Genomic DNA, 288,358 nt, shown 5'->3' with positions numbered 1-288,358 from the left:
ACCATGGACCTTACAGAATGTTCTGTGGCCTTGGCCAATGGGTCATAAGTGAAGTTTTCACCCTTCACAGTTGCCATGCCGTGTAGTGTAAAGTGCACAGCCTCTGGCACTGGTTGAAAGTCAAGGCGCCAGAAAGTCTGACCAATACTTCCTTCAATACATACCCTCAGGTTAGCTGTAATGGGTTCCCCTAAACCTTCGTGACCTCCTTGACCTTGGTTTCTACTGTTCTCTGCAGCTGATAGCTGCTGCTTAATTTAGGTTTGACCAATTTTCTGTCAGGCCCGATTTCTCTGGCTGTAGGTCAGTTTTAAATGTCCAGTTTTGGACCCGTGGTCACTTGATCACAAGAGTCCCAATGCAGATTCCACTCTCTAAGGTACGATGTTCACCATGTGGTTACTCCAAAAGAAATACAAGAAATAGCACCAATTCTTGTGCACGGCCTCCTTTATTCTTATAAAGGCCTTCAGTGGTGTCAAGCATGAGGAAATATGAAGTATCACCCTCTGTTTCAGCTGCCCCCAAATGTTTGTCTTCACTCTCTGCTTACTCCACCACAATGGATCCACCACAGAGCCAATGACTAGGGTCATTGCTCCAAATCTCTTCTTCCTTGCTCAAATGTTTCACCTCACACTTCACCTGATGAAGGAGCAGGGCTCTGAAAGCATGTTATTTCAAATAAACCTGTTGGACCATAACGTGGTGTTGTGTGACTTCTAACCACCTCACACTTAGCAAGCTCCCCACTGGAGTGGAACCAGTCTGTGAAATAAATTTGAACCTGCTCAATTTCTGCCACCTGCAGGTCAGCTCCATCAATGTCTCACCTTCCATCAATGAATTACAGTATGCAAAGAAAATTAATATCCGCCTACACTCAGAGATCAAGCTCTAAGCCATCATCATCACCTTCAACAGGGGTTACAAAAGCATCGGCATTACTGATTATTCATAAGACAAAAGTCCTCCACCAACTTAAATTGGCCACACTCGACTGTCCCCATTGATCTCCGTCATCAAAATCTACAATGAGACCTTGGACAATGGGATCCACTATTCATGCCTTGTGGGTCTACTGTCAACAAGGCCAGACATTGGTGATATGGTTCAAATGGCCTTCAGTGATTCACTGCAGCCTTTAGTCACCTGAGGAAGAGACTATTTGAAGACCAGGACCTCAAACGTGACACCAAGCTCATGGTCGATAGGACAATATTGATATTCAGTTTTCTTTGTAGTTCAGAAACATGAACTGTGTAGAATGGGCACCTCAAGGAGTACCACCAGTGTTGCCTCCATAAAGTTGTACAAATTCATTGACTAGATAAATGTACCATTGTCAGTGTTCTCACTCAGACCAACAGCTTCAGCACTGAAACATTGACTTTGCTCAATCAGCTTTGCTGGGTGAACCACATCGCCCGCAAACCTGACACAAAATTCCTGAAGTATGTATTCAACCTGGAGCTTCGACATAGCTCCAAGAGCACAGAGGAAGACCTTCAGGGATACCCTCAAGCCTTCCTTGAAAAAGTCCAATATTCCCTTGGCACCTGGAAGCTCCTAACCCAATACTGCCCAAAGTGAGGGAAAACATTTGAAAAGGCTTTGTATAAGACCATAAGATATAGGAGCAGACATTTAGGCCATTTAGCCCATCAAGTCGGCTCTGCCATTCAATTATCACTGATAAGTTTCTCAACTCCATTCTCCTGCTTTCTACTGATAATCCTTGATCACCTTGATATACAAGAACCTATCTATACTCAGTGACCTGGCCTCCACAGGTTTCTGTGGCAACCAAGTCCATAGATTCATCACTATCTGGCTGAAGAATTTTCTCGTTATCTCCATTCTAAAATGTCTTCCATTCACTCTAATGCTATGCCGTTAGGTCCTGGTGTCTTCTACCAACGGAAACATCTTCCCAACATCTACTCTGTCCAGACCATTCAGTATTCTGTATATTTCAATTAGATCCCCCTTCATCCTGCTAATTCCATTGAGTATAAACCCAGAGTCCTAAAATGTTCCTCATATGTTAAGCTTTTCATTTTTGGGACCATTCTCGCGAACCTCCTCTGAATATGCTCCAGGGCCAGTACATCCTTCCTGAGATGCGGGGCCCAAACCTGCACACAATACTCCAAATGTAGTCTAATCAGAGCCTTACAGAGCATCAGAAGTACATCCCTGCTTTTATATGAAAGTCCTCTCAAAATAAATGCCATAATTGGATTTTGCCTTCTGAACTACTGACTCAACATGCAAGTTTACCTTGAGAGAATCCTAGACTAGAACTCTCAAGTCTCTTTGCACCTCAGATTTCTGAATTTTCTCCCATTTAGAAAATAGTCCATGCCTTTATTCTTCCTACCAAAGTGCATGACCTCACACTTTCCCACGTTGTACTCCATCTGCCACTTCTTTGCCCACTCCCCTACCTGCCTCCTCAACACTTGCTGCCCCTCTACCTATCTTTGTATCATATGCAAACTTAGCCAGAATGCCCTCAGTACATTTATCTAGATTGTTAACATATAAAATGAAAGGTTATGTTTGCCATCCTGAGAAGGACCCTTTTATCCCCACTTTCTGCTTTCTGCCAGACAACTAAGGTTCTATCCATGCTAGCACCTTGCTTCTATGGACCCTTATCTTACTCAGTAGCTTCCTGTACACCTCACGTTTCATCACCAACAGTAAGCTGAAGTCAAGCGCTGACAGAGAATGGAATTTATGGTAACCTGGAATTCCCAGACTACCATTCTCCCAGCTACTGCCTGCACTACCAGTGACAGTGATTGTAGGTCTTGCATTGTACCCTTCAACCACTTAAGAACTCATGTTAGTGTGAAAGCAAATCATTTTTAACCAACAGGGACTGGCTAAGAGAAGAGTAGTGTGTGGCACTGTGCCATACCAATGTCATACCTGGAGCATGAGCCAACAGCTTATATAGTAAGCACATTGCATGTGCTTCAACCAAATGGCCACACCTGTAAGTCAAATGGGAATGGTCCTGAGTGTGATCAAAGTCGATCACAGCCAGCCAGAGGATATCACCACTCTCATCCAATGTGCTTGTGTGATTCCAGCCCAGGATTTGGGCTACAATCATTTAAGCACTTGATCCTGCTAGAGTCCAGGAATCCATGTCTAGTAGTTCGTTGATTGGACTACAGCCTTTCCTACAGGTCAAGTTAAATCCACTGAGGATTATACTTACAGATCATCAGTCAAAGAGCTTGGAGATACCACAAAGGGCTATTCTCACAGATCAGTCCAAGGGGTAGGCCACTGTCAGCCCCAAGAGTTTGGGTATTAAACATCAGTGGATTTAGAAACATGGAAAATAGCAGAAAGAATAGGCTATTCAGCCCTTTAAGTCTGCTTCACCATCCAAATGATCATGGCTGATCATCCAACTCAGTACCTGTTTTCCCACTTTCTTTCCATACCTTTGATCCCTTTAGTCTTAAGAATTGTATCTAAGTCCTTGAAAACATTCTGATTTACTTTTTGTGGCAGAGAATTCCTCTCAGGCTGAAGAAATTTCTCTCATCTCATTTTTCAGGGCCACCCTGTATTGTTAGACTGTGACCCCTTGTTCTGGACTTCCTTGTCATCAGGAATACTCTTCCTGTATTAGAATTTTATAGTAAAAAATGAGGTCTGCAGATGCTGGAGATCACAGCTGCAAATGTGTTGCTGGTCAAAGCACAGCAGGCCAGGCAGCATCTCAGGAATAGAGAATTCGACGTTTCAAGCATAAGCCCTTCATCAGGAATCTTATAGGCCTTCTGAGATCCCATTCATTCTTCTAAACTCAACTGAATACAATTATAATTGATACAATCTCTCTTCATATGTCAATTCTGTGATCCCAAGAATCATTCTGGTAAAACTTTGTTGCACAGATTTGTGTCATCTGCAAACCTGGAGATATTACTTTTTGATTCCTCAACTAAGTATATTAGTTAAACCCTATTAATATATATTGTAACAAACTAGGATGCAAGCATTGATCCCACTAGATACTGGCATCCATTTGGAACAAGGCTTATTTATTCCTAATCTTTGCTTCCTGCCTGCCAAACAGTTCTACATCAGGATGCAAGTTTGCTCACTGAGCTGGAAAGTTTTTTTTTAGATGCTTTGTCACCACACAAGGTAACATATGGCCTGCTTTTTGTTTGTGTGTTTAGATTTCCTTGGGTTGATGATGTCATTTCCTGTTCTTTTTCACAGGCGGTGATAAATATGATCCAAGTCAATGTGTTTGTTGATAGAGTTCCGGTTTGAATGACATGCTTCTAGGAATCCTTGTGTCTCTATTCAGCTTGTCCTAGGATGGATGTGTTGTCCCAGTCGAATTGGTTTCCTTCCTTATCTGTATATAAAAATACTAGTGAGAGTGGGTCATGTCATAACTAAAAAGTGGGCCAAGCCACCAGTGCTTTACCAGAGGCTCACTGATGATGTTATCTAGCATGGTGATGAAATATCTGAAAACAAACCTTCCAAATTAGTGAGCAAACTTACATCCAGAGCCTCAACCTGAGCTATAAACCTTCTTAAAATTTGTTAAGTTCGACATCAGTACACCACCCTCAATCCCATGTGCTTTAATTTTACATGCTAATCTCTTAAATGAGAGCTTCTCAAAAATCTATTTAAATTTCAAATAAACAACATTAACAGGATCCCCCTTTTCAACTGTACTAGTTACATCCTCAAAACATTCCAATACATTTGTAAAGCAGGAATTACTCTTTGTGAATCCATACTGACTCTGTCCAATGCCATCATTATTTTCCGCATGCTCTGCGATTAAAACTTTTATACATGGACTATAGCATGTTCCCTATTACTAATGTCAGGTTAACTGGCCTATAGCTTCGTGTTTATCAGGGGGCAGTCGTTGGTGTACTAGGGGAAGTTGGAATCTCAGGTCTGGAAATGAGCTTCATTGGACTGGGTCTCTGAGAGAGTGGTTACAGAGAAAGGGGGCTTTTCAAGATAGAAAAGTAGGTTCTCATAGACCACAAGAAGCTGGGGGGTGGTGGGGGCTGCTATTTTTCACAAATTACCATCACTGTGGATGCAGAGGAAATAGGACATTAACAGGAATCTTCACCAGATAAAGCTGAAGGTAAGGATCAAGAGATTGACTTGGTGGAACATCCAAAAAGAACCTGATAGAGAAATGCATTGTCGAGAACTGTCAGACAGAGAGAACCCTATTAAACCCACTTCCAGGATGAATGAATTGGGCTTTGGTTTCCTCTCATTTTGCAACATTCAGTCCACAGTACAGGTGAACCTGCATTTTGTCTGCTTTCTGTTGCTGAATAAACGTTTTGTTATTATTTGATTGCATGTTGAATGTCTTCAAGTGATTCCACTTTCAAGTACCTGCACATCACACGTAAGCAGTCAGTGAAACATCAGAAGGCACTAAGCTAACATTGTCTTTCATCTTTCATGCAGGATTTGATATCCCAGTCTTGTGCAGAGAAGTCTGTAATGTAGGGAGCAAGTTGGGACCAATCCTGATAATACCTTCTGCCCTTTCCATCATCATTTAGTTTTCAATGTTTTAGATTTCATGCTGACTGTTAACCTGCCCTGAAATACTTGCGTATCCTGTAGGACGGAGTTTAACCTGAGAGATAGAGTGCTGACAAACTTGTGTGCTATGAAGAAGAATGTGAACTGCCCATTGTAACACCTTCCAGCCTAGAATGGCAGCGTACTCTCTGGAAAAGCTGGTAGGTAGAATGAGCCTGTCTTTCCAGAGATATATGGAAGATCTCTGATTTTGCACTCTCACACATAGGATGGTATAATTGTGGATTAATGTGTGCAGGCTGGAAAATCCCTGCTATTAGCCTCAGCATGTTCTGCATTAAAGTGCAATGCATTAGCTGCTGTCATCAATGTCCTGGTTCAAGGATCAATGCCATCTGAGGCTGACTGCAGTCAAGGAGTGGGTTGCTTGTGAGAGACAAACAACATTTAGCTATTACAACTTCTTTCATCCTTGGGATGTCTGAAGAGGCTGTTCCTTTACACTCGTGGAGTGCACAGGCTCAATAACCTTCTTCTTGACTGAGGTTGCTCTCAACATCCAGCCTGGCTGGATCTGGTGATGTGGCCTTCTTTCCTGGTCAGCAGGATGCAGGACTGCCTCCCTCTCTACCTGCCTGATCCAGTCCTAACTGACCACCTGAGGAACTAACTTGCCTTTCTGGACCAGTTCCTTTGGGTATTGGTGCAGGGTCACAGTGTAAAAAGGTGGTTCCTGATTTACAGTGTCTGAAGTGGTGTGCTGCTAGACTTTAAATGTGGTGCAAGTACCATGACACTGGAAGGTATTGGCAGCGGTGACCACTTCTCCCTCTGCTGCCACACAACTGCATGAGATGGCCACTCGACAACACAGACACTTACGGAGGTGGACAGCAGACGATTGCATGAGAACGGTCACCTAGAGTCATGGCAAACTATCAATAAAAACACTTTACCTGAAAATAGGAAAATTCACTTCATTGTTAATCATCGTAATGCCAATTGAAATTGTTAATTTGAGAATGGCGCATCAGAAGTCATACGTTGAATCCTGCTGATGCTAGTTGGCAAATGAGTTAATAAGTAATTATTGCTGCAATGCTGGAATAGTGGTGAACATTGCTCCCTTGCAAGCAGTTCACCTGGCTTCAACTCTGGGCCATGGCAAGTTGCATGTTTCAAATTGATCAACAACAAAGGCTAAATTAGCAATCATTAACAACTAATAGAGGTTTACAAAAAGGGATTTTCCTTGTCTTACTTAACAGGGCGAAAGTGAAGACTACAGATGCTGGAGATCAGAGTCAAGGTTAGAGTAGTGCTGGAACAGACAGCAGGTCAGGCAGCATCCGGGGGGCAACAAAATCGACAGGCAAAAGTCTTCATCAGGAATGAGGCAGGGAGCCTCTAGAGTGGAGAGATAAATGGGAGGGGGGTGGGGCTGCGGAGAATGTAGCTAAGAGTGCAATAGGTGCATGGAGGTGGGGATGAAGGTGATAGGTGGGAGAGGGAGGGTGGAGCGGATAGGTTGGAAGGAAGTCTGACAGGTAGGACAGGTCATGAGGATGGGTGCTGAGCTGGCAGATTGCAACTGGGGTAAGGTGGGGGCAAGGGAAATGAGGAAACTGTTGAAGTCCTGGGGTTGAAGTGTTCTGAGGCGGAAGATGAGGCATTCTTCCTCCAGGCGTCGGGTGGTGAGGGAGTGGCCGTGGAGGAGGCCCAGGACCTGCTTGTCCTCAGCAGAATGTTCAGTCACGGGGCAGTGGGGTTGATTGGTGCGGGTGTCACTGAGATGTTCCCTAAAGTGCTCTGCAATAAGGCATCCAGTCTCCCCAATGTAAAGAAGACCACATCGGGAGCAACGGATACAATAAATGACATTGGTGAAATTTTGATGGACGTGGAAGGCTCCTTTGGGGCCTTGGATAGAGGTGAGGGGGATGGTGTGGGCGCAGGCTTTGCAATTCCTATGGTGGCAGGGGAGGGTGCCAGGAGGGGACAGTGGGTTGTTGGGGGGTATGGACCTGACCAGGTAGTCACGAGGGGAATGGTCTTTGCAGAAAGTGGAAAGGGTGGAGAGGGAAATTTATCCCTGGTGGTGGGGTCCGTTTGGAGGTGGCGGAAATGTCGGCGGATGATATGGTTTATGCGGAGATTGGTAGAGTGGAAGGTGAGGACCAGGAGGCTTCTGTCCTTGTTGCGGTTGGAAGGGTGGGGTTTGAGGGCGGAGGTGGGGGACATGGATGAGATGTGTTGGAGGGCATCTTCAACCATGTGGGAAGGGAAATTACAGTCTTTAAAGAAGGAGGCCATCTGGTGTGTTCTGTGGTGGAACTGATCCTCCTGGGAGCAGATACGGCAGAGGGGGAGGAATTGGGAATACAGGATGGCATTTTTGCAGGAGATAGGATGGGAAGAGGTGTAATCCAGGTAGCTGTGGGAGTCGGTGGGTTTGTAAAAAATGTCAGTGTTAAGTCGGTTGACATTGATGGAAAAGGAGAGGTCCAGTAAGGGGAGGGAGGTATCAGAGATGGTCCAGATGAAACATTACCATTAACAGGTTAGGGCTAGGGCCAGGACGGTGATTTCTGAACTCAGGAGTAGGTTTGGGTGGGAATATAAAGGAGGGGAAGGGAGCATCCCTGCTACTTTTGGCTCATTTAAATGCTGTATAGCTGCTTACCTCCTCCCTGAATGATGGACTTCCCTAGGTCTGGGAAATCAGTTTGGCCACTGTTAAAACTGCTTAAATAGTGGAAATGGTTAACTTAAAACAGTTTAAATTAGAGGCTGCCAGCCGTTAACAAATTTTAAAATGGACAAACCCTCCCCCCACACACATCTCTCGGAAACAAACAGAAAATGCTGGAGAATCTCAGCAGGTCTGGCAGCATCTGTGGAGAGAGAAACAGAGTTAATGTTTTGAGTTCAGTTACTCTTCTGTTTGTTTCACCCTTGTCTCATTTCCACGATAGGGCAGCCCCGTCGCTTTCAGATTGTTTAAGCTTCAGTATTTATTCCAATCATAACCCGTTCATTTCTGAGGGCTTGAAATTCAGACACTGAGGAAGATTTGACCCCTTTCATTTATTTGAACATTTAGTAAAATTAAACATAGCTTGACAAATGTAGATAGTAAGAATATTGCACAGTAATGCAAATGATTTAAAAAACTCATCTTATTGAGGTGCACAGATTATATAAATTGCAAAAGGCATTGTTAAATGATACATATTTGCCAGTTAACACTCATTTGCTTTAAATAACAGTTATTTTTCATGAAATAAGCCATTGACTTTGTTTTATTCTGAGTCATTTTCTTTTGCTTATGCTGCCTCGATGATGACACAGAAACCCACACTCTTCATGTAGTGGGTGGCCATGACAAACTTGGGAAAGAATAGAAAGTCATGATAAAATTCCTGTGTATTTATTCAGTTAAAATTCATCAATTGTTACTGGGAAGTAACAGTCTGCACAGAAGACTGGGAATTCATTATACATAATTGAAAGAATGAGAGTTCTATTAGTTTTAAATTTGCTTTTTGAGTTATGTTTCATTTCATATTATCATTAGATTAGATTAGATTACTTACAGTGTGGAAACAGGCCCTTCGGCACAACAAGTCCACACCGACCCGCAACCCACCCATACATTTACCCCTTACCTAACACTACGGGCAATTTAGCATGGCCAATTCACCTGACTTGCACATCTTTGGACTGTGGGAGGAAACCGGAGCACCTGGAGGAAACCCGCGCAGACATGGGGAGAACGTGCAAACTCCACACAGTCAGTCGCCTGAGGGGGGAATTGAACCCGGAGCTCTGGCGCTGTGAGGCAGCAGTGCTAACCACTGTGCCACCGTGCCGCCCATTGTAAGCCCCAATGTAAGATTTTGCCAATGAGCAATTTCTTATGAAAGTTGCCAATGATTATATTTCCAGTTACAGCTTTAGATGTTGCTCTAAAGTGGTCATTTCCATTTTAGTTCTGTCACAATGACGTTAGGCGGAAAAATAAACCTTGTCTTGATATTGAAAACTAATATAAATCTACCTTCTAGTATTTTCAAATATTGGGCACCTGCTGTTACTGCAGGAATTAGTCAAACAGCAGGAGTCAACGTTTATAGTAAATGTTTAGTGGTATTGGATGGAATCTTATAAAAATCTGAGTGCAGTGGGTGATGGTGAGATGTGTGGCAGGATTTTTTGCAATGTGCAATGACACTCATCTCAATGTTGAGATTATCTCCCCGTATCTTTTGCGTGGGATGCTGACCTTCTCACCCACCAGTGGGGAGTGGCCAATTAACAGCAATTAACCTTATTAAGCTCCTTGTTGACAGTCAACTCATTCATTAATACTCAAGTTATGATCTTACCAAACAAACTAGCTATTGGAAAGCCTTTCTCAGCATGCATTTACCTGGTGCCTGTTGGCATGCTGCAGCGTTCAAGCCTTGCCTAGCTGTGCCTTGCACCCAGAATGTGGCTATGCTGTGCAGGTGCTCTCAGTAAAGTGCACATGCATCTTGTCATACATCAATCTGGCACATCGGTCATTATACCAAATTATAGTAGTGTTCGTGCTAAATATATGGCATTTACAGCAAACAGAGAGACTTGCCTGAAAGTCTTAGCGGCATAGTTTGCTGTGAAGTCCATGGGGGCACTCATCAGTAGGGGGCACTCAGCATGATTAGCCAAGGGCAGTCCCCCATATCCTGGTCTTCATCCACAGTCAGGCCTTCAGTTGGAGTGGCAGTATGCAGAAGGTCCATGCTCCAGGGAACAAGTCATCATCAGTCTTTTATCTTCACAAAGGCCAATCCAGGGAGGAAGGTCTCTCACAGTAGGGGACATATATCTACCAGTCAGGGATCTGAGCAGGTCTGGATTGTGCTGGCAGATCAAGTCAGTCAAGAAGGTGGGCCATCACCTCCCATCAACTCTGTTCACAGAAATTAAGAGGGAGCAGGGTTGGTGTGTAGGGTGGAGGCAAGTAGGCAGGTAAACAGCTTGGCTGATAAGCTGGGTCAGTGTGAAGCCTCTGGGGTTTACTGAATGGGTATCTTTGAAGGAAAGGATGATGGTGGGGGTCTCAGCAGCTTGCTAACACTGAGGCTGAAAGCAGAAGACTGTTTGCTGTCATTTCAATCGGGAAGCACATGAAAGTTGCACAATGTGGAGGAGAAGGACAATGAACACACTTTCAATGGAAGGGACAAGTGAGCTTATGTGTGAGGCAAGGAACTACATCTGCAATTGGTCACTGGACATTCCAAAGAGGAAAAGAATTGGCCGTGAACAGACAATACGCTGGTGACACAGGACGCAAGGTGCCTACACCGTGGCTAACCTGCAGCACTGACCCTCTCTTTGTGTTGCAGCTTCCAGTCACCATCATTGCTGGGAATTGCCTGAGATAGACACCCCTGTGCACACAACAAGCTTAACCATAGGCATGTTGAAGGAGGCTGATTAGTCTTGCATGTTGGGGTGAGTCAATGCCATGTACAGGTAATGATAACCCTGTTTCTACACAATGTATTTGAAGTTCATTCCACAATTGTGCCTTATTATTCCTCAAGGAGGGATGTCATAGAGCATAGCAACACATTTAAGTCCTACACAGAGACACGGAAACCCCATGAATGGTGAAAAACAAATGAATATGAACAAAACAAATTAATTACGTAGCTGCCATCTATGGCTCCCGGTGTCTCAATATAATTTCCTCCTCCTCTCCTTTCCACTATGTCTCGCTGCTCCATCACAGAAGCTGATGGCCCTTAAGTTTTGGTCAGAAGATCTGGGGGCATTTTTTTTATCAGGACATTCTGAGAGTCTTCTTACTAGAGGCAAGTTGACCCTTCTTGGCCTGAACTTTCAGGTATCAGAAGATGGCAAACAGGGTGGATATAGAAGGCCTGGCCACCCTAGCAGTTTGCTGAGAGGAAACTACTGAAGGGCTTGTGGCACCCTTTTCCTAGCAATTCCTTGTCTCCTTGTAAGGAGGGGCAACTGGACTAGGGTCTAGACTCTGTCTTCAGTTCTCAGGACCAATGCCTGAGTGAGGGAATGCTGGTATTCCTGACTGTCCTGCATTCATGAGATAGTTGGATTTCTCTCTCCAAGGCAGTCACCAAACCATCCATGGAAACAGACAGGTGCTCACAGGACTAGTTTCACTGCTCCAGTTTCAGAGCAAGGACAGCCAGTGCATTGCAGAATGGGCTGCATTGCTCGAGTTTTTTTTTAGCTATAAGGGCTAGTGCATCCCATCTGCCTTCTTGTGGCTGCTGTCCCTGTCTCCATGCATTTCTATAAAGTCCCTGATTGCCTAGAACACAGGCTCCTCACCTGCCAGAGGCTGAGTAGGTGTCTGGTTTCTGTTACGCTTCTGTGCCTGTGGTCTGGGATGTTTCTCTCTCACTCATCTCTGCAGCAGGTCTGAGGCCCTCAGCAAACTCCAATACTACACTTAGTTTTCTATCACCCCTACTGATGTTTAAGTATTGGAGCTGGTGCAGGGTCCAGAAGGCAGCTATAATGATGCTTCCTCTCAGTCTTGGATGTTGTTGAACACAGAGATCAAGGATGCCAGGACATCTCCACAAGAGCAATCCCAATCTTCTCCTGCTGATTAGATTAGATTACTTAGATTACTTACAGTGTGGAAACAGGCCCTTTGGCCCAACAAGTCCACACCGACCCGCCGAAGCGCAATCCACCCATACCCCTACATTTACCCCTTACCTAACACTATGGGCAATTTAGCATGGCCAATTCACCTGACCCGCACATCTTTGTGACTGTGGGAGGAAACCGGAGCACCCGGAGGAAACCCACGCAGACACGGGGAGAACGTGCAAACTCCACACAGTCAGTCGCCTGAGTCGGGAATTGAACCCGGGTCTCTGGTGCTGTGAGTCAGCAGTGCTAACCACTGTGCCACCGTGCCGTGAGATAGGAATGCTCAACTCATAGAGAGTGAGGATGTGGATATTGGGCAGGCAGGAGGATGTTGCGTACAACAGATAGGATGTCAGAACATGAGCCTTGGTGGGAACTAGATGCAGTGGCAGCAATTGTGTGAATGGGAAATGTCAGAGAGCAGAGTTCAGCACTTACCCTGATGGAGCAGAGAAGGTCATTGACCTTCTTTCAGCTCTGCAGCCTCGTTCTCCACACCCTCGGCAGCATAAATACTGGCTTCAGAATGTGTATTTCACATGAGTATGAGGCACATACATTATAGAAAGTTTGATTGATTTGCATCATCTCTTGCCATTTTATCATACTCCTCCACCTTTCATTCTGAATCCTCTTACCGTTGTTTCATCTATATCACATTTTATTGCAAATGTTACACAATCACAGCTCAGGGCATGAATGGAGGCAAATTACTCATGTACCCATTCTAATAGCAGTGAATCTCTGTACCTCTCTGGAGGAGGAGAATTTGTACAATCAATATGTCCAGTGGGTACCAAGGGGAGCATTCACATGAGGAAGGAAAGATTGAACATCTGTAACCATCTAGTGAGAAATTCTCCAAGAAGCTAGTTCCAAGCACCAAAATCTTATTTAAAACGTGCTTAATGATTTTACCTTGCAACACTAACAAATCATTATGTTTTTCTCTGCAGCTTTTAGGGATCTGATCACAATAGAAGAATTTTACATACATTTGCAATTGAAGTAGTTTATTCTGAAGCAAATGTGTTAAATTTGAATAAGGGGCATTACTGAAGGCATGAAGCATAATTTGGCTGAGGAGGATTAGGACTCCTTTAAGGAGCATGGCTGAACATAGGCAATGGATAGTCTTTACAGAAGTATTACATGACTACCTATACGTTCCTGTAAGGTGCAAAATCTCAAAGAAGGTCAGTCAACCAGGGCTAACAAAAGAATGTCAGGGTTGCATAAAATTAAAAGAAAAGGTCTATAAAGTTGCCAGAAGTAGCAGTAATTTTGAGCATGGGAAGGTTTCTAGAATATAACAAGATGGCCAAAGAAACTGATAAGGAAAGGGAGAATAGAATATGAATGTCATCTAGCAAAAAACAACAGACAGTAATAACTACAATAGGTATGCAAAAAGGAAACGTTTGGATAAAATGAATGTGGGTCCAATAAAGGCAGTCAGGAGTACTTATAATAGGGAAATAGAGAAATGGCAGAGAAGCCAAGTCATTACTTTTTGCCTGCTTCACTAACAAAGATGCCAGAAATAACCCAAAAGTACAGTTTCAAGTTGCTGGGGAGAATGAAGAGTTGAAGGAAATTAATAGTAATAAGAAGACTGGAGAAATTAATTGGGCTGAACAATGAGAAATTCCGTGAAAGTCTGCATCCCAGAATGTTGAAGGAGACATCTATAGACATAGTTGGTAATCATCTTGCAAAATTCCATAGATTTTAAAATGATTCCTGTGAATTAGAATGTAGGAAATGTCACCCCACTGTTACAACACTGAAGCAAATCCCTCTCTTAATTAAACCAAACACCCAGAATAGCTTGCCTCGCCTCATAACCTGTTAAAATATAAGTGGCAGAGAACTCTCAAATTCCACTATTTAAAGAAAATAATATCAATTTGTTTTCTAACTCTAAAAGTGAACATTAAACAAAAACTATTCACAAACCCCCTTTCTCTTAAATGCTTACTATTTGCCTCCAACTCTATAACAATGTGCTGTTCCAATAAGACACTCATTAAAATTACATCAACTTTATTTCAAAACCACAAAGTTGCTGTCTTCTTCTATGTCTTCCCCCTTCAGACTACTGATTTCCTTGGGTCATCTTCCTTCTTTTTTACTGCCAATATGTTTCACATGAAAAGGTACATTTGATAGAGAGTGGTTTCTAATTTCATGAAGCAAGATGAGCAATTAGCTCTCCATGAATTTCTCTCTCTACAGCAGTTGCTCTTTGACCAATTTTCAAAATATCTGCACTTTATACCCCCAACATCAGGTCATCTCATTACTTCAATGTTGGCAAAGCAATAAATTCAAACTTGACTGGGTTTTAGTATCCTGAGGCATAATTTAAACTGATAGGTAAAATTCAAATTTCGTCAAAACAGCAACCAAAACACAGATATCCATTACACAGACAAATGTTACATATTTTCAATTTTCCAGTACACTCTGAGATGGCTATCTAGTTATATATACAGGTGCTTGTAAGCTTTCAGTTCAGAACAGCATTTTCTCTCTCTCATAAAGTTACAGTACATGCCTTCAACTTCATAACACTATGACTTAGAAATGGAGCAAGAGAGAAACCAGGGAATTAAATACTTCATTAGTAGGAAAAGTGCGAGAATCCATTATGAAGGTTGGGATAAACAAACAGTCACTTGGATAATAATGATTTGATTGGGCATAGTCAACATGTTTAATGAACTTGGGCTATTTAAAAAGATTTTATGACCAAAATTGATAATGGAGATGGACGTAATATACTTCAATTTTCAGAAGGCTTTTGAAAAATTCTTCTTAAGGGACTGGATAGAAAAAAATAGAGCACATGGGATTAGTGATTGACTACCAGGCAGGAAACAGAATGTAAGAATAAATTAATCATTCTGATGATAGAGGGCTGTTACTAGTGGAGTATTGCAAGGATCAGTACTTGAGCCCCAGAAGATCCCCATGCATATCAAAATTTGGAAATGAGGACCAAGTATAATATTTCCAAATTTATGGATGAAACAAGGCTAAGTGGGAATGTATGCTATGAGGAAGATATAGAGAGGCTTCAGGAAGGCTGAGGGAATGGACAAGAACATGGTAAATGAAATATAATGTGGAAAAAATGTGAGGTTAATTAATTTGGTAGGAAAAACAGATGTGTGGAGTATTTCTTAAATGAAAAACAGTCGGAAAATGTGGATGTACAAAGGGATCTAAGTAGCCTTGTCAATAATGAAGAGGAGGTGCCGTGTTGGACTGGGGTGGATAAAGTCAGGAATCACATGACACCAGGTTGTAGTCCAACAGGTTTATTTGAAATCACAAGCTTTCAGAGTATAGCCCTTGATGTCACCTGACAAAGGGCTATACGCTGAAAGCTTGTGGTTTCAAATAAACTTGTTGGACTATAACCTAGTGTTGTGTTATTTCTGACTTTGCCTTTGTCAACAAGTCGTTAAAGGCTAACTTGCAGGTTCAGGAAGCTATTAGAAAGGCTAATCGAATGTTTGCCTTGACTTTGAGCATTTGAGTACAGGAGTAGCAAAATATAACTTTAATTGCATGGATGTTTGGTGATACTGTACTTGGAGTACTATGTGCAAATTTTGGACTTGTTATCTCCGGAGGAAATTATTTCCATAGATGAAGAGCAACAAAGGTTCACCAAACTTGTTCCCAGGATGACAGAACAATTTTGTGAAGAGAAGTTTGTGCAATGAAGGTCTGTATTCTCTAGAGTTCCAAAGACTGAGAGGTGATCTTGTTGAAACTGACAACTAAAGAGATAGACAAAGTAAATGCAGGTAAGATAAAACAAAGAGATGTGAATGCAAAAATCTGAATCAAAACAGAAATTACTGGAGAAATTGAACAGGTCTAGCAGCATCTGTGGAGAGAAAACAGAATTAGCGTTTCAAGTCCAGTGACCTTTCTTCACACATGCAGTTAATAAAGTTACCACAGTCAGATTCTTGTAGCAATCTTGTATAAATACATAGATTGTATGCCATGATGTGGAGGAGTTGATTTTACAGGGGGGGTGGGGGTGGTGGTGGACAAAGTTACAAATCGCACAACAGTTTATAGGTTTCAGTTCATTAATATGTAAATCCTGGAACTTCTTTTAAGTCACATTCTCGAGATGACTTAAGGTTTTTTTAAAAAAAGGTGACATCTCATCTCAGACAATGCATTAAAGGTAGTAAGTCAGAGTCTGATTGTATGTTTCCTGATGAAGGGCTCTGGCCCGAAACGTCGAATTTCCTGTTCCTTGGATGCTGCCTGACCTGCTGTGCTTTAACCAGCAACACATTTTCAGCTCTGATCTCCAGCATCTGCAGACTTCACTTTTTACATGGACAGTTCAAAGTGACTTTTGAACTATAAGTTTACAGGGAAACATCAAACTTAAAACAAACATGAATGTCATAATTTATCCGGTTAACAGCCAATTATCTTGAAACTTCTCAGTTATGAAATATAAACAAGTCAAAGCTTATGTGGTTTACGTGGCTGGATTTGCTCTTCAGACTAAACTGAGTTATCACAAGATAATTGAATTGACACCACACTTTACAATAAACATCCCTTTCATAAACAGATATTGATTCAATTCACTTAAAACTGATATGATCTATTGCTTTGGAAAAAGATACAGCATTTTCTGAAAAAAAGAAGTGATGCTTGTACTTGTATAGCCACTTATAAACATTTAAACATTAACGTTTGTCTCATAGCCTATTAATTTTGAAGTGTATTGACTCTTGTTTTTCCTTTAAAAATCATACTGGCTACTCTAGCCTTATCTTACAAAAACATGCAACATCATCAAACAGCTCTTGAACATTGTCTCCACTACTGATGTTGGGCTGACTGATCTTGGAGTAATTCCAATCAGGAAAGTGGAAGACACCACTTTAAACTGACATGCATGCTAATGCCTCAGCACTTGAGTTACTTTCAGCTTTCATTGAAATACTTCACCAGGAATAACTCTTCAAGACTTAAACATCCCAGATGGACATACTAGCCAGTCATAGATCTTATGTTTTGTGCAAATAAATGGAGCATTTTGGTATGCATGTTAGTTTTGTTAATTAATATATATCTCCAGAGTAAGTTGTTGTACCAGTTGAATTCTGAAATACAAGTCCAAATGGGAACAGAAATGAAGAACTGTATCATTTCTCTAACTGGAAAATAATTTTTAATTGCACAAGTGGATAGTCTGTGAATACTTTTACTGGAGCTATACAAAAGAAGGTGGACTGAGTGAAGCGTGGATATTGCAGCTGCTCCATAGTTTCAGACTGTCTTAGATAATTCTTATGGTTTTTATGTTTCAGAACTATAAGACTTTTAGTTTGAATCATTTTGGAACTCTTGCAGTCCAAATAATTATAAGAAAAAAGCAAAGTATAGATTTATTTCTTTTTAACAGTTTGTCTGGGAGAGGTTCCACATGTTTGTCAAGTATTGATCTGTCGAGAGACTTTCGCTTTGTTTTAAACTTCTTCTAAAAATATATGCCTAAAAAAATTAAAACAAAAAAAGATGCGAAGGAGACTTCTTTTACAATTGTAAAGGACAGATTTTTTTTCAACAGAGTTAGTGTTTATCGAGTTTCATTGGCAGAGTGATTTTTTTCTGACAAAAACATTTATGTAAAAAAATGAGAAGGAAAGGATGTTTATGTACAGAGAGGCCTACATGTGGACGGCTCTGGAGGGAATTTTTAATCTGGAGATTGAAAGGTCAGTGTTGGAATATTTGAAGAGGAGTCATTTTTTTTTGTTTGTTCAGCTAAGTGCATGATTTCTTTTTAATGTTGATATATTTAAACTTTTTTCTATGTTTTGCATGCTTAATATAAATCTGTGGTTAAGGAAAGTAGTTTAATTTTATATATAATGTGCTATTGAGAGTTTCTTTTTAGGCTAAATGTCACTGAGGGCATATAAGAGGCACTGAGTGATGACTGGTTGATTTAGAGAAGTGTTTACACAGCAGGATTAGGCAGATAGATGGGTGACTATCAGAAAAGGTCAGAAGGTAATTCAGAATTCTAATGTGCTATTCTTCTCTCAAACAGATATTCTGTTTTGAGAAATAATCTGTCAGGAGAAGTGGAAGTGTAGTCAGATAGACTCATAGAGTCATAGAGATGTACAGCATGGAAACAGACCCTTCGGTCCAACCTGTCCATGCCGACCAGATATCCCAACCCAACCTAGTCCCATCTGCCAGCACCGGGTACTATGAATGGATCTTATATTAAATTAGGTTTGTCAATGCTTAAAAGAATAATTGTTATAGGGGACTCTCCTATCAGGGGCTCAGAAGGAGATTCTGCAGCAGTGAGTATGAATCGAGGATAGTATGTTGCTTTCCTGGTGTCAAGGTTAAGCACGTCATATAACATTTGACACATATTGTCAATGGGGAGAGTGAGAAGTCAGAAGTTGTATTTATTGGTAGGAACGACATAGTTAGGGAAAAGGTTAATGTTTTGCAGAGTAATGTAAGAGGTTAGGTAGCAGGTTAAAAAACTGAACATCATAAGTAGTAATCTCTGGTTTACTTCCAGTGCCAAGTTAGAGTCATAGAGATGTTAAGCACAGAAACAGACCCTTCAGTCCAACTCGTCCATGTGAACCAGATATCCCAACCCAATCTAGGCCCACCTGCCAGCACCTGGTCTATATCCCTCTAAACCCTTGCTATTGATATACTCATCCAAATGCCTTTTAAATGTTGCAATTGTACCAGCCTCCATCACTTCCTCTGACAGCTTATTCCATACACGTACCACACTCTGTGTGAAAAGGTTGCTCCTTGGGTTTCTTTTATATCTTTCCCCTCTCACTCTAAACTTATGCTCTCTAGTTCTGGACTCCCCACTCCAGGGAAAAGATTGCCTACTTATCCTATCCATGCCCCTCATGATTTTATAAACCTCTATAGGGTCACCCCTCAGCCTCTGATGCTCCAGGGAAAACAGCCCCAGCCTATTCAACCTCTCTCTATAGCTCAAATCCTCCAATCCTGGCACCATCCTTGCAAATCTTCTCTGAACCCTTTCAAGTTTCACAACATTTTTCCAATAGGAAGGAGACCAGAATTGCATGCAATATTCCAACAGTGGCCTAACCAATGTCCTGTACAGCCGCAACATGACCTCCCAACTCTTGTACTCAATACTCTGACCAATAAAGGAAAGCATATCAAACACCTTATTCACTATCCTATCTATCTGCAACTCTACTTTCAAGGAGCTATGAACCTGCAATCCAAGGTCTCTTTGTTCAGCAACACTCCCGAGGACCTTACCATGAAGTGTATACGTCCTGCTAAGATTTGCCTTTCCAAAATGCAGCACCTTACATTTATCTAAATTAACCTCCATCTACCACTCCTCAGCCCATTGGCCCATCTGATCAAGATCCCATTGTACTCTGAGGTAACCTTCTTTGCTGTCCACTATATCTCCAATTTTGGTGTCATCTGCAAACTTACTAACTATACCTCCGAGGTTCACATCCAAATTATTTACATAAATAACAAAAATTGGTGGATCCAGCACTGATCCTTGGCATCCCATTGATCACAGGTCTCTAGTCTGAAAGGCAACCCTTCACCACCACCCCCCTCTGTCTTCTACCTTCAAACCAGTTCTGTATCCAAATGTTCTCCCTGTTCTCCCTGTATTCCATGAGATATAACCTTGCTAATCAATCTACCATGAGGAATCTTGTTGAATGCCTTACTGAAGTCCATATAGATCACGCCTACCATTCTGCCCTCATCAATCCTCTTTGTTACTTCTTAAAAAAACTCAATCAAGTTTGCGAAACATGATTTCGCATGCACAAAGCCATGTTGACTATCCCTAATCAGTCCATGTCTTTCCAAATACATGTACATCCTGTCCCTCAGGATTCCCTCCAACAACTTGCCCACCACCGATGTCAGGCTCACTGGTCTATAGTTCCCTGGCTTGTCTTTACCATCTTTCTTAAACAGTGGCACCCCATTAGCCAACCTCTAGTCTTCCAGCACCTTACCTATGACAGTTGATAATACAAATATCTCGGCAAGAGGCCCAGCAATCACTTCCCTAACTTCCCACAGGATACACCTGATCAGGCCCTGGGGATTTATCCACTTTTATGCATTTCAAAACATCCAGCACTTCCTTCTCTGTAATACGGATATTTTTCAAGATGTTTTCACTTATTTCCCTACATTCTATATCTTCCTTATCCTTCTCTACAGTAAACACTGATTTAAAATACTCATTTAGTATCTACACCATGTTATGCCATTCCACAGATAGGCTGCCTTGATGATCTTTGAGGGACTCTATTCTCTCCCTAGTTTCCCTTTTGCCTTTGAATTCTCCTTAACCATATTTACCAAAGCTACCTCATGTCCCTTTTTTGCCCTCCTGATTTCCCTTTTAAGTGTACTCCTACTGCCTTTATACTCTTCAAAGGATTCCCTCGATCTTTCCTATCTGTACCTGACATGTGATTTGTTCTTTTACTTCAACAAAACCTCAATTTCTCTAGTCATGCAGCATTTCCTACACCTACCAGCCTTGCCTTTCACCCTAACAGGAATATACAGTCTCTGGCTTTCATTATCTCATTTTTGAAGGCTTTCCATTTTCCAGCTGTCCATTTAAATGCACGCCCAATCAATTTTTGAAAGTTCTTGCCCAATACCATCAAAAGTGGCCTTTCTCCAGTTTAGAGCTTCAACTTGTAGATCTGGGCGGCACGGTGGCACAGTGGTTAGTAGTGCTGCCTCACAGCGCCTGAGACCCGGGTTCAATTCCCGACTCAGGCGACTGTGTGGAGTTTGCACGTTCTCCCCGTGTCTGTGTGGGTTTCCTCCGGGTGCTCCGGTTTCCTCCCACAGTCCAAAGATGTGCGGGTCAGGTGAATTGGCCATGCTAAATTGCCCGTAGTGTTAGGTAAGGGGTAAATGTAGGGGTATGGGTAGGTTGCGCTTCGGCGGGTCGGTGTGGACTTGTTGGGCCGAAGGGCCTGTTTCCACACTGTAAGTAATCTAATCCTGTCTATCCTTTTCCATTACAATTTTAAAACTAATAGAATTATGGTTGCTGGCCCCAAACTGCTCCCTCACTGACACCTCAGTCACCTGCCCTGCCTTATTTCCCAAGAGTAAGTCAGGTTTTGCACCTTCTCTAATAGGTATATCCACATACTGAATCGGAAAATTTTCTTGTACACACTTAACAATTTCTTCTCCATCTCAAACCTTAACACTATGGCAGTTCCAGTCTATGTTTGGAATGCTAAAATCCATAACCACACTATTATTATTACAGATAATTGAGATCTCCTTACAAATCTGTTTCTCAATTTCCCTCTTGACTACTAGGGGATCTACAATACAATGCCAATAAAGTGATTATCCCTTCCTTAGTTCTCAGTTCCAACCAACTAACTTCCCTGGATATGTTTCTGGGAATATCCACCCTCAGTACTGCTGTAATGCTACCCTTTATTAAAAATCCCAGTCCCCCTTTTCTCTTGCCCCCCTTACTCTCCTTCCTGTAGCATTTGCATCCTAGAACATTAAGCTGCCAGTCTTATCCACCCCTGTGCCACATCTCTGTAATTGCTATGATATCCCTGTCTCATGTTCCTAACCATGCCCTGAGTTCACTTGCTTTCCCTGTTAGGCCTCTTGCATTTCTGTTCAATTCATCAGTCCTACCATGTTCTCTTTTTTGTTCCCCCTGCTCTGACTGTTTGACTCTCACTTTTTCCCAACTGTACCAGTCTCAGATTGATCTCTTTCCTCACTATTTTCCTGAGTTCTCCCCTCCACACCCCTATCTTACTAATTTATATCTTCCCAATCAGCTCTAGCAAATCTCCCTGCCAGTATATTAGTCCCCTTCCAATTCAGGTACAATCTGTCCTTCTTGTACAGGTCACTTTTATGCCAGAAGAGATGTCAATGATCCAAAAATGTGAATCCTTCTCCCCTGCACCAGCCCCTCAGCCACGCATTCATCTGCTCAATCCACCTATTCCTACCCTCACCAGCTCATAGCACCGGGAGTAATCCAGATATTACTCCCCTCGAGGATCTCCTTTTTAGATTCCTGCCTAATTTTCTGTACTCTCCCTTCAGAATCTCATCCTTTCCGCTTCCTACATCAATAGTTCCAATGTATACAATGATCTCCTGCTAGTTCCTCTCCCCATTGAGAACATTCTGCATCTTCTCTGAGATATCCTTCATCCTGGCACCAGGGAGGCAACACACCATTCTGTGTTTTCGCTACTGGCGAAATGTCTGTCTGCAACTCTGACTAGAGTCTGCTATCACAATCGATCACTTGGAACCTGACGTACCCCTCATTACAATAGAGTCATTCTCAGTATCAGAAACTTGGCTGTTAATGCTACATTCCCCTGAGAGTCCATTATCCCCTACATTTTCCAAAACAGCATACTTTTTTTAGATGGCGATAACCACAGGAGACTCCTGTTCTACCTGCCTACCCCTCTCTACCATTCCTGGAGTTAACCCATCTGAACCCTGAATATATCTGTGGCTTTACTCCCTTCCTATAACTGCTATCCATCACATTCTCTAGCTCCTGTAAATGCCTTATTGCCTCTAACTGCCACTCCAATGATCCATGTGATATGTTAGGATTCACAACCAAAGACACTTTCTGCAACCATAATCATCAGTAACACAAAAACTCCCCTAAACTCCCGCATCCGACAGGAAGAGCACATGACTCAACTAAAGGCCATCATTGTTCCTTCACAATCTACAGACCCAGAAATTAGTACCATCTTATTGTTCTTAAAAAAACAGCTTCAGGCCAACTTAATACTTATGGTTTATATTTTTAAAGTTTAATCAAGAGACACATCTCAGTAAAACATAAAATCAAGGAAGAACCCACTCTATTTATTATTGTAGATTTACAGAAAGGTTACATAAAAACTATGCACTTATCTATTCCTGTGCTGTCAGCTCTCCCATATAGATTCCCCCAAGGAATTTTGCTGTTTTTATTTTTTCCTAGACACACTCTGATGTCCAGAGATACTTGAACTCAAACAGCAAAGGCAGTAACTGTGCAGATTCATTGCTGTGTCAGATAGCAGCGTAGGTTTCTTTCTCTGACCATGTAGTCACTGCCTTTATCTGCCTCCTTTTTAAAGTGCTGTTGTTTTGATCTTTTTCCCCCAGTGTTCCAAAACAATGCAGCAGCATATAAAACAGTAATTGCTGCTTCTGAAATTCAAGGAAATCACCTCCAACACATAAACTACCTCAAAAAAGGAGCAGCTCTTACTGCTACCATGTTTTCCTCTCCTCCATTTTGGATTACCCAGTTGTTGGGAAATTAGGCAGGGCAAGTGACTGAAGTGTTAGTAGGGGAACACTTTGGAACTAATGATCATAATACTATTATTTTAAAATAGTTATGGAAAAGGATAAGTCTTCCATAAAAATTGAAGTTCTTAATTGGAGTCAGGTAAACTTTAAGGGTTTGAAACTGGAACTTTCAAGTGTTATTAGAGTAGACTGTTCACAGGAAAGGGGTAGCTGACAAGAGGGAGACCTTCAAAAGTGTGATAAGAAGAGTTCAGAGGTATTATATTCCTGTTAGAGTGAATAGCAAGGCTGGTAAAATTAGGGAACAATGGATGAGCTTCTAGTCAAGAACAAAAAAGAATCATATATTAAATTTTGACAACTAAGATCAACTGAATCTCTTGAATGGCATTCTCAAGATAGAAATCAGGAAGACAAAGAAGGATGTGAGATAGCCTTGGTAGATAAAGTTAAAGATAATCTAAAAAGATCCTACAATTACATTAATTGCAAGAGAACAACTAGAGAGAGAGTAGGATCCCTTAAAGATTAACAAGATCATCTTTGTGTTGAATCTCAGAGGTGGGAGAGGTATCAAATTAATATTTCACTTCAGTTTTTACTGTTGAGAAAGAAATGAAGGCTAGAGAACTCAGGAAAATACATATTGATGTTTTGGAAACAGTACTGAAGAGGAACTGCTGGAGGTCTTAGAAAACATAAAGGTGGATAAATCTCCAGGACCTGATCAAGTGTATCCCAGGATGTGTGGGAAGTTGGGGAGGAAATATTTGTATTATCTATACACATGGGTGAAGTACCAGAGCACTGGAGGATTGCTAATATTATGCAATTCTTTAAGAAAGGCTGTAAGAAGAAATCTGGAAATTATAGACTGTGAGTCTGACAATTGTGGTGGGTATGTTGTTGAAGGTGATTCTGAAAGAAAGGCTTTACATGCATTTGGAGAGGCAAAGATCAATTAAGGATAGTCAGTGTGGTTACATGCAAGGAAAATTGTGTCTCACAACTTGATTGAGTTTTTTGAAGGAGGAACCAAAAAGATTGATGAGGGCAGAGTGGTAGATGTTGTTTACTTGGACTTTAGTAAAGCCTTTGACAAGATTCTGTATGGTAGACTAATTAATAAAGTTAGATCACATGGGATTCAGGGTGATCTTGCCAATAGGAAACAAAATTTGCTTTATGATGGGAGACTGAGGGTGGTGGTATAAGGTTGGTTTTCGGATTGGAGCCTGTGACCAGCAGTGTTCCAAAGGGATTGGTGCTGGGCCCATTCTTGTTGAAATTTATATAACTGCTAGAGAAAGTGGTGGATGCAGGTGCAGTTATAATATTTAAAACACATTTGGATAAGTTCATGATTAGGAAAGATTTGGAAGGATTGGGCCAAGCGCAGGCAGGTGGGACTAGTTTAGTTTGAGAACATAGTCAGCATAGACGAGTTGGACCAAAGGGTCTGTTTCTGCTAAATTGCATATTTGTTAAAGGTTGTTTGGCTTCCTCATATGAGCATACAAATAAGGAGAAGAAGCCATTGAGCCTGGTCAACCACTTAATGTGATCATGGCTGATTTGATTCCAACCTCAAATCCACCTTCCTGCCTATCCAGATAATTGTTCACCACCTTGCTTAACAGGACTCTATTTGCCTTAAAAATATTGAAGGAATCTGTTTCCATCGCATTTTCAAGAAGAGCGATCCAAAGATTCACATCTCTCTGAGACAAAAAAAAATCACTTAATCTCTGTTCTTGTTTAAGAATATAATCCTAACATCATGCAAACTTTAAAGTAACTGCTATAGTTCCTTTCCATGGAAAGTAGCCAAAAGTCCAGAATGTAACAGTTGACAATCATGATGCTGTGAGATGTTGACATGTCCAGGAATATCCACTGTGCTGGTAAATCTGTTCCTGCAGACCCAGAATAACAGGAAAGAAACAAATGTTGAATTACTGCAAAGACTAAACATTTTCAGGTAGTCTTTGCATTGTATTGTACTTCGCATATTTTGTACTATTACGACAACAATTTATATTTGCTTAATGAAATGAAACGTCCCAGAGTGCTTCATATGAGCATAATAAAGCAATGGACGAAAGCAAGCCAGAGAAGAGATGTAAGGCCAGAAAACTTAAAAACATGGTGAAAGAGGTCAGTTTGGTGGAGCGTCATAAAGGATGGAATTAAGTAACTTTGAGACGTGGAGAGGTTTAGGGGTGAAAATCCATAGCTTGGGCCCTAGGTAGGTGAAGCACCAATACTAGATTGTTTAAAGTTAGAGGTGTACCACAGCCTTAAACGTCTATGCAGCTGGCAGAGATTAAATACAAAGAAGTGTGAAGGTACAAAGATTTTGAAACAAGAATAAGAATTTTAAAATCAATACATTTCAGTAGTTGGAGCCATAGTAGATCAATGAGCACAGGTTGAGAGGGGGAGGGCGACTTATAACAAGTTAAAACATGGGCAACAGAGTCTATGATGACCTCAAACATATAGAATGTGAAAGACCAGTTAGGTATACATTAAACAAGTTGAGTCTACAGATAACGAAGTCATGAAAGTGGGATTCTGCTATGAGTGTGATGAGGCAGCAGTGATTGGGCAATGTTATGTGCTGGAAATAGTTGATCAAAGTGATGCATGAATGTGAGGTCAGAAAACCATCTCAGGATCAAACATAATACTGAGGTTGCAAAACAAACTTAATCTTACACTTTTGGCAGGATAAGGCCTGAAACGTCGAATTTCCTGTTCCTTGGATGCTGCCTGACCTGCTGCGCTTTTCCAGCAACACATTTTCAGCTCTGATCTCCAGCATCTGCAGACCTCACTTTCTCCTCCGGAAAGCACAGCAGGTCAGGCAGCATCCAAGAAGCAGGAGAATCGACGTTTCAGGCCGGAGCCCTTCATCAGGAATGAGGCCTCGGATGCTGCCTGACCTGTTGTGCTTTTCCAGCAACACACTCTTGACTCTGATCTCTAGCATCTGCAGACCTCACTTTCTCCTAGTTGATTCCTTCCTGAATGAATGTCAGCCAAATTAAGATTTACCATATCGCATTGGCCAGTATTTCTTAGTTAGCCAGAAAATTGAGCTGAAGCAAACTCTTAAAAGGTTCTTCAGACATTCTTAGAAATAATTACCAATTCACAGAACTTTTAAAGAAATTACAGATTGTCCTTATTGTATACTTTTCGGGTCAAAAGTCCTCACACTTATAGTTATAGAGATAGAAACAGACTCTTCAGTCCAACTCGTCCATGCCGACCAGATATCTGAAAGCAATCTAGTCCCATTTGCCAGCACTAAGCTCATATCACTCTAAACTCTTCCTATACATATACCCACCCAGACGCCTTTTAAATATTGTAATTGAACCAGCCTCCACTAATTCCTCTGGCAACTCATTCCATACATTGTTGTGGTTCTGTTCGCCGAGGTGAGAACTTGTATTGCAGACGTTTCCTCAGTGCTTGGGAGCCTTCTGTAAAGTACTTTTGTGTTGTTTTCTCTGGCATTTATAGTGGTTTGTCTCTGCCACTTCCAGTTGTCAGTTCCAGCTCTCCGCTGCAGTGGCCTGTATATTGGGTCCAGGTCGATGTGTTTGTTAATAGAATTTGTGGATGAGTGCCATGCCTCTAGGAATTCCCTGGCTGTTCTCTGTTTAGCTTCTCCTATAATAGTAGTGTTGTCCCAGTCGAACTCATGTTGCTTGTCATCTCCGTGTGTGGCTACTAAGGATAGCTGGACATGTCATTTCGTGGCTAGTTGGTGTTCATGGATACGGATCGTTAGCTGTCTTCCAGTTTGTCCTATGTAGTGTTTTGTGCTGTCCTTGCATGGGATTTTATACACTATGTTGGTTTTGGTCATGCTGGGTATCAGGACCTTTGTCCTGGTGAGATGTTGTCTGAGAGTGGCTGTTTGTTTGTGTGCTGTTATGAGTCCTAGTGGTCATAGTAGTCTGGCTGTCAGTTCAGAAATGTTCTCGATACATGGTTACGTGGCTAGTCCTTTGGGTTGTGGCATGTCCTCATTCCGTTGTCTTTCCCTTCGGCATCTGTTGATGAAATTGCGGGGGGTATGCGTTTTTGGTGAATACATTGTAGAGGTGTTCTTCTTCCTCTTTTTGCAGTTCTGGTGTGCTGCAGTGTGTTGTGACCCTTTTGAACAGTGTCTTGAAGCAACTTCTTTTGGGGTGGTTGTTTTCATAGTTCAGGACTTGGTCTGTGTGTGTGTGGCTTTCCTGTATACCTTTGTGGTGAATTCTCCGCTCGGTGTTCTCTGTACCATCATGTCTAGGAATGGTAGTTGGTTGTCCTTTTCTTCCTCTCTTGTGAATGGGATTCCTGTGAGTGTGGCGTTGATGATGGTGTGTGTTTTCTATTTCTGTGATTTTAATGATTATAAAGGTGTCATCCATGTATCTGACCCAGAGTTTGGGTTGAATTTGCGTTAAGACTGTTTGTTCTAATCTTCTGCTATGAGTCCAGAGATGGGTGAGCCCACGGGTGTGCCATTGATTTGTTCATATATTTGGTTGTTGAATGTGAAGTGTGTTATGAGGCATAGGTCCAATAGTTTGGGTATGCGGTCTTTGTTGATAGGTACCCTGTCTTGTCTGTTCTATATGTCCAACAGGTTGGCTATTGTATCTCTGGCTAGGGTTTTCTCGATTGAGGTGAACTCATTCGATGTAACGGCACTGTTCACCTCTATCAATGTATGGTAACGTGGCACTCATCCACAGATTCTATCAACAAACTCATCGACCTGGACCCAATATACCGGCCACTGCAGCGGGCAGCTGGAACTGACAACCGGAAGCGGCAGAGACAAACCATTATAAATGCCGGAAGAAACATCACAGGAGCGCTTCACAGGAGGTTCCCAAGCACTGAGGATGTCATCTAGACAGGGGATGAAACGTCTGCAACACAAATTCCCAGCTCAGCGAACAGAACCACAACAATGAGCACACGAGCTACAAATCTTCTCACAAACTTTGATCATTCCATACATGCACCACCTCTGCATGAAAACGTTGCCCCTTAGATCTCTTTTAAATGTGCTAACCATTGAGCCACTGTGAGCAGCACGGTTAGCACTGTTGCTTCACAGCACCAGGGACCTGGGTTCAATTCCAGCCTTGGGTGACTGCCTGTGCAGAGCTTGCATGTTTTCCCCGTGTCTGTGTGGGTTTCCTCTGGGTGCTCTGGTTTCCTCCCACAGTCCAAAGATGTGCAGTTTAGGTGAATTAGAGTAGGGGAACAAGTCTGTGTCAGATACTCTTCAGTGGGTCTTGTGGATTTGTTGGGCCTCTATTGGTATCTTGGAGCCTGTTTCCACACTGTAGGGATTCTATAAGGTCTATAAATCTTTCCCATCTCCCTTTAAACCCATGCCCCCTAGTTCTGGACTTCCCACCCCAGAAAAAATACCTTGTCTATTTACCCTATCCATGTCCCTCATGATTTTATAAATCTCTATACCATTCTCTTCACTGTTCCTTTCTGTAGTTATGTTTGAAGGGTTGAATTATGATGTCATGTTTCTCAATGCTTCGAAATAACTGTTCTGTACTGGGCAATTACTCAGAAAAAGTCAGAACTAAGGACCATATAAACTCGACATTTGTTGCGATCTACCAGGAAGGTTTTATTTAGAGCTCACATGACTCAACTTTTAAAGGGATACTGTTCCAACTTAACATCCACTAATTACAATGCATAACAGCAACAAGATGATCTTCTTTCAGAGTCTGTTCTGTTTGAAATGTATTTTTAAATTTGATCTGAATTATGACAAAATCATCTTCAAAAAATGAAGTCTTTGACACTATTTGAGTATTGACAGGGCTCCAAGGTACCAATGGAAGTGTCATATTATGAACCCTCTGGTTCCTCTTCAAACCCCAATTATTTTTGATAAATTATACACAATTTCTGTAGTTACTTCTCTTAGGATCCTAGAATGCAAGCCATTAGGGCAGGAGAACTTATCTGCTTTTAGCCCCATTAATTTGTCAAAGGCTATTTCTTCAGTGATGGTTATCATAATTCCTCCACATATCTTTAGTATTAATAGAATGTTCAAAAGTACCTCTATCATCAAGAGTGATGTAAAATATCTATATAACCCCTCTGCTGTTCTTTTTTGTTCAAAACTATCTGCCCAGATTCATTTTCTAAAGAGCTTATGTTCACTTTGACCTCTCTTTCTTTTTAATATATTTAGAGATACTAATGTCAGTTTTTATAGTTTTCCTTAAAATTTATTTTCTCTATCTTTATTATATTTTTAGTCTTCCTTTGCTGAATTCTGAATTAATCCCAGTCTTCAGGGTTATCATTTTGTTTGGCTTCCTTATGTACAACTTACTGAAAAAGGGAGGGAAGCAAAAAGTAGGTAACTATAGGCCTATTGTTAGAAAAGTATTGGAATCAACTATTAAGGAATTAATAGCAAAACATCTGGAAAATCATAATCCAATCATAACCTAACTAAGAAGAGTTAACAAGACTTTATGAAAGGGAAATCCTGTCTGATAAATTGTTTAGAATTTTTCATGTAAGTTTCAACCAGACTGGATAGAGGAGAATGAGTAGATTTTTCTTCCAACTTAATTCCCTGCTTAACTTCTTTGGTTAGCCATGGTTGATTTATCCTTTTCATAGAGTCTTTCTTCCTTACTGGGATATATTTTTCCTGAGTCATGAATTACCTCTTTAAACTGTTTGTTTACTATCTTCCTGTTAACCTGTCTGCCCAGTATACTTTAGCAACAGCTATCCTTATTTTATTGTAATTCCCTATATGTAAGTAAAGCAGTTATTTTTGACCTGTTTCTTATTCCTGAACTGAATATTACATTCTATCATGTTATGATCACTACTTCCTAGGGGGATCTTTAATTCTGAGATCATTTATTAAACCTGCCTTATTACCCATTACCACATCAAAGTCAGCCTGCTCCCTGGTTGGCTCCATCACATATTGCTCTAAGAAACTAATGCACTCTATGAATTAGTTGTTGTTGCTCCCCTTTCCAGTTTAATTAACCCAACCAACCTGAAGATTAAACCCATGAATAGTTATTGCTCCATTCTTATAACATGCTCCTACTATTTGTCCATTTATAGCCTTTCCCACAGAATGGTTACTGATTGGAGTGTGCACACTAGGGTCATAGAGATGTACAGTACAGAAGCAGACCCTTCAGTCCAATTCATCTATGCTGACTGGATATCCCAACCTAATCTAGTCCCACATGCCAACACCCGGCCCATATCCCTTAAAACCCTTCCTATTCATATATCCATCCAAATGCCTCCTAAATGTTGTAACTGTACTAGCTTCCGCCACTTCCTCTGGCAGCTCACTCTATGCACATACCATCCTCTGCATGAAAACATTGCCCCTTAGGTCTCTTTTATATCTTTCCCTTCTCACCCTAAACTTATGCTCTCTAGTTCATGACTCCTCCACCCCAGGGAAGAGACTTTGTCTATTTATCCTATCCATGCCCCTCATGATTTTATAAGCCTCTATAAGGTCACCCCTCAGCCTCTGATGTTCCAGGGAAAACAGCCCCAGCCTATTCAACCTCTCCCTATAGCTCAAATCCTCCAACCCTGGCAACATCATTATAAATTTTTTCTGAACCTTTTCAAGTTTCACAACATCTTTCCGATAGGAAGGAAACCAGAATTGGCAATGACCTCGCAACTCCTGTACTCCATATTCTGGCCAATAAAGGAAAGCATACCAAACATCGTCTTCACTATCCTATCTACCTGCGACTCCACTTGCAAAGAGCTATGAACCTGCACTCCAAGGTCTCTTGGTTCAGCAACACTCCCTAGGACCTTATCATTAAGTGCATAAGTCCTACTAAGATTTGCTTTCCCAAAATGCAGCACTTCTCATTTATCTAAATTAAGCTCCATCTGCCACTTTTCAGCCCATTGGTCCATCTGATCAAGATCTCTACTCCTAGCAATTCTACCATTTCTTTCCCCTGCTGCCAAAATGGGCTCCGCATCAAACTCACAAATGCCTTATTTAGTTCAAAGCTGTTTCTACAGCCCTAGTTAAATGACTTGCCAGCACTCGGGTCCCAACATGATTCAGGTGGAATGTATCCCATCAGAACAGCTTTGAGACATCTGCATGAGTATATGAATAGGAAGGGTTTAGAGGGAGATGGGCCAAATACGGGCAAATGAGACTAAATTAATTTAGAATATCTGGTTGGCATAGAGACGTTGGACCTAAGGGTCTGTTTCTGCACTGTACATCTCTATGACTCCAACTGGTGCTAACATCCTGTAAATTCAAACCCATTTCTCCCATATCAATCTTTGAGCCATGCATTTTACTTCTTTAATCTTATAGATTTTGTGCCAATTAACTCATGACTAAGGTAGTAATCCGGAGATTCCCAGAAGTGACTGAACAGATGATAATCCTGACCATGCAACTCAGAACTGAACGCTGATGGTGGATCAGACACATGACCTACCCTGTGTATATAAGGAACAGAATGTTGTGGAACTGTGTAACTACATAAAATCACACATGCTGAAGAAAAAATCTTGTGTAAGGCACATCTTTGTTGCATTAACTACTAAAAATGAATTTTATATTTTTATTTGAGGTACCACTGTTAATTCATGTTTAATGCGCATTGGTACCAATACACATCAAAATAAAACCTACAAAAAGTGGATTGTTGTTACTAATTTCTTCTTTGGATAATCATTAAGTGAATTTGGTTAATTTGTCTTGTAAGAGATGTTAATTAACTGTATTGCAACTCCTGGAACAAGATGTTATATTCAGGTGCAAACCAACTGTAATGTCAAGAATAATTTTGAAGTCTTCATTGAAAAGATAATACATGAAAATGAGAAGAGAACTGTTGACTATTTTATATTTAATGTGCACAATCTAGTGAGTGTCAGGTCTGTACTTGGAGCTTAACAAGATTCTGATGGCATCAGAGCATGCCTGAATACCAATGTCCAAAAAACTACAAATGAGAAGGCGACAGATAATCAAATACTGGGCATTGTAGCTGATCCAAAATCTCAAGAGGTCCAGCAAGTTGAAGAAGCTGATGACAATGAAAATGCCAAGACAGAGCCACTGATGAAAGGATCTCACTTTAACAAGGTATTTTGTGATGTATATCCCAATTGGCCATTGTATTACATAAATAAGATATGGGCTCAAGATTTTGGTGGTAATAGGTTAGCAGCAATAAAGGGTTGGCTAATGGATGAAAAAAGACAATACGAATAAATGGGGCATTTTAAAGTTGACAGGCTGGAACAATACAGTGCTGCAAGGATCAGTGGCAGAGCCTCAGATATTTACAAACTATATTAACTGCTTAGATGAAGGATGAAGCCAAACAGAACAACTTTCTTTAAGGTAGATGCAAAAAGGCTGAAAAGGTTAAGTGAGTGTGCAGTAAATTTGCAGAAGGCGTATAATGTAGAGAATTGTAAAATCATTCACTTTAGTGGGAAGAAAGGCAGTTATTTTTCAAATGGTGAAAAGGTTTTAAATGTAGTTATTTGCAGAGGCATGGAGTCCTTAAAGAAATGATGCAGAATATTATCCCAGTCTTAAAATGCTACCACTGACTTTGGCCTCCTTATGCACCTCTATTTAAAATGGGAGGGAAGCAAAAAGCGGGTAACTCTCCTCACTGTCAGTGATGGGGAACACTGTCAGATCTACATATCTGTGCACACAACTAGCTGAACAGTAGGCAATATTGAAATGGGATCCTTAGGTGTCAGGGTATGACTGCACCTGCCCCCACATGACGTAAGTGGTGTTCATTGTACAATCCCAACTATCGAAACTTGTTAGCAGGCCAAGAGTGACATGACAATGTACATCAAGGCATCTACAGGCAAATAGATACAGGGACAACTAAATTAACAGATAAATGCAAGGGCTTATGAAATATAATAATGATTGATACAACATTGTCACGTTGAAAGTTTAGTTTTCAAACATTGCTTGCAACACAAACTATGCACATCACATTGTATGTTGAACAAACTATGTACATGAGCTTTCTAGCTAGCACTCTCACAAGGCATGAGTAGACTTTTCTCTTCCACTTCCTCTCCCTCCCACTGCGATGCACTGCACTTACCAGTTCCACACGTGGGATGAGAAGTGCCTGTTACATAGTGGAGCCTGTTGGCCCCTGAGGTTTAGTCAGATAACCTCAGGGACATTTGTGTCTGAACAAGCCACACAAGAGTTTTCTTGCTCAAGTAAGTCAACTTTCACTGTTCTGCAGAAATTTGTTAAGTGTTTGAACAAGGCCTTGCCATTGAGGACCATACTGTGCATTAATATATCAACATTATTGCCTTGATGGAAATGTGGCAAATAGCTGCTGATATCTTCCACCTAAACAAAATTTTCTTTTTTAGCCCTGCTTTCCATGACAAACCCTGTGAAGACCATTATTTAGATTACTTACAGTGTGGAAACAGGCCCTTCGGCCCAACAAGTCCACACCGACCCGCCAAAGCGCAACCCCCCCATACCCCTACATTTACCCCTTACCTAACACTACGGGCAATTTAACATAGCCAATTCACCTAAATCGCACATCTTTGGACTGTGGGAGGAAACCGGAGCACACCCACGCAGACACGGGGAGAATGTGCAAACTCCACACAATCAGTCGCCTGAGGCGGGAATTGAACCCGGGTCTCAGGCGCTGTGAGACAGCAGTGCTAACCACTGTGCCACTGTGCCGCCCATTATGTCTGGTTCTTATCGTCTAACTTGTTGCATCCTCTACTTCTCTCGCAATCATTCTTCCTAAAACACCTTACATTGTTCCAATCCTGTTGCTTCTCATTTAAATCCTCACTCCCTACTGCTCACCCAAATACCATAAATATTTTCTCATTGAAATTTCTTAACTGTTTTTCCCCCTGCACTTTGCAACTTTTCATCTTCAATGATTTCAACTTCCATCTCAAATCCTCACACTGTCTTGCCTCAGTTCACACCCTCTATCCTGTCCTAATCTCTTCCCTGATTAAACAAAAGCCTCCCAAATCCTTATTCATAGCCATCCCTTGACTTGGCCATCTTTCATGGTCTCTATACTCAATCGCAGATAACACAAATTCTGAAACTTATTGCCCATATCATCTTTCTTCCTTTCAACCCTTTCTCTCTTTGTCACCACCCCTGGAAAATTTACTCTCTCCAAATTCATTTACTCCAAATGCTCTTTCAAAAACCGAAATTTTAGCCAATGGCCCTCCATTCACTATGACATTTCCATCACTATTAAACTGTTCAATTACACCCTGAAGCACACCTTCATTGCCATAAATATTATTAAAACTATTATCTTCATTCTAATTTTCCCCAATTAGACCCTCAGCTCTGCTCCCTTAAAAGGGATGTGGACTTGAATGGATATTATGGACACACAGTTTATCCATTCATTGTTAGGTTTTGCTGGACCACACAAAGCATTACCAGCTCTTGTTCCCTTCTGACAAAATTGCAGTTTTTTTCTTCCAGATTTAATCTAAACTTATATATTTTATTAAATGCCTCATCATGAAGTTCATGGTTAGCATTGTCACAGATTGAGGCATCCATTCAGCTGCCTCTGATGGTAATCTCTCTACCCCATCCCACTGGGTCAATTTGTTTCTGGTATCCTCCTGTTCTCATCTGGAAATCCATCTTTCTCTTGATTCTTCCTTTTCTGACTGTATCTTTTCCATAAGATCCATCTCTTGTTCCCTTGACTCAATTACTACTAAATTACATACTGCCTGATTTATTTCCTTCCTCCCATGTTCGTTGGCATGGTCCGTTCTCCTCAGGTAATTTCTTCATCTTCTTTAAACCTAATTTCAACCAACACATTGATTTCCTCACACTTGCAATCTTCCTAGAACTCCATGTTTGTAACTTTCAATCTAGTTTCTGGCTGGTTACAGTACCAACATGGCTTTGCCATATTCACAAATGAAACACTATGTGACTGTGAAAAAGGAAACAATCCTATTTTATGGTCTTGAAACTATTTGGAGCCTTTGACAAGATTAACACTCTCCTTTCTTCAAACCATCTTTTAACTGCATGGAACAGCACTCTTTGTTCCATCCTTACCTATCCAGTCATAGCCAAGAGAATTCCTATGACCGCTTTGTTCCTGCTCTTAATATCACTTCAAGCATCCGTAAGGATTGATCAATATCTCCTCTGACCTCTGAGCCACATAATTCCCTCACATCATCCAAAACAAAATCAGAGTTATCAATATATACACTGATAACTCCAAGCTCTAGTTCACCACTTCATTAAACTGCTCCATTGTCTCTGAATTTTTAGATTGCTTATCTGACATCCAGTATTGGATGAGCAAATATTTTCTTTGACTTTAAAATAGGAAAGGTGGTCATCTGCAGACTTCACCATAAATTAATCTCAGTCATCAATTTCATCTCTCCCCAGTATACATCTGTGTCCGAATAAGATTGTTCACAACTTTTATATCACACTGACTTCAAGTGAGATGCTGACTACGTAGTCACCTCTTCACTAAAACTATCTCTCTGAAAGACCATCTAACTGTGATCTTGCCTCAGTTCTGAAAACTGTGATTATGTCTGTGGTGCTCTTTTAATTTTTGTTTCCAAAACATTCCTGGTTGGCCTCCATAATTCAACCTTGCAGAAACTTGTTTATCCAATACTCAACAGCCAGCGTACCAACTCATAGCAAAATTTGTTCACTCATTATTTATGTGCAATATCTCAATTTTAAAATTCTTATCCTTTCAATCTGTGCGTATGTTTTCAAAGCATACACAACTGCGAGGACAGATTTTACCAACTATGTCACACAAAATCTCTCTTCCATTCAACGACTGTGTACGATGGCTGCCATGACTTGGAAGTGCCTGTGTTGGACTGGGGCGGACAAAGTTAAAAATCACACAACACCAGGTTGTAGTCCAACAGGTTTACTTGGAAGCACTAGCTTTTGGAGTGCTGCTCCTTCATCAGGTGGTTGTGAAGGTTAAGATCAAACACATAATGAAGGAGCAGCGCTCCAAAAGCTAGTGCTTCCAAATAACCCAATTCAACTATGACCTGGTGTTGTGTGACTTTTAACTTTGTTCACCCCAGTCCAACAAAGGCACTTCCAAGTCATGGCAGCCATCGTACACAGTCGTTGAAGTGGAAGAGAGATTTTGTGTGACATAGTTGGTAAAATCTGTCCTCGCAGTTGCTGAAACATGTTGCTGATGAGTTGTACAACCCTACAACTTGGAAAATCTTCAGTAAGATTTAAAAGATGAGGATTTTCAGGTATACTGTTCTCAGTATGGAGAAGAGTCACCGAGGAATATATCTGCAATAAATGCTGTTGTTTGCGAATCCAAACAGATCAAATGGATCTGCTGGAGAGTTAGAGACAATGAGGAATTTACAAGAGTAAGGGGGGTGATGGATAGCAGTTATAGGAAGGGAGAAAAGTCACAGATACAGTCACACAGATGGGTTAATTCTAGGAAAGGTAAGAGGGGTAGGCAGGTGCCTTCTGTGGCTATCCCCATTTCAAACAAATATGCTGTCATGGAAATAGTAGGGAGTGATGGATTCTCAGGGGAATGTAGCACAAACAGACAAGATTCTGGTATTGAAACTGGCTCTAATGCAATAAGGGGTAAATCCGGTTCCAAGAGATCGATCAGATGTTTCTGTGGCCAGCAGCAAAAAATCAGAATAGTGTGTTGCTTCCCTGGATCAAGGATTTCTCAGAGACGAAGCAGAATGTTCTCAAGGGGGAGAGGGGCCAGCAGGAGGTCGTTGTCCACATTGGAACCAATAACATAGGGAGGGAAAAGGTTGAGATTCTGAAGGGAGATGATAGAGAGTTAGGCAGGAATTTAAAAAGGAGGTTCTCGAGAGTGGCAATACCTGGATTACTTCTGGTGCTACGAGCTAGTGAGAGCAGGAATAGGAGGATAGAGCAGATGAATGCATGGCTGAGGAGCTAGTGTATGGGAGAAAGATGCACATTTTTGGATCATGAAGCTATTTTGGGGTAGAACTGACCTGTACAAGAAGGATGGATTGCACCTAAATTGAAAGGGGACTAATATACTGGCAGGAAGATTTGCCAGAACTGCTCAGGAGGATTTAAACTAGTAAGGTTGGGGGGGGGGGAGGTTTGGCGGGGTGGGACCAAGGGAGATAGTGAGGAAAATGGTACAGTTGAGAACAGAAGCGAGTCAAACAGTCAGGGCGGGCAGGGACAAAGCAGAGAACAAGATAGGACTGATAAATTAGACTGCATTTACAGTATTTAAATGCAAGGACCCTAACAGCAAAGGCAGATGAACTCAGGGCATGGTTAGGAACATGGGACTGGGATATCATGGCAATTACAGAAACATGACTCAGGGATGGACAGGACTGGCAGCTTAATGTTCTAGGAATCAAATGCTACAGGAAGGACAGAAAGGGAGGCAAGAGACAAGGGGGAGTGGTATTTTTGATAAGGGATAGCATTACAGCTGTACTGAGGGGGAGTATTCCCTAAAACACCCAGGGAAATTATTTGGGTGGAACTGAGAAAGTAGAAAGGGATGATCATCTCATTGGGATTGTATTATAGACTCCCTAATAGAGGAAATTGAGAAACAAATTTGTAAGGAGACATCAGTTATCTGTAAGAATAATAGAGTGTTTAGGGTAGAGGATTTTAACTTTCCAAACATAGACTGGGACTGCCATAGTGTTAAGAGTTTAGATGGAGAGGAATTTGTTAAGTGTGTACAAGAAAATATTCTTATTCAGTACGTGGATGTACCTACTAGAGAAAGTGCCTACTTGATCTACTCTCGGGAAATAAGGCAGGGCAGGTGACTGAGGTGTCAGTTGGGGAGCACTTTGGGAGCATAATTCTTTTAGTTTTAACATATTGTTGGAAAAAGATAGATGAGATCTAAAAGTTGATGTTCTAAATTGGAGAAAGGCCAATTTTGACGGTATTAGGCAAGAACGTTCAAAAGCTGATGGGGGCAAATGTTCGCAGGTAAAGGGACGGCTGGAAAATGGGAAGCCTTCAGAAATGAGATAATGAGAGTCCAGAGACAGTACATTCCTGAGAGTGTGAAATGGAAGGCTGGTAGGTATAGGGAATGCTGGATGACTGGAAAATGTGTGGGTTTGGTTAAGAAAAAGAAGGAAGCATATCTCAGGTTTAGACAGAATAGTTCGAGTGAATCCTTAGAAGGGTATAAAGGCAATAGGAGTATACTTATGAGGGAAATCAGGAAGGCAAAAAGGGGACATGGGATAGCTTTGGCAAATAGAGTTAAGGAGAATCCAAAAGGTTTGTACAAATACAGTAAGGACAAAAGGGTACAGAGAGAGAGAATAGGGCACCTCAGAGATCAGCAAGGCGGTCTTCGTGTGGAGCCACAGAAGATGGGGGAGGGGTACTAAACGAGTATTTTGAATCAGTATTTACTGTGGAAAAGGATTTGGAAGATATAGAATGTGGGAAAATAGATGGTGACATCTTGAAAAATGTCCATTTTACAGAGGAGGAAGTGCTGGATGTCTTGAAACACGTAAAAATGGATAAATCCCCAGGACCTGATCAGATGTACCCTAGAACTCTGTGGGAAGCTAGGGATGTGGTTGCTGGGCCTCTTGCTGCGATATTTGTATCATTAATAGTCGCAGGAGAGGTGCTGGAAGACTGGAGGTTGGCTAATCTGGTGCCACTGTTTAAGAAAGGAGGTAGGGATAAGCCAGGGAACTCTAGACCAGTGAGCCTGATGTCAGTGGGGGGAATTTGTTGGAGAGAATCCTGAGGGACAGGATATATGTGTACTTGGAAAGGAAAGGACTGATTAAGGAGAGTCAACATGGCTTGGAAAATCATGTCTCACAAACTTGATTGAGTTTTTTGAAGAAGTAACAAAGAAGATTGATGACGGCATTAGACATGATCAGTAAGGCGTTCGACAAGGTTCCCCTTGGGAGACTGGTGAGCAAGGTTAGATCTCGTGGCATACAGGGAGAGCTAGCCATTTGGATACAGAACTGCTCAAAGGTAGAAGATAGAGGGTGGTGGTAGAGGGTCGTTTTTCAGACTGGAGGCCTGTGACCAGTGGGGTGCCACAAGGATCAGTACTGAGTCTACTACTTTTCACCATTTATATAAGTGATTTGGATCTGAGCATTAGAGGTATAGTCAGTAAGTTTGCAGATGACACCAAAATTGGAGGTGTAGCGGACAATGAGGAAGGTTACCTCAGAATACAATGGAATCTTGATCAGATGAGCCAACGGGCTGATGAGTGGAAGATGGAGTTTAATTTAGATAAATGTGAGGTGCTGCATTTTGGGAAAGCAATTCTTAGCTGGACTCATACACTTAATGACAAGGTCCTAGGGAGTGTTGCTGAACAAAGAGACCTTGGAGTGCAGGTTCAAAGCTCCCTGAAAGTGGAGTCGCCGGCAGATAGGATAGTGAAGGCAGCATTTGGTATGCTTTGCTTATTGGTCAGAGTATTGAGTACAGGAGTTGGGAGGTCATGTTGCGGCTGTACAGGACATTGGTTAGGCCACTGTTGGAATATTGTGTGCAATTCTGGTCTCCTTCCTATTGGAAAGATGTTCTGAAACTTAAATGGATTTACAAGGATGTTGCCTGGGTTGGAGAATTTGAGCTATAGGGAGAGATTGATTATGCAGTGGCTGTTTTCCCTGTAGCGTCAGAGGCTGAAGAATGCCCTTATTGAGGTTTATAAAATCATGAGGGGCATGGATAGGATAAATAGGCAAAGTCTCTTCTCTGGGGTGGGAGAGTGCAGAAATAGAAGGCATAGGTTTAGGGTGAGAGGGGAAAGATATAAAAGAGACCTAACAGACAACTTTTTGATGCAGCAGGTGATACTTGTATGAAATGAGCTGCCAGAGGAATTGGTGGAAGCTGGTACAATTGCAGCATTTAAGAGGCATCTGCATGGGTATATGAATAGGAAGGGTTTGGAGGGATATGGGCCAGGTGCTGGCAGGTGTGACTAGATTGGGTTGCGATATTTGGTGACATGGACAAGTTGGACCGAAGCATCTGTTTCCGTGCTGTACATCTCTATGACTCTATGACCCTAAGAGTCAAAAAGTGAAAAACTGGAAAAGCATAGCAGGTCAGGTAGCATCCAAGGAGCAGGAGAGTTGATGTTTCGGGCATAAGCCCTTCACCAGGAATGTGGAGGGACCCTGGTCCTCATCTTTCACCCCATGAATCTCCGGATATAACACATTATCCTCTGCCAATTCACCACCTACAGTCAGACCCCACCACCAAAAATATGTTTCCCTCCCCAACCCTATATGCATTCTGCACAGACCATTCCATTTGTTACTCCCTCATTAGGTCCATGTCCCAACCAACCCACCCTCTGTATCCTGCACCTTACCCTGCTGCTACATGAGGTGCAAAACCTGTGCCAATACCTCCCCACCTCCTGCACCTCTGTGAAAGGCCCCAAAGGATCATTTCAAATCTGGTGGGGAGCTTTTCTGAACATCCACCCACCTCATCTACTGCATCGATTACTCTCATGTGGTCTCCTCTACATCAGGGAGACAGGACACCAACTCGCAGAGCGGTTCAGAGAATATCTCTGGTCTGCATGCACGAAAAAACCCACCGCCCTGTGGCCAACCACTTCAACTCCACCTCCCGCTCCCCCAAGAACATGCAAGTCCTGGACCTCCTCCACCAACAAATCAAAGTCACCTGCCAACTGGAGGAAGAACGCCTCATCTTCTGCGTCAGGACCCTACAACCACATGGTATCAATATTGACTTCACCCCAGATCCAACCTTCATCGTCCTCTTGACTTGTCCTACCTGTCCATCTTCCTTTTCACCTATCTACTCCACCCTCCACACCGACCTATCACATTTAGCTCCCACTTGCATCCATCTATTACCATCATACCTAGCTTACTCCCAGCCCCAACCCCCTATTTATCTCTCATCCCCCTTCTCCCTCCACATTCCTGATGAAGAGCTTACATCTGAAATGTTGACTCTCCTGCTCCTGACCTGCTGTGCTTTACCAGCACCACATGTTTTGACTCTGACTCTTCAGCATGTGCAAACCTCACCTTCTCTCAGTATAACATTCAGACATAAAAGCAGACAAACATCATCCAATTAAGTATTTCAGTTTTTATTTTAACAATTAAGAGTGCCCTTTGTAACTTGGTAAGTACTGCTTTTTTTCCTGGTAATTAATGGAAAAATAGAAAATATATTTTAATTAAAACACACCAAAGCCACTGCAAGTACTTTCTTTCAAAGTTCTAGCTTCTGCGAGAACAGGGCACTTAAAATATTTTTATCTTACTTGATAGAAAATCCAATTTTTAAAAAAAGTCACTCAGTTTAAAATGGAAGAGTGGTCTTGCGAGAACAGTACAGAATTTGTTTGATCAAGAATGAATTGAGGTTCAAGCTTTATTGATTGGGTTATGAACTAAATTGAATGGCATATGGTTCCTGCCTAATGTGTGCTTTATATCTCATTAGCATTCCATTAGATTACTTCATGTTATTGTGATTTGATATTAAAAATATCTAAAGTATTCTTTGATCATTCTTTGGCTGAATCCTCTGCAAAGGAACAAACAAGTATTGGTAGATTCACATTATATTGTGCATGACAAATGGGAGATCTCATTTCTTCCAGTCTCTATCGCCTTCGTGTTGCTTTTTCTGTCTTCTTCATTCTTTCTAGGTAGCTCTCTGGGCTATTGCAAAGGCCAGTTAAGAATTAATCACATTGCTTGGATCAGAAGTTACATGTGGGCTAGATCGTGTAAGAATGACAGATTTGCCACCTTAAATTAGATAATTAAAGTAAACCAGATAGCTTTTTAATGAGAATTAATGATAGTCTCACAAGACAATTCTGAGAAGAACTTTATATTGCAGATTTATTAATTGAATTTGAATCCCAAGAGCTTCCATGGTTAGATTTGAATCCAGAGCATTAGCTAAGGCTTCTGGATTACAAGTCCAGTGACATCACCACGATACCACATACTCCCATTTTCCTGATCCTTGTTCCCATCCTGACTCCTATTTTCTACTACTTTCTCCTTTTCCATCATTACTTCCCTTCTAATCCATTATCTTAACCTATTTTTCATTTGGAAACTTTTCAAGAAAATTCTCACAAGAACATGTCCTTGAATAACTCTGCCAGAAGTTTCATGTTAGTACAGATCACAGCAGGAACTTCTCATTAATTTTTGTCCCCTGCTACCAAAACCAAAATATAATTTTCCTTCACAGCAAGACTTGTACTTGGCAGGACTCAATGCTTACTTCTCTTAGTCCCATGGCATTTGCTTTTGTTTAAAGTAAAACACTGTGATTGGGTTATTTTATATCCCTATATCACACAGACTTGACAAACTTACATACATTAATAATCTGTTAAAAGACATGGCAGGACATTTCATTTTCATTACAAATTTTAGGATGCCAATCTGTCTATTTTCAAATATGTTGCCTGCTGTACATTGAAATTTTTTTTTGTTTAACCTGACCTTAAATAACATGAGTCAGTTTGACCTTAAATGAGCTCAACTTAGAGGTGGAGCTTACCTTGAGCGAACTTTTCTATTTATACCTAAGCTAGAACTGAAAAAAAAGTACATTTTATTAAAAAGTAGATAGTTACTTTAAATAGAAATGCTTTGTTCCATCAAGAAAATGATACGATATGAAAGCAAATTGTGTACAACCGTTTTAAACTGGATTTTGTGTGTATATTCCTGAACAGTCTTAACAACAAAACATTTTGCAAGTCTTATTTTGATCAATAAGTGAGGAATACTGGAAATTCATCATCATTTTCATCATAAAACACATAATGGATTTGATTGATTCAATTTGAAATAATACATGATAATGCTATTTTCTTAATATAGATATTTAACAGTAATTTATTTTCCTGACTAGATTTATGTAGAAAGTAAGAACTGAAGTTACTATACCATATCAATTTTTATGATAACTATTTTCAAAACTTTTAAAATATTGATTTATGGGATGTGGGTGACGCTGGCTGGCTATCATTTATTGCTTGTCACTAGTTACCCTTGAGAAGGTGGTGGTGAGCTGCCTTCCTGAATCACTGCAGTCCATCTGCTGTTGGTTGACCCACAATGCCATTAGGGAAGGAATTCCAGGATCTTGACTCATGTACATGATGCAATATACTTTCCCTTTTTAATATACTGCATTGGTCCAAAATTATGAAACTGCAAAGATATTAACAGGAGTATAGTGGTTCTGTTACTAGAGAGGAATCAGAGTCAAACAGCCCAAAAACAGACCCCCCTGTCCAACTTGTCCATGCTGACCAAGTTTCCCAAACTAAACAAGTCCCATTTGCCTGTTTTTAATCCATATCCCTCTAAGTCTTTCCTATTCATGTATCCATCAGAATGTCTTTTAAATGTTGTAACTATACCTGCATCTACCACTTTCTCTGGCAGTTCATTCCACACATGAATCACCCTGTGTAAAAAAATTGTGTCTCAGATTCCCTTCAAATCTTTCTCCTGTCACCTTGAAATGATGCCTTTAAGTTTTGAATTCCCAAACCCTAGGAAATAAAGACCTTTTCTATTCACCTTACTTATGCCCTTCATGATTTTATAAAACTCTATACTCCAGTGAAAAAAGTCCCAACTTATCCAGTCTCTCCTTATAACTCAAACTTTCCAGACCCAGTAGCAATCTTATAAATCCTTTCTGCACCCTCTCTAATTTAACAATATCTTCCCTTTAACAGGGCAATCAGAACTGCACATAGTGCTCTAGCCCAATGATCTGATAACAGCTGGAAACTTTAAATTCAACTAATCAAATAAATCAGGAATACAATGCTATTATCGGAAACGGTGACCATGAAATTACTGGATCAAGTTTAATGATCTATTTATCTGGTCTAGCCAATACATAATAATGAACTTGATACTTAATGGTCTAGTAAGTCACTCAGTTGTACCAAATTGTTATGCAAAACTCCTTAAGAATAAAATTGGACCGATTACTCAGAAATGATCTAAACATCAAGCACAACAAAGGTACAACTTTTCCTGCTGACCTGTGAAGTCCTTATCTGTAACATCTGAGGACTTGCACAAAACTTATGAATGATAACTATCAAGTTAGACTAATGGAATGGTAAACAATAACAAAGACCGAAAAAGATCCAATCTTTGTCACCATTCCTGGGCATGTCTTATCCCACTGTCAGGACAGATCCCATAGACATGACGGCACAACAATATACAGTTGCATGAAATGTCTCTGGGAATACTCAACATTAACTAAAATATAATTTTCTTTCACAGCAAGAATTATACTTGGCAGAATTCAATGCTGATTTATCTTTGCCCCCTGACATTTGATCCCCATGAAGTCATATGACGTGGGGACAATCATAGTCGAAGAAACCTCCTGTTGATTATCACCTACTGCCCTCCTTTGGCTGATGAATTAGAATTTTTTGTTAATTATGCTTGGAAGACCACTGAAAGATCAGGGCACAGACTGTGCTTTGAATGGATGATTTGAATCAACTAGTAAACGTAGTGGTCACACTAACAGTTTAACTGACCTTACAAAGGACATGCTAGACCAGGCCTGCAAAAGCTGGAGGGAAAGTCTTCCTGACTTCTAAAGTTCAGGTATCATTTGTGATTCAATTGGTTTCATTTTGCTGCTGTTTACATTCTGGCTCTCTGTTCTCAAATCTTCTTTCACTAGTTTTATATCTACCTGCATCAGTTTCTCATAAAAACATACTTCTGGTCCCCTCTATTCTTCTACTGTCTCACCATATCCCAGTTCCTTGAAGGTGCTGTCTCCTGCCAAATCTGTGCCCATTTTCACTGAGTCATACATTTAGGTGGCTCCAGTCAGGTTACACAGTGCCACAATGGCCCTTATCAAAGTTACAAACCAGTAAAAGCCACAACAATAATTGGACGTGAACATACTGGACATTCAAGAGCTTCATTTTGAAGTATACAAGCTCTGTTATTATGTTTCATTTGAAATTTTAGCAATTTTTCCTTCTGGATTGAAACTGTGGCAATGGCAAACTGCTTGTCCTTCTTGACTGTCTGTAACTTTACAGTTGTTATTTTACTCCCCTTATTTCCCTCTTTGGCAATGGCAGTGTTAATCAAGCCAAGAACATACCCCATACTCCAGCTCAAATAAATGGAGAACCATCACATGATCCTATCCTAAGGAAAACATCCCCATACACTTGTTGATTTTTGGGATTTGCACTCAGAATTATCTAATAGTGATATTTTATAAGTATTTTTTATATTGTTTAGATATGATATATTAGTAAATTAGATAAAGACTGTGATAACTGGGGAAGGTTCAGTGATACCAGAGGACAAACAGGCTGCCAGTGTGGAATGTTACGGTCTTGTTGAAGTGAGGGGGGGAAGCAACCTACTATATAGTTGCCTTGTTAGGTAACTCTTCCCTTGGTCATCCTCCTCTCCTTCTGGTCTGTTTTCTATCTGCCTGGTGAGGGCCACTCAATGAAGACTGCTCTTTGGACACCTACTGATGAGAAGTTCCACCTACCAGATCAGCTTGATGAAAACTCCCCAATAACAGAACTTGTCTCACCCCGGTGTGGTATAGCTAAGTAACTTCCCAAAATTCCATACAAAGAGAAGAATTACATAAAACAGGTTATAATTCCTATTGAACCAGCATCACTAATTCATCTGATGCTAAACACAGCCTATTGTCACTGTGTTGTTGTTGAAAGCAAGTATTTGTTCTTAGAAAGAATGGTAAACTAACTTTCAGATGAAGGCTGGCAAGGGAGTAATGGTCATCCAACATCATGATTGGCTATCCCATGCACAAAGAGCAAAAGGTGGATATGGCCTATTCTATGTTTAGTCCCCGTTCAGATATTCCACTGTGGATCTTACCTAACCTCCATCCTGGTAAACTGTGGAATCTAGATCCTGAACTCTTTTGGCCCCTGTGTGTGTTTTTTTCCAATGCAGATTTGGCTTCTTTAACTTCCTTGGCCACAAAGTGGTTATTCCAGCACTGGTAAAAAATGAGGTCTGCAGATGCTGGAGATCACAGCTGCAAATGTGTTGCTGGTCAAAGCACAGCAGGCCAGGCAGCATCTCAGGAATAGAGAATTCAACGTTTCGAGCATAAGCCCTTCATCAGGAATAATTATTCCTGATGAAGGGCTTATGCTCGAAACGTTGAATTCTCTATTCCTGAGATGCTGCCTGGCCTGCTGTGCTTTGACCAGCAACACATTTGCAGCTATTCCAGCACTGGAACTGGCCAAACCCAGCAGGCTTCCCCTGCTGCCTTCTATCCTAAATAATCCTTTCAGATTCTTTTGATACTTAAATCATTTTTAGGCTTACTTCACGAAATATGGGCGATGAAAGACTCACCGCTCTTGCTCATTTCTTGTTCTTTTGAATTAGGGGCAGGCAGGCTGTGTTGTGGTACTCAATTGTCTGAAACTCTTTGGCCAATGGGCATGAGACAACCACTCATGATGTTGGATGACCATTGTTTCCTTGTCTGCCTTCATCTAAGGATTAGTTTACCATTCATTCTAAGAAAAAATACCTTTTCTCATGTGACAATACTCTGGCTTTAAGAGATGTATTTTGCCCTGTTTTTCTTTAAGAGAGATTGTGTAATAGAGGTGATGAGCAGTAAGTTCCAACCCAATAAATAGCTTCTGAAGCCTTGGGAATTCTTTTTAAAGTTGGAACAATAGAGTCAGGCTTCCCACAGAACCAGGGTCTTAGTTTATCTTTCAGTAGTTGTTGGGGCTTTTGAAGTTGGCCGTGGAAACCCTCTCTCTCTATATATACCAGAATTTTGTCTCTCTGCTGACAGAATCGCACGTGAGAATCTATTTTACTGAACCTACCTTTGCCAAAGGTGCATTTATGGGATGTTACTATACTGGAGCAGTTGCTGTTTAACAGTTAATTATCAATTACTCTTAAGTTTTCATAAAAAGTAATTTATAATTTTTCTTTCTTTTGTTTGTATTTTAACTAGATGCAAGAATAAATTCTATTTTACTTAAAGCTAAGTAGTGTGACCAATCAAATTATATCTGGAACACAGCACTTTACACTTGCCTTTAAATAAGATAAAAAATAGGTTCCAGGCTATCTCCTTGATTTTTGCAGGGGACTCATTCAGGTCCATAACATTCAAAACAGCTGATATTGAGCATATTTAGCATCAGATAAATTGGTGATGCAAGTTCAATGGTAATTATGACATCTGTTTTTTTGTAATTCATATCTTTGTTTTCAATATGGAATTTTGGAAAGTTAATTAGCTATGAAATGAAATCTCATGCTACGCAGCAAGTACTAGGAAAATTTAGTTAAGGAACTCCACTATTCACCACATTATATCCAATCTTCCTCACTCTTGATCACTTCCATGACATTAGCAGAATTGCAACACAGACAGAAACTACAACCATGAGTTTGGGTCAATTCTTTAAGTCAACTGCTTACCATCTGAGTTTGGGAAGCAACATTACTGGCTGAGTGAACTGCATACCCAATATTTATTAACAACTGCCTTTATTTTATCAATATATAAAATTAGTAATAGGTACTGAACATTCCAGTGCCACACAACACTTTACATCGGAATTATTTATTTGCTAAACATTTTCTAATATTAGTAGTTGGAAAGCTTTTGCAAAAAACTCCAGGAAGTAATCTCCACTTGAAGAGGCAAGGATTACTCAATTGTAGTCAGAGTGTTTTTGTTGCAAACTGGCTTAGCAGCAGGAGGCAGAGGTCAATAGCCAAAGACTGGAAGCCTGTGTAGTGGCATACCGCAGAAGTCAGCTTTGGAACCTTTGCTCCTTGGTGTTTACATTAATGATCTAGCCACGAAATGTACAAGATTTTATCAGTAAGTTTGCAGATGGACTCAAGAGTCATACAGCATGGAAAATGCCTCTTCGGTCCAATTCGTCCAATCCAACCAAGTTTGCCAGTCATACCTGCCTGCGTTTGGCCCATATACCTTGAAGCCTTTCCTATCCATGTGACTGTCCAAATGTATTTTAAATGTTGCAACTGTACCTGCACCTATCAGTGCCTCTGGCAGTTCATTCCACATACAAACCACCGTATGTGTGAAAAAGTTACCCCTCAGGTCCCTTTTAAATCTTTCTCCTCTCACCATAAAAATATCCCCTTTAGTTTTGAACTCCCCAACGCTAGAGACAAGACCTTCACTTATTATCTCCAAAAGATAGTAAATAATGGACAATCTATTGAACCCATATGACTTGTAAATTGTGAAGGCTTCCTCACTTTCATCAAGAAAACAATGAGGTTTTTAGTACAATATCTGTCAATTGCTGTCAAATCTGAAGGAATTCAAATTCAAATAGTTAGTAAATCTAAAAGAAAAACTTAGTCTCATTAATTGTGGCCATGAAGGTACTGGACTGTCATAAATGGATACCCAGTTCGCTCATGTCTTTCAAGGGATAAAGTCGATCATCCTGATCTGGCCTGTAACTATATAACTGTAGGCTACTAGCAATGTGATAGATTTGTAACTGACTACTAGCAAGCCATACACTTGTATCAAATCACTCCAGACAATCTCACTAAGAATAAAACCAGGCCAACTACACAGTGTTGCCGAGGGACTGAAATCACAAAGGTGCACCCTGCAATCCATGTAAGTAAAGTCCTCCTCACAAACATTCTGGGACTTGTGCAAAAGTTGGCAGAGCTATCTTACTGAATCATCCATGACACCCAAGGTCCCAGACTCCTTCATCACCATTCGTACACGTGTTTAGTCTCACACATATGGCAGTTTCAGGATATGTGATACTGCAACTCTTAAACATACAAGAGCACCCCAGGGTTCTTAAAATTGACCCTAGATCCCACAATGTCTTATGGCATCAAATCAAACATGGGTAAGGAAACATCATTCTGAATAACATCTACTAGAACTCCCAGCTGATATGCTCCTCCATGTTGAATATTATTTAGAAGATGCCTAAGAGTAACAGAGACACAGAATGGATGGGGCCTTCGATATGCATCATCAAGGATAGCTTGATAGCACCATTACTGACTGAGCTGACTGAATCCTAAAGGACATATTTGCCAGTTTGGGCTTGTGACAATTGAGAGAAGATCAACAGAGGGAAATAAATCACCTTGATTTCATAAATCTAGCTGTAGCAAATGCCAGTCTATAACAGTATTCTATGAATACTTCAACTACTGCACAGACTTTGCAGAAACTAAGTTCCAACTTTCCAAGGAGGGTATCTTCCATCATGCTGTGTAGTATTAAATGCATCGCATTAAATAGAATAGATTCAGAAGAGATCCAACAGTTTAAAACTGGGCATTCAGGATGCATTTTGAGCCATTAGCAGCAGAGGAATTATAATCAACCACAAGTTGTAACCTCATGGCCCAGCATATCCCCTACTCTACTCTACTCTGCTCTCTAGATATTAATCAAAGAATTGCTAGGTTAACTGAAATTAAGTTAAATTAATTGAAATGAGGAGAAAACACGTGAAGCTTGATGATGGCCTAATGTTTTGAAATTCCATTGGTTTCCAAGTGTTTCTGTGTTTAGCTGAAGGGATATGTGAGTATTTAGATTGTGTAATAACTCAACAACAATGGAATGAACTGTCACAGCAATCTGGATAAGCTGAACTTTTGTTTAAAACACACAGTGAATCAGATATGATAATGTAGATTATTTATCAGCTGAATTTGTGATTGTCATAGAATTGTGCTGAGTAAATATCATAGTTATTCAGAAGTGGTAAAAAGCATGAGGAAGCTAAAGCGGAATCTAACATTCATTATGTCCACAAAAATGGTCTCTTTCCAGGGAAACACAGACAAGTCTTAATTAATATGGTCTTAATTGAATTAATTGATCAAATTGAGGTAGATGAGACATTCGTGATGTTTTCAGTGATGAAACTGAAGACTGGATAGTTTAAATTTTGAATAAACTGCTTATTTGTTTGGCTGTATTCCTGATGAAGGGCTTTTGCCCGAAACGTCGATTTTACTGCTCCTTGGATGCTGCCTGAACTGCTGTGCTTTTCCAGCACCACTAATCCAGAATCTGGTTTCCAGCATCTGCAGTCATTGTTTTTACCTGTTTGGAAAAAGAGTCAAACCAACAGCCATTGCAAAATCCATTGCAAAATACCAACACAATTCATCTATCATTTCTTTGTTTTTCAGCATTAATTATCCAGTTTCACTTCCTAAAGGACCAATACTCACTTTGTAAACACTTTTCTTCCATAAATATTTATAGATTTTCTTGCTATCTTTTTCTGTTCTTATACATCCAGCTAACTTTCTCTTGCACTAATTTTTTTTTGTCATTAGTTTAACTAATCTTCACTTTTTTGTAATGTTCTGTCTAATCTTCTGCCCTGCCTCCTGTCTTGGCACAATTTTATGTTTGACATTATTTTATATTATGAAGTTTGACACTATCGTTAACATTTCTAGTTAACTACACCTGATGGATCTGTTCCTTGGAATTTTTCTTACTCATTAATTATATATCCTATGTATTTTGTCTGTCAGAGTACTCCATTGACCTTTAACCATTTTTGTCAATTCACTTTAGCTGCCTCTGCTTTCACGTCCTCATAACAGACCTTATTTAAAATTAAGAGAGGAGAAATAGTCTCAGACCCTTTCCTCCCTCAATTAAACTGAATGTAAAATATAATCCTAATCTGACCACTACCTCGGGGTGCCTTCACTAGCATATCATTTATTAACCCTGTTTCATTACACACCACCTGGTCAAGACCAGTGCCAATAGTATAACCTTGGCAGTGGTTAGCATGCTGCCTCACAGCGCCAGAGACCCGGGTTCAATTCCCGCCTCAGGCAACTGACGGTGTGGAGTTTGCACATTCTCCCTGTGTCTGCGTGGGTTTCCTCCAGGTGCGCCGGTTTCCTCCCACAGTTCAAAGATGTGCAAGTTAGGTGAATTGGCCATGCTAAATTGCCCGTAGTGTTAAGTGAAGGGGTAAATGTAGGGGTACGGGTGGGTTGCGCTTCGGCGGGTCGGTGTGGACTTGTTGGGCCGAAGGGCCTGTTTCCACATTGTAAGTAATCTAATCTAAAACCTGATGTCCCTTCAGCTCTAGAAAACGATACTCTAAACATGCATCCAAAAACATTATCCGAACTCTTCAGCTTTGCTACCTCTGTCCTCCTGATTTTTCCTAGTTGATTTGTGAACATTTTCCAGAATTATTGCTGTACCTTTCTGACAAGCTCTCATTATTTCTTCCATTATGCAGCACCCCCCCCCCACCCCCCCACGTAGCCACTGTTAGAGGGCCTGTACACCATTGCCACAATTAACTTCTTACTGTTTTCATTTCTTCTTTCTACTCAAACATCCTGATTTTCTGAACTTAGATTATCCTCTTTGTTATGCTAATACCATCATTAACTCCACATTTTCTTAGCTTTCTACTCTTTTTTAAAAGAATAGAAATCTAGGAAAAGATGGAGTAAATGATGTTTCCTGTACTTTTCAAGATTCAGGTTTCAATTCATGACACCCTGTGGCCATGTTTATGTGATGGCTATTGAATTGTATTTATTCATTTTTACTTGCACTCTCAGTTCATCTGTTTTGTTTTAAGTGATGCATTCTTTCAGATATGGAGCTGATAATTTTAATTCTTTACTCTCTTTGAGAGTTCTAATATTATTTGTTGATTGACTCTTTTTCTGTAATAATACCTCTTTGGCCTTTTCTCTCCTCTTTGGTTGATAAGATCTTCCTAAATTTGATCGCTTACACCCATTATTTAGTATAAAATCCTCTTTATTTTTCTTGTTGTGCAGATGGCAAGAACCAACAAGATCTGGACAGTATCTGGGCTTAGGCTGACAAGGGGCAAGTAACATTTGCACCACGGGAATGCAGGCAATGACAATCTTGATTAAGATACAATCTAACCACTGTCTCTTGACATTCAATAATGTTACCATCACTGAATCCTCCGCCATCAACATTCTAGAGGTTACTATTGACCAAACTGCATTTCTCATTGGAACAGCATGGTGGTTCAGTAATTAGCTGCCTCACAACATGAGGGACCTGGGTTCAATTCCACACTTCGGCAACTGTCTGTGTGCAGGCTACACGTTCTCCCATGTACATGTGGGTTTCCTCCAATAGTTGAAAGATGTGCAGATTAGGTGGATGGGACATGCTAAAATGCCCATTGTGTCCAGGGATGTGTAAATTAGGTGGATTAGCCATGGAAAATGCAGGATTACAAGGATAGGGTGGATGCTCTTAGGAGGATCAGTGTGGACTTGATAGGCCAAATGGCCTGCTTCCACAGAGTAGGAATTCTATGATGACATCAGCAGGTCAGAGACGAGGAATACTGCAGTGAGTAACTTATCTCCTGATTCCCCAAAACCTGTCCCCCATCTACAAGATACAACTCAAGAGTAATGAAATACTGCTACTTGTCTGGATGTGTCCAGTTGTAAAAACAGATGACATAAAAATTGATAGTGTGGTGAATAGTGAGGAAGAAATCCTTAGAGTATAATCCAATACAGTCAGGTCTGATAGATCGGCAGATCAATGGCAAATTTAATTTAATCCAGAAAAGTGTGTGGTACAGAGCAAGACAATAAATGGTTGAAGCCTACGAAATACAGAGCAGAGGCCTTTTGGAATCATAAGAGTTTTACAGCACAAAAAGACCCCCTTCAGCCCATCATGTCTACGCTCATAATAAAGCACCTATTTACTCTAATCCTACTTTCCAGCACTTGACCCATTTCCTTATTTACTATGACACTTTTAAGTGATCATTTAAATACTTCTTCTTTGAGGTTGTGATGGTCTCCACCTCGACTACCCTTTCAGGCAATGAGCTCCAGACACCCGCCATGCTCTGTGGAAATCATTCTTCCTTAATTCCCTTTACCTTAAATCTATGTCCCATGGTTAATGATCTCCCTATCAAAGGGAATGATTTCTTCCTACCTATCAATGCACTTCATTATTTAGTACTTTTAAATCAGATCCCCCTTCAACCTCCTCTGCTGTACGAAGAACAATGGCAACTTATCTAGTCTCAATTCATAGCAGAAAGGTTCCAGCCAAGGCAAAACATCCAGATGAATCTCCTCTGCACGCGGTCTAGTGCAATCGCATTCTTGCTATATTCTGCCAGCCAATCCTCCAGCTGTAGCCTAACGGCTTGCACAGCTCCATCATAACTTCCATGCTCTTGTATTCAAAGCCTTCATTACTAAAGGCATACACGCCATATGGCTTTGTAACCATCATATCCACCTATCTTGCTATTTTCAAGAACATGCCTACTAACAGCCTTTTGATTCTAGCTGTACAGGATGTTGGTTAGACCTCTTTTGGAATACTGTGTTCAGTTCTGGTCCCCCTGCTATAGGAAGAATGTTGTGAAATTTGACAAAGTTCAGAAAACATGTACAAGGATGTTGCCAGGGTTGGAGGGCTTGAGCTCTAGTGAGAGGCTGAATAGGCTCGGGCTATTCTCCCTACAGCATTGGAGGCTGAGGGGTGACCTTATAAAAATTTATAAATGCATAACTCTATGACTTTATATGCCTCCATATCCATCCAATTGACGTACTGTCCAAATATTTCTTAAATGACAAAATTGTACTTGCAATCACCACTACCTCTGTCAGCACATTGTCACCACTGTGTGAGAACAGACTTGCCCCTCTAGTTCTTTTGTATCTTGCACCTCTCTCCTTAAACCTATGTCCTCTTGTTTTAGACTCCCATAACAACATAGAGCTGTTGGCTATCTACCTTACCAATGTCAATCATGATTTTGTAGACTTCCATAAAAATCACCTCTGACCCCTCTACAATCTAGGGGGAAAAAAGACAGTCTACCCAACATCTCCTTATAACTCAAACCTTCTAGTCCAGGTAGCATTCAGTAAATCGTTTCTGCAATTTTTCCAGTTTATTAATAACCTTTTTGTAGTAGGGTGATCAGAACTTCATGCAGTACTCCAAATGTAGCCTTAACAACATCTTGTACAGCTGCAACAAGACGTCCTAACTCCTATACTCAACACTCTGACTGATAAAAGCAAGTATGCCAGAAGCCTTCTTCACCACCCAGCTAATTATGACTCTACTTTCGAGAAGCTATGAAACTGCACCTATAGATCTCTTTGTTCTGTATCAGTTCCCCATGGCCCTACCATGGACTGTGTAAGTCCTGCCCTGATTTGACCTATCAAAATGCAAACCTCAAATTTTTCTAAATTAAACTCTATCTGCCAATCCTCAGCCCACTGGTTCAGTTGATCAATATCTCACTGTATTCCCAGAGACACTTCTTCACTGTCCACATCCACAAACTTATTAAAGATAACTCCTAAATTCTCATCAAAATCAGTTACATAAATGCCGAATAACAGTGGACCTAGTACTGATCCCTGTGGCATACTACTGATCACAGGCCTCCAGTTTGAAAAACAACCCTCTACCACCAGTCTCTGTCTTCTACCTTCAAGTTAATTTTCCAACCAGTGGCTAGCTCTCCCTGGATCCTGAGAGATTTAGGTTTACTCAACAACCTACTATGTGGTACCTTGTCAAAGTCCACATAGACAACACCTACTGCACTGGCCTCATCTACTTTCTTAGTCACCTCTTCAAAAACCTCAATAAAATTCATGAGACACATTTTCTCATGCACAATGCCAAGCTGACTATCCCAAGTGAGTCCTCGTCTCTCCAAATGCCTCTCTAACAACTTACCCATCACAGATATTAAGCTTACCAGTCTACTGTTCCCAGGTATTGCCTGCATTTGCCACCCTCCAATCTTCGTGCACTTCACCTGTGGCTGTTGATAATACAAATACCTCCACTAGGCATCCTGCAATTCTCCTTGCCTCCCATAAAATCCTGGGATACACTTCAGTTACAGGCCATTTATGTACACTACAAACAAACAAGGGACTCAGCATAGAACCTGTCATACGTCATTGGACACTGTGTTCCATTCATAAAAACAACCTTTGTCACCTGCCACTAAGCCAATTTTGGAACCAACTTAACAAATCTCTTGGGCTCGTATCTTTTTGACCAGTTTTTGGTGCGAGACCTTGTCAAATGTGTTAATAAAGTCATGTAGGCTTCATCCACTACACTGCTCTCATTGACAGAGGTCAGCAGTGGGGCCTCAGCTTTTTAAAAATTGTATAAATGATTTGGATGAAGAGGTTGAAGGTGTGGTAGCTAAATTTGCTGATGGCATAAAATAAGGTAGAAAAATGAATTGTGAAGAGGTCATAAGGATCCCATAGGTTAAGTGTGTGGGCAAAGATTTGACAAATGCAGTACAATATGGAAAAAATGTGAAACTGTTCATATTAGCAGAAACAATAACAAAGCATTATCTTAAAATTGAGAGGCTGCAGATTTGAGATGCAGAAAGATCTGGGTGCCCTAGAATATGAATCGAAGAAGGCTAGTATGCAGATATAGCAAGTAATCAAAAAAAACTAATGGGATCTTACAGTTTATTGCAAGAGGACTTGAATGCAAGAGTTGAAAGATAATGCTTCAGATGTATAGGGCTTTGGTGAGACTATCTGGAGTACTGTATATCACAGATCACATATATACAGAAGTATATTTATGAGTTAGGAGTTCAGAGGTTTACTAACCTAACACCTGGAATGAGAAGACTACACAAGCTAGTCCTATGTTCTTTGGAGTTCAGGAGATTCAGAGGCAACATAATTGAAATAAAGAAGATCCTGAATTGACTGGATTGGGTGGATGTTGAAAGGATGTTTAATCTCATGGAAGAATCGAGAACTTGGGAGTCATCATTTAAAAAATAAGGGGGTCACCCATTTAAAAACACCGATGAGGAAACATTTTCCTCAGCCAGTTAAGAGCCTTTGGAACTCCTCAAAAGGCAATGGATTTGCAATATTTAAATACTTTAAAACACAGAAATAGGTAGATTCTTAATTACCAAGGGGATGAACGATTATCAGGGATATGCAGAAATATCAAGTTTCTGTTAGAATCAAATCATCCATGATCTTATTGGATAGCAAAATGAAGGGTCAAGTGGCCTCTCCTTGTTTGGATGTTTCTAGTCAACTCCTTGAAAAACTCACATCAAACCTGTCAGATATGATGCCCCTTACCTTGTGATGAAGTAGTAATTCCCTTAAACCTGAGCTATGAGACCAGTTCAAGACCTATCTTCTCCAAAGGTATGCAATAACATATCTGAATAGATTGATAGAAAATATCTACGAGGTTACTGCAGAATAGACCTTGGCTAAGTAGGTGCTTGATATCTTTAAAAAAAACACAATTGACTGAAGGGCCTCGTTCCATGCTATAAAACTCTATGAAGAAATATTGAATAGGTTAACTCAGTTATAAATATTCCGAAAAAAAACTCTTTCAAGCAGAGTCGGCTCAACGGATATTCAAAAACATTGTCCCATGTTCTCATGTGACAGACACATCAGCAGATACCATCCAAACCATCCGACCGCCTAATGGCCAATCAACTCGCGCCGTGCCTGATGATCGCGGTGTAGTGGCCTCGAAGCAAGTTCAACGTAGCCCCGCCTCATTCGTGTACGTCTCGTGCCGCAGGTATCACGTGGTACCTCCCTCCGGAATATGGCAGTGGGCAAAGTCAAGCCCCGCCTCTGTCTCATACCCATTGGTAGCTAACAATATGGCGTCACCTGCAGGCAGAATGACCGCTTCTGATTGAATGTGAGAGCCGTCAATCCAACACAGACCGGGAACGGCTCGAGCAATATGTGGGGACTTTCAGGCAAGTGAATGAACGGTGAGTGAGGGTGAACAGATGTTGATGTTTGGTCTCTAGTACCGAGAAGTGTGTGAATGATATAATACGGCTTTGCAAAGGCCTTTGATCTTGGTAATGAGCGAAGGTGGCAGTATGGTGTTGATGGTGGTACCCAGTGCTAGTGTCCGGTGATGGTGCCTGTACCAAGTGATGGTGGTGCTACCGTGTAGAGATCCTTCTGGATTCTTGTCAGTTGTGTGATTTTTTTTTGAATACAGGCATTTGTAGCGCTGACTGATACCGGACTGATTTGTTTTGTAGGTAAAGGGCTCGTGTCATTCTCTCCCAACAACATTTGGTGATCTCGAGTGCTTCGCGTCTACTGTTAAAAAGGTATTGTTGCCAGTTCAAAGTGACTTTTAAGGATCTTGTGATATGCAGGGGTAAACAGTGAGGCTGTTGCGCTCGAGAAGCAGAATGCAGCGTCCGTAAACGAAACAAATATAGAACATTGTGGAAATACCCAGGAGAGTACTGAATAGAAAGGGAGAAACCGAGTTAACAATTCAGGTCGATGACATTTCGTCGGAACTGAACTAGAGATGTAATAGGTTTTGTGCCGGAGTGGGAGAGACAAAAGGAGAGTTTGTGATACGATGGGATCAGGAGATTGAATGATAGAGAGTCTGTCTTACAGGACGAAGAAAACCGTGATGGGACATGAAAAGAAAGTATAAACCTTGTGCCGGTATGCTGCTGTCTGTCAACGAAAGTTAGATAAAAACTGAATTGCGCAAAGGCATGGACAACTTGCTAGGTTGCTTTTGCCCAGAAAGCGGAAAACCACTTGATCGAAAGTTGAACTTCCTTTTACCGACTGAGAGTCTCAGTGGAACAGTGCTGCAGATTAATAACAGAACTCTTAGTGTGAAAGCAAGGTGGAGATTTTAAAATGACAGGCAACAGAAGCTTGGGGTCATGCTTGAAAACTGAATAGAAGCGTTTGGCAAAAAAATCACCGAGAAAACCATAAGATGTAAGAATAAATAGTTCATTCAGCGCATCCGGTCGGCTCTGACATCTAGTGAGATCATTGCTTTTCTGATAATCCTCAACTCCACTGTCATACTTTTTACATGTAACCCTTGATTCCCTTACTGATTAAAAATCTGTCCGTTTTGGCCTTGCATATACTAAATGACACAGCCTCGCTATCCGTCTGCAGTAAAGAATTCTACAGATTCACTATCGCCTGAGAGAAAAAGCTCCTCTTTATCTGTCTTAAATGTGTCACCACTTATTCTGAGATTATGTCCTATGATCCTAGACTCTTCCACAAGAGGAAACAAACTACTGCATCTACCTTGAAGACCCCCTTAAGAGTCTTGAATGCTTCAGTAAGGTCTCCTCTCATTCTTTTAAATTCGAATGAATAGAAATCCGGTCTACTCAACACTTCTTCATAAGATCAACTGAATGAATCTTCTCTGCCTGCAATGCCAATATATTGTTCCTTAATTATTATTACTTTTCACAGTATTCCAGCTGTGACCTGATTAGTGTCTTACATAGTTCTCACACAAACTCTTTATTTTTATACTCCATTCTCTTTTATATAAAGGCAAGTATTCCATTTGCTTTACCTATCCACTGAATTTGGATGTTAATTTTTAGTTATTCATTGATGAGGACTCTCCTATCCCTCTGTTCTATAGCTTTCTGCAGTCTTTCTCTATTTAAATAATATTTAGATCCTCTATTCTTTCTGCCAAGGTGCATAAACTCACATTTTCCCACATTATATTCCATCTCATTCCAAGGTTTTGCCCACTTGGATATTCCAACAAAGTAGGCAAGATGGAGCTGCCAGAGAGGTAGACAGCATTCGGGCTCCTGCGCCCATCTGCTCCAATCTGGATGCATCTTCCCTTCTTTTCTTACCCATTTTTTCTTCTTTCTTTTTTCTTTTACTTTTTTATTTTCTTCATCTTCTTCTGTCCATGGCAGTGGAGAAAGTGACATTGCAGAGGAGGGTGACTGGAGTGGGACTCTTGGCGAGGTGGCAGCCTACCCTAGAAGCAGAGCCAAGGTCTCCTGGTTATGGTAGGCCCAAAGTGATGCAGTGGTGGTATGGAATGCCTGCAGCAAGGCCACAGGTGTTGACCAGGCAATGGTGCTAGCAGTGGAGGCGGGGACTCCTGGTTGCAGTAGGCCTGGAGTGGGAACTCCTGGTTATCAGTGAGGCAGTGACAGCAGCTTTTGGTTTCAGTAGGCCTGAAACCAGGACACGACATTAGGGGCCTGTTGGTGAGGTGAAGCCAGTGACGAAACGATGGCGCTTGAAGAGTGGTGACTCCAACATTGGGTCCAGTGAAGGTGGTGGAGCCATGGCAAAATAAGGCTTGTGGTTAGCTGGCTCAGGACCCACGGGTGAGGCAGCAAAATGAAAATGGACTCTCTTTCACCTATTCAAAATTGTGCTGGATTGTGGCAATAGATTAGATTTCCTACAGTGTGGAAACAGGTCCTTTGGCCCAACAAGCCCACACCAACCCTCCGAAGAGCAACCCACCCACACCTATTCCCCTACATTTACCCCTGACTAATGCATCTAACACTACGGGCAACTTAGCATGGCCAATTCACCTGATCTGCACATCTTTGGATTGTGGGAGGAAACCAGCGCACCTGGAGGAAACCCACGCAGACATGGTAGAATGTGCAAATTCCACACAGATAGGCGGGAATTGAACCCAGGAGCCTGGTGCTGCAAGACAGCAGTGCTAACCACTGAGCCACCGTGCCACCCATATAGTTGAAGCATTTCACTGTATTTTACTGTTTAGAGTCATTGCAGAGTACAAATGATAATAAATCATCATACATTAATTAATTAATTCACTTTCTTAACCTGTCTATATTTCTCTGTGTCATCCTCACGACTTACAGTCATAGAGTTATAGAGATTAGCAGCATGGAAACAGACCCTTCGGTCCAACCTGTCCATGCCGACCAGATATCCCAACCCAATCTAGTCCCACTTGTCAGCACCTGGGCCATATCCCTCCAAACCTTTCCGATTTATATACCCATCCAAATGCCTCTTAAATGTTGCAATTGTACCAGCCTCCACCACTTCCTTTGGCAGCTCATTCCATACATGTACCGCCCTCTGCATGAAAAAGTTGCCCCTTAGGTCTCTTTTATATCTTTCCCTCTCACCCTAAACCTATGCCCTCTAGTTCTGGACTTCCTGACCCCAGAGAAAAAACTTTACCTATTTACCCTATCTATGCCCCTCATAATTTTGTAAACCCCTAACAGGTCACCCCTCAGTCTCTGATGCTCCAGGGAAAACAGCCCCAGCCTGTTCAGCTTCTCCCGATAGCTCAAATCCTCCAAACCTGGCAACATCCTTGTAAATCTTTTCTGAATCCTTTCAAGTTTCACAGCATCTTTCCAATAGGAAGGAGACCAGAATTGCATGCTATATTCCAACAGTGGCCTAACCAATGTCCTGTACAGCCGCAACATGACCTCCCAACACCTGTACTCAGTACTCTGACCAATAAAGGAAAGCATGCCTTCTTCACTAACCTATTTCCCTGCGACTCCACTTTCAAGGAGCTATGAACCTGCACTCCAAGGTCTCTTTGTTCAACAACACTCCCTAGGACCTTACCATTAAGTGTATAAGTCCTGCTAAGATTTGCTTTCCCAAAATGCAGCACCTCACATTTATCTGAATTAAACTCCATCTGCCACTTCTCAGCCCATTGACCCATCTGGTCCAGATCCTATTGCAATCTGAAGTAACCCTCGCCTTATTTCATTATTTTGCTTCACCATCCTCAAACTTGGCTACAGTACAATCACTCCATCAAAGTTATTAATTTATATTGTAAATAATAGTGGATTCTTGAAACATTGCTACTAGTGCACCATTATCTCTGTAGATACTTCCTTTAATGACCTAGGATACATCCCATCAGGTCTAGGTGACTTCTCAATCATTAGTGCCATTAGTTTCCCTAGCAGTCTTTTTCTAATGATAGTTATTCTATTTATTTCCACTTGCCTTTACCGCTTAATATTTGGTCATTTTTGAAAGTTACTGTAGACTTTGATGTGAAGTGTTTATTCAGCTCTTTTGACATTTCATAGTTTCCCATTGTTTACTTCCTAAGCTTTGTTCTCTAAGACAGCCAAAGTTCACATTGGCTGCCCTCTTCCTTATATATACTTACAGAAGCTCTTGCTTTTTTTTTGATATCTCTTGCACGTTTCCCCTCAAAGTTTATCTTCTCCCTCTTAATTGTTTTTGGTCATCTTTTGTTTTAGTTTTAAAAATTTTCCCATCCTCTAGCTCACCACTAATTTTTGCCATATCATACCTTTTTTTTCTGTCAATTTGATGCTATCCTTCACTTTCCTGGTTAATCATAGTTGGCTTTATCTAGTTCCTAGAACGTTTCTTTCTTACTGGGATATACCTTTGCTGTAAGACATGAATTGTTTTCCTAAATGCCTGCCATTGTTCCTCAACTACCTTTGTTGCTAAACTCCTTTTCCAATCCACCCCAGCTAGCTCTATGCGCTTTCCTTTACAAATATGTTGATTTAAGCTCGGTACAGTTATTTCCAACCAAGTTCTCCCCTCTCAAACTGAGTGCTAAATTCTACAATGTTATGGTCACTGTATCCTCAGGATCTTTTATTCTTGAGATATTTATTATACTACCTCATTATATATCATCAAATCCAAAACAGACTGATCCTTGGTTGGATCCAAAACTTATTGTTTCAGGTAACTGTCTCAAATACATTCTCTGAACTCTTCCTCATGGCTACCTCTGCCAATCTGATTATCCCAATCTACCTGTAAATTAAAGTTATCCATGATTATTGTAATGCCTATCTAACATGTCTTCTATCTTCTGATTTATTCTCTGTCCCATCGTATAGGTACTATTAGACAGCCTATAGACTATTCCTTCCATTGTTTTCTTCCCCTTGTTATTTCCTCTCTGGATTCTGTGTCTTCTGATCCAAATAGTTTTTTGCTGTCATTTTATTCTATCCAGTACCAACAATACTATTACAGCATCCTCCCCTTCCTGCCAGTTCTTTTGAAAAGTCTTATATACCAGAATGTTTGGTTCCCAGCTTTGATAATTTTGTATCCATGGCTCCATAATGGTTGTAACGTAGGACCGTAAGAAATAGGAACAGGAGTAGGCCATTCGGCCCCTCGAGCCAATGCCTCCATTCAATAGGATAATTACTGATCTGACATTCCTCACATCTATATCCTGCCCTTGTCCCATCACCCTTGATTCCCTAACTTATCAAGAATCTATCTCTGCCTGAAGTGTACACAAGGACTCTACCCCCACAGCTCTCTATGATTATACCTATTCATTTGTATTGGTGCTGTTAATTCAGTTAATTTGTTCTGAATTGAAAATACATTGAAGGAAAGAGATATAAATTCTGTTTTGTTTTACATTTTTTGTCCTTTTCACCATGTTTACTGTTGTCATCCTGTGTTTTTATACTCTGTCCCTTTTTGTCCTTTTGCCAAATAGCTCTTCTGTATTACTACCATATCCTCTTGCTTTGTAATCCTTATTTCCCCTCTCAAGAGTGTGTTGCTGGAAAAGCACAGCAGGTCAGGCAGCATCCGAGGAGCAGGAGAATTGATGTTTCGGGCATAAGTCCTTCATCAGAAATCCTATTCAGTGTCTATTCCCCTAATTATACTGTTTCCTACCACTATTACATTTCTATCTGCACTCTCCATCAGCCTACCTTTGATCTCTCCCCATTGTGAGCAGCGGATACTGCAGACTAAATTAAAAGAAGTAAACATAAATTGCTATTTGACCTCAAGGGAGTGTTTGGGACTTTAAATAGTGAGGAGAGAGGAGGTAAAAAGACAGGTATTGCATCTTCTGCATTTGCATGGCAGCGTGCTACACAGATGGAGACTTGTTTTTCAGGTGACTATGAATTAAGGAGTGGTCCCTTCAAAACACTGAAAAGGGAAAATGTATGTTTTGTGATGAAAAGTATATAGTATGTATTTATAACTTTTATTTTTGGAATTTGGATTTTAAATCTACACAGACGGACGTTGGTTACTTTGTGTAGTGTTTTCTTTGAACAGAAAGCAGGTCAGAGAGACCCTCTGAAATAATGACTTAAATCCAACATTTTGTCAGAGAGAAGTGCTTCTGTACCCTTTTGATGTTAATGGAATCGCCTTTATATTTTTGTGTTTACAATAGGTAGGGTAACATTGTAAGGCTCTTAGCTCTTTATAAGATTCCAATTTGAGCATTTTTAAAAATTGTATTCAGAAGACTTTAGAAATTTTAGAAGTAAGTTTAGTTTCTCTCCGAGAAGAAGGATTTAGGGAAGTTCAGGGAACAAGCCACCTAGTTCCAGAGGCAGCCAGAGGAGATTGGAGGCGGTAGCAGCAGTGGCAATGGCATCGTGGCTTTGTCAGGTCAGAGCATGGACTTTGTTGATCAGAGTTGAGCGCAGCATGGCAAAAGCGAGCGGTGAGGGAGCCCTCCCCCTGTATCTGTGGTGGCGGTGTCAAGAACAGGCAGCTGAGGTCTCCCAGAGTGCGAACTAAGCAGAGGAGATTGTGGTCTTATTACAGCAAAGTGCTCAAGACTTTGAACTTTTAGTTCTATTTCTTTATTTTTCTAGTTTCTATTAAGAAGAACTTTAATGTTAACTACCACATTTCTTTTCTATGATATAATGCTTAACCTGTTAACTTTGTTTCTGTCTTTTACTACTTTGTAGCTATGTTTTTTTGTCCCTAGGTTGCCTTTATACCAAGATGGCACCGTGTGTGGTGACATTGTACACTTTTCACTGTATTCTGAATTGTACTTGAGTATGTGACAATAAAATCTAAATCAGCTGAAGGGTTCAGTTTGTGACATTTTCAAATCAAGAGAATAAGAAGTCTTTGTGTTATTAGAACTGAGAAAGTTTAGGCTGTCAGACCTGTAAAAAGTTAATGTTGGTAGATTTGACCTTGGCAAGGAAATTTTCAGGTATCAGTTAAGTAAAACCCTGCAGAGTTGAGACAGTGTTTAATTTTTCTGGGCTTGAGTCTGTAATGGATCATGTCGAGGAACATTTGAAACTTTGTTTTTCTGTGTGTTTTGAAATCATGTAATTTGTATATATTTGTAGGTTGTTTTGTTTATTTTATTTCTTCGTTTATGTAATAAACTTGTGCTCTATTGTTAAAGAAAATCTTCAACCCACTGTGATTATGTTTCAGTCACCGACCATTAACTAACTAAACAAAAACAACGTATCTGTCAAGCCAGGTTTCAGAATGGGATAGAAAATAGAACATGGAACAATATAGCACAGAACAGGCCCTTCGGCCCACGATGTTGCGCCGAACATTTGTTGTAGCTTAAGCACCTATCCATGTACCTATCCAATTGCTGCTTAAAGGTCACCATCTGACTTATCCAGTAGTACCACTGGCAGGAATCATAACCTTAGGAAAATGTGGGATCAATCTTGAGTGGCAAAAATGCTGCAAAATGATGGCTAGTTGCATGGGAGGCAAATCTTTCCTTTCTTTATTTCTTTTCTTGCCTCATCACTATTCCCCTTGAACATGTTTGTCTCAGTTTTCTGTTATTCAGTCTTTCTTCTCTTCCACCCTTTAGAAACTGACCTTGCTTTTGACCTTGCCCCAACCAAACGTATTGTATCCTTTGCCTTTCCAGAAATTTTAACCAGTTTCTATTTCTCGCTCTACAAATACTGCCTAAGTATTTTCAACATCTATTTTCATTTTAGATGGGTGCAATAATTGTGTTTTGGTTCCTTGTCATCTTGTCCCAATAAAAAAAAATCCATGAGTCTGTGTTTGCTGATCTTCAATACCTGATGTAAAGTCTAACTGACTACAGTTTCTTTTCAATTATACTTTTTGGTTTTCACTTATCTTCAGATGACTCCCAGCTCCCCACCATCTTTCTCAACTCTCCATGCTATTTGTGTGTCTTTGCTCTGCAACACGAAAACTTTTCATCAACATTTCCTCTGGCTTAACATTAAGGAGTCCAAAGCCATCCTCTTTTACCTCTATAATATGATTGACACCCTTGCCAGTAATTTCTTTCCTTAACTAGCTTTCAAACCTGACCCCCATGAACTGAACTACAGACTTAATGATGATGTCCACTTGGCTCTGCAACAATGCTGTCAACCTTGCTACTACCTCATTCGTGTTTTCATCAGCAGACTCAATAATGTCAGCATGATTACTGCTACCCTCCCATTTCCAACCATTCTTCACTTTTGGCCTGTTTTATTCGCTTGGATGCCCATTACCTGACCCAAAGTGCTGCTCAATCATCTCACGGTCCAGAATGATTTTAAAGTTCTGAAGAAGCCATACCAGATTTAAGATGTGAACTCTGTTTCTATCTCCACAGATGTTGCCAGACTTGCTGAGTTTCTCCAGAGTTTTCTGTTTGTTTCTTAACACTTTTCAAACAAATATTTGTTTACCCTACTGAATGTTTTTAACATGCTATTCAATGAGGTAGGATGCTGAAAGCGTAATATAAATTAAAGTTATTGTTACTGCATTGATAATGAATATCCTTATTTCATATTATGTTCACAAAATATCTGAAACTATTTGTCATAAATCACTACACAGCATTAATATTTTTTTGTATACTCATCATGGCTGGTGTGTGTTTGATTTCCTATTAAATTTGTGTTGTCTTCCTGAATGGTTTATTATTCATTTAAAATAGTTATTATTATAGCAATGCACTGATAGCTTCTTGCATTTCTTATTCCTTGTAGGACATACTATTCTCTCATTGTTTAAAGCTAACAACCAATTCCTTCATTTCATATTTCATTTCTGCTTCTGCAGTTTACTTTAGAACAGAAGAACATAAGAACGAGGAGCAAGAGTAGGCTCTTCGAGCTTGGTCTGCCACTCAATAAGATCATGGCTAATCTTTTCATGGACTCAGCTCCACTTACACGTATTTTCACCATATCCCTTAATTCCTTTATTTTTCAAAGTGTATCTACCTTAGTTTTATAAATGATTACTGAAGTAGCGTCAACTACTTCCCTGGGCAAGGAATTCCATAGGCTAACAACCCTCTGGGTGCAGAAGTTCCTTCTCCGTTCAGTTCGAAACCTGCTTCCTCTAATCTTGAGGCCATGTCCTTTTGTCCTGGTCTCATCTACCAGTGGAAACATCATACCTATTTCAATTTTATCGATTCCCTTTGTAATTTTATATGTTTCTATAAGATCCCCCCTCATTCTTCTGAATTCCAATGAATATGGTCCCAATCTACTCAGCCTCTCCTCATAAGCCAACCCCCTCAACTCCAGAATCAACCTAGTGAACCTCCTCTGCAATGCCTCCAGTACCAGTACATCCTTTCTTAAGTAAGGAGACCAAATCTGCACATAGTACTCCAGTGTGGCCTCACCAGTACCTTGTACAGCTGTAACATTACCGCCCTGCTTTTAAACTCAGCCCTTTTAGCAATGAAGGACAAATTTCCATTTGCCTTCCTAATTACCTGTTGTACCTGCAGACCAACCTTCTGCGATTCATGCACACAGACACCCAGGTCTCTCTGCAATTCAGCATGCTGCAACTTTTTACCATTCAAGTAATAATCTATTTTGCTGTTACTCCTAACAAAATGTATGATTTCACATTTACTAACGTTGTATTGCATCTGCCAAATCTTTACCCACTCATTCAATGTATCTCTGTTCCTCTGCAAAGTTTCACACTTTGCTGTGCCACTCATCTTAGTGTCATCGGCAAATTATGACACTGTACATGTAGTCCCCAACTCCAAATCATCTATATAAATTGTAAATAATTGTGGTCCCAACACTGATCCCTGAGACACACATCTCGTCACTGATTGCCCACCAGAATAGTATTCATTTATCCCCACTCTTTGCTTCCTGTCAGTCAACCAATCCTCTCTCCATACTAATACTCCACCCTTAACACCATGCATCCTTATTTTATGCAGTAGCCTCATGTGCAGCACTTTGTCAAAGGCCTTTTGAAAATCTAGGTGCACTACATCCACTGGTTCCCCATTGCCCATCTTGCTTGAAATGTCTTCATAGAATTCCAAAAGATTCGTGAAGCATGACTGCCCTTCATGAAGCCATGCTGCCTCTGTACACTGGGACAATTTATTTTGAGATTTCTTGCTATTTCTTACTTGATAATAGACTCAAGTATCTTCCTCACTACAGAGGTTAAGTTCACTGGTCTATAATTCCCCGTCTTTTGTCTACTTTCCTTTTTAAGCAGTGGTCTCACATTTGCTATTTTCCAATCTGCTGGGACTGCCCCAGGGTCCAGTGAACTTTGGAAAATTACTGCCAGTCCACCTGCTATTTCTCCCACCATCTCTTTTAGTACCCGGGGATGCATTCCATCAGGGCCAGGATACTTATCTATCCTTAGCTCCATTAGCTAATCCAGCACTAACTCTTCCATAATATTAATTATTTCCAGGAGCTCACCTACCTTCATCGCTTCGTCACTTACTGGCATGTTGTTAGTATCCTCCACTGTGAAGACCAATGTAAAGTACCTCTTCAATGCCTCCACCATTTCATCGTATCCCATAACTAACTGCCCCTTCTCATCCTCTAAAGGACCAACATTTACTTTAGCCACTCTTCTTCAGTTTGTATATTTATAGAAACGTTTGCTATCTGCCTTTATATTCTGTGCTAGTTTTTTTCTCATACTCTAGCTTACTTTTCTTTAAAGCTCTTTTTGTGGCTTTCTGTTGACTTTTAAAGTTTTCCCAATCTTCTAGATTCCTGCTGTTTTGGCCACTTTAATAGCCTGCCTTCTTTCCTTACGCATGGCAGATTACCCCTCCTCTTACGATCCGTCCTTCTCACTGGAATTTTACTGAGCTCTTTGAAAAATTTATTTGAAGGTCCTCCACTCCTTGTCAACTGTCATGCCATAACATCTCTGTTTCTAGTCTACTTTAGCCAGGTCCTCCCTCGTTCTATCATAGTCCCCCTTATTCACCCACTTTTCAAAAATAGGTTGAAAAAGGATATCAGAATATTTCAAAATGAAAGTAAAAATGCTGGCTGGATTCAGCAGGTCAATGATAAGCTATATTGATCAAGAGTTAGGGATCATGTCAATTATCTTCGAGCAGAACTGGAGTGGTTAAAGTTTTAACAGTTTATTAGCAAGTACAGAAGTATGCAAAGAAGGAGAGATAAGAAAGAATGAAGGCAGTCTGGATAAATTGCAGTCCAGGAAATATTAAATGACTAAAGGGATGAAGATGCAAAGCAAGGAATATATAATGGAACAAGTAAAGAAATAAAAGTTAAACTGAATACTGGGATTTTTCAGAGCTGCATCTTTTACAGGCAATTGACTGCGTATGAACGATTTGAAAGGAATCTGAAACATTATAACTGAGGATAAGAGGACACAAAGTAGTGGTAGTTGTTTTTAGAATATATGGGTAATGTTGACATTCTTGATGGAACCTTGACACATGCTGTCATGATGACTGAGAATCTAATGGAAAGGAGTAAGATTTTAACATAAGTTTTCCAAAGGTCAAATTTGTGTAGTATATGAACTTCCCCTTCTTTATAATTATTTTTGAATGAGCTATGGTAAAAGTTCTAAATTGAAGGAAACAACTGCTCCATAATTTTTAATGTTGGTGCTCTTCCAATTCAAAATAATTGCTATACCTCAAATTATTGCAAAACCATGATGGCTGATACCTTTTTTTAGCTAGTTCAATCTGCAAAATCAGACTTTCTACTTTCTAGGAAATTGTCCCAGCAGTCATTGTTACTCCTTCGATTAAGAGGTGGATAATGTTATTTGTAGCTTGTTCCTGATTGCAGTTACAGACTGTGATCAGCTCACCAAAAGCATCACTGGTGCCTGTGAGAGTTCAACCTCCACGTAACCAAACAGGATTTGTTTGAACCTAGCCTGATAATCTGATCACTGGGTATCAGGTGAAAAGGTAGAGTACTGAAAAAGTATGGTCCTTTATCCTAGTTGCCCAGAAATTAACTGAAATTTACATCATTATTTGGATATAAACATCATCTCCAATTTAATTCTTATTGCTCCACATTTGAAAATTACTTCCACCTGCTCAAGGGAGCTGATTTTCTGTAAATTTGTTTGAAAACTTTAATATAATCATGGTACTGTTCCAAAAAGAAGCTTGAGCGTAGTTGTTTGTGTTATGCTTTCCTTTGTACTCATGGTAAACTTACTGTATTTTGGAAAATCACAGATACTCCTGGGAGAAACATTTCCTTGATACTGAAATGACTAGTTTAATAACAAACTCTGAATGTAGGGACAATACATTCAATGTCTGTGATACTAAGCTGCTTGTGATCTAATTTTAATTTAATATTAACTTAAAACATTTTTGCTTGTATGTTTTACCAGTCTCGAGTAGGTAAATAGATAATAATTTCCATCCTTGAAAAATAACTTGATGTACAATTCTGAAGTTTGTGAGATCCGATTTATTGCTTAATTTAAAATTATATTTCAAATATTTGTTCTGCTAAATAACAAGACATTAAAATTGGCAAACATCTTGCTACATGGAATGTAATGTTGGAAAATGTGACATTATGGCTTTTGGGACGAAGAATAGAGTAGCTGAATATTATTCAGATGGAAAAAAGATTACAAAAAGCTGCTTCACAAGAGGATTTAGATCCTTGTGTATGAATCACAAAAGGCAAATGGTCTTTATTTCAAAGGGAATGGAACATTAAATATCGTTCAAATCTTGGAAGGCAGTAGTCATACCATATCTGGAATACTGTGAACAGTTTTAGTCTCCTATCTAAGAAAAAATACACAAGCCATGGGTGCAATCCAGAGAAAATTCACTAGGTTGATCATTGGCATCAGGGATTTTCTTATGATGAGAGATTAAGTATGTTGGCCTTGTGGTCATTGGAATTTGGAAGAATGAGAAGTGACTTTATTGAAACATACAAGATTCTCTGGGGGCTTGCCAAGGTGGATATGGAAAGTCACTCAAATAGATGTTTCCCCTTGTGGGAGAGCCTAAGATCAGTGGGCATAATCAGAGGAAGGAGTCATCCATTTAGTCCAAGATGAAGAGGATTTCTTGTCTCAGTGGGTAATGAATTTGTGGAATTCTTTACTGTGGAGGAGTGTCAGTAAGGGTTGTTAAGTATATTCAATGCTGAGAATATACATTTTTAATCAGTAAGCGAATAAAGGCAGGGAAATGGAGTAGAGAATTATCAGATATCTCATGATTTTATTTAATTGTGGAGCAGACCTGGCGGACTGAATGGCCTATTTCTGCTACTACGTCTTATGGTCTAAAACATCAAAATCTTGTATTAAAATATGTCAAGTAAATTTTGCATTAAGTAACATTTTAGAATATCGCTTTTGGAGTTGGATGTTTTCAGGATGAGAAATTATGCGACATAAAATAGCTTATTTCCCAGGTGGCAGATTAATTGAAGGCTGATTTTACAGATTAGTTTTTGAGAAGCAGAAAACTATAAAATCTATAGTTTTTTTGGGCAGAGCTTCTGGATCTCACTCCAAACCAAATGACTCTTTTTCTTGGATTGTGGTTGATCCTGTGACTATAAAGTCCAGAGATCAACTCAAATCAGCATAATCATGTGCAGTGGAACATATTGTCCAATTAATTCTAACTTCTCCCCATTCTATTCATGGGAAGGATAAACTTGCTGAGAAATTTACCAGATTTTTGTGTAAAATTGTCAGCAACATTTAATTAATCATGGCAATATTCTGAAAAGGAGCTTAAGCTGTGGTTGTTGTGGTATGTTTCCTTTGTACTCATAGTAAACCTATTTTATTTTGGAAAATGTCAGAAATTTCTGTAATCAACAGGGAACATTAGTGGACTAACTAAGTTCCCTTCCCACGTGGTTAAAGATGCCCTCCAACACATCTTGTCCACATCGCGCACCTCCGCCCAGACCACACCCCTCCAACCGTGACAAGGACAGAATGCCCCTGGTGCTCACCTTCCACCCTACAAACCTTCACATAAACCAAATCATCCGCCGACATTTCCACCACCTCCAAAAAGACCCCACCACCAGGGATATATTTCCCTCCCCACCCCTTTCCGCCTTCCGCAAAGACCATTCCCTCCGTGACTACCTGGTCAGGTCCACGCTCCCCTACAGCCCACCCTCCCATCCTGGCACCTTCCCCTGCCACTGCAGGAACTGTAAAACCTGTGCCCACACCTCCTCCTTAACCTCTATCCAAGGCCCTAAAGGAGCCTTCCACGTCCATCAAAGTTTTACCTGAACATCCACCAATATCATTTATTGTATCCATTGCTCCTGATGTGGTCTCCTCTACATTGGGGAGACTGGGCGCCTCCTAGCCGAGCGCTTTAGGGAACATCTCCGGGACACCCGCACCAATCAACCACACTGCCCCATGGCCCAACATTTCAACTCCCCCTCCCACTCTGCTGAGGACATGGAGGTCCTGGGCCTCCTTCACCACCGCTCCCTCACCACCAGATGCCTGGAGAAAGAACGCCTCATCTTCCGTCTCGGAACACTTCAACTCCAGGGCATCAATGTGGACTTCAACAGTTTCCTAATTTTCCCTTCTCCCACCTTATCCTAGTTCCTAACTTCCAGCTCAGCGCTGTCCCCATGACTTGTCCAGACTTGCCCTACCTGCCTGTCTCCTTTTCCACCTATCCACTCCACCCTCTCCTCCCTGACCTATCACCTTCATCCCCTCTCCCACTCACCCATTGTACTCTATGCTACTTTCTCCCCACCGCCACCCTCCTCTAGCTTATCTCTCCACTCTTCGCAGCACTTTGGATGCTGCCTGAATTGCTGTGATCTTCCAGCACCACTAATCCAGAATCTGGTTTCCAGCATCTGCAGTCATTGTTTTTACCTAAGTGCAGAATATTCCATTGCTGCTGTGAGAGACCTTTTTATGGGAGCATTAGTGTCTCACAGATTGCATCATGTCTTCCACTGAAGGCCATGACTGAGACCAAGACGTTAGCAAGAAGGGGCTACTAGAATTCACTTTTATAGGGGACATAAAGACATTTAGCACTGTTTTCTGGGTCCTCCACCACTTTCCATATATAGAACATTAGAAAGCGTCAAAACTAAACTCGAGTGCGATGCTGAAAAAGCACAGCCAGTCAGGCAGCATCCAAGGAGCAGGAGAATCAACGTTTCGGGCATAATTCCTTCACCAGGACTCTTTTGACTCTGATCTCCAGCATTTCTAGTCCTCACATTCTCCTAGAAACATAACTAGATTAGCATGTAAATATAACGACAAGAAGAGCAGGTTAGAGGCTAAGAATCCTGCAATGCGTTACCCAATCCCTTACTCTCCAGAACCAATCCACCATTTACAAGCCGCAAGTCAGGAGTGTGATATTATGCTCCACACTTGCCTTTATGAATGCAGCTCCAACAACAGTCAAGAAGCTTGACACCATCTAGGACACACAATCCTGCTTGATTAGCATCACATCCATAAACATTCATTCTCTCCACAACCAACACTCAGTAGGAGCAAATATGTGCTATCTATAAGATGCACTGCAGAAATTCACCAAAGCTCTTTAGAGAGCTCTTTCTTAACCCACAATTACTATCATCTAAGGAGACAAAAACTGCAAATTCGTGGAAACACCATCACCTGCATGTCCGCCTCCAAGACACTTGCCTTCCTGACTTGGAAATATATTACTGTTCTTTCTGCGTCACTGGGCCAAAATCTTGAAATTCCCTCCCTCATGGCATTGTGGATCTACCATTAGCATGTGGATTGCAGTTGTTGAAAAAGGTACCTCACTACCATCTTTGCAAAGGCAACCAGGAATGGGCAGCACCAATGCACACATACCATGAGCGAATAAAAAAAGTTGCCGGAAAAGGGGAAAGGGGCTCTTCTGATAACATGGAGCCTTTGACCTCTCTGGTTTTAAGATGGCTTGGGACGTCCAGTGGTGGTTTGCTGGGATGAGATGGGAATGAAAATTGGGGTTAGGGAATTGCCCATCATAATAAGGAGACAGTGATAATCTCCACAGCCAAGGTTTTCCCACTGCTTATTTATAGTTACGTCTGTCTAACTAGTGTTCGATATACAGTAGTTGTCAGTGTTATGTAAGTGAGTTGAGAGTTTGGGCTGTGTTTGACACTTTACAATAACACACCTCACAATATCATCTAAAAATTTAGCTAAAAATGTTCAGCCTTTCAGTGGAAATTGTCTGATTTTTTTAAAATTTTGCATTTTACTAGAAATGGAAACTTTACTTGATTCACAAAGATTGGCTGACGAAGTTGAAAGCACTCTTATTAACTATTACTGCAGTGGAGACAGTGGATGGAGAGTTGGAAAGAAAACAGTAAGTATGTCCTGCGCTGATCAGTAATAGATATTATTATAACATGTACTATGTCTCAAATATTTTATTGTCTTTTCAGATTTGAGGCCTTTGCTGTTTCTAACTCTTACCGATGTGTTTCATTCCATTTATATAAAGATAGCATTTGCCTATGTGCGTGTGTGAGGATGGGAAAGTTTGTACGGTTTGGGGGACTCCATGATAGATCTTGCTCTTGCCTCCTATAGTCATGATCCAGCTCTACTGACAATGCATTCAATGACTTGACAGTAGATCTTATGGCTCCATTCATACCAGGGAAGTGGTGTATTGTAACTTTTTTTCTGATCAATTTGCTAACATTGGTTAACAAAGATCATTTCCTCAAGATTTAGTTTAGCTATCAATTGAAATTATTTAATTATATAGACTATTTAGAATTTTGAATATCTGTCAAATTTAATGTTAAGCTTCTCTGTTTGAGAATAAAGTCTTTGTTTATCTCACTATTTCTCATAACTGAGTTCCCATAAGAATCATCTTGGTAAATGTGAGTTGCACTTTCACAAAGAATGTTATGTTCCTCCTATAATGGGAAACTGCAAATTTCATGCATACCTTAGATACGGCCTTGACAACAAATTGTATGGTAAACTTTGATCATAACCTTTGTGTTTAATCCTTCTCTTTATACATTATAAAACCAAATTTGTGTTAACTTGTTCATCTAATTTTAAATACCAGAAACCTAATTTTAGATTACTTACGGTGTGGAAACAGGCCCTTCGGCTCAACAAGTCCACACCGACCTGCCGAAGCGCATCCACCCAGACCCGTACCCCTACATTTTCCCTTGCACCTAACACTATGGGCAATTTAGCATGGCCAATTCACCTAACCTGCACATTTTTAGACTGTAGGAGGAAACCCGCGCAGACACGGGGAGAATGTGCAAACTCCACACAGTCAGTCGCCTGAGGTGGGAATTGAACCCGGGTCTCTGGCGCTGTGAGGCAGCAGTGCTAACCACTGTGCCACTGTGCCGCCCAAAGTCTTCCTCTTTTCTTTACTTGTTGATAGCTTTAGCATTTGTGGAATATTTTAGTTCTTTATTCTTGCTTCTGAAATATGTTGGCAGAGATTTCTCTGCTTTCTATCATCAAGTATGACAGTGAAGCTAGTTCATGCAAATGTTTGTGAATTATATCTCTTTCTGCCCAAGGAACAGGAATAATTAGTACATACACATTGCATGTATCAGCTCAAGTCTTCTGAGTCAGAAGGTTCTGGGTTCAGTAGATACTCCAGAACTTTAAGATGACACTCTGGCCTCATTTTTCAGATAAGGCGTTGAAATGAGGTCCCATCTGTTCTCTTATGTGGATATAAAAGACGCTATAACACTATTATGAAGGAGGTTAGGTGAGTTATCCCTGTGTCCTGAATTATATGTATCCCTCAAGCAACATCACAGAAAGCGTGTGATCAGGTTGTGGTCATATTGCTGTTCGTGGGATTTTGCTGTACGTAAATTGCTGCAATTCCTACATTATCACATTGATTACGCTTTGAAAGTACTTTGTCAAGTGTAAAATACTTTGGGATGTCTGGTAGTTGTGAAAGGGAGATGTAAAGGCAAGTATTTCTTTCTAAACGTTCATATTTATCATTTTGCTCAATTACACAGTGTTGTAGGTTTTGACATTTCTGTGCTACCCTGCCCTGTTTGAGACCTCCCTCAGAAGGGAGATAACATTTTTAAATTATTTGTGTTCCTAGGTTTGAATTCTTGTTGTGTTACCCATAATTTGGAAAACATTACCCTCTTTTGCTTCTTTGTATTCCCTTTTAATTTACAAGGGATGGTTTAGCAATTCTGGAGCATTCTGAGAGCTGCTGCTTCATTAGCGAATGATATATTTTTGATATTTTATTTCACAATATGATTGATTCACTTCTTGACTTCATAGAAAGACGTAATTGTTTGGAGGAAACCTTCAGAAGAATTTGGAGGATATTTGTAAGTATTTTTAAAAGTATTTTTGTCAGGAAAAATGTAAAAAAAAAATGTAAAGAGAGAGCAAAAAGAGATTTAGAAAATATATTAAATGAGTTTGGCAGGCCAAATAAAGAGAAATAGCAAGTATGAGGGAGACTTTCATTAACATAGTATCTTTCACAAGTTTGGGATTTCCCAAACTGCATTGCAGCCAATGAAATACCTGTGAAATATGGTAACACTTGTAAATGTGAATTAATACATAAAAAGATTCTTAAAAAGAGGTGGGATCATTTTGAGATGATAAAAGACGTCCTGAGATGGAGAAAATGTGAGAGATGGCTAAATAATATTTTGCATTAGTTTTTACAGATAAAGATGAAATATTGGAACTTTTAAAGATTTGGAAGAGCCATTGCCAGAGATAAATATTCAAAGTGGAAAGAAATGGTAGTATTGTGGTTATTTTATGGAGAAATGGCACAAGCATGAATGTAGTGATTTGAAGTCCAGTTGGGCTTCAGCTAGTCGGCACTTCTGCATGGTTACATCATTAATCTCTCTCTCATCGCCACTGAAAGAAATGCAGAGGCTGGTATCCCACCATCAAGATACCCTTTATCATGCACAGTACAATTAACTCAGCATCAGTTCCTTCTACAAAGGAATTTCTGAATCCCCTGTTTATATTGGTCAGCCAGGCCTTTCTGATTGACCCTAAACAAAGATCACATAGTCAACGGGATCCACCTGGTTCTAATCACTGCACTCATTATGGACATGTTGCATTTCCTTAGCCTTCTGAGGAAGAAGCATCGGTGTGCTTTCTTGATTTTAGCATTGACATGGATGGATCAGCATAGATTGCAAGTGATATTTGCTTATCGAAACATGACAATCTCGACCACTTCCACCTCAGCACCATTGATACAGACAGGAATGTGTCCTCCATTCCACTTCCTGAAGTTAGTGACAAGCTCCTTCAATTTACTGACATTGAGGGAAAGATTGTTGTCTTTATACCATGCCACGAAGCTGTCTATCTCTTTCCTGTACTGTATTTCACTGCTATTTGAAATTGGACCCACTACAGTGCTCCCAACAGCAAATTTGCAGAGACGAATTTGGCCACACAGCCGTGACAATAGTAAGGGGCTGAGTATACAGTCTGGCGGGGCACTGGTGTTGAGGATTATTGTGGAGAAGGTGTTGCAACCTATTCTTACTGATTGTGGTCTGTGGGTCAGGAAGTCGAGGATCCAGTTATAGAGGGAGGAGCAGAGTCCTAGATCTCAAAGTTTGGAGATGCGTTTTGTTGAAATTATGCATTGAAAGTGGAGCTAAAGTCAATAAGTAAGGGTTCTGACATAGGTGTCCTTGTTATCGAGATGTTCCAGGGATGAATATAGGGCCAGGGCGATGGTATCTGCCAAGGACACATTGTGATTGTAGGCGAATTATAGTAGGTCAAGGCAGTCTGGGAGGTTGGCGTTGATGTGTGCCATTACAAACCTTTCAAAGCACTCAAAAATGATGAATTTCAGAGCCAACAGGCAGTAGTAATTAAGGCATATTGCCTGATATTTCTTTGGCAGTGGGGTGATAGTGGTCTTCTTGAGGCAGGTGGGAACCTCACATTGTAGTAAGAACAGATTAATGACGTCTGCAAATACTCCTATCACCTGGTCTGTGCAGAATCTGAGTGCACAGCTGGGGACTTCATCTTGGCCAGTCACTTTCTGTGGGTTCACCTTCATGAAGGCTGATCCAACACGTCTGTGGCTGTGGCTGGGTACAGGTGCACCTGAGGCTGTTGTGGCGGGTAATATCATTTCAATGACTATCTGTTCAAAGTGAACTTAGAATGCATTGAGCTTACCGGGAAAAGATACAGTGATTCTACTTCACTTCAATTTGTAGCCCATTATATCATGTAAGCTATTCCACAGTGTGTTTGTGTGGTTACTCTCGGACTTTAGTTTAGTCTGGTTTTGGCTCTTGGCATCTCTGATGGCTCTGCAGAGATTTTATCTAAATTTCCCGTACAGGTCAGGGTCATCTGACTTGAATGCCTGAGACCTGGACTTCAGTTGGGAATGGTTTTTGTATGGTTCTGTTTGGGGAACACTCAGATTAACTTCTTTGGCATGCAGTCCTCTACACATTTATAGATGAAGTCTGTGGCAGTATTGGCATACTCATTAGGTTGGCCGCTGAGTTCTTGAAAATGGACCAGTCCTTTGACTCCAAGCAGTCATGTAGGATCTACAATATACCTTGCAGTAACACACCAAGGCTTCTCTAACAAGACATTCCAAACCTGTGGCCTTGACCACCCAGAAGGACATGGGCAACAGGTACATGGGAACCGTTTTCAGGTTCCCGTCCAAGTCACGCACCATCTTGACATGGAACTGTGTTATTGTTCCTTCACTGTGTCAACATCCTGGAACTCCCTTCAATATTGTGGGTGATACAATGCATCAAGAACTGCAGCAGTTTAAGAAGGCAGCTTGCCACCACTTCTGTCAGGACAATTAGGGATGTGCAATAAATGCTGTCCTTGCCAGTGACATCACATCCTATGATTGAGTAAGAAATTGATAGATTTGGAGATGGTGGAAGCTTTGCATTGAGTAAAAATTGATAGAATGTACTGGAAAGGCTGGCTGTTCTTAGAATGATTTAGTTGTCTGGTTTGGATGGTTTGCATCCCTGGTTGCTAAGGGAAGTGGGTATGGAGACTGCTCTAGCTTCTCAATCACTTCTCTAGCTTCCCACAGAGTTCTGGGGTACACCGGATCAGGTCCTGGGAATTTATCCACTTTTATGCATTTCAAGACATCCTGCGCTTTTTCCTCTGTAATATGGACATTTATCAAGATGTTACCATCTATTTCCCCACATTCTATATCTTCCATGTCCTTCTCCACAGGAAACACTGATATAAAATATTCATTTAGTTTCTTCCCCCATCTCCTGCGGCTCCACACAAAGACCGCCTGAAGGGCCCTATTCACTCTTGAGTTAACCTTTTGTCCTCAAGGAGAATCCAAAGGGCTTTTACAAATACATTAATCCTATTTGCCAAATCCTATTTCTTACTCAATCATAGGATGTGATGTGTAGAGGACTGCATGTCCCCTTTTTGCCCTCCTGAGTTCCCTCTTAAGTATACCCCTACTGCCTTAATACCGTTCTAAGGATTCATTCGATCTATCCTGTCTGTATCTGACATTTGCTTCATTCTTTTTCTTAGCCAAACTCTCAATTTCTTTAGTCATCCAGCATTCCCTGCACCTCCCAGCCTTTCTTTCCACCCTAACAGGAATATACTGTATCTGGACTCTTATTATTCCATTTCTGAAGGCTTCCCATTTTCCAGCCATCCCTTTACCTGTGAACATCTGCCCCTAATCAACTTTTGAAAGTTCTTGCCTAATGCGTTCAAACTTAGCCTGCATCTAATTTAAAACTTCAACTTTTAGATTTGGTCTATCCTTTTCCATCACTATTTTAAAACTAATAGAGTTTATGGTCACTGGCCCCAAAGTGCTCCCCCACTGACACCTCAGTCACCTGCCCTGCCTTATTTCCCAAGATTAGGTTGAACTTTACACCTTCTCTAGTAGGTACATCCACATATTCAATCAGAAAATTGTCTTGTACACAAATTTCTCTCCATCTAAACCCTTAACACAATGGCAGTCCCAGTTCATGTTTGGAAAGTCAAAATCCCTGACCATAACCACTGTATTCTTCTTATAGATAACTGAAATCTCATTTCAAATTTGTTTCTTAATTTTCCGCTGACTATTAGGAGGTCTATAATACAATCCCAATAAAATGATCATCCCTTTCGTATTTCACAGTTCCACCCAAATAACTTCCCTGAATGTATTTCCAGGAATATCCTCCTTCAGTGCAGCTGTAATGCTATCCCTTACCAAAAATGCCTCTCCCCCTTCTTTCTTGCCTCCCTTTCTGTCCTTCCTGTTGCATTTGTATCCTGGAACATAAAGCTGCCAATCCTGTCCATCCCTGAGCCACATTTCTGTAATTGCTATGATATCCCAGTCCCATGTTCCTAGCCATGCCCAGGGTTCATCTGCCTTCCCTGTTAGGCCCCTTGCATTGAAATAAATGCAGTTTAATTAATCAGTCCTACATTATTCTTTGTTTTGTCCCTGCCTGCCCTGACTGTTTGATTTGCCTCTTATCTCAACTGTACCAGTCTCAGATTGATCTGTTACCTCACTATCTCCCTGGGTACCCCCCCCCCCCCCCCCCCCCCCCGCCAAGCTTACTAGTTTAAATCCTCCCAAGCAGCTCTAGCAAATCTCCTTGCCCGTATATTGGTCTCCTTCCAATTTAGGTGCAATCCATCGTCCTTGTAGAGGTTACTTCAACCCCAGAAGAGATTCCAATGATCCAAAAATGTGAATCCTTCTCCTATACCCCAGCTTCTCAGTCAGGCATTCATCTGCTCTATCCTCCTATTCCTACCCTCACTGGCTAATAACATTGGGAGTAATCCAGATATTACTACTCTTGAGGACCTCATTTTTAAATTTCTGCCTAACTTCCTGTAATCTTCCTTCAGAATCTCAAACTTTTCCCTTCCTATGTTATTGGTTCCAATGTGTACAATGATCTCCTGCTAGTCCCTCTCCTCCTTGAGAACATTCTGCACCCTCTCTGAGACATCCTTAATCCTGGCGCCAGGAGGAAACACACCATTCTGATTTTCCATTGCTGGCCACAGAAACGTCTGTTTGTGCCTTGAACTAGAGAGTCCCCTAACACAAACCCAGCATACCCCTCATTACATTAGGGCCAGTCTCGATACCAGAAACTTGGCTGTTTGTGCTACATTCTCCTGAGAATCCATCACCCCCTACATTTCCCAAAACAGCATACCATTTTGAAAAAGGGCTGGCCTCAGAAGACTCCTGCACTACATGCCTACCTGTTTTACCTTTCCTGGAGTTAACCTATTTATGTGACTGTATCTGTGACTTTTCTTCCTTCCTGTATCTGCTATCCATCACACTCCCTTGGTCTTGTAAATTCTTCATTGCCTCTTACTGTCCCTCCAACCGATCCATTTGATCTGATAGGATTTGCAACCAATGGCAATTTTTGTAGATATAATTCTCAGTAACACGTAAACTCTCCCTAAACTCCCACATCCAACAAGAAGAGCATAACATTCGACTTTGGGCCAATCTTTGCTTCATCCAGTCTACAGACCTAGAAAATAGCATTGTCTTATTCCTCTACAAAACACTGCTCTAGGCTAACTTATTACTTATGGCTTGTATTTTTAAATTTAATCAAGAGACATATCTCAATAAACAAGAGGATGAAAAGATGGCAGACAAATTCATCAGTTGTTTTGTGTCAGTCTTCACTAGACAAGAGACAAGTAGCATCCCAGAAATAGCTGTACAATTGTTTGACTTAAATCTAAGGTAGATAAACTTTTGTTAAGCAAACGTATTAAGAGAAATGGGGCAAAGATAGTTTATGAAGTTAAGCCACAGATCAATCTTGATCTCATTGAATGGTGGAACAGACCTGAGGGACTGAATTGTCTATTCCTATTCCTAGATGAATTTTTGATAACCAAGGGGATGAAAGATTATCGGGGTTTACAGACATGTAGAGTTAAGGTTAAAATCAAATTAGCCATGATCTTACTGAATGGCACAGCAAGCTTGAAGAGCCAAGTGACCTATTCTTGTTCTTTGTTTGTACATTCAATTGTGCGAATAGAAATAAGCATGAGCTAACAGCTAATCCAGAGACATGGCTGCGGGATGAAATAGATCAGTACGAGTAGTCCTGGGATAACACTCATTTCAGCAGCATGATTTGGCTTTAATGTCGCTGAAGAATTAGGGAATGGTATTTTGGAGAACGCTTACCTCTGTTAGCAATTGCTTGAATCTAGCAGGGATCAGTTCGCATTCTTCATTCTGCATATGCACCGAGATGCGGACCCAAATCTCTGCGCCTTTCTGCGCACGTGCCAATGTTCTTGCAATTCTATGCATGGACTGGTGTCTGCACTTACTTGCTGATGGTGCTGGTCTTTGCGCTGTTCTGCATATGCACCGATGTCTGTTCTGAAGTCTCTGTGCCATTCTGCGTATGTGCCGATGTCAGCTGCTGACAGAGCAGCTTTCTGTGAGAGGTACTGTACAGAGACCAGCTTTCTTACATTTTTTAAATGTACTGTGTTAAATTTGCTTTTGTTTCCTTAATAAATATGATTTCAACCTTCATTCAGGCTGTGTCATACTTTGCGTTCGACTTCTGGGTGATTTTTGAGCCACCAAGAATGATATGTTTTGCTGGTCTGCCTCTAACCTCAAATTTCTCATATGTCCCATTGTTTCTATTAAGCAATTTTCTATTAAGCAAGGTTTTGCTGGAACGCAACTATGGTGTTATAGGAGAACTGCCTATACTCTGATGGGGATTGACGGATGCACGATGCAAAATCAGCTTCAGGAATGCATTTGATTTGACATTCTATTCAGCTTTGAAGAAAAACTAATTGGAAATGATTTATGGATTTTTAGAGGCAATTTGTTATGGATCATGAGATTTATTATTAAAAGTACTGAATATGCTGTGAAAGGGAATGAAGCTGAGTGGCTAAATAGCGTTTGACTTTCAGAACAAAAGGAAAGTGGAGTAATGAGTGGAATATTTTTAGGTTCACAAGCTATGTGATTGTCCTGGGAACTCATGCTTTTAATTTATACAAGTGATTTCAGCATAGGTGTAAAATCAGTAATATCACAGTTTAACATTATTTTAAGGGGGAGCATAATAAGCTATGAGTACGAATGCAGGACATTACAAAAGATAGAAGTCTGTGGTGAGATAAATAGGATTACCCTGGTTTAAAACATAATTCTTGTGACAATAATCATTTCTTTATGAGAAAGATTTGCATTTTCATGTAAAAACAACATAGATTCTAACAAGGTAATTGAATATAATTTCCAGGTACAAAACTCAAGGGATTGTCAAGGAGCTTCCAAACAGGATAGTGGATTACATTCGCCCGGGCCCATATAGGTTAGATTGGGACAGTCTAATGACGTCTTTGGACATTATTGGGGAATTTGAACAGGTAAGATGATTCATAGAATACTGACAAACATTTCCTGTACTTTTTAGCAACTTGCCTTCTCCATTTGTGAGAAGATTTTACTTTGAAATCCTGCACAAAGTAAAAATCTCAATTTGTCATTAGATTTTTTTTTGAAAAGTATAAGTTTCAAATGTTCTTTCTTTCTCCTTCATGCTTCTCTTCAAAATTCTTAGCTTTTCAAGCACTTTTTCTTGAATTGACGACAGGCTGTTTTCCTACTAAATGAAATTGCAATTTTATTTAATAAACATTTTCAGGATCTAGATGGAGGAGCTTTATCTTCGGGTAGAAGCAACTTATCTCATGTAGTCAACAGGATTTTATCTTTCAGTTTATTATTAATGGATTGCTAATTCATAAACCAAATGTTGCTTAACTACCTCTGCAAGATGTTACAACTCTTTGGGGTTGTGCATGAGAAATCCAGCTCTGTTTTTGCCAAAGTCTTCACCAGAAGTTAAAAATTTTACAAAATGTGTAAAATTCCCCAAACTACCTGACTTTCAGAACCGAACTGAAAAAAAAACATGGACCAGGTATACCTGCCAGGTGAACCAACATGGTTTTTGAAGTTTCCTTTAAAACTGTCGGTGACATCTCTGCCACTTCCTTTGCTATTTCCAGTGCCAAATCTTAAACACAGTGCAGAACCTCATGTTTTCCTTCACCTGTATTCCAAAGCAATGCAACCCTGACCAAGAACTGTAGCAAACATTGTTACGCCTCACAGAGATATAGCATTGGAATTGAGCACTGCTATTCCTGGAGTTGTCACCAGAAGTTAAAGATTTTAAAATAGATGTAATATTTCACAATTTATCTGGATGGTGGAACTCCCTTCCTGACAAGATTGTGGGCCCATCTACACCAAATGTGCTTCAAGAAGGCATCACTTCCTCGATCACTTCCACCACAAATGTGCACTGACCATGAAGTTCAGACTGAAATCATGCAAGCCACAATGGCAATAGATTATATTCTACTAAAGGACTTACAGTATGTCACAGCAAGTCAACAACCTATTCTCCTAATAAACAACTGGGATTGTTGTAGCATAGTCTAGGATAGTGGCAGTGGCTTCACAGAACATAAACCAGTTATCCAGTCTCAACAGACAGCATTTGACCTCCGAATCGACCACTGCCTTGCTATTTCTGATATGCAGTGCCAGGAAGAGAAATAAAGTCCTGACGCATCTCTTGTATGCAGGTCTTTTATTTTGTCCCCATTTTATTGTCAGTCTCAATCATGCATGTTGAACTGCAAGGTTAAAAGAGATGCTTTTTGAAGCTTTTTGCTTCTGAATGGCATTGCTGATGTTAGATCAATGTTACTCACTGATTGATGTCATGGTCTGTCTACTTTGCATATTTCCAGGAAACAGTAAGTGTATGTCACTTAGTTTTACCAATATGGCACCTGGAACATTTTGAAAGTCTGTGCATTGGGCTGTGAACTCAAATTTGGATTTTTAAGGGAACCTGTGGAACACAAAATGTACAATTACACCCTCAGCACCTGGTCCTTTCTGTTTGTAAATTTTGCCAAATGCAAATTTGGTGTCAGAGTTTCCTGTGACGTTTACTTCATGCTGAAATGTACTTTTGTGAAATTGTGAAGGGGATTCTCAAATGCAAGGTTTTTTCTATTTAATATAGTAACAATACACAGTTGTACATGAAAGTAAGATAAATGTCTAAACAGGTAATATAAATTTCGCATCCCCTTTAAATCTAGTCATATTAACAATATACTATACTTCTATATTACTTCTGGGGGTAAAATCTGAAAATGAGCCATATTTAAGAAAAGAATACCTCTGTAACTTGGAAGTTTTGCTCATAATTGGTCAGTTTATCTGTACTGCTTCCGACAATTAGAGTCTTGAAGCACTGCCAAGAATTGGTTTATCTCATTTTCATGAACTGTTCAACCCTATCATGTCTGCTGCATTTTGTTTCTGCTAAGTCTCTTTATGATGTACTTTGAGTCCTGTAATCCTGTAGTGGGCCAGCGTCTGTACGGGAGGTGAGAGCATGACCTTAGTCAGACAACATTACCCAGAGTATACCTGCCAAAATAACTGGTTGGGTGGATTTATGTTTTTGCACTAAGTCAAGTAGGTCTTGAATACTGGAACTTTCTCCTGGAGTAGAGCAGGCACTGGGCCTTCCAAATTCAGAGGAGTCATTGTAATTATGTGCTTACACAAAATCTGTGAAGCTGCACCTTGGGAGGGAGAGAGGCAGTGCTTCCAGTGAAGGCAAAGATTGAAGCTGCAAGTTGAGTCAAAGCTCCTCTAAGCCATGTGAGCCAGTGTTTTGTACTTGTGAAACTCCATCTCCACCTGAGGTGCTGCAGAATGCAGCTGGGATTTCAGACTTAGAGCTGCTCGAGGTCGCTCTCCACTTCAACTAAGTAGCCTTCTACCAACCATGCCATAACTACTTTGATAAAATTTTGATGGAGCATGAGGGTAGGCAAAGGCAGAAAGGGACTGCACAAAGTTTAATGTTTGTATATAATGTGGAATATTTTAATTGGGCAGGGATTGTTGTCATGGTGGCTTTTATTTTTATGTTGTAGTCAATTGGATGCTATGATAGGTTGTGGAACTAGGGTCATTGGAGAACTGATGTTACAGTTAATGGTCACCTGGTTAGCCCTACCTAGTAAAAGCAAGGGGTTATTTAAGTTGTCTCCTCTATTCTTCTTCCTTTTCCTTATACACCTGCTTCTGAGCTACTTGTTGTATAGCTGGTGGCAAGGGCTAGTCTCTCATGGCAATGTTATGCAGCATGCAGTAGATGACAATGAATTTTGACAATTATTCTGTCAGTAAAAGCAGAGCTTCTCCTGAGTGTTTCAAGCTGCAAAAGCATTGTTTTATCTTGCCAGCGGTCTGCTTTGTAACATTTCACATGCATGCTGCATGGGTTGCAGACTGCCTACCATTAGGCTTATGGTCAGTAATAAGTCTGTGGTTTGAATGGTGTCTCAAGTGCAGCTGGTCAGTGAAATACCACAGTATAAAGCCACTATGACTGCTGCCGGCATACTGATCATCGAACTGGGTGGATGTCCTGGTTAGATCACTATTTTCCTCCTTCGTCTTTCAGAAGCTTGTCCTGTTGTTTGTGGCTTATGTTATTCTCCAAAACATGCTGTATTCCAAGGGGAATGCCTACTACTTCATGCATCTCTGGGGCTACTTGTTTGTGGAGGAGTCTTAATGTCAATAAAAGCTTGAGCATCTGTCACAGCACTTCCTGTAGATATTGGCAACTGCAGAAAGCACTGACCTCTTGTAAAATCAAAGCAATAAGAAATCTGCCAGTGACTAACTGTTAATGCTCTTTTAAAATATTGTTGGTTGGAAATGAACTTTCCTTTGGCTTCAGTTGAGCAAGTTAAGAGAGTATTAACTAGAGTTTTGAGCTCTTAAATTGCACTGTTGACATCAGTTAAGGTTACACACTGATTGAATCAAGAGTGAAAATCTTGTCCCTGTTGCAACATTTGGATCAAGTTCTACTCTAAGCTTTGGATGAATAAATAGCAAGTAACAATTGTACCACACTTGTGCCAACCTCTAACCATCTCTAAGCAGTGAAAATCTAAGAACTTCCAATTACATTCAATTGAATTATGTTTTCAAATTCCTCACTATTCTTATCTTGGTGGAGTCGCTATTGATTAGAAACTCAATGAGACCAAGATACTAAAGATGGTAAGCAGATCAGAGGCTAGATATTCTACAATAGAAGAGTCACCCCCAGACTCAACTGTTTCACTATCAACAATACACATGTCACTTGTGTGATGGAATACTCTCCACTTACCCTGAAATTCAGTGCATTCAGGATAAGTAATCCATCACTGTAAAATATTCCTAGTGCACAATAGCTCTAGGGCATTCCATTTACAAGATGTGCTGCAGCAACTGTAAGGTTTCTTTTATGTCACCTCACAAATCCTCAATCTTTTTCATCTAGAAGGAAAAGGACACATGGGAGCACCACTACCTCCAAGTTCTCCTCCAAGACTTGCTATTCTGAAGCATTTATCACCATTTCTTTATCATTGCTGGGTCAAATTCCTAGAAATCCCTCCCCAAGAAAACTTTGGGAAGCACATTTACCACACAGACTTATACAGGTTGGGTTGCCAGCTCTCACTAAAAACAAAGGATAGGGAATAAATGTTGATGTCACCTGCATGTCAAGCATGAATGTTTAAAAAATATATTCTACATTGGCCTATCAACATGCATTATTCTTACTCTTCTGGTTAGTTTCCTGCAGTGAATGAACTTGATCTTGCCTAAGGTTTCCAGCATATGTCCTAATTTGCCTGTTCACACATCACCATTGTGCTCAGTGATTTGTTAAACCGATAATGTTATCGCAGTGATTGTAATGAGGCCAGCCAGGTGGACCTTGTAGAACATGAGTTTCCTGACTGGACATGATTAACTGCCCCAATCAGGAAGCCCTGGGTGACAGATAAGAATAGGAGTGTCAGACATCCTGTTCACTCTGACAGCTGGCTCTGAGGGAGCTAGATCAATGTCAAGGACACTCTACTTGTACATAAAGTGTGACTTGGTGATAGAATGCTGGCCTCTGCACAGTTATTTTAGAGGCGATGAGAGAAAAGCATGTTCCTAAAGAAATTTGCTCGCAACATTCGCCTTTGAGTTGGGGTAACAATTTCTGGCATCATGCCATTATTTGGGAAGCTAACTCATTCAATCCTACAATCAAAAACTGTGGAAAGAATGTTTTATATTTTTCCAGGCAATGACACTGGGGCAGATGAAAACAATGAGTAATTCTTCTGACAGCTTGTGGATCCACAGATTTTTAAACTATTAGGAGCCTAACTTTCCCTGAGGCACCAGATACTAAAATCTTTCAAGAGTTGAAGGATTTAATTAAGGAATGCTATGACCCCAAACCTCGTTCAATTCTGAGGTGCTATCAGTTTTACTTAGTAATTTGAGAACCAGGAGAATCCATGATGGGATATTTAAGATAATTAAGAGATGTAGTGACTTTTGTTTAACCCTCAATGAGATGCTGAGAGATTGTTCTGTACATGGAATTAATGAGGTACCCTTGCAAAAGCGCCTACGAACTGAAGCCTAACTGGACTACAACTGGCTTTATCATTGGAAAATGAGGCAAGTGGAGCCAATGCATTGCTGTGTGCTCCGATGGAAGTGGACATCCTCACCAGTCCAGCTGAACTTGGGGCACATCATTTGAACGAAAGCAATTACATAACCTCACATATCATGACTAGAGGGACCTAGGTCAGCCTACAGCAAACCCCAAAACAAAGCCAAGCTTGGCCAAATGGTTAAAATGTTCGTCTGGATCCGGGCCACTAAGCAATTGTAGTTGCTCCCAGTATACGGACTTGAGACAGCAAAAGAGTCCCACTAAATCTAAATTGAGTAAGAGAACTCATAGGGAGAGTGTACACCCTGGAAAGTCCACCTATATCTGGTTTGGGACAGTTAAATCGCTTCTCAACATCTGAATCAGAACCAATCAAAATAAACATCTGGTTAAATGATCACCTAGTTTTAATGGAGATCAGTGCAGACGCAGCCATTTCAGTCATCATGGAACCAGTCTTTAACAAAATTCACTCTGGACTCCAATTCTTAGGTTTGCACAAGACCTCAACTTGATTGAGAACCTATACCAGGGAACATTTACAGATTAAGGGTACAACTTTGGTTCTGGTCTCTTATGAGAAGAAGCTGATTCAGTTACCATTAATTGTAATAAAACATTCGATCCAAACTTGATGAAGTGAAACTGGTTAATAAAAATTGACTCAACATTTTTCAATTAGAAAATGGCTGCCTGAGTGATGTCCTCATTAAATACATAGATCTTTTTCAGTGAGATCTAGGGATTAGCAAAGGAGTGAAGGCCACCTTGTATGTTGACCAGAGAGCAATTCCACAATTCTGCAAGGGCTATCCAGTGCCATTTGCCATATGGGCAAAAGTAGAGGCAGAAATCAGAAAGTTGGAAAGCGAAGAAATCATCAAACCCATCCAATTTGCAGAATGGGCAGCACCTGTCATACCATTCGTGAAGCCTGAGGGGTTGATTCACCTTTAGTGGGATTTTAAACAAATGGTAAACAGCTTTCTGCAGCTGGACAAATGCCCAATCCCTCATTTTGAGGATTTATACGTAAAACTAGTAAGGGAAGCCATCCTTCACAAAACTGGATATGAGCTCTGTGTACTCGCAATTGTAGTTTGATGAGGATTCCAAGATGTATGCTACAATTAATACCCATAAAAATGTACCAATATGAGGCGGCCATTTGGGGTACTGTCAACCTGTACAATATTTCAGCAGACAATGGAGAGCATTCTGCAAATTCTATCCCAGATCACCATTAATCTAGATGATGTGTTTGTAACAAGGAAAACTAATAAGGAGCACTTAGATAACTTGGACATAGCCCTAAGATGCTTCTTCCAGGCAGATGCATGCCTGAGAAGGGAAAAATATTTGTTCCAGGCACCCTTAGTAACCTATTTGGGCTATAGATTCGACAAGACCGGATTACACCAGTTGGAAAATAAAGTGAAGGTTATCGAAGGTGCCCCAGCTCTCATGTCTGTACCAGAGCTTAGGTCTTTCCTTGGACTCCATCCTAGGACCTTTGCATGAATTCTTTAAAAAGGGTCAACTTTGGAAATGGTCATGTAGCCAAGTCATAGTTTTCAGGGAAGTGGACAAACCAGATATGGTCTTCTGAGGTGTTGGTGAACATTGATCCCAAGTGAAATCTGGGATTGACATGTGATACCTCCCTGTATGGCATCACGCTAGTATTAGCTCTGAGGTGGCCTAAAGGGGAGAAACGCCCAAAAGCATATACATCCAGGACTTTGGCTAATGCATTGTGTAAATATGCTCATATAGAGGAGGAAGATTTGGCAATCGTATGTGTAATTAGCAAGTTCCACTAATACCTTTGTGGATATAAGTTTGTAATAATAACAGAAGCAAACCCCTGCCATGTCTACTTCAAGAGGGCAAAGTTAAAAATCACACAACATCAGGTTTAGTCCAACAGGTTTATTTGGAATCACTATCTGACAACTACTTGCTGAAGAAGTAGTGCTTTGAAAGCTAGTGATTCCAAATAAACTTGTTGGACTATAACCCGGTGTTGGATGATTTTTAACTTCATCCACCACAGCCCAACTCCGGCATCTCCAAATCAAGAGGACAAGACCGTGCCAGCCATAGCTCAGGATGAATTCAGCTGTAGGGTCTAATACTTAGTGCATGTAATTACAAGTTGGAACATTGCCTGGGAGGCCAAGTAGCAAATGCAGATCCATTGAGCCGCTTTGTACTGGCAGATACACCAGTGGTAGAGTCTGTAATGGCTTTAAATTTTCTGAACATACTTCTGGTCACAGTTGACAATATCAGACTTTGGACACAGGTCCGATCCTGCAAAACTGAAACTGCAAGTGGTGATGGGGAAAACCAAAGGGCCATCACAACCAGCAATAGAACCTTTCTGGACCCTGAAAGACAGAACACAGTAAAGGACGACGTGTGGAGCAAGAGTGGTTGTCCCGAGCAATGGTTGCTGCCAGATACAGTCTGAATTCTACAGGGTCATTCAAGAGTTTCCAAAATACAGCTGCTGGCAAGAAGCTATGTCTGGTGGCCAAGATTGGATGCAGGTATTGCCACATTGGTGAGTACCAACAAGGGCGAAACTTACTGCCACCTCAAATTTATGGGAATAACTGGGCAAACCCTGGACTCAGTTACACATTGACTATGCAGATCCTTTCATGGGCTGAATGGTCTTAGTAATTGTGCAAGCCTGATATAAGTGGCTGGATGTACATAACGTCATTAATCAAACATGGGGACAATGATAGAACGTCTGTGCAATATACGGACTCCTGGAAGTGCTGGTTACAGATCACGGACAATCATTTACCAGCAGGGATTTTAAATATTTCCTAAGGTCAAATGTGAGGTAGATAGGATAGTGAAGAAAGCGTTTGGTATGCTTTCCTTTATTGGTCAGAGTATTGAGTACAGGAGTTGGGAGGTCATGTTGCGGCTGTACAGGGCATTGGTTAGGCCAGTGTTAGAATATTGCATGCAGTTCTGGTCTCCTTCCTATCGAAAAGATGTTGTGAAACTTGAAAGGGTTCAGAAAAGATTTACACGGATGTTGCCAGGGTTGGAGGATCTAAGCTACAGGGAGAAGCTGAACAGGCTGGGGCTGTTTTCCCTGGAGCATTGGAGGCTGAGGGGTGACCTTATAGAGGTTTACAAAATTATGAGGGGTATGGATAGGATAAATAGACAAAGTCTTTTCCCTGGGGTCAGGGAATCCAGATTTAGAGGGCATAGGTTTACGGTGAGAGGGGAAAGATATCAAAGAGACCTAAGGGGCAATTTTTTCACGCAGAGGGTGGTACGTGTATGGAATGAACTGCCAGAGGATATGGTGGAGGCTGGTATAATTGTAACATTTAAGAGGCATTTGGATGGGTATATGAGTAGGAAGGGTTTGGAGGGATATGGCCTGGGTTCTGGCAGGTGGGGCTAGATTGGTTTGGGATATCTGGTCGGCACGTTCGGGTTGTACCGAAGGGTCTGTTTCCATGCTGTACATCTCTATGACTCTATGACACTAAATGATATTCATCATACAAGGACAGTCCATACCATTCACCATCTAATGGTCTGGTAGAAAGAGCAGTCCAAAGTTTGAAGGCAGGCTTAAAGAAACAGCCTACAGCTCCACTGGATAATAACTGTCCCGGTTCCTATCTGACTGTAGGATCAACTCTCATGCAACTATGTGGTTAGCTCCTGCAGAGCTGCTAACAGGGAGAAGACTCCACACCAGTTTAAATCTGACCTTCCTGGACAGTGAAACAGCATAAGGAACACCAATGCCAGTCACAAGAGTCTACAAACTGAGACAGACAGTTTACTTTCGAGAATACACTTTGGTGTAGGAACCGCAGGAAAGGCCTGACATGGATAAGTCGATGGTTGAGGTGAGTTCAAGTCCAGTGACTTATAAAGATTGGGTAGATGCAACGTTCTTGAACAAACATGTAGACTATATGAAAGCTGCAAACTCGCAAACAATGTGGGAGTAAAACGTGGCTGGCTCCTCAACTGCCTTTCCAACTGTTCTGGAACCCATGGGTTCTCCTCCTCCATCAAGCATTGAAGATACCTTGGAATCTGAGATGGATATGACTGACGTTGTCACTGCAAAACTTTTTGCCACCTGAAGAGAATTAATTTGTTCTGAGATGCTCCACACGCAGTGGGCGAGCTACTGTGCAGTATATACCACTCATATCAAAGGTAGAGTTGGAGGAACCTGATCCGGTGCTAAAATGCTCCAGGAGGAATTACAAAAGAAAAGAACCAGGCTAATGTCTTGCACTGAGGGGGAGCGATGTAGTGATTATAATGAGCTCAGCCAGTTGGACCAGGTTCCCTGATCAAGGCTGTTAATCTGGTTCAATCAGGGAGCCCTGGCTGACTGACAAGGACAGGAGTCTTCAGAGATTCTGTTCACTCTGAGAACTGGCTCTGAGGGAGCTGATCAGTGTCAAATACTTTATACATGTAAAGAGAGGGTGACTTGGTGATGGGATATCGGCCTGTGTGGACTTACAAGAAAAAAAGAACAGGAGTCTAAGAGGTTTGTTCACCCTGACAGCAGGCTCCGAGGAAACTAGAGTGTCAGGGATTCTCCATCTGTAAATAAAGAGTGAGATGGAGTTGGGGTACCAGCCTCTGTGGACTTATTTCAGTTATGACAAAAGATTTCACAATACAGAAAACAATGAAAGTAAGATTCGTAATAAAGAAACAAAGAATTATGTTTGTGTGCATGTAAATGGCAGAATAAAAAAAACACAATATTTCACCCATGGAAAAGTATACTTGCCATAGAGATAGTACAGCAAAGGTTCAGGATACTGATTCCTGAGACAGAAGGCTTGACCATGAATGGAAGGTTAAGTTGACCGGGTGTTTATTTTCTGAAGTTTTAAAGAATGACAAATGATCTCATTCAAAATACAAAATGTTTACAGTGTTTGATGAAGCAGAAGCAGGTTGGATATTTCCCCTAGCTGGGAGATATAGGATGAGGGTACACAGTCTTAGAATAAGGGGTAAGCCATTTAGGACCGAGATTTGGAGGTATTTCTTTACTTGGAGGTCAGTGAATCTTTTGGAATTTTATACCCTATAGACTTGAGTAAGTTCAAAACTGAGATTGATAAAGATTCCTATACATTAAAAATATCAATGAATGCGAGAAAATGTTGAGATGGAAGATCAGCCATGCTCTCATTCAATGTGGGCTTTAAGGGCTGAATGATCTGCTCCTAATTCCCACATTTAAGGCCTGTTTCTTTGTTTATGTTTCTATTGTTTTTGAATGTCAAGGCCTTAATCTTGTTTTTCATGTATTTGTTTCTTGACTGTATTTTGCAATCCACAGTATCTTGCTTTGTGTTAGTACTGTATCTGGCGTGAACTTTATAGCCTGCTTGAAAATGACTAGAACAAATTGTATATGTTAGGTCTACTGTCTTGTCCTTGAAGGAAACCCATTAGAAACGAGTTTATCTATTCATGTTGCAAATACACCATTCCACAAAGTGTGTCTTGGGAAAGGAGAGACATGAGTGCTTCAATTTACAGTATTAACCTCCTGTTATGGACCATGACTCACAAAAGTGGTAATTTTGGTCTGTGGAAAGTGAGATGGAGCAGCAGCGGCACTGGCAAGAATAGCTGGATAAAAAAAATGATTAAAATCAGGTGTAGAGGGGGTAGTGGCGGCCATGGAATCAGAAAAGGTTTCTTAATGGAGTAATTTAACTGTGAAGGAGCAAGAAGGGACTTAGGAAAAAAAACCCAAAAAAGCAAAAAAGACTGTCTGATCTCCAGTCCTTGTTTCTGAGGATTGGGCCATGGACTTCCATTGAGTGTCATGGACTCTCCATGTGTAAATAAAGGGTGACTTTAATGGCAAAGTACTGTAATAGTTTGCCGATGTTTTCTGCAGATCAGGAGACTTTCCCACTTTTACTATCTGCCAACAAGGATAATTGAAGTATTGACATACTGATAATCAAGAGAAAGCGAGGACTGCAGATGCTGGAGATCAGAGCTGAAAAATGTGTTGCTGGAAAAGCGCAGCAGGTCAGGCAGCATCCAAAGAGCAGGAGAATCGACGTTTCGGGCATAAGCCCTTCTTCAGGAATGAGGAGGGTATGCCAAGAAGGTAAGATAAAAGGTAGGGAGGAGGGACTTAGGGGAGGGGCATTGGGAATGCAATAGGTGGAAGGAAATTAAGGTGAGGGTGATAGGCTGGAGAGGGGGTGGGGGCGGAGAGGTCGGGAAGAAGATTGTAGGTCAAGAAGGCGGTGCTGAGTCCGAGGGTTGGAACTGAGATAAGGTGGGGGGAGAGGAAATGAGGAAGCTGGAGAAATCTGCATTCATCCCTTGTGGTTGGAGGGTTCCTAGGCGGAAGATGAGGTGCTCTTCCTCCAGGCATCGTGTTGCCCGTGTTGACAATGCTCTCCACCGCATCTCCTCCACTTCCCGCTCCTCCGCCCTTGAACCCGCCCCTCCAATCGCCACCAGGGCCGAACCCCACTGGTCCTCACCTACCAGCCCACCAACCTCCAGATACATCGTATCATCATTCGTCATTTCCGCCACCTCCAAACAGACCCCACCACCAAGGATATATTTCCCTCCCCTCCCCTATCAGCGTTCCGGAAAGACCACTCCCTCCGTGACTCCCTCGTCAGGTCCACACACCCTCCACTCCTGGCACTTGCCCCTGCAATCGCAAGAAATGCAAAACTTACGCCCACACCTCCCCCCTCACTTCCCTCCAAGGCCCCAAGGGATCCTTCCATATCCATCACAAATTCACCTGCATCTCCACAGACATTATTTACTGTATCCGTGCACCCGATGTGGTCTCCTCCACATTGGGGAGACAGGCCGCCTACTTGCGGAACGTTTCAGAGAACACCTCTGGGACACCCACAGCAACCGACCCAGCCGCTCTGTGGCTGAACACTTTAACTCCCCCTCCCACTCCGCCAAGGACATGCAGGTCCTTGGCCTCCTCCATCGCCAGATCATGGCAACACGACGCCTGGAGGAAGAGCGCCTCATCTTCCTCCTAGGAACCCTCCAACCACAAGGGATGAATGCAGATTTCTCCAGCTTCCTCATTTCCCCTCCCCCACCTTATCTCAGTCCCAACCCTCGGACTCAGCACCGCCTTCTTGACCTGCAATCTTCTTCCCGACCTCTCCGCCCCACCCCCTCTCCAGCCGATCACCCTCACCTTAACCTCCTTCCACCTATCCTATTCCCAACGCCCCTCCCCCAAGTCCCTCCTCCCTACCTTTTACCTTAGTCTTCTTGGCACACCCTCCTCATTCCTGAAGAAGGGCTTATGCGCCTTGGATGCTGCCTGACCTGCTGCGCTTTTCCAGCAACACATTTTTCATTCTGATAATCAGCCTATTTGACACATTATTAATATACCTTATATAGTTAACGAGACCTGGTATATGACTTATCCTGGCACTCTGGTCTGGGATGCATTACCAATGTGCACAACACCCCTCTATGACTTAGAGAATGAAAACTCCGTAGAATTATTGTCAATGTCACAGTGATGTGGGAGACAATTTTACTTTGTAAGTTTTTATTGAATTATTATTTGTTTCACTTATTTTATGATACATTTTCACATAAATGAAAGAATATTTGCCTTTGACACAATTGTCCACACCATCCTCCTCCAGAGGCACCATCTGGTCTCAATGTCAGATCAGAAGCCTGATAATTGATAAATAGTGAAAGAGTCAACTGAAGTCAAGAATAGTGTGGGAGAGGGAACAGAAGATAGTGAGGGTGATTCCTGATTAAGACTAGCTAGAAAAGAATAGAACCAGATGAATGCAGTCCTATGTCATTAAATTGCTTGGTTTTACCCCTGCCTCAGCTCACTTACTGCTGAAACTCCTACCCATGCCTTTGGTACGTCCAAACGTGATTATTTTTGAGTTACTCTGGACAGCCTTCCTTATTCCACCCTCAATAAATTTCAGTTCATCCCAAACTCTGCCTCCTAGCTTACACTGAATTCTGTTCATCCATCATTCTCGAGGTCACTGAATACACTCGTTTCTGGTCTAGCAATACTCAATTTTAATCCTTGTTTCCAGAATCCTCAATGCCTTGCCCCTTCCTCTCTCTGTGATTTTTAGCAGCCTTGAAATGAACCAGATCTTTGTGCTTCTCCAGCCTGGCCTCTCACAACCGATTTTAAGTGTTCCACTATTGCTGGTTTTCAACTGTCAAGATGCAAAGTTCTGTCATTCTCTCTTAACTTCTTCACCCTTTGTTCTGGTACTTTTTAAAATCTACCTGTTTGACCAAACCTTTGGCATCTGTCCTAAAGCCTTCTTCAATGTGTCAGATTTTGTGGATAATATTTGTCAAATGCCTGGGACTGTTTTACTATGTTCAAAATGCTATATAAATGCAACTTGACTGTAAAGGAAGGTAGAAAATTTTGAAGAACTTAATATATTAATTTTCTCCTTTACAGCAGGGATCCTGTTTGATGCGTTACACTACAGCAGGACAGTTGTGGAATCTCATTGCACCAAGAGAGTTTATCGACTTTTCCTATACCACTGATTACCAGAATGGACTGCTATCTTGTGGTAAGTACACGAAGCTAAATTTACAACCTTCTGATTCCTGCTTTCCTTCAAGGAACACAGGTCTTCTGCCTGATTTCAATTCAGTCAGTTTGGGATTCTAAAAATGTGCGGAATTGTGGGAAGAAAACAATAATAAAATAGTCAAGAGCTACAAGAAGTTATAGCTTCTGAATGCGACTGAATTCTAATGGAGAGACTTCTGGAGGTATTAACTTTAAGGCAAACAGAATTGAGGTTAATTTTTCACTAATCACAAATTAGTAGAAAAATGCTGTTTACCCATTCATTTCTCATGCAGATATTTATTTATTGATCTTCAAATGCCGGTTCTCTATTTCAGATATTTGTAGCTGAGTTGCTCCCAGTTGCTTGCTGGCAGGTGGAAAAGAGAATATTTTTGATTCTTAGTTAAAAAGTCACACAGGTTATAGTCCAACAGGTTTATTTGGAAACACTAGCTTTCGGAGCACTGCTCCTTCATCAGGTGGTTGTGGAGTATAAGTTCGTAAGACATGGAATTTATAACAAAAGTTTAAAGTGTGATGTAACTGAAATTATATATTGAAAAAGACCTGGATTGTTTATTATGGCTCTCATCTTTTAGAATTAACATGTTGGTTTCAGTTCTTTCACATGTAAATCAGAGAACTTTTTTAAAATTTACATTCTCAAGTGAACTTTAACAATTGGTGTCATGTCGGTCCAGGTAATGCATTTAAAGTGTGAGGTGCCCTGAACGAGACTGTCTGTGCCACAATGTTCTGATTCTAATCCAAAAAAAGGGATTTACAGAATCTTACATGGATTCGAGCAGTTTTTGAGCAAAATAAAATGTAATTCTGCAAATACAAATTCATCCCATAAACTTTGTATGTGGGTGTGTGTGCGCGGCAGGGTATGAGTGTCTGTGAGAGAGTGCGTATCTGTGTGAGTGTGAGTGTAAAGGAGCATAAGTCTGTGAGAGTGTGCTTGTGAATGTAGGCATGTATGAGTGACGTATGAGAGAGTGCTTGTGTATGATAGAGGGTCTGCGTGAATGTATGGGTCTGTAGGAGTCTGTGAGCGTGTGTCTGTCCATGTGTGTCTGTCTGTCTGTCTCACACAGACAGATGCAGACTTACAGACAGACTCAGACACTCCTACACATACACATTCTAACAGACCCATACACTCAGGCAGACCCTCACTCAGTCACAAGCTCTCTCTCATACGCTCACACATACACTCCCGCACTCATAAGCACCCTCTCACAGACTTGTATCCCTTTATAACCATACACACACTCTCTCACAGACACTCATAACCGCCTCCCTACCCCCTACACACACATCCACATATAAATTTGTGGGGTGAATTTGTATTTGGAGAATTACATTTTATTTTGCTGAAAAACTGCCCGAATCCATGTAAGATTCTGTAAATCCCTTTTTTTGGATTAGAATCAGAACATTGTGGCACAGACAGTCTCGCTCAGGGCACCTCCAACTTTAAATGCATTACCTGGACCGACATGACACCAATTGTTAAAGTTCACTTGAGAGTGTAAATTTTTAAAAAATTCTCTGATTTACATGTGAAAGAACTGAAACCAACATGTTAATTCTAAAAGATGAGAGCCGTAATAAACAATCCAGGTCTTTTTCATTGCATAAGTTCAATTACATCACAGTAAACTTTTGCTTTAAGTTCTGTGTCTTACAATCTTATACTCCACAACCACTTGATGAAGGAGCAGTGCTCCAAAAGCTAATGCTTCCAAATAAACCTGTTGGATTGTAACCTTGTGTTGTGATTTTTAACGTTGTACACTCCAGTCCAATACTGGTACCTCCAAATCATTTTTGATTCTGATAGTTTGAACACTAAATTCTACAAAACATCAGGAATAATTACTCCCATAAGTTCATTGTACAAATTGTGCATCACACATCGCCTCGCAAAGGACTAGATTATTGATGTACGCTCCCAGTGGTAAGGCTTTGTGTAAGGCTGTACATTAGTAAAATTTTCACTGTACGAATAGATGAACATACAATTTAGGAACTGGAGTTGGTCATTCAAACCTGATCCACCATTTCATAAGATCATGGTTGATCTGTTTGTGCCCTCAGCCCCATACTCCTATGTATCCTGAAAACCTTTTGACCTCCTTGTTTGTCAAGAATCTATCTACTTTGCCTTACAAATATTCAATGACCCAGCTATCACTGTTCTCTGAGGAAAATAGTTGCAGAGGGTCACAACCTCTATGAGAAATAAACATCTCATTTTCATTTTAAGTGGAGGAACCCATATTTCTAATCTGTATCTCTTAATTCTAGTCTCTCCCATAAGGGAGAGTCCTTTCAGCACTCACCCTGTCAAGTCCAGTCAGGATCTTTTATGTCTCAATAAAATCACCTTTTATTCTTCTAAACCCCTTTAGGTACAGACTGAGCAAAAGTGAGGATTGCAGGTGCTGGAAATCAGAGTTTAAATCCGAGTGATGCTGGAAAAGTACAGCAGGTCAGGCAGCATCCCAGGAGCAGAAAAATTGACGTTTTGGGCAAAAGCCCTTCATCAGGAATAGAGGCAGGAAGCCTCCAGAGAGATACATGGGGGGTGGTGGTGGGGTGTAGCAAAGACTACAATAGGTGAATGGGGGTGGGGTGAAGGTGATAGGTCAGAGGGGAGGGTGGAGCGGATAGGTGGGAAGGGAGATTGGCAGGTAGGACAGGTCATGGGGACAGTGCTGAGCTGGAAGGTTGGAACTGGGGTGAGGTGGGGGGAGGGGAAATGAAACCGGTGGAATCCATATTGATGCCCTGGGGTTGAAGTGTTCCGAGGCAGAAGATGAGGCATTCTTCCTCCAGGCGTTGGGTGGTGAGGGAGTGGTGGTGGAGGAGGCCCAGGACCTGCATGTCCTTGGCAGAATGGGAGGGTGAGTTGAAATGTTCGGCTACAGGGCGGTGGGGTTGATTGGTGCGGGTGTCCCGGAGATGTTCCCTGAAATGCTCTGCGAGGAGGCGTCCAGTCTCCCTAATGTAGAGGAGACTAGATCAGGAGCAATGGATACAATAAATGACATTGGTGGATGTGCAGGTGAAACTTTGATGGATGTGGAAGGCTCCTTTAGGGCCTTGGATAGAGGTGAGGAAGGAGGTGTGGGTGCAGATTTTGCAATTCCTGCGGTGGCAGGGGAGGGTGCCAGGATGGGAGGGTGGGTTGTAGGGGGATGTGGACCTGACCAGGTAGTCACGGAGAGAATGGTCTTTGCGGAAAGCGGAAAGGGGTGGGGAGGGCAATATATCACTGGTGGTGGGGTCCGTATGGAGGTGGTGGAAATGTTGGTGGATGGTATGGTTTATGTGAAGGTTGATAGGGTGGTAGATGAGGACAAGAGGGGTTCTGTTCTTGTTACGGTTGGAGAGGGGGTCTGAAGGCGGAGGTGCGGGATGTGGATGAGATGCGTTTGAGGGCATCTTCAACCATGTGAGAAGGGAAATTGCGATCTCTAAAGAAGGAGGCCATCTGGTGTGTTCTGTGGTAGAACTCTTCCTCCTGGGAGCAGATATGGCAGAGACGGAGGAATTGGGAATACAGGATGGCATTTTTGCTGGCCGTGGGCTGGGAAGAGGTGTAATCCAGGTAGTTTGAGAGTTGGTGGGTTTGTAAAAAATGTCAGTGTCAAGTCGGTCATCATTAATGGAGATGGAGAAGTCCAGGAAGGGGAGGGAAGTGTCAGAGATGGTCCAGGTATATTTAAGGTTGGGGTGGAATCTGTTGGTGAAGTTGATGAACTGCTCAACCTCCTTGCGGGAGCACAAGGTGGCAGACTGAGTTGATCCATGGTGGCTGAGTGGTTAGCACTGCTGCCTCACACCATCAGAATTCCAGGTTTGGTTCCAGCCTCGGGCGACTGTGTGTGAAGTTTGCACATTCTCCCCGTGTCTGCGTGGGTTTCCTCCAGGTGCTCCGGCTTCCTCCCACAGTCACAAATATGTGCAGGTCAGGTGAATTGGCCATGGTCAGTTGCCCATAGTGTTAGGTGCATTAGTCAGAGGGAAATGGGTCTGGTGGGTTACTCTTCAGAGGGTCGGTGTGGACTGGTTGGGCTGAAGGGCCTGTTTCCACACTGTAGGAATCTAATCTAATCTTCCCATAAGATAATTCCACACCCCATCCAAATTTTCAATCAAGTGAACCTTCTCTGACCTGTTTCTAATACATTGATATCAGTTCTTACATGTTAGGTTAAAACTGTACACAGTATTCCAGGTGTAGTGTCACCAACATCCAACATAAATGTAGCAAGTCATTTCTACTTATATATTGTGGAGGTGCCAGTGCTGGACTGGGGTAGGCATAGTCAGAAGTCACATAACACCAATTTATAGTCCAATAGACTTATTTGAAATCACAAGCTTTCAGAGCACTGTTCCTTTATCAGTTGATATATATGGGCAAATATATTCCATTCCCTTTGTAATAAACAACAATTGTCATCTTCCTGCTATATTGGGAGATGATAACATGGTGGTAATGTCACTGTATTAGTAATTCAGCAGACCCATACTAATATTCTGGGAATAAAGTTTTAAATCCTACCTTGGCAGATGGTGAAATTTGAATCCAACTAAAAAGTTCTGGAATTATACAATGTTGACCATGTTTCAACAAAAATATCTGGTTCAATAATGTCCTAGAGGGAAAGAAATCTGCTGTCCTTGCCTGGTTTGGCCTGCATATGACTTGAGACCCACAGCAATGTAGTTGTTTCTTCTATGGCTTAAAAAGACAGTGCCAGAGAAACTGCAGGTCCAGTAGCATCTGTAAGTAGGGAAACAGAGTTAATGTTTCAAATCCAAAATTGTTCTAAAGAAGAGTCATAATGGACATGAGATGTTAACTCTATTTCTCTTTCCACAGATGCTGTCAGACTTGTTTTTCCATCAGACTTCCAGCATCTGCAGCATTTTGCTTTGATAATCAGTCCAAAGGAAACTAAGCATGGGCAACAAATGCTGACACAGACAATGCCCACAGCCCCCACAAGCCCCCACCTGTATACTAATTTCTTGTAATTCATGTACCTAGGTTTGTTTGCACCTCAGATTTCTGCAACCTCCCTCTCTCGCCATTTGAAAAAATGTTTTTTTCTAATTTTCCTGCCAAAATGAACAAGTTCACATTTTCCTAGTTGTACTCCATCTGCCAATTTTTTTGCCTGCTCACTTAAGGAGTCTGCAAAGCATATACATAGATTATTACTATTTCACAACTTGTTTTCCTACAATCTTTGTGTCATCAACAAATTTAACAACTATACAACTGGTTCCTCCATTCAAGTCATTGACATAAATTGTAAATAGTTGCAGTACTCCACCCATCACATTTGCCAAACCAAAAATGACTGATTTATACCTAGTCTCTGCTAGCTAGAGTGAACTTTGCACAGTGAACCTTGAGAAAGTGACGACTGCAGATGCTACAGATTACAGTCAGGAGTGTGGTGCTGGAAAAACACAGCTGGTCAGGCATCACTAAGGGCTTATGCCTGAAACGATGATTCTCCTGCTCCTTGGCTGCTGCCTGCACGGCTGTGCTTTTCCAGCACCACACTCTTGACAGTGAACTTTGATGTGGAACTTTGTGTATTGCCTTTGGAAATTGTGAGTACCAGATATCTAAAGATCCATCTTCATCTTTCTTAGCTCCAATCACTATTTCAACTTGATTTACTTTCCATAGAACAATATTCTAACTTCATTGAAAATTTCAATTTGTCCTGCCATTTTTTTCATCAATAAGGTTCCAGAATTTTCCAACCCCACTTAAGTGGACCTACCTAATACTTGTAACCAAAATCAGTGTTTCTCTTTTTTTTTTGAAAAATATCATTAAAAAACAATGTTTTAGCATTATTTCCCAGCCAAGAGATTTTTATGGTAAGTTGAATGTTTTCAGTACATATAATGTAGTCTTGAAAAAAACATTTAATTATTTTAGAGAGTAACATTTTGAAATGTCTACTTCTATTAATTGGCAATCTTTTTGATGACCCAATGCAGGAATAAGTGTTGAATATGGGCAGGAACAAACAAATTTTGTTCGTGGATTTAATCACCCATGTGGATGGTTTTGCATTCCTTTGAAGAATGAACCTGACTACAGCCTCTTGACTGGCTTTATTCAGACCGATTTACGAGGAATGCTGCCTCAAACTGCAGTGGACTCTGCAATGGCAAATTCATTAATCAACTTCTACATTGAACTCCGGAATGCTTTGAAAATTTAGATTTAAATGAAAATAATAACTATTTTGATATTTAATTTCTTGACATAAATTCCTTCCTATTGTGCTACAGAGCTCGGGTAGGTAATAAGTGCAATATTCTTTGGCTGTGGCCATACTTAGTGTTTCAGCATTTAATGTACCTTTTCTGCGTGTAAAAGCAATATTACAATTTCGATATATTGAGATTAGTAACTGTATATAGATAATCAACTTAAATTCTGATCACTATGTTCTTAATATATTTTAGCAACATTATTTGAAATTCAAAGAGTAAAATATTGTAATTCAAAAAATTAAGAAAATCGGTTTAGTCTGGAGGCCATTGAAAGGCCATAAATTTCAAATGCAAAGTGCAAATTTGACCTTGCAGGTGCCAGTTTATCTCCAAACTGGCAACCATAGTGTGAATAGGAACATCCAGTGCTGGTTGCACCAGAAATAACTGTAGCCAAGGTCTTACCGTGCACAGGAAGGGAGTAACCGCAGGAATTATGAGGGATTGGTACATCATGACATCAGTCAAAGTTGATTTACTGCCAGCAATGCAATTTTAAGTTCAACAGTCCAGCTAATATCCTATGTTAGAATATGCTTTCAGTAGCAGAAAGGACTTCCCCCTCAGCATTATTTAAATAAATCAACAGCTTCCAAATTACTTGCTGATTAATTCCCATTAGCTCTTGATGTGACTGTAAACATTTTTGATGGCTTGCAGAGTTAAGAGATGCTAAAGTACACAAGGAGTGCTGAAGGACTTTGCCATGCCTTAAAGGAATCTGCACTATCTACTCCCAGTCAGGAATGTAGATCTTTTCAATGCTCTTGATCTGTGGCATGACATGGAAAATGAGTAGAAGCAGCACAAAGCAGGGACGAAAAGGGCTCCCAGTAAGATACCGTATTTGACAAATGTTCAGGGAAAGGGCAGCACAAGGGCTTAGTGGTTAGGCCAGATGCCTCACAATGCCAGGGACCAGGGTTCAATTTCAGCCTCGGGTGACAGTCTGTGTGGAGTTTACATATTCTCCCCATATCTGCATGGGTTTCTGCCAGCAGCTCCTCTTTCCTCCCACAGACCAAAGATGTGCTGGTTAGGTGGATTGCCCATGTTAAATTGTCTGCAGTATCCAGGAATGTCAGGCTGGGTGGGTTAGCCACAGTAATTGTAGGGTTATGGAGATGGGCTAATGGGCTTTGTTTGGATGGGATATTCTTCAGAGGGTCAGTGCAGACTTGATGGCTGAACATCCTCTTTGCACACTGTAGGGATTCAGTGATTCTCTGAGAATTCTACTCCCAGAACCTCAGTGAAGAATAGTGTTAGATATCACTGCTTAGCTAAAGATGTTTACTCTGAAATCTGCTACCTGCTGCATTCACACTACAACTGAAAGAAGGATGAGGGTGACATTGCCAGTTGTATGGAAGTGACCCAGTCATGAACTTTAATGCTTTGGCTTCCTCCAGGAACCGCTGATATTTGCCACACCTCCCAGTCTATTTTTCACTGTTAACAAAGAGAAGTCATTGAGGCTCTGTATTTCAAGAGAGCTGAATACATTTCATTTTTCTTTCTAGAGAACCAGGTGTAGAGAGCAAGCAGCTTTATGAGGATTATAGGCATCTCTGTGGTTCAACATGTCATTGACTGCATACAGACCATTTTTAAAAAACATGGCCTATGAGTTTTAAATGTACAGCAACTAGAAGGGAGCCCCATACCTCAAGGTCCTACTATTTTGTGACCATATGCAGCAAATCATGCAGGTCATGTCTGGTATCCTGGAAGCAGTCCTGTTACATTCTGTGGCAGCCTGCCCTCTGCAGCAAGGGACTTCAGTTATCACTGCAAACCAGAAGTGGATGCTTTGTTGCTTGGGCTGTTCTCTAATCACGTGATTCTTGACAGGCTTTCTGGCAGGCCTACTCTTATTTTGTTATGCATACGTGTCACTCCATCAAAGTCCACACCTGAGTTCGTGATAGCAGCATTCATGTGACTTTATTTTCAGGCAAGTTGACATCTCTCCTGCTGTCCTCTCACACCCGATGTCTGCGTCTCAACACCTGCAGAGATTTGTGCATTATCATTATCTGAGCTGGTGGCTGCAAGGTTAGAGTGAGTGACACTGTTCCTTCTCCATCATTGCCTTCCTGCTTTTCTAAGTTCTCCTTTTAGGATGGGAGGGTAGAAAACAAAGCATACAAAAATAGGTCATTTTCATGCTGAGACCTCATCTGTTTAGAATCCGTATCAATGAGTTTGGTGAAGAAACTGAATATACGTAGCTATATTTTCTGATGTCACAAAGGTAGGTAGGAAAGTAAGTTGTGAAGATGTCATTGGCATCTACAAAAAGATATAGATAATAGATTAAGTGAGTGAGCAGAACTTGGCAGGTGGAGTGGAAAATTAGGAATTTGTCTGTCTTGGAATGAGGAACAGAAAAACAGCATATTATTTAAATAAAGAAAAAGCAGAACTCAGATACAGAGGGATAAGTGTCTTAGTACTTGTATTTCAAAACAGGTTATGTACAGGAACAGTAAGTAATTAAGAAGGCAAATGAATACTGTTAATTATAAGGAATGGAAAATAAATTAAGGATGTTTTGCTGCAGTTGTACACTGGTGGGATCATAATTGTACAATTTTGTTCTCCTTATTTAAGAAAGCCATAACCAAATGAGAAGCATTTCAGAAAAGGTTTACTTGATTGGTTTCTGGAATTGTTTTGAGGAGGTTGGGTTGCATGGATCTGTACACATTACAGATGTGATCTTATTAAAACATAAGATTCTGAAAAGATCTAATAGGGTTATTTCCAAGTCAATATTTCCACTTTTGGGAGAGACTAGAAAACAGACTTTTAAAATATGGCATTTCCTATTTAAGATGGAAATAAGGGGAGTATTTCTCTCTGAGGGCCTTGGATCTGTGGAACCTTTCCCCAGAAAGTGGTGGAGGTTGGGCCATTGAATATTTTTAAGGTACGTGTAGATTGTGACTAACATGGCTGAGAAAGTATTGGGGTTTGCAAGAAAGTGTAGACCATAATCAGATCAACTGGTATTGAATTGTTGAGCAAGTTCATGGGGCTGAATAGCCAATCCTTGTCCTTTTCCATCACACTCCTATTAGGTATCTGAAAAGAGAAAGGCATAAGTCTCAGTGACAGGAAGAGTGGAGTTGTGTGGGAGAATGCAGTGCATCCCTCATCATTTATTGGTTGTAGATCAAACACGCTTATGATCAGATGAGGACAAAGCAGAATGTAAGAAAGATAGGTGAACTCATCAAACTCTAATTGTATCAACACTATCACCTCTTCCAACATCTCACTTACTGGTCAGGTCTCAAGTTATGTGACACTGTGTCCTGCATGAGAGGGAGAAATAGTGTCAGTGACCGTCCTGTAATCTGTTTTGTTGAACTGTCATGCTTTAATAAATGCCAGTGTGAAGCTGTATGAGATGAAGTGAACCTGTGACGTGTGAGGTATGGATCATAATTGATACATAATGTTGATAGGTGAATAATTGGATTTCGTGTATTGATTAGATTTTTTTTTAGATTAGATTAGACTTACAGTGTGGAAACAGGCCCTTCGGCCCAACAAGTCCACACCGACCCGCCGAAGCGCAACCCACCCATACCCCTACATTTACCCCTTACCTAACACTACGGGCAATTTAGCATGGCCAATTCACCTGACCCGCACATCTTTGGACTGTGGGAGGAAACCGGAGCACCCGGAGGAAACCCACACAGACACAGGGAGAACGTGCAAACTCCACACAGTCAGTCGCCTGAGTCGGGAATTGAACCCGGGTCTACAGGCGCTGTGAGGCAGCAGTGCTAACCACTGTGCCACCGTGCCGCCCACAACCACTGTGCCACCGTGCCGCCCACAAAGTCCTGCGAGAGGCCCGTGACAGTTATGGCATTGAAGATGTATTTATTGACCTTAGCCATAATTGTGACATCACCGAATGTCTTGAAACTCTGTTTCTAGGACCTAAGAACTAGACTCTTGACACCGTTCACCACAATTACCTGCTCCCAATGTCTTCTGAATGTTGTCTGCAGGGCCTCTTGAGAGATGACATTACTCCTCCACTGTACCTCCTTGACTAAGGTTTCCAGTGTACTATTTGAAAGCCTTGGAATTACTATTCACTGCTGTTCTTGTTCAAACTTCCGCAACAATTTTCAGCAGCTGTACCTCCCTTTTAAGGTGGAGGCAGGTATTAGGTAGTGTAGACTAACTTTAATTTGTACCGACCTCTAATATTTTCCTGCATGCCTGAGCATGATCTCTAATCAACGGGATACTTGGCACTGATTAGATTCTAGAATCATGCAAAAGAACAGTCAGATAAAAGAACAGCATCCAAATGTTGAATGTTGCCTGCATTGGAAGTCAAAGATATGACTGAACTCGGTGAATTATAGAGGTGAGTAGAGGCAAAGGACTCAGGCTTCAAATATTAGTTTTCTAAGATGCTGTGGAGTACTTACTACTACTTTTGTTTTCCAACATCTCCCAAATAAGAGTGTTTATATGTGCATAAGTAAATATTTTGTGATATACGGGTAGTTTTCTATAAAGTGATGGTTGCATTCTTGTGCAACTGTGCATTATGGAAAATTTGCTCTTTAGAAACAGCATTTAAAGTGTTGGCGATGTAATCATGTTACAGTCAACACACATTTTAAAAGTTTGTGCTTTAGAAACAGTATCCACAATTCATCAATTGCGTTTCAGTGAATTTGCATTAATGAAACACGTTATAGCAGAACGACCTGTACATACATATATCTAGAATATCTTTTGTGAAGTTTTGTTTGTTTCATAATGTTTCAAGGTAGTGATTTAAAAAGTAGAAAATGCTAAATTAAGAAATGAATAATGAAACCTGGAACAGCACAGGCAATTGACCAGTTTCCAAAGAAAACAGCGAGACATTTTTTTTGGACATTTCATTGTGCTTCAGTGTCTAGAGTTTATGCACTTTGACCAGATACTTTTATTTTTTGCATATAGTGAATGCCCCTAACTCTGTCACTAATTGCTGATTCTGTTCCCATGATTTGTCAATACTCAAGTAAACAAAGGCAGTTAGTATTGTTTCCATTATTTTAAGGTCCTTTTTGGGCGATGTGCCACCAGTTTCCAAGATTTTATGATTTAAATAATAGTTCAATACTCACTGAATTAATTATGCTGCACTGACTAAATATAAAATCTTGACCAATCTTATAACAGTAGACTTGTCATCCTGAAACATCATTATGCATGTAGCAGTTATGTTTTAATAGCTAAATGTTTGTTAATTATAACCTGACTTACACCATTAAAAATGAGGGTTGGTTTAACTGATTAAAAATAAAGAACTGCAGATGCTGGAAATCTGAAACAAAAATAAAAAGTGTTGGAAAATGCAGCAGGTCTGGCAGAACTTGTTGAGAGAAAAACAGTTAACTTTTTGAATCCAGCAATCCTTCATCAGAATTTTACTTTAAAGAATTAGTTTTCTGATTAGGTCTATAGAATTTTTCCCTTTTGAGACTGTCTGCATGGCTCAGTAGGTGTATGCTGTTGTGTGCTTATTGACATTTGAAGTGGTTAATTTTCCTCCAATTTTCCTTATGTATCCCTTTCAATTCATTATCATCTTTCCAATCCTCAAAGAAACACAAACAAAATCCTGTTTGGATCCTTTTTCGGTGCAACCTACCTCTTCACTCTTTCCTCCTAATTTGATCTGTATATCTGTTATAACTGTTTGAATCAATATGAAATTGGTGTAAACAACAGTTCTGTAGTTGGCATACCACAGCATCCTCCCTACAGTGCAATTCCAACTGTATAGCAAAATGATTCCATGGCATAATTACTATATCAAACTGAGAGATCCTGCTTCTGAGGTCCCCTGCATCACAGATGCCAATCTTCAGCTGGTTTGATTCAGTGCACAAGATCTATAAATGGCTAGAGGAATTCTACTGTGAACTCCATGCATTCTGACAATATTCTGGCACAATTCTGAAGACCTGTGCTCCACAACTTGCCCCTAGCCAAGCTGTTCTAATACTGGCTTTTATCTGACTCTAGAAAATTGTCCAGTTATGTCCTTTACACGAAAAGCAGGAGAAATCCAACGTAGTCAGTTGCCACCCAATCAGTCTGCTTTCAACCATCAGTTAAGTTACGGAAGTTGTCATCTACAATGCTATCAAGCAGCATGTTTGAATAATACAGCGCTTTCTGATGCTCAGTTTTGCCAGGGCCACTCATCACCTGACCTCATTACAGTCTTGATTCAAACATGGTCAGAAGAGGTGAGGTGAGAATGACTGCCCTTGACAGCAAGGCTACCTTTGATTAAGTGTGCATTTAAGAAGACTTACCAAAACTGGAATCGATGGAAATTGGGAAAAACTCTCTGGTTGGAGTCGTACATGACACAAAGGAAGATGGTTGTAGTTGTTGGAGGTTAGTCATCTCCAGGCTACCTCTGTAGTTATTCCGCAGGGCAGTGTAGTGTCTTAAGCCCAACCATCTTCATCTGTTTCATCAATGATCTTCCTCAAGTATTAATGTCAGAAGTGGGCATGTTTGGTAATGATCGCACAATATTCAGCACCATTCACAACACCTTGTGTAACAAAACAATCTATTTCCAGATGCATCAAGACCTATACAATACTCATACAGTTGCTTTTGTTAAAATGCAATAGTTCTGTTCTCGTGTGACCGCATGTTATAAGAAAGTAATGCAGTAGCTGCACCATTTAAATTAATGGCAATGGAATTGCGTTATAGCCAATACAGGTAAGGAAAATTTGCATTTTACAAATAACAGTCTAAATCCTTCAATCGCGTTAAAGCCAATTGGCATTGAAGAAGCACGTGTTATAGCAGAAGCAACTGTACTTGATTTGACAAGTGGCAAGTAATATTCACACCATGTAAGTTCCATCCAATGACCATATCCAACAAGAGTGAATCTAATCATAGTTCCTTCGTGTTCAATAGTATTACCATCAATGAATTTCCCACTCTCAATATCCTTGGCAATTACTATGACCAGAAATTGAACTGAACTGGACTAGCCATATAAACACTGACTGTGAGAGCAGATCAGAGGCTAGGAATCTTGTTATGAGTAACTCTCCACCTGATTCCATAAAGGCACAAGTGAAAAATGTGATGGAATGATTCCTTGGTTGGATGAGCTCCAACAATGCTTGAGAAGCTTGGCATCATTCAGGACAAAGTAGCCTACTTGATTGGCACCACTTCACAAACATTCAGTCACTACACTTCCAATGCACAGTAAGAGCAAGATGCAGTGTTAAATTCACAAAAGATCCTTTTTGGACAGCACCTTCCTAACCCATTATCAATCCCATCTAGAAGGGTAAGGGCAGCAGATACATGGGTACACCAACATCTCCTACCCCACTCCAAGCCATTCATTGTCCTGATTGAAAACATTTTGCTGTTCCTTCACTGTCACTGGGATAAATCCTGGAACTTCATAACAGCTTTGTCAGCCTACCTACACCAAGTGAACTACACTGGCTTAAGAAAGCAGCTCACCACCATCATCTGAACGGCAGCTAGGAATGGGCAATAAATGCTGGTAATGCCAGTGATGTCCACATCCACTTAATGAACAAAACAAATTTGAATCCAAATCAGAAAGAAAATTACAGGCCTGAATATAGTATAACTGCAAAGGAATTTTCTACTTAGCATTGATTATTAGGGACACAGAACACTTTGTCAGATATCCAGACAGCTTTTACAACTGAAATTTTACTAGGTTGACATCTTACAATATTACACAACAATAGACCTTGAATGAAAGCCATGAGAATAATACATTTTCTCTAATTTTTCAAGAAGATCTTACACAATATAATCAACCATTGTCATGCACAACATCAAAAACATAATATATTCTTATATGTAACAATTTTATCCTGATCCAATGGTACATAATTATATTCTAAGAAGAATTTTTTTTTCAATTTCCACTCCATTTTAAGAAATGGTTGGTAATGATGAATCTCACCAGAAATACTGGTAAATACCCTGGAAAGGATATTTATAAAGACTAGTCGACCTATCCTTCCACCATCTCAACTTGTCAAGAATTCATTTGGAATTTGTTAACCAGGCATCAGTATAGGAGTGAATGATGGATAAATTTGGCCTGTTGAAGTCTGATATTAACATTTACAGTGCCTCCACTAAAGCTACGCAAAAGTTAATGAATTAATTTGTGTTTTCTTGTTTCATCAAAGATAAAATCAGACAGTAAAGTTATGAAGAATTGTTTATTAACTATGTGGTCAAAATTTGCAGTACTTAAATTTAGACATTGAACATTGTCACTTAATAATTAAGGTTGAATAATGGACTGAATGAATTATGGGGTTGAATAAGATGCCTAATCAAGGGTTATGGGTAATGGGCAAGAAAGTGGCATGAGGAATATTGGACCAGCCATGATCCTAATGAATGGTGGAGCAGGCTCAAGAGGCTGAATGGCCTAATTCTGTTCCTATTTGTTATGGCTTAATTGATATAATTGGTGGGATTCATTTACAATTAGCCTAGAGGTAACACTTTACGTAATCTGATGAATAGGTTAAAGTTTAGGGCCTAGAAATTCAATCAGTGTGGAGTCAACTGCCACTTGGAATGCAATTAATTGCTGACCTTTTTCTGTGAGGTTTATGTGGCATTGTAGTGGAATTGAGACATGCAGAGGTGAAACCCTGCATGTGCTGGATGGCTTTGAATCTATGATATTACAAAGCTGCTATGATGTCAGGATTACAAAGTAGGACCATGCAGCTACTAGCCACAGATCCATGCATATCTCTTTGGGAATTGTGTTGAAAGATAGAACTTGAACCTGTGCTAAATCAAAGCCATTTCATAAATTGTTGTTCAGTGCTTTATGGTCTGCAATATGACCAGGAAACTGAACAGAGAAGGTAAGGGGGTGCTGGGGGTTGGGGGAATGGGGTGATCTGCGAGGAGGGAGAAGAGTTGGGGAGAGACATAGAAGGAAATATCCTGGTCCCCTGTAAATTGATGGAATATGCATGAGCTAAATGAGATAGGGTGGCTTCCACTTCAACAAGTCAGTTTCAAAATGGACTCATCATTGATCAACATCACATTCATTTGACAATTCCTCCTTGGCCAACATTCAATGATAAGAGCCAACTAAAAAACCTTCACAAAGCATCTTCAATCAGCAAATCATCAAATTATTCAAACTTCAATGGATGCTTCATTTTCATGCATTCTCTCACTACCTGTCTTACAGATGTCTTGCATGTCCATGCACTCCTGTGAAGTGCTATCTCAATGATTGCAGAATAGCTGATGTATAGGTTGCTAACTGTCAATGAAGTTGCAAGACAATATCATGAAGTTGTGAACTGGCTTTAGGTTGCATCACCTCTGAATTGACAACAACAGTCGGAGCTGGCTTGTTAAGGAGAACCAGAAAGAGTACTGACAAGAGTGGCTGTTGTGGAAGATTGAATGCAGTATCCTTGAGAGATGACACAGAGTTTGGTTATCCAGAGGGACACCGCCATGAGATGGTACATCAGCATCCCAATAACCTACATGATGGTCTGCATATACTTTTATGCAATGAACATTCAAAATGACATCAGTCTGAGCCTACCTGGTAGTAATTATCTGAGCTTGCACTGCAGCACAGAGACATTTGGCTGGATTTTAAATGGCTCCACTGAGTGTGCTTTTGATAAGGGAACATGTAAATAAGGTGGGTGCCCAAGCCATCTTCTACCTCCACCTTTGACGACTGTGATAGGTAGGCAAGTGCCAAAATAGGCTGCTGCCTGCCAGAGTTGATTGTAGATTGAGGTCTAGCAGGGAAGATGATGGAGCAACAATGGTTGGAGTTTCTGGGGTAATTTGGGAGGCACAGTAGAAATTCATTCCAAGGAAGAAGAAACATACTAAGGGAAGGTTACAACAATCATGGCCAACAAGGGAAATTAGAGACAGCATAAAAGCAAAAGAGAAAGCATGCAATGTGGTGAAAATTGGTGGGAAGCCAGAGGATTGGGAAACCTTAAAAACCATTAAAGGATAACTTTTAAACAAAAACAGTAGGTAGGGTGAAGATGAAATATGAGAGTAAACTAGCTAGTGATATAAAAGAAGATTGTAAGAGTTTAAAAGGTAAGAGGCAAGAGTGTCCACTGGACTGCTGGAGAAGTAGTGATGGGGAACAAAGAAATGGCAGAGGAACTGAACAGATATTTTGCATCAGTCCTCATGGTGGAAGACACAAGCAGTATACCAGAACTTCAAGAGGTCAGAGATGAATTTTGTGGCCATTACTAAGAAGAAGGTGCTAGGGAAACTGCAAGTTATGAAGATGGATATATCACCTGGACCGGATGAACTGCATCCCAGGGTTCTGAAGGAGATAGCTGAGAAGATTATGGAGGCATTAGTGGTGGTCTTTCAAGAATCATTGAAGTCAGGGTGAGTCTTGGAGGATTGGAAAATGGCTATAATAACAGCCTTATTTAAGAAGGGAGGGAGGGAGGCTGAAGCTGAGAAATTATAGGCTGGTTAGCCTGACGTTAGTCATTGGTATGAGTCCGTCATTAAGGATGAGATTATGGAGTCCTTGGAAGTGCATGGTAAAGTAGGGCTAAGTGAGCATGGCTTCATCTAGGGCAGGTCATGCCTGACAAATCTGTTACATTTTTTTAAGGAGGTAATAAGAAAGTTAGACAAAAGAGAGCTAGTGGAAATTATCTATTTAGATTTCCACACGGCTTTTGACAAGATGGCACACAGGAGGATGCTAAATAAGATTTTTTTAAAAACCCATGGTGTTAGGAGCAAGTACTGGCATGGATATAGGATTGGTTGGCTGGCAGAGCGAAGATAATGGGGACTTTTTCGGCATGGCAGCTGGTGACTAGTGGAGTTCCGCAGGGTCAGTGTTGGGAAAACAACTATTCATGTTCTACATTAATAATCTGGACAAAGGAACTGAAGGCATTGTTGCTAAATTTGCAGATAACACAATAATAGTTGGAGGGACAGTGTTGAGAAAGGAGCAAGGCTGCAGAATGACTTGAACAAATGAGATTAGGCAAAGAAGTGGCGGAGAGAATACAATGTGGGAAATTGTGAGGTTAAGTGATTCATTAGGAAGGTTAGAGGTGAAGACTATTTTATAAATGGAGATAGGCTTTGGAAATCTGAAACACAAAGAAAATTAGGAGTTCTAGTTCAGGATTCTCTTAAGGTTAACATGCAAGTTCAACTGGCAGTTACAAAGGCAAATGCAATGTTAGCGTTCATTTCAAGAGGGCTAGAATACATGAGTAGAGATGTACTGCTGAGGCTGTATAAGGCTCTGGTCAGACCGCATTTGTAATATTATGAACAGTTTAGGGCCTTGTATCTAAGGGAGGACATGCTGGCATCGGAAGAAGCCTAGAGAAGGTTCACAGAAATGATCTTGGGGATGAAGGGCTTGTCATATGAGGAGTGATTGAGCATTCTGGGTCTGTATAAATGTTTAGAAGGATTGCTGGGATGCAGGGAATCTCATTGAAACTTGCAGAATACCAAAGACCTGGAATGGAGAAGGTGCTTCCACTAGTAGGATAGACCAGGGCCGATGGACACAGCCATAGAATGAAGGATGACCCTTTCAAACTGAGATGTCGGGAAATTTCTTGAGCCAGAAGGTGGTAAATCTGTCGAACCCAATGCCACAGATGGTTATGGAGGCCAAGCCATTGAGTGTAGTTAAGACAGAGATAGATTCTTGATTAGTAAAATGAGAAGACAGAAGAATGGGCTGAGAAACATGGCAGCCATGATTGAATGGTGGAGCAAACTCAGTGGGCTGAATGGCATAATTCTGCCACTATATCTTATGGTCTAACATTACTGTGTCTGCATGGTAAGACCATTTTTTAAATAGGATTTTTAAAAGGATTGGCAATGCTATCTTTGGAGGATGTCTTTTGCATTTCAAAGCATTCTGCCAGATGATAATACCCTGCTTTCCTTTTGCCATTCCAGAACTTTAAAACTCACCCTTTTGGCCCCCACCTCCAACTGCTTTTCTAGGATGTTCAAACCCTACCAGCCTAATACTCAAATGTTCCTAGGTCCTGGGATCCAGTGGCACATTCATCCTGGGACTGGATTCAGTCCTAGCAGCATCCACTCCCACGCTTTGGTGCGACCAGGATGGGGAATGTTGGTGCTGTAAAATTCCTCCTCGTGAGTCCCACTCTGCATTCATTAAATCTGATTGCAGTGCATTATGGCTTATCCTGTTGACTGGCTTGCCACTGTGAGGATTCTGCTTTGATGAAGTGAAAGCTGAGGCAGCAACTACCAGACTCCCCATCATGCCTCTACCATGCTGAAATGTGTGGCTTCCATATTCTAGTCAATAATAAGACCATAAGACATAGGAGTGGAAGTAAGGCCATTTGGCCCATCGAGTCCACTCCGCCATTCAATCATGGCTGATGGGCATTTCAACTCCACTTACCAGCATTCTCCCCTTAATTCCTCGTGACATCAAGAATCTATCAATCTCTGCCTTGAAGACATTTAGCGTCCCGGCCTCCACTGCACTCTGCGGCAATGAATTCCACAGGCCCACCACTCTCTGGCTGAAGAAATGTCTCCGCATTTCTGTTCTGAATTGACCCCCTCTAATTCTAAGGCTGTGTCCACGGGTCCTAGTCTCCTCGCCTAACGGAAAAAATTTCCTAGCGTCCACCCTTTCCAAGCCATGTATTATCTTGTAAGTTTCTATTAAGCCTCCCCTTAATCTTCTAAACTCCAATGAATACAATCCCAGGATTCTCAGCCGTTCCTCGTATGTTAGACCAACCATTCTAGGGATCATCCGTGTGAATCTCTGGACATACTGTTCCTGAGGTGTGGGGTCCAAAACTGGACACAGTACTCCAAATGGGGCTGAATAGAGCTTTATGAAGTCTCAGTAGCACAACGGTGCTTTTATATTCCAACCCTCTTGAGATAAATGACAACATTGCATTTGCTTTCTTAATGACGGACTCAACCTGCATGTTTACTTTCAGAGAATCCTCGACTAGCACTCCCAGATCCCTTTGTACTTTGGCTTTATGAATTTTCTCACCGTTTAGAAAGTAGTCTATGCTTTTATTCTTTTTTTCCAAAGTGCAAGACCTCACATTTGCTCACGTTGGATTCCATCAGCCATTTCCTGGACCACTCTCCCAAACTGTCTAGATCCTTCTGCAGCCTCCCCACTTCCTCAGTACTACCTGCCTGCCCACCTAACTTCATATCATCGGCAAATTTCGCTAGAATGCCCCCAGTCCCTTCATCTAGATCATTGATATGTAATGTGAACAGCTGCGGCCCCAACACTGAACCCTGCGGGACACCGCTTGTCACCAGCTGCCATTCCGAAAAAGAACCTTTTGTCCCCACTCTCTGCCTTCTGTCAGACAGCCAATCCTCAATCCATACCAGTAGCTCACCTCAAACACCATGGGCCCTCACCTTGTTCAGCAGCCTTCCGTGTGGCACCTTATCAAAGGCCTTTTGGAAGTCTACATAGACCACATCCACTGGGTTTCCCTGGTTTAACCTATTTGTCACCTCTTCAAAGAATTCCAACAGGTTTGTCAGACATGACCTCCCCTTACTAAATCCATGTTGACTTGTTCTAATCAGACTCTGCTCTTCCAAAAATTTAGAAACCTCATCCTTAATGATGGATTCTAGAATTTTACCAACAACTGAGTTAGGCTAATTGGCTTTTAATTTTCCATTTTTTATCTTGATCCTTTCTTGAACAAGGGAGTTACAGCAGCGATCTTCCAATCATCCGGAACTTTCCCTGACTCCAGTGACTTTTGAAAGATCTCAACCAATGCCTCTGCTATTTCCTCAGCCACCTCTCTCAGAACTCTAGGGTGTATCCCATCGGGGCCAGGAGATTTATCAATTTTAAGACCTTTTAGCTTTTCTAGCACTTTCTCTTTTGTAATGGCAACCATTCTCAACTCAGCCCCCTGACTCCCTTTAATTGTTGGATATTACTCATGTCTTCCACTGTGAAGACTGTCAAGACTGACGCAAAGTCATGTTGGAGTCTAAATCTCTCCATGCTATTAGACAATAACAGGAGGTGTTAAATTTGGAATAAACAAGATCATCTCAAGTGAAATAAACATTTTTTATCGAAAGACTCTGAAACTAGTTCACCCAGTAAAGTATGAAGAAATCTTCATCTCCTATTTTCATTGCCCTATATGATACTTTTACATACGGGAAATATAAGACACTACCTGCAATTATCAGGCTTGGAAACAACAAACTCAGACACTAAAGTACACAAACTAGCCATAGAAAGTGCTGCCGTGGTATCTTAAGAAGGACTAAGTGGCCAGTGATAGATTTGATTAATATGAAATATCAGAACACTGAGAACTCAAGGAATGACTTCTGAATTGTTGCTGCTGAAGGTAGCAGACATTAATTAAACAACCGTGATCTCAAGTCAAAACCTTTCCACCTCAAGGCCACCATTTTAACCTATTTATTCCTTTGTTAACTTTGTACCAGTGTGTATGCGCACTTGACATTGTCTGTTTTTCAGTGTCACCTAATGAAACTGCTCCTTCTTTCACTCAAGAAAACACTGTCATTGACCCCTTACTTATATATTAAACTTTGGATAAAATACATTTTTATTGGAGAGGAGTATATCCTATTGCTTAAACGAATGTAAATCTTAACTGCAGCCAACCAAGTTTGCAAAAAGCAGAGCTCATGAATACTTCCTCACCTGGTTGTAACAAGCCACAGGTCTGATCACTCAATCGTTCTATTTATGTACTCATTGGCTTGTGAGTAGTCCTAAGATTACTGATATAGAAGTGTTGCTTTTCAATTTCTTACCTAGCTGCCCAAATTCTGCTTTCAAGACCTCATCCGTCTTTCTGCCTTTAGGTTGGTACCAATGTGGGCCACAACCTCTGGCTTTTAATCCTCCACTAAAATAATATCCTGAATCTGCTCAGTGATGTCCTTGAGCCTGGCATGTAGATAGGCTGTCTTTCTTTATCAACTCACATACAATTATTTGCCTTCTATTCATCTTAATCCTCAACTGTGCAGCTAAGCTATTTGTGATACCATGGATATTAGCTCTTGCTACATTTCTCCAAGGAACCATCACCCTCATTAGTCTCTGAAACGAAAAACAGGTAAGAATGAGTGAGAAAGATTTAGGGGACTCTTTCAGTACTTAGAGATAGCTTGGTGATCACATATTCACTTTCTAGTTCATAGAGTCATAGAGATGTACAGCATGGAAACAGACTGTTCTTCATCTGCAGAATGACCACCTTCTTAAACATGCTACATAGATTTCATCTACACAGATGATCAGTGACTTCATCCACCACTCAGGTTGCTTAGCCAGGAATTCAAATTTCTGCAGCTGGTGACACTGCATGTTTTCATTCAGGCCTCGTAAAGTGTCCATGACTCCCTACAGGTCACAAGATGGGCATCCCACATGGCCAAGTTGTCCTGTCATGCCTTAACTTATTTTCAGACTATTAATTTAAACTGGAGAGTAGAAAATAGAATGACTTACTATTATTCACCATATAGTCATTCTCCTGTGCCTAATTTAGGTACTTTAGAATTATGTAAACATGTTTTTTTTTCTGTAATTCCAGTTATTTACACACCTTCCACAAAAGTAGTGGAAGGATCTAACTATTTGCACACAGACTCTTAAAGTAGATGCTCACTGACCAAGCAACTTACAACTTTGCTGGGAAGTCAGTTTATTCTTTGACTCTTCTTTCTTCAATTCTTAAGTAACAAGAGATTTCAAAGAAACAAGCAAAACACTCACTAGCCAGTCACTGACCATTTCCCTGGAAAAGTATGGTTTTACAGCAGCAGTCCAGAATGAATAGAAGGTTCACTTTAAATTCTTGTTCTTTTTTGAAGTCTATGAAGTTCTGCAACTCTCACCAGTTATTCACTTGTTACTTCTTATTGCTAACCTATCAGTTGCTCAGGTTGAACCTCACCTCTGACTGCAGCGAATTCCTTTACTGATTAAATTCAAAGCCTGTACTCTGTATCTAGCTGCGCCCTCAGTGACAAGCAGCTTATTTTTGCTGCTAATTTCATGTACTTTACAAAACCACCTGTATTTATACTTGTTGAAATTCTACAGTGCATTCAGCACTGCTGACTAGAATAAAACTAGGTCAAACTAACTCCTAATTAATAAGCTGCAATTGCCTCTCCAGTATTGAGCTTGTTACTCTCTAAGACTGAGATAAATTTTAACTGTAAATTGTAGTTAAATGTTAAGTGCAAATTAGACTAGATTCGATAAAGCGTTATGCCTTAAAATTGCCTTATCAAATTTTCAAGCTCAATCTCTGAAAATAGCTGCACTCAGTAAAAGGCTGCTGTTTTGTGCTGTTGAACAGCACCAGTATGGAAGTACAGCTTGCAGATGTCTTCATCTTTTTTGTCCCTTTAAATACAACTGGTAAAATTATAAATTGGGAATCTACAACCAAAATATTGCTCTTAATTGCATATATAAGGTTGCCTCCCACTTGGAATAAGAATGCTGCACAGTAATCTAGAATAGCCCCTTTTTAAAAAAAAACTCTTTCTTCGGATATGACATTGCTGGCCAGACCAATAGTCATAGAGATGTACAGCAAAGACCCTTCTGTCCAACTCATCCATGCCAACCAGATAGCCTAAATTAAGCTAGTCCCATTTGCCAGCATTTGGCTGGTATCCATCCAAACCCATTCTGCTCATATATCCATCCAAGTGCCTTTAAATGTTGTAATAATATCAGCCTCCACCACTTCCTCTGGCAGGTTATTCAATACACACACTACTCTTTTAAATATTTCCCTTCTCATCTTAAACCAATGGATTGCAGTTTTGGACTTCCCTTCCCTGGGGAAAAGACCTTGACTATTTACAATATCCATGCCCTTCATGATTTTATAAACCTCTACAAGGTCACCCCTCAGCCTTCGAAGCTCCAGAGAAAGCAGCCCCAGCCTATTCAGTCTTTTCCAATAGCTCAAACCCTCGAACCTTGGCAACATCCTAGTAAAGTCTTCGAGTAAAAAGTGAGGTCTGCAGATGCTGGAGATCAGATCTGAAAATGTGTTGCTGGTTAAAGCGCAGCAGGTCAGGCAGCATCCAAGGAACAGGAAATTCGACGTTTCGGGCATAAGCCCTTCATCAGGAATGGGATGGAGGTGTACAGGGACTGGATGTCCATCGTGAAGATAAGGCGTTGGGGACCGGGTAAGCAAAAATCATGGAGGAGGTGGAGGGCGTGGGTGGTGTCCTGAACGTAGGTGGGGAGTTCTTGGACTAAGGGGGACAGAATCGTGTCGAGATACGCGGAGATGAGTTCAGTGGGGCAGGAGCAGGCTGAGACAATGGGTCGGCCGGGGCAGTCAGGTTTGTGGATTTTGGGCAGGAGGTAGAAATGGGCGGTGCAGGGTTGTGGGACTATGAGGTTGGAGGCGGTGGATGGGAGATCCCCTGGGGTGAAGAGGTTATGGATGGTCTGGGAAATGATGGTTTGGTGGTGGGAGGTGGGGTCATGGTCAAGGGGGCAATAGGAGGAGGGGTCCTCGAGCTGGTGTTTGGCCTCAGCGGTATAAAGATCGGTGCGCCAAACTACTACCACGCCTCCCTTGTCTGCTGGTTTGATGGGCAGATGAAGGGCTTATGCCCGAAACGTCGAACTTCCTGTTCCTTGGACGCTGCCTGACCTGCTGCGCTTTAACCAGTAACATATTTTCAGCAACATCCTAGTAAATCTTTTCTGAACCATTGCAAGTTTCAAAACATCCTTCTGATATGAGGAAAACCAGAATTGCACACAATACTCCAAAAATATGCATAACCAATGTCCTGTACAGCTGCAACATGACCTCTCAACTCCTATACTCTATGCACTAACCAATAAAGCATAGTATACCAAATGCCTTCTTCACTATCCTATCTACCAGCAACACCTCTTTCAAGGAGCTCTGAAGGTTTCAAGGTCTCTTTGTTCAGTAACATTTCTCAGGATGTTGTCATTAAGTGCATATGTCCTGCCCTGATTTGCCTTTCCAAAATGCAGCACCTTACATTTATATAAATTAAACTCAATCTGCCACTCTTCAGTCCATTGGCCCATATGATCAAGATCCTGTTGTACTCTGAGGTAATCTTCTTGGCTGTCCACTATACCTCCAATATTGGTGTTATTTGCAAACTTACTATACCTCCTATTTTCACATCCAAATCATTTATATAAATGACAAAAAGCCATGGACCCAGCACCAATCATTGTGGCACACCATATCCATTCATTTCCATTTGTTTCCTCACTGGAATAGCAGAATCCCAGCTGTGGCATCAGAAATGCCCTCTATCAATTAGTCAACACCTACCAAATGCATGGCCACTACTATCTAGAAGGACATAGACAGCAGATACATACATACTGCTATGTATTTAGAGAGACTGGATTGGTTAGGACTATATTCACTGGCTTTTAGAAGAATGAAGGGAGCTCTCATAGAAATCTTTAAAATTCTAACAAGACTAGGCAGGGTAAACAGAGAAAGGATTTTTCTGATGACCAGGGAGTCAAGAACCAGGTGTCACAGCCTAAGGATATGAGGTAGTTTATTTAGGATTGACATGAAGGAAAATTTCTTTATCCAGAGATTGTGATATTCTCTGCCAGAAAGAGTGGTTGAGGCCAAAATATTGAATTTTTTTCAAGAAGGATTGAGATATACTTAGAGCTAAAGGATCAAAATGTATGGGGAGAAAGCAGAAATAGGTTACTCAGTTGGATGAAGGACTTTTGCCCAAAACATTGATTTTCCTGCTTCTCGGATGCTGCCTGACCGGCTGTACTTTTCCAGTACCACTCTAATGTCGACTCTGATTTCTAGCATCACTTTTGCCTATTCAGTTGGATGATCAACCATGGTCATATTCAATGGCATAACAACACAAGAGCTAAATGGCCTACTACTGCTCCTATTTTCTATATTTCTATGAATATTTCTAACTGATTATTTATTGGATATTTTAAGTAACCGGCAGTTCTGAGTTAAGATAGCATTTTAGCAAAGATAGCATTTTCACTTGGGTTAATGAGGAACTTAATGTTCTATAATTAAAGGATGTTTATAGATGAAAATCAGCAAATCAAGTATTGCACCAGACATTAACAAAAAGGTCATTAAGGTATTGTAACATGCCATTTTTTAATTCACTCATGGAACATGGATGCCCTTAGGAAAGCCTCCATTTATTGCCAATTCCTCATTCCCCTCAAGAATTGGTGCAATCCAATGGTAGAGGTCATAGGATCATACAAGTTAGGATAAATGGTTTATCACTCAGCCCCTCAAGCTTGCCCTGCCATTCAATAAAATCTCATCATTCCACATTCCCGACCTTATCCTAATAATATTTCACACTGTTGCTCATCAAGAATCTATCTGCATCTGCCCTAAAAAAATTCAAGTCTGCATTTGGAGAAAACATTTTCAAAGACTCACATACAAACATTTATCCTTATTTCTGTCTAAATTGGTAACCCTTTTTAAACAGTGAGGACCAGTACTAGGTTCTCGCACAAGAGGAAACATTTTTCCTGCATCAACCATGTCAAAACTCCTTGGGATTTACACATTTTTAATCCCTTACTCTAGTTCCAACAACTACATGCTAACCTGTCCAACCTTCCCTCTTAAAGGAATCTCACCTATTTCAGATATTAGTCTCGTAGACCTTCCTGGAACTACTTCCAACATGTTTACATCCTTCCTTAAATAAGTCTAAACTATAACAGAACTCCAGTTGTAGTCTCCTCAATGCCCTCTGTAAATTAGACGACACCTATCAAAACCATGTAGATGGACAAGGGCAGTAAATACATTTAAATACAACCAACTGCCAGTCCCCTCCAAGCCACTCACCATCCTTACTTGCAATTGCATTACTGTTCCTTCAGTGTCACTGGGTCAAAATCCTGGAAATCTCTGCCTAACAGGATTGTGGGTGTACGCATCTCAGAGCTCAACAATTTTTCACCATTTTGATAATGTTTCTTTTTTATTCTTTCTGCAGAAATTGGCTTTAAATGGCCGGTCTAGTTAAAAGATTTTCTCAGGAACAACCCTTGGGGTATTGATAGTGGGGAATTCAGCAATAGCAATGCTGTTAAACATCAAAGAGAAATTATGAGATTTTCTTTTGTTGGAGATCATTAGGATTTACTTTTTATCAATATCTCTCTCACTCTTCAGGTGTTTTCCAATTTCTTATAGGAAGCACAGAACGACTGGTTCACAAATTCTAAAGTCTCTCACTTACTGGTCAAAAGCCACAGCTTACAGCAATAGGTGAGGGAAAATAAACTGGCTTTTTTTTTAAGGCATTAGCTTTTACTACAGATAAAAGGACTCTGTCTAATTTCCAGAGGTCCAATGGCTTCTGGCTATGATCAGTCACACAGTTGTCAGTGGACAGAAGGCCTGTATCATTGAAAACTTTGGTCACCACTCCACAGATCAGTCAGCTACATGTTGCATCTCGTACACTCCCCATGTTTCCACTTAACTTGCAATAAACATTTGCCCCCAACCAGACCCCTTCTGGAGTACTGTGTACAATTCTAATCACCCTAATTGTGAAATGGAGAGGGTTCAAAAAAGATTTATCAGGATTTTACTGGAGGGTTTGATCATAAGGAGAGGCTGGGAATTTTTTCATTGGAACATAGGAGGTTGATGGTTATAGTCATAGAGATGTACAGCACAGCAACAGACCTTTTGGTTCAACTCATCTTTGCTGACCAGATATCCTAATCTAGTCCCATTTGCCAGCACTTGGCTCATATCCCCTTAATCCCTTCCTATTCATATACCCATCCAGATGTCTTTTAAATGTTGTACTTGTAACAGCCTCTACCACTTCCTCTGGCAGCTCATTCCATACTCGCTCTGCGTGAAAAAGTTACCACTTGGGTCCCTTTTAAATCTTTCCCCTCTCACCCTAAACCTATGTTCTCTAGTTCTGGACTCCCCTACCCCAAGGAAATGACCTGTCTATTTACCCTATCCATTTCCCTCATGATTTTATAAACATCTACATCAGCCTCCAACACTCCAGGGAAAACAGCCCCAGCCTATTCAGCCTCTCCCTAAAGCTCAAATCCTCCAACTCTGGCAACATCCTCATAAATCGTTTCTGAACCCTTCCAAGTTTCATGACATTCTTCCTATAATAAGTAGAACAGAATTGAACACAGTATTCCAAAAATGCCCTAACCAATGTCTCGTACAGCCACATTCTGACTTCTTAGTACCTATAGCAATGCACTGATTTCAGATGCTATATATTCCCAGACTTCCGCTGCCCATGTCCTTCCAGCTGATAGAGGTCACAGGTTTGAAAAGTGCTGTTGTGGGAGCCTTGATGAATTTTTGCAGTATGTCATGTAAATGGTAAACACCGTTATATTGTATTAATAATTAAGATATCCAAAATTGAAGATGGTGGATTGGGTGTTAAGCCTAACAACATGTTTATACCTACCTCACATGGTCTACAGTAGTCCATGCCAGGGCATCAGACCTCTAGAAACACTATGCAGCGGGTCATGATGTCTAGATCCTCCTTTTTGGCCACATTCTCCTATTTATTTCCAAAGGTAGTACCTGAGGACCACTTGACTGCTGCACTAATCTCTCACCCTCTCCCTCCCTCCCCTCTCTCTTTTGCCCAAGTGCACTATTAATGCATCAACCTTTTCATCCTCTCTGTCTATTCTGCTGATTAGTTTGCAAGAATATACATTGCAGTAATTTCTTCACCATTAAGAGCTATTTACATTTAAGAACAGACTGACTGGACAACATTGTCTGCAAACATCACTGCTGGGCCTCCTGTTATGTACACAGTTTGCTGTGTTTGCAAGATTAACAAGCAGCAAGTAGTGTTGGAAGCATGTGACCTCTTACTATAATCATTCAGATAATGTAGTTACATAAATTTTACTTACTTTGATCCACATGGACATGAACACATTTCAATTTGCATCAGAAAATCAGGGAAACATAATTTCTCTTCTTCTCAATGGTATGCTCAGCTATCATGATGACTTTTTACTGGAAGTTGATTAGATTAGATTAGATTCCCTACAGTGTGGAAACAAGTCCTTCGGTCCAACAATCCACACCGACCTCCGAAGAGTAACCCACCCTGACCCATTTCCCTCTGACTAATGTATTTAACAGTATGGGCAATTTAGAACGACCAATTCATCTGACCTGCACATCTTTAGACTGTGGGAGGAAACCGTAGCACCTGGAGGAAGCCCACACAGACACAGGGAGAATGTGCAAACAGACAGTTGCCCATGGCTGGCATCGAACCTGAGTCCCTGGCGCTGTGAGGCAGCTGTGCTAAGCACTGAGCCACCGTGGGTGAAGTAATTTTGAGTTTTCCAACTTTTTCCAAAAAAATAAAATATCCACCATAAAATATTGAAAAATATAATTCTATTAAGTCTCTTATTTAATGCTGGAATTATTTCAGGACAGTTCTATGACAGAGGTTTTTGCAAAGACCATTTTATAACAAAATTCGTGAGTTAAAATTATTATGTGATGTCACAAAGCTTTTGGTATGAATAGAGACAATTTTCTCAAATTGTGATGCAAAAATGAAACATCAGGCAAAATTGCAGGCAGTATATTTAATCATTAGCATAGTTCATGAATGTAACACTTTGACCACGAGTAGGAATACAAATGAACTTTGTGATTGGAACTGGGTATGAAAACCTGTTTTGATTATCTTAACCATGACATATACAGTAATGCCTATTCCACATGCTAGTATGTTAAAAATATTGTAAAATTTTATTCTGTGTAGCATGCATTACAAATACCGAAAAAGACACAATATATTTTGATTCCGAAGAATATTAAGAGCATATTTCCAGTTTTATTTCATCGGCATTAATGATGCTGAGAAAGTGAACAAACATCAACACAATCTGAAAACACAAAGATTATCACCATTAAATAAACATGCCCTTTTTTCAAAATCAGTATAGAAATGTATCACAACACTTGCATTTGTGTGTACTCTGTTGCAAGTGATCTTTGCTATTTTATTAGTTTAATGTAATATGCAATGTTAAAATTAGAAAACTACTTTGCCCCAATTAGCACTTTTGATTTTTTGATAACTACAGAATTATGTCTCTGTAAACTTGTGGTAAACTATCAGTGCTTCTGTTTCTTTACATTGTATGCATTTTTTTTAATAGAAGGACTTAGGATATGGTAGATGCATTGTATCATTCAAATTAAACTGTTTAAACAGTTCAAACCTCCCTAAAGTTTTCTCTTTAAATATCTATGGATGAGAAAAGCTATAATGCAAAACTATAATGAAGATGTACACTTTTAAGCTATTTTAAATCTTATTAATAAAAATAAGTAGACAATGCAACACTGAAAAAAAATTCAATGAATACTGTACTGATTACCATCAGCACAACTTTATGTGTAAAACAGAAAATAAATAAATTTAACTGAAATCTCCAAGCTAATAAGAAATTGAGATTCAACTGAAAGCTTATGAAACTTGAACTATACAAGCCATTCAGGCTTCAGACCATACAAGCCATTCAAACTGTTTTTATGAGGTAATTGCATGCAAGAAAATACAGTGAAACTTTCATCATTACAAGCCTGTACATCAATTAACAGCCATTATTAAACCAACACAAAAGCTACACCGCTGGCCTCTCATGCACAGCATACAGTTTAAACAACTGGGACAATAAAACTGGGTTTTTTTTAAAAACCTGCACTCAAAGATAAATTGTAATGCTGGTTCTGCTTTTCTGTATGATAACACTTCTAAGAAAGACTGCACAGAATTCCCAGTTCCTGAAAAACACCCCATTCTTGTATATATCATCAGGGAATTCTTATTCTTGCAGTGTTTCCTTTGACCTTTCCTATGTGTCTAACATGGTGATTTCACCACTGCTGACATCACTGGTGGCTTCCCCAGTGTTGGTATCAGCACTGATATCACTGGAGGCTTCACCAGTGTTGGTATCAGCACTGACATCACTGCTGCCATTACCAGGATTAGCAGTGTTAACATCACCAGTGTGTTGATTCACATCATCTTCCACTGTTTTTTGTAAATCTTGACTGTTTTCATTTTCCACTGCTATGTTCTGCGAGAACGATGAATCATTGGGATCAGTGCTGCTATTTTCAATGTTATTCTGGCTATTGGTATTTCCAAGGCGACTAGATGCCACCACAGCTTTTACAGCAGCCTGTTGAACAGAAAACATTAATTCATTTACTGTATGATGACATATTAAATATGTAATACAAGGTGACATAAAAATTACTAGAATATTCTTTCACCACATTTGATACAATAATGTGAAAAAAAGAGGAATTCATTTTGCATTTACTTGAAAACTAAAATACAGCAATGTTGGAAACCTGAAATAAGAAATATTGGGAACATGCTTTAAAGGAATTGTTCAGGGGTTAGTTTCTTCGTTCCAGATATAATTTTAATATTTTATTTTATCCAGCAATTTAGAGTAACTCCTTTATCTAAGAAGAGAGTCAAAATAAAGGAATCTGCAGGCCAGTTAGCTTAACAACTGTCATAGAAAAAATGTCAGAGATTATTGTTGATAGGCACTTGGGTAACTTCAAGTAATCAGACAAGGTCAACATGGTTTTGTGAAAGAGAAATCATGTTTAATCAATCTAGTGGAGTTTAAAGAGGAGGTAACAGGTGCTCAGGATAACATATGAATAGCAAAGTATTTATTGTACTTTAATTTCCAAAACGCACCCAACAAGTTGGCACAAAGATTATGTTTGAAAATAAATGCTCAAGGTGTATGCTATAGCATACTGGCATGGACAGATTTGTTGGCTAATGAGAAACAGAGAGTAAATGTAAATGGATCTTTTACAGGTTGACAAGATGAAATAAGTGGTGTGCTACAGGGAGATTATGCTTCAGTTGTACAGGCCACTAGTACTGTGCACAGTAATTGTCACCTTATTTAAGGAAGCATGTTAAATGTCTTGGAGATGGTTCAGTAAAGATTTACCAGACAAATATGTGGAATGGGCAGGTTGTCTTATGGGGAGACATTGGACAGACGACATAGAACATAGAACAGTACAGCACAGTCCTCAATGTTGTGCCGACCTTTTATCCTACTCTAAGATCAAACTAACCTACATATCCCTCATTGTACTATTTTTCATCTGCCTATCCAAGAGTCGCTTAAATGTACCTAATGTATCTGCCTTTACCACCACCACTGGAAGTGCATTCCATGCACTCACCACTCTCTGTGTAAAGAACAGACCTCTGCCATCTCCCCTAAACTTTATTTCAATCACCTTAAAATTATGCCCCCTTGTTATAGCCATTTCCATCCTGGGAAAAAGGCTCTGGCTATCCACTCTATCTAGGCCTCTCATCATCTTGTACACCCTTCTTTGCTCCAATGAGAAAAGCCCCAACTCTCTCAACCTTTCTTCATAAGACCTGCCCTCCAATGCAAGCAGCATCCTGGTAAATCCCTTGTGCACCCTCTCTATAGCTTCAATACCCTTCCTATAATGAGGTGACCATAACCGAACACAATATTCCAAGTATGGTCTAGCCAGGGCTCTAAAGAGCTGCATCATAATCTTGCGGCTCTTAATCTCAATTCTCCTGCAAATGAAAGCCAACAGACCATATGTTTTCTTAACAACCCTATCAATGTGGGTGGCAAAACTGAGGGATCTATTGACATGGATCCCAGATCCCTTTGTTCCTCCACACTGCCAAGAATCCTGCCTTTAACCCTGTATTCTGCATTCAAATTCGACCTTCCAAAGTGAATTGCTTCACACTTTTCCTGGTTGAACTCCATCTGCCACTTACCAGCCTAGTTCTGCATCCTGTCAATGCGCCATTGTAACCTCCAACAGCCTTCCAAACTATCCACCACTCCACCAACATTCCTGTCACTGGCAAACTTACTAACCCACCCTTCCACTTCTTCATCCAAGTAATTTATAAAAGTCACAAAGAGAAAGCACCCAGAACAGCTCCCACTGGTCACCAAGCGCCAGGCTGAATACTTTCCAGCTGCTACCACCCTTTGTCTTTTATGGGCCAGCCAATTCTGTATCCAGACAGCCAGATTTCCCTGTATCCCATGTCTCCTGACTTTCTGAATGAGCCTACCATTGGGAACCTTATCAAATACCTTGCTAAAATCCATGTACACCACATTCACTGCTCTACCTTCGTCAATGTGTTTTGTCACATCTTCAAAGAATTCAATAAGGTTTGTGAGGTATGACCTGCCCTTCACAAAACCATGCTATCTCTAATCAAGCTATGGGTTTCCAAGTAATCATAAATCCTCTCTCTCAAAATCCTCTCCAATGATTTGCCCACTAGTTATGTAAGACTGATTGGTCTGTAGTTCCCAGGATTATCCTGATTCCCTTCCTTGAACAAGGGAATAACATTTGCTATCCTCCAATCATCTGGCACTACTCCCGTGGACAGTGAGGATGCAAAATTCATCATCAAAGGTACAGCAATGTCTTTCCTTGCTTCCTGTAGGAACCTTGGGTATATTCCATCTAGCCCAGGGGACTTATCTATCCTCATATTTTATAAAATTTCCAGCACATTCTCCTTTTTAACATCAACTTGTTCAAACATAGCAGCCTGTTTCATGCTGTCCTCACAAACATCAAGGTCCCTGTCAGTAGTGAATGCTGAAGTAAAATATTAATTGAGGACCTCTCCTACCTGCTCTGACTCCAGGCACAAGTTCCCTCCACTATCCTGGATCAGCTCCACCCTCACTCTGGCTATCCTCTTGTTCCTCACGTCAGTGTAGAATGCCTTACGATTTTCCTTAATATGACCTGCTAAAGCTTTTTCATGCCCCCTTCTCGTTCTCCTAAGTCCATTCTTCAGTTCCTTCCTGACTACCTAGTAACCCTGCTGAAAATGTGTTGCTGGAAAAGCGCAGCAGGTCAGGCAGCATCCAAGGAACAAGAAATTCGACGTTTCGGAATTCGGAAATTCGAGGATTCCTGATGAAGGGCTTATGCCCGAAACGTCGAATTTCCTGTTCCTTGGATGCTGCCTGACCTGCTGCGCTTTTCCAGCAACACACTTGCAGCTCTGATCTCCAGCATCTGCAGACCTCACTTTCTCCTACCTAGTAACCCTCCTTTGTAACCCTCTGGAACCCTGTCTGATCCTTGCCTCCTAAACTCTAAGTAAGCTTCCTTCTTCCTCTTGACTAGATGTTCCATATCCCTTGTCACCCACAGTTCTTTCAACCTACCATGTGCCTCAGTGGGACAAACCTGTCCATCACTATCAACAAGTGCTCCTCACATTTCTGTTGTGCATTCCCCGAGAACATCTGTTGCCAATTTAAGCCACCCCAGTTCCTGCCCAATAGCATTGTAATTCCTGCTCCCCCAATTAAATACTTTCTCATACCATCTGCTCCTATTCTTCTCCATGACTATAGTAAAGGTCAGAGAGTTGTGATCACAATTACTGAGATGCTCTCCCACTGAGAGATCTGGTGCCAAGCACCAAATTCAAAATGGCCTCTCCTCTAGTCAGGTTATCTACTTAGTGAATCTGGAACCCTTCATGGTCACACCTGACAAAAACTGCTCCATCCAAATTATATGAACTAAGGAGGTTCCAACCCATGACAACAACCCTGTTACTTCTGCACCTTTCCAAAATCTGCCTCCCAATCTGTTCTTCCATGTCTCTGTTGCTATTGAGGGATGTGTAGAAAACTCCCAATAAAGTGACAGACCTTTCCTGTTTCTGACTTCCGGCCATACTGACTCTGTAGACAAACCCGCCTTGACAACCTCCCTTTCTGCAGCTGTGATACTATCCTTGAATAGCAATAAATTTACTTCCCCGCCATTCCTTTTGAAACATCTAACCCTGAAACATCCAATAACCATTCCTGCCCCTGTTCTATCCAAGTCTCTATAATGGCCACAATATCATAGTTCCAAGTACTGATCAATGCTCTACGTTCGTCACCATTATTCCGATACTTATTGTATTAAAATAGACACACTTGAATCCATCACACTGACTGCACCTTTGCCCTATCAACTGTCTATCCCTCCTAATAGATTGTCTTCACGATGTATCTGGCTGTTCACTACCTATTCCATCATCTGATCCATAGCTCTGGTTCCCACCGTCCTGCCAATCTAATTTAAACCCTCCTGAAGAGCTCTAGCAAACCTCTCAGCAGGTTATGGGCTACATGGTGGCACAGTGGTTAGTACTGCTGTCTCACAGCGCCAGAGACCCAGGTTCAATTCCCACCTCAGGCAACTGTCTGTGTGTGGAGTTTGCACATTCTCCCCGTGTCTGTGTGAGTTTCCTCTGGGTGCTCCGGTTTCCTCCCACAGTCCAAAAATGTGCAGGTTAGGTGAATTGGCCATGCTAACTTACCCGTAGTGTTAGATGATGGGGTAAATGTAGGGGAGTGGGTCTGGGTGGGTTGCTCTTCGGAGGATTGGTGTGGACTTGTTGGGCCGAAGGGCCTGTTTCCACACTGTAAGTAATCTAATAGAAAACAAAATCTAATCTAATACTGGTGCTCCTCCAGTTCAGGTGCAACTCGTCTTCCTTGTACAGGTACAATGTTTTCTAGAAGCTATTCCAATGATCCACATATCTGAAGCCCTCCCTCCTACACCAGCCTTGTAGCCACATGCTCATTTGCACTCGCTCTCTGTTCCTAGCCTTATTAGCCCATGGCACCGGTAGCAATCTTGAGATTACTACTCTGCTCATCCTACCTTCTAGCTTCCAAGCCAAATCCTTATATTCGCTTTTCATGTCCTTTCCCTAACTCTGTTATTGATACCGATGTGTACCATGACTTCTTGCTGTTCTCTCTTCCCCTTAAGAATCCTGTAGGCTCGATCCGAGACATTCCTGATCCTGGCACTTGGGCGGCAACATACCACCTAGAGTTACATTTGTGACAATAGAATCCCCTGTCTGTTCCTCTTACCATTGAATCTCCAATCACTATCACTCTCCTATTCTCCCCCTTCTCTTCTAGGCACAGAGCCAGACTCAGTGCCAGAAACCTGACCGCTGTGGCTTTCCCCGGTATGTCACTCCCCCCCAGCAGTATACTTATTACTGAGGGGAACGGCCACAGGGGTCCCTGTACTGTCTGCCTATTCCCTTTCCCTTTCCTGACCGTCACCCAGCCACCTTTATCATATAACTTAGGTGTGACTACCTCCTAATAACTGTTCTGTATCACCCCCTCAGCCTCCTGAATGATCCGACTTGTATCTTCTGGAGTTTCAAAGAGCAAAAGGCAACTTGCCTGAAACATATACAAATCTGAGGGGTCTTGAAAGGATAGAGAATCTAGAACTTTGAAAGTTGTGAGACTCTCTTGCTATAAAGGTAGTGGAAGAAGGATCTTTGAATGCTTTTAGGCAGAGAAATGTAGAATCTTTTTAAGTAAGGAGTGAGAGGCTACTAGGGATAGGTGGGAAGGTGGAGTTGAGTTAACAATCAAATTAGCTATGATCTTATTGAATGGAGTAGGCTTGAGAGGCTGAAGGGCCTACAGACTGCCTCATTCTACCTCTAGGTTATTCCCTGGTGCTTTAATAGGTAGGGCAGCAGCAGACTCCAACATGACTTTTGCCTCCATTTGTTAATGGTTTCAGGTAGATACTACCTGCCTCTTGATGCTACTCAACACCTCTGATTGGGCTGGTCTCCTGTCAATTAGGTTATTCAGATTATGAGAGCAATGCAGCTTCAGCACATGCTTGTATTGGAGAAGCCAATTCAACATCTCAGCCTCATAATAAAAGGCCATTGACTGTAATAATTAATTATGTTTTCTTTTTGTAAATATTATGAACATAAAAATTAGGAATACAAGTAGGCCACTTGGCTTCTTGAGCCTGCTCCAACATTCAATAAGATAATCCCTCATCTGATTACATTTCCATCCTCCCTTATTACATTTCACTCCATTGCTTATCAAAAATAGATTTACCTCCACTTTCAAACTCTGTTTTCACAGTTTTTTCCAGGAAGTGTTCCAAAGACTCACAACCCTCTGAGAAAATAAGTTTCCTCGTCTCTCTTTTAAATGGACTAACCTTTATTTTAAATAGTGATCCTTAGTTTTAAATTCACCCACAAGGGGAGACATCCTTTCAACATGTACCATGTCAACCTCTTCAGGTACGTTTCTAAACTTCAATACATGAAAGTGTCCAACCTTTTTTGCAAAAGATTAACGACCCATTCTGGGCAAGGATTCAGTAAATATTCTGTGATCTGCTTCCATAAATAATGTGATAGATCAGACCAGATTCCTTCAAAACATTTTAAGAAGGTAGCCCAGACCTTAACTTTTTCTTATTTTAAAGACAAATGTAAAGCGTCTGTTCCAGTTGTAATGCGATATTGTAACCCAGGTGTAAGGTAAACTACTTGACATTAAATAAAACACAATTAATTTGTGATATGGAGGTGCCAGCGTTGGGCTGGGGTGGACAAAGTCAAAAATCACACAACACCAGGTTATAGTCCAACAGGTTTATTTGGAAGTACAAGCTTTTGGAGTGAAACTCCTTTGTCAGGTGGCTAGTGGGACAGGATTGTAGGACACAGAATTCATAGTAAAAGATCAAAGTGTCTTACAACTGATGTGATGTATTGAACAAACCAAGATTGCTGTTAGGCCTTTAATAACTTAGAATGGGTTTCAGGTTTCGTTTCATTAATATGTAAGTCCCAGAACTTCTTTCAGGTCACATTCCCAAGATAATTTAAGGTTTTATTAAAAAAAAGGTAACATCTCAGCTCAGTCAATGCATTAAAGTGTGAGGTTAGAGTCTGTCTAAATTCCAAACTTGAGTCAAAATAGTTCTACTTCCAAAGTAGGAATTTTTAAAATGTCGCATGGACTGACTGCCTACCTACAGACTGTGTGCTTTTTGAATAAATATAATGTACCTGCAAATACTAATCTGCAAGTGCAAATTCACCCCATAGATTTATACATGTGTGTGCGTGTGTGCTTGAGCGCACATACTAGGGACAGTAAGGGAGTGAGAGAGCATGCTTGTTAGAGGGAAAGAATATGTGTGTATCCCTGCGTGTGTGACAGAGTATATGCTTGTGACAGAGTGAGAATATGGGGGCGGGGGGGTGTATGTATCTGTATGAGAAAGGGTCTGCATGAGTATGTGAGTGTGATCATGTGTAAGAGTGTGTGTCCACCTGTGTGTTTAGTGTAGTCGGGTCACCTGTAGTGTGACATGAACACAAGATCCCACTTGAGACCATTCCAATGGGTACCAAATTTAGCCTCTGCTTGGCGACTGTGTTGTAGCGAATTCTTAAGTCTGTCTGGAGGACAGACACCTGAAGATCCGAGGCCGACTGTCCTTAACCACTGAAGTGTTCCCTGACTGGGAGGGAACATCCCTGCCAGGCGATTGTTGTGCAGTGTTCATTCATCAGTTGTTGTAGCATCTGCTTGGTCTCGCCAGTATACCATGCCTTGGCACATCCTTGCCTGCAGTGTATGATAGACAACGTTGACTGAGTCACATGAGCACCCGCTATGCAGGTGGTGAGTGGTGTACCGATGTGTGATAGTAGTATCCACATCGACACTCTGACACATCTTGCAGTGGTTGCCATGACACGGCTGTACGGTGTTGTGATCCATGTTGTCCTGAAGGCTAGGCAGTTTGCTGCAAACCATGGTCTATTTAAAGTTTGGCAGTTGTTTAAACGCGAGAAGCGGAGGCGTAGGGAAGATCTTGGCAAGATGCTCAACCTCTTTGATAATGTGTTGCAGACTGCAAAGAACATGTCTTAGTTTCTTTGCTCCCAGGAAGTACTGGACAAACGAAGGGTATCCTATCTTTCTCAGACACACACGGCAATCCCCACCCACTACCAACAGCATCATTCCCCCCCCCCCCCCCCCCCCCACTCACACCCTTTCACAGGCATATGCTCTGCCACACTTGTGCACACTATTTCCTTCTCTCCCAAACAAACACTCTCTCACTCCCTCACATGCACACATACACTCGTATAAGTCTATGGGGTGAATTTGTACTTGCAGATTTGTATAAGCAGATAAATTTTATTTTGTTCAAAAAGCACACTATCTGTAGGCAATTTCTACTTTGGAAACAGAACCAGTCTGACTCAAGGTTGGAATTTAGACAGACTCTAACCTCACACCTTTAATGCATTGTCTGAGCTGGGATGTCACTTTTTAAAAATAAAACCTTAAGTTATCTCAGAAATGTGACTTGAAATAAGTTCTGGGGTTTATACATTAATGAATCGAAACCTGAAACCCATTCTAAGTTAAGAAAGACTTAACAGCAATCTAGGTTTGTTCAATACATCACATCAGTTGTATGACACTTTGATCTTTTACTATAAATTCTGTGTCCTATGATCCTGCCCCACTAGCCACCTGACCAAGGAGCAGTGCTCCAAAAGCTTGTACTTCCAAATAAGCCTGTTGGACTGTAACCTGGTGTTGTGAGATTTTTAAACAATTAATTTTGAACACTGTACTTAACCAAAGAAAGATAAATTTAGAATAACTTAACACTAATGAAAAATTTAACAGAATAACAGATAAATAACTATTACTAATTAACTGTTCGAATATAGCAACATCCCATAAACACGTGCCTTGGCAAAAAAGGAAAGTTCAGACACTGATTCTCACACACAGTTCTCCAATCCAGGATGAAAAAACATCAAGTGAAAATTCAGAAAGAGTAGCAGCCAAGAGATATTCACTGAAGTTTCCAACTCTGTTGAGACCCCAGTAGCTGATGTTACTCAAAAACTAAAACCAAGAAATCCTGGTCTGTAAGAGCTGACCATACCCATTCAGGCTGTTTTAAAAAGTGGTCTCACCAGCCAACTCAGTACCTCATGTTCAATCTCTCTCTTAAAAGAAACCAGGACAAAACAACTTAAATCTACAACATTGTCACAATAAGGTGTCTCTTTTGTCTTAACGTTTTTTTAATTCAGGGGATGTGGACATTGCTTGCTGGGGGATTTATTACCCATGGTTTAGATCAGAGTGGTGCTGGAAAAGCACAGCAGGTCAGGCAGCATCCGAGGAGCAGGAAAATCGACAGATTTATTGCCCGTCCCTGGTTGCCTTTGAGAAGGTGATGGTGAGCTGCATTCTATTTGGTGTCAGTAGACCCACAATGCCATTACGGAGGGAGTTCTGGAAATTTGCCACAACGACATTGAAAAAGTAGCAATATATTTCCGAGTATGGATGGAGAGTGGATTGAAGGGGAACCTGTAGATAGTGGTGCTCCCATCAATATTGTTCCACCATTGAATGGGATTACGACTGACCTGATAATTCTAAACTTCACTTTACTGCCTTAGGGCAGCACAAATGTGAGTTCTTTCCTTAAAAAACAACTTGATTTGTTTACATTAGGTTTTGATATCAAGATAGTTAATATATGTCAGAAATAGGGTGGAAATAATCATTTCAAGACCATTCCAGACACCACTTTCACAAATTCTCCATTCCTAGGGTTTTACCCCAAATTCCATTTAGATTCTTGAGGTTTCCAGTTTCAGCAGACATCATTTCAAAGATTGCAGATGATACAAAACTCGGAAATGTAGTATCTAAATATTATCTTTTATGATTTATTGATTCTTACTTTTAGTTTGCGACGAGCATTGAATTCCTGAAGTTTCTTTTGCACGTTATCCATATGAATGAAATTTGCTGCTTTTCCTATTACCCAGGGGTGTTGCAGGGCCTGATAGGTAGTCAGGCGTTTCTTAGGATCCAAAACAATTAACTTTCTAACCTGAAAGAAAATTTTGACGTAGAACAAGAAACATATTCAGTAATTAACCAACTTTTGCAATAGGAAGCTACAATATGTCTCATCTCTGGGACACACCAAACAACCTCACCATCCTGAGGCCAACCACTTCAACTCCCCTCACACTCCCCCAAGGACATGCAAGTCCTGGGCATCCTCCAATGCCATGTCAAAGCCACCTGCCAATTGGAGGAAGAACGCCTCATCTTCCGCCTTGGGATCCTTCAACCACACAGCATCAACATGAACTTCACTGGTTTCCAAATCTCGCATCCCCACCTCATCCCAGATCCAAACCTCCCACTCAGCATTCCCCTCTTGACCTGCCCTAACTGTCCATCTTCCTTCCCACCTATCCACTCCACCCTCCCCATCAACCTATCACAATTATCCCCCACCTACATCCACCTGTCACCTTCCCACCTACATTCCCCTCAGCCCCACCCCCAGCTCCCTACTTACCTCTCACACCCCCCCCCCAATTCCTGATGAAGGGTTTATGCCCAACGTGACTCTCCTGCTCCTCAGATGCTGCCTGACCTGCTGTGCTTTTCCAGAGCCACCATTTTCGACTCTGACTCTCCAGCATCTGCAGTCCTCACTTTCGCCTGCAACATGTCTCAGTCCTGCAACACACACATTACATAAAGTCTTCCTTTTCAGTCAGAGCCGGATGTATTATATGAAGGACAAAGGCAATGGCCAAGCACTAAATTGGCAATTCCCAGTTTCATGTTTTTAATTATGTCTAGCTGAAAGATCAATCCCCTTAGTACATACACCACCAGTTTAAAAAAGGGTATCAGAGAGTGAGATAAATGAGAAAGTGTTGACTAAGTAATATGTTTAAACACCTTGAAGACTACAGGAGGAAAGAAACATTGACAGAGATTAAAACGTTTTGAGATCTTGGGAATTTGTTTTATTTGTTCTTGAGATGTGATACTCATTAGCTTGGTGAGCCTTTATTGCCTAAAGGTAACTCTCCTTGAGAAGGTGATGGTGAGCTATCTTCTTGAATTGATGCAATCCTTGGGTTGTAAAGACACCCATGGTGTTGAAGAAAATATTTTGACCCAGCAAAGAAATGGCAGTATAATTCCATGACATTTTGGTGGGTGACTTGAGGGGAATTTGTAGGTGATGGTGTGCCCATGCATCTCTTGCCCTCGCCCTTGTGAGATACAGGTCTGCCAAAGGAGCATTGGTGAGTTGCTGCAGTGGATTTTGTCCACAATATGTATTACTGGTGGAGAAAGTATGCCAAGGATTCCAGAATTATTGTGGTTTGCTGGGCCCTTTACTTCACAGTGGCTGCAGAGAGGAATGGAGTTAGTGCAAGAGGATGCTGAAAAACATCTGGCATCCTTGACAAAAGCATCCTGATGTGTTTTTGGCATTTGCAGACACAGACAAGCCTGCAATATTATGAGAAGACAATGTTTAAGTTGACTAGCATGTCTGCAAATTGGCTTTCCATCTCAATCTGTCAGACTACATTCCTGCAGTCATTCAGCCAGCCATCATATTCAAAGCTTTTCCTCCTCATTAAAGGTGACCCATTTACCTGAAACTGACCAAGATAACTTGGAGTTACAATAAAGCAAAGACCATTTCAATGAATAGTGTATATATACCTGTAGTCATTGTTTCATTTGAAATAAAGCATTTATGCAAAAGTAGTACTACAATAAACACCCAAATGAATCCCTTTGTGGTATTAAGGCTCTTTCCTCTTATACTTTCCATTACTTCTATGTAGTGCTACCCTGTGAATTCAGGAGAAGTAGTGGCAGGCTGCTTGATTGCTTGCTGTGACCCAAAACATGCCTCTGGTCAGCATCTGTTTTGTTTTGGACTGCATGATGGTCTGATCAAGTCTGCACCTGTGGTTCAGAAGGTGGGATCAGCAGAGGCTAAGAGGTAGAAGCAGTAAGAGAAGAGTCCCCATTAGCCATTTCTCATTGTTTTCTCTCAAAGCCTACCTGCTCTCCTCTGCTAGTCAACAGTAGGAGTGCACTTAGATGCATGACAGTGTAGCATTTTGCTGTCAAGGTATTCTGTAAACTTACCAGAGTGTGCAGGGTACTGGTGTCGACTAGCACGCTTTCAGTAATTTACTGTTTCTGATTCTCCAGGAGATTGACAAACCTTAAACCAGAGATGGTAATCAGTGCACATGCCTGAGACAACATGGCACACATTAGAGATAGATTTCTCCATAACCTGCAGATTGGTATGTACAGTCTCGAGAAATACTGCAGAAGGACAGACATCTCCTGTTGCTGTTCCACAAGTGGTCCTGTTTTTAACAATGTCTCAGGCTCAGCATCGATATTTAGCTGAGCAGAACTTTGAATGTTCGCTGTCCTCCTCCAAGAGGCACTCTCCACTGCTAACTCTGTTTCCAGTTCCTGCCCCGCTCACATGTATAGTGCTCTTCACCATGTGCTACCCTACCTATCTGTGTTGATGTACCCACAGAGATGTCTGGAGCTGCAGTGGTGGAGCACACACAGGAGTCAGGTGATGGTGCTTCCTCTGAGAACTCTTTGGGCTTCCCCTCTATCAGGATCATCATTGCACTGTGGGAGAAGAGAAACAGGAATTAAACCTTTAAACAACAGCAATAATAACATAACTTGTTTTCCAACTTTCTTTTCAACATCAGCAATTTTGTTACACTCTGCACTTTCATTCAAGCCGTAAAATAAATTGTAAATAGTTGAGGCCCCAACACTGATCCTTCTGGTACCCCACATTTCCAACTTGAAAATGACCTATTTGTCTCAATTCTGTAACCTTTTACATTAGTGCTGATAGGAAGTGGAGTTCCAAGTTAGCATTGTGCAGATCATGAGAATAAAGGTGCAGTATTGGTCTAATCAATTCAACATGAGCAACAAATAAGCTTCAAGTAGCAATGTATCATCTAGTGCTGTCAGCAGACCTCTGAAACCATATCCCATCTCCTATAATTATCATGCCACTTTGCTGATCAAAAATCTTTCCTCCACTGCAGTCAGTGTGGCCATAGTTGCAGTCTGCCTCTAATTCGTTACCTGTCCTTGGAACTGTAGACTCTTTTCTACAAGGAGAAAGGACAGAGTTAGGAGTGAGAGAAGTGAACTTCTTTTCTGAGGATTGAGGATGAATATTTGAGGAAGATAGCTGTGAAGAATATGTATGAGAGGGTAGTAGGACAAGAGTGAATTTGAGTGTTGTCTATTGAAATGAAAACTTGAGGATGATGTTAGAGGCATGCTTTGTATATTCTAGGAAAGTAACTCAGTGAGAGGAATGCCATGCTGCAAAGGTGGAACGAGATGGTAGTAGCTTTTAGCTGAATGGTCTACAATATTCACCCTTTTGGATGTGGCACTGGATCCAGGTCCTGAGCACCACACTCTTATGGTCACCATTTGCAGCAGCCTGCATGGTGAAGCGGTGTGGCCACCTGCTGCTGTCATCGTGGAAGTAGACTTCTTCTCTGGTACTGACTGAATGCGTCATGCCCTCCAAGGATGAGTCTAAGGAATGAGGAGACATGTGGAAGGCGTGAGGAGCGCATTCTTTCCCTAGCTTGACATCCCATGTCAATCCTGCAGCAGGCTTCTTCTTCCCATAATTCAGAGCTAGGACAGTGAAAAATGTAGGAAGAGTAGACAGAGTAAGTCCATCAAGAGATTGCTAGACTACTTTGGGTATTTCAAGATCAATTTGGAACTGGCAACCAATGGAGGTCGGTGATGATACAGCTGTTGAGTGAAAAGAATACACTGCTGAAGGGAAAGTTCTAGATTATTGGAGTTTCTGTAGGATGATGTTTAAAAGGGCAATGCGATCATTAAAAGTTCTCATGTTGACAAAGATTATTGAGCATTTTAGTGGCTATGGGATGAGGGGAGGACAGACATAAACATACATGATTGTCAAAATGGAATTGGCTATGGCAAGGTTGGATTGGATAAGGGCCTTGAAGCTCAGATCAGCTCAGAATAAAATAGACACTAATGTTACTCACTAGCTGGGCCTACCGCTGAGCAAACAACTAAACAGAGAGATGTTTTAGGGGACTACATGTCAATATTGCTAACCCATAGCTGAACTAGACAGCATTGTTCTTGCCAATGGTGAGTCAGACAGCATGGTCACAGTTGCAGATTTGAGAGTGGTGACAGAGAAGTAAAGGTGAATGCAGTAAACACGTTAATAAAAACTAAACAATACTTACGAATAATGTTTAGTGTGCATATAAAGTAGTGTTCAAGGCTGTACTATAGGCCATACAAAGCAACTGTATACATGTAGAGAAATACATTGTTTTTAAGAATTTATTCTTGGGAATGTGGGCGTTGCTGGGTGGTCAATTAGGACCATCCTAATTGCCCAGAGCATGGTTAAAGGTCAAGCACATATCTGTGGGTCTGGAGTCACGTAGGGCAGAGCAGACATTAGTGAATCAAACTGGTTTTTCCAGCAATCAACAGGGATTACACAGTTGCGATTAGACTAGATTTTTTTATCATTCCAGACTCATATTTATTTCAAATGTCACTATCAGGCAGAGTGAGATTTGAACCTATGCCCCAAGAATATTCACTTCAGATTCTGGATTACTAGTCCCATGACATCACCACCTCCCTGAGGATTACCAGAGTTATAAAGCAATGGTACAAAACATACAAATGGAACCATGTAAGAGGAACAGTGGAGAGAGATTTGGCAGTCAACCATAAATATTGATGTCAATTTGCTGATGATGGATAATGTATCAAAGGCAAAATTATCGTTGGTGACTCTGACCTTGGTTTTGTGAGAGGAATGGAAGCTAGACTGAAAAGAATTGAGAGGGGATGGTGGACAGTTTGGAACACAGCATTTTCTCCCAGTCTGTTTGAGGTGAGTGTTTTGAAATAACTCTTCAGACTGGACTTTCAGAATCTGGAAGAATGTAATTGACATTTTGAAGAGGCTACTAATGGAGTTTATTTTTGTAGAATGCTCCTCCCTTCCCAATTAATGAGGGGATTTATAAACTTTTCTGGTTTCATGAATATGTTTCTTTGTTTCGCTTATCAAATCACTGAATTAGATTTTTAAAGGTCTTTTTAAATTTACACATTGCTCTGGCTGCCATAGTGTCAAAAAGCATGGAACCAGACCATTCGGTCCAACTTGTACATGCCGATTAGGTTTCTCAAACTAAAGTGGTCCCACTTGACCCATATCCCTCTAAACCTTTTCTATTCATGTACCTTTCCAGATGTCTTTTAAATGTTGTAACTATACCTGCATTTACCACTTCCTCTGGCATTTCAGTCCAAACACGAACCACTCTGTGTGAAAAAGTTGCCCCCCAGATCCTTTTAAATCTTTCCTTTCCCATCTTAAAATTATGTCTCTGGTTCTGAATACCCCTACCCTAGGAAAAGACCTTTACTATTCACATTATCCATGCCCCTCATAATTTTATAAGCCTCTGTAAGGTCACCCGTCAACCTTCTACACTCCAGGAGAAACCAGTCTCTCCTTATAACTTATACCCTCTAGTCCCAGTAACCTCCTTGTAAATCTTTTCTGCACCCATGCCAATTTAACAATATCGTTCCTATAGCAGGGCGACCATCTGAACTGCTAGTTATCTATGGTAGGAAGTTCAGGTTGAGGTTCCAGATGTAAGTTTGCTCGCTGAGCTGGAAGGTTTGGTTTCAGATGTTTCAGCACCATACTAGGTAACATCATCAGTGAGCCTCCAGATGAAACACTGGTGGTATGGCCCGCTTTTTGTTTGTGTTTAGGTTTCCTTGGGTAGCGATGTTGTTTCCTGTGGTTTTGTCATTTCCTGTTCTTTTTCTCAGTGGGTGGTAAATGGGATCCAAGTCAATGTGTTTGTTGATAGAGTTCTGGTTGGAATGCCATGCTTCTAGGGATTCTTGCACATGTCTCTGTTTGGCTTGTCCTAGGATGGATGTGTTGTCCAAGTTGAAGTGGCATCCTTCCTCAAATGTATGTAAAGAACACGTCCAGAAGCCCTAGCCTCTCTTCCCTACATCAAAGACATCTTGGAAATAACTGCCAGACTACTCAGACCTCTTGGCATCATGGTAGCCCATAAACCCACCAACACACTAAAACAGCAGCTAATGAACTTGAAAGACCCTATACAGACAACAAATAAAACTAATTACAAAAAACCTTGCAAGAACTGTAACAAACACTACATTGGACAAACAGGTAGAAAGCTAGCCACCAAGTTACATGAACATCAAGTAGCCACAAAAAGACATGACCTACTCTCACTAGTATCTTTATATACAAATGAGGAAGGACACCACTTCGATTGGGACAATACATCCATCCTAGAACAAGCCAAACAGAGACATGCACGAGAATTCCTAGAAGCATGGCATTTCAACTGGAACTCTAACAACAAACACAACAACTTGGATCTCATTTACCACCCCCTGAGAAAAAGAACAGGAAATGGCATCACCATAAGAAATGACAATACCACAGGAAATGACGTCACCAATCCAAGGAAACCTAAACACAAATAAAAAGTACACCATACCACCAGTGCTCATCTGAAGACTCACTGATGATGTTACCTAGTATGGTGATGAAACATTTGAAACCAAACTTTCCAGCTCAGCGAGCAAACCTACATCCAGTTATTTATGGAGCTAAATTACCATCTGTCAAAGCAGAAAATATCCTTAAATGGCAAATACGCACAATTATCACATACTTACCATCAGGATATATAAATGGTGACATCCGGCATGGTTTTCTTCATACAGCACACATCCTTTCAACACTACTGAGGATTGAATAGTTTTCTTCCTAAAATGCATAATTTCTTAGCATAATAGATATATGACAATAGGGCAAGTTAACCTTTAAATGTGCCTTGTAACAATTTATTATTTAAAATTGTAGTAAATGCAGAATTCAACAAACATTGATTCCTAAATAGTTCTTCCTCCTCCAAACAGTTTGCAAAGATCTGTTTCATATGTGCCTGAAAGATTGTGAAGAATATAGTCTTGAAAGATAGTTTTCTCTAACAAGTGTCGTGAACACATAAGCAGGATGTTCTTTACTAGTTAAGGATAGTTTTTTCTTATTTACACCATCAGTCCAGGGGTAGAGGCATTACCACAAGAGATCTACTTCTACTTCTTTCATGCCCAGCTCCTCCTTCACTATTAGTTAATGGTCTCAATTGTGTCACAGAGGGAAAGAACAGATTAAAGACTGCCATTTCCCCATATCACCTAGATTTGCTTAAACACACATGACTTTTGAACCTAGGAACAGGATGCTCACCTGCTCAATAGAGATGGCACATTATTCATGAAGTCCTAAGGAAAAGGAAAATTTTAAAAGGGGATTGATACTCAAGAACAAAAAATAATTAAGTGGCATTTGAGAATGCATTCAAATCTGCATATATTAGTATTTAGGTTAGATATAGTGTAAGCAAAACATGTGTCTGTTACTGTCTTATGCCTCACTCCCAGTCATTATTAATTCTTTACTTAAATCCAAACCCTCAAATCTATCAGGCGTATGTAACCCAAGCTCCACAGCATAGATAGTGTGAAGAATCCAATAATCATTTATAATTTATGCCACAGAATTACATTAATGCCTGAAATTTAGTTCTCAATTTCATTTCTTAAAGCAATGGATTGTGGAATTAATGCACAACAATGGAGTTACAGTACTGTTGATCAGAATTTTCTTTGTTATTGTTAGACATGAATATCCGCAATCTAGCTAAACATAGAATACTACTGTGCAAAGCTTTAACTGTATTCTTTTGACCCACTTGTCAAACTGCTACTCATGCACATCCCAAAGCAAGAGTTGGTTTGTCTTTCCAAAAACTGTTCATTTCTGTCTTTGTTTACTATAAACACTAGCTTACTGTGCCCTTCCTAATTGAGCCTCCCCCCCATCCTCCCCAGAAAATGACACAACTCTGGGATTTGTACCCTAGCCTCCTAGCTCAGAGGTATGGAAACTACTCATGTGTCAGAAGAGCTTTCTAGCACATGACCTTTGTTTACATTTTCTAAGTAACCTGTTCTCTGATGTTATTACATACCTCCAGAGCAAATGCAACTTGAACGCAGACCTCCTTGCTCAAAGGTAGGGGGGAGGCGATGGCCTAGTGGTATTATTGCGACTATTAATCCAGAATCACAGCTCCTGTTTGGGGGACCCAACAGAATCCATCACAGTTGATGGTGAAATTTGAATTTAGAACCTACTGATGACCATGAAACCATTGTTGATTGTCCAACAAACCCATCTGGTTCACTTTTGTCCTTCAAGGAAAGAAATCTGTCATCCTTAGCTGGCCAAAATATGACTCCAGACCCACAGCAATATAGTTGACTCAACTGCATTCTGAAATGGCCTAGCAAGTCATTCAGTTGTACCAATTGCTACAAAGAAATGAAACTGGATGGATCAGCTGACATCGACCTAGGCACCATAAAAGACAATGGCAGAAACAACCCCGTCGACCCTGCAAAGTCTTCCTTACTAACATCTCAGGGCTAGTGCCAAAATTGGGAGAGCTGTCTTACAGGCTAGTCAAGCAATGCCTGATAAAGGTATGAATCTGTGAATAGACTTTTAGACAATATCCCAGACCCCACTATCACCAGTTTGGGATATGTCCTGACCTATCAGCACAGATTGGGAGGGAATTGCCCAGGGATTCCTCAACACTGATTCCAGAACCCATGAAGTGGCACAGTGGTTAGCACTGGGTTCAATTCCCGCCTTGGGCAACTGTCGGTGTGGAGTTTGCACATTCTCCCCGTGTCTGCATGGGTTTCCTCCCACCCTCCAAAGATGTGCAGGTTAGGTGAACTGGCCATGTTAAATTGCCTGTAGTGTGAGGTGACGGGGTAAATGTAGGGGAATGGGTCTGGGTGGGTTGCTTTTAAGAGGGGTGGTGTGGACTTGTTGGGCCGAAGGGCCTGTTTTCACACTGTTAGTAATCTATCTATTTAATCTAAGTCTTGTGGCTTCAGATTAAACATGGGCAAGGAGACATCCTGCTGATTCCCATAAACAGTCCCGCCTCATCTGATGAATTGGTTACTCTTCCATGTTGGACAATAGTTAGAGGAAGCACAGCACAAAACATAGTCAGGGTGGGTTATTTCAATTAGGAGAAAGTGAGGACTGCAGATGCTGGAGATCAGAGCTGAAAAATGTGTTGCTGGAAAAGCATAGCAGGTCAGGCAGCATCCAAGGAACATTGAAGGGCTTATGCCTGAAACATCGATTCTCCTGCTCCTTGGATGCTGCCTGACTTGCTGCACTTTTCCAGCAACACATTTTTCAGTTCGGGGTTATTTCAATGTTTATTACCAACAGTGCTACTGATAGAGTTGTTCAGGCCCTAAAGGACAAGGCTGCTAGACGGAGGTTGCAGCAGTGGGTGAGGGAATCAACAAAACGGAAAACCACATCTTTACCAATCAGCCAGCTGCAGTTTCACCTGTCCATGACAGTATTGGTAAGAGCGACCACCATAGAATCTTTGTGGAGATGAAGTCCTACCTTCACATTGAGAATAACCTCCATCGTGTTGTGTGGCATTATCAGTGCACTAAATTGTACAGGTTTTGAACAGAACTAGCAATTCAAGACTGGAAATCCATGAGGCACTGTGGACCATCAACAGCAGCACAATTGTACTCCAGCTCAACCTGTCACTTCATGGCCCATATCCCCCACGCAGCCATTACCATCAAGCCAGGGGATCAACCCTGGTTCAACAGAGAGTGCAGGAGGGCATGCCAGGAGCACAACAGACATACCTGAAGAGAGGAGTCAACCCTGTGAAGCTACCAAACAGGCCTACTTACATGCAAACAGCATAAGCAACGAGTGACAGACAGAGCTAAGCAATCCCATTACCAACTGATCAGATCGAGGCTCTGCAGTCCTGCCACATCCAGTCATGAATGGTAATGGATGATTAAACAAATCACTGGAGGAGGAGCCTCTTCTGGAGGAGGAGAGATGTTCACCAATGATTGCACAATGTTCAGTACCACTCACTCCTCAGATACTAAAGCAGTCCATGTTCAAATGCAACAAGATGTGGACAATATTCAGGCTTGGGCTGAAGGTGGCAAGTAAAATTTGAACCACACAAATGTCAGGCTACGACCACCACAATAAGAGACAAACTTGCCCAGGTATGACCTGTACATAAAAAGCAGAAGAAATTCAACCTAGTCAATCACTACTGCATCAGTTTATTCTCGATCATCAATAAAGTGGTGAAAGTTGTCATCCACAGTACTATCAAGCAGCATTTGCACAGCAATAACTTGCTCAGTGAATCCCAGTTTGGGTTTTATCAGGGCCACTCAGCTTCTCATCGCATTACAGCCTTGGGTCAAAGATGGACAAAAGGGCTGAATTCGAGGGGTGAGGTGAGAGCAACTGAGTTTGGCACCAAACAGCCCTTGCCAAACTGGAATCAATAGGTATCAAGGGCAGACTCTCTGGTGGTTGGAGTCATACTTGATACATAAGAAGATAGTTCTGGTTGTCAGAGGTCAATCATCTCAGCTCCAGGACATCTCTGCAGGAGTTCCTCAGGGTAGTGTCCCAGACCCAAACATCTTCAGCTGCTTCATCAATGACTTTCTCTCCATCCTAAGGTCAGAAGCAGGGATTTTCGCTAACGATTGCACAATGTTCAGTACCACTCACGACTCCTCAGATACTAAAGCAGTCCATGTTCAAATGCAACAAGATGTGGACAATATCCAGGTTTAGGCCGGCAAGTGGCAAGTAAAACTTGCACCACACAAATGCCAGGCTGTGACCACCACCAATAAGAGACAATCTAACCACAGTCCCTTGACATTCAATGGTATTACCATCACTGAATCCCCCACTATTCAAATCCTGGGGGTTATAATGGACCAACACCTCAACTGGACTCACTACATAAACACAGTGGCTGCAAGAGCAGGTCAGGGGCTAAGAATACTGCCGCAAGTAATTCACCTTCTGACTCCTCAAAGCCTGTTCATGATCCACAAGGCACAAGTCAGAAGTGTGATGGAATACTCCACACTTACCTAGATGAGTGCAGCTCTAACAACACTCAAAGAACTTGACACTATCTAGACCAAAGGAGCCCACTTGATTGGCACTACATCCACAAGCATCCACTCCCACTCCCTCTACCACTCTCCCCAGAGCAGCAGTATGCACCATTTACGTGGTGCACTGCAGAAATTCATCAAAGATCCTCAGACAGAACCTTTCAAATCCACAACCACTTACATCATGAAGGACAAGAGCCGCAGATAGATGGGAACACCTCCACCTCCAAGCACACCATCCTGACTTGGAAAAATATCACCGTTCCTTCACTGTCACTGGGTCAAAATCCTGGAATTCCCTCCCTGATGGCAATGTGGGTCAATCCACAGCAGGTGGTGTGTAGTGATTCAAGAAGGCAGCTCACCATCACCTTCTCAAGGGGCAACTAGGGAGGGGCAATAAATGCTGCCCCAGCCAGCAACACCCACGTCCCACAAATTAATAAATTAATAAATAAACCACCACTGCACCCCCCACCCCAATCCAAAACTAGCCCTTAAATTTAAAAATATTCAACTTTTTAAAAATCAACCTGTTCAGAGATGTTATTACACAGGTGGGACTTGAACCCAGGTGTAGGGACACTGCCATTGCACCACAAGATGGCCCCCAAAATGTCTTCTAATGAGTATAATCTGCTCCCTATTATCTCTTCAGCATGTGTCTGAGCAGAACCTTTTACAATATTGTTACCACTTACCAAATCTTTTGCATTAAGTGAAACCTCATCCCACCAGGGGGAGACAAAGTCATAGTCACAGTTCAGGATCCTCTTAAACATGTATTGATCTCCCCTCTCATCATAGAATGGTTCAAAGCCACACAGTCTGACAAGAGAGTAAGAAATTGTCAGGTAACAGTTGTCCTGTATGTTGCTGAGCTATATGAATAAAGAGAGCATCGAATCTTAAGATGGTCGCAGCACGGAAGGATGATAGTTTAACTTGCTGCTAGTCTGCATCATGTTGCTATTGTACTAGATTCGTAATGCTGAAGTACATAGATTAGTTGTTCAGTAAAATTAATTAAATTGTTTATCCTTAATTAACAGAACAGATGAAATTAGGAAATAATAAAAGCTCAATGCTACATTGGCAGATTCTTACAATATGTAGGTGATGACTCCCACTGACCACATGTCAACTTCTGGTCCATAGGCATAACCTCGTAAAATTTCAGGGGCTGGGTTAAAATAACAAATTAAAGTGAGACTTAATAAAGGCAAGCAAACAACAAGTGTAATACTGTAACAAAACAATCGAATTTAGCATTGTATAAAATGGTAATGCAAGATTTTGTGAGCATTATCATAATCAAATTTCCATCCAAATTAAATAATCTAACATAGCTATATACAGCTGCTATTCCTTTGTTAATGATCTGAGTTCTGCAATTTCCCCCAGATATTTTCTGCTCAATCTGTTCAGAAATACTATTGTACACCTCTAAAGGGTGAATCCGAAGAGGTTCTTAAAGTATATTAAAGGAAAAAGAATAACCAGAGAGAGAATAGGATCCCTCAAGGACCAAAGTAGATATGTATGTTTAGGACTGCAAGAGATGGGGCAAGGTCCTCAAAGAATACATCTCCTCTGTGTTTACCATGGAGACAGACATGACAACTTGTGAACTTGGGACCTTAGTGGTCATATCTTAGGAACAGTCCACATCACAGTAGAGGCGCTGTAAGACATATTAGAATGTATGAATGTGGATAACTCTCCTGGTCCTGACCAGATACATCTAAGAACGCTGCAAGCGACTACAGAAGAAATTGCAGAGGCTCTGGCTGATATTTTTTGCAACATTGTTTTCCAAGGGTGAGGTCCCGGAAGACTGGAGACTATTGAACATTGTATACTTATTCAAGAAGGGCAGCAAAGAAAAACCTGGGAAATATGGACCAGTAAGCCTAACATCTGTGTTAGGTAAGTTACTTGAGAAGTTTCTGAGAGATAGGATGTACATTCATTTGGAAAGACAGGGTTTGATTCGGAGCAGTCAGCACAGTTTTGTGCATGGGAGATCATGCCTCACAAATTTGCTAAGTTCTTTAATGAAGTGACTAGGAAGCATGATGAGGGCAGGGCAGTAGACATAGTTGGTATGGATTTCAGTAAGGCCTCTGATAGGTCACTCTGGAAGGTTAGATCGCATGGAATCCGGGAGAGCTTGCAAATTGGATACACAATTGGCATGATGATAGGAAGCAGAGGGTAATAGTGGGCAGATGCTTGTTGGAATGGAGGCCTGTGACTAGTGGAGTGCCTCAGGGGTCAGTGGTGGGCCCGTTGCTGTTTGTTAAATATATCAATGATTTGGATGAGTATGTACAGGGCATGATTAGTAAGTTTGCAGATGACACTAAAATAGGAGGTAACGTGGATAGTGAGGAAGGTTATCACAAATTGCAGCAGGACCTTGACTAACTGGGAAAGTGGGCCGAGAAATGGCAAATGGATTTTATGTAGATAAGTGTGAACTCTTGCATTTTGGAAAGTCAAATCAAGGTAGAGGTTTCATAGTGAATGGTAGGGCCTTAAGGAGTGTAGTGGAACAGAGGGACTTTGGAGTTCAGAGGGACTTTGGAGTTCAGCTGCACGGTTATCTGAAAGTGGAGTCACAGGTAAACAGAGCAGTGAAAAAGGCTTTGGGAATACTGGCCTTCATCAGTCAGGGCATTGAATATATGATTGTAAGGTTATGTTGCAGTTGTAGAGGATGTTGGTGAGGCCGCTCTTGAAGTATTGTGTTCCATTTTGGTCACCTTGTTATAGGAAGGGTGCTATTAAACTGCAAAGAGTGCAGACGAAATTTACAAGGATGTTGCCAGGACTCAAGGGTCTGATTTGTAAGGAGAAGCTAGGCCTCTTTTCTTTAAAGTGTGGGAGACTGAATTTGGGGGGGGGGGCTGGAATTCTTATAAAACTGTATAAGACTAAGAGAGGCATGGAAAGGGTGAATGCACTCAGTCTTTTTCCCAGGGTTGGGGAATCAAAGACTAGAGGATATCAGTTTAAGGTTAGAGGGCAAAGACTAAAAGGATAACTTTTTAACAGAGTGTGGTCTGCACATGGAATGAGCTGCCAGCAGAAGTTGTTGAGGTGGGTACTTGAACTGGATGGAAACTTGCAAGTGGCGGTGTTCTCATGATCTGCTGTCCTTGACCAGAAGGTGATAGAGGTTATGATTTTGGAAGGTGCTGCCAGAGGAGACTTGATAAATTACTGCAGTGCATCTTGTACATGATACACACTGCTGCCAATGCGTATCGATGATGAAGAGTGAGAAAGTCGAAGTTGGTAGATGGGTTCCCAATCAATTGGACAGCTTCGTCCTGAATGGCATCAAGCTTGAGTGTTGTTGGAACTGCACTTATTCAGGCAAGTGAGAGTATTCCATTATGCTCCTGACGTTTGCATTGTATGTGGCAGGTTTGCACTGGGGAGACAGAAAGGACTTATGCAGGATTCCTAGTCTCTGACCTTGCTCTTATAGCCACAGAATTCAGAGGGCTGGTCCAGTTCAGTTTCTGGTCAATGATAACCCCAAGGGATGTTGATAGTGGGATCTCAGCAAAGTCAATGCCATTGAACATCAAGGTGCAATGGTTAGATACTCTCTCGTTGGAGATGGGCATTGCCTGACAATCGTGTTGCATGAATGTTGCTTGCCATGTACCAGCCAAACTCTGGATTTTATCTAGGTTTTACTGCAAAGGGAGAAGGGTGGTTTAACAACTCTGAGGAGCCTTGAATGCCAAATATTTGCAATCATCAGCAAAATCTCTACCCCAGATGTATGTTGGAACGAAAGTTATTGATGAATCAGGGGAGCATGTTTGGCCTAAGACACTACCTTGAAGAAATTCTGCAGTGAGATCCTGGGACTGAAATGATTGACCTACAACAATCTCAGCCATCTTCCTTTCCATCAGGTATGATTCCAACAAGCAGAGAGTTTTCCCCCAATTCCCAATGACTATAGTTTTACTTGGGCTCCTTGATGTTACACTTGGTCAACCATAGGCTCGATTTCAAAGGTAGTCACTCACACCTCACCTCTGAAAATTGGTTCTTTTGTCCATGGCTGGACCAAGATTGTAATGAAGTCAGAATCTGAATGGTCCTGGCAGAACCCAAACTGAATGTCAGTGAGCAGGTTATTCCTTTGCAAATACTACTTGATAGCACTGTCAATGTCATCATCACTTTACTGGTGATTGAGAGTAGACTGATGGGGTCAAATTTATCTTCTTGTTTACAGGATATATTTGGAGAATGTTCCACATTGTCAGGTGGATGCCGGAGGTGCAACACGTTTTAGAAAAAAAATTTTTAGTTCCAATGCCAAGATTTTTGTCAGGGCCCATAGACTTTGTAGTACCCAGAGCCTTCAGTTGTTTCTTGATATCATGTGGAGTTTTTTTTTACTGACATGCTGAGCTCCCACAGGGTTAACGTTGGGAATATTTGTGAAACTTTCACCTTCTGACAGTTATTTAATTGTCCATCACTTTTCAAGGCAGGATATAGGACTATGGAGCATATAACAAAGTTGTTGGTTGTGGGATTGTTTAGCCTTGTCTATCACTTGCTGCTTCCAATGTTTGGCTTGCAAGTAGTGCTGTATTGTAGCTTCACAGGTTGACATCTAATTTCTAGGCTTTTAGGCATGGCTGGTGCTGCTCCTGCGTGCCCTCCTGCTTTCTTCATTGAACCAGATTTCATCCCCTGGCAGGATAGTAATGCTAGGCTGAAGGCTGCAGATTTTGGTTGACTGCAATTTGGCTGCTGCCAGTGGCCCAAAGTAACATATGGTTGCCCAATGTTGAATTAGAATAGTACAGTGCATACAGGCCCTTTGGCCCTCATTGTTAGATCTATTTGAAATCGGTCCTATTTAGCACACAGACAGATCAGGTTGTATGGCATTGTATACAATGTGAAGAAAAGATTTTGTCTCCACAAGGACTGTGTAATGGCCACTCATACAGACAGTCATGGACAGGTTTCTCTGTGGTAAGTGGATTGGTAAGGATGAGGTCAAGTATGTTTTCCCATCTTGTTGGTTCCTCCACCATCTGCTGCAGGACTTGACCAGAACATACAGTAGTGGTGCATCAAACCACTCTTGATGTGGGTCATTGACGTTCTCCATTCAGAGTACTTACATTGTCCTTGCACCCTCATTGCTTGCTCTACGTATTGTTCAACATGGAATTCACCTGCTGGTAGGACAGGACATGCCCAGGAGTGGTGATGGTGGTGTCTGGGACACTGTTTGTAAGGTTTCATTCTGAGTGAATGACAATATCAGGCTACTGCTTGATTAGTCTGTGAGATACCTCGTCCTATTTGTGACACAAGTTGCTATGGAGGATTTTGCTGACACAGTTTCTGATGTCTGGGTTGATGTCAGGCAGATCATTGAATTACTTTCCATTGTAGTGATTGATAGAACTGAGTGGTTCGTTATGCCATTTCAGAAAGCTTCTTAGGGTCAATTACATTGCTGTGGAATCACATGTAGGCCAGGCCAGTTAAGGACAGCAGATTTCCCTCCAAGAAGAACATTTGTGAACTAGATATTTCAATCAATATTAGACAAGCTTTTTATTTGAAATTTTATGGAATTAATATTTTACCATCTGGCAAAATGGGATTTATTTCCACATCCCCTGAACATTAACCTGAGGTTTAGATAACTTGCCCAATGACATGCTATTATATCCCACGTAATTAATATGTCTGAGAGATACAGGGCTGGATGTTTATCATCTAAATCACCAACTAAGAAGGCTAACTATCATGCTGCTGTTTGACTAAGATTTGCCTTCCCCCAAAACAACAACTGGTTGCTTTAAATAGCAGTTTTAAATCAATACAAATACCTCAAGGCACTTCATAGGAGCATTAAAAAGCAATTAGGTCCTTTTGCTTGGTGAGATGTAGATTTTAAAAGGAGTCTCTCTCTCTCTCCAACTTCTCAAATCAGACAGGGTTCCTTTCCTCTCATCAGAAGTTGAATCTTTTTCCAGCTCTTCCAATCAATAATTTGGTCTCTCTCACGCTCATCCATTCAGAGGATCCTACTTTGTGCTTCTGTTGCTCCTCGAAGACAGAATCCATAACTGGAAGAGCAGCAAGAGTGGGTGGGAGAAGTTGAATTGGATTGGAGAAATTTGCAGGTTCTGCCATTCTGAGTTTCAGCAGGGGGCAAGTGTAAAGGGGGGATAGTGGAGGAAGAGGATGGATGATGTTGGGCTTGAGTTATAGCTGTGCATGTTGGTTACCCTGGTCTAATTTGTCCTTGTGCTGCTTTTTGTTCTTGCGATTCTTGTTAATGCATCAGTTGGTGCATCTTCTAATTTTGGCATGTAAACATGCATGATTCTGAAGTTTGTGTTGAAAATGCAGAACTTTGGTACAATTTCACTACATTTATTTTTTTCATCTGCATGTAATTTTATTTCAGCAAAAAATCTGCTTCTCTCCTGTTCCATTTGGGGTGTAAAATCTGATTATTTTAATGCTGAATATTAATTGTAATTTTTAAAAAAAGAATCACGCTTTGACCTTTCAATTCTAAGTTGTGCATAATCAAGTATTAATACTACAGAGTCAAACCTAATTGAAAGCTGATCATTTTGATTTAGTAGCAATCATGAATCCCATGGCAACTAGGCGAGTGGAGGCAAGTAGTTGAGAAGAGAGGCATGAGGTGTCACTGAAGATTTATTTACAATAAATTCACTTGCATCTTTCTGCTAAGTAATTAAGGCATTATTGATGTTGTGAGGAATCCAATTATTGAGTTGTTTTGGTCCTGGATCCTGGATTTGCCAGCCACAAAATCTATTTTTCAATCTATCAGCTGCCATCTTGAACTGATGCAGTCCATGTGGTTTACGTACAGCTGCAATGTTGTGATGGAGGGAGTTCTTGGACATTGACCTGGCAACACTGAAAGAACAACCATGTATTTCAAAGTCAGGATGGTGCATAGCTTTGAGGGACATTTGCAGGTCTTCTACCAGTCTATGCTGCTCTTGTTCTTTTGGATGGTTGTGGGTTTAAAAGATGCTGTTGAAAGTGCTTTCGTGAAGCTCTGCTGTGCATGGCCTGATGAAGGGTTACACCCAAAATGTCAACTTCTCCACCTCCTGATGTTGCCTGACCCCCTGTCTTCTTCCAGCCTCCTGCCTGTCTATTGTGCATATAATAGATGGCACACATTGCTACCACTCTTGGTATGGAGGCAGCTTGTGGATATGATGCCATCACTAGGGCTGCTTTTTGTGACATCAAGACACCAAAGATTCAACCGATAACTAGGGAAGTTTGGAACCAATACTGAAGGCAATGGCTTCTGTCGTCCCAATATTTACTTGGAGAAAATTTCTTCGTGCCCTTTCATTATGGAGTATGGGGGTAAGTATTCTTATAATTTTACATCAGTTGAAGAATCGAGAGGGTGGTAGTGACATGCAGCTGGTGTAGCCAGATTCATGTTGTTACTGCATGTAAATGAGAAATAACAAGGGTGAAGCATAAATCATTGGGAGGAGTAAAAGGAAGATCTCATCAGAGATAACGGTAGAGGAACAGAAAGAAATGGTATTGCAAATATTTGGGGGAAGCAATGGCATAGTGGTGATGTCTCTGGACTAATAACCTAGAACCTTAGGCCAATGTTCAGGGGAATCCCGTCACAGCAGATGGTGAAATTTGACTTCAATAAAAATCTGGAATAAAACACTGGCCCAAACATGACCACTGTCAATGCTTCTAAAACTCCATTTGGTTCACTAAGGTTGCTTAAAAAAGGAAATCTGCTGTCCTGACCTGGTCTGGTCCACTGAGTCTTCAGACTCACAGCAATGTGGTTGATACTGACTCCTCTAGGCAATTAAGGGATGGTAATAAATGCAAGCCTAATCCATATCCTGTGAATGAATAAAAAAAACTCAGTGATATCCTGTCCAAGCCCAAAGGAGAACATTTGGCTGTCCCTGCATCACTCCAATACATACAAATTGGAGGCATGACCCAGTAATCTGACTGATTTCCAAGCTCAATATCACTGATCCATTGACTCTTCCCATTGGTAAAGAGTCCCTTTCAGGAAGGCAATATCAAGTTTTTGTCTCCACAAGTTCCAAATCAAATATATTTTATACTTTGGCACTAAGGCCTTTTTTTCTTTAAATCTGTCTTCAATAAGGCTTTGATAACTATTGTTCCATTGCAGATTGTCTGTGCAGCAGAAATTTCCTCCAAGAAATCACACATAAGTATTGGCCCTCAATTAAAAAACAGAATCAAGTTCATAGCAGGTTGAAGGAAGAGTCCTGCAATTCAAGTGAGCCTCTGCAGAGATTTCCCTGGTACTCCAAAGTGGAATGGGTCTCAGATTGTCGAAAGAATCTTTGCTTATTGACCTCTTCTGGTCATTCAGACTGTCAGCTTAAATAAGAGTAGAGTATCCAAAACCTTTTTTTAAAAAATCACTTTTCTGGCTTGGCCAACATTTATTGTCCATCCCCAGCTGCCCTTGAGAAGATGGTGGTGAGCTGTCTTCTTGGACAGTTGCTATGCATGTGCTGTAGGTAGTCTTGCCCTTAGGTAGGGAATTCCATGATTTTAACTCAGTGAAACTGAAGAACAGTGAATGGCTTGGAGGGGAAAGAGGAGGGTGGCGTTCCATGCACCTGTTGCTCTTGTCCTTTAGATGGTAATCATAGAGTCATACAGCAGAGAAACAGTGCTTTCAGCCCAATTCACCCATGCCAACCAGGTTTCCTGAAATGAACTAGTCCCATTTGCCTACGTTTGGACGATGTTTTTCTAAACCTTTCCTATCCATGTACCTATGCAATTGTCTTTTAAATGTAACTGTACTCAACTGTACCACTTCCTCTTGCAGCTTATTCCATATATGCACCACCCTGTGTGTGAAAAAGTTGCCCCTCAGGTCCCTTTTAAATCTTTCCATTGTCACCTTAAACCTATGCCCTCTCGTTTTGGGCTCCCATATCCTTGGCGAGCCTCATCTATAACTCTCATGATTTTATAAACCTCTATAAGGTCACCTCTCAACTTCCTATGCTCCAGGGATAAAAAGTCCCAACCTATCCAGCCACAGTAATATCCTTGTAAATGATTTTTGCACCCCTTCCAGTTTAATAATATCCTTCCGATTACAGGGGGACCAGAATTATATGCAGTACACCAAATGTAGCCTTACCAATGTCTTGTACAGCCATAACATGACATCCCAACACCTGTACACAATACAGAGGAACCTCGATTATCTGAATATCAATTATACGAAAATCGGATTATCTGAAGCAGATTAGATTCCCTACAATGTGGAAACAGGCCCTTCAGCCCAACAGGTCCACACCGACCCTCCGAAGAGTAACCCACCCAGGCCCATTTCCCTCTGACCTAACACTAATGGACCTAACACAATGGGCAATTTAGCATGGTCAATTCCCCTGACCGGCACATCTTTGGACTAGGGGAGGAAACCGGAGCACCCGGAGAAAACCCATGCAGACACGGGGAGAACATGCAAACTCCACACAGAGAGACGCCTGACACTGGAATCAAGCCTGGGACCCTGGTGCTATGAGGCAGTAGTGCAAACCATGCCGTCCTGATAGAAACATTACGTCAAAGACGTGTTTCCTGCAGTGATCGGGTATTTTGTTTACAGTGATTAAACAGGCACCACCTCCAAATGATTGACCTCACACCCTCTCTCTCTTCCCATACTGGAGTTTTACAGAGGGGTGTATCCTAAACACCCCCCTTCCCTAGATAATCTCTCTAAAATTGTCCTGTACAGGGCAAATGTGGAACCTGTCAAAAGGTTGCAGTAAAACTTTGTGTGTTTGGCTGTGGTTATGTGTTTATACTGTTTGGAGACTTACCAAACAAACGCAGCTGCAGCAGCCTTGTTGTTGGTGTCCAGACCGGATGTCCTGGAGAGGGGGCAGGGGGAAATGGGGGCAGGAGTGGATGGGGGTGGATGGGTGTGTGGGGGTTGCACGGGGTATGGGAGGGCAGGGGGGTGCAGTGTTGAGGTTGGGGTGGTGGCACTGTGTTGGACAGGGTTGGTGCTGGGGCGGTGTTGGGCAAGGCCAGGCTATTTTGGACGGGGTTGGGGTCGGGGGGTGGTGTTGGGGTCGGGGAAGGGGCGCGGTGTTGGGGTCGGGGGTGGTGTTGGATGGAGCTGGGGTCGGGGGAGAGGTGTTGGATGGGTTTGGGAGGGGCGGTGTTGGGATCGTGGGCAGTATGGGGTGGAGTGGGGTCGGGATGGGTGTTGCATGGGTTCGGGGCGGGGGTGGTGTTGGGTTGGGTGGGTGTTGTTGGATGGGGTTTGGGGTGGCGGCGGTGTTGGAAAGGGTTGGACTGGGTTGGGGGGGGGGGGGGGGGTGGTGCGGGGGCGGGGCTCATGCACTGTGTGCTGCTGCAGTCTCCTGAACGGGGAGCAGACTTTAAAAACTCTGAGTTCCAGAGGAAAAGCATTTAATCGATTTAAGAGAATAATTGATTATCTGAACAAAATTGTGCCCACCTGTCTCGTATAGATAATTGAGGTTCCCCTGTATTCTAACCAATGAAAGCAAGTGTGACAAATGCCTTCCTCAGCATTCTGTCTACCTGTACCTGCACTGCTCAATCTCTCTGATCAACAACACTCCCCAGGCTCTACCATTAAGTGTGTAAGTCTTGCCCAGGTTTGTCTTACCAAAATACGAAATTAGAAGTCACATGGCACCAGGTTACAGTCTAACAGGTCTATTTAAATCATAAGATTTTGGAGCACTGCTCCTTTATCACCTGATGAAGGAACAAAATCTTGTAATTTCAAATAAACCTGTTGGACTATAACCTGGTGTCGTGTGACTTCTGATTTTGTCCACCCCAACCCAAAACAGCACCTCCATATCACGGTTACCAAAATACAACACTTTGCATTTAGCTAATTTAAACGCCATCTGCCATTCCTCAGCTCATGATTCTGTTGGTCAAATCCCACTGTACTCTTAGATGACCTTCTTCACTGTCCACTATACTACCAAGTTTGTCATTCTTGATGCCCGAAACGTTTACTCTCCTCGGATGCTGCCTGACCTGCTGTGCTTTATCCAGTGCCACACGTTTTGACTCTGATCTCTAGCATCTGCAGTCCTCACCTTCTCCCACAAATTTTGGTGTCATCCGCAAACTTACTAAGCATGTGTCCTATATTCTCATCCAAATGGTTATTATGAATGATGAACAACCAGACCCAGCACTGATCCTTGAGGCACACTGCTAGTCACAGGCCTCCAGTCTGAAAACCAACCCTCTACCATCACCCTCTGTCTTCTATCATCGTGCCAATTTTGTCTCAAATTGACTAGCTCTCCCTGAATCCCATGTGATCTAACTTACTAATCAGTCTACCATGTGGAACCTGTCGAAGGCCTTGCTAAAGTCCATGTAGACAAAGTCTACCGCTCTGCCTTCATCTATCTTCTTGGTTACTTCTTCAAAAAGCTCAAACAAGTTTGAGAAGCACGATTTCCCATGCCTCATTCCTGATGAAGGGCTTATGTCTGAAACATCGATTCTTCTGTTCCTCGGGTGCTGCCTGACTCGCTGTGCTTTTCCAGCAACACACGATTTCCCATGCACAAAGCCTTGCTGACTATCCCTAATCAGTTCTTGCTTTTCCAAATGCATGTAGACTCTGTCTCTCAGAGTCCCTTCCAACAATGTACCTACCACTGACATCAGGCACACCAGTCTGTAGGTCCAAGCTTTTCCTTCCAGCCTTTCTTAAATAATGGTGCAGCATTTGCCAGCCTCCAGTCTTCCCACAACTCATCCTTAGCTGTCAATGATACAAATATCTCTGCTGGGGAACCACAAGTTTTTTCCCAGCATCCCAAAATGTCTTGGGGTATACTTGATCAGCTCCTGGGAATTTATCTACCTTGATTACCTTCTTTTCTTTAATTTGAACTGTTTTCAAGACATCACTATTTACCGTGGGTCCCATAGCTTCCATGTCTTCCTCCATAGTAAATACTGAAACAAAGTATTCATTTAGGACCTCACTCATCTCCTGTGATGGAGATAGATAGCCTCAATGATCTTTAAGGGGTCCTATTCTCTCCCTCGTTATTCTTTTGCCTTTAATGTTCTTGTAGACTCTTTTTGGATTTTCTTTAACCTTATCTGCCAAGTCATCTCATGTCTCCTTTTTGCCCTCCTGATTTCTCTTTTCTGTGTATTCCTACACCTCGTTATACTCAAGGAATTCACATCCCAGCTATCTATACTTGACATATGCCTTCTCCTTTTTATTGACCACAACCTCAATATCTCTAGTCATCCAGTGTTCCCTACTCCTGCCAGCCTCGTTCTTCACACTAGCAGGAACACGCAGTCCCTGAGATCTCGTTTGTGAAAGCCTCCCACTGGCCAGACATCCCTTCACTTGAAAACAGTCTCCCCCAATCAACATTTGAAAGTTCCTGTCTAATGCCATCAAAATTGTTCTTGCCCCAACTTATAACTTTAACTTGTGGACTAGGCCTATCCTTTTCCATAAGTATTTTAAAATAATAGAATTATGGTCACTTATCCCAGAGTGCTCCCCACTATCACCTCAATTACTAACCCTGTCTTATCTCCCAAGAGGAGGTTGAGTTTTGCTCCTTTTCCAGTAGGACCATCTATAGATTGAATTAGAATGTTTTCTTGAGTACACTTAACAAATTCCTCCCCAGTCAAGCCCTTAACACTATGACACTCCCAATCTATGTTTGGGAAAATGAAATCAACAATTACAACCTTATTACTCTTACAGCTATCTGTGATCTCTCAACATATTTGCTCAATTTCCTACTTACTATTAGCAGGGTGGGGGGTTCTATAATACAATCCCATCATAGTGATCACCCCTTCTTATTTCTCAGTTCCACCTGCACTGGATGATCCCCCAGGAATATCCTTTCTCAGTACCGTCATGACGTGTTGTTCGTAAACAAAAATATGACTCCCTGCTCCTCTCTGGCATACCCCAGAACGTTGAGCTGCCAGTCTTATCCCTCCCTTAGCCATATTTCTGTAATAGTTATGATATCCCATTCCCATGTTCTCATCCCAGCCAATCCCATGAGCTAATCTGCCTTAACTGTCAGGCCTCTTGCATTGAAATAAATGCATTTCATCAGTTACCCCTTGTTCTCTGCTGTGCTCTTGCCTGCCTTGTCTGTTTAACTCATTCTCTTTAACTTCTGTACTAGCCTCAACGTTCTCTCTTGTCTCACTCTTTCTTAGGGTATCACCCTCCCCAGCCAGACCACTTTAAACCCTCCCCAGTAGCTCCAGTTCCCCACCAGAATGTATGTTGTCCTCCACCCCGATGAAACCTTTTCCTCTTGTACAGGTCACTTCTGCCCCAGAAGAGATCCCAAAAATCTGAATCCCTGTCCCCTGCACCAGTTTCTCAGCCATGCATTAATCCGTTTTATCCTTCTATTCCTACTCTCACTAGCACGTGATACTGGGTGTGATCCAGAGATTAATACCCTTGAGGTTCTGCTTTTTAATCTCCTGCCTAACTCACTTTTTTCACTCTGCAGGGCCTCATTCCTTTTTCTCCTAAGTCATTGGTACCAATCTGTTCAACAACCTTTGACTACTCATGCTTCCCTTTGTGAATCTGCTGCAATCACTCTGAAATGCCCTTGACAATTACAAGAGGCAGGCAACATAGGCTAAAGCGTTTGCATGCTAAGGAATTTCTGCAGTGCATCTTAGAGATAGTACATACTACTGCTACTGAGCCTTAGTTGTGGTGGTAGTAGATGCTTGTGAATGTGGTGCCAATCAAGCTGGCTACTTTGTCCTGGATGGTGTCAAGATTCTTGAGTGTTGTTGGAGCTGTACTTATCCAGGCAAGTGGGGAGTATTCCAACATACTCCTGACTTGTGATTTGTAAATGATGGACAAACTTTGGGAGAGTCAGGAGGGGAGTTACTTGCTGCAGGATTCCTGGCCTTTAGGCTGCCACAATATTTGTATGACTAGTTTCAATTTCTGTGCTTTATAAACAGCTTATGGAAATTAACACTTAAATAATCAGACATCAGAAAGTTTACCACAGTATCCTGGTGTTCCACATATCGTCTTCATGGTCACTTGTTCTTCTGTAATTTTGGAAAGTCCAAAGTCAGCTGAAAAGAGGGGAAGAGAGTGCACTGTTTTATCTTCCTTCATTATCATTTTTTTCTGGAAAGATTAAAGACGAAATTTATGAAATTGTTTCTAACGAGAGTTCTCAATGATTACTGTCTGAGGCATCCAATAATTAAGACAGGTCTTTCATATAGCTGCGGTAATAGAATGAATTCAAGTATTGGTTGCACAAACATCAAACCAGTGATCATTGAGATTTGTCAATTTATACAATTTAAAAAAAATTAAATCAGTTCGGCTCTTTTACCCAATAAATAGCCTTTGCACATTGTTTAGGATAAATTTGAAATGAATGTGTATATGTTATATTTAATAAATATTGGAATCTAATAATTAAATCATTAATCAATTTAAATTGCAATTGTGATCTGGCTACAATTCAAATCAATACTGTAGGTGTTCAGCAGATACAATTAAGTTCTAGAGTGAAAACTGAGTGTTTTTTTTTTGCCTGTCATCTCAATCCACGATTTTACAACACCCATGAAATTAATAAGAGGTCACCTGTAATCTTTTAGTTTATGTAATTTTATTTTCATCATAAGGATTTATTTAGGCTCGTTAAATCTACGGTGATCGATAAGATCTGGAAGAAAACTCTTTGTGTCTGACGTCAGAGGATTGAAACTGCAATAAATTACTTTCAAGGCTAAACTTACATAATATTGGTGATCTGCCAACATCTCTCATGCCTACACTAGTGATTTGTCTAATTGAAGAATTTAATTCCTCCACAACTGATAAAGAGCTAAGAGGAGTAGGATTTATGAATCACCCTTAATGAGATCTTTGGTCATATGTTTATGCCTGAACGTCTTTGGAGGGGGAATACTTTTTAGAGAGAGGTGGGCACCGCAGCCGTTCTGGAAAGCTTCATCTCCTATTCCAACTCTGTTTTGATTTAGCTCACTCCCTCTCTCCCCACCTTCTCCTCACCTTTGTGGCATACGCTACCTTTAACAAGCTTTGCATGTAAATTAATTAATTGGAAAACAAGATATTTACTGATGGGCATAATTAGATGAAAAATACCAACAGTGTTTTGGTGACGGGAAAAAAAATGTTCAGCTGCATGTAACAGCACTTCTGGATATAAATAAAAAGACAGGCTTGATGGAATGGTTTGTCATTAATGACGAAATATTAACACAAGTAACTCGTAAAAATCCAAAACCTCAAGATTCAAACAAATTAAACCAGTAAATGGTTTGTTCACAATATGTGGGCATTACTGGCTAGGCCTGGATTGAATGCCCTTCCTTAAATGCCCTGGAAAAGAGGGTGTTGAACTCCTTCTTGTTGCACTACTATCATTGGGGTATAGGAACATTCACAGTGCTGATAGGAGAAGAGTTCCAAGGTAATACTACAATAGATGCTGGACTAAAAATCCAGAGGCCAGGACTAATGTTCCCAGGATGAAATACAAACATTCCTATGGTAGCCGATAGAATTTAAATTAATTAGAAACTAAGTTGTTTTTATTCTCTTGGGACATGGGCATTATTTCTCATTCCTATTTGCCCTTGGCAAAGTGGTGGTGAGTAGCTTTCTTGAACCACCGCAGTTCATGTGCTGTAGATAGACCCACAATAGAATTAGGGAGCAGTTTCCAAGCGACACCGAAGGAACGGTGATATGTTTCCATGTCAGGGTGGCGAGTGGCTTGAAGGAAACTCGCAGGTGGTGGTGTTCCCATATATCTACTGCCATTGTTCTTCTAGATGGAATTGATTATGTTTCTGGAAATTGCCTTCTGAAGATCTTTGGCGAATTTCTGCTGAGCATCCTGTAGAAAGTATATACTGCTGCTCCTGAACATCGATGGTGGAGGGAGCGGCTGCTTGTGGATGTGGTTCCAATCAAGCAGGTTGCTTTGTCCTGGATGGTGTCAAGCTTCTTCAGTGTAGTTGGAGCTGCATTCATCCAGGGGTGTATTCTATCACACTCCTGACATGTGCCTTGTAGATGGTGGACAGACTTTGGGTAATCAGGAAATGAGTTATTTGCTACAATATTCCTAGCCTCTGACGTGATATCATAGCCGCTGTATTTATATGGTGAGTGCAGTTGAGTTTCTGGTCAATAGTAACATCCAAAATATTGAGAGAGAGATATTCAGTGACTGTAACACCATTGAATGTCAAAGGATGGTGGTATGATTGTCTCTTATTGGTGAGGTCACTGCTGAGATTTGTGTGGCACAAAGGTTACTTGTCATTTGTCAGCCTAAGTCCAGATTTTGTTGCATTTGAACATTAACTGCTTCAGTATCTGAGGTATAACGAATAACTCTGAACACTGTTCAATCATCCCCACACTGGTCTTATGAAGTGAATATAATTAATAAAGCCGCTTAGGATACTACCCTGAGGAACTCCACTTGCAGAGATGTCCTGGAGCTGACATGACTGACGTCCAACAGCCACAACCATCTTCCTGTGTGCCAGGTATGACTCCAATCAGTGGAGAGTTTTCCACCTAATTCTCATTGATTCTCATTTTGCTAGGTCTCCTTGATGCTGCACTTGGTTGAATGCAGCCATGATGTCAATGGATGTCACACCACGTCTGGAATTCAGCTGTTCTGTCCACGTTTGAACCAACATTGTAATTAAGTCAGGAGCTGAGTGGCCCTGATAGAACCAAACTCAAGCGTCACTGAGCTGGCTGTTGCTAAGCAGGTGCTGCTTGATAGCACTGTTGATGGCAACTTCCATGACCTTACTGGTGTTTGAGATTAGATTAAATGGGCGATAGTTGCCTGGGTTTGATTTGTCCTGCTTTGTGTGTACAGGGCATACCTAGCAATTTTCCACATTGTCAGGTAAATGCCAGTGTTGTAACTGTACTGGAAGAGCTCAGCCAGGGGTGCAACAAGTTCTGGAGCTCAAGTCCTCAGTACTATTGCTGGAATGTTTCAGGGCTAACAGCCTTTACATATCTTGATATCCCACCATTTCTTGATATCGCGTGGAGTGAATCAGATTGGTTTAAGAATGACCTCTGCGTTGCAGGCGACCACTGAGGCAGAGTGGGACGGAGCAGCATGGCAACTTTTGGATTATTAGCATTGAGACAACTGTGCATCAAAGGCACATTACTCCCTTGTAACACCTGCCAAACCTGTCAAAAAGCATGAGACTTGTCAAAATCTGTTAATATATGTCAATCCTGCCAAGAAATGTCGAGGCAGTCAAAACTTATTAGCTACCAATGATGTCTCTTTGCGCTCCTCTTGCTCAAATCTATTCACATTCGATCACTTGCCATTCTCAGAACAACTCACCACCAGGGCTGGCATCCCTCGCTCTGACACCAGGCAAACAAGCTGTTCTGAACCTGGACGCTGCTAGTTTGAAACTGTCTTGCAAGGTTCTGATTGCCCCAGACCTGGAGGAATGATTAACACTTTACTCTTTTATTTTAAATTTTAGACATGGTGTTGGAACTCCAAGGCAGGGTTTCCACCTAGTCCTCTTCAGCTCTTTCTGGACAAAAAAATGAGGAGTCTGAATAGCTATTTCTAAAGGTCGGGTTCACAGAGCCAGAAGGTTCCCCATTTTTGCATACCTGACGTAGAAAGGAAACTCAGAAGCAAAGTCTCGTTGTCACACAGACTAGCCTCTATTAAGCTGTGTGGTACAGTGTTCCAATGTGCGATTTGGGACAGAGTGAGAACAGATCTAACCAGTCAAAACTGGGTGCCTTGGGTCATCAGCACAAGTAGAATTTATCCAATAGAATCCATTACCTCACCACACCCTTACCACACACCCTGTTATCATGAATTCAGGGGATCAGCACTAGTTCAATGAGGAAAGCAAAGGTAGATACAAGAAGCAACGTGCATATAAAAAGAAGTTCCAATCCTGTAAAATAACTATACATGCATGTTAAACAGTAGAAGCAACATGCAACAGAGCAGAGTGGTCTCATTACCAAATCAGATCAGATTAAGGCAGTGCATTCCTGGAATGTCCAGTCACAAATGATGGATAATTAACAGAAAGAAAAGGCTTCACAAACTTGCCAATTTTTATATTCGATGCCCAGGACAAATAAGGCAAGCTTGCTGTATGCCTTCTTGACCACCATATTCACCAGTGTTACCACTCTCAGAGATCTGTGGACCGATATGTATATCAAAGCTCCAAAGGGTTTAAAACCTGAATTTGAACTTCCAAAATGCCTCACCTTACATTTGTCTGGAAAATCCATTACAACGTTGGTCCAAATATGGATAAATGAGCTGAATTCAAGAGGAGAGGTAAGAATGACTGCCCTTGACTTCAAAGACAGCATTAATCCAATTGTAACCTCAAGGAGCTGATAGGAAATATAGAGGAATCATATCTTGCACAAAATTTGGTTAAGGTTGCCACGTGGAGGCTATTCATCTCAGTCTGAGGCCATCGCTGAGGAGCTCCTCAGAATAGGGTTCTGGGTCCGACCATCTTCTGCTGATTTTTACTCATTATAAGGTCAGAAGTGAGGATGGTAGTGATGATTACACAGTTTCAACATCATTCACACCTCCTCAAATCTGAAGTTGTCCATGGCTACATGCAACAAGACATGGACAACATTCAGGTTTGGGCTGAAAAGTGCTAAAATCATGCAACTCAAGTGCCAGACAATGAGCAATTCCAACAAGACCACATCTAACCATCTCCCACTATTAGCATGCTAGACTTTGCCATTGACCAGAAAGTAAACTGGATCAGAATATAAACAACAATTCAGAATTGTAATTCTGTGGAGAATAACTTACTTCTTGTCATCCTAATGGCTGTGCATCATTTACTAGGCAAAGTTAGCAATGAAACGAAATACTCTCTACTTGCCTGAATAGTTGCAGCTAAGACAATTTACCTCAAGAAGCAGGCAGACCAGCAGATGTCCTGTGTGGGATTCAGGATTAGCAGCAGCACTGTTAAAATATGTAGTGAGAGGGTACAGACGCAGAAACAGACAGACCAGTGCCAGAACTCTGTGGAACTCAGGAAATGTGGCAGTGAGGTTAAAAGGAACAACAAGTACAGAGAGGTCCCAGAAACAGACAGACCAAGATCAATGCTGTGTAGCAGCGAGGTTAAAAGGAACAGTGAGTGCAGAGAGATCCCAGAAAAAGACAGTTTTAAAAAATCAACAAAATCCTTGTGTGAAATTGCAAGAAAGCCGTAGGTAACTGGTGGGTATTTCTCTTGTTTTTTTGTGACTGAATATTGATTTAAAATCCCAAGTGGAATTTGAAAACTTTACACAGGTAGCTAATATTTTAGAACTTAAAAACAAAATGTTTTCACTTGATAGTGTTAAGAGATTCCTGTGGCTTGTTGGACATAAACAAGAATGAGATTTTCCAATCCATACTTAAGTAGAAGCAGGGTAAAATAAGTATCGTTAGCAGTTTTGATCTCATTTAAAGGAAGGGAAGCAGTTCAGAGAAGCTTCATTAACATGATCTCAAGAATGGAGGGAATGCCTTTTGAGCAAAGGCTAAACAGGTTGGGACATCCTCTTTAAACATTTGTTAAGTGATTAAATATTATACATTTTTCATATTTTGAAATTGAATGTGGTGCGTTCTTTCAACACATTTAAACTGGCCACCATATTATACAACAGTGTTTTTTCATATTTATTAGCTTAGTAATTTTTTTTGCAAGAAGAAAAAGCAGTTCGACAATTTTTGACAAAAAATAAATCATCTGTCTTTTAGGTTCTCTTGTAATTGCCCAGTGTGATAACTATTTAGACACTCACCTATTTTTAACAATGCATCTGGAGTAGGAGAAGCATAGAGGAGGTTTTCAGGCTTGAGATCACGATGAACAATTCCATTTTCATGCAGGTACTAAAACGAAACAAAGGAATACACTAAGAAGTGAGTACAGTCACTAATAACTGAGACATGGGGCTGGCACAGTGGGTCAGTGGCTAGCACTGGTGCCTCACTGCTGCCTCACTGGGCCAAGGTCCCAGATTCGATTCCAACCTCAGGCAACTGTCTGTGTGGAGCTTGCACATTCTCTGCATATCCATGTGAGTTTTCTCTGGGTGCTCCGGTTTCCTCCCACAATCCAAAGATGTGCAGGTTAGGTGAATTAGCCATGCTAAATTGCCCATGGTGTTCAGGGATGTGTAGGTTCAGGGATGTGCATTAATCAGGGGTACATGTAGAGTAATAAGGTAAGGAAATTAGTCTGGGTGGGATGCTCTTTGGAGGGTTGAAGCAGACTTGTGTGGCCAAATGGCCTGTTTTTCCACATTGTAGGGATTGTATTACGCTCCATTAATACTTACGGGTGCTGCAATGATGTGGTTTCATCACTAAACCATTAAATGATATAGTGACTAAACATTCATTTGGATCACACCCTTGCCAGCCAAATAATGATAATCATTCATGTTCATATGAATTGAATGTTGTATTTTTAATAAAATTCCAGGAATCCTTTGACAGCTAAATGTTCTCTACATTTCTGTGATGTAACCAGATTTTGCATGATCTGTAAGTTAATACATGTAGTACAAAATTGACTTCTGAACTGAGCTATGACCAGACTGTTCTTTTACAATTTCTGCAGAAATATTTTGAGGGTGTAGTAGTGCAAAAGGAACAAAACTAAAACAAAGTGGAGGTGTAGAACAAACTTTTTTTATATAAAAAAGTGTTTTATTTTTCAATGAAGACTTTTCCTCTTATCACTATTTTCATTTTAGGTTGATAACCTGATAATGTCATGGACCACATCCTCTTGCTGTCACAATCATGGGCAACTGAACAACTGAGTTAACGGCCATAGATACAGTGGACAGCAGAAGTAAAGGATGGATTTTCCGAAAGCCAGACAGTGATTATTCCAGAATAGATGGTAGTTCTCCATGAAGACCCTGAAGATCCTCATCGAAGCAGATTTAAGGAATTGCCAGCAAAATTGGAGATTCCACTGGGAAATCCCTCTACATCCGGACACCTCTGCAAGTATCCATTTAAATCAGAGGATTTGGAGGGTTATAATGAAATTAAGTAAATAGTTACTCAGGAAAATTTAGTCCATTAAGTACAAGTAATGAAGAGGACTGATGAAGGCAGAGGGGTGGACATTGTCTACATGGACTGCAACAAGGTTCCAAATTATAAACAAGTTAGATCACATGGAATACAAAGAGAACTAGATATTTGGATACAATATTGGCTAGAAGGTAGGAGACAGAGAGTGGTGGACAGTTGTTTTTCAGATTGGAGCCCTCTGACCAGCAGTGGGTCGCAGGGATCGGTGCTGGATCTATTGCTTTACGTGATCTTTTTGAATAACTATAGGAAGTGTGGTTGGTATGTTTGCAGACGACACCAAAATTGGTGGTGTAATGGACAGCAAAGGATACCTCAGAGTACAAAAGGACCTTGATCTGATGGACTATTAGACTGAGGAATGGCAGATGGAGTTTAATTCTAGATAACTGAGAGGTGCTACATGTTGGTAAGGCAAATGAGGGCAGGACTTATACACTTAATGGTAAGGTCCTGGGAATGTTGCCAAACAAAGGAACCTTGGAATGCAGATTCATAGTTCCTTGAAAGTGGAGTTGCTGGTAGACTATGCAGTGAAGGCTCGTCTTTATTGGATACTGCATTGAGTATAGGAGTTGGGAAATCGTGTTGTGGCTGTACAGGACATTGGTTAAGCCACTTTTGTAATACAGCACTCAGTTCTGGTCTCATTGCTATGGGAAAGATGTTGTTAAACTTGAAAGAGTTCCGAAAAGATTTACAAGGATGTTGCCAGGGTTGGAGGATTTGAGCCATAGGGAGAGGCTGAATAGGTTACTTTCTCTGGAGCATCAAAGACTAGGAGTGACTTTACAGAGATTTATAAAATCATGAGGGGCATGGATAGAGTGAATAGTCAAGGTCTTTTCCCCAGGATACGGGAGTCCAGATTAGAGGGTATACATTTAAGGTGAGAGAGAAAAGATTTAAAAGGGACCTAAGGGGATTTTTTTTTCTCAGAGGGTGCTGCATGTATGGAATGAGCTGTGAGAGGAAGTGGTGGAGGCCGGTACAATTACAACATTTAAAAGGCATTTGAATGGATATATGAATAGGAACGGTATGGAGGAATATGGGCCAAATGCTGTCAAATGGGACTAGATTAATTTAGGCATGGATGAGTTGGACTGAAGGATGTATTTCCATGCTGTACATCTCTATGTCTCTCTGACATTATCTAATTCCTGAATAACTATAAAGCTAACCTTATACCTACCCCACAAACACCTCCCCAGAGCACCCCCACCCAGCCCAGGGTCTATTTCATAACCTCATTCTTTCCTCTTCCCACCAAGAATCCTTTTCATCCGTGCCAGATCTGTTCCCCCTTCCTACACTCCAGGGATACTCCTCCAACTTTGCTCTGCACTTGCCTCTTTGACCCGATCCATACATTACAGGAAAATTCTTGTATGGAACACAGCCATCATTGGCATGGCCAGGATTCGTTGCTGTTCCCAAATGTCTTTGAACTGAGCAGCTATTTTAGAAGGCAATTAAGAGTCAACTATATTGCTGTGGATCTAGAAACACGTGGACCTTTACATAGGTGAGGACAGCAGATTTCCTTCCCTAAAGGGCATTAGTAAATCAGATCAATTTTCATAATGATAGAAAGCTACATGATCACTATTAGGTTCCCTTTTAATTTCAGATTTTATTGAATTCAAATGTGATCATCTGCCATGTTAGAATTTGAGCCTATGTTTCCCAGAACATTATCCAGGGCCTCTGAATAACTGGTCCAGTGACCACTATACCACAGTCTTCCTTAAAATTGAGGGGACTATCTTTGTCATGAACTGAACAGTGAACAGCTGAAGAGAAGGAACATGAGGTGGAAGAGGATGAATTGAAAATCAGGAGGAAAGTAACTTTTTCTTTGGGCTGTTTGTGAAGAAAATGTCCAAGCATGAGGCCAGTAACTACAAGCTCAATTTGCTATTCACTGTCACATGCCTCACCTTTCCTTCGTCACTGATCAACACACTGTCTGCTTACAAAACTGAACTATAATCCAACACAAAATAAATATTCCAAACCAAATTTATAAATGAAATCCTGCATTTGTAAACATAAATCAATTTTGAAAATTTCCTTAATGTTTGTCTTTGGCTGCCATAATGATCCTACTTAGTGTTATGACTGTGACATGATGGGTGGAAGGTTTCTGGAGGAGACTGAAGATGAGCTTTGAAGGTCAAGCAATTCTCAGACAGGAAGGCCTGGCAGCAGACTGCATCATGGCAGCATGACTGGCAGGGAAGCACTGGTGGAGTGGTGCAGGTGGGAAGATGAATGTTATTTCCCTGAAAAAGGCCTACAGAGTCAAAGCCATTCTTCCAAAGTGGTGCTTCATTAGTCTTACAATTTGTAAGAAGACAGTTAGATTGGAATGTGTGAATGGAAATTTTTGTCTGTCTGCTGTTATTGATGACAGTCTGGGGACACCTCAACAGTGTACTGTCTAGAGAAGCACAGAATCACAGACAACATCCCAATTTTTGTGTTTAACTACATCGTGAGGGCTCCAGGAATTGTCAGTTTCAGTTGACAGTTTTACCATCATTACCACTGCAACAAGCTGGCCAGTAAGTGCATTTGTGTTCAACAGCTTTAACATGGTTACTATGACTATCACTATGCTTAATTTCACAATTATATTAAAAAAACAATCTCCATGGTTTGTGGAAATCTTAAAAAGGTGAACTCAGATTCGGCCTTTCACATCTGAGAGTTTGAGGAAACACCAAACAATTCAAACTTTATCTCTTGGGAGCTAATCAAGACAATGCAGAAGTAGAATTGATTATTTGACAAGCTGGTTTGTCTTTAAAGGAGAACTTTTGAGTTTAATGTTTTCAGCATGTTGCTTCTTAAACCAGAAATCAGTGGTGACTTAGGAAGAAATGTGATGCCATTATTTCAGATAAAACAAGATTTTACATCACTTGCACCTCCAGAGAGAGATTAATCAGATTGCACTCCAAAGTCTATCTAGTTGTCGCCAGAAAATCAATACCCTTGAGATTGCAAGCCTACTTAATGTTAAGCATCCCATTAATATATTACATGGGGCTGATTAGAAAACCAATTCATAAGTATTAGACTAGAGTGCAGTGTTAAAAGAAAACATCTTGCAAAAATAACATGAAAATTATACATGTTAATATAAAATGCATGAGAATTCCTATTCCTTCAGCAATGCACAGGAATTAATAATTTTATCCAATAAACCAGCTATAAGAGAAACATTCTCTACTTCCTAAAGTTTGTTTTCATGTCACATAATGCTGAAAGGCAAAGGTGTGGCTGGGTGATCAACAATAGGTCCTTCATCTACCAGGGCAACAGGCTACCATTGCACAAACAGTGATCCACCTGACGTTGACAGGAATGTTGTCAATCCTATAAAATTCTGCAAATGTCAACAGAAAATTAATCATTTCGAGAAAACCGTATTACCAACAGTGATAGTTCCCAGTGATCATTGATTATAAAGTAATAAGTAGTCGATTTGAAATAATTTAAGAAACAATTCGAAGACTTGACAGAACCCTTGACTGAAGTCCCCTGACTGAGATCCATGTTTATTTGTGACTTGTAATTCAGAAGACAATGTGATAAGGGAGAACTGGGTTATGGGATCAAGGGGTAAGTTTACTACAAATAAGCTAAATTTCATTTCTGGAGTTTTTGTTTCTCTGCAAGCCAAAGCAGGTTTTCTCACAGTATCATCTCAACCTCACCTCATTAACAATGCCTCATGCCCCGATGACATCGTGCTTATTTTATTTTCACACTTGTTGAAGGTGCAAATTCTTGCTATGTTCAGGTTATCTGGGGATTCCTGGCAGCAGTGCCATCTTTGAACCCCAGCGTTAACTGTCCCAGAGTTGGTCTTCAGCACACGCGTAGTGCCACAGCAACCACAAACTAATACTTCTCATGGTATACAGGTAGCATGGCTGACAGAGTCTCACAGATCCAATTGCATAATCCAACATACATCACTGTTGAAGCATCAGTTCATTCAGCTAATGTGTCCTTTGCCACATCCCATCTTACATCCCTAAATCAGTGCTTTCTTTTTTCTAGGAGAAAGTGAGGACTGCAGATGCTGGAGATCAGAGCTGAAAATGTGTTGCTGGAAAAGCGCAGCAAGTCAGGCAGCATCCAAGGAGCAGGAAAATCGACGTTTCGGGCATGAGCCCTTCTTCAGGAATGAGGAAAGTGTGTCCAGCAAGCTAAGATAAAAGGTAGGGAGGAGGGACTTGGGGGAGGAGCGTTGGAAATGCAATAGGTGGAAGGAGGTTAAGGTGAGGGTGATAGTCCGGAGTGGGGGTGTGGGCAGAGAGGTCAGGTAGAAGATTGCAGGTTAGGAAGGTGGTGCTGAGTTCGAGGGTTGGGACTGAGACAAGGTGGGGGGAGGGAAAATGAGGAAACTGGAGAAATCTGAGTTCATCCCTTGTGGTTAGAGGGTTCCTAAGCGGAAGATGAGGTGCTCCTCCTCCAGCCGTCGTGTTGCTATGGTCTGGCGATGGAGGAGTCCAAGGACCTGCATGTCCTTGGTGGAGTGGGAGGGGGAGTTGAAGTGTTGAGCCACAGGGTGGTTGTGTTGGTTGGTCCGGGTGTCGCAGAGGTGTTCTCTGAAATGTTCTGCAAGTAGGCGGCCTGAATCCCTAATATAGAGGAGGCCACATCGGGTGCAGAGGATGCAGTAAATGATGTGTGTGGAGGTGCAGGTGAATTTGTGGCGGATATGGAAGGATCCCTTGGAGCCTTGGAGGGAAGTAAGGGGGGAGGTGTGGGCGCAAGTTTTGCATTTCTTGCGGTTGCAGGGGAAGGTGCCGGGAGTGGAGGTTGGGTTGGTGGGGGGTGTGGACCTGATGAGGGAGTCACGGAGGGAGTGGTCGTTTCAGAATGCTGATAGGGGAGGGGAGGGAAATATATCCCTGGTCGTGGGGTCCGTTTGGAGGTGGCGGAAATGATGACGGATGATGCGATGTATATGGAGGTTGGTGGGATGGTAGGTAAGGACTTGTGGGGTTCTGTCCTGGTGGTGATTGGAGGGGCTCAAGGGTGGAGGAGCGGGAAGTGGAGGAGATCAGTGGAGAGCATCGTCGGTCACGTCTGGGGGGAAATTACGGTCTTTGAAGAAGGAGGCCATCTGGGTTGTACGGTATTGGAACTGGTCCTCCTGGGAGCAGATGCAGCGGAGACTAAGGAATTGGGAATATGGGATGGCGTTTTTACAGGGGGCAGGGTGAGAGGAGGTGTAGTCTAGGTAGCTGTGGGAGTCAGTCCGTTTATTGTAAATGTCCATGTTGATTTGGTCGCCCGAGATACAAATGGAGAGGTCTAGGAAGGGGAGGGAGGAGTCTGAGATGGTCCAGGTAAATTTGAGGTTGGGGTGAAAGGTGTTGGTAAAGTGGATGAACTGTTCAACCTCCTCGTGGGAGCACGAGGTAGCGCCAATACAGTCATCAATGTAGTGGAGGAAATGGTGGGGGGTGGTGCCAGTGTATCTGCGGAAGATGGACTGTTCAACATATCCTACGAAGAGGCAGGCATAGCTGGGGCCCATGCGGGTGCCCACGGCTACTCCTTTGGTTTGGAGGAAGTGGGAGGATTGGAAAGAGAAGTTGTTCAGGGTGAGGACCAGTTTCTTTTTTTCTAACCAATATGCAGCCTAGCATCTTTTCATTATCAGTGTGGGAACATCACATACAGGAAAATCTTCAAAATGTTTCAAAACGGTCACTTTTATTCACCAATAGCAAAAGCAAATGGAAACAAACAGACGCTTCTCAGAACAGAAACAAATTACTTGCCTTTCAAGCAGCAACAATTTTACAGTTAATGAATGATCACTCCACACAGCTCTCATCTACAGGAAGTGGGTGACAATTAAGTCCTAGCTGGCTTGTAGAGCTTGAAGCTGCTGCACTCTGTCATGCATAATATGATGTTACTGCTGCTTAATTGCTGTTTGTCACATCATTCTCTTCAGAACCTCCTGGCCCTCTCAATATATGCACATTTTATTACGTCCTGTACCTTAATAAACCAACTACGTTGCAATGTCTACTGCCCAGGCAGCAGTACTAATCTCATCACGAGAAGAAACAATGTGATCTGGCGTAAATGGCATCAATAACAATCTTGATACATTTGTGAGCAGATCCCTGACAGGGCTCCAGTGACTCCTTGGAAGAAGCCTGTTGCATAGTAATTTATCATAGTTTTCAGCTTGACAGCCACTGGAACAGAATGGCCACACTTTCATGTCATAGATCCCACTCCAGCAGCTGATACAGTTCTGACCCAGTGTCCCAGGATATCTTCAATCTGAGATCACACTGCCTCACTTATATGATCGAAATGGCATCAACAAAAAATAAGACTCTGGCTTTTCTGTACCTCCTGAGAAAACCTTCAGCTATGAACTCTTCATGTGGAGAGGCATTCAGCAGTCACTGGAAGATGCTGCAAGTCCTGGGCTTGATAGCATATCTGTTCCTCATCCATTTCTCTTCCCTTTTGTTTCATTGCAGCAACACCCGTGATAACCCCTGATGTGGCTGAATCCATGAGCCACACTTGTACTGAACCTGTGGGGGGATCTTACAAAATGCAGCAAGTGCTTAGTAATGTGAGCAGTCAGCTTTCGCATCACTCATATAGAGAGGCATCGAGGACTCTGACAAGAAGGGCCAGAGAGTATCTCTACATGGTACTTTGACACAGGGACCGTATTTTGATGAATAGTCGTCATCAACAAACAGCAGGAATTTGTAAGTGTTGCAGGAATACTGATATCTTTTGTTCCCAGCCTCACATTAGTACATGTGACAGCATGTTGAAGAATACTTACAGTTGGTGAGAGGAATCAAATTTGTGCCCTTGTGCAGCTTATTAGGTCTGCTAACTTTGTACGGTCTGGCCCACAAATGCCTCTGTTAAGGTCAACTGTGATTACTTCAGAGATGATCTTCAATTGGCAATGGCAAATGACAAGATTAATTCTGAATAGCATTTGATCTCCACACTGTTGGACACTGTATACATTTCGCATTCACTTGCTCTGATTATAGATGACTTCAACATGTTCTCTGCAAGTGTATGATTGATGCAATTGCTCCTTAAAGAAACTCCCATCACTCAAAAGTAAATTGTATGTGTTGGGATAGAAGAAAAACCACCGATTCTGCTAACATGATATGGTCGCAGGCATTTCTCAACTGCAGTTCGCATTTAGGAGTCTAGTGAATTTGGCAACACAGTATGCACTTGCCAGAATAAGTCTCAGGCTCAGCCTAGGAATCAGGGGACCTCCCTGAACCGCCATATCCTTTTCTTCATGATACTCCTAGACAGACAGTACTGAGCTGCTTATTGATCTACTTAAGTTTTTGGAATGTAGGACCACAAACAGTTAGGAAGGGAGTTTGAGGATGCTGACCCAGTAAAAGGCATGAAATAGCAATATCGTTCCAAGTCAGAATGGTATGTGTTGTGGAAGGGAACTTACAGGTGTCAATGTTCCCTCATATCTGCTGCTCTTGTCCTTCTTTGAAAGGTGGATTTGTAAGGTTTTATCTAAGAAGCATTAGTGAATTAATGCTGTGCATCTTGTATATGGTATGTACTGCTGCCACTGTGCCCTTGGTGACAATACAAGTGAATGTTCAAGGTGGTAAATGGCATGCCAATCAAACTGGTTGCTTTGTCCTGGATAGTGTCAAGTCTCTTGAGTGTTGTTGGGATTGCAATCATCTAGGCGATTAGAGATTATTCCACAACATTACTGGTTCCTTGAACAGGCATTGAGGAGACAGAAAGTGAGTTATTCCTGGCAGAATTCCTAGCTTCTGATCTGTTATTGTAGCCACAGTACTTATATAGCTGGTCTGATTCAATTTCTGGTCAATAGTCATACCTGGGATATTCACAATGAACGGATTCAGTAATGGTAATGTCATTCCTGATGAAAGGCTTTTGCCCGAAACGTCGAATTTTCTGTTCTTTGGATGCTGCGCTTTAACCAGCAACACATTTTCAGCTAATGTCATTGAAAGTCAAGTGATTATGGTTAGATACTTAGTTGTTGGAAACGTTCATTACCTGGTACTTGTGTGGTGTGTGTTACTCGCTACTTATGAGGCCAAGGCTGTATGATGATTGGGTCTTGTTGCACATGAGCATAGAATCCTTCAATATCTGAGGAGACCTGAATGGTTCTGAACATTGTGCAGGTATTAGTGAAGATCCCTTCTTCTGTCCTTTTGGAGCAGGTGAAGTCAGTTGGGCCTTGTACAGTAAGCTGAGTACCCTCTCCAGTGATGTCCTAGGATTGATTAGTGATTAGATTCCCTGCAGTGTGGAAACAGGCCATTTGGCCCAACAAGTCCACACTGACCCTCCGAAAAGTCACCCACCCAGACCAATTTCCCTCTGACTAATACACTTAATATTATGGGAAATTTAGCATGGCCAATTCACCCAACCCACACATCTTTGGATTGTGGGAGGAAACCGGTGGGAACCCATGCAGACACCGGAAGAATGTGCAAACTCAACACAGTCGCCCAAGGCTGAAATCGAACCCGGGTCCCTGGCGCTGTGAGGCAGCAATGCTAACCACTGAGCCACCATGCTGCAAAGACGATTGACTTCCAGCAACATCTGTCTATATTCCTTTATACCATGTATGACTCTAACCAGCAGAATGGTTTCCTCCAAATTCACACAGAATCCAGTTTTGCTAGGGCTCCCCGATGCCACATTTCATTGAATGCTTCCTTGATGTTGAGGGCAGTCACTCACATCTCACTTCTAGAATTTAGCTTTTGTGAACAAGACTGAGATGAGATCAGGAGCTAAGTGGCACTGCAGAGCATCTGTGAGAGTAGGTTATTCCTTTGCAACTAATGCTTGATAGCACTGTTGATAACATCTTCCATCACTTCACTGATGGGGCAGTAATTGGCTGAATTGGATTTATCCTACTTTTTGTGAACAAGGCATACTTGACCAGCTTTCCACATCACTGGGGAGATGCCAGTGCTGTTGCTGTTCTGGAACAATTCTCTGTCTTTATTTCAGATCTCCAGCATTTGAGGTAGCTTGATCTTGTTCAGTTGTATTAACTTAATAGGTTTTTAATTTTTAAAAATAACAGATGGGCTCCTTATTTCAGTGCTGATAGTGTACTGAAGGGATAAGTTAGTTAAGAGTTAAAACTTTAGCCATATAGTCAGTAATAAACAAGCTAACAAAGTATGTGGGAACTAATAAGACAATTCTCCAAACTGTCAGGGTTTGTAGCTAGCAAATAGTTTTGGTGAGGAACAAACTATGCCTATAAAAATGATGGGAAACAAAGCTATTATGGGACAATGAATATTGATGTGTGGGAATTATAATTCTAATTGTATTATGCATGTTGTAATTTGTAAAAAGCTTCAAGGAGTTCTGTAATTCAGTACAGTGAGTGTTTGTCCCCAATGTTTAAGCTTCTCTCCGTGCATGCATGAAATAAATGGTTGTTAAGTGCTCTCCTGGAGTCCTCTATCAATTTGCCAACTACCCCGACAATACTACGAATGCAATCTCTGTATTAAACAAAACTGTCATGTTGATATAATATTTGTTATCCGACGTCAATGTCAGATTTTACACAGATGTGAGCATGCAATAGTCCTGTTTTCCAAATGTAAAATCCAGTCCCTTAATTAATGTTGAATAGAAAGAGGGGAAGAGGAAATACAAATGTTTGAGTCCTTTCCAGTATTAAATCAGATCACAGGTAATGTGTACATATCTGTCTTGATTCTATATTCCTTAAAACTCTTCACTAACAAAATATAGGAATTCCAAAGTTGAAATTTTCAGTTGACTTTATGTCAATAAGTGTTCAGGAAAGACAGTTCTCTTTTTGTTAAAAAGACTTCTATCATTACCCTGAATTTTAAGTTTAGGCTTTCTTCTTACGACTCTCCCACCAGAGAAGACAGTTTATCTCTATGTATGTCAATTGCATCATTGTTCAATCTTCTATATTTAAGAAGCTACAAGTCCACTTTGCATCATCTGTTCTTAGAACACAATGCTTTCAGTATTTCAAGACACTGAAACAGATTACAATGTCTCAAATTTAAGCGAATGAGATAAACAGTAGGATTGCATGGACACTGAATTTTCCTCAATTGAGCCTTAAATGTGGCTAGGGCAGGTCAACTGGCCTGGGATCCACATTTCCTAAAGCTAATTGCAGACAATTTGATAGTGGACAAGTGGGTAGCAGGAAGGCAAGTGAGGACATCTTATGGGTAAGATGTCTGCAAAATGTTACCAGCAGGAATTGTATGAATCTGCAATTATTAAAAGCAAAGCTATTCTGACTTTCATTCATTTTGTCAGAATGCAAGACTTAAATATGAAACAATATTTCAAATTATACTTTGTAATGTACATAAATTAATGCATAAGCATTAAATATAAATAAATGTTGACGTGTGCATATATTGTCAGTGTGTGAAGTCAGTGGTACCAATTAAAAATAGAGGCAGCTGGTTCCACCACGAGGCAAGCAATATTCAACACTTACAGTCCTGTTAAGAAATGGAATAATGTGTGATACATATGCAGCTTTAATCCTCCCCATGGAGACAATTATCATAGAGAATGAGCCTGAAAAGGCACCGCCCCCCCTTTAATAATTTGATGAATTCTAAAAATGTAAACCTAAATTTGTTGTTCCATTTCCTTTTCCTATAGCTATCCTTATTTCAGTAATAAAGACAGCTCATCAGTCATTACTCTACTCTGCATATCTAATTAAAATGCCAAGTAATTAGCTGAACACATTTTGAGTAGATTGCCTTTAAACTACCCTGAATCAATATCATTCACATACTGCATTGGAAACTCTAGATACTGCCATCTCAACAAAAAAAAATGCCTTCACAGCAATTTTTTTTTATGACGGCTCTTTGGAATGAAATAGAAAAAATATCAACTTGCATATACTTTACATGTTAAAAAAAATTCCCCGTGGTTGACATGAGAATTATTAAAGAAAATTTAACACAGCCACATAATGAGACATATGGCAGAAATTTTTCTGTCCCTCAAGAGGTGGAACGGAACTAAAGGGTTCCATCTAGTAAGCCTGGATGGAAGTATTTTTATATATCAAAAAGGTGGCAGGCCTCCTCCACCGCCACTCCCTCACCACCCAATGCCTGGAGGAAGAACGCCTCATCTTCCGCCTCGGAACACTTCAGCCCCAAGGGCATCAATGCAGACTTCACCAGTTTCCTCATTTCCCCTTCCCCTACCTTACCCCAGTTCCAATCTTCCAGCTCAGCACCATCCTCATGACCTGTCCTACCTGCCAATTTTCCTTCCCACCTATCTGCTCCACCATCCTCTCTGACCTATCTGCTTCATCTCCACCTCCATCCACCTATTGTACTCTTGGCTACCTCCTCTCCTCCCCCTCCCATTTATTTCTCCACCTCAGACCACCTGCCTTAATTCCTGATGAAGGACTTTTGTCCGAAACGTCGATTTTCCTGCTCCTTGGATGCTGCCTGACCTGCTGTGTTTTTCCAGCACTACTCTAATCTAGACTCTGATCTCCAGCACCTGCAGTCCTCACTTTTGCCTAGGGTTACAGAGAAGGCAGCATTGCTGGCCCCAATAATTATCCCTGGTGAGATTTCCTCTCTGGTCATTAGTCCCTCAGTTTGCTAACATTTCTTCTACTCTACCATTTGAAGGCATTAGGCTCCTGCCTGACTGTTGAGCAGCAGGCCCACTGATTAGATTGGCAGCTTTCAGGTTCAGTGCTATCCCGTGTAGAAAGGCATCCCTATTGCAGCCATTAATTGGCCAGAAAGCTCAGATTCAATGTTCACTTGCTCCTGTGAATTTCAGTACCAAGCATTTGTGTCTAACATCAGGCAGTCTACCCAACCAGAAAAATTATGCCTACTAGGTCAAGTAATAAAGAGTTAGTCAAATAATAGGTTATATTGAACATCTTGGAAGAGAGTGGTAAAAAGACAGCGAGCTTAAAGAGTGAATTGACAGCTTAGAATCTAAGCAGCTGAAGGCACGGACAGACATCAATAATAGAATGATAAAAATTGGGAATATATAAGAGACCAGAGCTGAGGGATGAAAGAGAGTTGTAGGTAGGGAAGGCAATGGCATGGAAGGATTCAAAACGAAGAATAAGAATCTTGAAATCAAGACTTTATCAGAAAAGGAGTGAAAGTAGTTCAGTTGGTTGGTATGATGGGAGAGCAAGACTTAATGTGAATTAGGTCATGATTAGCACAGAGGAGTAAAGGTGAAATGAATCACTTTGTCCTTTGCTGAGTCAAACAAAGATACATTTCTTATAGGTCGTTTTGACAGAGATTGATAGAAGCTCTTTTCTTAACTGGGGTTAAAAGTGTTTTATAGGTAAACCTGAAGCACAAAATCAGATGTTCAAATACTATGGTCTGGAAGATATATTTAAAAACACCACTCAATAACATCATTCTCAGGTAGTTTGATATACATGCACCAAAATCTAAATTTTTTTCAGATTGGCAAATCAAATTTGTCTGAAACATGAAAGGTTGAGCAATATCCAGCAGTGTGGAAATTTGTAAATCTAAAGGGAAATGTCAAGGGACAGAATAGGGAAGTGAAAAACACACTGATAGATCAAGTTAATAAGCAAAATCAATCAGTCAGTTTAATCTCATCATAAGGGATACTTTGGGAATCATAACTTTGAAATTTCACTGTGAGTTCAAAAGTAACATTTTTGTGTGTGAAACTACACCCCAAAAATTTAAATTAGCTAGTTACATAGGTTCGAGGATTTGAGTTGGGTTCAGTAAATTAAATTAAAACATACAATGATGTAAACGTAATAGTGATTATTTGAAGAAATACTCCATAATTCTCAACAATGAAAACAAATTGCATTCCACTAAAAATACATAATATCGGTGAGAAAGATTCTTCTGTGACTTACTAGGGAATTAAAGGGCAGTATTACATTCAAAAAGGTTATATTGTTGTGAAGAAAAGTACTTAAACCCAGTTGGACTGGGAGAGTTATAGGAACTCAGCAAAAGGGATCAAAAAGCTAACAAAAAAAAAATACAAAACGTGAAAATAAATTTACCAAAACACAAAAAAGACTGCAAGAAGTTTTATAAGTATATAAAATGACAGCAGCTTAGGTAAACATTAGTCATAGAGTAATTGAGGTATACAGCATGGAAACAGACCCTTTGGTCCAGTTTGTCCATGCCAACCAGATATCCTAAATAAATCTAATCCAGTTGCCAGCTGGATCATCAGAGGCAAAAGCAGGATAAATTATGTGGAATGCGCCAACAACAGAGGCATGGAACAAATATTTTTGGACTTGATATTTGTGCCCAGGTTCCAAAACTGCCGTTGGGACAAAATGCAGGCCAGGAATCTGGACATGCCATGGGCAATGGCCCAAGGAATTTTTTGAAGTGCAGCCAATAAACAAGCTGTTTCAGAGCCTGTACAAATAAGGATAGTGAACGTACTCCATAACTGGGACTGTCAACTGGGAACCTTACAGGTCTGGGAGACTGACAGTGTCTCTTGGGGACGTAAATGCTGCAGTTGCAATTGGAAGAATGAGAGGTCTTTTATAGATGGAGGCCTCCTCAAAAAACTTTTTAAAAGTTCAGAACTAAAATGATGGCTCCAGCTGCCAGGCTGTCCTTGTGGAACGGGAACCACACCATAAGAGGCCTGAGGCAACAGCTGTGTTCCTCTAGCATTCATGGTAATGTGTTGTGAACAGAAGTTAAAGAAGCCATTGCTGGCCCTATAGGTGTTAGTCTCAGAGGTAGATGTAGAGAAAGTGAATGAACTGGCTATGATTTTCCATACTTCTGTAGATTCCAGGAGGCCAGAGTAATGTATTCAAGTTTGCTGATGATACAAAGTCAGATGGGAAAGTAAGCTGAGGGTGACATGAAGGACTATATTTTCTTAGTTCCAATTAGGCTGGAACTGAGGTCAGCTGGAACAGAGGTCAGCTAGAACAGAGGAGGGGAAGGAAAACAAAACTTCCTTGGGATGTCAATACCAGATGTCCTGGCTCTGCTTCTAGGCAGCACACTTTTCTTAATGGGAGGAGGAGAACACAGGAATTCACCTGCAGCTATTGTGAAAAAAATGCTACGTATTTGTGAGCTTTTAACAATTTCATCTCCCAAAACTTTTCTAATATTGCCAGAGGCTGTCCAGCGACAAGGAGGTGAAGACCATATCGTGGGCAAGTCTTAGTAGATTATAGCGTTTAAACAGCCAGGTAGAAGTGCCTTTCATAGGTTAAAGGGTTTATCTCTTTGAAGTTCAAGTTGCAGGAGCCCATCACTGATCTGAAGTGAAGGTAGGATGAAGAATCTTGTCAATTTAAAGAGTTGCCACCTGCTTGGAAGTTTATGAGCAAAACTGTGTGAAATCCGAATCCTTGTCCAGGCAGAAGAGGAAACTGACAACAGCCAGGAATAGTAGTGGTGTCCCTTTCTCTGGATCAGGAGACTCAGACTCAAATCTCATCCACTCCAGAGGCATGTAATAATATCTCTGAATTAAAAGATCTACAAATATGATTGATACATGAATTGGGGAAGGGAATGTTAATAGCCATACGCTAATCTTTTTTTTCTCTACTTTATGATATTACTGTAGGTATTATCATTCATGATAGTTGGCGAAAGCAGTCTGCAGCAAGCCTGACCTCTGACCATCTCTAAAGATGATGAAACATCATCACACCATTTCTCCACCAGTGCAGAGACATTCACCTTAGGGTTACACTTTTAGGATGAGGCTCAGGGTCACAACCTGGTGAGCACGTCACAGACATAGCCCTCCAGTTGATGGTGAAAATGACATCCAAGGCTCCTGATTGCTGGACACCAACAACTTGCTCCTGGAAACTTTCATAGGAAACATTCATAGGAAATAAGGTTGGGAACATCTGGTGGAGATATCAGAAACCATATGCAGCATGTCGCTTTCTCCATGGAAAAACCAGTGACTGCCATGAATAGGAGAATACTCAGTGGTCACCAGATGTGCATTCTGACCTACATTCCATCAGTCTGGTCTTGAGCTATATACAGCGGTGGCCAGGTGAGAGGGAGACAAGGCATGTCAATCATCATTTAGGCAACCTTTCCTCTCCTAGAATCAAAGAGGTATCATTGCGTACCGAGGAGTATCACGTGTTGCCCAGAGGCATCAACTCGGGGTGTTCCAAGGATGTACTGCTGGTCCTCCTCCCCTCTGCCAGTGTCCACATTGCCTCCAGTAGGTAAAACTAGGCATAAGTTGCTATGAGAAGAAAACGGAGCGGTGATAAGCTTATGTTGTACACCAAAAAATTCATGCTGAGGCCAGGAGTTCATGTCCACGCTGAGGGAGGGGGCCCCAGTCCATGCTGAGGTTGGGAGTACAACTGCACACTGAGGCTGGGAGTCCACACTTTCACCCTGGACATTGCTGATACAGCCCGTGCATGGGAGGTAAAATAAAAAGAAAGAAAAAGTGAAAAGAGAGAGAAAGAAAGAAACACACACAACGAGCAACCTCCGGCTCAGGAGTTCTGCTCCACCGCTATCTTGAAGAGACAGTCACAATCTATATAAATATATCATACATATCATAAGTATGATCAACCAAATAGTAAAATGAGTTTATATCTTATCATTAAAGCAGATAATCCAACAGCTAAATTGGATAAGAAAGAAGATTAAAATCTGGATTGAGATTTCCACTCTGTAACTGTGCAATATCAGAAGTCAGAATGCTCCAACATTAACCTGACCGATTGCGATAATACTTACTGCAACTGCCTCCAGAACTTGTTTGACAGCACTTGCAGCATCTTTTTCACTGTAATATCCCTTTTCAACAATCCTATATTGGGAAAATTAAAATTTGTTACAAAAGGCAAAGTAATGAGTGTTTTTATGTCAGTGTTATGGTTTGTATTCATGAAAAATTATTAGGTTTTATTAAAGCCAGGACTCTCAATGTTACCATGATTTGCACAATCGGGTTGAGGAAATTACCCATGTAGATTATCAAATAACCATACTAATATTTTCAATGTTTTGCTTTAAGGCTTTTAACAAGGGTTCCTGATAAATTTTTAATAGCTAAAATACATAGGATGACCTTTCATCTTGAGTTGTCCATGTCAATGTTTATGTCCCACAATAAAATCCTCTCATTGTCAAATGCAAGCAGCACAACCTTCTATTCTTTTCTCTCACATGATTATTGAGATACCTTTGTTATGCATCTATGATAATTTGTTCAAGTAATCATGATGTTTATTCCAGTGACATTATATTTAACAATTATCATTGACTTGACTTTGAAGTTTTAGGGTCACCTGGATTTTTTTTTGATTCAGTGAAAAGACAGAGAAACATTGTTTAATAAGATCTTAAGTCATATGTCTTGTACTAATTGAAATGTCTATGAATGTTGTTTATATCTTCCAGAAGGCATTTAATAAAGTCCCACATGACAGAATGTTGACTAAGGTAGGAGCCCATGGAACTGAGAGTAAATTACTGACAGGGCCTGCAAATTGGTTGAGGGGCAGGTGACGAAAAGTGGGGATAATGGGTGGGTACTCAAATTGGCAGACGGGAGCAATGGCATTCCACAAGGATCTGTGTTAGGATCACAATAATTCACAGTATTTATTAATGACGTTGGGATAGCAGCATAAAAAGTCTTATATCTAAATTTGCTGATGACTCAAAGTCAGGCAGCATTGTAGACAGCATAGATGATAAAATTACAAAAGGATATTGACAGACTAAGTGAGCAGGCAAAATTGTGGCAGATGGAGTTCAACGTAAGCAACTGTGTGGGTATCCATTTTGGACTGAAAAAAGGATAGATCAAGGTACTTTCTAAATGATATGTGGTTAAATACAGTGGATGTCCAAAGAGACCTGGGGTTCAAGTGCACAGATCTTTAAAATACTATGAATGGGTGCAGAAAGTAATTAATTATCAAATAGAATGCTGGCCTTTGTATCTAGAGGAATAGAGTTGCTGTATGCAGAAATTATGCTGCAATCATAGAAAACTCTGGTTATACTCCACTTGGAGTACTGTGAACAGATTGGGGCATGCACCTTTGGAAAGATATATTGGCCTTGGAGGGAGTACATTGTAGGTTTTACAAGAATGATAACAACTGCTGAAGTCCACCTATAACAAGAGATTATACAAATTAGGCCTGTTTTCTCTAGACGTTAGAAGGTTAAGGGGTGAGCTGATCTTCAAGATATTAACAGAAAGAGGCAGGGTAGAAAAAGAAGTATTTTCACTGATTGGGGATTCTAGAACTAGGGGGCATAGTCTGAGAGTTAGGCCAGAACATTCAGGAGAGATGTTAGGAAGAACTTAAACACACAAAGGGTAGAGATTTGGAACTCTATTCAACTAACAGCAGTTGATGCTTCATCAGTTGTTAGTTTTAAATCTGATGCAGATATATATCAAGTCATATTCATTTATTTCTATTTATTAAGCAAAGGCACTGAGGGATATGAGCCAAAGGCAGGGATACGCAGTTAAGCCACAGATCAACCATGATCTCACTAAATGGCAAAACAGGCACATCTCACAAAATGGCCTACTCCTGTTCCTATCTCCCTTTGTGTGGTACTTAGTGCCACTAGAGGACTGGCTGTCCTCTGAAAAATGTCCAGAAGAATTCTCAATACAATGCTTGAGGGTTAAGATCCCAAGTACATCTCCTTGTGTTTGGTGACCATCTGAACATCCACAGTTTTTCTTTTTTGTAGCTTTGTAAAACTAACGTTCACAAAAATGTTTCCAATGTGAATCATTACAAAGAGAAATCCACCTTTTCCCTTTATCCCATGTATGTGAATGTTTATGCGTGTGCTCTGAGATTTTAAAGTGCTAAACATTTAAATATTTTCATATTACAAACAAAATGTGTTGACCAGTTTCACATCATCACTGAATACTTTTTGTTTATCATGAATCAATAATTTTGTGTTGAGGGTAAAGGAGGAAAGGGGGTGAGATGCGGCAATCAAGAGAGTAAGGGACTGAGATGATGAGCAAAAGGGTCATAGAGTAAGACAATCATTAGGAGGGTCAGGGAGGGAACCAGCAAGCAAAAAGACATGACAAGTGGAAATGTTGAGAGGAAGAAGATGAACAGGAGGGAATCAGCTAACGGGAAGAGGAAGTGGCAAATGGGTTGGAAGCAATGAGTGCAAGAGAACCAACAAGTAGCAGAGAAATGACAAATGCAAGACAGCAAGCGGAGAAAACTGATAAGAAGGAAAGACGATGACTAGAACAGTTAAGGAGAAAAGCATCGAGCAGCAGGCTTGGAGAGAGAGGAGGTGAGTTGTGATAGGCAAAAAGTAGAGAGAGCAAGTGAGCTAGAGGTGGGAACCTTCATCAGGACATAAGGTGAAAGAATTAAGAAGCTATTCAGAGTTAGTGATTTATTTGGAGTTGTTAGTAAGAGTGGTAAGATGACTTTTGGGCAAATTAATACCACCAATCTAGCTACTCTAGTGTATTAATTTTGTAGAATTATTAAAGGAAGATTGATACTAAAGATAGGGCTTTAAATTCATTTGTCGAGGATGAAGTATTCACTTGAAAAGAACTTTTTAAAAAATTAACAAGAAACGAGAGAGCAGAGATGAAGGGAAATGAAGAAGTAAATGATAATCATAGTCTTTACCACAGAGGGCTATCATGGATGGACATAAACTATACCCAAGGCTGAGACAGATATATTTTTAATCAATAAGAAAATCAAAAGTTATGGGGATAATGATAATCAAAAGGGAGGAGTGGAAAATATAAGCAGAAGACCAGAAGAACAGAAGCAGGGCCCAGGGTTCATCTGATAATCCTCTACTCCACCTTCCTGTCTTTTCCCCATAACCTTTGATTTTTCTTACTTTTTTAAAAAACTGTCTATCTTGACCTTGAATTTTTATATCCCATCCATGATAAGCTTCTGTGATAAACAATTTCACAGATTGAAGTGCAGCAGAATTAGAATCAGAATGCGTAATTATAGTAAAAGCATAGGGCTTTTTTACCTGAATGCATGCAGCATTTATAACAAGTTAAAGATGAGTCGACAGTACAAATAGAAATAAATGCATATGTTTTGATGTATTACAGAGACAATGGTTTCAATCAGAGTCAACATAATTTTGTGAAAGGAAATCATGTTTGACAAATTTGCTAGAATTCTTTGAAGACATAATAGGCAGAATTGACAAAAGGGAAGTGGTAGATATTGCATAAATATAATAGCATGGTTTGAGGATTGGTTTAAACACAGAAATCAGACTCAGAATCAATGGATCATTTTCAGGATGGGCAGTTGTAATGAGTGACATGCCACAAGGATCAATTATTTATCATCTATATTATGGAAACTGTGAAAATAGGCTGGATGGGATTTATCCTCAGATTCTCTGGAAAGCCAGGGTGGAGATTGCTGAGCTTTTGGCTTCGATCTTTATGTTATCGTTGTCTACAGGAATTGTGCCAGAAGACTGGAGGATAGCAAATATTGTCCCCTTGTTCACGACATTGAGTAGAAACAACCCCTGGTAATTATACACCAGTAAGCCTTAGTTCGGTTGTAGGTAAAGTGTTGGAAAAGGTTGTAAGAGATAGTATGTACAGAGATGAAGAAGGTGATTAGGCATAGTCAACACGGTTTTGTGAAGGGGAGGTCATGCCTCACAAACCTTACTGAATTCTTTCAGAATGTGACCAAACAGGTGGATGAGGGTAAAGTGGTTGATGTGGTGTATATGGATTTCAGTAAGGCGTTTGATAAGGTTCCCCACATTAGGCTATTGCACAAAATATGGAGGCATGGGATTGGGGGTGATTTAGCAGATTGGATCAGAAATTGGCCGGCTGAAAGAAGACTGAGGGTAGTGGTTGATAGGAAATGTTCATCCTGGACTTCCGTTACTAGTGTTGTACTGCAAGGGTCTGTTTTGGGGCCATTGCTGTTTGTCATTTTTATAAATGATCTAGATGAGGACGTAGAAGGACAGGTTAGTAAATTTGCGGATGACAGTAAGGTCAGTGGAGTTGTGGATAGTGCTGAAGGATGCTGCACATTACAGAGGAACATAGATAAGCTGCAGAGCCAGGCTGAGAGGTGATAAATGGAGTTTAATGCGGAAAAGTGTCAGGAGATTCATTTTGGAAGGAGCAACAGGAATAAAGACTACTGGGTTAATGGTAAGATTCTTGGTGGTGTAGATGAGCAGAGAGATATCGGTGTCCATGTACATAGATCGCTGAAAGTCGCCACCCAGGTTGATAAGGTTGTTAAGAAGGTATACAGTGTGTTAGCTTTTATTGGTAGAGGGATTGAGTTTCAGAGCCACAAGGTCATGCTGCAGCTGTACAAAACTCTGGTGCGGCATCACTTATTGCATTGCATACAGTTCTGGTCACCGCATTATAGGAAGGATGTCGAAGCATTGGAAAGCGTGCAACGATTTACTAGGATGTTGCCTGGTATAGAAGGAAGATCTTATGAGGAAAGGCTGAGGGGCTTGAGTCTGTTTTCATTAGAGAGAAGAAGGTTGAGAGGTGACTTAATTGAGACATATGAGATAATCAGAGGATTAGATAGGGTGGCCCTTTTCCTTGGATGGTGATGGCTAGCACGAGGGGACATTGTTTTGAATTGAGGGATATTAGATATAGGACATTTGTCAGAGGTAGTTTCTTTACTCAGAGAGTAGTAAGGATGTGGAACGCACTGCCTGCAACTGTAGTAGACTCGCCAACTTTAAAGGAATTCAAATGATCATTGGTTAAACTAAGGATGAAAATAGAATAGTGTAGGATAGATAGGCTTCAGATTGGTTCGACAGATCGACAAACATCGAGGGTTGAAGGGCCTGTACTGCGCTGTAACCTTCTATGTTCTAACTGGTACAATCCTGATGCAACAACAGGAATATCCAGGGAGATGAAGATCACTGAGAAAATCCACAACCAATGAGGAACCACCAGAAACAACAGCCAACTCTACTCCAGGTGAGTCTAAATAAATCAAGGTTTGAGATATAAATAAGCTGACAGAAAGTAGAAGAACATGCACTTCAGTAGACACAAGATGTGACAGAGGCAGCCACAACAATATCAAAGGATCCCACAGAACAGGGTATTCCCTGTTCCAATTTCAACCAGGAATGATTATAAATGCACCGCTAAGTATGTTGGAGGAGGTCCCACAATTGCCTTTTATCAGACAACTAATATTATGGCCAGTTCATAATCAAGTCAGACCAGAGGATATACAGCCACATTTAGCCAAGCAACTGGAGAGGTGATGGCCTTGTAGTATTATCACTAGACTGTTAATCCAGAGATCCAGGTAATATTTTGGGCACCTGAGTTCGAATCCCACAACGGCAGATGGTGGAATTTGAATTTAATAAATATCTGGAATTAAGAATCTAATGATGACCATGAATCCATTGTCAATTGTCAGAAAAACTCAACTGGTTCATTAATGTCCTTTAGGGAAGGAAACTGTCATCTTTACCTGGGCTGGCCTACATGTGACTCCAGACCGACAGCAATGTGGTTGACTCTTAACTGCCCTCTGGCAATTAGGAATGGATGGAAAATACTGCCTATTCAGTGACACCCTCAGCCCATGAATGAATAAAGAAATGAAACCATAGAGGACAAACAGTTTGTCCCATCTGCAAGACCAGCACTAAAACAGTCAATAATGGGACATCACCCCAAAAGGAAAAAAAGCCAACGTACATTTCAATTCTAAGAAGGAAGTACACATGCAGCACCAGTCCTATCCATCCTTCAGGAGGGCAGAAATCAACGTTACCTTTAAAGTCTTGCCAAAAGAAATTTGACGGGGAGGGATGTGGGATACATGTTAATAATTGATACAATGCTAATAACAAAAATAAAAGTGTGCATGTTAATGATGGGAAAAAGTAAATATTCAGGAACAGGATGAAGTCTCGGTGAGGTGGGGTGCTAGGTTGTGTAGTATAAAGCAGCAGCTGAGAGCCATGCTGAACAAAGAGACCTTGGAGTGCAGGTTCATAGCTCATTGAAAGTGGAGTCACAGGTAGATAGAATAGTGAAGAAGATGTTTGGTATGCTTTCCTTTATTGGTCAGAGTATTGAGTACAGGAATTGGGAGGTCATGTTGCGGCTGTACAGGACATTGGTTAGGCCACTGTTGGAATATTGCGTGGATTCTGGTCTCTTTCCTGTCGGAAAGATGCTGTGAAACTTGAAAGGGTTCAGAAAAGATTTCCAAGGATGTTGCCAGGTTTGGAGGATTTGAGCGATAGGGAGAGGCTGAACAGGCTGGGGCTGTTTTCCCTGGAGCGTCAGAGGCTGAGGGGTGACCTTATAGAGGTTTACAAAATTGTGAGGTGTATGGATAGGATAAATAGGCAAAGTCTTTTCCCTGGGGACGGAGAGTCCAGAACTAGAGGGCATAGGTTTAGGGTGCGAGGGGAAAGATATAAAAGAGACCTAAGGGGCAACTTTTTCACACAGAGGATGGTACGGGTATGGAATGAGCTGCCAGAGGAAGTGGTGGAGGCTGGTACAATTGCAGCATTTAAGAGGTATTTGGATGGATATATGAATAGGCAGGGTTTGGAATGATATGGGCCGGGTGCTGACAGGTAGGACTAGATTGGGTTGGGATATCTAGTCGGCATGGATGGGTTGGACTGAAGGGTCTGTTTCCATGCTGTACATCTCTATGACTCTATGACTGTAGAAAAACTTGCTTCAAGATAGTCAGATAGGAATACTTTCCTCTCTGTACATAATTCAATAAAAAATTCTGATTAATAGCCCTCCTATGAACACTTACAGCAACGTCTCTGACACCCTCACTTCAATCCCCCTCTCCCTGGAACTCTCAATTCACAATCCCTCACCTCCCCACCAGCCTTCAATCATCTATGTGAATGCCTGGGTCTATTGGTGATTCTGGCCTTGGATGGATGTTGTACCAGCAGCAGCTCCACCTCCTTGTTGATGCTGGCAGTGAAAGAAAGAGTGTCAGCCTTTGACTGGCCAATGGCTCTCCAAAGGCTTGGTCCCAGGGAAGGCTCACCTCTGCCCATGAATTTCCAAACTCTCCAGACTTTGCTCCTGTTCCTATTGCCAAAATATCCTCCAATATTTCAGATATCTATGCTCATCTAATTGTGCTCTCTTCAGCACACTCAATTTTAAGTGCTCCGGTACAGGTGGGTATGCCTTTAGCTGTCTAAGCTCCAAGCTCTAGAATTATCCCATAATACTCTTTTGCCTCTCTCTCTCTCTTTTCTCCATGAAGACACTTGTGCCAGACTACTTCTTTGACCAAGCTATCTGCTATCTGCTCTAATATTATTTACTGTAGCTTGATGTAAACATTTTGTTTTTATAATATTACTGCATGACACCTTGGGACATTTTATTGTGTTCAAGGTGATATATCAACATAAATTGCTGTTGTTGATAGTAGCATCCAGATTTTTCAATACAAAATGATTATATTAACACCAACTTGTTATCTGTTACTTAATTACTTTGTTTGAGTAATGACTAAAAGGACTGAGTAGTGGCAGTGGCTCCCAAAAGTGGAGCCTGAAGTGAAAAAAAAGTAACTTCATTTGTGTAAACCACTTGTTCAGCCACAGCAAACCTATAAGAATTGGAGCCAAGCAATCCCTGCTTCTGCTCTGCTCTGTTCTGCTCCTCACTAACTAACTTTATTCAGGGACCTTCAGCATTATTAGACTATGAAGGGTGTCTAATGTTTATTTAGGACATCCGTCCAGGTCACCTCAAAATTGATTGAAACCAATATGACACTAGAAATACATATAGTGCCCTTGAGATGAGGGATATAGCCTATGAAATAGGTCAAATTTCCTCCTATTGATGCCTGGAAAACAGCCACAACGAGGATCAATTTCTATTCCTTTCTGCATTTCCTGCAAATTCTTTCCATTAAAACTTTCTATGTTCAATTCTATAATGAAAATTTTTTCTAACATTTCATGTTGTTCTTAGACCCTCCTAGTGGAAATGGTTCAAAACCAAGAATAACCAGACACTATAATTATCAGGAGACTGACTTACTTACACCAACTGTCTCATTATTATCATGCATTCGGGAAGTTGTAACATAAAAATACATGATTTTGGATAGAGTTTATGGTTTAAATAGGGTCCCAATTATAGCTTTGTCCTCTTAACAAAATATCATGCTGCTTCTTGCTGTTTTTGCCTGACAACCATGTGTGATCTTGACTGACAGGAAACCATTTCGAATATATTAAAAGTTATCTGCAAAACATACATTTCTCCAAAGAGCCATATTAATTTCCTGTAACACTTCACATATTGCCTTTTATTGCTATATCTTTTACATCCAAAATCAAACATCCTTGGATTTAAGATCATAATAGATTGCAGACATACTTGGATTTTAGTCACCAAGGTCATGGGGCAGCGGGGAGATCCAAATTTTATTTACCGGAATATAAATGTCCAGTTCTCAAGCAATTCTGAAGCCATGATCTCAGGTGATTAAGTGCTTAATGGATGGGAAATCCAGTCATGGCTTTTTCTAAGCTGGCAGGGATGAGCTTGCTCCTGATTTTTCAGCTAATAACCGGTGCCACCTCCATAAAATCCAACTTTATGCACATACACAATAAACTGTATCATTATTAAATAATACATAAAGGAAACCAGGTCATGTAAGGTATGTAAATGCCTGAGACAGTTAAAATCTGATTGATTCTGGTAATACACCCTTACATTTCCTTATTTATTCAACTCTGAAATAAAACAGATACCTGTCAAATAGTTCTCCTCCTGTGACCAGTTCCAGAACCAAATTAATCTCTGTTAGAGTCTCAAAGATTTCTTTCAGTCTGATCTGTAAAATAAATGAATGGATTATTATTAAAACTATTCATGAAAAGACAATTATGTGATATGTTTTCCTACCTCTCTATTTGTAAAGATTTCAACAATTTTGAATTATACTGTTTATACTGGACGCGGTATTTGCCATTCTCAACCACTATCCGAACAGAAGCAAAATATAGTGGATCATGGTGTAATACATTTAATACCATGGTACAGTAAGGCTTGGGTTGTGCTCGAGGTTCTTTGCTTCCTAATTGTTCCTACTGGGAAATGATAGACAGAGTTCAGATCTTTCACACAAATGCAACAAATGAACAGGAATGCCTCTTGTCCATTCTCTGATACATCACTGTGGTTGCTTCAAAATCATAAAGGCAATGGATTATGAAAGGGCTTACGTATCATTCTTTCTGGCGAAAGATAATGCCAGTGTGCAAATTGAAACCACAGAGGAGACTATTAGCACCAAAGGAAAAATTGAGATTGCAGTTAATGAAAATAGCCCAAACTAATTTCCAATAAGTCTTAGGAGGTTAAAATATAAATTATTAAAAGGTCTATTTTAACCTTGTCCACCTGGTGGCAAACAGGTCAGGTAGTCAAAGTGTGGCCCTACTTTTCCTAGATCTTGATACATTTACAGGCACCACCATTTTAATTGTGAGTTGGTGGGGATGCTTTTAACAACTTTGAGAAGGCCATTGAAGACATGCCTCAATATATTAAAATGTGGGGTTCCAATGACATAATTCAGACTCTGATAACATTTTTACTGTTAATCCCAAAAGTAATGTGGCAGTGTCAGAACCACTGAAGACTAACATTAAGCAGGAACTTAGCCAGAAAAGGACAAGGTAAATTGAAAGGGTAAATTTTACATTTTTATTTTGTGGGCTACAAGAGTAGATGTACACCTCCAAACTGATAAAGAAAACCTGAGTCTCCAACTGCCCTTTGCTTCAGTCCCCTCCCCTGACGACGAACAGTTGGACATACCCTTTATGATTAATGGTTGGAACTGTCCCCTTGAATTCCCAGCAGTGATCTCCCAGCTGTCGTTTGATAATTCCTACTGGGCCTAGACAGGAATCATAGTTGTCGCATTGGTGAGCATTATGCAGTAAAAGTGCTGAACCTAGCTTGGCACCCTAGCCCTGCTCAAAAGAAAGCAGACATGCCACAAGTTCAGATTAGGTCTTTTAAAAAAGTACATGTCAGACCATAAGATCATGGGCTCAGCGGTTAGCACTGTTGCCTCACAGCGCCAGGTACCCGGGTTCAATTCTTGCCTTGGGCAACTATCTGTGTGGAGTTTGCACATTCTCCCCAATTCTGCGTGGGTTTCCTCCAGGTGCTCTGGTTTCCTCCCACAGTCTAAAGATGTGCACGTTAGGTGAATTGGCCATGCTAAATTGCCCATAGTGTTAGGTGTATAAGTCAGGGGTAAATGTAGGGAAATGGGTCTGGGTGGGTTGCTCTTCGGAGGGTCGGTGTGGACTTGCTGGGCCAAAGGGTCTGTTTCCACGCTGTAGGGAACCTAATCTAATCTATACAGGAGCATAATTAGAGCTGAAAATGTATTGCTGGAAAAACATAGCAGGTCAGGTAGCATCCAAGGAGCAGGAGAATCGACGTTTCGGGCATGAGCCCTTCTTCAGGAATGAGGACAGTGTGCCCAGCAGGCTAAGATAAAAGGTATGGTGGAGGGACTTGGGGGAGGGGTGTTGGAAATGCGATAGGTGGAAGGAGGTTAAGGTGAGGGTGACAGGCCGGAGTGGGGGTGGGGGCGGAGAGGTCAGGAAGAAGATTGCAGGTTAGGAAGGTGGTGCTGAGTTCGAGGGTTGGGACTGAGACAAGGTGGGGGGAGGGGAAATGAGGAAACTGGAGAAATCTGAGTTCATCCCTTGTGGTTGGAGGGGTTCTAGGCAGAAGATGAGGCGGTCTTCCTCCAGCCGTCGTGTTGCTATGGTCTGGCGATGGAGGAGTCCAAGGACCTGTATGTCCTTGGTGAAGTGGAAAGGGGAGTTGAAGTGTTGAGCCACGGGATGGTTGGGTTGGTTGGTCCGAGTGTCCCAGAGGTGTTCTCTGAAAGGTTCCGCAAGGAGGTGGCCTGTCTCCCCAATATAGAGGAGGCCACATCGGGTGCAGCGGATGCAGTAAATGATGTCTGTGGAGGTGCAGGTGAATTTGTGGCGGATATGGAAAGATCCCTTCGGGCCTTGGAGGGAAGTAAGGGGGAGGTGTGGACGCAAGTTTGCATTTCTTGCGGTTGCAGGGGAAGGTGCCGGGAGTGGAGTTGGGTTGATGGGGGGTGTGGACCTGACAAGGGAGTCACGGAGAGAGTGGTCTTTTCAGAATGCTGAGAGGGGAGGGGAGGGAAATATAACCCTGGTGGCGGGGTCTGTTTGGAGGTGGCAGAAATGACAACGGATGACATGTTGTATATGGAGGTTGGTGGGGTGGTAGGTGAGGACCAGTAGGGTTCTGTCCTGGTGGCGATTGGAGGGGCGGGGCTCAAGGGCGGAGGAGCGGGAAGTGGAGGAGATGCGGTGGAGAGCATCGCCGATCACGTCTGGGGGGAAACTGCGGTCTTTGAAGAAGGAGGCCATCTGGGTAGTTCTGTATTGGAACTGGTCCTCCTGGGAGCAGGTGCGGCGGAGACGAAGGAATTGGGAATATGGAATGGCGTTTTTACAGGGGGCAGGGTGGGAGGAGGTGTACTCTAGGTAGCTGTGGGAGTCGGTTGATTTATAGTAAATGTCCGTGTTGATTCAGTCGTCTGAGATAGAAATGGAGAGCTCTAGGAAGGGGAGGGAGGAGTCTGAGACGGTCCAGGTAAATTTGAGGTTGGGGTGGAAGGTGTTGGTAAAGTGGATGAACTGTTCAACCTCCTAGTTGGAGCACGAGGCAGCGCCGATACAGTCATCGATGTAGTGGAGAAAAAGGTGGGGAGTGGTGCCAGTGTAGCTGCGGAAGATGGACTGTTCCACATATCCTACGAAGAGGCAGGCGTAGTCGAGGCCCATGCGGGTGCCCATGGCTACTCCTTTGGTTTGGAGGAAGTGGGAGGATTGGAAAGAGAAGTTGTTCAGAGTGAGGACCAGTTCAGTCAATCAAAGGAGGGTGTCAGTGGAAGAGCATAATTTGGCCATTCGGCCCATCAAGTCTGCTCCAACATTTAGTCATGGCTGATTTGTTTCCTAATCTCAATTTTCTGCCCCCTCCCCATAACCCTTGATCTCCTTATTAATTAAGAACCTATCTATTTCTGTCTTTAATATTCTCAATAAATTGGTTTCCACAGTCTTCTGCAGCAACGAGCTCCACAGATTCACCACCACTGGGCTGAAGAAATTATTCCTCACCTCAGCTCTAAAGGGTCGTCCCTTCACTCTGAGGCTATGTTTTCAGGTCATTTCCATGTTCCAAGTTGAAAGGAAATTAAAATATACAGAATATTTTCTATGGATTATACAGCTCACTGGAGTATTTCCATGTAGATGCAGGAAACATCTTTGTAATTCTTCAGGTAGAAATATGTTTTCACCTGCTAACAATCAGTCACATGAAACTCATGTTGAACAACATTTTCAGTGAAGGGGAAAGATCTGATCAAATTCAAATCTGATAAAAAGAATTAAAGCAGAACACATTTAGCAGGAGCTTAAAACACACATACAAAATAGAAAACTGCCCCTCCCCAGTTATGTATTTGATGTGCTACGGTGACACTTCAATATGAATGTTAATATGCAAGTAACAAATTTGTACCATAATTCCATAAAAACAACTAATATACTTGTGATAATTAAGACATGAGTAATCAACATTAAAAAGTTATACTCAGCTTAAAAGTTATGTAGTCCAGTTTCTAACACAAAGTGGGAAAATTATGCAACTTTTATGTTAACAAATGGGCAATTTTGATATTGTGAAATATATGATAATTTATACTTACAATATTGGGGTGGGAGAGTCTAAGTAGAACGCCGATTTCAGTTCGAACTATTTTTTTATCTATCTGTGAAACAATGGAACACATAAATATATTTTGCTATAGTATACATGAAATAAAATGGTTAAGTTTTGGTTGACTAGGTAATACTTCAAAACACTTGCACACCAACTCTTGGCTTGGTATTCTCACGTTTAGAATGTCAGAAAAATGAAATCAACTTAGGAGTGCTTCTTGACAGTATAATTGTGAAATATGATTAACATTATACTAGTCTCCCAGCTGATATGCTAAATCTTTGCTTTGGCTCTCATCATTCTGGATATATATATTTTTTAAAAAATACATGCTTTAAACCTAACCTTGACAAATTCTCCAAATTTCTAGGAGTAATAAATATAACATTAAGAATAGAAGCCATTCCATCCTTCAAGCCTACTCATTATTCAATTAGATCACAGATGATCTGCTCCTCAACTTCATTCACATGCCTTCATTCCATATCACATTATATACCCTTACCTAACAGAAATCATTGCCTTGCAAGTATCCATTGTTCTATCATTCAGAGCCTTTTGCAAAGGAAGGGAGGGATTCCTGATTTCTGTCATCTTTTGTGTGAAAAAGTGCTTTCTAATTTAACTCCTGGTTGGTCCAGTTCTAACTTTATTACATTCAAAGAACAAGAACAAAGAAAATTTACAGCCCAGGAACAGACCCTTCGGCGCTCCAAGCCTGAGCCTATCCAAATCCACTGTCTAAACTATTGCACAATTCCTAAGCATCTATACCCCTCTGCTCCCCACCTACTCATGCATCTGTCCAGCCTCACCTTAATTGAATTACCGTGCCTGCCTCTACTACCTCTGCTGGCTTTGATGTCTGTATTTACTCCTTTATTTAAGCATCAACTGATCTTGGAGTTATACAGAAAACTGCAATTTAAAAATATTCTTCCTGATATTGAGTTTTCACAATAATAGAATATAAATAATTAATAAGAGCAATATCATTAACAAAATCGAGGATAACAATTTATTATTCAGCTCTAATTGGTTTACTCACAAATCTGAACTGTTCTTCACCAGGGTACACAATCTAGACTCTTTAAGGATGCTTGATAATACTAACAGAATGGCAGTTCCCAATTTCACAGCCTTCTTAAAGCTATTAAGTTTCTTGTCTCAGTTGTTGTTGATATTCAAGATATTAGTACTGTATACTTACTTGATGTATTAGCAATACAATTATATCAATGAACTTATGCTCCAGTGTGTCAAAGAGGTTTTACTGATTTTCTTTTATATTAACATCATGAATAGTCAATTTAGTTAACTATAATAGATATAATCCAGTTAAAAACAATGTGACATACAGCACAAAAACAGATCTTTGGTCCAACCAGTCCATGCCAAACTAAACTATTCTTAACTGCCTGCTCCAGGTGGCATGGTGACTCAGTGGTTAGCACTGCTACCTCACATCACCAGGGACCTAGGTTTGATACCACCCTTGAGTAACCATCTGTGTGGTACTTGCACAATCTCCCCATGTCAGCATGGGTTTCTGCTGGGTACTCTAGTTTCCTCCGACAGTCCAAAGAGGTGCAGGTTAAGTGGATTGGCCATGCTAAATTGCCCATAGTATTCAGGGATGTGTACGTTAGGTGTGTTAGCCATGGGAAAGGCAGTTACAGGGTAGAGGATAGGTCTGGATGGAAGGCTGTTCAGAGGGTTGGTGTGGACTTGCTGGGCAGAATAGTCTGTTTCCAATCTGCAGGGATTTTGTTCCATTCATATCCCTCCAAACCTTTCCTATTCATGTACTTATCCAAATGTCTTTTAAACATTGTAACTGTACCCACATCCACCACTTCCTCAGGAAGTTTATTCCACACACGAATCACCCTCTGAGTAAAAAAATTGTTCCAGATGTCTTTTTAAAATTTCTCTGCTTTCACCTTAAAAATGTGCCCCCTAGTCTTGAAATCCACCATTGTAGGGAAAAGACAACTACCTATATTCCTCATTATTTTATAAACTTCTATAAATTTGTCTCTCAATCTCTTATGCTCCAGTAAAAATGTCCCAGCCTATCCTACCTTTCTTTACAACTCAAACCCTCCATACCTAGCAACATTCTGGTAAATCTCTTCTGAACACTTTCCAGCTCAATAACATCCTTCTTAAAACTGGGCATCCAGAACTGTACACAGTATTCCAGAAGAGACCTCACCAATGTCCTGTACAACCTCAATGTAACTTCCCAACTCCTATGCTCAAAGGACTGAGCAATGAAGGTAAATATGCCAGATGCCTTTTTAACCATCCTGTCTATATATGATCCAAATTTCAAAGAATTATGTACCTGAACCCCTAGGTCTTTCTGTTGTATAACACTACTCAAAGTCCTACCATTAATCTTATAATAGCATAATGGTCCTACCCTTGTTAGTTGTACCAAAATGCAATACCTCACATTTATCCAGATTGAACTCCACCTGCCATTTTTCAGCCCATTGAGCCATTTGATCAAGATGCCTTAGTAATCTTAGAAAACCTTCTTCACTGGCTACTATGAGTCCTTTAGGTAATGGAGATTTCAAGGTATATCTGTTTTTCCACAACTTCAACAACTCTTGTATCTTCCCCATTTACTAATTTGTTTTCCATTTGTGAGGGAAGACCACCTATGTATTACAGCTACGCAGAAATAAGAGGATTAGTATAATATGGCCAGGTCAGAGAAGTCATTTTTGACAGTTTTCATCTCAATTAATTACTTTAATACTCTTATGATACAAAATATAAGTTTGCAAAGCACTGCAACTACATTGGTGGGATTTCCAGCAACTTTATCATTGACTCAGCTCCAGTTATATTTCATTTTGTTGCTAGTAGCTTTACAGCCATTTTTGTGGGTTTTTTTGTTGGCGGTCTACTGGTTACTTACACAGAATCACAGGTAGAGTGATTAGATTAGATTACTTACAGTGTGGAAACAGGCCCTTCGGCCCAACAAGTCCACACCGACCCGCCGAAGCGCAACTCACCCATACCCCTACATTTACCCCTTGCCTAACACTACGGGCAATTTAGCATGGCCAATTCACCTGACCCGCACATCTTTGGACTGTGGGAGGAAACCGGAGCACCTGGAGGAAACCCACGCAGACACGGGGAGAACGTGCAAACTCCACACAGTCAGTCGCCTGAGGAGGGAAATGAACCCGGGTCTCTGGCGCTGTGAGGCAGCAGTGCTAACCACTGTGCCACCGTGCCGCCCACAAATGATGAAGGAGATCATCGTGTTGACACCAGCTCTCTAAATGAGCAATTCATTTAGTACCATTCCTGTGCCTGTTCCCCTAACTCTGCACATTTTTATTTTTCAGTTAACAATTTCATTCTATTTTGAATACCTTGATTAAATTTGCTCTACCACACTCTTGCACAGTGCATTCCAGACCATTAACATTCACTAAATGAAAAAGATTTCTTATGTTGCTTTTGCTTCATTTGTCAATCACTTTAGACATCCCTCTTATTCTTGATTCTTTCAGAAGTAGGAGTTTCTCCCCATCTACTCTGTCTAGACCCCATGAATTTGAATATCTCTATCAGATCACCTCTCAGTCTCATCTTCTTCAAAGTAAAGACTCCCAACTGCTCCAACATACCTTCATGACTGAAGTACCTTGTTCCTGGAACATGAATATTTTCAGCACTCTTTCCTAAGGTATAGTGCCAAAACTGGAGACAATACTCCAGTGAAGACCAAAGTAACATCTTTAAAAAGTTCAGTACCACCTCCTTGCTGTTGTTCTATGCCTCTCTTAATAAAGTATTTACTATTTGCTCTCTCAACCTGCCACACAGTCTTCAATGACTTTTGACATGTACACCCTTGTCTTTCTGCTCCTGCATACCCTATATTTTATACTGTACCACCATATACTTTCTATCAAAATGAGTGTTTCATGTAACACCAAAATACATCATTGCAGAGACTGGAAATGCCTCTGAGGAAGAAGAACAATAGAGGGATTCCAAATTGGTGAGGGAGCAGCCAACATCAGTACAGTTCCTGTGAAGTTCATCCTTCACAAAGGTCACTGTTAAATTTAAAAGCAGATCTACAACTCATGGCACACAGTAACCCATGAATTGCCACGGTGACCATCACTAAACTAACTGTGTCTAGATGCTCAAGGTTTATATATATATATATAGAGAGAGAGAGAGAGAAAAAAAAATTCACTCTTTTACAAAAAACCAAAATGAAATTATTCAAAGTTTGTGAGAAGATTTGTAGCTCGGGTGCTCGTTGTTGTGGTTTTGTTCGTCGAGCTGGGAGTTTTTGTTGCAAACATTTCATCCCCTTTCTAGGTGACATCTTCCGTGCTTGGGAGCCTCCTGTGAAGCGCTTCTGTGCTGATTCCTCCGGCATTTATACTGGTTTGAATCTGTCGCTTCCGGTTGTCAGTTGCTGTCCGCTGCAGTGGCCGGTATATAGGGTCTAGACACATCGACCTAGACCCTATATACCGGCCACTGCAGCGGACAGCAACTGACAACTGGAAGTGGCAGACTCAAACCAGTATAAATGCCGGAGGAATCAGCACAGAAGCACTTCACAGGAGGCTCCCAAGCACTGAAGATGTCACCTAGAAAGGGGACAAAACGTTTGCAACAAAAACTCCCAGCTCGGCGAACAGAACCACAACAAAATGAAGTTATAAAAGTAGAAAAGTACAAAAAAGTAGAAATACATTTATATTAAGACATTATATTACAGTAACGTTGACAATAACTTACCTACAGTTCTTCAAGATACAGTTGTCTCATATTTACTTAAACCAAATTAGCGTATGATTTGCTGGTGCAAATCACGCACCCATGTTTACAATCCTGTTAGGGACCATTGACATGTCAAGAGGAAATTCAAACAAACAGCCATTAACCACAAGATTTCATGTTTTTAAACTGAAACAAATTTCATTATATATCAAATTAATGCTTATTTCCTTGGAAATTGTATTTTTAATGTACTTTAATGTGCCATTACTCTTCCATCCCAGAGGAAAAGCTCAGGTGGCTTCATGGAAGTGACAATTATTCGCTTCAGGAAACAATAATTGTGCAAAATCCAAATATCAGTCGGTATACTAATATCTATGTAGTGACCAGTCATTTTATGAAGCAAACAATTGGAAAGTTTAAGGCACACTACAGGTGCTCAGATCGCTATTCAGGTAAAAAAAAAATCTGTTTAAATGTCTAGTTTGTATGCTGTGTGTTGCACAGTTCTGCATTACAAAGAGAGATTGGCATAATAACCTCAGAAAATAAAGCCACTAACGGCAATAGTAAAACAGTGTAAAAAAAGCATAACAGCAAAAGAGCAAAGGAGTAGCAAGGACCTGTTGTTGGGAAAATCACCAGTCTCAGAGTCAGAGTTGGGGTCAACGACAGAGTTTATTGTACAAGGAAATACCTGAGCTCCAGCAAACAACACAGTGGTTAGGTGTGAGTCTTCTCTTGACCTGGAGCACATCAAGACACTTCTATACATTTTGTAATACACTAGGTCAATGAAGAGGTTACTGTCTTTGTAACATGGTTTGTTTATTATAAACATTGCAGAACTGTCGATAGTTTTGATGCAGTCATTGTCAGTTCCAGCGTAGCATTTGTTAATTTCAAAGTAGTTGTTGTCAGTTTCGGTGCAGACATTGTCAGTTTCAATGTCTCCACGGAGGTTCACTGCTGTAGTAATGGACGCTAATTGCTCTTCCTGAAAGGAACAATTACTGCAGCCCTGGCTGTTATCACTTTGCATTGAATCCATATCAAACTGTTAGCATTTCTATCAAAGGTGTTGGCTGGACCCAGACACTTTGGCGGGCAGTATACACCAATCATGAGTATTCTCTTCCCCCGCTCATCTTAAACTAATCAACTAGGTTGTGAATGCATTGTGTTGGCATGCTGGTGGCTCCAGGCAGTGTCTGTATTTGGTCTGTTGTCTCTCTCCATATTGTGGTCTGGTGGCATCTTGTGTGTCAAGTGGCCAACCTATGGCTCAGTGGCCATTTTGTGTGTCCATGTGCCTTGTGTCACCCTGCCCCGTGCCACCTCCCACTTCAGACCTAAAGAGAATACAAACGTACAAAATATAAGCAAAAGTAGACTTTTAAGACTACTCCACCACTGTGTTTGTATTCCACATTCCCACCAATTTCTCATAATCTGTGATTCTCTTGATAAACAGAATCTACTTCAATCATAAACATATTTAATAATTACGTCTCCACTGCCTTTTGAGGCAGAGACCTCCAAAGTCACAACCTTCTTAAGAGAGAAAAAAAAAATCTTCATCTCCGTTCTAAAAGAGTGGCCCCTATTTTTTTAAACAATGTCTTCTATTTTTGGACTGACCCACAAGAGGAAACAATCATTCCACTTTCTCAAGAACATTCAGGATCTTAAACATTTTAATCAAATCATCTCTTATTCTTCTGAACTCCAATGCAAACAAGTCCAATGTATCCTCATAGTAGAGGGTTCTCATTCCAAGTATCTAAATTGCCTCCAATGCATTTCCATCCTTCCTCAAACAAAGAGACCAAAACTGCACACAGTATTTGAAATACCAACTGAAGGACACATTCACAGATTTTTCATTGCAATGTTCTTATCTTGACTTCTACATCAGACTAGTGTGCTAACTGCTTCGCCTTGTAGAACCAAGAGTAGCAGGAAAGGTGGGTGGCTGATTGCATGTAACACAGAGGGGATCAATAAATCGTGAAACTGTGGATAAGTAGTAACAAAGAACAAGTATTGAAAGAATGTTTCCACTAGTAGTAAAATAGGAGCAGGGACTGAAATGTGGTGAACCCACAACACATCGACAGTAGCAATTTAAAAAAATCACCTTCTCAAAGGCAATTAGCGATTGGATACAACTGCTGATCTTACCATCAATGCTCACATCCCAATGAGGCAGTGACTAAAGTATAATTTGGCCAGATATTGGACAAGTATTTGAAAAGAGGACTAGAAGAGTATCGAAATGGAATCACTGTCTCAGGCACTGGGAGAGGAACAGATTCCTCACTTGCTGTATTTTTATCTTTCTTTGACATGGGCTCGTTATTTGAGCTCAGAAAGTGGTTTAAACAAGTTTGTGCTAACCTTAGTTTTAGAAGTGTAGGAGGAAGTTTGGCAGGCCACCTTACTGAAGTATAGGGTGGGATCACTTGTGTGTATGTTTTATATATGTGTGTACTGTGACTAAGCTGCTCCTTTAACAAGGTTAGGTTGTCCTTGGTTTTTTCTTCAGGAGGTTGTAAAAACACAGGCTCCGTAAAGTCTGAGTTTGGATGGGTTTTAGGGTCAATTTGTTTACAGCTAACAGACAGAAGGCTTTCAAGTTTAAAAAAAACCTTGTATAATGATAGGGGCATGGCCAGTTCTCCCAGCTCATCTTTTCTCTGGTTTGATTTTTTAAAAGCAGTACATGTGTGGAATTCAGAAGCAAGCTCAGGCTGGTTCTTTCCCTCTGAATCCTATCCTGTAAAAACTTGTGTTTGAATTTACCTTCTGTGCCAAGGGGTGTTTACGGGGATTGTTGAAAGTACTTTAGAACAGCATCATTAAGTTGGGATAGTCTGTCAAATCTTCTTAAACCATATACCCGTGAAGGTAACGTTTATTCACATAGGCTAACAGCATTGGGTAAAGAGGTTGCAATATTAAGGGACACCAGATATTCTCAGTCTGTGATATTGAAAGGTAAGGAGATATGTACCTCTGAAGGACTATTGCCAGAAAAGGTACTAGCTCATGGTGAGACAAAAGGCGCTTAATTACGTAAAGTGAGGTCAGAGTGTCCAGAGAACAGTGGAGAATTTGTGGTAGGAGTACTGGACAAACTCTCAGCTCTAGGAGTACACTTTGTCCTTGCTAATGGTATAGCTGGTTCACTGGGAGGAGTGCTGCCTAATGTGGTTGAAAAGCCAGTTCCAGTGGAAACTCAGGCAACTGACCTATTGCAGGACACATATTCTGGAATTTTTCCTGACTGTGTGGTAGTGAAGTCACAGTTGAAACAGGAGAGATCAAAAGAGTACAAGTAAGAAAGTTGAAGTGGGATTAGCAAGACTCTGTTTAATCAGATGGTTGACAAAAACCAGGAGCAGATAGATGACAATGCAGATATCTTTAGCTCTAATAAATTAACTGAGTTACAGCAAAAAGATGAAGATTTAAAGCAAGTGTATTAAATGTCATACACTGAAAATGAATCAGAATGTATGCCTGAATGTTATTACCTTAAAAATGATGCCTTAATGAGGAAATGAAACCATCACATATTTAGGCAGTTGAGAAATGGGCAGAAATTCATCAAACCAGCCAGTGGGGGTACAGGAAGGAGGTGTTGTGAGTGGCACATGAGGTACCACTTGGGGTCATTTAGGAGTGAGGAAAACACAAGCTAAAATACAAAAACATTTTTACTGGTCAGGACTGCACATGGATGTAGTTGAATTTTCCCAGACATGTCATACAAGACAGGTAATTGGAAAACCACAGGCAGTAAAAAAACCTGCACCTTTAATACCTAATCCTGCATTTGAGGAACCTTTTACAAAAGTCTTAATGATTGCAATAGATCCTCTCAATCTAAACCTATGCCCTCCAGTTCTGTTATCCCCCACCCCAGGGAAAAGACTTTGTCTATTTATCCTATCTATGCTCTCAAGATTTTATAAACCTCTAAAAGGTCACCCCTCCGCCTCCGACCCTCCAGAGAAAACAGCCCCAGATTATTCAATCTCTCCCTACAGCTAAAATCCTCTAACCATGGCAACTTGCTTATAAGTCTTTTCTGAACCCTTTCAAGTTTCACAACATCCTTCCGATAGGAAGGAGATCAGAACTGCACGCAATAAAGCGACCTAACCAATATCTTGTACAGCTGCAACATGACCTCCCAACTCCTGTACTCAATAGTATGACCAATAAAGGAAAACATACCAAACTTCTTCTTCACTAGCCTATCTACTTGCGACTTCACTTTCAAGGAGCTATGAAAATGCACTCCAAGATCTCTTTGTCCAGCAACACTCCTGAGGACCTTACCATTAAGTGCATAAGTCCCGCTAAGATCTGCTTTCCCAAAATGCAACACCTCGCACTTATCTGAATTAAACTCCACCTGTCACTTCTCGGCCCATTGGCCCATCTGATCAAGATCCCGTTGTAATCTGAGGTAACCTTCTTCGCTGTCCACTACATCCTCTTATACTCACATACAAATCATTTATATAAATGACAAAAAGTAGTGGACCATGCAAAATCATAAATTACCTTCAGGGAAAACTTTCAGTAGTTAATTGTGTCAATGTGGGAGTTGTGTTAGAAAACAACAGCTTTACAGACCCAACACATATTAGGGATATTAGCTCAAATGAGGGAAGAGATCAAGTTCATGATGGACGATAACATTACTGGAGCTCATCTACTGTAATAGCGTTGAAATTGGATGAGTCACAGAAATTCTAAACTAGCTCTTCCAAAGTCAAAGTGGTAACAATAATAAACTCAGAACCTGGAGGACTGCATCAAATGAATTGGACATGCACAATCTTTAAGAAAAATCAATTTGCTAAAAGGAACCTTGGAAATTCCATTGACCAATAAAGACAAATAAAAAATTGGCTTTTGTTACATTAACTTTATCAATGGAGTGTCACGTTGTTTGGAATTAAAAATTCAACATCAATGTTCAAAAGATTAACCAATAAATTAACTGAAGGACTGTGTAACTATGCTGTTTACGTCAAAAATTTTGTTGCTTTCAACCAAACCTGAAAGTAGCATTACCAACGACAACCTCATTGTCTCGGGAGATCTCCCATCCACCGCTCCTTTCCATCTCTTATCCAAAATTAGTAAACCTGACTGCCACAGTCAACGACTGTCTCTGCCTCCTCCTGCCCACTAAACTCATCTCCTCTTATCTCAACTCCGCCCTGTCCTCTCTGGTCCAGGAACTCCCCACCTATGTTTGGGACACAAAGCACAATCTCCATCTACTTTGAAAGTTCTCGACCAGAAGTGTTTGGCTAGAACCTGAAAAGTGCATTTGATGCTGAGAGAGTCTAAGTTCAGCTGTATGACTAAAAAAGGAAGAAGATACTAAAACTTTCAAAAGTAGGAATTAAACTTAACAATTTAGCCAACCTATAGATGTGACAGAGAAGGAATACTCTGTAGTGTTAAGTGCTGTAAAATGATAGTGTTGCAATAGATGGGAGTGTATTTTAAAGTTTGCTTTAAAATCTTTCAAATTGTCTTTACATATAAATAGCTTGGTCTGTTCTACTTTAATTTCTTTTCATTTGTGCAATAAAATTCATTAAAATCATTAAATCCTGATATGCGGCATTGCATACTTGTGTTTCAGTGGGACCACCTCATCAAAAAAAAACTAAATACGATCTATAAAGCCAAATTTCATTCTGGGATCATAACTTTCTGCTGATCTCCAGAACTGACTGTGCCCCTTCCCCAGCTGACATGGATGGATAGTCCCAACTGATTATTGACCAGACCTGTCAAGTCTCTGTACAGTTCCCCAAAACAATCACCCAGTGAACATTCAGTTAAAATGAAATACATGCACAGATTTGTAATTTGAACAAAGCAGTCTGGCATTTTACGTATACAGTCGGTTCTGATACAAACGCAATAGTTCTGTTCTTGTGCGATCGCACATTATAAGAAAATCGTGCAACAGCTGTGCCATTTAAACTAACGGGGCCAGAATAAAGTTAAAACTGATAGAGGTACTGGAAGTTCGTGTTCTACAAATAATGATATAAATTCTTCAATCACGTAAAGTCAATGTGCGTTGAAGAAGTACGCGTTATAGCAGAACCGACTGTAATTAAATATAGCCAATTAATACAGTTTGTCACTTAAAATAATTATAACAAAGGACATTTCCTTCCCTTGTCTGGTTTCCTCCAGTTTTCCATTAAATCTGCCCTGTTGTTTCCTACAAATAAAACAATTTGTGCTACTAACAAAAGATGTAATGGCATTTCTTATCTAAGCAAAATGTAAACTCACAGTTTTCTTCAGCATTTTCACAGCAAAAGGCTTCTCGGTTCCTTTTTGTCTACATTGATACACCACTGAAGTAGCACCGCTAAAAGAAAGATAATAATGCTTTTTCAGTCATTATTATACTTTATACTAATCATATGTAGGCATTCACATTTACCATAACATACAACTATACTAAAAGCTGTTTTACATTTCTGTCAAATTCAACAACAATTTTTAATACCTTCTATGCCTGCTTTCTCCTAGATATTTTGAATCAACCTATTCAAACATGCTAACAGATACCTCTGGCGCTGGATGGCACTTGAACCCAAACCTCCTGGCTTAAATGTAGAGACACTATCACTGCACCACAGACCTCTCAAACCTTGTGACAAAGATCACAGTGTTACTCACTGAACCAGTGGTACACCAAAGCATTTCTTTTAGCATTTCTGTAACCTGCAATGGTTTATTCGAGGCATTTTTTAAAAATAGTGCTGAGAAAATATGGAAACTCAGCCACAAGCATGTTACATTATAGTAGAACTAGTAAACTAATTATTCTGACATTGTTCAGTAAATTTTGTTCATAACAAATGTGCATTATATTTTCTGCAGCATAGTAGAAGAAACAGGAAGAATGATGAAGGTTTCACAATTTTAGATTTAGATTAGATTTAGATTTCCTACAGTGTGGAAACAGGCTTGGTATGAAAAAAATTATATCATGGGTTTATCATACAGCAAAATATTGATTGAGTGAGCAGAAGGTTCAAATTCCACCCACCCTGGAGCTGTTAGTATCTCTTCCGCTGAGCTGGAAGGTTCAAGTCCCATCAACCTTGGAGGTGGTAACATCTCTTTCTATGGGCTGGACGGTTCCACAGCTAATTGTGCAGAAGACAATTTTCAAGTTTACAGATGATACAAAATTTGTAAGGATTTCATCACCCTTCTTTTGTCTGTGTCAGTCAATTGCATGTAAATAGGGCAGTTTTATAAAGAGGCTAGAGTTTTAACAGTCAGAGTCATACGCCAATGCCCATAAATGTTTACTTGTAGCTAGAATCTATTTACTGCAATAAATAGTCATTCCTGTTAAGTACTGAAACATGGCCCATGTTTCTGTCAACCTGGAGCTATAAAAACATGCAAATTGGAAAATTTGTGTGCTTGATTAAAAACTTAAACCATGTTTCAGAATATTAGGGCTTGATGTGCAGCATGCAGCCCAAGGAGGTGTAACAATAATGTGTCAGAATTTTGCTGCCTCTGGTTCCTTACACTTATCTGGTGACATCTCAATGAACTCACAATACGTTGATCCCATGTATATGTTTTGTTAACCAATATGTCAACTATGTTAGCTAATACGTCAAAATACTATTAGTAACAGAAAATAGGCTGGATATGGTAGCAGCCAATGTGATGACAAGGCCTGGTGTGTGGGGTTGGGGTAAGGACATGGGAGGACATTTCTCTGGCACAGCCCCCCTCCCCAAACCAACTCCTATTCCAACTTGTCTTTTTCTGAACTGACTTTCTGAACACTCCGTACTCTCAGATCCAACCCTGGCTTTGTAATTAAGCCTGTTGACAAGGGTGGTACTGTTATTGTCTGACTTACTAACCTCTACATTGCAGAGACTGAGTGCCAGATCTCACTTACCTCCTCCTGTCTCTCCCAGCCATGATTCTACCATGCAACACCTGGCCGATGGGCCCACAACAGTCACTAATCTCATTTCATCTGGTGATCTCCCTGCCGCTGTCTCTAAGATCATAGTCTCCCAACCCTCCTTCCCAAAATTCACGAGTAGAACTACCCAGACATTCCCATTGTTTCTGCCTGCTCCTGCCCCACAGAATTCATCTCTTCTACCTCGATTTGATTTTTCTCCCTTTGTCCAGGCCCTTCCCATTTACATCCACAATTCCTCTGAAGCTTTGCATTAGTTTCAGAATTTCCAGTTTACAGGCTCCAACTGTCTTCTCTTTACAATGGTTGTGCAATCCCTTTACACATCCATCCCCCATCAATCTTAGGGTTAGGAACATAGAACAGTACAACACAGTATAAGCCCTTCGGCACCCATGCTGTGCTGACTTTTTATCCAATTCTAAGATCAAACTAATCTACATACCCTTCATTTTACTATTATCCACGTGCCTATCCAAGAGTCGCTTAAATGCCGCTAATGTATCTGACTCTACTACCACCACTGGCAGCACATCGCATGCATCCACTATTCTCAGCTTAAAGAGCCGACCTCTGACATCTCACCTAAACTTTCCTGCAATTACCTTAAAATTATGTTCCCTTGTGATAGCCATTTCCATCCTGAGAAAAGGTCTCTGTCTATCCACTCTATCCATGCCTCTCATCATCTGGTACACCTCTATCAAGTTGCCTCTCACCCATCTTCGCTCCAATGAGAAAAGACCTAGCTCCCTCAACCTTTCTTCATAAGACCTGCCCCCCATTCCAGGCAGCATCCTGGTATATCTCCTCTGTACCTTCTCTAAAGCTCCCACATCCTTCCTGTAATGAGGCAATCAGAACTGAACGCAATATTCCAAGTATGGTCTAACCTGGGCTCTGTTCAGCTGCAGCATAACTTTGTGGCTCTTAAAATCAATCCCCCTGCTAATGAAAGTCAACATACCAAATGCCTTCTTAACAACCCTATCAACTTGGGTGGCAAAATTGAGGGATCTATGGACATTGACCCCCAAGATTCCTCTGTTCCTCCACACTGCCAAGAATCCTGCCTTAATGCTGTAATCAGCATTCAAATCCGACCTTCCAAAATGAATCACGTCATTTTTTTTAGATTGAACTCCATCTGCCACTTATCAGCCCAGTTCTGTACCCTGTCAATCTCCTGTTGCAACCTAAAACAGCCATCCACACTATCCACCACTCCACCAACCTTCATGTCATTGGCAAACTCACTAACCCACCCTTCCACTTCCTCATCCAAGTCATTTTTAAAAAATTACAAAGAGCAGAAATCCCAGAATAGATCCCTGCGGAACACCACTAGTCACCGAGCTCCAGACGGAAAACTTTCCATCAACTATCACCCCCTATCTTCTATGAGCCAGCCAATTCTGTATTCAGACACCCAATTTCTCTGTATCCCATGCCTCATTACTTTATGACTGAGCCTACCATGCCTTATCAAACGCCTTGCTAAAATCCATGTACACCACATCCACTTACAGAGTCATAGAGATATACAGCACAGAAGCAGGTTGTTCTGTCCAACTTGTCCATGCTGACTAGATATCCCAACTCAATCTAGTTCCACCTGCCAGCAACCGCCCCATTTCCATCCAAACCCTTTCTATTCATTTACCCACCCAGATGCCTTTTAAATGTTGCAATTGTACCAGGTTCTACCACTTCCTCTGGCAGTTCATTCCATACACGTACCACCCTCTGCGTGAAAAAGTTACCCCTTTGGTCTCTTTTATATCTTTCCCCTCTCACCCTAAACCTATGCCCTCGAGTGCTGGACTCCCCCACCCCAGGGAAAAGACTTTGCCTATTTATCCTATCGATGCCTGTCATGATTTTATAAACCTCTGTAAGGTCACCCCTCAGCCTCTGATGCTCCAGGGAAAACAGCCCCAGCCTATTCAGCCTCTCCCTATAAGTCAAATCCTCCAACCCTGGCCACATCCTTGTAAAGCTTTTCTGAAACCTTTCAAGTTTCACAACATCCTTCTGATAGGAAGGAGACCAGTACTGCATGCAATATTCCACAAGTGGCCTAACCAATGTCCTATACAGCTGTAAAATGACCTCCCAACTCCTGTACTCAACACTCTGACCAATAAAGGAAAGCATACCAAACGCCTTCTTCACTATCTTATCCACCTGCAATTCCACTTTCAAGGAACTATGAACCTGTGCTCCAAGTCCTCTTATGGTGTTTTGTCACATGCTCAAAGAATTCAATAAGGCTTCTGAGACATGACCTGCCCCTCACAAAGCCATGCTGACTATCATTTTCCAAGTAATCATAAATCCTGCCTCTGAGAATCCTTTCTGATAATTTGCCCTGTAATTCCCAGGATTATCCCACCTCCTCCTGGGACAAAAGCCTGAACCGCCCCTACCCACCACCACCTGGCCGAGCTTGTCCTCACCCTGAACAACTTCTCTTTTAACTCCTCTTAACTTTCTTCAGGTCAGAGGGATGGGCTGCATGGTATCCGCATGGGGTCAAGTTATGCTTGCTTCTTTTGTGGTGTACCTTGATCCAGTCCTGCTCAAGCCCCTATTCACAACTCTTTCTCAGGTATATCAATTACATCATTGGTGCTGCTTCCCTATCTTGTCTGGAGTTAGAAAATTTATGTTTTACTTCCAATTTCCACCTGGATATTCTCTGTCTCCTCCCTTCTCTTTCTCCAAATCTCTGTTTCTATTTCTGGGGATAGGTTGGCCACCAATATCTACTACAACCAACTGACTTCCAAAGTTACCTTGACTATATAACTTCACATTCTGCTTCCTGTAAAGACTCAATTCCATTTTTCCAGTTCCTCTGTTGCACTATACTATCATGCCAACTTCGACAAGTGGGCCTCTAAAATGTCCACATCTTGCCTAAACCAAGGATTCTCCAGCACCAGAGTTGATAGGACTCTCAGCAGGGCGTGACCCATCTCCTGCTCTTTGGCCCTCACACCCTCTCTTCCCTTCCAAAACAACAATAAGGTCCTCTTTGTCTTCATCTCCCATCACACCAGCATCCACATCCATAGGATCATTAGCTGCCATTTCCACCAATTCCAGTGGGATGTCACTAGGCACATATTCCCCTTCCCTCCCTTCTCAGCTTTCTGCTGGCACCATTCCTCCAAGGAGACCCTGTTCCACTCATCCTTCATCCCCAACAAGCCCCACAGCATCTTCCCCTGTAAATCACAGAAGGTGTAACACCTTGTTTACTTCCTCCCTCCTCAACAGCAAAGGCACCAAACACACCTCCCAGGTGAAGCAGCACTTTACCTGCATTTCATTCAATCTGATCTACTGCATTTGCTGCTCACAATGTGGTCTGCTATACTTTGTGGAAACGAAGCACAGATTGGATGACTGCTTTGCAGAACGCCCACATTCTGTCATCAAAGAAGACTCTGAGCTTCCAGTTACCCGCTGCTTATGTGTAGGTTAGGTGAATTAGCCATGCTAAAATGCCCAAAGTGTTCAGGGATGTGTAGGTTAGGTGCATTAGTCAGGGGTAAATAGAGTAGATGGGGAATGGATCTGGGAGGGTTACTCTTCAGAGGGTAAGTATGGACTTTTTGGGCCTAATGGCCTGTTTCCGCACTGTAGGGATTCTATGAATACACCACCATGTTCCCTGGGCAACATCTTTGTCTGAGGCTTGCTGCAGTGCTCCAATGAAGTTTAGTGCAAGCTGAAAGAACAGCACCTCATTGTCCGATTGTGAACTCTGCAGCCTCGCGGATTTAATATTGAGTTCAACAATTTTAGAGCTTGACGCACCTCCTTTTACCCCAACCCCCTCATAGGGCTTGTCATCACATGGACTGCTGCCACACAAAACCCATTGTTAGATATTAATAGTGCCCATTACGTGGAGGTGTCTGTATTGGACTGGGCTGGACAAAGTCAGAAGTCACACAACACCAGGTTATAGTCCAACAAGTTTGTTTGCGAACACAAGCTTTCAGAGTGCTGCTCCTTCATCAGGTGAAATGTCAGTGTTGGACTATAACATGGTGCTGTGTAACTTCTGATATAGAACTGAATTGAATTGAATTGAATTTATTGTCACGTGTACCAAAGCTCGTTGAAAAGCATAGTTCCCATTAGGAGCTATTCATTCTCCTAATTTTTACTCAGTCCTTTGTCTGTCCAATTGTTTATCTCTCACTTTGAGCTCTTTCTCCACCTATCGTTTACTCCTCCCACACACACAGCACCCTCTCACCCACACCCACCACCCCACCTTCTGCATAAACACCAACTCTAGCTACCATCAGTTCCGAAGAAGCAACACTGGACCCAAAACATTAACTCTGATTTCTCTCCACATATGCTGCCAGACTAACCTGTTAATTTGGCCACTTATTTGATTTGTATGGCATCAAAAACACTAGAGATGCTTGATTCGTATATGTGCAGGAGATTATTAACTGCACGCATGACAATCAAGTCAGTCTCAGATCAACCTGAAATATTCGTCAATCTGAAGGCATTCCACTCTTTAAAGTGGTACAGTTTGTATGTGGCCACAAACAGTTTTCACACATATGCGTACAAGATATTCTGGAAGCTTCCATGATTCTTTCATTCTGTGTCTGTCACAGTTTCCATAGGTTTTTTTAATGACAACATATAAAGTGAGTTGTTAGCTCCTTGAAGTGAGAAGCCACATATCCACAAGGGTTATCAAGTCAGCAAGCTATTTGGTTGTTGAAGTTGGATTCAGGTACCTCAGCAGACTTGGAGGTCCTTTCCTTATAGGCATCAAGGGTCTCCAGAATGATTGTGGTCTGCTATGCCTTAAACCCAGAGTGATGTGGGAACAGCCAGCGGACTGGAGGCCCAAGCGGTGCAGAGACAGTTAGCAGGCTAGGCAGGGATTGCCAATGGGCTGCAAGGACAGCCAGCAAGCTAGAGGCCCGAGCGGTGCAGGGACAGCCAGCGGGCTAGAGGCCCAAGTGGTGCAAGGACAGCCAGCGGGCTAGAGGCCCGAACGGTGCAGGGACAGCCAGTGGGCTAGAGGCCCAAGCGGTGCAGGGACAGCCAGCGGGCTAGAGGCCCAAGCGGTGCAGGGACAGCTAGCGGGGTAGAGGCCCGAACGGTGCAGTGACAGCCAGCGGGCTAGAGGCCCGAGCGGTGCAGGGACAGCCAGCGGGCTAGAGGCCCGAGCGGTGCAGGGACAGCCAGCAAGCTAGAGGCCCAAGCGGTGCAGGGACAGCCAGCGGGCTAGAGGCCCGAGCGGTGCAGGGACAGCCAGCGGGCTAGATGCCCGAGCGGTGCAGGGACAGCCAGCGGGCTAGAGGTCCGAGCGGTGCAGGGACAGCCAGTGGGCTGCAGACCCAAGCGATGCAGGGACAGCCAGCAGGCTGGAGGCATGAGTGATGCAGGTCCAGCCAGCGAGCTGGAGGCACGAACGATGCAGGGACAGCCAGCAGGCTAGAGGCCCAAGTGATGCAGGGACAGCCAGCAGGCTGGAGGCCCAAGTGATGCAGGGACAGCCAGCAGGCTGGAGGCCCAAGTGATGCAGGGACAGCCAGCGAGCTGGAGGCTCGAGCGATGCAGGGATAGCCAACAGGCTGGAGGCCCGAGTGATGAAGGGACAGCCAGCGGGCTGCAGACCCAAGTGATGCAGGGACAGCCAGCAGGCTGCAGGCACGAGCAGTGCAGGGACAGCCGGCAGGCTGGAGGCCCGAGCACAGCATTACAATTGTTGGACTGGGGACCGACGCTGACCATCAGCAGCTTGCAAACCCTGTTACACCCCATGTGGAAGCCACCTGCCCTCATCTACTGCAGGCCCTTTATAGAAAGCTATAAAGCTATCCTGTTAACCTCATTTCTCACCTTCTTTCTAACTTACACTATGAAAAACGAATGTAACTTTTTTCCTTTCTTTTTCTCTGTATTTGTCTATTTTGTATCTAAGATCTGTACCTAGGTACTTTGTACCTAAGATGGTGCCATTTGGGTGACATTCTAAACTTTTCACTGTCCTCCTGTACTTCTGTACTTAAATATACATGACAATAAAGGATATTCTATTCTATTCTATTCCAGTTGTAAGCACAGCAACTTGCCAAAGCTCATTTGATAGAATCTTGCAATCCCACGACCTTTACCACCTACAATAATAAGACATTAATTGCATTATCAAGGTTAAGGATGCATATATTAAGAAACAGAGGGGCTTGGAGTCTGGCTTTGCTACCTCTTGCCCCTGTAAATTGCTGTTTCTGATATACAGCTGTTAAAGTTAATTGTTTGCTTGTAACTTGTACCGTTTAATAAAATGAAAAAGTCCATGAAAAAATCTAAACTGAAAAGGCTTTTGTAGTGCAGGAATAGTGTCCTTACTTAGGAGGCACAGCTTTAAGTCGGTTCGTAGAAGTTCACAGAATCCCTACAGTGTGAAAACAGGCCATTTGGCCCAACAAGTCCACACCAACCCTCTGAGACTATCCCACTCAGACCCATTCTCCTACTCTATCACTTTACATTTCTCCTGACTAATGCACCTAATCTACAGATCCTTGAACACTATGAACAATTTAGCATGGCCAATTCACCTAACCTGTACATCTTTGGATTGTGGAGGAAACCCACGCAAAAAGACAGAGAACATGCAAACTCCAAACAGGAATCTGCAATCAAACCAAGGTCCCTGGCACTGTGAGGCAGCAGTGCTAACCACTGAGCCACCCGCACTGCCCAACTGTTCCAGGAGAACGTCATAATATTTGTGGATAGGTTGATTGAACATACCTACCTAATGATGAAAAAGAGTTTGTTAACATTACAATTATCCAGACACTTATCTTTTGGGCTCTTGTGGTGCAGTAGTAATGTCCGTAACTCTGAGCGAGGAGATCTGGGTTCAAGTGCTATCTGCTCTTGGTAAGAGGTGTGTCATACATCTTAAGACAGATTGATTAGAAAAACATTGATGCAAAGTTATGGCAATTGCTCTCATGTCAAATTTTAGGTCATTCCATCTATGATGCGAAAACCAGAACTCTTCCCGCCATTAGGTGAAAATTGATCCAATCATATGAAAAAATATATGCAAAGAAACACTTTAGACTTTGTGATGCAGTGGTAGTGCTCCTACCTTTGGATCAGAAAAGACTAGGCTCAAATCCCACATACTCCAGTGGTATGTTGTAACACAACTGAGCAGGTTAATCAAAAAATATCTACAGAGTTTACAGAACTCAGGCCAGGATGGCTGGGTTCAGGTCCTACCTTTTCTAGGGGTGTGAAATAATGTAGATTCTCTCATTAACTTCTCTATGGCCTGGATATAAAGGGTAATTATGAGTAATGAAACTTTGATTATTTAATTCTAGAGTTCAGTCCTCAACTTGTCCCATTTGCAAATATTAATTTAATGCCTATGATTGTCAAGAACAATACTTTCAGCCTTAATATGTGGACAATGTTAACAAAGTCAAAAATCATAAGACACCAGAATATAGTCCAACAGGTTTATTTGAAAACACTAGCTTTCAGAGCGCTGCTCCTTCATCAGGTGCTAATGGTTAAAATAAACATGTTGGACTATAATTTGATTTCCCGTGATTGTTGGCCTTGTCCAACCCACTTCAACACTGGCACCTCCACATCAACTTTAACAAATGTATTACAAAAGAAACTTCTTCGAAAGTTGAACAGAGCCATCTACTGTTGATAGATGGAATTGATACAAAGGGGGAAATTGAAGGACAAACTGCATACTTCTTTATTCCTGATGAAGGGCTTTTGCCCGAAATGTCGATTTCGCTACTCGTTGGATGCTGTCTGAACTGCTGTGCTCTTCCAGCACCACTGATCCAGAATCTGGTTTCCAGCATCTGCAGTCATTGTTTTTACCTACATACTTCCCAATGCTTCCTAATCCAACATAACAGTAGTGCAGGATTTGCAATTTACTCTTCAATACAACCTCTTAATTTATTTAGTTATTTAGATATCTGATTAAGGCTAAACATTCAAGGTATGCCAAGTTCAGTGATTCGTGCTGTAAAACTATATAAGACCATAAGACCATCAATATCCAGAACAATGTGCAGCATTTCTTCACAGGTGCAAAGGCACTGCAAGTCTTTTTCACAGTGTCTTAAATGCTATACTATCCTCTAACTTATTTTAGCTTTTTTAAAAAGCAGTAATAGTAGGAAAGACTTGTGTTCCAAAACTTGCCACATCCCGAGCTAAACTGTTCCAATAGAAACGACACTTACCCAACAATGTGGAAAATTGCCCAGTTATGTTCACTTCTCAAAAAGCAGGAAAAGTTCAACTCAGCAAATTAACACCCCACCACTCGAGATTGATCATCAGTAAAGTAATAGAAGGGTTCATCAACAGTGCTATGAGCACAGACCTTTTCATTGATACTTAGTTTGTATTTTAATACAGCCTCTCTGCTTCTGACTTCACTCCAACTTTGATTCAAATATTAACAAAAGAAGTAAACTTGAGAGGGTGCCTTGGCATCAATCCCACATTCAGTTGATTATGACATTAATGACCCCTAGATAAATAGAGACAATGGGAACTGGGGGAAAATTATCACTGGTTGGAGTTAGATCCAGCACAAAGGAAGACAGTAATGGTTGTTGGATGTTAGTCATCTCAGCTCCAGGACACCTCTCTAGGAGTTCCTCAGGATGGTGTCCTAGACACAATCATCTTTGGTTGCTTCCCTCTATCCTAAGGTCAGATGTGGGGATGTTTGCTGATGATTGCACCATATTCAGCACTATTCATGACTCCTCAAATATTGAAGCAGTCTATGTTCAAGTTCAGCAATGATTTGGTGATGGCAGTGTTGGACTGGGGTGTACAAAATTACAAATCACATAACACCAGCTTATAGTCCAACAGGTTCATTTGGAAGCACTAGCTTTCGGAGCGACTCTCCTTTATCCAGTGATTGTGGAGTGCACAATTGTAAGACATAGAATTTATAGCAAAAGTTTACAGTGTGATATAACTGAAATTATACATTGAAAAATACCTTGATTGTTTGTTAAATCTCTCATCTGTTAGAATGACCATGTTAGTTTCACTTCTTTCATATGTAAATCACAAAACCTTTTTCAAAAGTAACATTCTCAGGTTATCTGTAACAATTGGTGTCAACCCAAAATGCATGTTGAAGGCGTTATCACCCTATGTTCCCTGTCTGTGCCACAATGTTTAGACTGATCCTAATTTTAAAAGTGAGTTAACAGAGTCTTACATGGATTCATGCAGTTTTTGAACAAAGTACAATTAACTCTGCAAGTACAAATTCACCCCACAAACGTATATGTGTATGTGTGCATGTGGGTTTTTGTGCGTGTGCGTGTGCGTGTGCGCGTGTGTGTCTGGAGTGGGGGTTTGTGAGTGCCTATGAGAGAGAGTGTATATGTGTGTGTGCGAGTGTAAAGTGGTCTAAGTCTGTGAGAGGGTGCATATGTGTGAGTGTGGGAGTGTGTGTGTCTGTAGGAGTGTGTGTGTGTGTGTGCGCGCATGTCTGGGGTGGGGGGCTGTGGGTTTCTGTGAGAGAGAGTGTATATGTGTGTGAGTGTAAAGAGTCTAAGTCTGTGAGAGGATGCATGTGTGGGTGTGGGAGTGTGTGTGTGTCTGGAGTGGGGGATTGTGAGTGTCTGAGAGAGAGTATATGTGTGTGTGTGAGTGTAAAGTGTCTAAGTCTGTGAGAGAGTGCATGTGTGAGTATGGGAGTGTGTGTGTGTGGTGCAATGGTGGTCACCTGTAGTGTAACATTGCTCGGCCACTTTTCACTGACAGGCATCAGCGAAAAGTGGCCGAGCAGAGGCTGAAAGCTAACTTAGTCCCCATAGGGAGGGCCTCAACCAGGACCTTGGGTTCATGTCACACTACAGGTGACCACCATTGCACTATACACACACATACACTCCTACACTCACGCACATGCACAGATACTCACACAAACACACACACTCCCACACTCACATATGCACCCTCTCACAGACTTAGACACTTTACACTCTCACAGACACATGTACACTCTCTCACAGACATTCACAACCCCCCACCCCAGACACACACACACACCCTCCTACAGGCAAACACAATCCCACATCCACACATGCATGCTCTCACAGACTCAGACACTTCATACTCACACACACACATACATTCTCACTCACAGACACCCACAACTCCCCTCCCCCAGACACACACACTCCCACACTAACACATGCACCCTCTCACAGACTTAGACCACTTTACACTCTCACACACACATACACTCACTCTCACAGACACTCACAAACCCCCACCCCAGACACACACACACACACACACACACACACACACACACACACACACACACACACACACACACACACACGTTTGTGGGATGACTTTGGACTTGCGGAGCTATATTGTACTTTGCTCAAAAACTGCATGAATCCATGTAAGACTCTGTTAACTCACTTTATAGATTAGAATGAGTCTAAACATTATGGCACAGTCAGGGAAAACAGGGGACTAACACCTTCAACATCGCAATATCTCATCTGCGCTGACACCAATTGTTACAGTTAACCTGAGAACGTAACTTTTAAAACAAGTTTTGTGATTTACATATGAAAGAAGCGAAACTATCATGGTCATTCTAACAGATGAGCGATTTAACAATCAATCAAGGTATTTTTCAATGTATAATTTCAGTTACATCACACTATAAACCTTTTGCTATAAATTCTGTGTCTTACAATTGTGCACTCTACAACTGCAAATGTGTTGCTGGTCAAAGCACAGCAGGTTAGGCAGCATCTCAGGAATAGAGAATTCAACGTTTCGAGCATAAGCCCTTCATCAGAAGATTTGCACTCTACAACCACCAGTTGAAGGAGCGGTGCTCCGAGAGCTCCTAGTTCCAATTAAACCTGTTGAACTACAACCTATTGTTATGTGATTTGTAACCAAGTGCAGCAAGACTTGGACAATATCCAGGCTTGGGCAGACAATGCTGGATAACATTTCTGCCACCCATGTGCCAGGCAATGACTATCCTCACAGAATTGCCCATTGACACACACTGGAATTATTATCACTGAATCTGCCACTATCAACATGCTGGGGGTTAACACTGACCAGAAGCTGAAATGGACTAGTCATATAAATACTTTGACTATAAGAGACTTGAAATCCTGCAGTAAGTAACACACCTCCTGACTCCCGAAGGCCTGTTCACCTGAGACAAGAATAGTCCTCACTGGACTGGATTTGAACAACAATCAAGAAATGTGACACCATCCAGGGAAAGCCCATTTGATTGGCACCACATCCACAAACATTCATTCCCTCCACTACTGATACAGAGTAATAGCACTATGTACCATTTATAAAACGCTCAACAAATTTTCACAAAGGTTTCTCACATAGCACCTTCCAACCCACATCCACTGCTATTGAGAATTACAAGGGCAGCAGATACATCCAAACATCACCAACAAGTTCATTTTAAAGCCACATGCCATCCTCACTTGGAAATATATGGCTGTTCCTTCAGTGAGGATGAGTCAAAATCCTGGAACTCCTTTTCTAACCACATGTTTGCAGAACTAAATGGATGATCGTGGTTCAAGATGACATATCACCATCACCTTCTCAGGAGCAACTAGGGATGAGCAATAAATGCTGGCCCAGTAGGGAGACCCACATCTAGAATGAACAAAAACAGTGTACAGTATCTTGGACTTTTTCCATGACAGTGTAGAGTGCAAAAGCAAGGAAACCTGTGGAAAACACTGGTAAGATTTCAAATGGAGTATTGCAGCCAGTTCTGGGAACCACACAATTAGAAGGCATTAGTGTGTAAAAACATTCAAAAGCAAGCTATAGGATGAGGATCCAATGTTATGTATCAAGATTAAAGGAGTTGGAACTGCTTGTAGAGAAGGATTGGAGGAGATTTTATGAATATATTCAAAATCACAAGAAAACTGAACAGGGACAAACTATTTCCATTGGCAGAATAATTAAGAGCCAGAGAGGACAGGTTTTAAGACAACTGGCAAAAGAAGCAATGGTGACAAGAGGACAAACTTGCTTACACAGAGATAGAGTTAGGGCTAGTCCAAAAGTCCACCACTACTGTTTCCTGTCACTCAGTCAACCTTTTATCCAGGTTGTCAACAGCTTCAAATTTGCTGACAAGCCTCTCATCTGACATTTTATCAATTTTTTGAGACAATGCAGAGGAACCTCAATTATCCAAATGAGATGGGCGGGCATTATTTCATTTGGATAAGTGGCTATTCAATTAATTGTTTCAATGCCTCTATTCTGGGGCTGGGAGTTTTCTTAAGTTTCTTTTTTCCTCGCTCTGCCTGCCTTGCTCCCTTTCTCTGTCTCAGGGTTTGTTTCTGAGCAAACACACACATTTGTGTAAGGGACCTGCAGCTTTGCTGAAGCCTCCTGCGTGGCCCCCACTCCCCATCAGTTCAATGGGATTGACACAGCGAGCATTTGCTACGTCCGCTCCCGTTCAGGAGACTAGACAGCAGCACACAATGCGCAAGCCCCCACCTCCACCACCCCTGTCTGCCCCAACCCTGTCCTCATTTCCTGTCCACCTCCCCAACCCCGCCCCCACCTATGTGCGTCACCCCAACCCCATCGAACCTGGCCACCCTGTCTCAAAATAGCACTCTCTCATGCACACACATACATTTTTGCCAAGTTCCACCTGTACAGGGCAATGTCGGAGGCATTATCTAGGGAAGCGGAATTTAGGATACACCCCTAAGTAGAAGTCCCGGGAAGTGTTGGCGGAGGGGAGGTAGAGAGAGAGAAAAAATAAGTGCCTGGGCGTGCCCATCGATGTCCAGAGCGACAGAGGGTGGTGATGGAGGGTTGTTTTTCAGACTGGAGGCCTGTCACAAGGATCGTTGCTGGGTCCTCTACTTTTTGTCATTTACATAAATGATTTGGATGCGAGTATAAGAGATACAGTTAGTAAGTTTGCTGATGATACCAAAATTGGAGGTGTGGTGGACAGCGAAGAGGGTTACCTCAGATTACAACAGGATCTTGACCAGATGGGCCAATGGGCTGAGAAGTGGCAGATGGAGTTTAATTCAGATAAATGTGAGGGCTGCATTTTGGGAAAGCAAATCTTAGCAGGACTTATACACTTAATGGTAAGATCCTAGGCAGTGTTGCTGAACAAAGAGACCTTGGAGTGCAGGCTCATAGCTCCTTGAAAGTGGAGTCGCAGGTAAATAGGATAGTGAAGAAGGTGCTTGGTATGCTTTCCTTATTTCATCGGAGTATTGAGTACAGGAGTTGGGAGGTCATGTTGCGGTTGTACAGGACATTGGTTAGGCCACTGTTGGAATATTGAATGCAATTCTGGTCTCCCTCCTATTGGAAAGACATTGTGAAACTTGAAAGGGTTCAGAAAAGATTGACAAGTATTTTGCCAGGGTTGGAGGATTTGAGCTATGGGGAGAGGCTGAACAGGCTGAGACTGTTTTCCCTGGAGCGTCGGTGACCTTATAGGGGTTTACAAAATTATGTGGGGCATGGAAGAGATAAATAGACAAAGTTTGTTCCCTGGGGTTGGGGAGTTCAGAACTAGAGGGCATTGGTTTAGGGTGAGAGGGGAAAGATAAAAAAGAGACCTAAGGGGCAACTTTTTCACACAGAGGGTGGTATGTGAATGGAATAAGCTACCAGAGGAAGTGGTGAACGCTGGTACCATTGCAACATTTAAGAGGCATTTGGATGGGTATATGAGTAGGAGGGATTTGGAGGGATATGGGCTGGTTCTGGCAGGTGGGACTAGATTGGGTTGGGATATCTGATCGGCATGGATGGGTTGAACTGAAGGGTCTGTTTCCATGCTGTACATCTCTATGACTGTTCTCGGCAGCATTTCAGTAAGGCAAGTGCATTTTTAATCATTGCAAAAAAACGATGCGATTAGCATTGGAATCACCCCTTTGATGTAATGTTTCTATCGTGACCTTGAGATCGTCTTCAGATAATCCGAAATTCGGATAATTGATATTTGGATAATCAAGGTTCCTCTATATGCACAGGCCACATCAACTACAATATTCTGTTGACTCAGCCTAAAACTGAGGCAAGTTAGTTAGATATGGTTTGAATTTAAATCAGTCCTCGTTTTCCTTAATAAATCTATACTTATCAAAGTGACTGAAATTTTATCCCAGCTCCAGAGATGTGCCATATCATATCTGAGCAGTTTGATTAAAAATATCGATAATTTCCAAAAGCATTACCACTAGCTAAATTAAAATGACCAGCACATAGTCGTTGGCTTTATTTTTAACTACTCTCTGACCAAATTTGTTATTCTGGAACCACTTCCATATCAAATGAGAATTGAAAGATTGTCAGTGCCTATGCAATTCCTATCTACTTCTAATCAGAACCCTCAGATGCATCCCATTTGGTCCTGGTGACTCATCAACTCTTGAGTAAAGGCAGTCTTTCAATTTAATTTAATCAGATTTTTAGTCCATCTAGCATCTCAACTATGTTGCACTTCACTGAGGTAACACACTGGAAATCAATCTTCACTATTCCCAAAACCATAACTAAATGTATAGATTTTATAAAAATACATAAAATTCCCCAATGTACCTGTGTCTTAGACCCAAGTTGAAGAAAGAACAGACCAGGTTTCTGTATTTAACAGAGATTATCATCTCTTACAAAAAATAAATTTAAACTACCAGTATATAATTTTTGAACTATTGACATATAACGCGTCCAATTAAAAGTCCAACTGCTTTATAAAACTTCCCCAACACACACACAGAGACAGACACAAAGAACTGTTATGAGCAGAAAGAAAGATTAGGAAGAAGTTTAATGGTGCCTGTTCACAGAGCTTGCTGAGATGATCCTTTCAATTTGTCAGAATTTGCTTTCCTCAACCTTTCTTTTCCAGATGTGTTCACTTCTTTGCACAGAGCAACTGGTCCCCACTTACAAAGTCTCTGACCTATTGGTTGAAAGTCCGAGCTTTCAGCAATTGTTGAGGGCAATAAACTGGCTTTCTTCAGGGTTGAGGAAAGAATAGCATGTTCTTTCCAGAGATCTGATGGCTTCTGACCAAGCATCAACAGCCACAAGATATTCAGCTAATTGAGAGCCAATCACATGGTAGTTGGTAAGCAGAAGACCATCTCATCAACAACCAATCACCATTCCACAGTCTATTCTGCCAATTGTTGCAGGTGAAATTTTGTTTTATACACACTGTCTTGTTCCAGTTTTTATCTAACTAAACCTCCAATTGCTTGAACAAACACCAGTGTAAATAGTATTTACAATGAGTGTTACTAACCTGCTTTTAACAAGTACCATAATGCTCTCCACAATCCTTAGTTTTTAAAATAGTCCTTTTTCCATTTCAGGCCACAATCAAAACTACAGAAAAATAAAAGAGATGGTCTTTACAAGTACTTCTTTGATTTTGACTTTGACAGCAGCTTCTTGCTTGGTAAAGGCAGAAGCAAAGTACTCACTTATAACAGTAAGTCATGTGAAGGAGTCCTTGGCCTCATCACTTCTCTTATTGCACTTTGCTACTATTGAAATTGTTGTATTAAAATTACAGGCTCATTCATGCCTTAGTTATCTTAAGAATTAGAAAATCCAATTGACTTCAATATGGTCTTTAGGGAGAATCTGGCACTTCCCCTTGACACTCACTGATTTAAAGTACAGTAATTAGAAATACAAGGCTGAAACTCTCTCATGCAGGGAATGGTTATGGTGGAGGAGGCACTATTTGAAGGCGTGGTAGAAACATGTTCAATCAAGGCAAAAGGGAATTTTGGTGGTAGTTTGAAAAAGTACATGTTTGTGATGGAGGCAGGGGGATGAACGCAATAACCAGCACCAGAAAAATGTATGAGGGAAACTAATTTGGTAAAAAGTCAATAAATCCTTTAGACCTGATGGATTACATCCTAGGATTTAAAAAATCTTGCTAGAGATGGGTGGCACGGTGGCACAGTGGTTAGCACTGCTGCCTCACAGCGCCTGAGACCCGGGTTCAATTCCCGACTCAGGCGACCGACTGTATGGAGTTTGCACGTTCTCCCCGTGTCTGCGTGGATTTCCTCTGGGTGCTCCGGTTTCCTCCCACAGTCCAAAGATGTGCGGGTCAGGTGAATTGGCCATGCTAAATTGCCCATAGCATTAGATAATGGGGTAAATGTAGGGTTATGGGTGGGTTGCGCTTCGGCGGGTCGGTGTGGACTTGTTGGGCCGAAGGGCCTGTTTCCACACTGTAAGTAATCTAATCTAATCTACATTACCAGATAATGGATGACTATAAGACATAGGAGCAGAATTTGCACATTGGATCAATTGAGTCTCCTCCATCACTCGATCATGGCGATTATGTTTATCAACCCCATTCTCCTGCCTTGTCCCCATAACTCTTAATCTCCTTACTAATCAAGAACCTATGTCTGCTTTAAATAACTTAGTCTCCGCAGTCTTCTGTGGCAAGGAGTTCCACAGATTCTAGTACCCATGGCTCTGCACTATGTTCACAAGACTGGTATGCTGACATGTTCCAGATATTATACTTTACCTGTGCCTGAATAAAAATGTAAACCCACCCCAAAAATACTTTTAGTCAACTCAGCAACAAACTCAACAATCACTTAATTGGAGATAAGCAGATTTCTGGACACCTCAACTTTAAAAATTGAAAATCAATTTGCATTTCATATCCGTGGTGGCTCAGTGTCCCCTGAGATGAATGTGATTTTCAATGTGAGGACACCCATGTTCACCCCGACATGCTACTAAAACATAGCCCCTGAACTCTCAAATTACATGAAGACCTAATCCGAGTCAAATTATTGGGAATGTGCTTGCTAGTGACTTCTTTACTTGGCTAAGGTTTGCGGGTTGGGATGTCCTTATCAGCATCAGATATTTTGAACTACAGTGCACACTTTGGTTCCCACTTACATAGGAATTTGAGGAATCTCAGAAGAAGCATCACTGTTCTATTCAAATAAATTATGGCTGGCCGTATCTTAATTCCATTTTTGCTTTGTTCCATATCACTCAAGACCCTTATCTAACAAAATTAAGAGATATGAAATAAAGACAGGTAAACCAAGTTGAAGAACACATCTGATCAAATTGTATAGCAGAACAGGTCAAGAAACCATGGATTACTCCTACTCCATTGATTAGGAACATCACCTGGAAGACAACACAAAGTATAGTGTAGCATTGAGTCCTTTCCTTACGATAAAATGTCAACGCTCACTCATAGTATCTATTATGCCAACAGACAACTTTCCCTTCTCTTTTTCATGTTGAAATTTGTTATCCCTCACCCATCTAACCTTGTCTGCCTAGAACTAGAATTATTCATGGGACCCTCTGCGCATAACACAGGAGAGCAAGTTGTATATGCTAAATAATCAACCAACTATGCACATGTCCAAAAAAATCTTTGAAGTAGCAAATTAAAATCTGAAGTTAATGAGAGCCAAAAAAAAGACTTACTGTCTTATTGTCATGTTCCAACCATTGAATCTGTGAATATTTCAAAATTTTCAGGCTTTAATTTATAATGTGAATCCATTTTGCAAGAGTTTATCACTGCACATCACCTCCCTGGCTTGAAATATGGAGAAGGACACTGAGCAAGCAGAGTCCTTCAATAGATTGCAAAGTTTATTTAAGTTAGAACAATTCTGAGCAATATTTTGAGGCACCTCACCAACTTCTCAAGAGCAATTCAGGATAGAAAATAAGCACTAGCCTTCAACAAAAACAAATAAGAAGCAGTTTTTCACCGATTTTCCAATAACATTGCAGCTATCCATTTGGGCAATAATTTTAAAAGAACCATGTGGAAGTTTCAAACAAATGCAGTTGGTTTGTCAATATATAAGATGTTATCTACAAACACTTTTTTCAAAACACTTTAATGATATTTGCAACTATTTATCTATCTTTTCTTGTTTAAGTAGTTGTACAAAGAAATGACACAAACATAAATGAAGATAAATAATATACAACATCCTTAGTGTATCACTTCGGATGTTAGCATTTTTAGTTCTCAACACTTGATCCTAACAGTTTCCAAAATGCACTGTGTAAAACTAGAGCAAAAACAGGAAATGTTACTTTATTGCCACATTTATGCAGCAGACAGCTGCTAATAGCTTTGTCTCTGACCACAGCCTCAGCTAAAAGCAAGACCAATTACACTGTTACCCAGGAGAACTGGTAATGAGTTGCAATTAATTACAGAAACAACTTACAGTATTTACAATATAAAGCTGACCGCTGGATTCCAACAGAAACGTTTAAATTTATAACTTTATACATGCACATTCTTGATCAAACTATTAGCAGGAAAACTATAAATATTACTTGCTTATGTTTGCCACTGAAAAGGTTATTTCCATTAGTAATTATTTTTCAAAGTAGGTGAGATAGATAATGGCACTTGTTAACATAATTGTTTGAAGTTCATTATGTTTCAAGTAACATTTCATTTCCATCAGATAATATTAACATAAACACAGTCATGAATGGTAAATTCAATAGCTAATCGCAGAGAATATTTACATAAATTAGTGACTCAGTGGGGAGTGGCATGGTGACTCATTGGGGATGGGGGCACGGTGGCTCAGTGCTTAGCACTGCTGCCTCAAAGCCCCAGGGACCTGAGTTCGATTCCACCCTTGGATGACTATCTGTGTGGAGTTTCCTAGTGTCTGCATGGGTCTCCTTCAGGTGCACCTATTTCCTCCCATAATCCAGGGATGTGCAGGTTAGGTAGACTGGGGTTGGGTAAGGAATGTGTCTGTGTGGGATGTTCTTTGAGGGTTGGTGTGGACTCAATGGGCTGAATGGCCTGCTTCCATACTGTAAGGATTCTATGATTTGAAAGCAATTGCTGGAAATATATGAATGTTAATAAGAAAGTCTGTATCTAATCTTGTTGGGGAATACCCTTCTCCTGCTTATATACCATCAGCCTGCATGTCTAACATCCAGTCATGGATGAAATGCAGCCTCTCCTGGTTAAACACTGGGAAAACCAAAGCCACTATTCACACAACCACATCCAATTTCTCACCACCCAATCCCATAAATATATTTCTTTGCCAAAGGCTCCATTCTCTCATAGGTCCTGTCTCAGGCTAAAAAATAATGTTTACATTCTCTTTATGATTGCGACCTGAAATATTTACTTCCTTTCCCTCCATAGATTATGTCTGACTGACTGACTATTTTAAGCATTATCTAAGTACTTTCAAATCTCTAGGTGTCCAAAATATTCTAATATTTGTTCCTATTTCTCACCCTCTATAAACTTTGGCTCACCCAAAATCTTAGTGCTTGTATCCTAACGTGCTTCTGTCCAACTCATCTATTACTTCTGTCCTCAATGATACACATCAATAGACAACAGACAATAGGTGCTGCAGTAGGTCCTTTTGCCCTTTGAGTCTGAACAACCATTCAATATGATCATGGCTGATCATCCTTAATCAGTATCCTGATCTCCATAACCCTTGATTCCACTATCTTTGAAAGCTCTATCCAACTCTTTCTTAAATGAATCCAGAGACTGGGCCTCCACTGCCTTCTGGGGCATTCCACACAGCTACCACTCTCTGGATGAAGAAGTTTCTCCTCATCTCTGTCCTAAATGGTCTACCCTGTATTTTTAAGCTGTGTCCTCTGGTTAGACACTCACCCATCGGCGGAAACATGTTTCCTGCCTCCAGAGTGTCCAATCCTTTAATAATCTTATATGTCTCAATCGGATCCCCTCTCAGTCTTCTAAACTCAAGGGTATACAAGCCCAGTCGCTCCAGTCTTTCAGCATAAGGTAGTCCCGCTATTCCAGGAATTGACCTCGTGAACCTACGCTGAACTCCCTCAATAGCCAGAATGTCTTTCCTCAAATCTGGAGACCAGAACTGCACACAGTACTCCAAGTGTAGTCTCACCAGGGCCCTGTACGGCTGCAAAAGAACCTCTTTGCTTCTCTACTCAATTCCTCTTGTTATGAAGGCCAGCATGCTATTAGCCTTCTTCACTACATCAGTGTCTGGTTCCCCCAAAAACTGTAACTTAAGATTCTCATCCTATTTAACTTCCTTTATGGCTTCTCCTCTCATCAGCTTTGTAAGCTTTTCATCTCCGATAATCTGAGAATTCTTCAATTCTAACATCCAATCCACATCTTCTGCCTTTGCCTTAGCACTAGCCATCCTGACTTCAACCTTTGAGATTGTAAGCACGACATTCTCTCAATAAATTCCTCAGTTCTTTTCTCACCTTAAAGACCCTCACCAAAGGTTCCTGTTTTGTTATCCTTCCTAATATTTTCTTCTATATTTTGGTGGGAATTTTTTATAATTACCATGAAAGGCTTTGGCTGTAACATACCAAAAACTTAAATAATTAGTACCTTATAGCCAAACTAAAACAAATTTGTAAGCAACCCAGTTCACAAATCCAACCAGATGGAGGTACTGAAGGTAACCTTTAATTCTGGTGTCGGTGAAAAACTGGAAGAATTAAAGAAATTTCAGAGTTAATGTATAATATGCAGCTGAACTGACAAAATAGCATTCCACATACATTGAAGCTGATAGCTATCCTCAAAAGTAGCATAAAAACAAATTACCTCGCACAAAGGAAGATGGTTGTGGTTGCTGCAGATTAGTCACCTCAGTTCCAGGACTTTACTGCAGGAGATTCCCAGGGTACTGCCTAGGTGCAGCCATCTTTATTAATGGTCTTACTTCCATCATAAAGTCAAAAATGGGGATTTTCACCATCTTCCATAATGTTCATGTCTGTTTGTAGCTCCTCAGATACTGAGGCAGTCCACAACCAAACGTATCAAGATCTGGAAAGTATCCAGGGTCGAAAAGTGTGGCGCTGGAAAAGCACAGCAGGTCAGACAGCATCCGAGGAGCAGGAAAATTGACGTTTCAGGAATAAAGGGTTTATGCCCAAAAGGTCAATTCTCCTGCTCCTCAGATGCTGCCTGACCTGCTGTGCTTTTGCAGTACCACACCTTTCAACTCTGATCTCCAGCATCTGCAGTCTTCATTTTCTCCTGGAAAGTATTCAGGCTTGGTCTGATAAATGACGAGTAACATTCATGCCACACAAGTGCAAGGCCTTGTCCATCTCCAACAAGAGAGCAGAGTGGGTTCTTTCTTGATTATATGTTTTTGGAGATACAAATCTTGATTAAACTTAAAATATAAGCCATAACTATTAATTTAACCTGGGGCAGTGTTTGTAGAGTGATAAGACGGTGTTATTTTCTGGGTTTGTAGACTGTGAAAGTGCAAAAATTGCCTTTAATAGAGTGATATGTACTTCTCGTAAGTTGTGGGAGTTTAAAGAGAGTTTAACGGTTACTGTGGACTACAGTTGCCATAAATGCTGTTGGCTGCAAATCTTGTCAGATCGAATGGATCAGTTGGAGAGACAGTTAGAAGCAATGAGGAAATTGCAACAGCAACAGTATGTGATGGATGGCAGTTATAGGAAGGGGGGAAGTCTGAGATACAGTCACATAGATGGGTTAACTCCAGAAAAGGTAAGAGGTAGGCAGCTAGTGCAGGAGTCTTTTGTGGATAACCCATTTCAAACAGATATGCTGTTTTGGAAAATATAAGGGGTGATGAGTTCTCAGGGGAATGAAGCACGAACAGCCAAGTTTCTGGTATTGAGATTGACTCTCATACAATGAGGGGTACTTCGGGTTCCAAGAGATCAATTGCATTAGGGGTTGCTCTTGTCTGTAGTACGGACAGACGTTTCTGTGGCCAGCAGCAAAAAAGCGGAATGGTGTGTTGCTTCCCTGGTGCCAGGATCAAGGACGTCTCAGTGAGGGTGCAGAATGTTCTCACAGGGAAGAGGGTCATTGTCCACATTGGAACCAATGACATAGGAAGGGATAAGTTGAGATTCTGAAGGGAAATTACAGAGAGTTAGGCAGGAATTTAAAAAAGAGATCCTCGAGAGTAGTAATATCTGGATTACTCCTGGTGCTACAATTGAGTGAGAGCAGGAATACGAGGATAAAGCAGATGAATGCATGGCTGAGGAGCTGGTGTATGGGAGAAGGATTCACATTTTTGGATCATTGGGGTAGAAGTAACCTGTACAAGAAGGACAGATTGTACCTGAATTGGAAGGGGACTAATATACTGGCAGGGAAATTTGCTGGAGCTGCTCAAGAGGATTTAAACTAGTAAGCTGGTGCGGGGGGACCCAGGGAGATAGTGAGGAAAGAGATCAATCTAAGACTGGCAAAGTTGAGAACAGAAATGAGTCAAACAGTCTGGGCAGGCAAGGACAAGGTAGGATGAATAAATTAAACTGCATTTATTTCAATGCAAGGGGCCTAACAGGGAAGGCAGATGAACTCAGGGCATGGTTAAGAACATGATATGGGATATCATAGTAATTACAGAAACATGGCTCAGGGATGGGCAGGACTGGCAGCTTAATGTTCCAGGATACAAATGCTCCAGGAATGATAGAAAAGGAGGCAAGAGAGAAGGGGAGTGGCATTTTTGATAAGGGATAGAATTACAGCTGTGCTGAGGGAGGATATTCCTGGAAATACATCCAGGGAAATTATTTGGATGGATCTGAGAAATTAGAAAGGGATGATCACCTTATTGGGATTGTATTATAGACCCCCTAATCGCCAGAGGGAAATTGAGAAACAAACTTGTAAGGAGATCTCAGCAATCTGTAAGAATAATGGGGTGGCTATGGTAGGGAATTTTAACTTTCCAAACATAGACTGGGACTGCTACAGTGTTAAGGGTTTAGATGGAGAGGAATTTGTTAAGTGTCTACAAGACAATTTTATGATTCAATATGTGGATGAATCTACTAGAGAAGGTGCAAAACTTGACCTACCCTTGGGAAATAAGGCAGAGCAGATGACTGAGGTGTCAGTGGGTGAGCACTTTGGGCCAGTGACCATAATTCTATTAGATTTAAAATAATGATGGAAAAGGATAGACCAGATCTAAAAGTTGAACTTCTAAATTGGAGAAAGGCCAATTTTGACGGTATTAGGCAAGAACTTTTGAAAGCCATCGGGGGCAGATGTTCGCAGGTAAAGGGACGGCTGGAAATGGGAAGTCTTCAGAAATGAGATAACAAGAATCCAGAGAAAGTATATTCCTGTTAGGGAGAAAGGAAAGACGAGTTGGTATAGGGAATGCTGGATGACTAAAGAAATTGAGGGCTTGGTTAAGAAAAAGAAGGAAGCATATGTAAGGTATAGACAGGGTAGATCAAGTAAATCCTTAGAAGAGTATAAAGGAAATAGGAGTATATTTAAGAGATAAATCAAGAGGGCAAAAAGGGGACATGAGATAGCTTTGGCAAATAGAATTAAGGAGAATCGAAAGAGTTTTTTACAAATACATTAAGGACAAAAGGGTAACTAGGGAGAGAATAGGGCCCCTCAAGGCAGCCTTTGTGTGAAGCTGCAGAAAATGGGGGAGACACTAAATGAGTATTTTGCATCAGTATTCACTGTGGAAAAGGGTATGGAAGATATAGACTGCAGGGAAATAGATGGTGACATCTTGCAAAATGTCCATATTACAGAGGAGGAAGTGCTGGATGTCTTGAAACGGGTAAAAGTGGATAAATCCCCAGGACCTGATCAGATGTACCCTAGAACTCTGTGGGAAGCTAGAGAAGTGAGTGCTGGGCCTCTTGCTGAGATATTTGTATCATCGATAGTCACAGGTGAGGTGCTAGAAGATTGGAGGTTAGCTAACGTGGTACCACTGTTTAAGAAGGGTGGTAAGGACAAGCCAGGGAACTATAGACCAGTGAGCCTGACCTCGGTGGTGGGCAAATTGTTGGAGGGAATCCTGAGGGACAGGATATACATGCATTTGAAACATCGAGGACTGATTAGGGATAGTCAACATGGTCTTGCACATGGGAAATCATGTCTCACAAACTTGATTGAGTTTTTTGAAGAAGTAACAAAGAGGATTGGTGAGGGCAGAGCAGTAGATGTGATCTATATGGACTTCAGTAAGGTGTTCAACAAGGTTCCCCATTGGACACTGTTCAGCAAGGTTAGATCTCACAGAATACAGGGAGAACTAGCCATTTGGATACAGAACAGGTTCAAAGGTAGAAGACAGAGGGTGGTGTGGAGGGTTGTTTTTTAGACTGGAGGCCTGTGACCAGTGGAGTGCCACAAGAATCGGTCTGGGTCCTCTAATTTTTGTAATTTACATAAATGATTTGGATGCGAGCGTAAGAGGGACAGTTAGTAAGTTTGCAGATGACACCAAAATTGGAGGTGTAATGGACAGTGAAGAAGGTTACCTCAGATTACAACAGGATCTTGAACAGATGGGCCAATGGGCTGAGAAGTGGCAGATGGAGTTTAATTCAGATAAATGCGGGGTGCTGCATTTTGGGAGGCAAATCCTAGCAGGACTTATACACTTAATGGCAAGGTCCTACGGAGTGTTACTGAACAAAAAGACCTTGGAGTGCAGGTTCACAGCTCCTTGAAAGTGGAGTCGCAGGTAGATAGGATAGTGAAGAAGGGGTTTGGTATGCTTTCCTTTATTGGTCAGAGTATTGAGTACAGGAGTTGGGAGGTCATGTTGCAGCTTTAAAGTACTTTGGTTAGGCCAATGTTGGAATATTGCTTGCAATTCTGGTCTCCTTCCTATCAGAAAGATGTTGTGAAACTTGAAAGGGTTCAGAAAAGATTTACAAGGATGTTGCCAGAATTGGAGGATTTGAGCTATAGGAGAGGCTGAACAGGCTGGGGCTGCTTTCCCTGGAGTATCGGAGGCTGAGGGGTGACCTTATAGAGGTTTACAAAATTATGAGGGGCATGGATAGGATAAATAGACAAAGTCTTTTCCCTGGTTTCGGGGAGTCCAGAATTAGAGGTCACATAGGTTTAGGGTGAGAGGGGAAAGATATAAAAGAGACCTAAGGGGCAACTTTTTCACACAGAGGGTGGTACGTGTATGGAATGAGCTGTCAGAGGAAGTGGTGGAGGCTGGTACAATTGCAACATTTAAAAGGTATTTGGATGGGTATATGAATAGGAAGGGTTTGGAGGGATATAGGCCGGGTGCTGACAGGTGGGACTAGATTGGGTTGGGATATCTGGTCGGCATGGATGGGTTGGGCCGAAGGGTCTGTTTCCATGCTGTACAGCTCTATGACTCTACAACTCTAAAGAGAGAAGCTAATCATCACACCTTGACATTTAATGGCATCAACATCACTGAGCACCCCACTGTCAAAGGCCTGGAGGTTACCATTGACCAAAAATTGAATTGGACTTGCCATTGACATACTATGGCTGCAGCAATAGGTAGCAGGTCAGAGACGTGGAATCCTACATCAAGTAACTCATCTCCTGACTTCTCAAAGCTAGTTCTTGGAAGGTGCAACGAGCAAGTGAGTAGATAGTGGAAGAGTGCATGTAGGGTTAATTGTGTTAGGGGCTGGAGTTTGGTGACAGAAAGTGAGGGAAGAAGTTGCAGGTTAGAGTGTGAGTGATGATCCTTGGTGGGAGATGAGTACAATAGCAGAGATAGAGTGAGTGTGAGATATCAGAGAGAAGATGATGGCATTTACTTTGATGGAGTGGAAAAGAATATTGACCTTCTTTCTACAGAGCTATGATTCCTCCAGTTGGCAGAAACTGCTCTAACCCAGGTGGTAACCTCAGACTAGACTGACATGACCTGGTGCCATGCTTCTACTGCTGGTCCTCGGGAAGAGTAAGTTCCATAAATGCATCTGCCCATTCCAGCAGGACCTCCAGATCCCTGCTTGCAAAACTATGTTAACAATTATCTCTGTCCACCACGTTCAGGGCAAATGTCAGGAACAATGGAGGGCAGTTCCAAACCTATAATGCTTGTTCAGGTGCACATGGGCTTTTAAAGATAGCAGAGGCAGCAGGAATACCAGTCCTTTGGTAGACGCCCACAGAATAGCGAGCTGTTCCGAGAACAGAGTTTGTCAAGGTGGGGCTAAAATCGGACCTATGGCACAGAATGAAGCAAGGTATTTAGTTAATGAGACGGATTTAATAAGGTATGGCGAGAAATCTCATTCAGTTTCCTCGCAAGAATAACTCCAAAATACTTGACGCACTCACACTTAAACAAAAAGTACTTAAGAGTCAGCTCATAGCAGATGATGCAGATGTATTCAAGTGGAGAGATTCTGTTCAACTGCAGTTGATACATAAGAACTGTTAAACATAACAGTCAGTATCGTGGAAAAATATGTTACATTTTATCAAAACTGTGCCAGCTCTTTCATTGATCATTTCAGATAATCCCTAACAGTTTTCTCCTTCAAATATTGGAAAGGTTACTATTGAATCTGTACCATCACCCTATTGTAAGTGCAATTCACATTTTAACCACTCCCTCATGTTCCTTCTAATTTTTTTTTGCCAATTACCTTAAATTCGTGTCCTATTGCTATCACACCATACTTAATCTAAATATCTCATGATTTTGAACATCATATCTCAAATGGTTATCATAAATGACATATAGATGACATGCTCTTTAAAGAATAACCACATTTTCCTGAAAATAAGATGAACTGTGAAAGCTACAGTAGTAGTTAACTGGACTCGTATTTAATGCAATATTCTTTGATCTTTTATGGGTAGGTATCGCTGGCAAGGTCATTGTTGCCCATTCCTAACTGCCCTTGGCCACCTGGTTTGCCTGGCTAGTTAGAGATCAGTGAGTAAAAAGTGAGGTCTGCAGATGCTGGAGATCAGAGCTGAAAATGTGTTGCTGGTTAAAGCACAGCAGGTTAGGCAGCATCCAAGGAACAGGAAATTCAACGTTTCGGGCCAGAGCCCTTCATCAGGAACATCATAGTTAGAGATCAGTTAAAAGTCAAGCACATTGTTGCTGGTCTGAAACCGAATGTCGGCTAGACTGGGTAAAGTTGGTAGATTTCCTTTCCTAAAAGACATTACTGAAACAGATATGTTTTCACAATAAAATTGACAATGATTTTCTGATCATCATTATGAGGCAAATCGTTAAATCCAGATTTATTAATTGAACTTAAATTGAACCAGCTGCTATATTACTATTTCGACTATGTACCCAGGCCTCTGAGTTGTTAGGTTAGTGACATTATTACTACATCATCCTAATCTCTCATAATCAATCTGCTTAGAAATATTATAACATCTCCAACATATATGAGATTTGAAACCAGATCTTCTATCTCCAGAAACAAGGACATTGCCATACCAGCCCTTCAACTAATACTGAAATAAAATCAAGCTATGTATTCTGCCGAAACCTAGGATGGAACCATGTAATTATTACTTGTAATTGCTTTGTAAGCATCATTCATCATTGTTTCTAAATTATCAACCCCTCTTCTGATTATATGTTTTGATTTTTGTACAATCAGAAACAAGAAAATCTAAAGTATTGAAGGTGTGCTATACGCAAAAGACTTTAAAATGTTTTGAACTGGGATGGTTATTTATATTAATTAAACAAGTTATATCAGAAATCTCCGAACACATACTGTTATGAAGTTGAAGGCACCTTTAATTTAAAGGAATGTACCTTTAAGAGAAAGTGAATGCTGTTCGGAACTGAGAGCTTACAAGAGCAGTCTCAGATTGTACTGGAGAATTGAAAATATGTAACATTTGGCTGTGAAGTGGATACTTGAGTCGGTTGCTATTTTGACAACAATTTGAATTTAACCAGCTTAAATTATGCCCCAGGATATGAGGCGGGAATTGAACCCGGGTCACTGTGCCACCGTGCCGCCCACAATCTCTATTTCTCCTTCACCATCATTAGCATTACCTTTGTCTTTAGTCTCACAATCTGTTCCACTTGCTCCTCTATCCCCTCTGTCAACCAGATAAAAGCCACCATTTTCCAGCCACTTTCAGTTCTGAAGAGGCCATATTAGATTTGAATGGACAACTCCCTTTCTCTCTCCACAGATGTTGCCAGACCTGCTGAGTTTCTTCAGCACTTTCTACTTTTATTTGAGGAGTTATGGCCAAAGTAAAATCCAGGAGGAAAACTGTGCTCTTGCAACCACTACCTTCCATACAGTGCAGCGATGTTCTCCACCTCAAGTAATTGGGATAACTGCAACATGTCAATGCACCAATTAAACAGATTTATGTGCATGGATCTTCTCAAGCATGGATAGATAGCTGATGCCAAGAATCAAAATCATACATCAGTTTTCTGTAGAGGTTTGTGATCTTTTGTGAGGAGACCAAAGTCTAAAAGATTTGAAATTGGCCTGTTAACATGAAGACTTTTCCAAAATAAAATTCAAGTATGTGCCTAATAGTATATTAGTTTGCTTTAGCTCCAAGTGAAACAGATTGGCAATGAATCAGAGTCTGTGGAAAGCAGGAAGTACCTGCCAAAGAGTTGGCTCAGCAATCTTTCTGTGGAGAGTTCTCAAAAGACAGCTTTCCAAGTAACGTAATTGTGCAAGTAAGGCATTTGAACATATATATATTTGTGAACATACTACAAGCTGTTAAGCTGGAAAAGAGGAACTATTATTTACAACTTGAAAATGGACCCAATAATGCTAGTGATAAAATCAAAAAATGAGAATACAAAACCTGTATTACTGATGTCCATTTGCAGTTGATCTGGATACTCTAGGTCCAATATTCCTCCAACCTAATTTAGACAGCCATTAACTCTATTTGAAATCTCAGGTACATACTTAATTATATAAAGGTGGGATGTGCAATGAAATATGGGTGGTATTTTGTTGCCATGTTGTTATCCTTATCAACTTTAAACCTTCTTCACCAAATAAGGTGTTAACAAAGTTTATATTATTAGTTCCAGTCCAAAGACTGTTTACTTGTTTATTTGCAACATCTCTGATTTATCACACTTGTATTGTTTCAATGTGACAATGTAGCAAATGTCACTGCTAACAGAAGCCTAGAATATATTCCAATTGACTTTGATGATGACACAATATCTCACAACCAGACCACTCTTCACGAGCACATATTGAAATGTCGCGACTATAAATTTATGAATTAAGAACATTCATTAGATGGTAGATTACAATAAACTATTGCCACATTTGATTGGAACCAACTTCTTAAAATCAACTTTAGCACAATTAGATAGAATCTAATAATTTGGCATAATACTTCTTGCAGTTAACACCACTCTCCTAGATGCTGAATGCTCTGTTACATCTTTCTCTTTGATGAATTCTATTTGTTCTGAGGTTGAAGTAATTGTCAGAGGCTCCCAGTATTTCTTCAGAAGTAGTGTTGTTTCTTGTACACTTGGCAAGTTAAAACATCATCAACTACACTGACCATAAACTATGAGATACAGAGGCAGATTTGGGCCATTCAGCCCATCGAGACTGCTCCACCATTAGATCAAAGCTTATATGTTTCTAAACTCCATTCTCCTGCCTTCTCTCTATAATTTTTGATCCTCTTACATATCGAGAATCTATCTATCCCTGTCTTAAATACACTCAATCACCTGGCCTCTACATCCTTCCAGACCAATGAGTTCCACACCAACATCTGGCTGAAGAAATTCCTCCCCATTTCAGCTCGAAAGTGTCACTCCTTTGCTCTGAAGCTGTGCCCTCAGGTCTTAGTCTGTCCTACTAGTGGAAATATCTTCTCCATGTCCAGTCAGTTTCAATGAGGTCCCACCCTCAACCTTCTAAACTACATTGAGTGCAGAGTCCTCAACCACCCCTCATAAGCCCTTCAGCCTCAAGATCATTCTTGTAAACCTGCTCTGGGCACCTTCCAAGGCCAGCACATTCTGAGAAATGGATCCAAATATGCTCACAATATTCCAAATGCGGTCTGACTAGACCTTTTACAACTTCAACATCACATCCCTGTTCTTGTATTCCATCCTCCCAAATGAATGTTAATACTGTATTTGCCTTCCAAACTGCCAAGAGAACCTGCATGTTAACCTTAAGTGAATCCTGAACTAAGACTGCTAAGATCCTTTGTGCTTCAGATTGCTAAAGCGTCATCACATTTAGAAAATAGTCTACATTTCTATTCTTTATATCAAAGTACATAAACTCATACTTACCCATATTGTATTCCAACTGCCACTTCTTTGCCCAATCTCCTAGCCTGTCCAAGTCCTTTTGCAGCCTCCTTCCCTCCTAAACACTATGTCTGTCCACCTATCTTTGCATCATCTGCGAACTCAGCAACAATGGCCTCAGTTCCTTCACCCAGATTATTAACATACAACAGGAATAGTTGTGGACCCAACACTAATCATTGGCTGCTTTCCTGAAAAACACCTGTATGTCCCCACTCTCTGCCTTCTGCCAGTCAGTCAACCCTCTACCCATACCAATACCTTGCCCCAACACCATGAGCTCTTATCTTATTTATCAGCTTCCTGTGCACCACCTTGTCAAATGCCTTTTGGAAATCCAAACAGGTAACATTAACTGACTCTCCTTTGCTTGACTTGCTTGTTAACTCCTCAAAGAATTCTAACAGATTTGTCAGGCCTGACCTCCTCTTGACAAAACCATGCTAACTCATTCCTAGTTTACCATGCACTTCCAAGTACTCCGTAATCTCATCCTTAACACCAGACTCTAAAATTTTACCAATGAATGAAGCCTCGTTAACCAGCCTATACTTTCCCATTGTCTGCCTCCTCCCTTCTTAAAAAGTACACCTGCAAGAATGTGGAACCGTACTTCCATTCTGACCGTTCTTTCAGAACACAGAGCTGTTAGAGGAAGGCAAACCACACCCGCTTTTCACAAGTATCAACTCACAGATTCTGAAATGTAAAGGTCCTGACAGCTACTTTGACAGCTGCTGTCCAAGTGTAAGTTTATAAGGCAAGGGAGATGTTAGGCTGCTGGGAGGATGAGGTGCCAGATGGGCAGGGGGATAGGTTTCCAGGTGGATATGATGCCAGGATGCCAATGATGCCAGGTGAGTACAGGGTAAGATGGCAGGAATGTAGGGCGCCTGCTGAGGAGGGCATAAGGTGCTTCAGTAGGATGCTAGATGGATAGGCTACCAGGTGGGTGGAAAGCCAAGTAAGCATGGTGTCAGGATATAAGGTAGCAAGGAAAGTGATGCGATGTTTAAGGTAGGTTGAGGTGGGTGGAAGAAATTAGGTATGGTGTGGTAACAGGAAAGGTGTGTTTTGGGTCTGACTGTGCTAGGGAGAAGAAAATCAGGTCCTGGGGCTTTATGGAGATGCAAGGTTTGGGGCTGGAATGAGCACAGTCTTCATGTTGGGTCAGTGGCGGGGAGGGAGGCTGTACGTGTTGAATCTCAAACAGGGATCAGTGGGGCATAAATAGTCTGGCGGAGGTGTAATTAGGGGTGTGTGAAGTAAGTATCAGGCCAACTTAATAATGATGCAAGAATACTAGGTATTTTCCTAAGTAATTAAAACAAAAACAGAAATTTCTGGCCAAATTCAGCAGGTCTGACAACATCTGTGAGAAGAATGCAGAGTTAACATTTTGAGTTTGATGAATCATCATCAAAACTTCCTCAGTAATGACTTTAATTTCATCACAACCCTCCAAAGTTTAAATTGAGACAGAGGGTTCTAAGTGCAGATGAATTTTTTAATTGCATAAATATACTTCATTTTAAAACTCTATGTATATGCACAGTTATTGATGCATTTCTATAGTCTTTGCACATGAATAACAAGCAAACATTGGAATGTGGCATTCCCTGCAGTTGAATAGAAAACTCACTGCATTTCTTACTTATCCAAGATTATGTTTACATATATTTGGGCATCGAGAGGGTCTAACAAAGGAATTGCACAATGGAAAATTGAATATCCCAGGTAATTCCTTCAGATTATGCTACAACGGAGACTCCACAGTGTTCTCGTGCACTTTTCCTATCGATGCTGGCTGACATAATGACTGCATGACAAGTGTAAAATCTGGACCATTAAACTAAGCAGTGTAAAAGAAATGGGTACTTTATAATTTGAGAATATAGACGTGGATGATATGAAATAACTGCTAATTATTCAGCTTATTCAGGAGCTGGTTATTTAAATAATTAACAATTAAACCATTAGTCGGGGCATAAAAACTTGCAATTATCCATTTAACAAACAGAACTGTGTCCGCACTCTTCATGGTTCCAACAAGCAGAAGTAATAGAAATACTAAAATAAAAATAGCTCTGTAATTTTGAATAATTAAATTAATTATTGGCATGGTAAATAACATCTTTCTTTTTCATCTGAAGTGAATACAATTCAGGTAATGAAACTCAGTGTAGATCTTGCAGTTTCAAATATGAAATGTGTGACAAGTTTCACAATGAAAAACAGAGCCTGAATTTGCCCACTGTTGGATCAGCAGTAGGGCAGGAATATTTCTTGATAATATGAATCTTCCACAAATCTGTTAGAAATTCATCCAAGGGTGCTCATTTGCTGTGCAGTTTTGTGCACTAAGGTTATTCCTAATAGTTCTACTGCAACTTGGAGAGAATGAGACATTTAATTCTATGGCAATCTTTAACATGCTACAGTGAGTTAGATTCATGTTCATTCATGAAGACTCACCCGAAGGCAAGCTCTTGGCGCACTGTATAATTTTTCATCCTGAGACTTTTTTTGGCTGTTTCTTTAGTGGTGGTTTGCCATTGTCTTCCATTCTCAGTGGCAGGGCAAGAAAGTAGGTTCCAAGTCTATCTCAGCAAAAATCTGAATCACCTACTCTACTGGCATTATTTTGAACCAATGACTAACCATCAATTGAGCTAACTGGACCTATAGTGAGTTCAAGGCGAACATTTTTTTTTGAAGTAGGGGAGAGAGTGGGATACTGGAGCAGGAAGTACCCTTAAAAGTATATATTCCCTGGATAGTCAATGGAACATCCACTACCTCAATAAGTTCCACACAATGAAGCGAAAGGTTCACTCAGTGCACAAACGTTGTGAAGGTAAACCATGGCACTCTTGACAATACACATTTTGCATCATTCATAGAACCTTTACGCAACTCCTTTGTGTTTCATTTAGAAGTCAAGGCATCCACAATAGTACAGGGCCACAACTTTGCAAATAGATCATTAAAGAAATTGAATGATGCTTTCAATATGTTTTGGGAACAATGAATAGGTAAAATAAATGATCACTAATGTGATTTAGAATTCTTCTGAGGGATTTCAATTAAAACTTTGGACATTTTCCAGTACCTGTTATAATGTTAAATGTATGTCAGCCTGACGGGGTCAACATTAGCCATAAATGGTACAGAATAGCCTAGCACTAAAGTAGCGTAACATGATTTTTATATTTTAAGTTTTAGGGATTGGCTATTTAGTAACTTAATAAGCCATGGAGAGAAAATATTTGCCATGCATTATTGCCTGTCCATTATCAATTAGCAACTGAAACAGAAAAACATAGAAGAAACTCGAATAGGTCATTCAATGCTTCGAGCCTGCTACGCCATTCATTATGATCATCAAGCTCAATACCCTAATCTCGCCCTCCCCCATATCTTTTCATCCCTTTAGCCATACAGCGATATCCACCTATTTCTTAATAACATATTGTTTTAGCCTCAAACACTCTATGGTAGTGAATTCCACAGGCTCACTACTCTCTGGATGAAGACATTTCTCTTCATTTCATAGAATCCCTACAGTACAGAAAGAGGCCATCTGGCCCATCAAATATGCACTGATCCTCCGAAGAGCATCCCACTCAGACACAACACACTATCCCATCCCCACATGAGTCTTTTACTATGACTAACCCACCCAACCTGCATATCACTGGACACTACAGGGCAATTGTTTTAGCACGGCCAATCCATCTAACCCACATATCTTTGCACTGTGGGAAGAAACCGGAGAACCTGGAGGAAACCCATTGGTAGAATGTGCAAACTCCACTTAGACAGTTGCCCAAAGCTGGAGATGAACCCAAGTCCCTGGCACTGTGAACCAGCAGTGCTAACCAGTCTTAAATGGTTTAATCCTTTAATAATTAAATTATGACCTCAGTTTCTGGGCTCACACCTCTTTTGGGATGTCCTTCCTACATCTAACCTGTCCAGTCCTGTTAAAATTTTATAGGTTTCTATGGGATCCTCCCTCATTCTTCTATATACCAGTGAATACAATCCTAAACAATTCAATCTCTCCTCACAGTTCAGTCCTGCCATCCCAGGAATCAATCTGGGCACTCCCTCTATAGCAAGAGCATTATTCTTCAGGTAAGTAGATCAAAACAAAGAACAATATTTCAGGCATGGCCTCACTAACGTGTTGTGCAATTGCAGCAACACATTCTTGATCCTATACTCAAATCCTTTCACTATGAAGGCCAACATACAGTTTGCCTTCTTTACTACCTTCTATGCCTGCATACTGGTGGACAAGGTCATCCAGATCTTGTTGGAAATTCCTCTCTCTCAATTTACAGCCATTCAAATAATAATCTGCTTCTTTATTTTTTGCTACTGAAGTACAGAACCTCACATTTATCCACATGATACTGCATGCATTTGTCCACTCATTCAGCCTGTCCATGAGCTTCTCCACATTTAAGACAAATTAAATTGGCGATCTACTTCGATAAACTTTGATTTCTATAATATGTAAAACAGCTTTTAAGGAAATATGACACTGTGGATTTTATTTTCAAATTTTACTGTAACAACGTTAAAGGTAAAAAAAATACAAACTTATCATATTTGAATCAACTTGTTCTTTATTTATTTAACACAGTATGGTGAAACGTAAATCATTTATACAAGTATTATCTTTTTTAAGATTGGAATTTTAAACTAATGGCACACAGGTGTAGGTTCTGAAAGTTCTGAAGCTGCCTTATTAGACTTGGAATGTTAATTCTGTTTATCTCATTGTAGATGCTGCTATATCTGCTGTTTTTGTTTTTATATTTAGATTTCCAGCAATTTGCAGTATTTTGGTTTTATTCTGTTTAGATAACTTGGTTTGTTTAATTGCATTTATGATTTGTCAAAAAATGGGTTTTCTTGTTAACACTAAATCTGCAAACTTGTGTGTTTATGTTTCAGAGAAAGAAAGCTGTTTAATTAGAAAAAAAAACAAAAGATGATCTATCAAACTAGATTTAATTCTGCAACCTATCTTATCCAGTAGTAACATCAGCTGGGATCAGAACAGGGGACTCCTGCTGACATCTGAGTTTATAAAATTAAAGAGGGATCTGTGTGTTCTTTAAAGAAACATACATAGAAATCTGGATATATTTACTTACCTGAAGAATAATGCTCTTGCTATACAGGGAGTGCCCAGATTGATTCCTGGGATGGCAGGACTGAACTGTGAGGAGAGATTGAATTGTTTAGGATTGTATTCACTGGTATATAGAAGAATGAGGGAGGATCCCATAGAAACCTATAAAATTTTAACAGGACTGGACAGGTTAGATGTAGGAAGGGCATCCCAAAAGAGGTGTGAGCCCAGAAACTGAGGTCATAATTTAATTATTAAAGGATTAAACCAGTTAAGACTGGTTAGCGCTGCTGGGAAGTGTACTGCATGGATTTTGAAAATGGCCCTTTACTGTTACTAAGAATTTTCCAAGAAAAGAATATGCAACACTGGGATACTTGAAGTGTTTAATTGAGGCTAAACTGAGAGAACAGGGAGATAAATTGAAGTTAGAAATAAAAGCAAGATCTCACAAGGAGACGATGCTTAGAGTTATTATCCAATGTTTAAAATTAGAAGAGAAATCTGAAATTTAGATGTCATAACCAGAAGTGGCTAGGATAAAGAAATAAATAAAAAAGATTTGAGTTAGAAGAAAAGAAGATAAGGCAAAGGCAGTGAAAAGCACATGAGTTAAGAAAGCTTAAATTGGAAAGGATAAAGAAAAACAGAAAAAGAGAGAAATTGGGGAAAAAAAAACAGACTAATCAAAAAGGAGATAGTATTTGAAAAACTTGATTTCCAAAGAGATAGGTAAGTTAGATAACATGATTTGGCCAGAGAAAAAGTTAGAGTGAAGGAAACAAGAAGTAGTAGCAGATTGGAGGATGCTTCTAATTCCAATAAGGGATTTGATTTGACTAAGAAACAACACTTAGTGTCTAAATTTACTAAAGGTGGAATTGAAAGATATTTCACCTCATCTGGGAAGAAATCTGGAAAAATGAAGCGGCCAAAAGTGCTTGGGCTCTTACAAAGTTACAAAGTGTTTCACCAGATATATCAGCAATGGCTCAATATGCAAATTTATCAAAAGAACATGCTGCAATTTTTGATTCTGATAAAATGGCAATACTCAATACTTACACACTTTTCTTTGAAGCTTAGTAATTAAAATTGAAGACTGCAAATAAGAAACCTAACCAGATTTTTGTAGAATTTGCAAAAAATGCTATAGGATCAATGGTTTTGATCACTAAGACTGGAGAAGACTTTGAGGAAGTAAAGGAAATTATGATTATAAAAATTCAGAAATGCCATCACTGCGATCCCAAAAATGTACTTACATCTACAACAAGAAACAGAGATCAGAGAAGCTGCAGTTCTCACACATACACATGACAGTCACACTGATAGTTGAGGGGATGGTCATATGGGAATGCACTAGGAAATTGATGGAATGGAAGATCTGCGGATTGAAAGAGTACTGGTTTTATAAAACAACCAGAAGTATGCTGAATAAATTAAGGAGAAGGGCTAGAACCAAAAGTGATGTAAAGAAGTTAACATACTTTAATTGTAGTAAGACTGGACATATCAAACTAATTGAAGGATTTAAATGGGATAACAATTGCAGTAGTAGGAAAGCCTAAGGAATCTTCAGAAAAGGAAGTATCAAAAAAGAAAAGAAAAATTCAAACTGTAGCAGGAATGCATGGTGCATTAGAATGCTAAAAAATGAGGCAGATGACTCATGGCACTCATGGAAATTCTTCTTTGAATATTAACAAAGTTCTATGTATAATATCTCAAAAGAAGAGTTTTTTCCTCATTCTTCAAATCAAAGAGGTAAACCAATAAAAATACCAAGAGACCTGCAGCAAGTCAAGCACCAATGCTGGCTCATTATATAATTTATCTTCAAAAAGGATTAGTGAAGATAAAATATTATTGGAAGTTAGAAAGTAGACCCATTATGTAGAGTTCAATCAAAAAGAGTGCCACTTTATTCAAAGATGATGAGAGGGGGATCAGACAGCCTGTCAGTTACTTTTAAAAGAAACTGACCACATGTCCATAGAAATACTCAACAATTGAAAAGAAGACACTTCTGTTGGCTCTATATCATTTTGAAATATAATCAACAATAATGAGGAAGAAAGTGTTACTTATACAGAAATTTTGAAATAATTTAGGACGAGCTTATGGTTGTTTTGGTGGAGTTTAATCCTCCAAACATACAATTTAAAAATCATTCTAGTACCTGTAAAAACATGTTGTAGCGGACACTTTAATAAGAGTATATATGAAGGAAACAGAGCTCTGAGATGCAAATGGAATAATGGAGTAAAGTATGATTGTCATGAAACTCATATCTGTCAATGTTACATTTCTATGAATATGACAAAGAAATAGTGGTTAAAAAATGTTTGTTGGGAAATGAAAATGCTTCTTAAAACTACATTTTCATTCGTCATTGCAGGAAAATGTGATGAAAGGTACGTAATTTACATATAAACATTCTCTTAAACTTTCAGATTTTAAACCAATGGAAGTTGGGTGTTGATCTATTTACAAAAAGGGGTTTAAAAATTGACTGATTATATCTCTCCAGAACCATGATCTTATACTAGTTTGAGCCTTCTGGAGTTTCAATGGAAGTTTGTTTGAATTTTGAGGGTTTATGACAAGAGAGCAAAAACATTGAAAAACATTAGCTAGCCTTTGGAGTGAGAATAATCAAGGATTGAATTAAGCCTAGAAAAACTCAAAGGTTATAACGTTTTTGAGCAATTCAAATATGACCTGACTAGAGTCTGAGGCAGGTATAGACTCTCCTAGATAAATGAGATTATTCAAGAGCACTTAAGGGATAAGTTGTCTCAAGAAAATAAAAATAAATCTATGTTAGGATTCAAGGGAAACACTTTCAGCTCAGAAAAAAGCTGTTAGGTCAAACCTACAGATTGGACAGGAAAGAAAATTTCTCTGGTTTAGGATTAACAGTAAAGTGACGGTGTTGGGAAGTAAATGGGATTTTGTTTCCCCTATACGTTTTTAAATAGTTCAAATTGTGTTAGCTTGGATGCATTTATGTTATTTTTATTTCTTTTGTGTAATAAATTGTTATTGCTAAAACCAAATCTGAAGCCTTATGTGTTTATGCTTTAGAGAAAGTCAGCCATTTTAAATTAAAACAAAATATATTTAACATGCCATATTTTATTTTGGGCTCTGGCTTATGTAGTGATATCATCTGTTGGGATTACAACAACAGACATACCAACCTCAGTATCTCATAAATATATGAACTCTTAAAAAGCAAGAAAAGTGGTACAAGATGGTAAGGAACAGGAACAGGAGTGGGTCATTCAAACCACCAATTTTGCTCCGTCATGCAATAGGATCATGGCTGATTCGACATTCATCACACTCACTTTCCTGACCTTTCCCCATAACCCTTGAATTCCCTACTGATCATGAATCTATCCATCTCAGCCTTAAATATACACAGTAACTCTGGCCTCACAGTTCTAAAGTTCCAAAGGTTCACAAGCCTCTAAGAGAAGAAATTCTGCCTCATCTTATTCTTAAATTGGCACTTCTTTATTCTCAAACTATTCTCTCTGCTCCAAGATTCTCCCATGAGGGGAAACATCCTCTCAACATTTACTCTGTCAAGCCCCTTAAGAATCCTGTATGTTACAATGAGATCACCACTCATTTTGCTAAATTCTAATGAGCAGAGCCCCAACCCATAACAATCAGAATGTGCCACATTTTACAATTGTAATTCAATATAGATTGCCTGTAATAAAACAAAGAGCTGTGGATGCTGAAAACCTGAAACTAAAGCAGAAAGTTTGGAGCAACTTAGCAGGTCTGACAGCATCTGTGGAGAGAAAATAGAATTAATGTCTTGAATTCAGTGACTATTCTTCAGAACTGGCCTACTGAATTTCTATGTATATGTTGAACATAGATTGCTTATTGGTTTATAAACCTCATTACAGGCTTATTTACTGTAACAGGAGAAAAGAATTATTGGAATATAGTTACCTGGTACTGTACCAATGGAAATTTTGTAATAACTGGACCTTCTGACAGCTTGACACCAGTTGTTGGTCACTTTCAATGCTACTTTCAAGTAACTATCAGTGAAACAGACAGCTCAATTTTTTTTTAATAAAGTCAGCAGCTTGATGTGTATTCTTCTCTTCCATGCACACATCAGTTTGACCCTGATCAGAAACAACCAGAACAGTAACACTGATCCTGTTCATATCCTGTTCTTATTGATTAACTTCTGATAAAGAACTGTCCATTAACTGACATGTTTGGTTTACTGACATTAACCACACTAGTACATGCCAGATAATTGAAAATTTTCTGTAATGTGTTTATGACAATGCTATACCATTTTTTAAAAAAATCTCATGTTATTCTCACACATGTTTAAGAAGGGCCTTCCGCCACAGTCACTTGTGGCTGAAACAGGTGCCTCATGACATGAAACTTAACTCTTAAGGGTTAATAAGTTAATACATTCAACTACATTAATTTACAATGGGATAACTACTGTCAACTCCAAATTTGAGTTATTCATTTATCATTGTGACAGTTATATGAACATATGAATGATAACTGTACATAAAGACTCTCTGGCCCATCTAGCCTGTTCAGTGTGATTGTGATACCTAAGCAAAATTGACACTTGGATTACCACTATCCCACTGAAAGGTTGTTGGAGAGTTCAGCACAACTGCTGTGAGTTACCCTGCATGCATTTGATTATCATGGATGCATTACTTTGGCTCAGCGCAAGACTCCTGTCCTTGGAGGGGACCTGGGAGGAAAGTTCACCTTCAAGAATAGCTTGTTAGTCAGATGGTCGACAGACATCTGGTCTCAGCACCACAGTTGGGGACAGTGATCTTTGGAGATTAGCTGCAGTCCCTGCAAAGATCATCATTGCAATGGATGGCAGTTAAGCTGTGTTGGGATTTGACTGTGCCAGGCTAGGAGGCATGGTAAAAGGAATGAGCAACGTGGGTATGGGGTGCAAGGTGCATTGGAGGAGGGGAAACTGGGGAAGAATTCCAATGAGTTCAAGATGCCCGTAAGAGAGGAATGCCACCTTCCCACCAATAATCTGAAGAGTAGGACCTAGTAGTTTTGGCTCTAATGTTGGCCCACCACTTGAACAGTCGAGATGGGCAGGAAAAAACTCTAAAGTGACCAGTTGGGTTTCATTTGGCTCAAGTATGCAGAGTTACACAATGCCCTCTCTGCCATCTGCAGATTTTGCAACTGAAACAGTAGCAGTAAGGTGGTGGGAAGCAGGCAGCTGTAAAGATGTCTAACTCCCATTTGCCTGTATGTCGATCTGTCTTAGACGTTTTTTGGAAGGTGCGGAAGGGCAGTGTAAAGGTCTTCTTGAAATAAAGTTAAGATAAAAAGGGCTAGGTCATTAGGAAAATAGATATTCAAAAAACAATATACCGCACTGTCCTTATACCAATTAAAAACAATGTGAATTGTTATTGAAATTACATTGAAAGTCCAAAACCATGGTGACTAAGCTAAGGGAGAACATTTAAACATTATGAATAAGTGGGAACTGAGAAGTATAAGAGAAGAAATTTTCTTATTATAAAATGTTTTGAAAGTAGAAAAGATGAAAGCAGACTCAACAGGGAGAGCAGTTATGGCTAAATTACGGGTCAGCAACAGTGGAGAAGTGAAAAAGCAGTAAAATGTTTGGTGTGAGTCGAGTGAAGGAGCATACTGGAATTTGAAAATTAGGCCAATACTTTTAACTTAATTCCCTAGGGTTTTTGCCCAAGGTGAATGGGACACAGCAGAGGGAAGACATTAAAAGATGTTTACAGCTGTCATTTTCACTCTGCTCACTAGCGCCTCCTCGCCGCTACTCAACAGTTACCAGTTTTTCCTTCATACCAAACTTTAACTTATCTCATTAAAAAGATCAAGAGCCAGCCTCAGGACCTTGCAAAGTTGCTGTCTGGAACAAAGCCATAAATTAGTATGCTAAGGTAAAGTCATCCCAGTTCTGTAAAGAGCAGGATTGAAGAAGAAGGTGGTTGGGAGTCTGTTATTTGATGTGCTGGCAAGTTCCAATCTCTGGCCTATCTTGCCAGGGGCAGCATGAAAGTGGAAAGCAGTATGGCAGCCAGTTTGCATGATATGGATGGACTGGGGATTGTGTTCTTCTTATGTAGAAGTCAAAACCCAGCAGGTGTCAAGAGGCAGTTTATGGGAGTCTGGCCAGGGGTCCTGCAAGGCCATTTTGAAGTACCTTTCCTGTTCTCCCTCGGGGGGCACAGAGATCACAGACCACGGTTGCAACCACAGACCATCGCGTGAAAGGGTTTCTCCTAAAATTTTCCACCCCAATACATTCTAATTTACTCACTAAACACTTTAAATAAAGGAAATGTGTTGTAATTAATTTAAATTCTGAGAATATGACAATGTCAGGCTGTTTCTTAACCATTCTGTTGGACAGCTTTCCAAATTTTGGCACAAAACCCTTTTGTTAGAAAGGGGGACTTTTCAGGATTGACAGCACTGGGCTTGTCATTGCTTTTTTTCCATTGACTGTCCTGACATGGTGTGATCTGTCTAGTTTCATTTCCTTTATTTAGATTTTATCATAGTTTGAAACAACTGGGTTGTTTGCCAGGTTATTTTTGAAATTATTTAAAAGTCAGTCACATTACTGTGTATCTTGAGGCACATGTCAGCCAGACTGGGTAAAGACAGCAGAGTTCACTCCTTAAAGAGCATTCATGAACTAGATGGGTTTTTACATCAATTCGTAGTCATCATTACTGAGAGTAGTTTTCGATTCAAGATTTGTCAATTGAATTGTCTCAGGGTCCTTTTGCCTCATCTCACTAAATCTTTCATCCTACATTCTCCAAACCACCTGACATACCCATACTTGGTTACCCTCTTCTGGTGGTCTTGTTTCAACATGCTCATACATTGCAGCCAATTTTTTTTCATCAGTCTGGGAGATTAGACAAACAATATTTTAACTATCTTTCTGAATACCTTCTATGGACCAGTGATGCCTGCTTTCACCCTACAGAGGCAATAAAACCAATACTTCACCCACAATTAAAATATTTGGATTTTGCCATGTTTGCCCATCTACCCATCTCCTCATGATTTGGAATTCTAAGGTGTTCCTGAGTATTTTTTAGGCTCCCATAAGCTACACTTAAAACAAGGATACGTAATCTCACATGGAGGGTTCATCAAAGAAAACTTTTGTTGGTTACTTTCAGAGGACCACTTATCTCATGTCCAGAAACCAATTAAGTGGACTGAAATGACTGAAATTTGGAACACTGTTCTTAGGCAGCAAACAAAGGTTACAGCATTTTGAGGAGAAAGTGAGGACTGCAGATGCTGGAGATCAGAGCTGAAAGTGTGTTGCTGGAAAAGCGCAGCAGGTCAGGCAGCATCCAAAGAGCAGGAGAATCGACGTTTCGGGCATGAGCTCTGATTCCTGAAGAAGGGCTCATGCTCGTAATGTCGATTATCCTGCTCTTTGGATGCTGCCTGACCTGCTGCGCTTTTCCAGCAACACAGTTATAGCACTTTGACCCAATTATGAAGACGTACTGATCATCGTTTTCAGAGTTTGATGGTACCGCATTAAAGTCTCTTCTGTCTGTGGGAAGTACACTTAGAACTTTAAATATATTACACCCAGACTTCTCACAACTTCAAGAAAAATGGTAAACATAAAATTCGAACCTTGATATGACTGGATCCCAATCAGTAATCCATATCAAGTAAAGAACGGGAATAATCTTAGCAGCTTCTCAAGGGAATGGTTTCTGGGAACTGCAGAGCCATACCCATAATAGTGAGGACACATGGGTGCCCTTCGTTTTGATGAGAATTCTCTATAACTCTCAGATACCTTGTTCACCTCCCATGCACTCGCAGCAGTGTTTATAGTTGGCCTCACAACTGAAGTCAGAGCTACAACTTGGTCTGTTGTACTCTCAGTCAAGGCTCCTTTCTTTTCAAAGAAGGTGCTTACCACAACAGTTCCTATGAGTTTACCTTACAAGTTCCAGCAACCTACAAGAAGGTGGCCTGACCCTGTGGGGAACAGGACTTGCTGAGACCATATATGGAGCACTATATACTATTTTGGTCTCTTTATCCATAGAATGATATTCTTGTTATTGGAAATGTGCAAAAAAGATTTGTCAACTGATTCTTTGAATGGCAGGAATGATGTATGAAGAGAGATTGGACCAATTAGGACCACATTCAATAGAAGTTAGAAGACTGAGAGGGGAAATCTCATAGAAACGTTTAAAATTCTAATAGGTCTAGAAAGGTAAAATACAAGAAAGATGTTCCTGTTGATCAGGGAGCCCAGAACCACGGGTCAGAGTCTGAGTTATTTTTCCCATCTGAAAACCAAGCAATCGCCAAACAAAATACTGTTTCAACAAACAAGCCAAAACAGCTAACCAGCTGATTTCTATGAAGCTAGCCCAAGCAATTAACCATGGGGAAGGTTATTTAGGTGAAATATCTTCATCCAATGAGCAGTGAGGCTGTGGAATTCTCTGCCACGGAAAGCCGTTGAGGCCAAAACATTTAATGCTTTCAAGAAGAAATTATACGTAGTTCTTAGGGCTAACAGGATCAAAGGATATAGGGAAAAGGTAAGAACAATACTGGATGATCAGCCATGATCATACTGAATGGCAGAGAAGTCCCAAAGGGTCGAATGGCTACGTTTCAAGTTATGGCCATGGAAACACTTCGGCTTTCAGATGTGTTTTTTACCCTTAGCTCCTTCCTTTCTTGCGTGAAGAGATCACAGGATTCACGCCAGGAATGACCCAATTTTATATTTGACTGAGATGGGAGAAGCACACACTCTTACTCCAGTCACACCATTCCACAGGTCACAACATAGCTAATTATATGCTTTCTCTGTATTACACTGAAAATAAAGAGATCCATCAACCAAATTTATTCAATAAACTCAAATTATATGCTTTTATTGAGATATGTCTCTTGATTAAACTAAAAAACATAAGCCATAAGTTTTAAGTTAGCCTGGAGCAGTGTTTGTCGAGGAATAAGACAGTGCTATTTTCTGGGTCTGTACACTGAAAGAGCAAAATGGCCTTTAGTTGAATGATAGGCTCTTGCTGTTGGATGTGGGAGTTCAGGGAGAGTTTACGGGTTGCTGAGGATTATATCTGCAATAAGTGCTGTTAGTTGTGAATCCTATCAGATCGAATGGGTCGGTTGGAAAGACAGTTAGAGACAATGAGGAATTTACAAGAGCAAGGGGATGTGACGGATGGCAGCTTTAGGAAGGGAGAAAAGTTGCACATCCAATCACATAGGTGAGTTGACTCCAGGAAAGGTAAGAGAGGTAGACAGGTAGTACAGGAGTCTTCTGAATTTTATCCCCACCTCAAACAAGTATGCTGTTTTGGAAAATGTAGGGGGTGACTGGCACTAAGGCAACGAGAGGTACATCAGGTTTCAAGGGATCAATTGTGTTAGGGGACTCTAGTCCGAGGCACAGACAGATATTTCTGTGGCCAGCAGCGAAAAGACAAATGATGTGTTGCCCCCCTGATGCCAGGATCAAGGATGTCTCAGAGAGGGTGCAGAATGTTCTCAAGGGGGAAGAGGGACCAGCAGGAGATCATTGTACACATTGGAACCAATAACATAGCAAGGGAAAAGGATGAGAGTCTGAAGGGAGAATACAGACGGTTAGGCAGGAATTTAAAAAGGAGATCCTCAAGAGCAGTAATATCTGGATTACTCCTGGTGCTACGAGCTAGTGAGAGTAAGAATAGGAAGATAGAGCAGATGAGTGCATGGCTGAGGAGCTGGTGTATGGGAGAATGATTCACATTTTTGGATCACTGGAATCTCTTCTGGGGTAGAAGTGACTTGTACAAGGAAGACAGATTGCACCTGAATTGGAAGGGGACTAATATGCTGGCAGGGAGATTTGCTAGAACTGTTTGGGGTTGGGGGAATGGGACCCAAGGAGATAGTGAGGAAAGAGGTCAATCTGAGACTGGTACAGTTGAGAACAGAAGCAAGACAAACAGTCAGGGCAAGCAGGGACAAAGCAGAGAGCAAGGTAGAACTGATGAATTAAACTGCATTTATTTCCAGTGCAAGAGGCCTAATAGGGAAGGCAGATGAACTCAGGGCATGGTTAGGAACATGACACTGGGATATCGTAGCAATTACAGAAACGTGGCTCAAGGATGGACACGACTGGCAGCCTGGATTCTGGATCAGTGGTGCTGGAAGAGCACAGCAGTCAGGCAGCATCCAATGAGCAGCAACTGGCAGCCAAATGTTTCAGAATACAAATGCTACAGGAAGGACTGAGAGGGAGGCAAGAAAGGAGGGGGAGTGGTGTTTTTGTACTGGACTAAGGGAGGATATTCCCGGAAATAAATCCAGGGAGGTTATTTGGGTGGAACTGAGAAATATGAAAGGGATGGTCATCTTATTGGGATGATAATATAAACCCCCTAATAGTGAGAGGGAAATTGAGAAACAAATTTGTAAGGAGATCTCAGTCATCTGGGCGGCACGGTGGCACAGTGGTTAGCACTGCTGCCTCACAGCGCCAGAGACCCGGGTTCACTTCCCACCTCAGGCGACTGACTGTGTGGAGTTTGCCCGTTCTCCCCGTGTCTGCGTGGGTTTCCTCCGGGTGCTCTGGTTTCCTCCCACAGTCCAAAGATGTGCGGGTCAGGTGAATTGGCCATGCTAAATTGCCCGTAATGTTAGATAATGGGCAAATGTAGGGGTATGGGTGGGTTGCGCTTCGGCGGGTTGGTGTGGACTTGTTGGGCCGAAGGGCCTGTTTCCACACAGTAAGTAATCTAATCTAATAATAGGGTAGGGGATTTTAACTTTCCAAACACAGACTGGGACTGCCATAATGTTAAGGATTTGGATGGAGGGGAATTTGTTAAGTGTGTACAAAAAAATGTTCTGATTCAATATGTGGATGTACCTATGAGAGAAGGTGCAAAACTTGACCTACTCTTGGGAAATAAGGCAGAGCAAGTGATTGAGGTGTCAGTGGGGGAGCATTTTGGGGTCAGCGACCATAATTCTAAAAGTTTTAAGATAATGATAGAAAAGAATAGATCTAAAAGCTGAAGTTCTAAAATGGAGGAAGGCTAATTTTAGTGGTATTAGACGAGAACATTCAAAAGCTGATTGGGTGCAGATGTTCGCAGGTAAAGGGAGCCTGACGTCGGTGGTAGGCAAGTTGTTGGAGGAAATCCTGAGGGACAGGATGTACATGTATTGGAAAGGCAAGGATTAGAAAAAGGGAAGCCTTTAGAAATGAGATAACAAGAGTCCAGATATAGTATATACCTGTTAGGGTAAAAGGAAAGGCTGGTAGGTAGAGGGAATGCTGGATGACTAAAGGAATTGTGGATTAAGGAAGCATATGTCAGGTATAGACAAGATAGATCGAATGGATTCTTAGAAGAGTATAAAGGCAGTAGGAGTATACTTAAGAGGGAAATCAGGAGGGCAAAAATGGGACATGAGATAGCTTTGGCAAATAGAGTTAAGGAAAATCCAGAGTTTTTAGAAATACATTAAGGACAAAACGGTAACTAGGGAGAGAACAGGGCCCCTTGAGATCAGCAAGGCGGCCTTTGTATGGAGCCACAGGAGATGGGGGAGATACTAAATTAGTATTTTAAGAAGAACAAAGAAAATTTACAGCCCAGGAAAAGGCCCTTCAGCCCTCCAAGCATGAGCCAATCCAAATCCACTGTCATCAGTGTTTATTGTGGAAAAGGACATGGAAGATACAGAATGTAGGGGAATAGATGGTGACTTTGTGAAAAATGTCCTTATTACCAGCAATGACCTGATCAGGTGCACACCAGAACTCTCTGGAAAACTAGGGAAGTGATTGCTAGGCCTCTTGCTGAGATATTGTAGCATCAATAGTCACAGGTGAGGAGCTTAGCTAATGTGGTGCCACTGTTTAAGAAGGGTGGTAAGGACAAGCCAGGGAACTACAGACCAGTGAGCCTGACGCCTGTGGTGGGCAAGTTGTTGGAGGGAATCCTGAGGGACAGGATGTACATGTATTGGAAAGGCAAGGATTGATTAGGGATAGTCAACATGGCTTTGTGCGTGGGAAATCATGTCACACAAACTTGATTGTTACTTCTTCAAAAAACTCAAAGAGGATTGATGAGGGCAGAGCGATAGGCATGATCTATAAGGACTTCTGTAAGGCGTTTGATAAGGTTCGCCATGGGAGACTGGTTTGCAAGGTTAGATCTCACGAAGTAGAGAGAACTAGCTATTTGGATTCAGAACAGGTTCAAATGTAGAAGACAGAGAGTGGTAGTGAAGGGTTGTTTTTCAGACTGGAGGCCTGTTACCAGTGAAATGCCACAAGGATTGGTGCTGGGTCCACTACTAAGTGGCATAGTTATTAAGTTTGTAGATGATACCAAAATTGGATCTGTAGTGGACAGTGAAGAAGGTTACCTCAGATTACAACAGGATCATGATCAAGTGGGCCAATGGGCTGAGAAGTGGCAAATGGAGCTTAATTTAGATAAATGTGAGGTGCTGCATTTTGGGAAAGCAAATCTTAGCAGGACTTATACAGTTAGTAGTAAGGTCCTAGGGAGCGTTGCTGAACAAAGAGACCTTGGTGTGTTGGTTCATAGCTCCTTCACAGTACAGGTGCAGATAGATAAGATAGTGAAGAAGGCATTTGGTATGCTTTCCTTTATTGGTCAGAGTACTGAGCTAAGAGGTCATGTTGCAGCTGTACAGGACATTGGTTAGCCACTGCTGGAATATTGTGTGCAATTCTGGTTTCCTTATCAGAAAGATGTTCTGAAACTTCAAAGGGTTCAGAAAAGATTTATAAGGATGTTGTCAGGATTGGAGGATTTGAGCTATAGAGAGAGGTTGAACAGGCTAGGGCTGTTTTTCCTGGATCATCGAGGACTGAGGGGTGACCTTTTTGAGGTTTATAAAATCATGAGGAGCATGGATAGGATAAATAGACAAAGTCTCTTCCCCGGAGAGGGGGAGTCCAGAACTAGAGGGCATAGGTTTAGGTTGAGAGGGAAAAGACAGAAGAGAAAACTATGGAGCAACTTTTTCATGCAGAGGGTGGTACGTATATGGAATGAGCTGCCAGAGGAAGTGGTGGAGGCTAGTACAATTGTAACATTTAAAAGGCATTTGGATGGGTATATGAACAGGAAGGGTTTGCAGGGATATGGGGCGGGTCCTGGCAGGTCGAACTAAATTGTGTTGGGATATCTGGTTGGCATGGACAAGTTGGACTGAAGGTCTGTTTCTGTGCTGTACATCTCTACGACTCTAAATGATTGAACATGTTTTATTTTATATTAAATCAACAAAAATACAAAACTGATAAACTCATACACAATGTAACATGAAAATATCTTGAAACACAAACACATATCTTTACACGCGCACACCAGGTGAAGTGGGTAAGAAATTTCTCTCTACATAAGTTCACTTTGGGGGGTGAAAAACCTTTTGTTCAATAACAGTTCTTGAAAGCAATAAAGTGTTGAATGTTAAGATGGCTGTTTATTCTGGCACACACAGACCAGGTCACTAAACATATCAGTCGCCTCTGGGGTCTTGGCAGATGCAGCTTGATCAGGAAGCAAAGTATCAAGAAATCTTCGTGATGCACTTCACAAGACAATGAGATTCACAAGGGACTTTTGAAACAACAAAGAGGCAAGTTGGGTAATCTTTCCTCAACAGGAGTTTTTTTGCCCCCATTTGAGAACCAAGTAATCTCCAAACAAAATACTGCATCATCACACAAGCCAAAACAGCCAACCAGCTGATTTCTATGAAGCGAATACATGCAATTGGCTTCTGTGGAATCTGTGAAATTCATTCCCCACAGTGTGGCCATTGAGTAGATTTCAAGGAGAGATAGACAGATTTTTAATTAGTAACAGGTTAAGTGGTTATGGGGAGCAGGTAAGAAAATGGAGTTGAGGTCAAAATGAGATCAGCTACAGTCCTATTGAAAGATGGAACAGGCTTGCAGACTAAATTGCCTGCTCTTGTTCCTAGTTCTTATGCTCTTGTATTAGCAGAAGTCATGTGATTTCCCAGAAATGTGTTTTTGAAGTCATAGAGTCCTACAGCACGGACACAGGCTCTATGGCCTAAACTGGTCCTTGCCAACCAAAATGCCCACCTACACTAACCCCATTTCCCTGCACTTAGCCCATATCCTTCTAAACCTTTCCTATCCATGTACTTATCCAAATGCCTTTTAAACATTGTTAATGCACCTGCCTCAACAACTCCCATTGGCAGTCAATTCCATGTGCGTACCACCCTCTATGCAAAAAGACTGTTGCTCAGATTCTCTTTTATTCTTTTCCCTCTAACCTTAAACTAATGCCCTCTAGTCCTCGATTCTTCAATCCTAGAGAAAAAGACGAGTGAATTCACCCTATCCATGTCTCTCATGATCTTATACACTTCTATAAGATAGCCCGTCAGATTCCTATGCTCTAAAGAAAAAGGTCCTAGCTTGTCCAACCTCTCCCTATAACTCGGACTGTTGAGTCCTGGCAACATAATTGAAAATTTCTACTGCACTCTTTCCAATTTAATAACATCCTTCCTATAATAAGGCAACCAAAATGGAACACAATACTCCAAGTGCAGCCTCACCAAAGTCCTGTACAACTATAACATAACTTCCAAACTTCTATACTTAGTGCCCTGACTGATGAAGGCCAGTTTGCCAAAAGCCTTTTTTACTGCCTTGTCTACCTGTGACTCTACTTTCAAAGGACCGTGCACCTGAACTCTAAGGTCTCTCTGTTCCACTACACTCCTTAAGGCCCTACTATTCACCATGTAACTCCTACTTTGATTTGACTTTCCAAAATGCAAGACCTCACACTTATCTATATTAAACTCCATTTGCCACTTCTCAGCCTACTCGCCTCCTGCGATTTCTGACAACTTTCCTCACTGTCCAGAATACTGCCTATTTTGTAGTGTCATCTGCAAACTTGCTAATTATGCTTTATACATTCCCATCCTAATCATTGATATAAACAGCAAAAGTCTTTTTTTTAAAGTTCCTTTTATTGAATAGAACTTTAAAAAAAAGAATTTTATTGTTCAAATTGTTCAAACTCTAGTCATCAAACAAAAACCTTAATATGAGGCCTTCAACAGATATTCATTGCAAATTTGTCAATTCATAACTTACAACTGATTACCGAGAAACAACTGTCTAGATTGCGTACTGCTGTCACTTAAACCAGATGTAAGGAGCTAGCAAGACCTCAAAGATGGTAGTATCTGGATTACTCCCATATTAAAAACTGGTGAACATAAAAAGTAATTAGCCAGAAGAGATGAATGAATGGCTGGGAAGTCGGTACACAAATGAGAGATTCAGATTGCTGGAACACTAGAGCTGCTTTCATGTGGCTATATGATGCTCTGGTCTTAAGAGAGAACTCAAAAAAAAGGGCAGGACTGTGTACTAATTATTCCTGGATACAGCATGCTCAGGAAAGTTAGAGAATGGAAGAAAGGAGGTGGGCTAACAAAACTGATTCAAAAGAAAATATAGTGATGAAAAGCTAGGTGTTCTGGAGGAGTCAATGGAAGAATCAATGAGGTTAAAACTAAGAAATAAAAGAGATAGTACACTACTGGAGTATTCTATTAGCCACCATCTAGTAGAAAATATACAAAGCGACAAATTTGTAAGGAAATCTTGGGAGATATGCATGATGTATAGGTAGTTATAATGGGTAATAAATTATCCTAATATTGACTGGGATAGTAATAGTATAAAGGGTAGAGAGGGGGAAGAGTTTATGAATTGCCTCAGGAGAAATTTCAAGATCAGTATGCTTCTCACCAAAGAGGGAGAAAGCGCTGATGGATCTGATTATGAGAAAAGATGTTGTCAAGTGGATCAAATGTCAAAAGAGCAGAACATAAAGGACTGTGATCATATGAAGATGGACAAGGAGAAATCCAAAGGGGGAATTAATTAAATGTGGGTGAGTTCAGTAGGGAGAATGAATTTGGTTCAGGTAAGTTGGAATCAAAGATTAACAAGCAAAACTTTAAATGAACAATGGACTGTGTTCAAGTTTGAATGTTTAGGTACACTTCCCACCAAAGGAAGAGGTAGGACGTACAAATCCAGAGCTTCCTGAACGATGATAGAGGTAGCAATAAAAATGAGAGAAAGCATCAGTATCGTATATGGTAAATGACAGCAGGCTAACATAATTGAAAATCAGGCTGATTATAGAAAGTTCAGAAGGCAAGTGAATATTAAAAAAAAAGAAAAACAGAGCATGAGAAGAGACTAGCAATGAGCATAAAAAGGAATCCTTCCATAGATACATAAATAATAAAAAGTTGGTAAAAGGAAAAATGGGGACAATTCTGCAACAAAAAGGGAATTTGTGCATGGAGACAGTGGCACAGATGAGATAATAATACTTTGTATCTATCAAGGAAGAAGGTGTTGTCCAAGTTTTAGTGAAAAATGTGTAAGTTGAGACCCTGGATAGGCTAAAGGTAGGTGAAGAGGAGGTCTTAGGCTGGCTGTTCTACATTTTGTAAGTCACGAGGACCGGAGATAATACATCCAAAAAACTGAGTAAAATAAGCGTGAAAATTGAGAAGGTACTGACCATAACCTTCCACTCCTTCTCAGAAACAGAGATGGTGTCAGAAGCCTCAAGGATTACAAACGTATAACAAAGAGTGTAAGGACAAGCCCAATAACACAGGCCTGTCAATTTAACTTCGGAAGTGAAAAGACTTTGAGGAACGATTTGGACAAAATTAAGTTACTTCGCAAAATGAGGATTAATTAGGGAAAGCCAACACAAACCTGTTATGGGCAAGTTGTACTTAACTAATTCCCTTCAGTTTTTTTTTCATGAGATACATGGACTCCAGCAGTTTAAGAGGACAGCTCATCACCACCTTCTCAAGGGCAACTAGGAACAAACAATAAATAGTGGCCCAGCCAGTGTTATCCATATCTCACAAATGAATTTTGAAGAGTTAACAAAGTAGTGAGAAGATGATCATGTAGTTGACAGGGTCTTCCAAAAGGTATTTCATAATGTGACATAGAACAGACTTAGCAGCAAACTGAAGCCCATGGAATAATTGGGTGGGGCACATGTGAGAGTGAAAGTGTAGGAACTGAGTCAAACACAATTAAGGGCCAGTGAACCACAGTGACAAAGGAATGCTTAGTTGAGGGAAAAGGAAAACATACCAGAAGACAAAATTTCCATCCCACCAGCCTCCACATGCAAAGAATCATGCTCCACCATTTTCACCACCTCCAGCAAGATGTCACAATGAACACATCTTCCCCTACCATCCAATATCAGCATTCTGTAGGGACTGTTCCTTGATGGTACCTTGGGCCATTCATAAATCATTTTAAAAAATGTGTTCCCTTCCCAGAGCACATTCCATGCAATCACAGAAAATCCAATAGCTGCCCGTCCCTTTATCTCCTTCCTATTTCTCATCCAAGGCCTCAAATACTGCCATGAGCTGAATCATTGATTTATTTGTACCCATTTCAATTTAGTATACTGTATTTTCTATTCTAATATCATCTCTTAAACATTAAGAGGACCAAATGCAAACTGGGTGCTCACTTGTGAACCACCTCCACTCAGAACATAAGCATGAGTCTTTTCCTCACATTCCATGTGTCTTTTGACATTTAATCCATTCCAACTCCTATCCTATCTCAAACATACCCTGTTGTTCTTTCCCACACCAGCTTGGAACCCAACACATTTCTACCTCCCTTCAGTTCTTAAGAAGGATCACATTTGACTCAGAACTTCTCCTTCCACAGATGCTGCCAGATTTGGTGAGTTTTTACAGGGCTTTATTTTTCTGCAGATTTCCAGCATCTGCAATATTTTGCTTGTGTTTTATGCCATTTTTTTTCCAAATTTTGTGAAAAGATCAATTCCCTCACAAACATCAACGGCAAATGTTTTCACATGCTGATCTGGATCAGAGATGATTCATCTACATAAGAACTTCCAAGAAATAGCCATGTTAACATTAAGCAGGTTTCTCCCCGTCTCTAATGGTACACTATTCCTTTCAGTGTTGTACATGTTCCACCCACCTTCAATGATAAGCATTAAATTCAAGCATCAATAAGTGAAACAGAGCATATGTACGCTTGCACAATAGTTGTTTTGGTAACCAACTGAAAATTTTCTACCACTTTAGATGAGTTATGAGAGGCAGAACACAAGCATTTAAAAGCATACTACTATTGAAAATTAAAATGGCTAAGAACATTGCACAGTAGGATGATAATTGCACTACTTGTCATGTAATGCAGCATTGACAGAAATCATTGCCCAAATGGATCATGTTTCAACTATCTTGCCAATATCTCTTTATGTAAGCCTTTACTCTCTCACACGGATGAGAGTTTCTGTCAACTATTTATTATTCCATTTTGATTGCAATTTAGTCCAGCTATATTAAAGTAATATTATACTGGTGAAGAAAAAATAATTCTTCAGTTGTTGAAGTGGCAAATGAGCCTGGTTTACTCTATTCACCATTGTGGAAATGGAGATTGGTTGTCAAGATAATAAGGATGATTTGGAAGGGTCTGTTTCCATGCAGCACATCTCTATGACTCTCCTGTGGTTATATCCATCTCAAACAAATATGCTGCTTTAGATACAGTAGGGGTGATGGTCTCTCAAGGGAATATAGCACTGACAGCCAGGTTTCTGGCACCTGGTCTGGCTCTACTGTTATGGGGGGAAATGCAGGGATTGTGTATGCAGGAGGTGTATTTGGAAGCGAATCCTATCAGAATACATGAATACGTTGAAGCGACAGTTAGAGGCAATGAGGAATTTCCAGGATCGAGCAATTCCTGGATGGCAATTGTAGGAAGATAGAAAAGCCGCAAATAAAGTCAGATAGATGCGTTACCATTAAGAAAGGTAGGAGAGGTAGGCAAGAAATGCAGGAGGTCTTAGGCAGTGTTGCTGAACAAAGAAACCTTGGAGTGCAGGGTCATAGTTCCTTGAAACAGGAGTCGCAGGTAGATAGGACAGTGAAGAAAGTGTTTGGTATGGTTTCCTTTATTGGTCAGAGTATTGAGTACAGGAGTTGGGAGGTCATGTTGTAGCTGTACAGGACATTGGTTAGGCCACTGTTGGAATACTGCATGCAATTCCGGTCTCCTTCCTATCGGAAAGATGTTGTGAAACTTGAAAGGGTTCAGAAAAGATTTACAGGAATGTTGCCAGGGTTGGAGGATTTGAGCTATAGGGAGAGGCTGAACAGGCTAGGGCGGTTCTCCCTGGAGCGTTGAAGGCTATGGGGTGACCTTATAGAGGTTTACAAAATTATGAGGGGCATGAATAGGGTAAATAGGCAAAGTCTTTTCCCTGGGGTGGGAAGTCCAGAACTAGAGAGCATTTGTTTAGGGTGAGAGGGGAAAGATATAAAAGAGACCTAAGGGGCAACTTTTTCACACAGAGGGTGGTACGTGTATGGAATGAGCTGCCAGAGGAAGTGGTGGAGGCTGGTACAATTGCAACACTTAAGAGACATTTGGATGGGTATATGAATATGAAGTTTGGAAGTATATGGGCCGGGTACTGGCAAGTGGGACTAGATTGGGTTGGGATATCTGGTCGGCATGGATGGGTTGGACCGAAGGGTCTGTTTCCATGATGTACATCTCCATGATTCTATGACTCTCCCGTGGTTATATCCATCTCAAACAAGTATGCTGCTTTGGATACAGTGGGGGGTGATGGTCTCTCAAGGGAATATATCACTGACAGCCAGGTTTCTGGCACCTGGTCTGGCTCTACTGTTATGGAGGGAATGCAAGGTTCCAAGTGATCGATTGTGATTTTGGACTTTCTAGTCAGGGCACAGACAAGTTCTGTAGCTGACAGCGAGACATCAGAATAGTGTGTGGCCTCCCCGGTGTTAGGGTCAAGGATGTCTTGGAAAGAGTGCAGAATATTCTCAAAAGGAACAAGGACCAGCAGAAGGTCATTGTACACATTAGTACATATGGCTTGGAGGAAAAATGGACGTGTTTCAGCAGAGAGAATATAGGAAATTAGGCAGGAGGCTAAAATGTAGGTCCTCAAGAGTAGAAATATCTGGATTACTCCTGGTGCCATGTGCTAGTGAGAGTTGGAGTAGGAGGATAGGGCAGATGAATGCATGGCTGAGGAATTCGTGCATTGGCAGAGATTCATATTTTTGGATCATTGGGATCTATTCTGGGATAGAAGAGACCTGTATAAGAAGGATGGTTGCACTTAAATTGGACCAATATCCTGATGGGCAGATTTGCTAATACAACTCATGAGGCTTTAAACTATTAAGTAGGGAGGGCCCCAAAGAGGTAGTGAGAAAAGCAATACGTCTGAGGCTGATACTGTAGAGGAGCAAGTTAAATAGTTAAAGCAAGCAAAATTGGCTTCAAGATAGTAGACAGGAAAGAGTTGCTTTTTGGACTGGAGGCCTGTGAACAATGGTGTGTCGCAAGGATTCGTGCTGAGTCCACTCCTTTTCATCATTTATATAAATGATTTGGATGTGACTGTAGGAGGTATGGTTAGTGAATTTGCAGATGACACCAAAATTGATGATATATTGAATAGTGAAGGCTATTCCAGAGTTCAAGTAAATCTTGATCAGATGGGCCAATAGGCTGAGAAGTGGCAGATGTAGTTTAATTTAGATAAATGATAGGTGTCACATTTTGGTCAGGCAAATCAGGGCAGGACTTATACAGTTAAAGGTAGGGCCCGGGGGAGTGTTGCCAAACAAAGAAACCTAGGGTTGCAGATTAATAGTTCCTTGAAAATGGAGTCGCAGATAAACAGGATGGTGAAGAGGGTGCTTGTCTTCATTGGTCAGTGCATTGAATATATGAGTTGGGATGTCATGTTACAGCTATACAGAACATTGGTGAGGCCACTTTTAGAACACTGTATTCAATTCTAGTCTTGCTGCTATAGGAATGATATTGTTAAGCATGAAGGGTTGAGAAAAGACTTAAGCATGTTGCTGGGATTGGAGGGTTTGAGCTATAGGAAGAGGCTGATAAGGCTGGGGCTTTACTCTCTACAGCATCGAACATTGAGGAATGACCTTATAGAAGTTTATAAAATCATGAGGGTCATATCTAAGGTCTTGCCCTCAGGGTAGAGGAGTGCAAACCTAGAGGGCATAGGTTTAAGGCAAGAGGGGAAAGATTTAAAAGGAATGGAAGGAACAATTTTTTTTCACTCAGAAGGTGGTGTGTGTATGCAATGAGCTACTAGAGGAGGTGGTGGAGGATGGTACAATACAATATTTAAAAGACATCTGGATTGGCACGTGAATAGGAAGGGTTTAGAGGGATTATGGGCCAAGTGGTGGCAAATGAAATTAGATCATTTTAGGATATTTGGTCAGCATGACTGAGTTGGACCGAAGGGTCTGTTTCCATGCTGTATAACTCTATGACACTATAAGAGGACTACCTAGTACAGGACAAGATAGTGGTGTAGTGGTAATGTCATTAGACTAACGATCCAGAGATCCACATTCTGGGGGCTTGGGTTCAAACCCTAACAAGGTAGAGGATGAGATTGAAAAATAGCTAAATAAATTGTGTTGAAATATAGTTTCTGAAATTATGACCATGAAATGACACTGTAAAATACCTGGTTTGCTGATTATTAGGGAAGGAAATTTGCTCTCCTTACCTGCTTTATATCCATTGTAATGAGACCAATCCTTAATTGCCCTTTAAAATGGCCTAGCTAGCCGATTACTTCAAGGACAATCAAGATTGGACAACTCAAAATCTTTTTTTTAAAAATAGAATGAAGTGGTAAGATTAAAATTAAGTGACAAGTTAGATGACTGATGGGTTGAAAGAATATGTGCTGTTTTGCTCTAAATATATCATTATAAAAAAACATATACATCTAAGATAGGAGTGTAACTTCACTGACTTCCCAGCAATTGTCACATTAGATGAGAATGCTGTCAGTGCATTAGTATTATCTTGTTGTAGATGGCATCATCACATGCTTCTTTAAAAAGAAACTGCTCAGCCCAGGGCTTAAGCACCCTATGTAGCCTTGTAACAAGGTTAATGGCCCATATACTTTTAGCAGAGAAAAAAATTATTTTGTAGAGTTGAATGCCTTTAAGAACTATGTTTCTCTCGGAGTCTATTTCTGATCAAGCACCTAGCTTCCATAAGTGGTCAAGAGACCAAGCTGTTTAGGAGTTAAACAATAGAATAGCAAAGCATAATCAAGAATCTAATTATAGGGGTGGGTAGATTATGACTGTGACTCCAGTCTCAAGATTTTTACTTTTCAGAACAATTTAACTGTAGACCATGGGACATCTCCTTCGCACAGGATTCATTTTGAATTTAATGTCCTAGCTCAAAGAGTTTAGCCACTTCTTGACTGAAGGATTTTTAACAAAGAGTTTGACTTCTGGGGTGGTTATGCTGAGAACTGAAAGAGACAGAGTTTTACGTGTAAGACTCCACAGTTACTAGAATATTAGAATTAGGAGAGTTTTGATCTGAAGTATCTAGACTTAAGGTGATGGCATTACACATGTTGAACTGGCAGTCTACAAGAATGGGACTTTTGGAAGAAATTTGAAGGGACAACTTTGACGGAAGAAAGTAGAAGGTCCTAGCAATCTCAACCAATATACAAATCTTTAGAGCAGATTCAGACCAAGTAGTTAATCTTCCAAATTTTGTTAAGTATCTGACTTAGGTTTTAGAAGGTATATAAAAAAGGGTGTAGAAGGCAATTTAAGAAGTTTAGTTTAGAACATAAATAATTATATTCTAGATATTTTTAATATTATTGATCATTTAAGATATAGTGTATTTAGGATACTTGCATTCTTTGACTTTTGGTTAGTTAATGCCTTTTGACATAAGCATCATACTTTTATTCTTTTAATAAATATCTGAATTTTCAGATTCTAAAATAATATACACAGATGCATTGGCGGTTCCAACAATGCCAAATTATGTATATGAAAATTAATCCTAAAAAAAACTATAAGGATAATGTTGCAGAGGAATTATGGGGGTAGTGTCAACAATTTAAGGGTTAATATCTAAAAAATGAGCTATAGAAATATAACAATTGCATATTTTAATGGAAGGCTTGTTTAAAGCCAGTTACTGACCAAATTAAATTCTGTATCTTAAACACCAGCCTGAATAATTATTAAATTTTCTTCACCAACTGAAAATAATTAAGTTGTAGAGAAAAATTGAGGATTTTTCTATGATATTATGTTGGCTGAATTACTTTACCTATGATTAACAGTTATAACTCAATTTAATACACATACTATGCAATGGCAGTCTTCCAGGAACTAGAAAAATGTGTGTGGGTAGCATTAGTGTAGGCACTGTGGTTATAGTGTCAAGCTTGAACGTAAAGCTCTTCAAAGTTAACGAGATGCATTTTTACATCCTGAGACAAAATCGCTGAATGTGACTGGCTGACAAGAGCTTGCATGGAAATACATTTTTACAGTTTCTGCTAATTGACTCATGTGCAACAGCCTACAGTAAGTGATGTCAGAGGACAGCTGAACTGAACCTTTGCCCTTGAATGTCACATAATTCTACACAAATACTAAGGATTTTATATATGCTGGAACATCTAATCCTACACATTTAGCAGAAACCCAGATATGCAATTCTGGAACAAATTAACAACCAATGTCAGTAGATAGCTGGAACAATGCTAGCTGAAACAAATGCAATTTTGTAGAATTTTAATTTTACTTTTGTTTTGTTGTACTTTATTTTTATCTACAGATTTATTTGCCATAGATTTGCCATCAGGCAAGTTCTTCAACTGTAGTCACCTTCCAGGAACCCCAATCCTACTGTATCGATAGCCTTTGCTGGGATTGGATATCTGGTTGAAAGGTAACAACAATTATGATATCTTATTCTTAGCAGGGAATTCATGAACAGAGGTCTAAAGACACAAGCACAGTACTCTCTCTTTAGCAACAGAATGCTCTCCTAATCTTCTCCCTCAAATATCTTTCCCTCACTCCCGCTTGAATTTGCTGTAGTTGTGTATTTCAATACAGTGAATACTCTTGTTAATACTGTAATTTCTCCTCACATTAGAACTGTAGCAGTGATGCGCATATTCAATATCCACATTTGCATTTTCTATCAAAAATGCTTGATAATGGTCGAAAGGTTGGAAACCCCGCCAATTATTACTTTCGGTATCCCCCAAGACAGTCGGAACATGTCAAAAGTGGCATATCTTCACATGTGGAACGCCAATCCTGCATGAACCTGTACTGTAATTTTACCACTTGAACCGTTTCTCGTGATCAAAAATAAGCATCCAAGGATCTTGTCCCAAATTATTGGAATAAAGTTTCAGGAACCAAAAAACCAAAACGCAGAAAATGAACAAACTGTTCTTCCATCTGACCACCGTTTAAATAAGTTTGAATGCCTACTTTAATATCCTCTAATAAACATGAGGCATGGATAACTACCAATATGCTTCTTTAAAAAAAAAGTTAGAAACCACTATTCTGATTTGAAGTTAATTTTGCTTCAATATGAATTCTTAAGTTTGCGAAAGTTTTAATTAGGAAAACAATGTTATTGCAACAAGAGAATAACAGGGGAAAAAAAAGTCCTTCATGTGCGTTTCGCGTCTTTATACAATACTAAACTTCAATAAGCCTCCTGGGTTTCTTCTAAAAAAAACCTGATCGCATGTATGAAATAGAACAACGATAACCCACAGTTCATGACATCTTACAAAACAGTTATATCGCTGAGAAATATACATTGCATGGAATGGAAGCAACTCCGATATGGTCTTAAGATGACGAATGACCAATGAAGTAATAATTTAGTTATTCAAATTGTCGAGGCCTTAAGAGCTCCATTGGCAAACATTTTCATTTCAAAATCATTCCAAATATTAGTCTGCAATACTTCAGAATAACCCACGACTGTTTATTCATTTTGGCTTTCAAAGCTGCAGATACAGAATCCATCTGGTAGTAGGATAACCGATGCCAGAATATATCACCCTTAGAATCGTTTTGATTTTAATTCTAATATAAATCAGAAGGTTGATCATTTTCAAGCTCAGCTAATGTTATCTTGTACTAACACTGTCAACAAAAACAAACTGGGTTTGCAAGTGTCATTTTGAGCGAATAATCATACTGAAATGGGTTGATGGAAAGTGGAATTGGCTGCAGACATACCGTCCCAGTTCGGCTTCGATCTCATAGTAGTCTTCTAGGGCGCTTTCTTTGTTAGAGCCGTCGATCCAGTAATCACATTTCGATGCCGATCTGGCAACTTGCAACATCGTGGCCATCTGCCAGAACACGCTGACCAGTGAAGCGGAGGAGCAGGCAGCGCGATGGCCGCAGCAACCTGCACTCCCTCTGTACACGGAGGGAAGCTCTTTTCCTGTTCAAGACTATGATTACGAAAAGTAACGCGAGTTGGACAAAATTAAAAATAAAACAAGCGATAAGAAAAAGATCCCCAAACTTGTTGAAGCTGCAGCTCCGAGTGTGTGCGATTTCAACGGGTTACTGAAGCACACAGCCACCTGCCTGTGGAATAACCGCCGTACCGTAGTACATGGAGAAAACTCGCCGCTGTCAAATGTTACCGTGCAGTTTGTGTATCTGTCTCTGATAGATAAGGGATACTCTTAAAAAGGGTCCCTGGACCTGAAATTTTAACTCTGCTTTCCGCCACAGATGCTGCTAGACCTGCTGAGTTTTTCCAGTAATTTCAGATTTCCGATATCTGCAGTTCTTTAGGGGTTTTTTTTAGGGTACGTGGGCGGTTCACTCACCCTGACTCTCGCACGTGTGAGCCCGGTGGAGCGGAATAGGGTCGTATTTTAAATAATGAAATCGGGCCGTCCCGCGCTGCACTGTGCCAGGGTGCGCGAGGGCAACAGGCGCTGCGAAAACATCGAGAATGTTCGAGCGGTAACCGGCCGCTCAGCACGGGGCGGGTGTGGGGATGTGACAGGCGCCTCCAACTGTTCCTCCGGCCTGTGCAGTCTCAAATCCCTGACCTCCAAGTAGGCTTCGTTTTGTAAATTGAATAGGTGCTGTATTCAGTTGTCACCTCATCATCCATGTGGTGGCTCTTGTGCCTACAGCGGTGGTGTCCCTACTCTGAACCAGTGCAGTCCCAGGTTCTACCTGCTTTTCGGGGTATGTAATAACATCTCAGAACAGGTTCATTAGAAAACAAATCAATCCATGTAATATACCTGCAAAGTACTACCTCATCATTTCATGGGAAAACTTTTTATGATAGGTACGTGGCATATCACCTGAATTGTGGTTCGTAGCAGGAAGCGAAGGGGATTTTGGTAACTTTGCTTAATCACAGAAATGTTGAATCATGAGATATTATGGTAGAAGAGGTCTTTGCCCCATCATGCCTTGATTGGTTCTTTTAAAAAAAGAGTCAATTTCCCCTGCAATTCCAGCCACAGTATTGCAAATGTCTCCTCTTCAAATACTTATCCAATTCCATTTTTAAAGACGGTGTTCAATCTGCCCTGCCACCCTTTCGAGTGACGGAATCTACGGTTTCAAAGCTTGGATATTTTTTGAGATAGACCTTATTGGAAAGGGAAACTAAAAAGAGAAAGTAAAAGCAGTCTCATCCTCCCAGTTGCTAAGGTGTCGAGAATGCTTTAGTTGTCGCTCACTAACCCCCTAACACTGGCAGTAGATACATTTGAATACTACAACCTGCAAAGATCCCTGCAAGCCACTCACCATCCTGACTTGGAAATACATCACTGTTCCTTCAGTATCTTTGGGTCAAAATCCTAGAATTCCCTCTTGAACAGCATTGTGGATCTACCTACAGCAGATGGTCTGGATAGTTCAAGAGACAGTTCATCACCACCTTCTCAAAGGCAACTATGCACAGAGAGTAAGTGCTGGCCCAGCCAGCAATATCCACATTCCATAAGTGAATAAAATTTCAGTAGTTGTTGATGATTCCAGTGGTACAGTACAGGTAGCTTTAGGAATGCACTAAAAATAAGCAATTATATCATTGCTGCAACAATTTTTATGACTTGGAGATAATATTGATGGATCCACACCATTCATGCCAAGTTGAGGAAGTTCTGTAGATGTGTGCCAGTTTTGATGAGGACCATACTTGGTGAACTTGGGTGAACTGGGTGCTTGATGTCAGTGTGAGGATCTAGTTAGTTCCAGGAGAGAAGCTGAAATCTTTTGTAGGGAAGAAAATGTTTTGAAAGACTTTGTGACTAATATTGATGACATATAGACTTAGTATCTGCTATTTAATGTGTGATTTATTGTTTATAATTGACCATAAAAACCTGCCAGTTAATTCATGTTCAATTTGCATTCATTCTGAATTTTTACTAAGGTAGGATTTTAGTTAAGATAGTACTTAATGTTTGCCTTGTTTCATTCATATATAATACAACTGGAATGTGGGCAAATATTCCCAATTCATTATCCTTCCAGATGGAATACCCTTAAATAACCTATGCTTCTGGGAGATTAACTAGTTCTTTCTTTTTAAACTCAGCCCCACTCTCAGTTGATTGCAACAAGGTTAATTTGAAAAGAGATTCATTTGTTGTGGACATCTTTTTCCATACCAAGTATATATGTGTTTTAGATGAGCCAAATTAACCAGGCATTATTGAGTTAAAGGAAAATTAGGTTTATTAGCTACTAAAACATGAGAAAAGATAACAAGACATGACACATATGTACACAGATTAGAAATAAGAGGTCAGTCCAAAATTTATAAGGGGAGGAAACTGTACAAACCAGTCTTTGATTTGTCTATGATGAATTGATTGTAAAACATTACAGCTATTAAGTGGATGATGCCAGTAGCATTGACTTTGGCAATTAGGCGGCCATTTGGAGATGTTTGGTTCTACAATTCACTGAAAGGAATTTATCTAACTTCCTTCAACAAAGGCTTTGCTGGTGACTTGTTTTCAGCTCTCAGAGAGATGATTTATTTTTTTTCCTGTATACAGATTTTTCTAGTGGAATTTCTTAGATGTGTCCCCTTACAGCACACTTTAGCACAGTAGAACCTGGACCACTGGCTCGCATGTTATCACAACAACACCTTGGCACATTAGCAAACATAACCAGGGGGTGCAGTTAGTTTTTAACTGCTTTTCTTGTATATCCTTGGAAGCGTAGAATACAAATATGTTGTTTGGCCAAAATTGCTAACTTTCAGCTCATGTCATGTCTGCAATCTGGGATATAAAGTCACAGTTTTTTGAATGACATATCCACCTTTGAATTGTTATTGTCTGGAGTTCCCCTAACACTCTTCAAGTGCAGCATTCCATGGTTCCTTCTTGAGACTCGACCAACTTGACACTGACATTTTTTACAAACCCACCAACTCCCACAGCTACCTGGATTACACCTCTTCCCACCCTACCTCTTGCAAAAATGCCATCCCATATTCCCAATTCCTCCACCTCCGCCGTATCTGCTCCCAGGAGGACCAGTTCCACCACAGAACACACCAGATGCCCTCCTTCTTTAGAGACTTTAATTTCCCTTCCCACGTGGTTAAAGATGTCCTTCAATGCATCTCGTCCACATCCCGCACCTCCGCCCTCAGACCCCACTCCTCCAACCGTAACAAGGACAGAACGCCCCTGGTGCTCACCTTCCACCCTACCAACCTTCGCATAAACCATATCATCCGCCGACATTTCCGTCACCTCCAAAAAGACCCCACCACCAGGGATATATATCCCTCACCACCCCTTTCCGAATTCCACAAAGACCGTTCCCTCCATGACTACCTGGTCAGGTCCATGCCCCCCTACAATCCACCCTCCTATCTAGCACCTTCCCCTGCCACCACAGGAACTGTAAAACCTGCACCCACACCTCCTCCCTCACCTCTATCCAGGGCCCTAAAGGAGCCTTCCACATCCATCAAAGTTTTACCTGCACATCCACTAATATCATTTATTGTATCCGTTGCTCCCGATGCAGTCTCCTCTACATTGGGGAGACTGGGCACCTCCTAGCAGACTGCTTTAGGGAACATCTCCGGGCCATCCGCACCAATCAACCACACTGCCCCGTGGCCCAACATTTCAACTCCCCCTCCCACTCTGCCGAGGACATGGAAGTCCTGGGCCTCCTTCACCACTGCTCCCTCACCACCAGATGCCTGGAGGAAGAATGCCTCATCTTCCGCCTCGGAACACTTCAACCCCAGGGCATCACTGTGGACTTCAACAGTTTCCTCTTTTCCCCTTCCCCCACCTCACCCTAGTTCCAAACTTCCAGCTCAGCACTGTCCCCATGACTTGTCTGGACTTGTACTACCTGCCGATCTCCTTTTCCATCTATCCACTTCACCCTCTCCTCCCTGACCTATCACCTTCATCCACTCCCCCACTCACCTATTGTACTCTATGCAACTTTCTCCCCACCCCACCCTCCTCTAGCTTATCTCTCCACGCTTCAGGCTCTCTGCCTTTATTCCTGATGAAGGGCTTTTTCCCGAAACGTCGATTTCGCTGCTCCTTGGATGCTGCCTGAACTTCCAGCACCGCTAATCCAGAATCTGTGTAATATATACTGATTAGGAACTGATAATTTTTAATTCTAAAACTTTTCTTTCTCTATAAGGATTACACTGCAGATTTCTTCTTGTAGCTTCAAGCTAGGCAAATTGCCCTACTAGTTTTAACTCCTGATCTGATCTGAAACTCATGAATTCCTACATATTTTGCATGGTGACTGGTAGAGTTGAAGTTTTCTCTTCTTTAGGTGCAGGGCTTTGCTAATTCTGTATTTTCTTACTCATTACCTCTTAGCTTGTTGTGGACCACAAAAGTATGAACTGTAGCACCTGGTCTGTAATATGCCTTGGGTATAGGGGAAAGCCTGTCATCATATTTTTTTCCCATGGTAACAGGAAAAACATTCGTTTTTGTATCTAAGTAGAAATGTTAATTGGTTATCTCTGACTCCAACTCTCCTACCATCTTAGAAGTAACCATAGAGTTACATCACAACTGTTTACAACTTAATATCAATGCCATCTTCCTCAGACTGAGATGAGGGACTGCGCATTATATAATCAAGACTCACTGGCATTGTTTCCAAACGTAATAGCACTCAATCCCTCTCATAGAGTCAGTACGGACGCTGACCCTTCGGTCCAACTCATCCATGCCGGCCAGATACCCTAACCTAATCTAGTCCCATTTGCCAGCATATCCCTCTAATCCCTTCCTATTCACATACCCATCCAGATGCCATTTAAATGCTGTAATTGTACCAGCCTCCACCACTTCCTCAAGAAGCTCATTCCATACACGCACCATCCTCTGCGTGAAACAGTTGCCCCTTAGGTCCCTTTTATATCTTTCCGCACTCACTCTGAACCTATGCCCTCTAGTTCTGGACTCACTCACCCCAGAGAAAAGATCTTGTCTATTTATCCTATCCATGCCCCTCGTGATTCAGAAAAAAACCCTGAGTTTCTTTTGATCTTTAACACTTAAACCACAAAATGCTCCTCCTAAGCCATGTGGCAAATCATGGAATCTTCAGTTGTCCCCAGTGAACACGGACAGAAAGTGTACTAACAAACTGAATTTCAGAGCTGGAGTTGCAGGTGAATTTGCTGTGGAGCATTCATGATGCTGAGCAAGTCATGACAGCACATTCAGTGAGGTGTGATGTTGCAGGTGCAGATTAAACAGGCAGAAAGGGCACCGGTGACCTCCAGGCAGAGTAGACAAAGGCAAATAATGCAGGAATGCCCTGTGGTCATCTCCCTTTCTAACAGCTGTACCGTCTTGGATGCTGTGGGGGGGATGGATGATTATTCGGGGGAAAACAGTAACAGCCACATTCATGGCAATATGGTTGGGTCTGCTGCCCAAGAGGAGAGAAAAAAGAATGGCAGTGTATGGTATTCAATTGTAAGGAGAGCGGACACAGCCAGAAAAGTGACTCTAGGATGGTATGTTGCCTCCCAGTGCCAGGATCAGAGATATCACCAAATGGTTACAGGGCATTCTGAAGCGAGAGGGCAAATAGACAGAGATTGTAATTAGGGCCAACAACATAGTAGGTAAAGGGATGAGGTCTGGAAAGCTTTATTTATAGGGAGCTGGAAAGTAGATTAAAGAGCAGGGTGCTTCCAGTGCCACATGCAAGTGACTATAGGAGTAGGAGGTCAATCCAGATGAATGTGTGGCTAGGCAGATAGTGTAGGAGGGAGGGCTTTAGATTTCTCAGACATTGGGACCATGTTTGGGTGTAGTTGGACTTGTATAAGGCAGATGTGTTGCACCTGAATTGGAATGGGACCAGCATCCTTACGTAGAAATTTGCTAATGCTGTTAGGGATGGCTTAAGTAAACTTGGCAGCTGGGTGGGATCCAGAGAGAATATTCAGCAGGAGAAGATGAATTAGAAATGACAGTAAGTGAATTAGGGAAAGCATTGACATTATTGGCTAGTTAAGGCACAAGGGAGTTTAGCAAACTTGGATGGTATTTTCTTTTACATATTTACAAGTATGACGAACAGCAAATGAGTTGAGGGCACAAATTACAACATGGAAGTGTGATGTCATTGCTGTCACTGAGATTTGGTTGAGAGAGGGGCAGGACACAAGCAAAATACTCCAAGATGTAGAGACTTCAGGCAAAACAAGGAAGGAGGTAAAAGAGAAGTAGTTGCAATTTTGATAAGGGTATCAATTATAGCACCAAGGAGAATAACATCTTAGAAGGCTCCTCAAATGAAGCCATATGAGTAGACTTAAAAATCACATATTGATGGGAATGTACTGTAGGCCCCCTTACAGTCCAAGAGAAACAGAAGAGCAGATGTGTCAGTAAATTTTATGAAAGTGTAAAAGTAATGGAGCAGTGATTATAGGGGATTTCAACTTGCCCGTCATTAACCAGGGTAGTCATTTTGTGAAAGATATGAAGAGGGCAGAATTCTTAAAATGCATCCAGGACAGCTTTTTAAGCCAGTACATAGAAAGGATGATCCTGAACTTAATTTTAAGTAGCAAAGATGGACAAGTGGTTGAAGTATTAATGGGAGAGCATTTTGTAGACAGTGATCATAATTCAGTTTGATTCAGGATTGCAATGGACATGGTCAAGGATGGGTCTGAAATCAAAGTTCTCAACTAGGGAAGGCTAATTTTAACAAGGCCAGATATGATTTGACCAAAGTGGCATGGAAGCAGATTATGTTCAGGCTGCCCATGACTGGGTGGCATAAAATGGCTGTGGCTACAGTAGTTATAGCATGTGAGAAAATACTTGCTTAAGATAGTGTCCACAAGTTGAACAGGTCTGTCTTAAATGAGATAGAATGTCAGCTGGCAAATGTTATCCATTGTGAAAAGCTTCAAGGAGACAGATAAGAAAGTCTGTGAAAATGTCATGACTGGGACTGGACCGCCAGCCTGTCCATCTCTTTAAGACACTGTACCAGAGACCCAATCACAGAAAAATAACCCAGCACCACTGACCAGTAGTATCAAAAATGTAAGTAGTAAGCATGTGCGCCATAAGTTTTAACTGTACACAATCGGAGGTTTTTGTGTGTCAAACAAAAAACAAAATCTGAAGCTATAACAAAGTTACACCAAAACTAAGTTGTATCTGAATCTACCACTGGACTCAGACCCTCATTAGAAAATGTGAAATCTAACAATTTGGTGCTGCAAGCAGGGTCGCTGGAGGAATAAAGGACTGAATCACCGACAGCAGACCTATGCCAGCCCCTGGAGGTAAGAACTCCTCCTTTTAAAAGTTCTTAGTTGTTTATCTAAATTCGGCCTATCCTGCATGTAATTTAGAAGTTTTCTGGTCCCCTAAAAGACGCCTAACTTGTCAGAGAAAATAATACCCCTGGCCCCAGGAGAGAAAATAATATCTCTGCGCCCACCCCTCCAAATGACTAGCTTATGATGCAAGAGTCATTGAAACTTATAGTCATAAGAAATAATGGGAAAGAATCAAGAACTCCCTACAACAGCTAAGGATGAGCATGCCCTACCTGATATATTGGAAGATAAAATTTTACAGAACTTGAAGGAATATACAGAACAACAATTTGACCTACCTAAAACCTCTGTGCAAATCGAGCAAAAGTACTTTACAGTGGTCCCTGGATGATAATAAAAAGACCTTGGGAAAGACCACATGTATGAAAGAGAAAGAACAAGTGAGGTGGTTCATCATTCTAGTTGGACAGATCCAACAATGGAAGGAGATAATACAAAAGTCAAGTCATGACAATGAAGAAACAGGGCTGAAATGACAACTAACAAGTGTCTGTAAGGAATTAGAACATACCAAAATGAGCCAGGAAGAAACCTGACAAAAGAATCCAGATCCCCAGCCAACCACTCCTAACCCTAGTATCCTGGAGCCCTGTATAAGACCACTCTACTCCTCGCTAACCCAATTGTAGAGCGAAATACAAGAGAACTGAATCCTCCACTGACTCCAGTGATGATGATTTGCCCTGTTTAGGCCCCTTATGGACCAACCACCGCAAAACCTGGTGACACCAAAAACTGAAGAAGGGGAATACAAATGGGCTGACTAGTATAGACACAACCCCACACTGCCAAAGATGGTGAACAAATGGTCCAAAGAATTACTTCCCCCACAAAAGGGGAGGTTTAAAGATCTAAGAACAACTGGAAAGACTGAAGGAGATCTATAGTCTACACTCATTAGATGGAGTACTGATACTAAATGTCATGGTCCCTAGCAGCACAGACCGATGGCTTACTCGAAAAGTAAGGGATGCCTTAGGAGAAAGAGACAAAGATTAGAAAAGGAATGGAAGGTCATCCAAAACTGCCTCAGGGAGTTTAATCCAGTCAAGACCAACTGGGGAAAGGTAACTGCCTGTCAACAAAAATGTACTGAAGGTGTGTTGGAAGACAATGTGCAGTTTATGAGAGTCCGGCTAGAACATTTGGGATTGACTGACAGGGACCATGAAGATGTAGACCAGAGTCATTTAGGTCCTCTAAAGGCCGCTTTTGTGGTCGGACTAAAGCCTGAAATAGTCAAAATGTTGAAGGTATTAAAACCAGAATGGATGGGAACTACATACAATGAACTGGTAGAACAGTGCAATTGTCAGGATAGAGACATGGGAACAAAGGATGGTGCAAGTCACTAGAGGAGGATACACAGCAAAAGGGGAATAAATGACCCAGCAAATGTTACTGTTGTGGGAAAAAGGGGCACTGGCCCAAGACATGCTGAATGAAACAACAGGTAAAGGGAACTGGTGGAACAAAAGGCAACCCTCGACCCAGGTCTAACCTTCCCCTGAGCAGTTATTAACAGACTGTATCAAGAACGTGACAATTGAGCAGCAGAAAGAGATGTTGAATATTACAGAAAAAACTAGAGGAACATGACCAGTCCCTCACTGTATTTATCATCCCCCCAGACTTCCCCCCCCCTCACCTCACTGAGGATGAACAATCAATCCTCAGTGAAGGTCTCACCTTCATCCTACTATACCCCCGGGTCAATGAATTCCATACGCATTGCGACATTGAACTCTTCTTCCGCTGCTCCATGCTTACTTTTTCAATCACAGCTCTAACCCACCCTCCGAAGACCCCTTCTCACACCTCCAACATACTCCATCTTTTTACCCTCCTTTGACCTCTTAACCTCCAACTGACATTGTGACATTGACCGTCTTAACCTGTCTGTCCCTCTCATTCACTCCAACTTCTAACCCTCGCAATGCTTGGTCTTCCACTCCAACCTCAACCTCACCATCAAACCAGTGGAAAAGGGGTGTGTAGTGGTAGTACAGCGCACTGATCTCTACCTCACCAAAGTCAGATACCAACTCCTTCTACTGCCCCCCCCCAACCGCTCATCACCAAACCATCCACAAACTCATCACCTAAGGCAATCTCCCAACCACAACCTCCAACATCATAGTTCTCCAACTCTGCACTGCCAGATTCTATATCTTACCCAAAATCTACAAATCTGAATGCACTGATCGACCTATTGTCTCCACCTTCTCCTGCCCCACTGAACTCATCTCCTCATATCTCAACTCCGCCTTTCCCCTTTGGTCCAGGAACTCCCCACATATGTTCAGCACACCACCCACATCTTCCACCTCCTCTATGACTTTCAATTCCCCAGCCCCCAACACCTGATCTTCACCATGGTCCTCCATTCCCTATACAAATCCATCTCCCATGGTGAAGGCCTACAAGCCCTCCGTTTTTCTCTCTCTCTCTCTTAAACCTAACCAGTCCCCCTCCACTGACACACATTTGATTGGTGGAACTGGTCCTCACCCTCAACAACTTTTTCTTCGAATACTCTCACTTCCATCATACTAGAGGGGTAGCCATGAGCAACTGTTTGGGCCCAGCTATGTCTGCCTCATCGTAGGGTACATGGAACAGTCCATTTTCCATAGTTACACTGGAACCATCCCCCACCTTTTCCTCTGCTACATTGATGACCGTAATGGTGCTGCCTCATGCTCCCACAAGGAGATTGAACGGTTCATCAACTTCACTAACACCTTCCACTCTGACCTCAAGTTCACATGGACCATCTCCGAAACCTCCCTCCTCTTCCTGGACTTCTCTGTTTCCATCCCTGATGACTGACTCAACACTGACCACTATTTCAAGTCCACCAACTCTCACAGCTGTGTTGACTACACCTCCTCCCACTCCCCTCCTGTAGAAACACAATCCCTTACTCCCAATCCGTCCGACTCCGCAGTATCTGCACCCAGGAGGAGCAATTCTGCTCCAGCACATACGAGATGTCCTCCTATTTCAGAAGGAAGCAGGATGGCCTGTAAAAGATTATGAATGAGGTAGGCATGCTGCAAGGGTTTGCCGGAGGAAGTAATGAAACCTCTATGTTGCTAGAGGGCACTGAAATCATGGACAACACCAAAGACACATCTGGGAGTCAGTGTAAATGTTAGTAGACTGCTTCTTGGTGAGAAAACATGGTCCGGTGAGGGCAAAGTCCCTTCTGGTAACGCAGCGGCTTCTAGGGTCTCAAAAATGGTCAGATCGTGTAGCCTGCTAGCATCTGGTGATCCGAGGGATGGAAGGAGGAGCCGTCCACGAAAACAACAATATCTGGATTGTCTAATGGGGTTTCAGAATGGTCAGGCTGTGGAGTCACAAGCTCTTGAAGCCATGCGTACACAATCATGGTCGTCCGAGGGGGATTTCTGTAGGACAGGGAAAAGAGTGGCTGGATTTAAAGCGGGGGCGCATTGGTTGGCATGGGACAGCAGAGTGATCTCATAGCCAGTTCTTCTTGAAGCTGTAAAATGTTGAGTTGCTGCTGAATTTAACAACAGGAAGACTGAATGAGGAACAAAAACAATGCACAGATATTCAAGCACAATTTGAACAGACTTTCCTACCATTATCACAGCAGCCTCCATGGATTGGAAACAGGTCGGCATTATCCTTACAACAGATGGCAACTGTACAGAGTAAAAAGCTACAGGGCATCGGAAATCCCCATGCTGTTTTAAAATTCCGGACCCATACCCTCCTTTTCATCCTCATATAGCTAAAATGGCTGCTTGAAATTGGGGATGCCAAGGCCGAGGTCAAACCCTGTTTCAGTTCATTAAAGACTGACAGCATTTCAGATGTCCAGATCACCTGATTGGCTGTTTGGGTGAGGAGGCTTCACAAAGAGGAGCATCAATAACGCGGTTGTTGGGTAACCAGTGTCTACAGTAGTTAACCATGCCCAAAAGTCCATGTAGTAGGCGGAGAGAGGCTGACAATAGCGGTGATATGGTTGAGAGACAGGCAGCAAAAGCCGTGCAAAAGTTTGAAGCCTAAGTATTGCACTGACTGTTGGCAGAGCTGCATCTTTTCAACAGAAACCTTGTGGCCATCCTGTGCCAGGCAACTGAGCAGGGCAATTGCATCTTGCATACAAACAGCAGGCGAGTCAGAGGCTACTAATAAATCATCAGCATATTGGACCAGAGTACTGTTAGACAGGAGATGGAGATCCTTGAGGGTCCAATGGACCGCCAAGGCAGAGGGCTCTGCGTGTACCCTTGGGGAAGCCGAGTCCACGTATATTGGCAACCGCTGTAAATAAAGGCGAAAAGGTATTGGCTTTTGGGAGACAATTTGAGGGAAAAAAAGGCTGAACAGAGAACAATAACAGTGAAGCAAGTGGCTGAGGATGGGAGGCTAGTAAAGACAGCTTTCATATCGGGTACCACTGGCGAGCAGGGGACAACAATGGCATTAACGGCCTTCAGGTCCTGCACATATGCCAGCAACCTGGCTTGCCCGGTTTGAGAATGAGGAAGCTAGGGGTGTTACAACGGCTGGTAGTAGGCACCAGTATGCCTTGTTCGAGGAGGGAGTCAATAACAGGTTTAATACCTTCCCGGGCAGCGGATGACAAATTGCATTGCTGAATGGATGGCAAAACGGCGCCGGTTTTAAGAGTGACCGTATGATACAGTGCAGAGAGCACCAGGCCCGAGTGATTGGAATGTTGGGCCCATAGTGATGTCAGGAGCGTCTGAAGCAGAAAAGGGGTGTCATAGAAGGGAGGCGGGGGAGGAGTGTGTAGGACAAGGCGCAGTGCCTAAGGCAAAACCCCTCCCTGTTCAAGTAAGTTATGTGGATAGTCAGGATCTGCGGGATCTAGGGGTGCAAAGTCTGTTGGCAGATCCTGAAGTCTGTTCATGCCACTCTATTAGGAAATATTAAAGACAGTTTGAAAGCTAGAGCAATACTCCTCCTGATTGTCCACTATGTGGGAAAAAAAGAGTTTAATCCTTTTTCAGTTGAGATGATGACTTGTTAAATGGAGAGACATCAGTATAAAACTGTTGTATTACTTAGTCTTGTTATGCATTGAGTGTTGTTGTGACTTGAATCACTATTTGCTTAAACATGAAACTTCTTTTGAATGATATTACTTAGTGTTCAGGTATGATTTTTCTAAGATTGTTATGTTCTGATACTGTTGGTTGAATTTAAGATAAAATATAAGAATGATGAGTTTGTGTGACCTGTTCTCAATATTGTTCAACAAGGGCAGCCCAGGAAGAAGATGTGGAATTCACACCTGTAAACAGTGACCAGGGTAGCTGTGCAAATAGTGTAGGGCCTGTTCATCCCCAAGTCACAGGGAGGTGATAGGAATGTCTTGGTATATGGTTATATTTTAGACAAGTTATTTTAGTTTAAGATAGAATGGAGTCTAAAGGCTAGCTTATTAACATTTCCATCTGGATACAAGGCCCATGAGATCATATTATTATGGAGATGAATTTTTGAGATGGGAAGGGTCTACAGGAAATAATGAATGGTTTGGGTTATAGGACTTTTTTAAAATCCCCGAACCTTTTAGGCAGATAAGAATTGCGGGGGACAGAGCAGGAAGGTATTGAAATCTAGTCCTACGGCAAAGTAACCTGAGTAAAGAAATTGCGGTGCTGAAAATGTGTTGCTGGAAAAGCACAGCAGGTCAGGCAGCATCCAAAGAGCAGGAGAATCGACATTTTGGGCATGAGCCCTTCTTCAGGTAATTTCTTAAAGAAATTGTGGACCCAGTCAGTCACTATGAAAGCCTTGGGTGGAATCTTGTCCTTGAAAAGATAAAGTTCATGAGGCTAGAAAATTCACCTAGCTTGGCTAGAGAGGAAAAAGCCAACTCACCCCTAACCTAGAAAGTCAGCTTTAGGATTCAGAGTTCTAGCTGCAAAAGGGAAAAGGAAGCACAGCATTGACAGTTCAGAACAGCTTTGGACCAGTTCTTGAGGAATTTAGTGTCCATTTGAGAGTCAAAGTAAATTATTACAATTGAGGGGAATTTTCTGACATTAAAAGTTAAGTGGGGATATGTTCTATAGCTTAGAGTATAAGTTGTCTAATAAATAAAATAATTGAAAAGTTTAAGGCATAAAAAAAAGCTACTTGGCACATCATGTTAGCTCCAACCAAAATATGAACTGTTTAGCTTAATCCTAGTTTTCAAAATTTGGTCTGTAGCTCCACAGCTTATTTGAAGTACCTATCCAGATATGTTTTGGATGCATCAAGAATTCTACTTCTATAACCTTTTCAGGCAGTGCATTCTAGACTTCTACCATCCTCTGGGTGAAAAATGGTTTCCTCACCTCTCCTTTAATCTTTCTACCAATGACTTTAAACATTGACATAAGTAGGGAGGATGTGTTGGGTAGGCTAGAGGTTATTAAGGTGGACAAATCCCCAGGACTGGATGGGATCTATCTCAGGTTGCTGAGGGAGGTGAGAGAGAAAATAGCTGGGGCCCTGACAGATATCTTTATGGCATCCTTAAATACAGGTGAGGTACCGGAGGACTGGAAGGTTGCTCATGTTGTCCCCCTGTACAAGAAGGATAGAAGGGATATTCCGGATAATTACAGACCAGTGAGCCTGACGTCGGTGGTGGGAAGGTGTTGGTGATGGGAAAGTTGCTGGAAAGGATACTGAGGGATACGATCTATTTTTATTTAGAAAAGGATGGGCTTATCAGTGATAGGCAACATGCGGGGGAGATCATACCTTACTGACTTAATAGAGTTCTTCAAGGAAGTGACCAAGTTGATAGATGAAGGAAGGGCTGTTGATGTCATATACATGGATTTTAGTAAGGCGTTTGTTTGATAAGGTTCCCCATGGTAGACTAATGGAGAAGGTAAAGTCACATGGTGTGCAGGGTGTTCTAGCTAGGTGATAAAGAACTGCTTGAGCAATAGGAGACAGAGAGTAGTAGTTGAAGGGAGTTTCTCAAAATGGAGAAAGGTGACCAGTGGTGTTCCACAGGGATCAGTGTTGGGGCCACTGTTGTTTGTAATATACATAATTGATCTGGAAGAGGGCACTGTTGGTATGATCAGAAAGTTTGCAGATGACACGAAGATTGGTGAAGTAGCAGAAAGCATGAGGAACTGTCAAAGAATACAGGAGGATATAGATAGACTGGAGAGTTGGGCAGAAAAGTGGCAGATGGATTTCAATCCAGACAAATGTGAGGTGATGCATTTAGGTAAGACTAATTCCAGAGTGAATTATACAATGAATGGAAGAGCCTTGGGAAAAGTTGATGGGCAGAGAGAGCTGGGAGTGCAGGTCCATTGTACCCTGAAGGTTGCTGCACAGGTGGACAGAGTGGTCAAGAAGGCATATAGTGTGCTTGCCTTCATTGGACGGGGCATTGAATATAAGAGCTGGCAAGTCATGTTAAAATTGTACAAGAAATTGTTTCGGCCGCATTTAGAATACTGTGTACAATTCTGGTGGCCACATTACCAAAAGGATGTGGGCGCTTTGGAGAGGGTGCAGAGAAGGTTTACGAGGGTGTTTCCTGGTACGGAAAGTGCTAGCTATGAAGAGAGGTTGAGTAGGTTAGGTTTGTTTTCATTAAGAAAAGGGAGATTGAGGGGGGGCCTGATTGAAGTTTACAAAATCACGAAGGGTATAGACAGGGTGGATAGAGAAAAGCTTTTTCCCCAGGGTGAAGGATTCAATAACGAGAGCTCATGCTTTCAAGGTGAGGTGGAAAGTTTAAGGGAGATACACGCGGCAAGTATTTCACACAGAGGGTGGTGGGCATCTGGAACATGTTTGCCAGCAGAGGTAGTAGAGGC

At 41.1% G+C, this 288,358-nt stretch overlaps 2 protein-coding genes across 6 annotated transcripts; one reads left to right on the top strand and one right to left on the bottom strand.

The window, feature by feature from the left end:
• The first annotated feature begins 57,753 nt into the window (after nt 1–57,753).
• Nucleotides 57,754–108,906, top strand: stard4 (StAR related lipid transfer domain containing 4). Of its 5 annotated transcripts, XM_060837338.1 has the most exons (7): nt 57,761–57,809; nt 58,092–58,163; nt 74,190–74,296; nt 76,246–76,295; nt 83,298–83,424; nt 97,150–97,267; nt 103,318–108,906. In XM_060837338.1, the coding sequence occupies exons 3-7, from the start codon at nt 74,192–74,194 to the stop codon at nt 103,542–103,544; spliced, it is 627 nt and encodes a 208-aa protein (XP_060693321.1). In that variant the 5' UTR covers nt 57,761–57,809; nt 58,092–58,163; nt 74,190–74,191; the 3' UTR covers nt 103,545–108,906. The 5 variants fall into 5 exon arrangements, with proteins under 5 accessions (XP_060693312.1, XP_060693303.1, XP_060693321.1 ...); XM_060837329.1 differs by lacking the exon at nt 58,092–58,163 and having other exon boundaries at nt 57,754–57,809; nt 97,153–97,267; XM_060837320.1 differs by lacking the exon at nt 58,092–58,163 and having other exon boundaries at nt 57,754–57,809.
• Nucleotides 108,907–127,602: 18,696 nt separating this feature from the next.
• Nucleotides 127,603–273,084, bottom strand: camk4 (calcium/calmodulin-dependent protein kinase IV). Its single transcript, XM_060844433.1, has 11 exons — nt 272,855–273,084; nt 210,391–210,469; nt 199,250–199,312; nt 195,216–195,298; nt 186,138–186,210; nt 168,930–169,020; nt 163,064–163,138; nt 149,999–150,074; nt 149,593–149,719; nt 137,562–137,714; nt 127,603–128,059 (listed from the first exon to the last, which is right to left on the bottom strand). The coding sequence occupies exons 1-11, from the start codon at nt 272,968–272,970 to the stop codon at nt 127,727–127,729; spliced, it is 1,269 nt and encodes a 422-aa protein (XP_060700416.1). The 5' UTR covers nt 272,971–273,084; the 3' UTR covers nt 127,603–127,726.
• Nucleotides 273,085–288,358: the final 15,274 nt, after the last annotated feature.

This window comes from Hemiscyllium ocellatum, chromosome 2 (genome assembly GCF_020745735.1).
Source record: "Hemiscyllium ocellatum isolate sHemOce1 chromosome 2, sHemOce1.pat.X.cur, whole genome shotgun sequence".
NCBI classification, from domain to species: Eukaryota; Metazoa; Chordata; class Chondrichthyes; order Orectolobiformes; family Hemiscylliidae; genus Hemiscyllium; species Hemiscyllium ocellatum.
Note: the sequence above shows the minus strand (reverse complement) of the source record. Positions and strands in the feature narration are given on the sequence as shown.

Bases quoted from the DNA above. Each gene is read 5' to 3' on its own strand.
- stard4 (XM_060837320.1), top strand. The intron at 76,296-83,297 runs GTAAGTATTTTT...TATAATTTCCAG, and splicing joins GAAGAATTTGGAGGATATTT to GTACAAAACTCAAGGGATTG. The intron at 83,425-97,149 runs GTAAGATGATTC...TCTCCTTTACAG, and splicing joins TTATTGGGGAATTTGAACAG to CAGGGATCCTGTTTGATGCG.
- camk4 (XM_060844433.1), bottom strand. From the start codon at position 272,970: ATGGCCACGATGTTGCAAGTTGCCAGATCGGCATCGAAATGTGATTAC. The intron at 137,715-149,592 runs GTAAGTGGTAAC...ATTTTCTTTCAG, and splicing joins CACTTAATGCAAAAGATTTG to GTTAGAAAGTTAATTGTTTT. The intron at 128,060-137,561 runs GTAAGAATCAAT...TCTGTTCAACAG, and splicing joins ATGCTCGTCGCAAACTAAAA to GCTGCTGTAAAAGCTGTGGT.